This window comes from Drosophila guanche, unplaced genomic scaffold (assembly GCF_900245975.1).
Source record: "Drosophila guanche unplaced genomic scaffold, DGUA_6, whole genome shotgun sequence".
In the NCBI taxonomy this organism is placed as follows: domain Eukaryota; kingdom Metazoa; phylum Arthropoda; class Insecta; order Diptera; family Drosophilidae; genus Drosophila; species Drosophila guanche.
In genome coordinates this window covers 1,164,154-1,452,511 of record NW_022995744.1, presented here as the reverse complement: position 1 = coordinate 1,452,511, position 288,358 = coordinate 1,164,154, and the positions used below count along the sequence as shown (strand labels likewise).

Genomic DNA, 288,358 nt, shown 5'->3' with positions numbered 1-288,358 from the left:
CGAACAAAATTAATGACATGACATGAGAGAGGGTTTAGCCTAAGAGCTCTCCTTTCTCCGGTGTGTGTGCCATTTATCATTTTAATGCCTTTGAGTGATTATGGGGATGCTGCTCGTACCTGCCAATACTCCACTAATATTTTAGCACCAGTCTCAAGCCATGGCCAAGTGTGGGCCATAAATTTGTCAAGAATTATTTATACACGGCCTGAAATGCTCGCATTCCCATGAGCGGAGGTAAAAGCAAATGAATTGCAAATTTAAAGTGCTGACAAAAAACTTCAACTATTCGCATAATAGTGAAATGTGATCTAAGCTGATGGGCGGGTGTAGCTGTATATCGAACTCCGGCTCCGTTGATGCATCTTTTGGCCAGTCTGCCAAAATACTTTGAGCTTATTGAATTACCCGATTTGTGCACCAATTGGCAGTCTCCTGTGATGCCAAAGTAGATTGAGACCAGGAACTGGAAATGCAAATGCAATCGAATAATTTAACTAAGAACTTACCTGATGCCGACTAAAGTTCGTGGAGCAACTTGGACCGTGTCTCCCAAGTCAATCGATAAATGAAATGTAATCCTCATGCAGATAACTCACCGAAGGGGCTGCAGTTGCATTCGTGTTTTGTATACGTTTAATGCAGCCGCCTCGCCCCTCTGCCACCATGGATGCATCCCCAATTGCTGAAAACTTTGCGCCATCCATTCTGTGGAGAAAATATTGCTATACTCCAAAAGTTTTGCTCACATGGAAAATGGGAATGTGAAGACTGTGCCAGTGCCCTGTAAAGGACGATGAAACCCGACCCGATAGCCATACAAATTTAAGAACTGAGAACGCCCAAAAATAACTTTCCCCCACTCCTATACTTCATGTGAAAGCCCACAAAAATACATAAGAAAATGGCAGAGGACAGGGAAATACAAATCGAGTCGAGTAAAAATGTTTAGGTAGCAAATGCGGCACGTGACAACGCAACTGTGAAAGTTTTCTCCCCCCTGATGTCCTCCTCCTGCTCCCTGGCTTCCATCGCATCGCTTATACGACGTGTGGCACATTGGGAACCCCAGCCACTCTCTACTTTCCCTGTCAAGGCCCTTTTCAGCCTTCTCGTGGCTGTTGTCTATTGAGCAATATGTTTTTTTTTATCGCAAATTGGTTGAGTTGCTGGCGGAAAGGAAGGGGGGAGCAGGCAGTCCCACGGCGAAAGTCCCCTTTTTTATGTGCATTTAGTGTGTATTTTAGTTGTGAACTGCGGCTGAGTTCTCTGGCAAAGTAGTCAGGCCTAAAAAGCGTCAAATACCCAACTTGAGGCGATGTCTTTTATTTAGCTCGAGGCCATTGACACGCACGGTGCAAAAAGAATTTTGTCACTTGGGTGGTTGGGGCTGGATGTATTCCTTAAAGAAATCACTTTGGGGGTTGCTTGCACACTTAAAGTAGACTACCACAGAGATGTGTGTACACCTAGGCAGATGCCTGAGACAGTAGTAGTAGGCGATTCGATTTCATATCGAATATTATTACTATTACTATGAAAAAGATAAAGCTATTGAACGATCATGAAAACGATAGCATAAGTGTTAGTAACGAGAGCAATTCAAGAGAGCTTCTTTAGGTCGGCTCATGGCGGTGTATTATTAAAGAGTCGATCATCATTTGTGAGCATAGAGCTCACAGCTCGTTGTGAAATAGAGCTTCAAGATTCGTACAAAGACCGCGATTTCTATATATCAGCAAATGACCGAATATATGCTTATGTACAAATGCAAACATTCATACATACGGGACGATAGAGGAGGGCTGACGAGAGAGCCAGAGATCGATAAAGAAAGCAGAAGAAAGAAAGATCACTGACTGTGATCTAGAGATTTCCATCTAATGTTAAGCTGGAAAATAAAATAATATCTTTAGCATGGAAAAATATTATCTGAGCAAACTTTCATCCATGCTGTTTGAACGCAGTTTCATTTTCCATGCAGAATACAAGTTGGAACCGTTTCCAAGGGTTTCTAGCGTTTTCTTAACTTGTTTTCTAGTAAATCCATAGATATATCGCAATTAGTGGCTTAACTTTTTATCTACAACATCTGTTGATAGGGGGCAACCAAGCCGCTTTCATCAGACTAATTTTGTAATTCGATTTGTAATTTTTGTAATTAGAGGTTTCAATGGAAGGATATTTCCTTTCCTTTATCTACATAGAAAATTCACGAAAATGTCCCTGCATATCGTTAGAATGCTTTCTGCAGCTGACCTCGTTCCCTCTGCCTTTCTTATATTATTTCATTACTTGCAAAAAGCAATTGTGCTCGAGGCATTCGAATCCTTGGCTAAACATTCCTTAACTTCTCATCTAATCTGGCCAGGTTGTGTCACACGCACACTTAGATACGAAGTCACGCAGATACAGAGATGCAGAGATACAGCCTCAATAGCCTCATTTCAAACTGCTATCTCCTGACTGTCCCCACTCTCCGGACCCTTCTGAGAGCCGCTCACGTCGCATGGTCGGAAATCGTTGTGGGGGCGAGATGTCAGTGCTAGTTATGCACTCACAATCACAATCGGAGTCATAGCAGTAGTAGTAGACTCAGTCTTTTTATGTACATATATTTATACTGTACATACACATACACATACATACGTTCATATATATATATATATATATATATATATATATGTACATACGCTCATATATTTTATATGTATAGGGAATTTTTTCCAATTTTGTTGATGGCATTTTAGGTGACGTGAGAGGAGCCTTTCTCTGGTGTATTGTAAGGAGCAGTCATCTCTTTAGCCCTTTTCCATTTTTACAACTTGTGCCCTGGTGTCCTTGCTCTGATAGGCATCAGACATTGGCAGCCAGAGGAGAGGGGTAAATATTGATGGCACATTAAATTGGGCCACCAGAACATGACAGCCTCGGAGTCTATCAATGCAACATGGCAGCCGACACGTTGCCAATGGCTCAATATGGAATGGGCTTTTTATTGTCCTTCAAGGAGCTGAACTGAGCCGAGTCGCGCCGGCGGGTGAAGTGTCAAGTAGTACCAGACCGTATCCCTCTCAAAAATCGTTGGGGAAAACTCAATTTTCTGGCTCATAAATATTTGTTCAAGCTGGAGCTCTGATTCAGTATTTTATTCTTTTCACTACCTCAATCAAAATTTGTTTACAATTTTCTCGTTTTTACTCCTGCCATATCCTGCACCCTATACCGCTGACTCCTTTTTATATGTGGAAATGTTGCTTTTTTTACGTTTGTGTTTATTGATTTATAATGTTTGCAAAATATAAAAATATTATCCGCATAAAAATACGCATACTCGTAGTATGTATTCCACCTTCCCCCAGCGATGTAGGTTATCCCCGGAAGTTTCAATTGAATTCGTTTGATTGATGGGTAGCGCATTAACAAATGCACCCATTTTATTATACCTGGTACTGGAAGAGTAAATAGGGAATATTGTATTTGTGCAAAAAGTGACTGTATGTAATGCACAGAAGGAAACGTTTCCGACCCCATAAAGTATATATATTCTTGACCAGCATCAATAGCCGAGTCGATTGAGCCATGTATGTCTGTCCGTCCGTCTGTCCGTCCGTCTTGTTGAGCGCCTGAATCTCAGAGACTATAAAAGCTAGAGCTACCAAATTTTGCTCTCAGACTTCTGTATGCTTTCACTGTTTCAAGTGTATTTAAAAATGATGACAGATGAAGAAAAAATTTAAAATTTGACAAAACACCGCTAACGTATAGATATATTACTTAGTGCCGGGTTCAAAAGTTGTGACGCGTAAAAAGCGTCTCATACGTCCCTACTCGTTTTTTTTTTTGCATCAATTTGTTTCGTTCTATTTTGTTTATATTGCGACAAGTCAATTTTGTGCAGGGGGAATCCGAATGTTCGAGTACAATTAAATGTACAATAATTTATTTCCACTGATTGATTTATGGTTGATTAATAGGCGAGTGGTAAGCTCTGGCTTACCTTTAATTAATTCAGATAATACATGCTCCAAAATCACCTCAAACTGAAGAGATTTATTTGTGGTATTTTCAATTTCTGATTTGTTTATTTTATGTAAATTGTTTGATTTGTGGTAGATGGTAAGTTTTTATATCATTTTGAGTATTAATTAAAATTTTGTTGATGTAGTTAGCTTCCCATCTCCATTATAATTTAATTTGACATACAACTCGTAATAATCACCAGTTACGTTACGGGTAGGGAGGCAGCTTGTACTCTGGAGTACCCTGTCTACAAATAAAATCGTAAGCCGATTTGTTGCATTCGTTGCTTACAGTTGAAAATTTATCATTGAATTCTTTCTAGCCCTGTCGTCTGGTACTTGTAACTAACCATTTACTCGGAACAAGAAAACGCAAAACTTAGTCCCTGTCTTGTGTTCCCCCCTCTGTCATCAGAGTTTCCACATTCCCTTTTGCCCCATCTTCGACGTGGCCAATTAATGCCCACTTTTGGACAAATTTCCCAGTAGTTTGGCCGCCTTTTCCTTACTCTTTACCAGCCGCCTCTCTTAGTCCACCCCCTACCAACGCTGTGGCAAACAACTAATTTGAGGGTTGTGGGGAAACTGCATTGTTTAGGTTGCATGTGGCTTTGAGGAGAAAGGGGGTTAGGTGTGTGTGCCGCAGTGCAAAGTATTTCCACAACCGGATTTAAAATTCTTTACTTTGTTTTATTTTCGAGTTTTTGCTTTACAGCTCTTCGTTTTGGTTTTGTTTTTGGGCTCTATTTTTTTTTGGCTGGAACTTGGATGCTGGCTGAAAAACTGAAAATCCCCAAACAAGCCAAAATCATTAGCAACAAAATTGCGCCCCCTTTTGCGGCACCTCCCCTGACTCGACCGTGCAGACTTAACATTTTAATTTAATTTGCGCACAACACAAAAAATGGAATACATTTTTTAGCTCTGTCTCTGTTGACATTTGTTTGTTTTTTTTTTTTTGGTGGTCTCCCTAGAGCTTTGTGGGCTGTGGGGCTGGCAGATCTCTTGTTTTGCATTTTCGGTTGGTATCTCTACCAAAACAACGTATGTACATATGTAGGTACATCCATATAAATGTACATATGTATATATATCCTATGTGTCTTTCTGTGCTCCCTTTTGTATACCCTGGAAAAGGGAGTAAGGCTATAATTCAATTTCTATGCAATTTACAATTTGGCACAAGCTCCGCAACACTGACAGACCCTTTCCAGGATCAAATTTGTGGGATCGTCTGAAAACAAAATCTTGTTATCGTTGTGTTTAACAATAATTGTGGAATTTTGCAAACAATCTACATGCCAGGGTATACAAAGTTCCGCATAGTAAACTTACCTTTCTTCTTGTTTTGGGGTTTCTTTGTTGGCTTGCATGTCTCGTCCTGTGGCAAATCCTTTTTCGACTGTTGTCACAATCAGCAACCAAATGGGATAGGAAGAGAAGGTAAAAGAGAAGACATCGCTGAGTAAGAGAGGTTAAAAATGCCACCGTTCTTGTTCGCTTTTAAAGTGCATTTGACAAGCAAATTTATTTAATTTTCTGCTCCAAAACCTACGGCGGGTGGGAGGCCTGTCATCTTCCAACCTACAACCATAATTTCCCTGTTGCGCTTTTAATTACTCAACAAATGCCTAGATACTCATCCACACTCCAATGCCACATAATGCCAAAATCAATAGAATTCTGAAGCGTTTTCTCCATTAAAAGGTAGCATGGAAAATCTGCAACAGCCTCACCATCCCCTCTAAACGTTACACCCTCACACTCTCCTGAAAAATGTATGAATACACATACACCCCCATTTCACGATAATGTTTCGGTATTTTCCTCATATGAAAAAACTTTCCTACCATCGCCACTTTAACTTACCTCAACCTCAACCTCTGCCTCTTCATCTACCTCCAGCTGCTTCCACTTCCTCCATTTTTCCCTGCTCCACTCGGCAAAAGTTAGCAGACGCCAAGGCCAGACTGGGAAACGAACCCAAAAGCGCGTCTCATTTTGCGGGGCAAGCCCAGAAATTTTTGAGCTTGTTATGATTATGCCCTATCCTGGGAACGGGACTCAGGCCAGTCCTGTGGGAATACCCAAAGGCAACCAAACCATTTAAAGGCATCGCACAAGTAGTCAATTTTGTTTTAGCTTTAACTGCTGAAACGTATTTCAAATATATAGATAAGGTTTCATCTATGTACATACAAGTATGAAGCCTCCTCGGGAATTATTAGACTCTAAATTGGGAACAAGGTAAGCCAAGTTGGATAATCAATTAACGGTTTTGAAATCTGACATTAGGTGGTGTGCAGCTAATAATCCAAGAAACATAACTCCTCTCCGAAGAGAGCATTCGCTCGTCTGCTTTGCGGCTGTATCTCCCTGTTTGTGTTTACGCTCTTCATGTGGCTGGCTGCTTCCGTTTAGGTAGGCGCCCAACCCGGGCTTGAAGTGGTAGAGGCCCAGGTCTCTTGCCACATTCCTCGAGTCGCCGTTTGATGTTTGGGGGCACGTGGCGTGTGAGCAGCGCAACCCCTATACAAGGTCCAACCCTTTGCTGGACTCCTACCAAACGTTTCGACCATCAGGTGGCGTTAATTTTGGAGTCAGCACACGTTCTGACCCTCTCCCAAAAGTTGGCTAAATCCGCTTCATTTCTGGGTGTTCTCTTTTTTTTTTGGTTTGACTTAGCAGTTGCCTTTTTATACCCGGTACTCGAAGAGTAAATAGGGTATATTGTATTTGTGCGAATAACGGTTGTATGTAACGCACAGAAGGAAATGTTTCCGACGCCATAAAGTATATATATTCTTGATCAGCATCAATAGCCGAGTCGATAGAGCCATGTCTGTCTGTCCGTCTGTCCGTCCGTCCGTCTTGTTTGTCGGCTAGTTCTCAGAGACTATAAGAGCTAGGGCCACCAAATTTTGGCTCCGGACTGATGTATGCTCACACTGAAACCAGTGTATTTAAAAGATTAGCCCCACCCTTCCGCCTCCGCAAAAGGGTGAAAACCTCCCAAACCTACAGTTTTGAAGATAAAAGAAAACTAACGCCATTCCGTGAGAATATATCAGATATCTATTAGATCGCCAAATTGGGATCCTATTGGATCATTATTATAGCCACAATGAAGAAATTAATTTCCAGTGGCTAAACCCACCCCGTCCTGCAGCTTATATTTGTTTTTTGCACATTCTCTCATTCACACTCTGATTCGCGCGGACACGTCTCTGCCTCTGCCCTGACTCTGCAGTGTGAGGGTCTAGCGGAGGGTGGCGAGCTAAAGGAGCGTGTTGGCGTGAGTAGTGATGTTGTTGCAGATGACAGATGAAGAAAAAATGGAAAATTTGACAAATAACCGCTTAGGTGCAGATGTAGTACTGAGTGCCGGGTATAAGAGTTGTGACGCGTAATAAGCGTCTCATACGTCCCTTCTCGTTCATTTTCTGTTTCTGGTTTTGCTGCTAGTTTGTGTTTTGTTCTGCCATTTTTCCTGGCGATATGTTACCGCCGCCGCCGCCGCCATTTTTAATTTGTTGGAAGTTGTCTGGGTAGCGGGTGGCTGGAGCCGGGTTCTGATAAGCTGTTTCTTTTTTGTCGGGCTTGTAACAGCTGTGGAGTCTGCCCCTTTCTGAGGTGGCAAATGCATCACAGCGGAAAATCTCTGGACCATAAATTAGTTGTGTGGCTAATTCTAAACAGAGGGCCATAAAAAAGAAAGCCGGTCAGATTCTGTTTACGAGGCAAAATAGTTTAATATAATTGAAGGGGCTCCAGCTCGGCCACAGGCCCATCGCAGGCTCGGATTTGGATTTGGATTTGGGTTGACGCTCAGGTTCAGGCTCAGGTTTAGATTTTGTTGTGGGATCAACTTGGGTCAGTTGTGTTAATTGGCTGAGGGACTGCTAATCAAATTTGTTGAGTAGGGTGAGTCTTTAGCTGTCTTAGGAGAGGGTATGCGATTAGGTAATACAGAGAAAGGGGAATGGGACCTATGTATGGCCTATGACCTATGAAATACCCTTCAAACCCTTAAACTATTCCTGGAAAATTTCTCGCAAACTGTTTTCAATTAAAGTCACAACAAGCGGAGCCGCTTTGACTTCAGCTTTAGCTACGACAAAACCCCAAGAACAACCAAAACCCAACGCCAGAACTTTGTAACGCCCAATTAACCAGCATGTCGACAACTCCGCACAACTCCTAGTTCCCAGCTCCGTCCACAGTCCCAACTCCTGCTCCATTTACCACTCCACTCCGTTCTGGCTGTCATAGCCTTCCCCTTCCAGCATCATGCCACACTGTTGGCCAAATACAACCCGTCGACGCTTCCTCTCGTCTTACTGCATGTAAATCAAATGCAGTTCAAAGTTGAAAATAGGCCGAACAACAAGCGAAAAATCTTTGGGGCCCCGCAGGCATAGTTGATCAAATCTTTAGCCATGGATACACTGCCAGTTCCCCTGCAGCCGCAACAGCCACTTCCACGCTCCCCCCACTACAGACAAGCCAGGAAGAGTCGTAAGCCAAATCGCATAAATAACGCCCTAGGTCCTAAGCCAAAGCCTTGTCCCTCGTCCCTTTCCCGACCGTGACCCACTATCCGCTCTCCCTTGGAGCAGCAGAGGAAGAGAGAGGCACGCGTAGGTGGGCACCGCACACACATTTCCGTTACTCTTTATGCCCCTTTCCACGCAACGCCACTCCCACGCCAGGGCACATTTATCACACATACGCAGCGTATGCTGGTTAGCCAGAGGTCCCCCGATCCGTGGAGGGAGGATTGGACCATTGCATTGCCTGCGCCCTGGAGAATTGCAAATTTCCGTAGCCCCAAAAGTGAGTGCCGACCACCGAGCGCAGTCAAGGGGCAGCCTTAACCAAATATAACCGCACGGAACTACAGTATTTCTGACCCTGTACCACAGGGGGGGTGCGGATTCAGCGGTGGGAAATGCAATTAATTATGCGAGTGGCTCTTAAAGTACAGACGGAGCAGGAGTCATAAAGATATGGGAATGAAATGGAAAGAACTTTAGAGATATGAGAAGAGTCCGCTTTTACGAGTAGTTGAGCTAAGAAAATCAAATCTAATTCAGAAAATGTTTAAACATCTTAAATAATGATTGAGATGTCCCGAAATATTCGACGTAATCAAACTGCTCCCACACCAGAAATCGGCTATTAGATTATTATTATCATAATTTTAGCTACCATCTGCTGAATTAAAGTTTCTTTTGTAAACATCTTAAATGGTGGAACTTTATTTCTTACATGGCATTGATGTGCTTACTTTATTATTAAAGCACCCGAGGATGTTACAAATATTTAAAAATCCCATAGCCGCTTTCCCAACACTCCCTCTTCTTTCCCATTCCTTCCGCGGCCCGCAGAAATGCAACGTCATGCAACAGTTCGAGGGGAATGGAACGCGAACGGGGGAGACTTAATGAGATTCCGTTTCGCCCTTTGATTGATTGCACCAAAACGATGCGATGCTGACCAGTTCCAGGTTCAGGTCCATTCCATATCCCACCCATCGCCTCTCCTCTTTGCTCCTCAAACAACACCCACAGCCGCAGGACTTTGGCAATTTTTCAAAAAATTTAATTGAGCTTTTGGCCGTTGGCTCTTTTTGAGTAAATAAATGTTTTATTTATGAGAAATGTCTGGATGGGCCTATAGCCAATAGGTTAATGGATCTGGTTGGGGGCTCTTCTTGGGGTATTTGTAATTGCACAAACGGCAGGAAACCATCTGTAAAAATCTCGAACCCAGCCAAACATTGTAAACTCTTAATCAAGAGATACTCTTGAGATACTACTCTGAGCTCTGGGCTATTTTGCTCAATCCCCAAACACCCAGCCACAACCCACCCTCAGGAAGAGCATTTTCTTCTAATTAGAGGGAAGTAGTGTTCTTGGTTAGTGTCTTTTCGTGAGTATGAGAGGGAAGACCCTGTAAAAAGTTGACATTTTACTTTGGTTTCACTCTGTGTGGGGACCCTGGACGAAAGTTTTGCCAGCCATGTGGCCTTTTTCTGTGTTTAGAGAGGGGTGCGTTGGGGGTTAACTAATGTGACTTGAGACGCTCATCCAGACAGGGTAGCGGGAGCTCATCTGTTAAAGGAGGAGTGTTGTTAGGTCAGACGCAAAGTAAAGTAAATACTTGTATATTTTTCTATGTAAGTAACTGAAAACCCTTTTTATGGCTTAGGGCCAAGTCCCTTTTGCATTAGGCTCCCCACACATGTTGGTCCTTAAGGGGGTTTAGCGCGATGCCTGTTTATTTTTTGGCTTCCGCCTTCAATGCGAGGCACGGGACATGACTGAACTTTTGCGGATTGATTTGTTTATCCCATGTATTTTGTAAGCTACAAATGATTTGGGTTCTCTTTGTTGGAACTTTTTTGAGCGCTAATCAGACTAATTGAAGAGGGAAATCAGAAGGGAAAATCCTTTTTAAGTCTAAGCAAAGAGGGAATTGTAAGACGCTTCGTACTCAGTCCGTATATTGATTTGTACCTTATATTATATATTATATATTATATTAATTTGTATCTTAGTGGTTTTTTCGAATTTTACATTTGACATCTTAAATTTTTTCTATATCTGGCACCTACATCTACATATATAACTTCTTAAGCCAACTTGTGGAATGAGAGAATCTGCAAAAAACAAAACAAGATGCTGGACGGGGTGGGTTGAGCCACTGCAAATTCCTCCATTCTGGCTACAATAATGATACAATCTAATACCAATTTGGTGATCTGATAGATATGGTCATACCCTACGGGTCTGCGTTTTTAGTTTGCTCTTATGTAAAAATATAAAATTAGAATTTGTAAAAATAACCACTAAGGTACAGATGTCCTACTAAGTACCGGGTATAAAAGTCGTCTCACACGTTTGATTACGCTGATTACGTTTAGTTGCATTTCATACATTCACTTTCGTGCAAAAATACAATATAGCCTATTTACTCTCCGAGTACCAGTACCAAGCCATAAATTAACCACTCCAACAAGTAAGAGTCCAACACAACCTCAGAAATCACTTCCATAATGCGTATGCATTTACATACATACATATGTATGTACATACATACATATGTACATATGCATATGCGTATGCATGTTGGAACGTTTTAACAGTTCTCAACTTAATTTAGAGCGTGTTCTGAAAACCCTTCATTAAGTATCATTATATGCACATATTCTTAACAACTTCCTCCAAAGAGGTAGGACGAGTGCGGGCCGGAATTTTCAATTTTACTTTCGTTTATCTTAGGAAGTTCATCTGATTCTTCTCTTCGGCGTTCCGAGTATTTAGTCTCAAAGAAATTCCATTTTAATTACATACAATTACATGTTCCAAAAACAGAAGCGAGAGAAGAGAACAGCAGCAAAAACACTTTCTAACAGGGTAAAGAGGCAGCGAAGTGCTGACGGAGAGAGAGCGAAACGTCAAAGTTCGTTCACTTGTAAACATCCAAACAGAGGGAAAGAAGGTAAGCGTTGAGCGCCGAAGCTTTATATGCCCTCACAACAAATACCGTCTTGAACACACATTTACATACATATGCACATATGTAGTAAGTATTTATAATTATAAACGTGGAAATGGGAATCTCGATGAATGTGCATGATGTGGTTATGGTGACTCGGCTTTCGATTCGGGAAATAACCGTAATACCTAAACTTTGGAAGGGTACAACAAAGCGCAACGGACAATCAACAACAATGAAGCCAAAGCAAAAGGCACAGAGAGAGAGAGAGAGAGAGCAAGACGGTGATTGAGACTGGAAGAGCATTTTTATGCGGCGCAAGTTTTTATTAAGCAAGTCGACGAAGTGTGGTGTGGGGGCTTGAGGGTGATGATGCAAAGGGGGGAATTGAGGGAGCAGCATAAGGTGAAGGAGCATAGAATGAACATTGCCGGCTAAACCGGTAACACTTGTTTATCAGCGGCAGCCAACCCACACGACCGACAAAAAAGAAAGAGAGAGAGAGAGAGAAAAAACCCGTATGTCAGTAGATTGAGCATGAAAATCCATATGTATGTTAAGCAGTGACTGTGTGCGAGGGAGAAACAGCCAGAGGAAGAGGATCGGTCAAAAGGGTTTCTTCATTCGCACTGCAGGTGACAAAGTCAAGAGACAAGAGACACAGAGAGGAGAAAGAGATGGAGATAGAGAGAGGTGGGTAAATAGGGAGGGACTCCTCTAATGTCATCATTATTGTCAATATAACAAGTTTATTGACTGTCATCTCCCCCCAGCCACATGCACTCCTTGGGGTCATTAGAGAAATGCTTGGCATCGGCAAAGTTTGTTCTACCAGCTTCCCCTCCACCACACTCTGCGCGCTGCTAAGCTTAGATTAAACGCAAGTTAATGACTTAATTAAGTGCATGGCAAAAAAACAAACAAATGAGTGCCGAAAGGAGAGAAAGAACAAATACATAGATAGAGACAAATGTTAGATATTGTCGCAGCAAATTGTGGATATTAACGCGTGCAAATATGCTCCGACAGAAGAGCAGTAAATAGTTGGAGAGGGGGACGAAAGCAGGTCTGAGTTGTAACGGTACCAGTGCATGGAGGGAGAGGTCAATAAGAAATGTAACGGCATTGGCGAATAGATAAAGGTTGAATGACATTTCCCTACGAAAACGGAAAACGTACACAAGTACCCTCTAACTCCTGAGATTCTCCAAGAAGGCCAATTATAGCTTAATTTTAATTCAAATTAATTCCTTCAGTCCACGGTTAACCATTTGTTGATATTTCTTTAGTCTAATCAACAGCAAGAGAGAGAAAGATAAAGGGAGAAAGAAAACAAATGGTATAAAATCCGTCTCTCTAGTTTCACTGAGAGAGGTTTTAAATTCAAGGTCGCTGTTAAATTTAATCAATGTTAAATGGCAGCCTTACGGCTGAATAAAAGAGTGTAGGCATATTCAGCACAGCATTTAGCAGAGAGAGAGAGAGAGCTCTGTTGAGAGCAAGCAATGTTGAAAAGAGAGCCGACCGGTTTTGAGATACTCAAAACACTGGCGCAAATATGAGCATTTTGACTCAGAATGCTAAGTGGGGTGGATTTTACGTTGCGCGCCATACCCCATACATTTTACCTTGCTGCTTTATCAGAAACATTGTCCAATTAGACTTTATTTATTCCAAAATCCAATATCAGAACCGTTTGCCTAAAATTGACCGTTTGCCAACAAAATTCCAACTCGACTGCTCGTTAGTTTCTGAATTTCTGGATCTGTTGTTTGTGCATCTGTTGGATCTGTTGTGCATACCCTATTTACATTCATACCTTGCTGGCATAAGTCAGGAATCTTCCCCGCCAAATTGAATTCAGTTGAATTCGAACCTTCAAGTTTTCCGCTTTTCCGCGTTTCCATCCGGAGGCATGTTGTGTTTTTCCGTGGTTTTCCGTGTCCAAGTCGCGCGCGCTTTTTGACGTAAAGTGCTTGAGAAATTCCGGATTCGCGCCGCGACGCGAGGGAATGAATGGAGTGATAAGAGAAACAAATATTGAAATCAAATATTTAGAGCAAGTAAAGAAAGAAGGGAAAATAAATTGAAATTAAGGGAAATATTTGTTGCGCGAAAATGATGGAAGAGTGCTAAGTGTTTATTTCCCAAATAAATATTGCCCCTCCGGTTTATAACGGCGATTGTGTGCGAGTGTCGCGAGTGTCAATATGTGCGAGATCTGAAGATAAGATAAAGGAAGAGTAAAAGAGAAAAGGAATAACGAAGGGAGAAAGAATTAACTCCAGAAAGTAATTGCAACCCCGAAAATCCCAAAATGTGGCCACAGATCCTCCTTTTAGTACTCCCCACACTCATCCAAGGCGTCCAGCGGTACGATCAGACGCCCCTGGACGCCAGTCCCTACTACCGCAGTGGCGGTGGCCTGATGGGGCCTGATCTGAGCGGCACCTCAGCCACCTCCTTGGACGGTTTCCCGCACCACAACCGCTGCGAGGCGATCACCATTTCGATTTGCAAGAATATACCCTACAACATGACCATTATGCCCAATCTGATCGGACACACCAAGCAGGAGGAGGCCGGCCTGGAGGTGCACCAGTTCGCGCCGCTCGTCAAAATCGGCTGCAGCGACGACCTGCAGCTCTTCCTTTGCTCCCTGTACGTGCCCGTCTGCACCATCCTGGAGCGCCCCATCCCGCCCTGCCGCTCCCTGTGCGAGTCCGCGCGCGTCTGCGAGAAGCTGATGAAGACCTACAACTTCAACTGGCCCGAGAACCTCGAGTGTTCCAAGTTCCCCGTCCACGGGGGCGAGGACTTGTGCGTCGCTGAGAACACCACCTCCTCCACCCCGGCGCCCGCCAGGAGCGCCCCCAAGGTGACCACCAGGAAGCACCAGTTGGGAGTCGAGATTCCCCATCGCAATATTGGATTCGTGTGCCCAGTTCAGCTGAAGACGCCGCTGGGCATGGGCTACGAACTAAAAGTTGGTGGAAAGGTGCGTTGTTGAAAGATTAATTCCTACGTACAATTTAATACAAATTAAAGCCCGTGGACATGTTTGGGAGAGTGTGTTTGGGAAATGGGAAAATTATTATCAAGAGGCAATAAATTATGTAGACAAATTATTGCTATTGGTACATTTTAGGTGTGTTTGTTTTAGTTTTTTAGTAAAACATTCGGTGCCCATTTCATTTCTGCCTGTTGCTGCTTTTAAAACTGCTTGACATCATTTTGTAAATTTCCCGACGGGATTCTGAAAAGTTTTTAAATAAGGAAAGAGCTATCGTAGCTCGCCCGCCTTCAGTTTTAAATCTTTTAAAATATGCTGCATAGGAATAGATTCCTCAATAGGAAACATAAAACTAATGAAATCCCCAACTGATGGATAGGCATGGGGATTATTCCTGGAAGTTGATCGGTTACAGATATCACCTCAGCATATGGGTCAAACTTTTTGTTGTTTTATGTCTTCATCTGGGGTCTGGGCCTGAAGCAATTTGCTAGCGCTGCGAATGAGCAGGTAGGAGGAGAGCAGAATGCATATCCTGTTGCGTTGGGCAGTAAACAATTTCCAACCACCACCAGGAAAGCCAGCAGGAGGTCCTGCCAAGACAGAGGCGTATTCAGGGTACAGGGAACAAGAGAGAGAGAAAGAAGAAGGAGTGCGGTATTGAGGAGCCCTCATTCCGATTCCTACCTGCCCGTACCCGTATCGTACATCATCGAAGAGCAGCATTAACCAACGTCAGGTAGATCGCTTTTGTGGCTTCCCTCGAGGAAAGGTAAACCAGTTTTCTCAGTTTTCATCTTTTTCTTGAGCGGAGGAGAGAGGAAAAATAATAATTCTTTAATTTGTAATGCCTGGTTATGTAACCCAAAAAAACAAAAAACAGAGAAAACCCAACGAGATGTGGAGAATATTTCATAACTTGAACTGCTGGGTCAGGCCTGTTGCATTTTCACGTTCTTTAATTAATTTTCCTAACATTTTCAGTTCCTCGTCTTTTGACGACTTTCCACAGTTCATTTTGCCCAGCACCGGCAATTGTCGAGTAGAGTTTTTCAATGTTTTTCTTTCGTATTTTCTCTTCTTTTCCTCGGCTATTATTAGACTCCAGTCCTGCCCGTTTCCCGCTCTTTCTGTTGGCTGGCATGTGTAAAGCGCATTAAATACTTTGAGGCAGGATAATTCACACTTCGCTCCGAGTCTGGTGTCTTCTATCTGTCGGAAACATGTGTATCTCCTAGCTACTTTAGCTATGCGATTCTGTTGCTTGTTTATCCCTCTCAGTCTAGATTGGCTTCGTTTTTCTTTTCTTCTCCTCAGTGTGTGTCATCAGCAACACTCTGCCCCATCTCCTTCTCCTTCTTCTTCTCCACCTCCACCCCAGCCCCCTTTCCATCATCCTAGTCAGCATCTTTGCTTTATTCAGGGACTAAATGCCTTTCGAGAGAGCTGCGTGCGAAATTTAGCAGCTTGTTTTCCTCGCCTAGCTTTCGATTGAATTTGGATTGCCTCCATATCATGATTGTCTGCCGTCTGTGTCTGCTAATGATAATGGCACATCGTGAGAGTAAATTAATGCTTATTGGATAGATAATGATCCATATACATACTTATACGGGGGAGCATTTCCAGATTTGACATTCCTGCTCCCCTGCGACATTTCCATTCAGGTCTACGGCTAAACAATTGGTTCCATTGAGGAGAATGTACGAAGTTCCGAGTGTTTAGTCACTACGCTATCTAAAACAAAAATCTTGTCTAAGAAACCAGCAAATTCACTTTCCCAAATCATTAGCCACACTTCTTTCAGCTTCTGTCAGAACCATCAGATTACGACAGACCCATGCCCGATGACCCCGATTGATGGCTAAAAATGTAGAAAACTGGGCCAGAACCAGAGACAGATACCGCCCTTAACCATGAACCAACCAACCTCAATCAACTCCTACGAAAGACCAACCTCAACGTGATCCGCGGCAGCCAAAAATAAATTAATCAAAGAGCGCGAAAGGACAGCAGCGTAGAGGGTGAAGGGGGGGGGGGGGGGGGCATGGCGCGTGAGGAGGGATTGTGTTCGGCTGTTTGGCAAATCGTAAAACCATTAAAAGCCTCATTTGGGACGCTTTTGACACATTTAGTGGGCGATAGAGTACAGCTGCCCCTTTTAGGGATTATTTCTAGGCCCTCAAATTGATTCATTTTGGGGAAAGAGAAGATCCCAAGCTTTCACTTTTAATTGTGAACCGGTTCTGCAATGATTGCTCCTCACTTCCAAATAGATTTCCCTTGCCCTTACAGCATACAAAGGAATTAGGTTTGTGCCTCTTTAGGCCTTTTCCTATGATTATTTGAGCAAACAACACTGCGAACGAATTCCAACTGATTCTACTCAGTATTTCCCTTCAGGGGCTCCGGCTCTCCCACTCGATATCGGAGGGGTTTGGGTAATTGATTTCCGAAATTACATATTTTGTATACGGCATTTTTGGCTGTTTGTGCAAATTGCCTGCTTAATTTAGTCAAAAAGGTCGATTATGGTGATGCTGATGGGGCAAGGGATTAGACCAAGTTGAATAGAATTAAGTTTTGTAGCCAAAAGCTATTGACTGCTACTGGGATAATTTTAATTATTTAAATGATTACAATGGTGCCAAAAAAAAAGTTTTATTTATACCCGATCTTCGATTATTGCAGGGACCGAAATCAGTAGATTCTATATTTTAAAAATCATACAACAATAATTTTGTTTCAGTTTTTAGCATAATATGATGTGGAGGATGAGAAGTATGACAGGGTATTAAAGCTGTGACGCGTACGAAGCGTCTCAGAAACGTTCTAACTCGTTTTATTATAAAAACCAGTGTTTGCACAGAGGAATCAAAGAGAGACTTTTTGCAGTCATGAAAGATGCTTAACGTATTATTTTACGTGTCTTAAGCACAAACGATACAGCCAAAGATGCATTTATCATTGTCCACGGATTCTTCCCTGAATTAGTGGGAACACAGTCCTCCACATTCACATCATCATCAGCACTCATTCGTAGCAACAATTCACAAGAAAAGCCCAGGGTGTAATCTCTTTGGCTAACTTTATCCAGTCCTGACGGGGAAATGGATCTCATGGAATTTCCTTTAATGTCCTTTAACGAAACTATATTGTTCTCCATGTGCGCATGTATGCTCTCCTCGCATTAAAACTATAATCCACTTTATATTTTACGCTCGAACTGTTCAATTTATAACCAATAAATGTTAAGCCGATGTCGATTATTTATTTATTTTTACACACGGCTCCCATGCTCTCCGCTCCGCCAGAAAGTACGAGAACAGCATCGAAAGCATTTCAACTCAATTAATTTGCTGGAAAGCGAGAGCTGGGAAAAAATCCTACGTACTTCCGGCTACTTAAGCACAGAGGCAAACAAAGACGGTACAGGGCAGGACAGCTGCCCCAAGCGAAAGTCCCCCTAAATCCATAAAAGTGACGAGAGAATGGGAAAGAAATTTTTCCTATACGTCCTGCCCACTATCTTGGTCATGGCTCTGCCTCTGGTTCTAAGCGATAACAGCGCTTTGTCCTACATGGTAGGGAGTGTCCTTCCGGACAACTAACCATGTAGCTGACAAGCGATGGCCATGTTGCGCGGTTAGGGGTGAGAAAAGCAGTTTTAACGGAGAAACGGAAAAATATAGAAGAGCAGGGACATTAAAACATTTCAGGGAGCACCGTAAAGATTATTGTTAAATTATAAAAATTATTGTATAATGTTTCTGTCACACTTGCACTTGTCTATCTGAATGATAATCAGATATTGCAGGTAAAAACTTTTACTTGAAATTATTCTTTACTCCCATGCAATGTGCATTTATGTTGGAGACTCACATTTGTATTTATGCAGAGAAATGTGGTTTGTAAAATATAATTCGCGGTTCCGAACTAGAACAGAAATTGGAATGAAATTGAAACTGGATTTGATATTGGAATTGTTAACAAAATGAAATGCTAATACCTGGGTTTGACTTTTGCCTGACAGTTTGGCCAGATAAATATGCCTAAATATTTAATTACTGGCATCCATTTAATGGCAGTGCCGTGCATTGAAGTGCAGTCGACATGGCAATTTGCACATTTAAAATGTTTGGCTTAATAACTGTGGCTAACCGCACCCCCAAATACAAGTCAAAAAACATTCTGAAAATTCACAATTCGGTTGACACCTTTTATTGTATGCATTTCAGGCTGCGCTTATTGTGCATTTACTAAACAGCAGGTTGCCTGTTGGCTTGGCTGTTGCCTCCCGCCGGGGTGTAAAAACCATTGCAAATGTAACATTTTGGTTTTTTTTGGTTTCGTTTACAACGATATCAAAAGTGTTTAGGCTGATGGAGCTGTACGAAGCGGCTTTGGCGCAGCTTCACTCTGTTTGGTTTGTCAGCAAGAAGTGTGTCAAGCGAATAGAACAAATTCTTGGATTGTTCAGTGGTTATTTTCACCACTTTATTGCTGATATATATACACACATATGTAAGTATGTAAATAAGTATGTATGTATGCACAAAGTAAACTGAAAATTCTTCTTTCATGCTCCTCGAACTGTCCGATTATTTGTCACTCTTCCATCAGTTTCTCTACATTTGATGTTGGATTAGATAACTTTCAATACTCAAGACTCCAAGCAGAAAATCAGACATCTGGGAGGGAACTGACTTCCAAGTTGCGTATCTACATACGTGTAGATTTATATAACTGCTAATCCATGAACAATCACAACGGACCGAAACCTAACCTAATCCATATATTTATCATATAACAATGCAAACTGGGTCGTTTAGCCTGTATATTTTTCACAGTTTTTCTGTTTTTACTTTGTTCAAAACCCCGAGCCGACTCGCTTGTGGCGATTTGTCTATGTTATCCATGTTGCATACGAAACGCCTATGGGATGTTTATTTAAGGAATAAGGAATAATAAGGAATCATTAAAATTATCTAACACCTTTGGAAATTCTTCAAATAAACGTATTACATGTAAAAAAAAACAGTACGAAATATCCTTGGAATATATGCTTGGGGCAATTCGTTGTGTCAGTTCCTTGAGAAAAAATGTTTTGGTGTCCAAATGTTGGTGCACAACCTTTCAAAGAGCTTTCCTGCAGAGTAATTCCAGCTTTTGTTGTGCAAACTGGAGCATAATACTGAAACAAATATACATACATATGTACATGCATATGTACATGTTCCCTTTTAATCAGAAAACTAGAAGCACACTGCACCCATTGGCGAACCACTTGCCGCACCAGGAACGCCCTTCTGTTCTATGCAGATGTTTTTGTTAGGCTCATGCCACAGAATTCTTTCAATGAAGTGGCTTTCATTTGCACCCACGTGCCCCACTTTGCCCTCTACACTTGCCACACAGCCCATGGAATATTTGACACAATTAAAAACAAAAGCAAACCAAACAAATGTCAACCTCAGACAGAGGCAGGATTCTTCTTTGGGTAAAAACCCCAATCTCAGACTGAGGAATGGATCCTTTTTTTCTCTCCTTTGTGCTCGGTTCTCTCTTCAGTTGTTTGCTGTCTGTTTTGCTGTTTTGCATTGTTCTGTGAAGCTCTGCGCCATTCTGCGACGGCAAAAGGCATCTTACAGATACTTGAGATCCACTCGGATACATTATGCAAACCATTCTTTGAGGCTCCTCTCCAATACCCACTACCCACTCCACCCATCCATCCATCCATTCATCCATTCGTATGTTAGACGGAGAGTAAGTCGGTCTGATGAATTTATAATGCACATTGTCTGACGGTGCCCAGACAAAATGGCAAACAAAAGCAATACTCTCCAACTCTATAGCTTCTCCTGGCCCTTTCTGCACTCCAGCCTGGCCAAATAAACAAAATATTTGGGTCTTCAAGATGGTCGACTGACTGACATTCTAAGTGGGTTCGGTTCGGCGGCGGATTATGGAGCAATAAACTACTATATTTTATATGAAAACCGTGCCAGTTGGGTCAGTTAACACCTCGCCGTCGCGGATGGCCAAGGCTTAATTAAATAAGTCTGTCGATGTCCACAGAGTAGAGTTGCGCAGGCGCAAAGTCCACAAATGGAAGGCTGGAAACAAGTTTAACAATTCTTATGGCTCTGCTTGGGGACAAACAGAAAACCAAAAAGGCAAATCATAAATTTTCTGCTCCTCCATCTGCGAGGGGCCAAGTAACTCTGCTTCGGGACAGAGTTCGACATCTCTGTGTGAGTTTAGATCGTGTGAGGAGGTAGAGAAAATTAATGGTTTATGGAGCATCCTATTCGGTTGGCCAGTTGATAATAAGCCAACAGCTGCAGCCACAAATGCTATTAAAAATATGAAAATGAGATTCATTAAGCAGCAGTTGGGATGGTGTCCATGCCATAGAGATAATGTCCTGCCGTAAGCCTTTGAGCCATTGGTGGAACTTAAATGCCGGGAACGGGAAATGCCCAATAAAGCGAAATTGCAATAAAAATTAAGAGAGCTGCCCATGGAGGCAGATATTTGTAGCGAATGCTAATGATTATCTGAATACCTATTGTCGATACTCGTGCAGCCTTAAATGATTTTAAGTTCACATGATGAAACATTTGAGAATATGTGGTTGGCTTAGCAGTACAGTGTAAAATATGAAAAGATCTGTCCTTCCATTCTGGATTGATCTGAGCATCGTAGCATCGGAGAGTTCTGTCCTCTATGCTATCCAATGCAACATTCCAATATGATATTCCGACATAGCCTAATAGAGAAAGTTCTCTGCAGTTAGGCATGCAGGAAGAAGAATCTCATCAAAGCAAAAAATAATTCAATTAACGTCGGCCCCGCACCCACCACAGCCACCGCCTCCAACTCGCATGCACGCCCCAGGCCTCCTGGCACGATGGAAAGGGGAAAGGGGAGAGATGTACGTAAACAGCCATTAGTTGGATATAATTTAGCGCTTTAGTTATGGCCATAATGCAGCTACTTAAACGCAACTCCAAACAGCAGGTAGCGGTGGGAGGGGGAGGAGCATGCGGCAGCGATGCTTTACTCAAAAATGCTGACAGTGGTTATTAATTAAAGTGCAGGCACACACCACCACCAGCAGAACGAGAGAGTGGCGCACTGTGAGTGGTGTTTGGGGGGAGTCAGATGAGCAGAAGACCAGACCCCAAATGGATAACGATCGAAGTCACGATGGGGTAGAGGAAAATAGTTGTATGAAGTCCATAACAAGACGTTTGTAATCATCTTTAATCATAATACAGCAGACAGACGGAGAGACAGAAACATTCAGGCACGCACACAACACGGAGGAGCTACGAGTGCATCTGTAGCAGTGTGTGTGTGCCACTAATGAACCAACTTAAAATTGTCATAACTGTAAATCATCTCAGACTTATGGAACGGAGGATGGAGGGAACGGGCGGACATATGTGGAGCAATCTATCGCATGTGTCCGCAGATGTGGGCAGCGGTAGGAGCAGACCTACACACATAAAGATGTAAGTATGAACAATATGGGAGAATCGTATCGAAACATATGTTTGGGGAATTTTGAATACCCTTTTCGACTTTGGATGCAGATTTACATATCTGTTTCTCTGAAATGGACTTCCCTGAGAGGGAATGCCAAGCAGCAAACGTCTTCCCATGGCTAATACACTCGAAACCAAATAAACTTTCAACTCTGAACAGAAGTAAACCGTTCATAAAGACCCGAAATATTCAAGATAAATCTCTGTGTGAATGGTTGGTAGGGGGGGGGGGGGGGGGGGGTGGGGTACTATGACGATGATGCCGCATGATGATGGCCTGGCAATGGATTGGACTGACAGAAGGCGAGAGATCTGTGGGCAGTTGTGGACCCATGAGCCGTGGGTCAGTCCCCTGTGCGGGGCCTTGACATGGCCAAATGTTCGGATCAATCATGTGACAGCATTTGGCGGCTACAATTTGATTGTCGCGTTAATTAGAATGTAGCAATCCCAATGGGAAATGGGACCATGGATGTTGGACCTTTATCCCGATCGGGTCCTTCTGTCTCTGCTGTGCCGTGACGATTTCTCTGCCAACGATTCCTGACATGATTTGTGATTTTTCTGGATTTATGTGTGCTGCAAAGTCAAATTGCGTTTGGCGGATAATTTCCCACATCTCAGCGAATCCCATTCCACTTTTCTTTTTGACAAGTGGAAATTGTTTTTCCTGTTTTCATGTGTGCTTTGTCAGTGTTGCTATCGAGATTTGCGTGACGCGTCACAAAACTTCGATTGTGCCCCCTAACTGTAGAGCAGGACAGTGCAAGGCAGGGCAGGTCTGTTTTGATTTATTTCGGGAGCCATAAAAACTAGTTCTGTGGATGGAAGCAGGGGGGGAGAGGCTCCGCTGCTCACATTACAGTGAGAAATTTGGTGTAATTTGGCGCATGTGTTTGGCTAAACGCTTCTTATCAGGCAAATTTGATGATTGGATGGCATGGCTGGGAGAGTGACAGCCTGAGCCTGAGTCCGAAGAGAGAGCTTTGCATGTTGATGAATTTTTGACGTGTGCGTCCGACCCCCAAATCGTGACCAAATTGTGTTAAGTTTATGTTGCTTTCGCACAGGACACAAATCTCATTCCGTGTGCATGTTTGGGCATGTTTTCCTTGCCTTTTTGGGCTGAAAACGAAAGCGGATAAAGGGCACAAAGACACGACATACCTACATATGTACGTACAGCTAGATCCAATAACAGAGGGGCTGAATAAGTCAAATGTTTTGTGCCACGGAATATGCAAAAGGTTATTTATAGGCCGAATGAAACTGTCCTCGCTTGATGTGGGTCAAATTAACTGGAACAAGTCCAAGTCAAATGTTTGGCTTAATTTGATAAATATATTTTTGGAAACGTATCCCATGAGCACATGGCAACATACATAGCTCGAAGATGGTAGAAGGCCGATCCTTTTTAATTCTTTGTATACAGATACTATAAGTACTATTATGGATGTGGGAATCAGTGCCACAATGTAACCAGCACTGATACTGGGTCGAGTTCCATTTCATTGGGTCCTTCATGCGACTGAAAACCAATGCAACCGATGGACATGTCGGAAGATGAGAGAGCGAGAGACGGTGGAGCGAAGGGACTCTGCCGGTCCCCCTGACGCGTGTCTCAAAGTAAACTTTAATTTAATTACAATTTCTGCATACACATCGAGAGTAGGAGCCGGGGGATCTGCAACTGCAGATCATCTTCGGCACGCATGTCGGACCAGGCAAACACAATCAAAGCACCTGCACCTCCAGATACCGAAGCAGATGCAGATGCCGATGCCGAATGGGGGCAGAGATTGAGGTTGCTGGTTCGAGACGGTCTTCGAGCCTCCCTGGTGGAAGAATGTGCGATAAAATATAAATAAAACTAGTCCACATTTGGACATGGTCTGTAAGAAGAGAATCTTTAGTTTCTTTTGTCTACACCGTACGTACATATATAAACTTCTGGAACTTTATTTGAGAGACAGAAGTGTCAATATACCCCAGCTGCGAATGCCATACCCTCTAGAAAACCTTCAGTTTTCTAGGACCAAGCTCCTTCTGCAGGTTAACAAACAATGAAGCAGAATCTCGTGTTACTTTGCCCTCGTCCGTTCAGGTGTGTGCTGCAACATTCTGGACATACACACTCTTACATACTGATGTGTACATACATATGTATACATTTTTATGGTCTGCAGGCCCCTCTGTAGAGCTGTTGCCTTGGCTGTTGCGTTGGCCAGCTGTCAATGCATCAAGTGAAAATTGCTGACCATGTCAGGGAGCCGAAATCCCTATATGGCAGGCTGGCATAACGCCTATGGCCATCGAACTATTACCAGAGCATTATTTTAATGCCGAGCCGCCGCACCAAACGGAGCCGTTAATAGCCCCCTACTTTGGGGGCTGGGGTCTGTGCTGTGCCACTTTTTGTTGTCAAAGATTTACAATTAAAGTTGGCGATTAAATAGTTGCGATAGCCTGGCTTTGATTTGCAATATGCGTTGCAGTGATTATGTTATTTATAGAGTGAAAGACCCAGCCTAAGACGCAGTGGCAGACCCCCGGTCGATAGGTATCTAGAGCCTATCGGCCGATCGATCCGATGTCCACATTTATCTGGCCTATAAGTGTAACTCTTAGCCAGCGCTCCGGTGAGTGCTTCGAGTGCGTAATTTATGGCCATTTCTGCCACTATGACTTTATCTTGAAAGGAAATTTGTTCGTTGCAGGGGCCATAGCGGCGATGAAAACGATAAACTCTAAATATTTAATGCGTCTCTCTAGTTTTTACGGTGTTGGCATGACAGAAAGGGGCGAGCGCGGACTGGGCGTTGTCTAAAAATGGCCACCAAATCAATTTGCCATGGCTAATACGGGTTAAATGCCATGATTTTGGCTTTTACAACTTGAACCGTTACTTACTAGCGCATTTATGTGCCGTTATAATGCCAAACCGATACAAAATATGGTCGCTACCCGAATTAAATTGAAGTTAAATTAAATTCAAATGGCCTCCCTAATGGCTCTCAACGATTCGTTATTATGTTTTTCCCGTTTTGTATGTGGCTCTGGCAGTTTTATTGATAATAAAAAATGGTTACTACTCTCATAGAATTAACGGAGAGTATTCAAATCTACATAAAGCTTATAAAATCAAGCATTTTCGACTGATACTTACATATATCGTATTGACAGGATCAAAATGAACCATTCGCTCACTCTGAAAGCGTTTCTTTAGTGAAAAGTACGGAAGTTCGATTCATTTTGTTGTTTGGTTCTTGTAATCTGTATACCCAGAGAAAATAGCTCTGAGCCCCGGAATATTTAGTTACGCTGAGACTTAAATACTTATGCCATTATGTATGCACCTAGAGGGAAAATAGATCACTATTCTATTTAAATTCACTTGATTTCTATTAATCATACATGTATATAAAAATAGAATATTTATTTGAAAAGAAAATTTTTTCCATGCAATTTTTCTCTTGGTGTATGTAATTAATGTATAGTTTATGTTTCTATAAAATAAAGCGAAGAGGGAACGTGTGAGACGATTCTTACGCGTCACAATTTGTACACCCGGTACTCAGTAGTACATTTCAAAGTTCAAAGTTTACACTTTACATTTTTTCTACATATTTCATCTTCATCACTTCTCACATTTTAAATATGTTTCTTGGTTTTGGAGTACACTTTTAATTTGAGTTTGCTCTTCCTATGTGGACCATATGAACATTTTATAGTAAACTGCATTATTTCTGGTCGTCCTTAACCATATTTAGATCAACGCAGAGTCTGGACGATTGTTGGTACAGTTTCATTGGTTACATTTAGAAGGAAACCGTTTGGTGCAACGCGTAGCAACAATTAACCTTTCAGTGCATTAAATTCCTTTTTAAAGCTACACTTTTTCCTCTCCGGTAAAGAGAAGACTTGGCACCAAGATTATGTACACTTAAGCACTCACTTGGGACGACGCTGGTCCACATCCACTCCCCTGTTGGTCACTTCCTCGGGGAAGTGAGGCAGTGGCTGTAAGAGCTCCACCGAAAAACCAACCCCATCATTTATAACTGTCATCAGTTTTTGTGGCCCCAAACACACGGCACAACAAAGTACGGTAACTGGAAGCAGCAACAACTAATGTTTAAGCCATCAGCTGTGGAGTGGTTGAGAGGAGGAGGAGCAAGCGGAGGCCTCTGAGGCAATTGCCACTCCACTGCCACTTGGGCACTTTTGCGTGGTCCGATCCCCTCTGCCCCACTGCCACTGCCTCTGCCATGCTAGACAAACAAATTATGGTTACTGTCAATAGACGTGCATTTTGAAGCCAGACAACGAGAAAACAAGTCAAACAAGAAAAAGACAGGGCTAAGAGATGCACCCACAGTGGCGGCAGTTGGACGTTTGACTGATGCCACAGCATGAGGCGAGTAGAAGTGAGTAGAAAAAGCGAATTTAGCTGCAGATTTTCTTGGCCATTTTCCTCACTTGCTGTAGCTCTCTCCCTCTCTCTTGACAAACTGTGAAAACTGCCGTCGGGCAGTTTGAGCCAAAACCGAAGCCAAAACTAAAGCCAAGAAGGCAACAGGCAACGGGCAACAGCAGCAAACCCCAACCCAGTCTGCCACATGTTGAACGCTCCGCCAATTGCAAATTCTAAGCCAACTCAATAATTGACCCAAAAAACAAACCTTACCATTTTTGGTTTTCAATCTATCTAAACTTTTGTTTTATGTTTCGTTTATTTTCACAGACATTTTGTTGTTGCTCAGTTTCGTGCCCCAGGACTTTTGTGGGAGATATTCAGGCCAGGGCAGGCCAACTAGTTTGCCAGGAATTCAGTTTCCATATCCTGCAGCAGCTTTTGTGCTTTTCTAAATTATTTCTGCACTGCTCTTGTAGTTTTTCTTTTGTTCGGCCAGAAAATATTTTCTGATTGTTTAAGTTTAGTTTAAAAAGCTGTCGAAAGCGAATTTCCATGCCTCTTATGTAGGGGTATTGAGAAAGTTTTGCACAAAATAATGAAAAATCATATGGTGGGCTGTACATTTTGCAGAGAATGGCTGAGAATTTCTTCAGCGGAAAAAAGGGATTATCGATTAAATTAAGAACGATTAAGCACATTACCCGATCTTAAAAATATAAAGAAACTCGAACCCAAAACACCAAGTAATTACTCGACTTAAACTAACTTTCTCTTACCCTGGAAAACATTTGTCTCCCCTTGCCAACGCATTTTCCGCAACTTAAATACACAGTTTCAGTGGCGGCTTTCCTTCAGCCTAACTGCAATTTGCATTTGAAAAATGACCAGAAAATAGAGCCAGAGTTGTGTTAAGTAGAAATCGCAGTCTGCCACTTGAAGCGAATCCCCAAAAATGAAGCGCACCCAAGGCCCAGGCAGCAGGGGCATCCTCTGTGGCACTCCGCTCCGCTCGGCTCGGCTTGGCTCCACTCCGTGGCATAATTAAAAACGTGCTAAGCGTTTTAACGATGCCTGGACACTGTCGGACAACTGCGATGATGATGATGATGATTTCTCTGGCTGCTGCCCTTCTCCGCCTCTTACCGCACATTATTTGCTTTCGCTCGACTCTCGGCACTCGGACCCTTGGCCATTGCCAGCGCCAACGATGATATGCCAGTTTGAAGAGTTTCATACACATGATGAGAGCTGCAGAGCACCAGGCCAGTGGAGAATAGAATAAACTTCAATCTTGGTCTGCCGTTTGCCGTTTGCCGTTGCCGTTCGCCTTTCCCCTCTTTTTTATTGTTGTTTATTTATTTAGCATTCTTCGCTTTTTCCCATTCAATGATTTGAAAACTGAATTTCCAGTCTCAGATTTGTTCCTCCTGCATTTATTTATATTTCTGCTCTCGAGTGCTTATGCCTCCGTTAAGAGGCGAAGGGAGGAAGGCACTAAAGGAATTGGTCTAATGAGATGAGACTCGGACTCGGACTTGGACTTGGGACCTGGACTCGGGAGTGGTCATGGAGCGGCCCCAAGGCGGTAGCTTCCCCCTTGCTGGCTTTTATTTTTTTTAATTACGAAAATTGGATTTTTATGTACCACAGAGGTGGAGCATGGAAGGAGTATGGGGCAGCCAGAGACACTTGACATGCATGGTGGCGATGAGTGGCCCTGGCTCTGGTTGTGATCCAAATGGGAGTGCGAAGATGCATAGATTGGAGGCAACAGTAGCCGGAGACTGGGATGGCGATGGGTCTGGGGCTGGGGCTGGATCTGAATGTTGTCCCCATTCGAGTTTTTATCTCCGCTGTGTGGCTTAATTGAGTTGGTGGTGAGTGGTACAGTCACCGCACACAGCTCACCCCTCTGGGTAATAAAATTAGGTTAAAGCTGTTGTAAATAGGTAAGAAAACGAAAAAGAAGAAAGCAGTTGCCGGAGAACAGACTCTGACTCAAACTCAGGCTCTCTCAGGCTACTCCAATGCCAATCCAACAAGAATGTGTGATACTGGCCGCATGCATGTGCAACACTGCTCCAAATTGCTACGGCACCTGGTTGTCGATTAAGGATTGTGTGGGGTTTAGTGAAAGCCTCAGAAGTCGAGGCCTGCAATTGGAGTACTTCACCGCAATTGCTGTTGGCCAAATGATTGGGAGAGGGTGAGGTTCTGTGGCCAAATGCTAATGAAAGTAATCGGATAGGGGAAGTATAGGATGTCGGTGGGTTCGTAAAACACAACTGCAAAGTCTCTTAAACTGTGTGAATGTGATGGATTTGATCCGGGAATTTCTAAAGATCTTTAAAGAATTTTACTTTTCAAATAATCAGTAAATATCAGAAAAAAGGAAAACAATTAGTTTCTTTAAATAGGGGGACATTTTGACCTGTCTCCATTTAACCCTTATTCCAAGGTCACCCAATCGCGAATCGAATCGAGTCCTTCCTTGTTTGGAAACTCGAAACTTTGCATGCTGGGCTGCTTCCTGCCTGGAAGTGTGAAAGTCTGGAAGGGCCTCACACTTGCCAATTGTTGCACTCTGAGGCACATTGCGCTGACCGTCTCCTCGATAGCTGCACAATTTACGCTACTCTGCCTTGTCTCCTTCTGGATGGGTAAGCGACTTGCCTTTGGTGGCTCGGTAGTTTATTTACCACACATCATACATATCGTGTTTCCCAGCCAGCCAGCTCGCCCTAGACCACAATCTGTGCCATGGTGATACACCCGATCCACAGCGCTGCTGAGGAGTTGTCACAGGGTTCGGGTTCAGCACGCAACTCCCCTCCCCTCCCCCCCTGGCGGGAGCACCTCCCTCTGAAGACGGTTGGATGGATATGGATGCCGCAGATCTATCTTCGTAATGAAACGTGTCAATTTACATGAAAATTATTTTTCCCCTCTCTCTCTCCAGCTCTTTGTTAGGCAAAGTGGCAACGTGTTCTTCAGCAACCCATTAGAGGCTTATTCCTCAGCACTTTCCCTCTTTCGCTTTTTCCCACCTCGGTTCACCACCTCTATCTCCATCTCACTCCTACCTAAAGTGTTTTTTATGACACGCTCAAACTTTTTATGGGTGCCTGCATCCTGCCACTGAGACACACACACACAGAGAAAGAGAGACAGGAAAAGAACGAGAAAGAGAGAGAGAACTCTCCTCTTGTTTATTATTTAAAGCAAATTATCAAAGTGCGTTTGCATATCGTAAAAAAAGGATTTTTTATGTTGTACATCATTAAGCATAATAATCTTGCCACCGATGAAATATCCAAGGTGCAAGATGGGAGCTGGAGGGGAGCCTGAGCCCCAGCAAAGGGAGATTTACTTTTTATGGCTACTAATTTTTAAGCTGATTAAGAGCCATCAAAACGAAATCATGAATTCTCCGTCTTTATTTTATATGTATTTTTTTTGTGCTTGTATTCCTTCCCAAAGGTGCACAGAATATTGATGTGGCCTAGAGCTCTAGAGATGATTGTGCATTGCCTCATAAAATGTTACAGTCTTGAGTGAATCGTCAATTCGATGGCTAGAAGAAAACTCTTAAGAGCTTGAATATATTTAATTTATGATTAATGCCTTAGAATATTCAAAAGCTCCAATAGTAAATTCTTAATTTTATATCTGCGCGTATTAAAACTAATAATCTTTCTTCTTTCTATTCCAGGTACGTTGCGCATTCGGGTCTTCCCAAATTAATTTCATTCTGTTCTAGGATGAGTGTGAGTAACCAAAACCTTTGCTAACCCCCTGCCAGTCCCCAGCCTTGAGCATCAAAACTTTCAAAAACTTTTGCCCGAAGCAATTTGGGTTGAGGCGGTGTGGAGGGTCCGAAAGAGTCAACCATAAATACGCAATCATTTAAAGAGGAGACGGGTGTCGCTCTTTCTGACTTAAACCCCTAATAAACGAGTTTCCCGGACACTTACCTGTGAGTCCTCTTAACTTACTGTCTTTCCGTCTCCATTATCTAGAAGAAACAGTCAGAGTTGCACCCACAAACAATATTATTATTCTTTTTTTTTTGCAACCACCAAAAACCCAAAAATAGTCCAAATTGGCTGGAACTTTGGCGGGCCGGCCTTAAAAGTATGCCAGGGGTTTTGGATCTGCTGGGGATTGTCTTCGCTTCAACAAGTTTCAAACAAACATTTTGCTCATTCTTTGTCGAGACTTTCGTTTCGGTTCGTTTCTGGTTTTGCTCCTACGCATTGTTGCAGGTGCGGCTGAATTCTAGTTTCGAAAAATTTTGCAAAACGGAAAAAATAAGCTTTTGTCCTCTCATTTTTCCTGGATTCTTTTTTCGGGCGATATGGCTTAATTTGCTTTTCATGAAATGGAATATCCAACAAAACAAACAGCCTTCCATTTTTTCCCCTCTCTCCATTTCTCTCTCTGTCCCTCTCTCTGTGCGTTTGTTATGCGAGCCATTGACTTTTATATCCAGATACTGTATGTGGGAGCAGAGCCCGAATCTCATCGACTCTGAAACTGAACTGAAGCGAATTGAAGTTCCACTCTCTCCCTCTCCCTCTCCCTCTCTCTCTTTCTCTCTCTCTCTCCCACTCACTCTCTATCTGTCTTTGTCTGTCTCTCTGTTTTATTTGTCGTCGTAGTTTTGGCTGGCACTGTTCACGCTCAAGTGAAGCGATGTTGTTTTTAGCTATTGCCTATAAATTTTCCTGTGGTCGTCGCTCTACGGGGAATGAATGGGGGATTTCGGCCTGAGTTAGTGTTCGGTTCGTAGGAGGGAGGGGCATGGAGGCTACAACGAACGGGTTCTGGTATATCGGTATTTTTAGTGCCATTTTTGGGGCAACCATCGAGGCAGCCGTTCATCCATTCATCCATTCTTCGCCTCCTTTTTGTAGGTGCGTTCTGGAACGCATTTTTGCATGCCCCACACCTCCCCACACATATCCCCCAAGGATGCCCCCAAGCCTCTGTGTTGACAAATGGCTTAAAGATTTCGGCCTATGTATGCTGAAATGGCCTGAATTTGAGCCAATTTGGAGGTGACTAAGGATAGCGATTAGCAGTGGGAGTCCTCGGCAAAGGAAGTTCCCTATAAGGGGGAATTGAGAGAGAGAGTGAAGACTGACTGATGCCAAAAAGTGCACCCATCAGGACGAGCCGAAATGAGCTTCATTTAATCACAATCAATTCGAATGACAAATTCGAATATTGCACAATTGTATAAAATACTTTTCAGCGCTCGACCACTAAAGCTTTGCCCATGAAACCCTGCCTAAGAGGCTTTCCCAACCCCTTTTCCATTTTCCTCTCGTCTATCGGTACTCTATCTTATTGAAAAGCAAAAACCTTTAAGCCGCGCAGCACACTGATGACTGATAAATGTGGCCTGAAAGCTGCGCTCACAAATAATTCAATGCCAAATGCTGAATCACTTCCCTCCTAGCCCGCAGGGTCCGCGGAGAGGGCTATGTGCAGTCCTGGCCAGTCCTCCACTGATCCCTCGAGCAGAACAGCACAACAGCAGGTTGGGCCTTCATTATCAGATAGTTTGCCATGGGAGCAAAGCATTTTCCAGCAATTGAATATCCAGCCATGCCGGACAAAGCATTTAAATGTCAGTCGGACGTCGGCCGTCGGTCTTCTCTCTTTTTATGCTTTTTTATTTCCATTTCTTCCTGTTTTTTGCTGTTGCTTCTGCTGTTGTTGTTGTTTTTTTGTTGTTGATGTGGAAATTAATGAGACTGACAGGCTTTTGACGCAATTTGATGCCCCGCAGTTTCTGTTTCTGTTCATTTTTTTTATAAATATTGAAATCATTTATCAGCAGCAGCCACAAAAGAAAGACCGACGATGGGCAGTCAGTGCGGTGCGGTGCGGCGTGGGTCACTGAGGAATTCGCGAAATCAATGAGCGATGTTTGTGTGTGTCATGTTTTTTTGTTCTGTGGTTTGAGCTTGATCCCAGTAGAACTCACAAAAGCGAAAACAAAACAGCATCCTCAAAAACATATCTATGTATATAAAAACGTTATTCATTTAAAATGTGAGGCTTTTTCTTATGCAAAAGTTTTTATTCAAAATCGTTGATGATGTGGGTTCCACTGTTTTTTCTGATCTGTTGATCTATTGGTAGATTCTGTAAGGTCCGTTTCACAGAAGCTTTGGGTGTCTGTCTGCATTTTATTTTCGTAGAAACTTTTGAATAAGAGTTGGACAGAAATTGTATCGACAGTGCGCTCTTGTCTAAAAGTTGCAAAATATATACTGGAAAATATTTTATAAAAACAAAAGAAAGGACATGAATGGGCTCCTAATTATAGTCATATGTACATTAATTAGTACCAAAGTCCGTAACTGGTCCTGTTCTGAACCCGCATGGATAATTAGTGTAACCTCACTTGAAATTCGCGTTGGAGAATGCTGTTGTGCTTTTGGACTGCTGGCCTGTCATCATCGTGGGTACACGGCCGAAATAAATACGAAATCATTTGTATACGAGTATTTCCCGGAGCTTCGAAGGCTTGTGTTTGCAATGTTGAAACATTTATCGCTGTCGTGGCCCCACAGAGGGGGACGCGCCAGCGGAGGGCACTGCGGATGCGGACATGGCAAATGGTCTGGCAGGAGATGAGTCCGATGAGCCTGCCGCTGAGCAGCTAAAAACTTGCAGAGGGCCAGCAGTCGGTTTTGTTTAGACTGCAAACTGTGAGATAAATTGTGGTGTATCTGTAACTGAGCATGGCATCTGCAGCAAATGCCAGTCCCGGTCCCGGTCCCAGTACCAGTACCAGTCTCAATCCCAGTCCCAGTCCCAGTCCCAGTCCCAGTCCCAGTCCCAGTCTCTGTCCTAATCCCAGTCTCCCGCTATCCATGGTTGATTACAAAGCGTTGGCCAGTGTACCGAGAAATGGAAATGCAGTCGGTGAATCGCGAACAGTCCTCGACTGCTGCTCCTGCTCCCCATCTAAACGTCATCGTTTAAAGTGTTAAAATAAAAGCAAAAGATTCCCATCCGACTCCGGCACTGGACCCCATGTTCATCTGCGGGGCTTTGTGTGAAAAATTATGGCAGCTGACTGTGAAAAATTGTTGCAAATAGTTTTCAGTGAATGTTTTTATTTCTCCTCCATTTTTGCATTTGTTTTTGTTGCCCACCACACCGTAGATATCCACTCGCTCCTCTCAGAGCTCCACTGGAGTGGAGGCTTTTAGTTAATGCGCACTCGACTTGGCCCAACCAACGTCAAGTGGTTTCGGTTTATCGGCAATGGAATGGGCAGAGAATGAGGATGTAGAGCCATAGCCATAGCCGCTATGGGTAAGGGTACGGGTACGGAAGGGGTTAGGAGGATAGATTATGCAGCAGAAGCACCATCGATGGGATCGATGTCAGTGGCTTTGGATGGTGGAAATGTGGATGATGTGCACAAGTGCTTCACATGTGTTGCCACTGCGTGGCTTTGCCAGCATCAGTTCTGTAGGCATTTCAAGTGTCAGAGGGGTTCGATGTTAGAACGTCAGGGAATACTCGTACTCGTACCATTTTTGCAATTTGTACGTGATATGATAACTGAAACTTATCTATCCTTAAAATGGTGCTCACGAGGGGAGATTGATTGTTTTAACCAATCAGCAATCACAGAACAACACCAAATAAGAGATAAACGTACTGAAATTGAATAAATTTCAAGCGAAATGGCAATCAAAAAGGGCAAGATTCTAGGCTGCCAGATGTCCTCTGATGTGTTGACTAAAAACACTGTATCGATAGTTTGAATGCCAACAAATTGTTTACCATTCAGCACATTCTTCGAGTCTCTCCCTTTTCAAATGAATCAAGGTGAGTGAGGATTTGTCTCCTTCCCCAGAGACATCAATCACGGCCTGGTCTTTCATTGGCGCACATTTCGTTGATGTAATTTGATGCGTTATTATTCAAATAATATATAATTTCCAGCATTATAGCACGCGGCTGACTGCCAAACCTGGCCTGTTGTTCATTTTTCCTTCTGGCTGACTGGCTGCACCCCAGTTCCCTGTCTCTGGTAGCTCGTTCGTGGTTCATGGTCCATGGTACATGGTCCCTGCCACCTGCCATAACTTCTTGTTCTTGTAATTATTATGGTACAGTGTCCAGGAGCGAGGGAAACCGGCTTGGCTGTTGGCTTTTGCGTCAGCTATCTGCTGTACGAACGCCTTCTTCTAACTGTACGCGCAGCCTGGCATCATCCCAGCATCCCAGTATTCCGATCCCGATGCCGATCCCGATCTGTGGCATCCCGAACATCTCCTATGTACGTGTATGTACTCGAAGAGTGTTTCAGGCGCACACTTTTTGCCGTTAGCCGCGTGGTCTTGTGGAGTATGTATGTATCTGTATCTCGAATTTTGCATGCCACAGACGCCATCGCAGTTGGAATCGCCAAAGCAGTCGCCGCCGCCGTCGTCTCCAAATCGTAACAGTAACAGACTTTATGCAAATTGTTGTAATATTTTGTGTTCTGTTCTGTTCTGTTCTGTGGCTTCTTCCTACTCTCCTTCTCTTCTTTCCATGATTTCGTTATTATTGCGTGTAGCTTAACCAGTGGACAGTGGACACGGGCAGACAGTCGCTTCTGATCAGGTGGGGGACGTGGAAATGGCACATCAAATGGACCGTTGCTTGTTACGGTCCGCCTAGGCGACAGACACTCCATGAAACGGAATTACCGTTTTGGTAGTTTGATTCTGACAAAGCTCATTGGGCATTTATTTACCTTTATTATGCGACTTTTGGGTGGGATTAATCTCTCTATGCAGTCATCTTTGAGTGTCGGCTAAGCAGGGAATTTGTCACAGATGGAAATCAATTAGCGGGAAAAGATTTTTGGTTAACGATAACCAAAGACTAGGAAATTAACAACGAACCCCATTCACGTTCCCATTTGACACCTTCTGGAACGACACTTCTGTCCCTTGCTATCGATTCGAGACGGTAGGGGACAGATTGTGAATAGGTGGCACTTCTCTCAATTTTGCATGTCTTTTCTAAGCAGACACAGAAGCTCGCACCGCAGATAAGATGCCGTCGAACATTTTGAATAAATATTCACAAAACTCTCGCATTCTTCTCAATTTCATGGACAAATTGGCTGAGACCCTCTATGGACATAACATAAGTAATGGTCCTCCCATTCAGGCAGACACGCCTACTTTAACACACTTTGCCCCACACTCCCTCCACGGAAATATACTCGTTGGTATATACATTTCAGATCCAGTGAACGGAGAGGAGAGTAGAGGGAGAGAGAGGACCCACCGCAAAATTGTGGCCACGCAAACACGTTCCTCTCTATTAAATTTCATAAATTTATTAAATTATGCCCCACCAAAGCCAGAAAAACGAAGTCAGAAACAAGAGAGAATCTCCAATGAAGTCGCTTATACGTATATAAAATAATACGGAAGAAGACGAAGAGGAGAGGGAGAAGGAGGAGGAGGAGAACAAGTTGAAAAACTGGGACCAAAAAACTCCAACTAGAGGGAAAAAATGCCACCAACTGAGAGACTAGTGCAATTGGGTGCACATACAAAGAGGCAGCGCATCATGGGGCAAAATGTTTATGAGTGGAAAGGGTGGAGAAGGAGAGGCGGTAAATGGTCGACTTCTCCATCTCCCCCAACCGTGCTCATTAGTTGTTGTCATGCAGGAGACACGACAGCCTACTAAAAATTAATATGTCAAATTATGGTGCATTGAGGGGAGCCTTAAAAGAGACTGAAGCGTGTCCAGGCAACATGCAAAGACCTTCCTTCCACTGTACCCGCCCCCAGAACTCATTGCCCGCTAGACAGCAATTAGAAAGAAGCGACTGAAGCTGTTCCTGCCAAAATGTCAAACCGAAAATTTGCTGCGTTTGCTGCTGTCTGCATGTCAATGTCACAAGAGAAAGAGCGTAAGTTATCCAGGTGCAGGTTCGGTTGAAAAGTGGAAATTGGGAAATGGGACGTGCACCTGCCTGTTCCACTTGGCATGTTCTTGTGGCAGCTTTTGAGAATTTTGTTGATACTGTAAAAAAATCCCAAAAGTCAAGTGTAAGGTTCGGGAAATGGAGAAAAATGCAGAGTATTCTTTGTATAACGAGTTTAAAGCATCTTTAGCAACAAGTACCAAGATGTTGTCCAACAAATTATTTAATTTGCACTTGAGCTGATGTCTCCTGATGCCGAATGATGTTGTGACGGGGTATCCTGTTCCTACATACGAGTAGGTTAGCATGTTTAACGTGTCTTTGAGGCCGTCAGTTGGTCAATGAGTGTTAGCGTCACGTTGGCCTCCCACAGCACAGCTCTCCCCAGCGCCCCTTTCTACTCTACTCCACTCGGGAGTACGTGACAAGCATGACCGATAAATATTTGTTATGTATGTGCTGATAATACATACTACAAACCAAAGAATGTGCATATACTTATGTAAGTATATGTAGAGTCTGATATCTTTTTGTATGTATTTATGCGTAAAAGTTTGCCTGTGAGCTTAAGTTGGTTTTAAGTTGCAAGCATTTAGTTGACATTAACTGGGATTTGGCGTACCAAGGGGAAAGAACTTGACTTGGATTGTTTATCGTAGATGATCTATAATATGGGGGAGTTGAATCAATCGTGCATAAAAATGTCAGCATTTTAGACATATCTGTGACGAAATATATAGATACAATTATAATCATATGATAGATAAGGATAATGATATGATCTGAGGCTAGGATTTGTTTAGTCATAACTTGCATTATCATATAAAAGTCTTCTCTTACGTCCTTCCCTTTTTCTTTGATAATATTAAAGGCAATGCATTTGAAAATTTGAATGAAAAATTAGAAAAGGAAGAGGACATACAGGCTAACAACTGGGACAACACATCCCTAATTCATATGCACAACCACAACCCTTTCGATGGCCTCAATTTACAATGACTAATTGCCAAGCTTAAAAAAAAAGGGAAAGGCACAGAGAGGCAACAAGAACCACCTGTGGTCCTTTATAAATACAATATTAATAGGGACGACGGCACCTGGAAAAAATTCCCCCAGCTTAACACCTCGCATGCATAATGGGTTATTGGTCGGTCTTCTGTCTTAACACCGACAGCCCCCAGACCCAGCAATGAGCCGACAACAACTCGCACAGCTTCCGGGCGCGGACCGTGTGCTGTGTCACTTTTTGAGGCTGAATGGAGAACGGAAAACCAAATATAAGAGTAAAAATTTAAAACAGATGCTCATTATAATTATCCATTAAAATTACATGGGTTGTAATCAAGGGGTGGAGACCTGGGATGGGGAGTCAGAGGGCTAAGAAGGATGCGCGGCTGGCTACTCTCCTTTCTGTCCCCCTGTTGGTCTCTCTTTTGTGCCCTCGCTGGAGGCATAATTTGCATGTAGTAAAGTGTAGTACCTTAACAGCATTTTTTGTCTGTTTCTTGTTGCCTCTGAAAGGGTTAAACACACTGCCAGCCCGCAATGGACATGGCCAAGGGGGCGTTAACCGAAAAAGGAAACCGCGCTAAATGTTGTTGGGCCTCGGGTACCCAGACCCACTCCTTCACTGCTCCTCTTTCGCTTGAACCGCGCCCGTCTGCCGTCCACAATCATCCATTCCACTACCCAATACCCAACCAACATATGGATGGGTCGACATTTTATGGCCCCGGGATCAGTTTCAGTTTGGCAGACCGCAAAAAATGGACACAACAAAAGTAAAGGGATATGAGGAGAAGAAATCACCCAATATCGAATCAAAATCTTTAAAACCATTTTTTGTCTGCGTTTGGTTGGCTTTTAATAAAGTGTCGACATGTGTAATTTGCGGGGGGCTTTTGTGTGTACCAGAAAGAGGCTGAAAGAGAGCAATAATATTAATAAATTATGGCCAGGAACTTTGAGCATTGTGTTGCGGTCAGCAAGAAAATGTGTGAAAAGTGCTTTTTGACTCTTTGACTCCTTTCCCTTTATTATTATTATTTTGTGTGTCCATTTGAACTGTTGACCCGATGGGGGACCGGCTAGCCCTTCCTGGTACTCTGTTGCGTCGCTTTCGTCGCATCCTGATTGAATTCAAATTGTTGTTTTTTCTGTGTCTGTCTGACTGTCTGTCTGTCTGGTTTTTGCCTCTTCTGCTTTGTTTGTCTTTTAAGAAGAAGGTACGAAGAGAAATAACAGCAAAGAGAGAGGAGAGAACAGAAACAACAGCAACATCAACAACAGTTTACAGCTTGTCCTTTGGGTCTTTCATTCGGCCTGCTATGCCTGCTCCTTCTTGCTAAAAGCAACCCTCAGGACAATCGAATTCTCTCTCTCTCTCTCTCTCTCTCTCTCTCTCTCTGTCTGTGTGTTGCTGTTCTCTTTTCGGTGCTGTCTGTTTCTCTGTCTATTTTGACTTTAACAACGTCAGCAACACCCCCAAAAATACACACAACATGCTGGAGGGAGTCATCATTAACGCTGTCCGAGGGTTGTCTGAGCAGTCAATAGAGAGACAGGGAGGAATGAGGGGAATGCGGACTGCAACTGAAGGCTAAAATTAAAGTGTGTTCGCATAAGGTTTTTTTCCCTGGGCGGACAGTGGAATAAGCGTAGATGCTGTGTCAGTCCAATGTAGTGATTGGAAACGGGAAGTAAAAGAGGGGGAAGGTTAATTTGAACACTGTCTTTATATAGGAAGCTGGGTTCAGGTCCAGGATCCCATAGGGTTCTTTCCTTAACTCCTTTCTTTACCATTCAAAGTAATCCTTTTTCAATAATCAAATCACTCCACGTTCCTAAAACGAGTTTTCTGTGCATTTTAACAACATTTCATTCCACTGTAGCCTGCAGGATGACTGGCTCTTTCGTTCCTTCTACGTATTGCCTCTTAATAATTTTCAGCATCTTCACCATCATCAACACGCCTCCAACTCAAACAGGGCTAGAGAAGGCCAGCTGGAAGAGTTATCATCTCCTCTGCAACTCTACCCCTATTTCTGTCTTTCCCTTTGGTCTTTCATAACTCGAGCTGGGCATAAAATGTATCAGCAATAAATTAAAAACTCCTTAAATGTTGGCATAACTTCGTTTATTTCTCAACGGTCTCCTCTCCTCTCCCCCATCCCGTATTCTTGTCCTACATAGCACCCCCTCTGATTCTACGGCTCCACCTACCTCTCTTTGGCCCATTGTCATTGTCTGCCATTTTTTTTTGCATTATTTTTGTGGCCTCCAGCCAAAAATGTAAGAGCTGAAAGAATATTTTTTGTATTGTTTTGTTTTTGTAGAATTGCCACTTTATACTAGGCGGGAAAAGTGGATCCAGAGTGTAGAAGTGTGGAGTGTGGAGATATGAGTCTGTTTCGGGACATTTTAGTCGGTTGTCCGGCCTTTGTTGCTGCTCCTGGTCGAATTCTCACGCGGCCGGCATGAAAACTTATGTCGGCGGCCTTTGGGCGCAATTATTTATACATGCCTCATAAAAATCCCAAGACAATGGGACCCCAGACTGTGACTCGAGTCCCAGACCCTAGACCAAACAACTTCTTCTTCTCCGTCTTAGGCCTAACATTGCAGTCTCTGGACTCCTTTTGTTTTCTTCAATGTTGCAACTAGTTGTTGTTGTCGATGGTTGCTCTTGGGGCATTTTCTTTAAGAAGAGGTGAGTGGATGCTATGTGAATGCAATCGTTCCTGATAAATATGTTGATATTACCAAAAGCAGTTTCATTATGTATTGGACGTTGGTGTTAGGAGGGAGAAGCTAGCCAAAGATAGAATGTACTTATAATAGGGTGTCAGTGAAGGACAATTACACAACGAATTGGCTCGCTCGATGCTTGAGAGAAGTACTACATAAGATTATTGATAAGCTTCCCAATTTCAAAACAATTTTAAAGACATTTCCAGTCATTAAAATTAATCAAGTTATAGCTTTTTGGAAAACCTGAAATGTACACATTCGAAACCAGAAAAACCATTCTTCTTATTTTTCTCGACTCTAACACTTACACATAAAATTTGCTGTTCAATGAAATAATAGTGATTATTACGAGCTGATTATGTTGGATTTTAGCTAACATTTCTTGGAACACTTGCCCTCACTTTGCTCTGGTTATCGGAATTCCAGTTATTATAATGTATTTGACATTCCCAGATAAGATTTCGATGACAATTAGATCCTGGGACTGAGATTTTTGGGTCTTTCAGATCATTATCTTGTTCAAAGATCCTTCTTAGAGGTATTTTTCAGCTGGAATATGAATTTAATGTATGAAAAAGTACTCCGGCCCACACAATTTTGTGAAATGTTTTGAAGCTTCAGTCGTGCACCCCTTTACCCGTAGCGTGGCTTTCTGGTATTTTAATAAGTAAAATAATGTTTAATCAGACGTATACGAACTGTCATAGCACCTTCAGAGCGATAAAGAAATGTTTTGAAAACTTTTGATTTTGAGACCATCTTCGAAAATAAGTTTCTCGCATAAAAAATCACTTTTCAGGGTCTTAGTTGAAACGGTTAAATATAATACCAAGAACACAATCAAGATCATTTTCAATTCCATTATACCACCTGACTTTGATTTTTAGTCTTATTCTTATTTTTATACCCGGTACTCGAAGAGTAAATAGAGTATTTTGTGTAATTGTGTATATTGTATTTGTGTAAATAACGGTTGTATGTAAGGCACAGAAGGAAGCGTTTCCGGCCCCATAAAGTATATATATTCTTGATCAGCATCAATAGCCGAGTGGATAGACCCATGTCTGTCTGTCCTTCTGTCCGTCTGTCCGTATTGTTTGTAGGCTAGTTCTCAGAGACTATAAGAGCTATAGCCACCAAATTTTGGTTCCGAACTGCTGTATGCTCACACTGAAACCAGTGTATTTCAAAAAGGGCGAAAACCTCCCAAACCTACTGTTTTGAAGATAAAAGAAAACTAAAAACGCCATTCCGTTGGGAATGACCATTTATATCAGATCACCAAATTGGGATCCGATTGCTCATTATTATAGCCAGAATGAAGAAATTAATTTCCAGTGGCTAAACCCACCCTGTCCCGTATCTTTTGTGGTTCTTTTTACATTATCTCATTCACACTCTGCTTCTACTTCACTCGGCCTCTGCCTCTGCCCTTCCCGTGCCGACGCCTCTGACGACTTTCAACCCACTCCGTCCCGCAGCTTATATATGTTTTTTTTTTTGTGTGCGGGCGCTGCCTCTGCCTCTGCCGCGAGTCTGCAGTATGTGGGTCTAGGGAAGGGCGGCGAGCTAAAGGAGCGTGTTGGTGTGAGTAGTGTTGTTGATGTAGATGACAGATGAAGAAAATATGTAAAATTTGACAAATAAGCACTGAGGTGCAGATGTTGTACTGAGTGCCGGGTATACAAGTTGTGACGCGTAAGAAGCGTCTCACACGTCCCTTCTCGTTCTCCTTCTAATCCGATCAATAATTTCTGCAACGCACTTGAAACAAAAGTACCGCTATGTTCAGAATTTCTTTCATGAAAATATTCACCATATAAATTAAGCTTACTGATGGTGACTTTTTTTAATGGATTTGCTTTGATTAAATATGTTTTTGCACCCAGCACTTCTATTTTATTGAACAGCAGATTTCATGGGTATTCGACTAGAGTCATAAAAAACAAGAAGATGAAACGCAAACGTAACGAAGGGTCTCAAAAATAGTTGTGAAAGTGATGATGAAATTGATGAAAGGCACTACTATTTTATTGAACCTAATTTATGTATGTATGTATGTACACTTTCTCAAACCATACATATTTAGTTTTTAAAGGAACACTTCCACTACTTTAAGACGTTAATATCGTTAAATTCAAAATGCCATTCTGATGACGATTTAATACCCTCCGTTGAGAAGTCCTTAAGGTTACTTAGTTGGATTTACCCAATTGTCTCTTCCGTTCTCTTATTCCCCACTATATCTTTGTCTTGCCCATACCAATCCCTCAAAATGGGTTCGTTAAAATTAAAATTTCCAACGCTGACTTGGCTGTAGGAAGCTTAAGCTTGAAGGATAATTTCAGATAAATGCGGCTACTTCCATGGGCTTCTCCAAGGAGAAACAAAGCTGCGGGCAATTTAGAGGAGTACTCAGCCCCAGCCCCAGCTTCACCCTCTTTCTCTTCGCCAGCTTCATGTTATTGTTGCGGATCTGTTGCTTTATGCGTCTCAAATATGCGTAAATATTGTTCCCCCAGCATTCAGCTGGCTCCGTGTCTTCCGTCCGCCCTTGCTTAACATTACCATTGGCTCCTGCAGTCCCTTTTGCTCTCTCCCTTGGAGGAAAAAACGCAATTTGCGTCGCTAACCTAACGATGATTGCCGAAAACGATGAGTGGATAGACGTTGAGGGGGTGGGGGGGGGGGGGGGAGTATCTGAAATTTTTAATGGGAATTTGAAATAAGGCCCAGTACCCAGGCAGGCCCTAGGACGAGTGCGAATACCAATACGGCAGACTGGGGCAGACAACACTTTTGGTGGAGGTTGCTCTTTGACAGAGAGACTGACGACGGCTTCTGTTGCTCTGTTTCCTCTCAGTATCATCCGGAAGGGCGTCTTGGGCATGGGCAGGGTGAGGACCTGCAGTGTCTGTCAGTCAGAGTTGGAACGTCTAGTTTATATCTAAAAATGGAATAGAAAAAGTACAAAAAGTTCAGATTCAATAACATTCTGCTCGTGTTACTAATTATTATATGTTTATGTCAATTGGATTTGCCTTTGGTCTTAGCATACATAATAGCAGACCTTGCAGGGTATCTCCAGTCTTGATTACTTCTTGATTAGCCTCTCTCTTCCTCTCATCAATTGGGCTCGCTAGCCAGACGCCAGCCTGCCTGTCTGCGTGTGTGTGTGTGCTATCTAAAATTCAAATCTCCTGCGGTTTACAATGCGTCAGAACAGAACGAACTCCACTCTTATCTCGCTGTCTCTCGCTCACTCTCTCTTACTCTGTCTGTCCCGCTCACTTCCACAGAACGTGGCTTGGGGCGGCGTCTGCCGTTTTTGCTGTTGTTCGTCCGTTTGCATTGTTGCCACACTTCGTAATGCAATTTTTTGGGGGTTGATTCTTCTTCAGTTGTTTTGAGTTCAAGGTTGAGTCGGGTCCCCTGTTTCTGGCAAACCTCATTAGCTGCAGTTATTGCGATGAGATTTTAACCGACGGCTTCAATAGTATTCCCTGTTGACGTTCTCTTATGATTTTACCCTGTAGATGGCAAATTTATCTTTTCTAATATTTTTCAAAATCTTTGCCACAATATATCGTTACTTCTGGTACTCGTACTCTGGTACCCGAAGAGTAAATAGGGTATACTTTATTTGTGGGGAGAAGTGGACGTACATATGTATGTAAATGTAAATTTCCGACCCCATAAAGTATATATGTACATATATTCTTGATCAGCATTACTAGCTGAGTCGATAGAGCCATGTTTGTCTGTCCGTCTGTCCGTCTTGTTAGTATAGGATAGTTCTCAGGGACTATAAGAGCTAGAGCTCTTAGCCGAATTTTGCCTCCAGACTGCTGTATGCTCACACTGATGTAAAATTCATTTTAGTTCATTTCAAAAATTAGCCCCGCAAGGTTCTAAAATCTTCCACAACTGATCTTTGATCAGTTTGGATCAATATTACAGCCAGAATGAAGAAATTAACGTGATGTGGCTAAACCCACCCCGTCCCGCAGCTTTTTTTTTTGTTTTTTGTACATTCTCTCACCCACATTCTGCTTCAGGCAGTGTGCGGCTCTAGAGGAGGATATGTAGAAAATATTTCAAATGTAAAATTTGAACAAAAAACCACTAAGGTATACAAGTTGTGACGCGTAAGAAACGTCTTACATGTCCCTTCTCGTTAAACATATACATACATATGTATGTATGTATGTATGTATCTTTACATTTATCCTTAATGTATGCATCCTTTAAGCTGTGTACATATCCTCTGTCCTCATTACATTAGCCCACTCCACAGACCACATTCATATTCGTTTCCCATAAGTCTCCTCCTTTAATCCCCTTTAATTACAACCCACAATCCCATTTTGCCCACATTTAATTAAGCCTTATTAATTAATCGCTGCCAGCAAATGAATTTCCCTTTTTGTAGGCTTCCCTTTGCGCCTATAGCAATTTACTCATTTGTTTCTCCTTTAATTCTCTGCAGGATCTCCACGACTGCGGAGCCCCATGCCACGCCATGTTCTTTCCAGAGCGAGAGCGGACAGTTCTCCGCTACTGGGTGGGATCCTGGGCGGCGGTTTGCGTAGCGAGCTGTCTCTTCACAGTAAGTTTTTCATTCAATTTTATCGTTAAATATTAAATCGTAAAGAATTGCTCGTAAGGCCCTTGGACCATTTCCATTCTCATTTCGCTGCCACCTTTGTTATCCTTCGCTGAGTGCTGCCATATTTTCTTTAAGTAGAGCTCAAAGCAAACATCTTTTCCAAGCGAAACGACTGAATCCTGCTGCTCCTCCAGCAAGTCTATTATAAAGGGGGACGGGGAGGGGACAGCGAGGGTTAGAATGGCAGGACGAGGTCGTTTGGCACTTTGGCAAATCCCACGCTTTGACATATTACCTGTCAGTGCATATTTTTCAATAAACTTGGCAAAACATATGCAGAAGCCACCCCACCCTCGCACATCCCTCTCAGAGCACCCTGCGGCGCTCCTTGTAAAGAGGATGCCACCTTGATGGCGAAGGGGAAGGAGCACAACAGAATGGCGGACGGGGTGGAGCTGTAGCTTGCCTTGGTATCTGAATGTATCCATAGATGGAAAGACAAATACCAGAGAACAAAAGTAAATTTCAAATATTATTAGACTTGCGCTTTGATATTCCGGAATGTCCTCACATGCCTCAATGTGTCTCATTCCTTTGACTCGGAGAAATGAATGAATGCCTCAAGCATGGATGAGCTCTAAACTAATATTGGAAATAGTTTTTGCATTGTAATACTTGGAGTTTCATTCTCTCTGTTGTGTGCCTGAAGAGAGAAGATGAATTCGGAAAGGGAACGGTAGAAAATGATTAAAGCCTTACAGAGGATTAAAAGTGTGAGGAAATTAAAGTATTATTATTTCGCTTTGGATGCAATTTTATTTGAAATAACGAATATAAAGGAATAATTATGGTCAAAGTAAAAAAAATTCTTCGAATATTTCACAACTTCTTCAATGTTCTGGCAACTCAATTCCAGAGGAAACCATTTACCATAAAATATCCATTTATTTCAAACCGCTTAAACAATATTTATGCTACTACCCTTGCGTATCGTTTCGCTTAATCATATCCAATAACGATAAATCAATCAACTTTGTTGTCTAATTATCTCGTCTGGTAGCGCTGGAACTATTCATCATGTGAAAGACCCTGCGAAGGACTCTCTCTTCCTTCCTCCACTCTCGATCCCTCTCTTTCTCTTGTCTGTCACTTAGCTTGAGTATATGGAAATCAATTTGTTAGTCAAGGATTTTCCCATTGCACAAACCATGCCATAATATTTGTTACCTTTTTTTGCTAATATCAATCATGTTGAAAAAAGAGCATATGTTGGACTAAAAAATCAATTTAGCTGGAGCAGGTTCATGACAGTTCCTTTAAATAAGAAGCAACAAAAATGGAACCATAATGCTGACCGAACCTGGTCCAATGCTTGTAATTTCCAAGTAATCATTCGGAAGGACGATGGGATGAGTAGAGGTAGTTATAGGATGGGACAAGGGCCAAAAAAGAACATCTATCAAAGCGGGAAAGGTCCCAGGTCCCAGCTCTCAGCTTCCGGGGACTCTGAGTGACACACACACGTCATAAAGTTGTGCTACATCCATCAAGCCCTGCAGAGTCTAGGGGCGGGCCACCCCGTGGAGGACAGTGTCTCTCACATGTCGACATATTTTTGCATGCTGTCTCTGGTTTTTTCTCGCCCTCTCGCCCCTTTCCGTATGTCCCTTCGTGTCTGCGATACATTTTTGTCATTGCATATAATTTGTCGCCCATTGTCAGCGCCAGTTCCTGCCCACGCCATGCGAGGGCGGGGCATATCAGTGCAATCCAGAAGAAGAACAACAACAACATCCACAACAAATTCTATGCAAATTTCAAAATTGTTTTTCCAAACAGGAGAAAGAACGGGAGAGATGTTTTTCATTTGCCGGCTCATTCTACTTACTTTTTACGATTATGATTATGCTCTCTCCGAGTGTTCATCCCATTTACATTCTCATTCGTCGTATATTTATTTTTCCAGGGTGAACATTTTGCATTTTTCAGCTGGAGCTGAGTTCATGCAAATTTTCTCCATGCTTTCCCATTTCTTTTTCCTTATTCGCTGTTATTTAGTCAACTGCAGCATTTCCACTGATTTGACTATTTTTAGGTTTATTTTTTTTATTGATTTACTCATTGATTCTAATACATAAAAATCATTGCATCTGAAATTATTTCTAGAGTTCTGCATTTTATGAGACTAAATCAAAAACTTAAGGATCATCAAACAATATTTCACTTTTATTTTTATCACAACTGCAAATATTCGATCTCTGGTGTCAGTGCAGAAATAGTTACGTATTCTCTATACCCTAGTAGCAACCCTAAGTTTGTCCCTAAATTCCCTTCATGGAAAACCGCAAATCTTCCGGCCCAGCTCCCATATGCCAAATGCACATGGGAATGGTTTTCATTTTGCTTCTTCCTCCGTTGCCATTATCCAGCTTATAGTTTCCCATGCTTATATTTTTGACGCCCCTGCGAATTGTACTCAATACATCTCAATAAAGTCCCCATGACATGTGGGCTATGTTTGTATGGCTGTTTGTTGATTTTAATAAACTTTCTCTCTCCCTCTCTATATGTGGTATGTGTGTAGATAAAAACTGCAATGCCACAGAAATATGTCAATGAAAATGGCAATAGTAAAATATACATGACAAGAGAGAGCATTAGAAAATTGCAGTTGAAGCTTATGAGGATAAAAAAAATGTATGTACAGTATGTATGTATGTATGTATATATGTATATATTGTATGTACGTGGTTGATGGGTGAAAAAATACAGGAAAAAGTATGCAGATGATTGTTTGACTTTGTACTTGAAATACTTCACATTTATTTAGATTCAGCTGTGACATTTCTGGGAATTTAGTTTTCAATGAATAAAGTGCTCAAATAATTGAATGGAATGAGTAGAGTAAAGAAATTTCTAAAATTGATTCACCTCTCAGTGGAAATTTTGGAAAGCAAATATGCAAAATATGTAGGGGAAAAACTTTTAAAATAAAATAGCAGCAAAATATACACATTTAAATTTAATTTGATTTAATTTAAATTTGTTTGAGCATAGAGTTCCTTGAGACAACTTTAAGCCAACCAGGGAAACAGCTTTCTCCTTCCAGCACCCCAGCATTGTATTTATTCCCCAACCAATTTGCTCTGACAGCTCGAACTTTTGGCCAACTTACAGATACTAACCCGGGGAAAACCTTAGGGCTTTTCATTTTCACTATCAACTACATTTATAAGTAAACAAATTTTATTTCAATTTTCGCGAAACTAAAACTAAACCAAATATTTTTGCACCCGAAACTTCTGTCTCAAGCTGTGAGCTCAGAATGGCTCAAACAGGTAAAAGTGTCAGGAAATTTCTGAAGGGAAAACTTACTGCCATGCGGCGACGGGTGAGGTTACATAGGGTCTAGAAGGGAGTGGGGGAGGGGTGGGAAGGGGAGTGTGTCACATCAACTGTCAACAATCAACACCTTTTTCATTAAACGCGTTAGATGAGATGAGACAATGACTCTGCCTGACTCGCAGAGTGTGCCTCTCTATCTCTCTCTGACTTGACATTTGTTTTGAAATGACAATGTGTGTGTGTTTGGGTGAAGGAAAATGGCTTGATATCTGAAAGCGGGAGAAAACTGGCAGCCTGGTGGGGGGTGGGTGCAGAACAGCAAATAAACATGGAGGATGTTCGTTTGTCATGTCGTTTGTTGCTGACTTGGATAACTTTTCCTTAATTACAAAAACCTGAGCAGGGGAACTAAAATGGAAACCAGAAAACTGCGACTAGTACTGAGAGCGCGCGACACGGGGATCTGAGTGTTCAGTAAGGCGCATATTTGAATAGGTAAACGTGGATGTATCTGTTTGATACCTGGAAAGGTGAGACCAATGAAACTATCCGAGTGCTGCATAGAAGGAATCTTTTGAGATATCTACAGTGCATACGGTGGCTTTAATTATGCTTAATGGTTTACTCTAAATATCACTTATCACTAAATGTAACATCCCAAGGAAATATCTATATCCCCGCTAGAACATAATTAAAATACTCTCTTTTTGTGATGTGACATTTTGTTTGCTTAGATTTTATATATTCCAGATTTGATTGATTTCGTAGTATTCTCTGGAATCCCACAAGCACACATGCGAGTAATGGAGAGCTTCGACCTTAACTCAGATCATTCTCCAATAATAGCAACTTACAGCACAATAGCCCATATATTGGAAAAGCCCTATAAAGTAATAACAGCCTCTACAGACATTAACGCATTTAAAAGCCATTTAGACTCAGCTATAAGCCTGGACATTTCGTTAAAAACAAGAGAGGAGATAGACTATGCTGTGGAGCTTTTTACAAATACAATTCATAATGCGAGCTACAGAAACACGCATCATGCTCTTAATCATCAACAACCAAATCAATTGTACCTTTCAAACGAACTTCGACAAAAAATACAAAATAAAAGGAATCTGCGAAAACGCTGGCAAGAAACTCACTACCCTGCTGACAAAAGATTGTACAACAAGGCTGCATCTGAGCTTAGACACCTGCTGTCGAACTTACGCAATGAATCTCTAGCTGCGTATCTGAGAAACTTAGACCCTAATTCAAGCAACAATGAATACAACCTATGGAGGGCGACTAAATACCTAAAGAAACCAGCTAAAAGAAACATAAATATTCGCAAAAACAACGGAACTTGGTGTAGGTCTAATAATGAACAAGCGGAAGCATTTGCACAACATCTGCACTCTGTGTTTCAGCCAAACGATATAAATAATTATACAACAGAGACTGAAGTAGAAAAATTCCTTGAGTCACCCTGCCAAATGAGCTTGCCTATTAAAAGCATTAAGTATGAAGAAGTTGTGACAGAAATCAAATGCTTGAACAATAAAAAATCACCAGGCCCTGATAAAATAGACGGTATCACCCTAAAAAGTTTACCACCAAAATGCATTCGGTTTTGTCACTCTTATATATAACGCGATTCTCAGACTAGACCACTTTACAAGTCAATGGAAATGTGCAGAGATCGTTATGATCCTAAAGCCATACAAAATAGAAACGGAATTGACATCATACCGTCCCATTAGTCTGTTGACAATTTTCTCGAAAGTGTTTGAAAAAATACTATTGAAGAGATTGTTGCCAATTTTTGACGAACTTTCCATCACCCCTGAGCAATGTCACAGGGTTATTAATGATATAGTTTCGGCATTTGAAAACAAAATATACTGCACTGCTGCATTCCTCGATGTTTAACAAGCGTTCGAGCGAGTCTGGCACAAAGGTTTGTTATACAAGATAAAGAAATGGCTACCTGCTCCGTACTATTTATTAATCAAATAATATCTGGCTAAAAGATGCTTTTACGTGCAGCAAAAAACCGATACTTCATCACTACTTCTCATCAACGCAGGCGTCCCACAAGGAAGGGTATTGGGACCAATTCTCTACACCCCATATACGGCCGACATGCCAGTTACAAACAACTGCACTGTTGCAACATATGCTGATGATACGGCCGTTTTAGCCACAAGCACATCTATAAATGAAGCTTCTGAACTCCTGCAGAGTGAGCTAAGCCTAATTGAAGACTGGTTCCTTCGATGGAAAATTAGAATCAAATCCCTGAAATCCGTCCAAATAACGTTTTCATTAAGAAGTTAAGGTAACTGCCCAAATGTTACACTTAACGGCTCACCAATTCCACAAAGTACCTGTGTGAAGTATCTCGGCTTGCATCTCGACCGCAGATTAACATGGAACAACCACATTAAAGCAAAAAGTCAACAACTTAGACTTAAAAAACTAAAAATGTCCTGGTTGATAAGTCGAATATCAGAAACCACTTTGGAAAACAAAATTCGCCTCTACAAATCCATGCTGAAGCCTGTTTGGACCTACGCTATACAGCTCTGGGGGACTGCTAGCAACTCAAATATTGAAATACTTCAGCGTTACCAATCAAAAACTTTGCGACACATTGTCAATGCTCCGTTTTACGTATCTAATGCAAATAACCACAAAGATCTTAATATTTCAACCATTAAAGAAGAAATAAAGAAAACTAGTAAGAAATACATCGACAGACTCCACAACCATGAAAATAATTTAGCCTTAAGTCTATTAGAGAATAGCTTAACAGTAAGAAGACTGAAAAGATCCCACATTCTCGATCTCCCCGATAGATAAATCCAGCAAACTGAAAAGATGTTATATATAATAGCAGGGCTCATTGGAAAACTGCTATTTCTGTTAATTGAATATTAATTATACAATTTACTTATTGTTTAAACAAACAGATTGTAAAAATAGGGAGAGAAAAAAAATAAATAAAAAATTTATATTAAAACAATTAATAATTATTAAATAGGCAGGTGCTCGTAATTTTTTATCATTGAAATGTATATTCTATAAACGTCAGAGCTGACAGGGACAGCTAACACAGCGAAACCTCAAAAACGTACCACAAATTTATGCCGCAACCTGACTGAAATGCTTATGTTAATAGTTAGTTGTTCTAATAGACGATCCATTCCACCCTCTAGACCGACTGAAAACAGCAAAAACTATCTCATTGCTGTTGTTTCCCAATGCAAATTTATGCAGTTTTTGTTTAAAGAATTTTTTGTTGCCAGTTGAGTTAAATCTAATTTATGCAAAATTCAAAAACTGCCAACCGCTGGCAAAGCTCTCAAAGCTTTTCGGTGGCTTTTAGTTTTCAACACCACTCGAGCAGTCGGCGGGAGAGAGGGAGTGCTGCGGATGGTAATAAGTGGGCGGAAGGTGGGTGTATCTACTTTAGTTTTGGGGCTGACTTTAATGACCCAAGCCAAGGAAATTTATGAGCGCTAAAACTGAAATTCAATTTGTTCTTTTTTTGTTCGCTGTTGACCGTGAAAGCCGCGATGCGAGCTAAATAATTTATACCGAGTTAAAAGAAGCCTAAGCGAAGGCGGTGAATATTTGGTACGTGTATACAAAAGAGTTCAATTTTTGTGTCTGAAATGTTTTTTGAATGACTCCAGCCTGGGGGTCAAAAGAAGATGTTCCTTTGATTTGCCTGGTTTGACTGGTGCCTAAACGGTTAAATAAATTAAAATAAACGCATATGTACCTGCTCGACTTTAGGATTGTTTTTCTGTATTTGCTGAAGGGACGTTTGCAAATGGAAATTTCGTGTAAAAATTCAGATACAATTTGATACAACTATTTAAATGAAACTTGAACGTGTTCGTATATATTTTACCCAAAAACAGCGACCCACTCTTCACTGCATAATTGTAATTACGTCGTCGACGCCGACGGCAAACCCGGAAAAAAAACTAAGAAAATGAGAAGGGACGTGTGAGACGCTTCATACGCGTCACAACTTTTATACCCTGCACTCAGTACTACATCTGCACCTTAGCGGTGTTATGTCAAATTTTACATTTTTTCTTCATCTGTCATCTACATCTACAACACTTCAACACACACCAACACGCTCCTTTAGCTCGCCGCCCTTCGGGGTGGGTTAAAAGTTGTCAGAGGCGTCGGCAGGGGGAGAGCAGAGGCTGGGGCCGAGTGAAGCAGAAGCAGAGTGTGAGGCGTGGCTCATTTTTGAAATACACGGGTTTCAGTGTGAGAACGAGCCGACAAACAATACGGACGGACGGACAGACAGGCATGGCTCTATCGACTCGTCTATTGATCAAGAATATACTTTATGGGGTCGGAAACGCTTCCTTCTGTGCGTTACATACAACCGTTATTTACACAAATACAATATATCCTATTTACTCTTCGAGTACCGGGTATAAAAAATCCCAGCTAACGCTAGTTGACATTTGTCATCGATGATTTCTGGTACTACAGGGTAGGGCTGAGACCTGCTTTAAAGAAATTAAAATAAACGCATACACAGTGGCAAGGGGTTTCCTCGTCGAAGCGATTTTTTCTTGTTACCCTCATTCGCTGCCCCACTTCTTTGCATTTCCATGTCTGATTACGCGCCCACTCAGCCAGGCCAAGGCGGTCTTTTGTCTACGGCAGAGACATGCCCTAGCAATGATTTTGCTGGATCGTTATTTTACTCGAACAAAACTATCCGCTAGAAACTGTCGGGTTTTTTTGGAAAATGGAGCTGGGCATACTCAGTCGCATCGCATATGTGTGCTTGAGTTTGGGTTGTTAGCCTTGTATTAATGTCGCGAGTGTTAATGTTACCACGACTAGACCTTTGAATTATTCATAGATGCAGAAACGCACTTTTCAGGCTGAGACTCTCTATCGCCCTCGCGCTCCCTGTCTCCCACTGAGCCGAAAATGTATTTATTTGGAAATCGTTTTTCTCCTGTGAAATTATGGTAAGCCAGCTTTCAACTAATTTCCACCTACGCATGGTTGTCTCTCCCTTCTCAACCCATTTCAATGCCTTAATTTACATACCTATACACATCTAAGAAAAAAGTGCTGGTATTCGTAAAGGATCGGAAGGGGCTGTCGTCGTTGTCACAGGGTGCCAGTGAGTCACTTCACTTTGTAACTCGTTTTGTCAACAGACAGAGAGAAAAGCTGTGAAATTGAATTGAATTGTTTATATATGCCAAGCTGCAAAACAAGCAACAAAAGTGGAGTTCCTACCCATCGTTTTCCCCATCCACTTCCCCCTCCCTGCCACTTGCTGTCTAGCAATTTGTTGTGCCACGTATGAGAGGCGTGGGGGAATCTGTGGAGGGGTTTCGTAGGTGTGACCAACTACAATTGAAACGAAATAAGCTGAAAATGTTTCGAAAACATTTGGAAGCTCCAGCAGAGGCCCGACACGCCTACAAGCTACGCTTCAGTGGGTGGGCAGGGAAGAGAGACGTCTGTGGGTGAAGTTTCCTCAAGTCGGGAAATAACGTTTGTAGACTTTGTTTGTGCCACACCCACACATGAAATTTGAGAGCAAATTCAAGTTTCACTTGAAGATGAAAATAAAGAAAAGTCTTTCCCGGAAATCATTGGCATTGGATATACAAATGTACATACCAAACAGATCCTGCCAAATGCTATAAAGAAAATTAAATCAGTTATTGTTCCCATCGTCATTGTCTCAGTTAAAGCTAGGACCCCTTCCAGCTAAGGAAATTTTTGGCCATATTCATTAAGGCCAAGCCTGAAGAAGAAGCAAGCAAAAACTTGCGAAAGAAATGAGACCCCTCTCGAGAGTAAATGCCACAACCATCACAATCAGCTAATGTGTAGTGGCTAATGACCAGAAGGCAGGGCTGCAAAGATCCTTAATAGGTCTAAAGAATCCTTCTCTCTCCCCAGAGCCTAATGCGATTTTAAGAGAATCTCAGAGAACCTCGGGTTAATTAAGGCAAACATAATTAAATCTAAATTTGTATTTAATATGCTGCATTCTTTTTATTCTCCCAGGTGCTCACCTTCCTGATCGACTCGTCGCGCTTTCGCTACCCCGAGCGGGCCATCGTCTTCCTTGCCGTCTGCTATCTTGTCGTCGGCTGCGCCTACGTGGCCGGCCTGGGAGCAGGCGACTCCGTGTCGTGCCGCGAGCCATTTCCTCCGCCAGTGAAGCTCGGCCGTCTGCAGATGATGTCCACCATAACACAGGTAAGCGGAGGCAAGACCCATTTGTTATTCCGAGAGAAGAGGGAATCAATTTTGATCATTATTGATGTATTCATAAATGCATATGTACATCCGTTGGAATATTCAGATTTAATCAAATTTCATTGTCAATTCTTGTGAAACCACAAAAGATGGGAATACATCTATAGATGACACCATTATATATTAACAAAATTTATTAGCTATTGAAATAATCCATAAAACTTCAAAGAATGATATGATATCTACATATGTATGCATAACATCTTGAATACTTTGATCAAGATTCAATTGTGTAACATCATGCGCATTGCAATATTCTGACCACCATATGAGCAACATAACTGTATGTTTTGTATGTTTTTTTGCAGGGCCATCGTCAGACAACCGCCTGCACCGTATTATTCATGGCATTGTATTTCTGTTGCATGGCCGCCTTCGCGTGGTGGTCGTGTCTCGCGTTCGCCTGGTTCCTGGCCGCCGGCCTCAAATGGGGCCACGAGGCAATTGAAAATAAATCGCATTTGTTCCATTTGGTTGCCTGGGCGGTGCCCGCACTGCAGACCATCTCCGTCCTGGCCCTGGCTAAAGTTGAAGGTAAGACCATCCACAAAAAAATATTATTATTGATTTACTAACACAGCGACCTTGAACCTGTGGGGCATTCATCCATTATACACATAAATCTCTATCTGTAACACACTCCCAAATAGACCCCCACCATTTCGTCAGTCTGGAGGCAATTTCATCGTGTAAGGCGAAACCGTCATTAGGCATCATTTGTGGCATTAGCTGTCTCTGTATCTCTTTCTCGTGGCCGAAGTTCAGCCACCTCCTAGGACCGGATGAGGGGAAAACTTGAAGAAAACCCTAAAAAATAAGCGATGAAATAGGCCCAACGGTGGGCTCTGTGGGACACTGACGAGACTTAAATGCGAATGTACATTGTACATGACGAAAATTTGTTGAGTTAATTCGGAATTAATTATGTGGGTTAGATCTATTGAAATTTGAATGTTTTTGTTGCATATAGAAAACACAATTGAAAATTCACTAATCTTGAAATTCTCCCAAGGAAATACATGTCCCAAGCGGAGATTTTTAAAATACTGAAAAAGAATACTATTAAAGGACCAGTTGAAATATGTTGACTGCTAGAAACCGTTCCTGTCCCACTGTACGGTACAGAGTGCGTGTGCCGTCCGTTTCATAGTCAATTTTGTGGTTCATTTGAAATTGTGGCCTCAGCATGGGTTGGGTATTTGGTTCTGCCTGGATACTGAGATAATTTCGAGAGGAGCTGGGGCGAGCTGGGTTTACGGCTGCGATTTCTAAACAATTTAATGACCTACGTGGTCGAAAGCAGACACAAAATAAATCTTGTCGGCCACCAAAAATGCCAGGCTAAAATGTTCACGTTAAACTGCCGTAAAAATTTGTGGACTTTTGATGAGTTGGAGCTCAGGTTATTTTCGGGTAGTTCTTGGGTGAAGTCAAAGAACAAGACTAAAACTAATTCGCCTAACGCGGTCTCTCTAATCCTCTCTTCTTGACAACACAAGAATAGAATTCGAGTTTTTCGGCCATTCTTTTGGCTTATTTTACATTTTCTGGCTTAATTAGATTGCGGCTTAATGACTCAATTGTGTTTGGTATTATGGAGCTCTCGAATTTCTGAGCCTAATAGCCATCTCCTTTTAACACACAACATCCACTCCCACGCTCCTCTTTCTCCTCGACTTTCTCTGTCTTTCCCTATTCCCGACAATATCCAATATGCCCAGACGGCAGTAATTAAATACAGCAGCACATGATTATGGCTTGTTAGACAAATCGAATGAAAGTCATAGACTATTTGGTTGTGGGTTGTGGTGCTAAGGGGGGAGGAGTGCACTTGTAGCCAAACATTAGCTAGGCCTCCTTAATGGACAGTTAGGTAATTTCGATTCAGACGGGAGAGACAGGGAACGGAACGAGTAGGAGTTCCAGTGCGAGGTTGGTTTGGTCTTAACACTGGATTATTGCTACATTTGGAGGCCAATCGTGGTGGAAATTATTTGGCTTAGGCAACGCTTTGTGAAATGAGGATTTCGTATGAAAAGTCAATCAATGTGAAGGGGAAATCCCATCAGAGAATTTGATGGATGAAAGTAAGAATTCAACCACGAAATGTCCTCCTATAAATGGATGATGAAAGGAAGGAAGTAGAGGAAAAGTAAAGTTTTAAAGTATTATATGGATACATTTTCCTAAAGAATATTGCCGAATAGTATTCCAATATCACTCGACGAATGTGCATTAAGAAAAACATTGTAATTTATTCTTTCTCTCCCTCTTGGAACCCACAGACCGTACATCTCTCATTTTCCGGTATTTTAAGAAACAATTTCAATATCGGAGTTCCCTTCTCTACACCTACATAATTGTTTTTCGATGAAAAATGTTTCAATAGCTTGACAAATATAATCGAAAATGTTCACTCTAGCAAAAGACAGGCCCAGCCAGAAACCCGCTAATGCATGCAAAATGCCAAGAGCCATAAAAAGCATATTTCCCCCCATCGCATCTTATATAAAAACATTAACATCCGAGAGCCAAAGGCAAACACGATTTATGGTGGGAATCTACCGAAAAAAAGACGACTTAATGCACTTCAAAAGACTAACGGGTGGGTCTGGGGTCTGCCTGGCACTCCTTGTGATGGTTCGCCGAGAAAACGGAAAATGGAGAGGAGAGCCCATTCAGCATCCATTCAGCGACAATTAATGTTAAATTTAAAAATACATTATTTTAATGTGTCGTCGGCGAGAGAGGGAGATGCCAGCAAAGACAGTTGTTACTGCTGTTGGTCGTTGATGATGGAGAAACGGAAAGAGCAGCTACAGTGCTTTAGGTAAACAGAAACATGGCAGAGAGGCAGAACACAGACTGAGGCAGTGGCAGACGCTTCAGGCTCGAAGCTTTTGCCGTCGGCTACGTGCATTGAATTTGTAATTTGCGCACGTTCGTTGCAAACATTGAATAATGCTCACAGATATACCCTTACCTACCTTCCCATCTCTTCCCGGCGCCCGACACTTCTAGAAAAGTGAATAACAGACAGAGAGAGAGGGAGAGAGAAAAAGTACCAAAAGGGAAGCGAAAAATTTGTATTGACTGCGCAGCGCGTTGGCAGCTCATTTGATGGATTTCCCTTTTAAGATAGTATAGACTGGGAAGTGGAAGTGAGCAGCACAGAGAGAGCCAAGGCTTATGAATCACCTGCATGAATGTCCAGCTGAGGACACTTGCTCCCTTCTGACACTTGTTTTGTGTGTGGCATAGAAAGCTAACTAAATTGGCTAACCGTTTCATTCACACACTCGCACATTGTTAATACGTACATACATAGCCATACATATGTATATGTACATACTTGTGTGCACATTTTTGTTACTTGTCTATAATTTATTACCATTTATATTTGACTGCTGCTCAAAAATGATTTAAATTTGTAAAACGAAGAAATATGCAAATTAACGGTGGCAGAAACAGTGGAGGCAAGAAGGCAGAGCAAAAGAAAATTAGCAATTTGTTGCGCTTTAGCAAAATTATATGCCTTGCCAGGCAGTTCAGTCAAAGAGAGAGTTATCTTCTTTACTTGTCAAGTTATTAAAGAGCAACCCGTAGAAGGGAGTGGGAGTGGTGAGGATGTCATGAAATTAACATAATTTATCCAAGGCAGAGAGCAGAGCAAAGCAGAGCTTGACGACAAGACATGGGAGGGAGACAACTTACAGCGAAAGGAAGAGCGATAGCAATTGAGAGCAACGAATCTCATTGAATGGCATAAAAATGCTACCGTATGAATGATTTATAAAATGTAATGCAGGAAGCGGACAGTTGCAGTAGAGTTGCAGTCTGCTGAAGGCTTTTGGTCAGCCAAAAAGGGAAGTCCGCTTCAAATTGTATGCTAGTGCGAGAGTAAATTCAGTTCAAAGATCGCTTCACAAAAGCCTTCGCTTTGCGATGTTCTTGAAACTCGCTTTCTTGCGTTCTCTTCTTCTCTCTCTGTACTTCTCTCTCGCTGTGGCTGCATAATCAAATAATGCGCTTTGCCATTGCTATGGCAAACTTTGGCCAAACATAGCAGCCCCCCACACAGGGCAAAGCGAAACGAAACGAAACGAAATGAAATGAGAGTTAGAATGTTGATGATGAGCCGAAGAAAGAGCAGAGCATGTTCGGGGAATGGCAATCGCATGCGAGTCACATACAGCAGCTGACGATGCGACACTTGGACAGAAGACCGCTCTGCTTGCAAGGAATTCAAAAGCAAGCTCTCGACCACGAAAGAGTCGACAGAATCAACACCCAGCTTTTTAGCATCAATTGCATATAGATCTTATTCCTAACCAATAAGTGACTGTGATTGGAATACTCTATGCTGAAACTAAACAATTTGTGTGTTATAATTGCACACTTTCTTGAAATTGTAGTGCGCCTCAACTACCCTCATTTGATGAAATGTTCAATTCCTTAAAACGAAGACACAATGCAGTTGGACAAGCTATCAGCAGCAGCAACTGCAGCAACAACGACATAGCATCACGAACAATGTGCGTTGAATGGCATGTGGCAAAAGTTATGGAGACTTTGGCGCGTAAAACCGGTAGCTAAAATGGCTGCCAATGACGTTGGAGCAGGGGAGAGGGTTGGGGGAAACAACAGCAAAAAGCGTGAAACGTGTGCGTGAGCAACAGCAGCAACTGATACGCAGTTTGAGATACCGCGATGTTGTTGCTACATGGGGGTACATGAATACAAGTTGCTATTCGCTTGAGGCTGCCTGTTGGTATGACTACTCTGGAATGAGTGAAACTAAAACCAGTGTTGGCGTGAAAAGTGATGTAGATGTAGATGACATATGTAGAAAAAATTTAAAATGTAAAATGTGAATAAAACCACTAAGGTACAGATGTACTTATGAGTACCAGGTATAAAAGTTGTGACTCGTCAGAGGCGTCTCACACGTCCCTTCTCGTTTTCGTATTGTCTTTGGTGAAACTTTGTAGTGTCGAGAGGGGGTCAATGATAAAATATATTTTTCAAGTTGCATTTTTGATTTCATTTTCAACTGGAGAGTATGTACATAGTATGTACATCCTGGAAAACCTCGTCATGTATGCATCTTAATACTAAAATATACGGATTTTCGTGTCCTGTAGGGTATTTTTTCATCGACTATGTGGCCATTCCACGCATCAAGAAAGCCCTTAGCTCTCTTACGAGTGCTCTTGTACGCGTTTTATTTGTAAGGCTTCTGTTTCTGATGTTGTTTTCCTTGCTGATTATTTGTTTGATTTCATTTTAATATTTAGTTTATGTCCCAGCCCTGATCCGCTGTCGAGTCATCTGTGACTGCCGGGGGTTGAGGCACTACGTGCTCCATTTGTCTAATGTTGTTTTTATGAGTTTTTATTCTCCTCGCCACCATAATTTGATTGTCATGACTGATGCTTCTCTTTTATGGATGTTGCTATTGGATAATTATCCTACCTAGTCTTTGCTGGACTTAGCCTATGATAATACATAAATTATCTTCTATTTAGTGTAACTATTGATTACCTGCTGGCTATAGCAGTCGGCCTAAAATGTATGTTCCTACATAAATACACAATTACATCCATATGTGGAACTTGTAACGGCTTGGGATAATTATAACTCCATAAAGCTTGTTTCGGCACTGGTGGTCGCCCGTTCCCACTAATTTGTGGCAATTAAATTCATTAATTAAAATTATTATGATTCGAAACACATTAAAATTAAGCAAAAGATACGCGGCTCCAAGAAAAAAAGCTTTGAGGAACAAATTCTTTTGCGTTCCGCTTCTGACATGCCCAAGGGCAAAAATAAAGAGAACTGTAAAAGAACAAGCAAAAAATTGTAGGGCCAATGACCAGAAGAGGGAACAATGGAATGGAAACTGTTCAAAGTGAGGCGGCTAAGTGTGAAGAGAGCCATGTTAATGATGCGAGATCTGAGCTGTCCGGGTTTCGGAGTCCGCACTAATGATCAGTGTCGTGGCAGAGGTTGAGTGACCATCTGGGAAAGCTTATGCTGGAGAGTGTCCTTGGCAGCACTTATGGGGCCACCATATGCTGGGCAGAATTAAGGCATTCGACATTCTTAAGCCACTGTTTAATGGGGTTCAGTCAAATTACTCGAAAGCCCGAGGATTCAAAGACCTTTCAATGAGCTAGTTAATGTGATATTGCACTTAGCATATAAGATAAATTTTGCATTGCAAGTAATATGCATACTGAATATAGTCCAAGTTACCCAAATTATGATTCCAAAATCATCCCATCGATGGGATGTTAACCAATCTTAACGTAAGGCCCAAAAAAACCCAACTTAGGGAAAAAGGATGCTTAGAATGTCGAAAGAAGTGATTCCCCTCTGGCAAATAGATTCCAGGCCTAAAACCGATGTTTCTCCACGTGTCCCAGCAAACAGGCTGCCACCCCTGGCCTGCATCCTGCTGTTCTGTTTATTTATAATATCCTGCCATCGTTTTTCGGGGCGACAATAAACACGCCCCCACATGAAAATTCGGATCGAAAATTGTCTTTTGCGGCGGCCATAAAACGCAGCCAACACGGCGATGTCATTAAAATCTCTTTTCGACAGAGAATTTCCTCGCTGCCATATCGATGGGATATCCTCGGGTGCCAGAGGCAATTCAAACGCTTCCTGCGGCGCTTGCCAACACCTTTGACCTGTTCACCAGCCACCACCCGAAAGGAAAAGCCTTCCACCTCTCCCCCACCGTCGGCAGACTTGAGAGTCATTTGAAAATGCTTTTCCACGAAATTTCTCCCCCTTGTCTAATTTGATAAGCAAGTGAAAAAAATCCTTTAGCGTGTAAATTGCTTTTGACTCTTATTTTTGGGATCTTCTGCTTATTCTTTAGAAATACATTTTGGGGTGCTCAAGTGCTCAAATCGTTGGCGTAGATTTCCTTCCTCCTGCCACTTTGATTTCACTCGATTTTAATTGTTCCGGGGAAAACTTTTCTTAATTACGTTCGGTCATAATTTTTTCAGGATTTCGTTTTATGTTTTCTATTTTTTTTTTCTTTTGTTTTCGGTTCCTTGTCGAGAGCAGGGAGAACTTTCGCTTAACCCCACTGTGGCTCGCAAAATTTATTGGCACAACTTCAAAAAAGTTTCACACTTTTTTGCGTTTTCGTTTTCGTATTCGTATTCGCTTTTCTTTTGTTTTTTTGCTTTCGTTTCCAGCCAACACCTTTAGCATGTTTTTGGCAGCCTTGGCAGGCAAATAAAAAATGTGCAAAAGTAACCTCTCCATCCTCCGTTGCATGACGTGTTGAATAGTTTGCGGCTTTTTGTTTGTTCATGTGCCAGGTGCAAGGTTCCAGGTAATGGGTTAATTACCTCGCCGCATGGACCACCACGGGTTAATTAAGTGGCATGAAATTTCAGCGAAAATCCAAGCTCAACTAGATTATAAAAACGAGTAAGAAAGTTTGTTAGACGCTTCGTATGTGTCACAACATTTATACTCGGTACTCAGTCACTGTAAATTGTCACTTCAATTCGAAGATTGTTCTACATCTGTCATCTACATCTCTTCTTCCGCCAACACACCCTTTTAAGGAGAGTGTGCGAGCGAGAAACAATGAGCAACAAAAAGCAAGCACAAGCAAAGCTTCTGGACAGGGTGGGACTAGCCACTGAAAATTAATTTTTTCATTCTCGCTATAATAATGATCCAATCTAATCACAATTCGATGATCTCATGATCAGTGGTCATTTCCTACGGAATTGCATCTTTAGTTTTCTTTTGTCTTTAAAATTTTGGATACAGTAGATTTTCTTCCTTTGTGTGGGCGTTTGAAACAAACTTGATTTAGTGTGATATCGTATGAGTCTTTACACAAACTTTGGGGACGTCAAAATAGACGGACAGTTGGACGGACAGACAGACATGGTTTTACTTTATGGGGTCGGAAACGTTTCCTTGTGTGCGTTACATATGTACATCCGTTATTCCCCACAAATACAAAATACCCTATTTACTCTTCGAGTACCAGGTATAACAACATTTTTTGGCGAAATTAACAAATTGAAAATGGGTCAGCCAAGAAAGTGCGAGGTTGGGTGTGGACCGAAAAGGTTAGCCAAAGATTTCCATCAAAAATAATTGTGATTTGGGCTCGGGTTTGTGGATTGCCTTCGGGGTCGAGTAGGGTCTGGTAAGAAAGTAAGAGACTAATAGCTGGATGTGCGATTAATGTGGGTAGGATACTTTGATTTTAGGTTCAAAGTAGGGTCGATTTTGAGGTTTCGCGATAAGTAATAACTATTAAATGCTGGGATTCATTTAGGATCAGCCTATAAAAACGGCTTAAAGGATAATCTTGCATGAAAATATGCCTTTGAAGTAACCATTCAGTCTGTGTGCTTTTGGAAAAGTATGGGAAAATCGTACTTGGATGGTAGCGGTACTGTTCAAAATGAGAGTTAATTATGATTGCAAGAATTCGATTTCAAGAGAGATTCGATAATCTTTGAAGTAAAGATATTAGATTTATTTACTTCACAAGTGTCTCTCTCCCCTACATGTTTTGTTTGACTCGAGGGTGTCTTTCAATCGGTCAAATTATCCGACAAATGGATGTTTCTCCCCCTAACTTCGACAATAACTCAATCAAAGATGCGTGCCCAGAGATGAGTCAAAAGATATTCGAGTGTAATATCATCCCTTAAGAGTCTTGTGGCTCTCCCTGCTAGTCCCCAGAGCCGAATATTTATTTTATAAAGCTTACAAATTCTTTGCAAACATTTTTGGGCAGACCCCAAGAATGCATTAGGTCTGTTCCAATGCTAGGAAGGGAAAGAAAACGGAAGGAAGAGCATAAAACCCAAACACAAAGGAACTAACAAGCAGATCCCTCCTCGTCTGTCCCTCAGAGTGTACGTCTTTGTTCCGACAAACTCTTTTAAGTGATTTCAACCCGGAAATGCCCATAAATCGATTCTGGTGCGGGTGGTTATGTGCATGGTGAGCGTGATGGGAAAGGGGCTCTCTAAGAGTTCCCCTCGTCGGATGCATCAGACGACATCGTGGCTTTATGGGCTAAATGAATGAATTGAAATGGTTGTGTGTGTGTTGTGTGTGTTGTGCGGTTGTATCGACTTGTGGCTCACTTGTCTACACCCTGTACATGGTGATATATTCTACCCGCTACCCCAACCTGTCTCTTGTGTGGGCTGCAATGCAAATAAAAGTTCATCACAAGCTCAGGGCAAGGCGCTTTAAAAAGCTCTGACTGAGGCTTTTGTTATATTCTCTTGTACATACATATGTTTCCGTCCGTCCATGTTTCTCTCTGTCCCACATTGTATTCTGCTTTCTGGGGCTCTTCCTCTTTTATGGTCAATGTCCCCTTTCTCTGCTTAGGATGGCGGGGGTGCTGAGGACTGGGACTTCTTACCGGAAATGCCACATCCGTGTACGAGTCCATAAAGTCAATAAAAGCGAAACAGAGAGTGAGAGAGAGAGAGAGAGAGAGAAAATGGGCGAAAAGCGAAGGAAATTTCAACAGCCAACAGCAAAAAGGGAAATAAATTAACAATAAGCAATGATTTTTCAACTGCTTTTTCATCACATACATGATGTAGGATGGGATGGGATTGGATCTAGGATATCCGGTAGGGAATCTAAAAATAATTTAACGCCAAAAATATCCCTAAGGTCCGTTTCAATTTATGGGAGTTTTATCAGTGGAAACTGTTGATACAGTGAAGCACCGACTTAATTGAATCTGTCACAACTTCCGGGCAATTATCGTAAATTATACACACGCTCCACTTCGGAGGAGGGTTGTGGTAGGATCGGGGGACCGAGAAGAAAAAATATTATTATTATTATTTTTATTACGTGTGTAGGCAAAACAAAAATCAGGAAATTGCAACCCCCGAAAACTGAGAATCCCATACCATCTCGAGATTGGGGTGGGTTATGCATAATGAAATGTCAACAAATTCGGTTGGGATGGAGTGGAGAGAATGATTGGAGTTACTCCAGAATACTCACTCGTATGGCTAGACCATGTCCATGCTCGAGGTTTTGTTTCTGCGGGGGTTGTGCTGCCCCTCAAGTATTTGAAGTTAACTTGCGGAAATTGAAAACTTAATTGGCAGAGCCTTCCTATGTACATATTTTACATATGTATGTATATGTGTATGCATCATGTTGTTAGCAGAGTGAACAACGGGAAAAGAGAGAGAGCTAAATCGAGCATGAAAAATTTGTAATTCCATTTTAATTATACAAGAAATGAATACCGTACTTATCCAAGTCTGCATTGGTGTATTGGCTGTCTTAGGAACTCGGAAATATTTCTCCATTAGTAGAAATCTCTTTACAGCATATGAACGTCCGAAAATGACGAACAAATATTTCTAAAAGGCTCACGAGTTCCATTAATGAAATATTTTAATTTAACATCCATTAAAATGGCTATTACCCACAATCCGTTCACTACCACATTTGGACGGGGGGCCTCCTCCTGGTTGAGTTTACACTTTCCATACAAATTCCACTTTCCACTTTCGGTTGGCCACGTTTAGAGGTGGGACTCCTCTTCGCTTCTGCCTCTAACCCTTTGTCAACATCTCGAGTTTATTTGAGCTTTACGAGAATATGTGCACATGCTGAGTCTGATTTTTGGCCGAGACCAGAAATGCCTCCGAGCAGTGTCCCTGTCCACGTATTTCCTTCACGTTCCTCGTCACATAATAATTTTATATGCTCTTTGGCTGCTGCATTTTTGCATAGTCAGACCCTGAATCCTCGATGGAGATGGTGCGAGCGGTAGAGTTGGAGCTGTATCTGAAGCTGGGAAGGGCACGCAGAGCAGAGTTACGACAAAAGCAGAAAATGCTCAAAAAAATTGAAATTATTATGGTCTGTTGCATTTTTTTATGGTTTCTTTTTATATATATGTACACGTACATACGTACATGCATATGTATGTATGTGTGTACACACTTACTATATACGATTATACGATATATCTTTGTATTTGCTTGTCTGGTTCGCCTCGTCAGTGGAGCTGGAGAAAAATGCACAGAAAATTTGCGATTTACTGAATCTGGTTGGTTGGCTCTGATTTTCTGTGGGCTTGTGTATTTTGCTTTCTTATGAGTCAGACAGTGATATCTTTGAGGGAGAGATACATTTTTTGGCTGCGCGAAATTCCTATAAAAATGAAAATGATGAAGCAACCTCTAAAAAAATGGCGGTGGGTGGTGGGGGGGGGGGGGTGTTGGGGGGGATGTGGGACTACTAAGTGGTAATAAACTGTAAAGATAGTTTTAAGATATTGTGAGGAATATTCTGTGTCTTTTGAACTTTCTTCTCCTCATTCATTGCTTTCCCAAATCACAACTCTCTTTCCGAATTACTCGATTGCGAACTCTACTCCCCCTTGCCTACCCAATTGTGGTTCCCTTCGCCATTCATGAATGTTACACGTTTTACTCTTCACAGCCAATGTTATCAAACTTTTTGCAGAAGTTATTTCAGACGAAAGTACATAGAATCAAATTTATTTATTACCTGCATTCCGACCATTCCACTGCCAATCCTCCTGGTACCCCCGCTGTTCCGCTTTAAATTGATACAGCAGCAAAGTTTTTCTTTTTCTTAGTTTTCTCCCTCTTCATCTGCATTTCTGTTTCTTCTATCTCTGTCCATGTCTCGACAACCCCCAAGAAACACCCCAGACACATTCTAATCGCTTTATAACTTCTAACGCAGTTTATCGGCGCTCCACCGCAGCGCACCACCACACGAGCCCCATCCCCGCTCACCATTAAAAGGGCTTAAAGGCAAAAGTTATTGTCACGCACTAAAGTCGGTTTCACATGAGGGAAGGCTGCCAGAGAGAGAGAGAGAGAGAGAGTGCTACTAAGCGAATTTCAAGCCCATCAAACCAATCTCCATATAGCCGTCCACGCCGTCTCTCTGTTGCTGTTTACCTCTTGGGCTGTGTTTGGAGTCTCTAGTGTGTTCTGGTTTTCGTTTCCTCTTTTTTCTCTGGTTCCCCTTTTTTTGCTCTTTATTAAACATACCTTTGCTGAGAGTGTTACAGAGTTAGCATCGCAGCTTCTATGCCTCAGTTTCAGTATATGTGCATTCTACATTACATTTTTCTACATCACTTTTCACGCCCTTTAAACTTATTCTCCCCCTGAAGACACTCACGAGGCAGAGTGTGCTACCGAGAGAATTAGCAAGCACTGAATTCAGGAGGGGGTGGGAGGTATATTAATAGTCCCATCTGACAATAATTCGGGGACGCATCAGAGTGGTTGGTTTTCGACCATAAATCTTATCTCTTAGAATTACGGGTATAAAAATAAATGATAGAGAAATGTTTTGTGTATTATAAACATCCGTATCTTTGAAATGGAACCATGCAACGTGCCACCAAACCTTTAGTGGCTGAGTATTACTCATGAATTTGAACAATAATAAGACAATCTTTACGATCCAATTGGACTGTTGGAGTGATCGAGTACAGTGAATCCCCAATTGAGTCACCTGCACCACACCCCTCTCGATAAGATACACCAATCGAAAAAATCGTATCTAAACATATGGAACAAAACAAGCGATAACATTATCTGATGTATATAAGAGGGCAATTCGTCAAGTTGAGCGTACAGTTCGCACTCTATAACCACGGAGAGGAGGTCTTAACTAACTCTACAAAAAGGAATTTATCGCCACAACGAAGGAATCTACGCTACCTATAAACAAAATGTCGCCACCACATCACGAGGATCGGGGCTTGTTCGGAATATCCTTAGGCCTGCACCTGGGCGGGCATGGACACCATCATCACCACCACCACGGACCACCGCCGCCACACCACTACGATCATCATCACCACCACCACCACGGACCACCGCCGCCGCCACACTACGATCATCATCACCACCACCACCACCACCACGGACCACCGCCGCCACACCACTTCGATCATCATCACCACGAACACCATGGACACCATGGACACCATGGACATCATGGACACCATGGTCCACCAGCGCATCATCATCACCATCACTGCTAGAAATGTGATAAAAGTGCGGAGCAGTGATCCAGTGCTCGGCCATGGATGAGAACAGGCAACCTAATGCAGTCGTGGACACAGTTTTCTTGTGATGCCTTTTCTATGACAATGACAAGTGATTGCTTATTTATTTTTATACACGAATTTACTTTATTTAAAACCATAAAAAGAAATACAAATACGTTAAAAAATTTAAAACCATAATTCTTAAATATCTTTCATTGTACAAATTATAAAAGAGTACGACAAGTGGATCCTTGGAAATTACTCGCAAAACGCGCAAAAATATTGTATATTCGGCAATTAATAGGGAGCACCGCACTTATCCACCTATAAATTTAATATACATAGGTACATATGTATTAATGTCCCTATCGATTTCTTGTATAAATTGACAAAAATTTCACATTTAGTTCTAATCGATCAAGCTACAAAAATTATCTAATCTTATCACACATTTATTTACACGTCAATAGAGAAAAAGAAATCACCCCAAGCGAATTCTTGGACTTGTCAGAATCTATATTTGGCTGCACCGAAACATTAATAACTATCTAATATATTTTTAATTCTTAATGAATACCATTTTGTGAAACCTGAGAACCCGGAACCAGACCACCCACCCACTTGCCAGACGCCAGCGACGACAAATCAATTTGCTAAGCCTAAAGCCGATAAATACAATTGTATTTAATTTCAACTTTTCGTTCGGGTCAGGCAAATGTTTACCAATTACAAAACTATTTCAAAGTTTTTTTTTCTGTGGTTGTCACAAAACGCTAATTAGACAGCAGCTACCATAAAGAGTGGGCTTCTCCCAATATATGTTTTTCTATACGAGTATGAGAGTGTTGTTTGGGTGTATTTGCCTGTGGGTTATGGCCTGTCATAAAATGCAAAATGCTGCCCATGGCGTGGGTCGAGTGGGTATCGACACCTGGAAAATATTGGTAATTAAAATTGGCCAGTTGTTGGCCCAAAACAGAAAAGCAAAAAAACTGGCTTCCATTTCGGGCTGTCTAATAATGTTGTAAAACATGTTGCCATTAAGTAAAGCGACAGACACCAAAACGCCCCAAAGCCAGGCGGCGGAATGAGACCTGAGACACTCGTAAATTTTAAAAATATGCTGGGCCTAGACTAAGGGATACCATATAACCATACATACATATGTACCATTATAAAGATCAAAGAGTAAAATATTGGGACAGATACAGTCCCAAAGACAGTGAAAAGAAACCAAGAATCCGCGAAACCAATACATATTTTTCCGATCAAAGGGTATTTGTGCATACTTTACTATGGATACTTTGCCGACAAGCCTCGCTAATGGAATTGGTAGTACTGACAGGCACTGGCACTGTCTCTGGCACTCGCACTCTCTTTGAGTCCAGCCCCAAACTGTCAATTAAGTATGAAAATTCATATTGGTCTGCCTATCAAAGATATATTTTGATAGATATTTTTTGACAATTTCATGGGACAGGCCTGTCCCGACAATTGACGGGCATGAGGTCCCATCTACCGAATATAATGGAGTAGATGACAATTAACGTCTCAATTCATAAATGTCGCGGCTGGAAAACCATCTCTCAGAGCAAGTCGGCGGCTTTTAATTAAAAAACTTAAATTATGTTTTCGGCCCGACCTGATCCATGCTCGCAGCCACAAATGGAGCTGCTTGCCGGCCACCAAGTCAAGTTCCACTTGCATCTGAGCTCTTCGTATATCTTAATGGTTATTTGTATTTAATTATATTGCAAGTCAGGCACAACATCATATCGGCCGTAAATAGCGAGGAGAGTTGTGCCGCCAGTTTACCTGAAAAGTTGAAGGAGAAACAAGTCGTAAAGTAAAGTCAAAGTTGCTTTGGCTTTTTTCGTAATTAATATGTTTACTTTATATAGATGGCCCAGTGCTGACTCTCCCAGGGATCTGCTGAGTGATGGCGGGGAAAGGGAAGAGGGGAAAGATGGGTGCACTCCCAATGGGAAGGGTTGAAGACAATGGGGGAAGCGACGCCAAGGTGGCAGAGTATCCTACAGATACAGTCTCTGATTATGCAACAGCATGAAAACGCCAGCAATAAAAGTGAACAATTGTCCAGTCACTGAATAGTCTTGGCAGTCAGCAATAATTTCCACACGAGCTAGTTGTAGCCTTTCTGTAGGAAATCTGTAGTCCATTGTACTTCCGGTATTGTTTAAGTTGTAGAACTTTCGAGTAATTTCAATCTTTTATCAATAAAAACCTTAACAAATTGCATTCACCTAATAAATTTGTATTCTCTTTTCCATCTTTCAGGTATGTAATTTATATCGCGGATCATTAAACCGAGTTATGCGTGGAGTAAGTAGTGAAATGCTCATGTACAGATCAATCAGATTAGATTAGTCGAATGTGTGCTTACTCCTAGGACTAGGACACAGGGCAATCGAATCGGGAGAATAAACCCATTAGCTACGTAATCGTATGTAAGGTGGTCGGGGACCAATCACAGGCCCATTCGCATAACAATCAAAGCCAATTTCTGGAATTCGCTTAGCGTTTGACCGACTCGTATGATTACTTCGAATACTAATATAAACCAATGCAAAATCGAAAATACGATAAGTACTCGAGAACAGAGTGGGGCAATAAAAATTGCACAAAAGTTCTCATTAAATAAACATACCCGAACGAGAGACAAAGGCTAGGACTGGAGCTCAGAGCTCAGAGACCAAGACCATATCAAATACGCATTCCGAAAACTAGCCCCAAACTAAAGCCACGTAATGTCGCTTGTTAGTACTAATGATGGGCCGCCCGGACTCCTTGCCTCCACTCCACTACATTCTGCTCCATCCAAACGCAAAAATAAATTTGTACATCTGCGATAGAAGCCGCGATATGAGAGAGACCCGACCGGGGTCCACTGCCATGACCATGGCCAAGGAAGAAGAAGCGTTGCCTGCTTGTCATAAATTGCCGTGGAGCGCCAACAAGATTTCTTCGACTAGGAGCGCTCGACGCGGAGATAGGGATGGTAGCGTCAGCGTGAGTGGATCAGTGAAGGCAGACGATCAATACGATAGTTAACAAATAAAGATGATAAAACAATAGTTTCCAGCCCAAATGTTTTGTACAAATCCCGATTGATCACCAACCATTTAGAGTCCATGGATATCCATTTTTAATGTGTACCATTAATGGCTCAAGAATACCCCGCCCAGCCCAATCGATTCCATCTCTAGACTTTCTGCAGAGTCCCCCAGTCCAGGCGATCCCAGAACCACGCTCTTGTGGGCCTTGGGTCCCGCAACCGCGTCCAGGCTGTAAAAATGAATAGCCAACATAATAAGCGGCATTTTATGACAAGCGTGCACCTCAACACACGCACAAGCACACAGCACCGCCACGCCCCTCTCTATGAGATGTTCGGCCTCCTCTTGGACTTTCGGGCATCCATTTCCCATAGCATCACAAGGGAGAAGTCATTAGGTGAGGGATCAGTTGGCCACGCTTCATCCTCGCAGTCACTTTGAAAATTACGCAAATTGAAAGTTACATCGTTATGAACCGCGCCAAATGGGGAGAGCTCCGACTCCAGCCTCAGACCCAATCGCACGGACAACCTCCAACTCTGGTCCAACCATGGAGTCTGGGTCTTGGACAAGTTATGAGCTTCATATTGGCGCTACGAGATTTCGCTTTATGATAATTACACGCAGCGTTTCGGATTTGTTTCTGTGTGCGAGAGGAGTGTTTGGGTCTTTGGAAAATTGAAAAACTTTTCCTCCAAGTGTCTGCTCGCGTATGTCTGCTCGTTTGCGTGTGTGTGGGTAATATATTGTCGATTATGCAAGAGAGCTTGTGCAGTTGATCTGCGAAGTTTTTTTATATAAACAAGCTAATGGAAAATACGGCCATTAAATGCTTGAGTGGAGAGAGCCCCTGAAGAGATAACGCTGCAAGGCAAGGAATTTGTTCAGACGGACTTTCAATGGGTGCCCTGCAATAATCGAAACAGGCTCGGAACTCTTAGCCCTCCAATGCCGTAAATGAACAATCGGGAAAAGGCTCATCTTCCTAAATACTCTCTCTACACCGAAAACGGCTTCAGGCTTCGGACTCCATCCCATACCTATATATTCGTACTACCCACTCAGATCGTAGACGGGGTAGTCCAACCATAAAATTTCGATAACTCAACGCTCGAAACGTTGGCGTAACTTTTATGCCCCACTAATAACCAAACAAACCCAAACTGAAATAAAAACGACATAAAGTAGCCGTTTTCAATAGAATCTTAAATCTAGTTTTATAGAGATTTCGGTTTTAATGATTTTTATTTACAATCCCATCCATTGAGAGATAACTTCATTTGGTTATGGTCTAAAGACAAAACGTTGATCATACACAACTCGGCAAATTGATGATGCTAATTAGCTCTGAATGGAAAGAAACACATTGAGGAACACCATCTGGCATCGAAAGCAAATACATTCCATTAATAAATCTTTCAACAAAGACGAAAACGAAGACTACAGACCACAGACCGAAGACGAATAACCAAAAATTACATTTGTCAACGTCTTTCTGCTGCTTTAGCGAACACTTTTGGGTACATAAAAGGCAAATTAGGTTTCCTCCCCTTCTTCCATTTCCATTTCTATTATATATTTTCTTATTTCCCTCGAAATGCATTTTTTTGCATTTCCATTTGCATTTTATTTTATATTTTATGTATTTACATAAATACATAAATTTTTTTACTTTCGGTCTGTGGCCTGCATTTTTATTACTTGTCAAAACACAATAAAATTTATGGCAAGTTGGAAATATTTTTAACGCCAAATGCAGCGCATTGCGAGGGGACCACGAGGGAGGACGAACGAATTCAAAGAAATCTCCACATAAATCATCAAAGTGGAGTCTGGCCAAAGAGACAAAGGAAAATATGCCAAAAAAAAAGAGAGAAGTAGGAAAATACATTAAAACGCAAATGCGGCTGATAAAAGTCGTAAAAAGGAAATTAGCCAATGCACCATGGATAAAACGCCATTAATTCTAAAAATAAAAGAAGAATTCTACAAATTTGCACGAATTCTAAAAAAAACACAATTTACAAGTTTATTTAAAAGATTAAGTATGATTAAAGATACTTTAAAACCTTTAAAATTGTTGATTGAACGATTGATTGGTTACATGGAATTTGATTTGAATCGCTCCAACATGCGATTACATTTCGCTTAGTACTTGTCCACCAATGCAATCAATTTGATAATTTTCCTTGAAATTTTCATAGCTTCGTCTGCAGTTAGGCAGTTTCCGTCAATGCTTTCTACAGTACAACATTTTGTTTCGTCTGCTTCGAAACAAAAGTAATTTTTCACTGAACAAACCCACATTTCGTAATTTAAAGCTTAAAATACACATGCACAAAACATTGGACATTTCAACAAAAACAGATGTAACTAACGAAAAAGACTTATTAACAATTAATCTACATATCCGTGACCTGTAAATTCCATATTTACATTATTATTCAATATTTCGTATCAAGCTAACGTACAACTTGCAAGTTGTTCAATGCTTCATGCACTTTATTGCAATGGGAAGCTCCTCTGAATCAGCACACTTTGAAAATGCGCACAAAAATAAGGGTACTCCGTAGAAATCTTCTAAAACTATTTTTTTATTCTATTCTATTCTTGATATTCAGGAATCAGAAAATTAAAATCGCATTCTAATATTTAACACAAACATTTAACATAAATTATACAATTTTGGGCTTTTACCCATAGTGCAATGGGGGGGAGGTTGCGATGATGATATATAATTAAAAGCATATGGCAAATGCCTGATGATTTTTTTCTACGGTGTCCCCAAATTAAAACGTAAAACAAACAAAAAACATTCTTTCAGTTATTTCTTGCAAATTATTCCGAGACTTTCAAACAAACTGAAGTTTGTTCTCTTGTTAAGAGATTGCATTGCTTTCACTTGTATTCACGCCTTTAAATGAAAGGAAATGGCAAAACCCCTAACAATTATTCAGAAATCCTGGCTAATTTCCCTGGGACATTCGATCCAAATAATGAATGCCTTTTTGTTCTTTTTGTTCGCTGCTGCTCATGTTTTTCACATATTTCTCAAGAGGTTTAAAGACACCTCCACACGGCCGTCTCCCCACGATTTTCTTCCCACTGAGCTCCGCTAATAATGTGAGAAACGAGAAAATGAAAGGCACTTTTGTCTAATGAATTTCCACGTGTCTTTAGCTCTCTCTTTCCCACCTCATTCCTGGCGTCGCCGTTCTGTTTGTGGTACGTGCCTGTGTGAAAAGCGCATTTAAATGCGGTTGAGGCAAATTAGTTAATAAATCACACGTGGAAAATTGATGAGTTGCCATTTTCCTCTTTCAGTTAAGTGCGTGAAAAAGAGGACGAGAGGCTGGGAGGCTGGCAGGCTGAGCTGCTAAGCGGCGGAGCAGTTCATTTGATTGTCTTCCATTTGTTTGGAAAATTACTTCCCTTTTTATGTGTTTGCTGTGAGAGGAAGAGGAAGTCTCAGGGGACTCCTCTTTAATTAAGCGTATTTGCTCAATTGAATATCAAATTTGGTTTATGATTTTCTTCACGAACCGAACAATTGCGGGAAATTATTATGCACTGAGGGGCAGCCAGGAAATCCCTCAAAGCGAACCTTCAAAGTTCACTACCCGAAATCCTACGAACACTCGAATCTTGAAGCCCCTGAAAACGAGACCCAAATGAACCCATTGTGGAAACGGTGTTCCCAATATCTCATTATCATGTTTACCAAATCGGTCCAACATTAAACAAACTACAACAAGACCAACTACAAGCTGGAATACACCAAATACAACTAATGCAACACTTTGCATGTGTAGCCGAAGCTCAACAAACAAACAAAGAATAGAGGAGAAATAACGAATGAGACAGAAACACACGCAGACCCGTTCGGAGATTACCACGAGCAACAGGAACAAGAAAACCAACAAAAAAACCACAAAAAAAGAGTGTAACAGAAGAAAACAAAACAAAACCAAACCAAACAAGTAGAACTTGTCTAGGCCTAAGCACAAAGGCGTAGATTTAAAGGGGTATTCCACTTTCGGGGAGGAGAAATATGGAAAGTATAGTGATCGAAAACATCGCATTGCTTATTATCAACTGAATATTACCCACTTCCAGTAGGAAGAAGATGGAGATTACAGATCGGCGGCTTATGAGATCATATAAATGGCAAGAGACAGCCATCTCTCGTCATCAGAATTAAAACAGGATGCGTGTGAATAATCGGTATTCCTATGAAAATAAAATAATTAAGTTCAGTAGTCATCCATCTCCGCCGGCTCTGCCCGCTTCTTACCTAGGCAACAACAAAAGTTTCCCTTGAGATTTTGTTATCCGTACTCACAAGTAAATATTTATTTAAATGTATATGTATATTTATTTATACATAGAATGCAAGAAAGGCTCTAACTTTGGGCACCACGAGCCAAATGACTTTTTTTTTTTTTTGTCTATATTTGCCCGAATCGGTTTAGCTTGAGAGCTGTTTCATTTGTTCTGTGCTCTTTTCTGGCTGAGCCTCAGCTCCGCTCAGCTCAGTTCGGTCTGGTCTGATGTCTAAAGTCAAGATCACAAACGTGATTTGTTGTTGTGCCGACCTGGGGTTTTTGCTCATTTTGGCAAATGTTGCAAAGACTGCGGAAGATCGTGATCTTTAAACTAAGCAACTTTGTTGTAGTCTTTGTATTGTTTTCTTTTATATAATTTTTTCCACCTATTTTCGGTGCTGTTGCTGACTCGATCAGTCGTCACTTTGTAATGAAGGGGAGGGAGAGATTTCCTTTGACTACAAGTTTTTGGTTTCTTGTGGGGTTTGTTTGGTGTTACCCGATTTATGTTTTTCCATTTATTTTGACAAAGCCTTTGGCTTTGGTTCGTTCGTTTCTAACCGAGAATAAATTGTGTGGGTGTCCCTATGGTTGTCTTTTTCCAGCACTCTCGCAGTCGTTTGTGCGGCGCCGCCCTGCTAAAGATTTTGTGTTTATGCTGCGAGAGGCCAGATAGAGACCCGACCCCCGAGCCGTAGCACACTCTGATTGATGTGGGGCACATTAATCAAGCCATTGAAGCGGCCGTCTGTTTGATGTTGCTGCTTGATCTGATCAAGCGATCTTGTACCACTCATAACGATCTCCTCTCTCCCTCCGCCAACCTGTTTCTATGTCTGTTTGCCTGTCTGCCCCTCGCAATGGACTTTAATCGAAGCGATCAGCAAGCGAAGTGAATTTGGTTTCGTTAACCGATCGTATTCTCTGGGTCTTTGTTATTTGGCCAAGTTAATGGGCAATTTGTTTTCAATTAATTAGCTTGTTGTGTTAACTGCTTACTGATTACACATACATGGCTCTAGGGCTTCCGTTGAACGTCTGTGCATATCTGAGTCTGAATCTGTTCGTTTTCGTTTTCACTTGCACTCTTTGCCTGCTGCTAATCATAAATTATGTTTGAATAAGACGCGAGCGTTGCTGTCCATTAAGAAAGATCAAAGGGAGATCCGAACAGTATGGAGTGACTTATTTTTACGAGGTTATCAAAACGGAATGCCACGAACTTTGGAAACGACTGCAAACTGTACGAAACACAAAGAATTGTTATCACAGAAACGAACGAGCAAAACCTTTCTAACTTAAAAAAATAACAAAAAATCATTCGAAAAGACTCGTAGTTTGCTCTCTCTCTCTCTCTCTCTCTCTCTCTGCGTGTATCTGCCTAAACCCCAGACAAGATGACACAACATCCATCCATCCAACTATTCGCAGTCTCCCCATTACCCACAGACCATGCAAAATACGTTTAATGCCACATTTTCAAATGAGAGCAAAAATATGTTATGTGGCTGTGTCTTTGTCTACGTCTGCGTCTGCGGGGGAACGTTGGATGCCCTTTAAGGAAATGCCGCCACCTCGTTGTCTGATTTCAGTTTTTCTGAGAATTGGCTTGGAGGCAAATGAGGAAATGCTGAACTACAGAGAATTCATCCATAGAACTCAACCATTCGAAATGGAAATGATCGCCGACAGCCCTGGAAGAAGATGAATGGCAGATGGTCGTCTTTGATGGGCCTTTGAAGTTGACGTGTTTTGTGTTCATTAGCTCATTGCCACTAAGTTGTATCGGTTCTGTTTGGGGCATATACACTCACATAGAGCTCCAAGAAATCTTAATTATGTCCATCGCACTGCGACGCAACATCGTTTGAAGTTGCTGACTGATTTAAATTGATGGGGATCTTGTTGTTAGGATAAGAATAATAATGTACTCAGGTACAAGTTAGTGAACGACGACGTATAGAAAGTATGCAAATTGCATTCCACTCGGATTCTCTGCTGTTCCCAATTCATTCACCTACATTTCCCAATCACAACTTAACCTTTTGACCACATTTTGTGCGCTCTTAGGCTGGGCCCACAGATATAATCGTACTTCCATGTCGAAGCCCCAAGCAGTCATCTTAAAAGTGTAGTTCCACCTGGCCCCACCTAGGCCCGCTTCTCCCATAAGTGGGGGAAGGTGGCTAAGTAACTCATACAGTTAACCACTTTAAGGTGTCCGCTTACATGTTATTTTCCATTCTTTCTAGTCTGCATTCTAAGTGCTTGATGTTCCCCGCTCCTGATCTGTGTCTTTCCTCTGTCGATGCCTTTGGGCTGGGAAAGTGCGAAAAGACACACGAAAGGCCTCGTGTCAGAGCAAAATCTCAACGTAAAAGCGAACTTTCTGCACTATAAAAAAGCTCAGCAAAAACAAAACTTTTTTTACATGACATGACACAATTTGCAGGCACTGTCGTCGCTCTCCCAGACACTGCCGCTGTTGCTTGTGTTCTTGGTTAGCCACTTCGACATGTTTGTCTGTGGCTTGGCTGAGGTTCACTTTAGGTGGACCCAGAGCCCTCGCCAAAGTACTGGCTAAACGAAGCAGGAGCTTGTAAGTGTTGATTCATAAGTTTGGGGATGTCTTCTACCAGAAATAAATCTGACCAAGCGTCCATAAAAATTGTAATTCGAATTCGAGTCTGGTTTATCAAGTACTCAAACATGTTGCTGCTGCTGCTCTCGACACTTTTTTTTCCGTTGCTCCTCTCTTTACTCTTTGCTTCTTTCGTGACTCTACTGCATCTTCTCTGCTGCTCCACTCCCTAACGTTTTGACTGCTTCCCCCCTCTCTCCGACACTGCTTTGTTAAATATGTTGCCTCCCATCCGTAGCTCCAACAACATTTACGGGGTTCGCTTTGTTTATCGCGTGTGAACTTTTTTTCGCTTTTAGTGGCCGAAAACTTTTCAGCACACATAAAATTGTTTAAGTTTTCGGCATAAACAAGAGGAGCAATTGCATTCCAAACTGTTGTTTATATTGTGCACACGTGTGTGTGCCATATCTACATAGTACATAGAACAGTCTACATTACTCTCTCGGAGAATTCAGTATCTTGGAAGAGACACAGTGATTTTCGAAATATGTTCGAATTTCGAATTTGTTTGAAATTTTAGGGACACTAAATCATGGCAAAATATATTTTTAGAAATGTTTATTCAATACTTAAATGATGGACAACAAGTACGAAAAAACTGAATACCCATTTAAATGTCGCACTTATGCGACTTTTAATGTAAATGAATTTTAAATTTTGTATTGCAATATTCACTCCTAATATAAGTTTAAACAAAAAGGGCAAACAGAAGAATCAATCCAAACAAATATGCTCTGCTGTACCTTATTCAGAAAATAAGTTCAAGCAACTTTCTGCTGTGCGGTAAATTAATGAATGTTCATTAATAAACTATGCACGAAAATGGAACAATGCTGTGGTGAAAATACGTCGGAAAAGAATGTGCGACACTGGACAGGGGAAGAGCTGAATACATTCGATTGGCTGTTAATTAACATATCGGCAAAGTTCAATTAATTGGCAATCAATCATTTTTAATGAAACAGCAACAACATCGACGACGAGGAGGACGCAACAGTGGTTGGAGAGAGACTTAGACCACGAAGAATCGCGCAACACTATCGGCACGCTGCGATCTCGAACTCGGCGAAAGAGTTGGAAAATGGCAGAACAGCAAACGGACAAAAAGAAAATGGCCAATAGCAAATGGCTAAACGTGCCACAGAGGAAGAGAGCTAAGAGATGCTATGAAGAAATAATGCTGCAATTCTATTGGGGGGGCAGCAGCGAAACGTGCCACACGATTGACAAGCGGTTTGGTCTGGGTCCCGGTACTCTAAGCTCCAGCTTCCCCCCAGCTGGGTCCCTCTACCGCGCTTTGACTGCCCCCGGCAATGTTCAGTGAGTGGCGAGGCAGAGTCGCCTGCAGCTGCATCCAGCTAGACCTGAGCTGTCAGAGAGGCCGAGGCAATGCTGCCAGTCAGCCGGTCATCCGCGCAGGCGGAGGAGTAGCAGCGGGTTGACCAACGAGTTGCGGGTGCCACTGCATTTGGCATTACCCCGTCCACCCAGGGCCAAGATCTAGACAGGGATGCCTCTGGAAACTGCGAGACTTGCAGTAAAATGTGATTGGTGGGGTAGGTCAGCGGTACTTGTGGGAAACTTACAAAGTTTCATATGGGAATCCTTGAAGCTCTAGAAATTGTTAAAATTGAGTAGCAACATTAATTGTAAACACATATTTTTGTATTGAGTGATTAGGAGAAAGATCGAAAAGAAAACAATAAAAATCCGAAAATTCTCAGTCACTGAATAATTTGTTGTTCCCGCAGCCCAATAGCGATAGGCACATTTCAGACCAGAGTGAACACCTAGGTTCAAGTGTAAGTAATTCTGCAACCCTCCCGGTACAAACTATTAAGCTTCTCATTTGGCTGCGGAACCCCGGACACGCGCACTCCTCGAACGAATTTAAAACAAATTTATTTGCGCCTTCAATTTACAAGAGACTTATTCTATGCCACAACAAGAGGACACAGAGAACAGCAACAGGAGCATGAACATCTTCAGAAAACAGAGAAGCTGCGATAGCTAAATAAGTATGTTCCGACCATGCGATACCCACTGATACATTTTCTTTAATGTATACAATAGTTGCAGATAGTGCCAATACATCACCTTGACATGAAGAAATGATGAAATAACTGCAAAGTTTTGTGCAATGATTGAACACTACGCAGTATTTGAAACGGCTTCCTTTTTGGCTGATACATACAGCTACTCAAGTGCAAGCTATTGTTGCACCCATGCTGTTAGTACGGGGTATCACAACTAACGGCGAAGCATAATTAAAATGTTGCAGCAGCAGTAGGCAAATGAGGAAGCTGCCGGAGGAGGATGGATGGATAAATGGCTAAGAAAGATAGGGGGGAGCAGAACATGTTGCAATAGAAGACAGCGTTCAACTTTCTGGACAAGTCGCGCATGCGCTTGACGCAAAATTAATTTTCCACACTTTTTTCACTGTGTCGTCTAACTCTTCCTCCTCCCCTTCGTTAACATGCAGCGAAAATTATGTTAATCAACTTTGCCGAAAGGAGGAAGAGAACTTAAAACTCAACTTCATTTAGTTCAATTTTTTTCCCTCACGAGTTTTTGACGAAATGAAAATCTGTTTCGTGCTACCTCTGCCTTTGTGGCTAGCAACAAAGTTGGATAGCAACAATCTCGCTCGGCTCCAAGCCTCCGTGGCTTCATTGGCTCCATTCCATAGCGCCCTCTGCTGGAAATCAGCCTCAGCTTGTTTAACTTGTTTAACTTTTGCTCTCTCTCTCTCTTAAAATTCGCCATGTGTGAAATGAAATGCACGATTGCAGTAAGTTGGAAGGAGTTGAGTGGAGGGATGACACTTGCACGCAGGTAGTGGCAGGTTGGCAGGGTAGCGACGGGGGGCTTGCAATACAGTTTTGAGGCCGCGCACGCGCTTTCGGCTGAGTGTTCGCCAGCCTGTTCTGTGTGTAATCATGTGCTTGCGTGTGTGTGCGGGTGTGTGGGAAATTTGTTGATTAAACTTTTGCAGGAACTTTTTAATTGCCTCTGCGTAGTCATTGTTGTTGTCGCAGCCGCAACCGCAGTCACCCTCGTCGTCTGAACAGTGCGAGTAATATGCAAAAGAGAATCCGATAAAGAGAGTGGAAGAGGTAAAATTATGGACAGAGGGAGAGGAAAGTTTACTTAGAGGCTTACATGGCTTTTGTTGGGCTTTGATGCACGGATGTTCATCTGTCCTTCTTAAGTGGTTGGGTGTGTATTATGAAACTTTATTTGGGAAACAATTCGTGTTTACCTTCAAGCTGTTTATAAAGAGCATTCAAAGTTCTAACTTAACTCTGACTCACAGCTTAATATGTATGTGAATAAAAAATGAAATAAAACGGGAGAAAAAAATTGTATTCTGAAGGGGAAATCAAATCCAAAATCGAATTATCATATCAAGTCGGCCCCAAGATACTTTTGACCAATTCCTGTCAGCTCTAAGCTGTATTTGAACTTTCAGCCAAGTGCCTCACCAAAGTCAAATAAAGTTTAATATTTAATAATCCGCTCCAGCGCCCAGCACAGTACAAGGACCGGCCCTGCCCAGTCCCCATTCGCCTCCTCTGTGATAGCGTACGAGTTAGTTGTAGCCCCTAGTAATGATCTATGGCGCCTTTAGTCAAGATTTATGCCCTCAACCTCGACGATTGGTATAACATTCAAAGGGAAAAAGCAGCTGAGGAGCAGAGTGCGGAGCAACATCCGAGCAGCCATAAAGCCAAAGAAACAGAAACTTGTATGCAGAAGTCAAGCGCCTCTTTTTTGTAGAACAATAAAAATAAATAAAGGAGCGGAGGGAGAGAGCGGGTACGCTGAGCAGGAGGAGGCATAAAATTGTATAAATTTATGAGCGGACCCAGTTTGGTAGCCCTCTAACTGCCTTCCCATGTTTGTTTCTTGTTTAGGTTTTGGGTTATGGTTGGGCGCGGGTTTCTTTAGAATTTAATTGGACATTATTTCGGATATTCTTATATAGGCAAAATCAAAGCCTGGCCATATATCAAAAAGCGAAACCAACGATACGGTCGGGTGAGAGGTGCTGGCAGAGAGGCGGTGAGACATCCAACGGTAATGGCCGAAAAAGCTTTTCCATTGTCTGGGCAAGTTTTGGCTGCTTCTTCGATAGTTCATCTTTGTGTTATTTATGTTTGCTCAGGATGGTTCCTGCCCACTCCCTGCTCCTGCCAGTCTTCGTAATGTGTGAACGAAAGATTCCATCTTTCTCTGGGAACGCGAACATCTGGGCATGGACATGGGATGGGATGGGATGGGATGGGATAAGACGTCGCGCCTAAGTGCCACCAACTTCCATCTCTGTCTAATCACGTTTCCTTCATTTCGTTTCATTCTGACTGTTCCCCGACATTTCTCCACAATAGACTCCAGCAACTCATTCAAATGTAATAATCGGATAAACTTCCCAGCCTTCTCTGCCATATCTTCATCTGTCCAGTTGGGCCAAAAAGCTGTCGCAGCTAAGGAGCTTTATCTGTCCCCTATTGTGCTCTAAAGGCTCTGATGCAAGTCAGATGCCACGCCCACTCACAGTCGCACAGAGCCCACAAGCCCAGTTTTAAAATCGGCTTAAATTATGATGCTCAAAGCGAAGAAGAATGAGCTCAAATTGTCTTTCCATTATTATTATTAAGATGTTTGCATTAGAGGGGACTAGGGAGGGGCGAGGCTCAAATTTGCCTAAGTCATTGACAAAGTTTTCATGTGGCTGATTTTATTACTCGAGCTGAGAAAAATGATTAAGAAAACAACCGAAAATTGCTTTTTCTATTTGGGTTACGATTTATGAAATTGAAATATAAAAGGTTAACAAATTACAGAATATTGCTGGAAGTGCTCGGACTGAATCGTTTATTTACAGTCCATTTGGGAGCCATTTAATATGACTTCATCCCACTCTCCAACAATTTTATACTATTCAAAGCTTTTGACAAACTACATTCCAAAATATAAATTTGGAATACCAGACATCATAATTGTAAGAGTAATTGGAGTATGTTTATCTGGAACCCTCGACTATAATGACTGGCACTGGATGGGAATTATGCTAGACCCTAATTAATGTTGACATGGGATATATTTTGCCCTCGTCCATTATTATTCTCCGCCTCACCCAGGCTATTCCTAAAAACAAACTGAGCTCTGCTCGCAGATGGAAATATGAAAAAAAACGAGAAGGGACGTGTGATACGCTTTTTACGCGTCACAACTTTTATACCCGGCACTCAGTACTACATCTGCACCTTAGCCGTGTTTCGTCAAATTTTTTCTTCATCTGTCATCTACATCTACAACACTTCTCACACCAACAAAAAAACAAATAAAAGCTGCGGGACGGGGTGGGTTAAAAGTCGGAAGAGGCATTGGCAGGGGGAGGGCAGAGGCAGGGGCCGAGTGAAGCAGAAGCAAGCAGAGTGTGAATGAGAGAATGTGAACAGAACAACAAAAGCTGCGGGACAGGGCGGGTTTAGCCACTGGAAATTAATTTCTTCATTGTGGATATAATAATCATCCACTCGGATCCCAATTTGGTGATCTGATAGATATGGCCATTCCTTACGGAATAGCGTTTTTAGTTTTCTTTTATCTTCAAAACTGTAGATTTGGGAAGTTTTCGCACTTTTGCGGGGGCGAAAGGGGGCGTGGCTCATTTTTGAAATACACTGGCTTCAGTGTGAGCATAAAGCAGTCTGGATGCAAAATCTGGTGGCTCTAGCTCTTATAGTCTCTGAGAACTAGCAGACAAACAAGACGAACAGACGGACAGACGGACGGACGAACAGACAATCGACTCGTTTATTGATGGAGATCAAGAATATATATACTTTATGGGGTCGGAAACGTTTCCTTCTGTGCGTTACATACAACCGTTATTCCCCACAAATACAATATACCCTATTTACTCTTCGAGTACCGGGTATAAAAATGAACAACAAATCTGTTAGATTAGTGCGTTAACATGGGTCATTGGATGGGACGCTTTGGGAACGAGTCTACCCTTGTCTTTATTTGCTGTTTATCAGGGCATTTAATGTAGATATTTAATTTAAAGAATGTGGCAACCTTTAACCCCAAGAACATTGGGGTTTGATTTTGATTTTTCCCGCTATAATTAATTTTTACTGTCAAATTACGGCGACACTCTGACAGGATGACAAGTGAAACTTTATACACATAATTAAATAATTTCCTTCTCATTTTTTTTATTACTTTTTGCGACTTTTCTTGGTGTGGAAATAAAAGTTGAGCATCCGAGTTTGCGAAAAGGATGGGGTCGGGGACGGTACCCCCACCTGCCGAGCAACTTTACTTGCATAATTTACAATTCTTTCTTTTTGGTGCGCTGGTGCTGCTACTGCTCTTTTGCCCTCTAATAAATGAAGATGAATCATGAAATAATAAAAAACGAAAATGCGTAAACTAATTAAAGTGGCCAGAACAGACATCAGCATGCCTGTACACACTTTAGGGCTGGAACTTCATCAAAGAACTTTCACACTTGGGGAATAACCCCAATCTATGAAGGTACTCATAAACTGTTAGAACAATTCTTAAAAATAAGGTTTAACAGGTAAACCCACCCCGCCTATTAACGATATTTCATTGTATGGTTCAATTAAAATATAGGAGGATCGTACCACTCCTTCGAAGTGTGGTATGGTGGAGAGACACGATTGAAAGGGAAAATTTGTTGCGGCAACTCAAGAGAGCATTGTAATCTGTAGAACAAAGGACACATAAATCTCCCCGTCCGAGGAATTCGCCGTATTCTTTTCATTTTGGTCATTTAAATTGGCCCCGACTTGCGGGGAACTTTGGCTTTAACTATGCCGCCTGCTTGTTCCTCCTTGTTGCGCCTTGTTGGCCCACGAAGAGCCAAAGCAAATGCCAGGCAAAAATAAAAGAAGAAAAAAGCGAACTGAAATTCAAGCGAAAAGAGTGAAGAATCCTCGGCGTTTTTGCATACAAACCTCGTGCCTGGTGCTGGGAGGTTGGTTGGGTTGGTGCTGCTGTTCTACGAGCGACTGCTACTTGCAGCTACTGATGTTCCCACTGCTGCTGCTGTTGCACACTCCACTTTGAAAATCGTTAAGCATAAGAAACAATAAAAACAAATACCTATAAACACTTAAAATGGCACAGGTCGAGAGGGGGTTACTCTCGACCTCGCCGGGTGACTACCGAGTACATCAGGCAGTAAATGCCTGCTGCCGAGTCAGGTTAGCCAAGTTTTTCCGAGTTGGCCAACTCTATGGCGTTTTTGGCCAGTTGTAAATGTCAAGCAAATTTGGTTGGCTGCATTTCTCGTTTGTGTTTCTTTCGATTCTGCAGCTCTCCTCTCCACTCCAGCCCATGCCCCTCTGGCCCAACCCTCCAGTGGATTTCGTGTCGGTGCTGTGACCATGGAAATGTCGGTGAGTCTTCGCCATGTCAAAGAATGAGTTATGGGAACATCGAAGTCGAATAGCAACTGAAAGAGGACTGTATACAGTGCATGCTCCAAAATATTGTAAACCCTAGACATCCCTCCCCACAGACACAGACAATTGACTACTTATGAAATTAACCTTCCAACTTTAACCCATTTTCCACCGCCTCTTCTCGTTCCAGGTATGTTAATTCTCCCAATCATCCATCACCGATTGACCCCCCAAGAGACAGACTTTGGCGAATGAAAAGCGTGGAGCGTTGATTAATTGCACAATTCAGGCTAATTTTCCATAATTAGACACGACAAACGCACAGAGGGCACTAAATATTTATGTGAACTCGTAATTAGTGGTTAACTTGCCATTTCATTGGCCACGACCAGCGACGAACATCGATATGCTCTCGAGCCTCTTGGTAGGCACTCACTTGACATCACATCATAGACATCGAACCGCAAATGAAGGCAATTAAGCGCCTGCACTTGAACCCCCGAAACAGAATGGCACTTCAGTCTGGCTAGACTTATGAATTAGTTGAAAATGCAATCTGGACTAGAGTCGGGGTGGGGAGTTGGTTAGCCAAGGGCTGTGGCAGAGGCTCTATAATTACGCCATAAATACGTTTTTCTATGGTTAGCCGCTGGCCCGTCAACTATTACTATATTCATTTAATAGTAGACATTTCAAGTCCTCTCGGGAGAAACCTTTTTTAAATGAAACCGGTTCCACTTAGGCTGGGACTGGGACTGGGACTGGGACTGCCGCCTCAATCTCAGCTCGAGTCTCAATTCCATTTCGAGTCTGGTCGCTGGTTGATGGCATGAGAAGTACGGCGCTAGGAAATGGAAGCCAGGGCAGGATGCCCAACACACGCACCCAACGAAAGGGAGCGCCCAGATCCCCAGAATCCCCTCCCCTGCATCGTATCACTCCCCACTACCCACTTCAGTTGCTATTCTAACACACTCGAGACTGGTTTCTCAAAAAGCCACTCGAGCTGCCCGTCAAGTGGCTCTGTGTGGCTGGGTTTTTGTGGACCGCCTGTCAATAGACATCTTGCCATGACTTTTGTAAAATACTAAAAAAACATTGCATCCACATATGTACATATATGAATGTAGATATGTTGTAGTTGTACACACTCGAAGAAATCATAATTATTGCCAGTCAAGCTTTGAGTGGCCCCAAACAAACGCAAAACGCAGACTGGCTCATAAATTTACATACAAGATAAAAATTTGCCTAAAATATGGCCGCTATTTTTCTCTACGAAAGTTGCATACGGGGTTCTATAACGATCGCTGTCTACCATTAGTAATAAGTATTGGAATGGCTTGGACTTGGACCCACACATAACTTGTGCGATTTCGATCGCTTACCAAATTTCAATGTGCACAATATATATGGGCAGATGTCAGTGAAGTTATTGAATTGGAAATATATTGGAAAGTGGAAATAGAATGGCAAGAAGATATGGAGTAAATTTAATGGAGCCAGATACGAATGCCTTGGAGGTAGAAGTGAAATTTATTTAAGGCACCAAAAGAGGAGTTTCGCAGCAGATTTAGAGGCTATGTTTCATATGGGCAACGATAAGTGGAATATAATGTTTTAAACTGCAATCGAAATTGATTTTTTATTCTCAGCCATGGCCAATTATTCATACAACTTTATCAATGGACCATTAATGGCCCACTCGGAGCTGTCCAATGCAAATAAATCATATTTTTTGCTGCTACGTGGACCTGTGTGAGTTTTGAAAGTGCGTTTCGCATTACCAGAGAAACTGAAATTCAGACTCATGGCGCAATATGTGGCGAGGCAGAGACCAATTAAGCGACTACCCACCTAGCCCCTAGACTGGCTAAGACCCAACCCTACCCAGGCCAGGATCGGAGTACGACTCCAGCTCCGATGGCGACTGCAGCTGTAAATCAACTTTGCAGCTCTGCAGACAGGGGAGACAGGGTGAGACATGCGTGGCAAGAAAGCCAAGTGAATGAAACATACATAAATTAGCATCAATACAGCAGCAGCCGCAGCACACTATCTAAATTCAACCTATGACTGCCATTCGTATTCGATACCCTTCGAGAGGGTAATCCACTATTCACAGAACGAACGATCTTTCATATCAGATATTAAAAATGATCTTCCTGATCTCACATTTTGAGAACTCCAACTCATCCATTGTGCTCTCAAAAGATAAACAATTAAAAGTGTAATCAGGATCAAAGATGCAACGATCGGTCTATGCAGGGTATTCTCAGTTTGGATCGCAGAGTCCGGCCGTTCTTCCTGCCTTTTTGTGCATTTGCCCGGCATAAATCATTTTTAATGTGCCCTTCATTTCTTCTCTATCTTAAGAGTGCATGCTGAACACGTTAGTGCCTGCGTAGGGTCTGGATGGTGCTAGGATTCGGATCAGGTTCACTCAGCAAATTGGAACGGAAAGTCGTCTGTCGGATACATTTTGCCTTGTATGTAGCTGCTGATTTGCAACTTTAGATACGATATTCATTTCTAGGGAAATATTTGTATATGTGACATCGTTTTTCTTTTTGGCAAAGTGTTCTGCCCCACCAATATGTTCTTGGCCATACAACCACACTACAACGACACTTGTAGCCGGGCCGGTGCGTGCACCAGTCTGTGGCAGCGTCTGTCTCTGAGTACCGTTAAGCGCAACGTTTAGATCCAAATGCCGAGATAACAAATTGTTGTACAACGCACTGCAAACTATGTACAGAGTTTCTTTCCTCATTTTCCCCATTTTCTTAGTGTGGTGTGAAATATTGGCAAATTCCAGGCGTCGCTTCCCCTGGCTCCTTGACCCATTTGTCTCTTCTCTCCGTTCTCCATCTGCGGAACATTGTCCAGAATTCGTATCTGCATCTGCATCTGCATCTGCATCTGAATCTGCAGTTGTCTATCAGCTGTCTCTCGCAGTCTCCTCTTTCCGGGTCTAGGGCCTAGCCATATCATTTTTACCCCCCTCCCGCTGCACGATTTGAGTGACATTTTGACGCGGCCATTTCAAGTGCAGTTCGGTGTTGGGTTCCTCTGCAGAGGGAAGTTTCGGAGCTGCCGTTGGGTTTTGCTCTGGCTTTGGCTCTGGCATTGGCTCTGACTTCTGACGTGCCGAGTGATTGGAAGTGGTCCGGTAGCTGTAACCGTTTTACGCTCACTCTGGCCACTCTTTTGGCCTGCCTGCCCGTCAAAGGTATCGCTGACTGCGGCAGTGCCACGCTCATAGCTGAGTAGCAGTAAATTGCAGTGCAGTCACTGAAAGGCCAACGCTGGTCGGATATCATAGCGGTATGTGAGTGAAAATACCTTTCCCGGTCAGCTCTATGAATGTATGTTCCAGTATAAATATATTCTTAGTCTCTCCCATTCCCAAAATCTGCAGATTTTAACCAACGCAATATGAGAAAAACGCAATTTTTTGGCATTAATCCTAAAAATAGAGCTAAAGCTACATATTGACATTTATGTTTGTTAGACTAAAATAATATTGGGAAAAAATGTAGTATTTTGGACCCCTCCCACCTCCCGCCGCCATACGAACTGGATCCCATTTACGTCGTATTTATTATAAAACGAGAAGGGACGTGTGAGACGCTTCTTACGCTTCAAAACTTTTATACCCGGCACTCAGTACTACATCTGCACCTTAGCGGTTTATTGTCAAATTTTAAATATTTTCTTTATCTGTCATCTACATCTACAACACTTCTCACACCAACACGCTCCTATAGGTCGCCCCCCCTTCCTTAGGCTCACACACTGCAGACTCGCGGCAGAGGCAGAGGCAGCGCCCGCACACAAAAAAAAAATACAAAACGAGAAGGGACGTGTGAGACGCTTGTTACGCGTCACAACTCTTATTCCCGGCACTCAGGACTACATCTAGATGTAGAAGACATCGCCAACCACTAGATATCGTTCACATTACATTAGTAAAATGCCTACTAAATAAAATGCATCAAACAAATTGGATCAGTTAATATTTTTCAATTTATGAGATATTTAAAACAGCAATTCAATTGGTGCATTCTTGGACCGATAGGTTTCACAGCAAATTTTTCGAAAGTGGCGCCATCTATGAAAATTTCTTGTACGCAACTTTGATGGTCACTCTTTTTCTAATACAGAGCGTTAAAAACCTGAGTCTTGGTTAAAAGTCGGAAGAGTCATCGCCAGGGGGTGGGCAGAGGCAGGGGCCGAGTGAAGCAGAAGCAGAGTGTGAATGAGAGAATGTAAAAAGAACAACAAAAGCGGGACAGGGAAGCCACTGGAAATTAATTTCTCCATTGTGGCTATAATGATCCAATCGGATCCCAATTTGGTGATCTGATAGATAGATAGATTCCCTACGGAATGGAGTCTTTAGTTTTCTTTTATCTTCAAAATTGTAGGTTTGTGAAGTTATCGCCCTTTTACGGGAACTGAAGGGGGCGTGGCTCATTTACATACAGAAGTCTGGATGCAAAAATTTTGTGGCTCTAGCTTTTATGGTCTCTGAGATCCAGGCGCTCAACAAGACGGACGGACAGACAGACATAGCTCAATCGACTCGGCTATTGATGCTGATCAAGAATATATATACTTTATGGGGTCGGAAACGTTTCCTTCTGGGCGTTACATACAACCGTTATTCGCACAAATACAATACAGTTTTCATCAAAACTTTCTACAGAACAACATTTTATTGCGTCTGCTTCGCGATTGTTCTTGGTCCGGAGTTTGAGCAGTGCTGCATGAGTGAACTCATAAGTATCTGCAAAATGCATCTTCTTTATTTTTACTTTTATTTAAACTTTGAAATCGAGCTACAATTAAAGCTGCAAGTTTCTCAATGTTTCCCGCACTTTTTCACAAACATATCAAAATCAGCCGACTTTGTAAGCGCGCAAAAAACATATGGTACTAGATAAAAATCTTCTTAAACCAGTTTTATTCCATCTTGATATTCATTCAAATATTTTACCCAACAAAAATTACATTAATGCCAAAAATTCGGGCTTTTTACCCATAGTGCAACGGTTAATTGTAGGACAAAGCCATGAAAATATTAATTATATTTTTGATGTTTGTGTTATTATCTGAAATATCCTCTGAAAATGTAAGTTGAAACAACTTTCAATTAATGGACTGAATTCTCACGAGTGTCCCAAAACTGTTCCCCCTGGTCATCAGTGTCTCAGGGTCTCAGGGGCTCAAACCTCTGCCCATTTCTTGCTTGGGGATGACATCAATCCCCACCCCCCCCAACTACCCAACTTGCTGCCGCTTGTGCTGAGAGCTTCCGCAGCGCTCCATTAATTTTGCAGGCACATTAACAGCTTCATTATAGCTTTTGTCAGAATTTACAGAAGAGCAAAGCTCCGAAAAGTTACTCCCCCTATGACTCTCCATATTTTGGTTGCATTCCTTTTTGCCGCGCAACTTGGGGACTGGCCTGAACATCAATCTGGCCAAAACTAATCATTTTTAATAACCAATAATTTATTTTTAATCAAATTTTAATGAAAACTTTGCCCCAACCCCTGCCTCAGCAGCGAAGTGGAAAGCAGGGGGGGCGATCAGGGGGCTAAGGCTATGAGGATGGTGGGCCGGGCATTGTGGACGAAAGATTTTGTAGGCCCTGTCATGCATAAAAATTAGAGTAGACCAGAAGCAGCCGGAGGTGGAGCCTGGGGAGGCTCAGGCGTGGCAGAGATTGAGCAGAAGATTTATTATGACCAAGATTGAGGGAATGGAAGATGGGAGGCAGCGATAGCTTCGAAGGAAGCCTCGTGCAGAATTCAAACAGCCCACCCGACAACGCCATCAAATCGGCATGGAAGGACTCCGACTTGGATGTGGACTTGGACTTGGACTTGGCAACGACATCACCATCGAGTGCAACGCCTCAGTCGCTCGGCCCCTTGCCTTAATTAATTTCCTTTTGCCGCCGTTCGGCTCCCAGTCCAGTTTGTCTGCTTCCCCCAGTTCCCCAGTTCCTCAGTGTCGCATCGCGCTGTACCTGCAAAAGGGTTACACAGCTCATTATTTTTGCCGTCTCTTTGGCGTCCCCATCTCCATCACTATTTCCAGGCCCAGGCCCAGGCCCAGATCCATCGTGGCATTCGCTGCAGATCCATCCTGCTGCTCGGCCAGCGACACTTGCAATTGTATGGGACCAGGGATTGTGCTGAGAGTGGGACTTTGACACCGCCGAGGGCCGTCCGCTGCAGCTGGGATCCAGTATAGAGCTGTATAGAGAGCTGTACTATATAGAGAGCTGTATAGTCCTGTATAGAGCTATGGCAATGGCTGTGTCAGAGTCTTAGCCATGCGATGGCTCAACAATTTGAGTATTTGTACACATAAAAGAAGCCCAAACTTGAAATAAATATTTGTATAGATACGATAGAACGATCGATATTTTAGGGTATCAACACATTCGGCTCCCGGAGCAAGCCGCCCGCAATGCTGCTTATAGAATTGTTCTTTTCAAGCTTACTCGTACTTAAAGCAACCCCTCTTGGCCTTGGCACTCACTTCCTCTCACTGCCACTGCCAAGCCTCTCTATGGCAAGCACTTTTACCCATGTTTGGTCATTCTTTTTGCGCCTCTTCTCGGTGGAGTCGACGCTCGGGATTTGCCATTTAGTTGCTTGTTCAGGCCTTTTTCTCCCGTCGTGGCATCTCAAAAATGTCGCCGGTTAACTTGCTTTCAGTTCACTTTGCCTCGCTTTAACTTTGCTTTGGTTTTGGCTTTGCCTTGGACTTTGATTGTCCTCGGTGCTGAGTGGGAGCCTCGAGCATGGAGCCTGACGGGGCTGGCCACCGTCACTTGCCGCCCACTTGCCACTGACCAAGAGAAGAAACGAAAACGAAGTAGAAGATGAAGATGATGATGACAATTATTGCCACTGCAGAGGCCTCCTTGCGGCCATCGAGTCTTCAGCTATTGTTATCAAGCCGTGTCTGGGATGGGATGGGATGAAATGTCTCTCCATCCTTTAGTCAGAAGTGTCGTCTGGCTGGGGCACTTTTTGTATTCTCAATGGAGCCCGCAGCGGAGTGAGGCAACCGCAGACTAGCAGCCACTTATAACTATTATTTTGAGCAACGTGCAGCGATGAGGCAACAATTATTTTTCCTCTGTTTTTCGCCTCTGACAGTCACAGACCCCCCGCCAGTTCGCGTTCCATTTCATTTGCCACCTCTCTCCCACTCCCAGTCTCTTCCTCCCGCCCTCCCTCTCTCGCTCTCTCTGGACAAACGTGACAAGCAATTGATTAAAAAATTAAAGACTATTCCAGAGGGAGAGGTACGGCTGCTGAGAGGCGGGAAGAAAGCTAAGCAATCAAGTGTTCCATTTCCGTTCCATCAATTCACTGCCGTGGATGCCACCGCCAGGCCACAAAAAGTCCTCGCTCCTCCCGTGTGCTCCTGTGTGTGTGCGGTCAAGATAATAATAATTTGCCAATGAGGCACATGGGAAAAGGCCAAAACATGGTTGGGTTTGGCTCTGCGCTATTGGGTAGGCCATTAGGCCATAGCCGTATAAGATGGGTATCGATGGGCAGGAGTGGAAGCTGGAGGACACATGACAGCTGCTTGAAGATGATAGACAACATTTCAAGTGGACATTGTCGTTGTCGTCTGTAACTAATTTTGTGGAAAGATAAAACAAACAAGCAGCTGCTATTCTCCGTTAATATTTTATGTACTTCGGTCTGCGAAGAGAGAGAGAGAGATTGTTCTGCAGAGGCGGGAAGGCATAGGGAGAGCCATTTCAATGGAAGTCACTAAATTATGAGCAAAGCAGAGCTCATTACAAGAAACTAATGTAAGTGAGTCAGGCATATGCTAAATTGTGGGTAAAAAGAGAGGTAACAACGAGCAGAGGAGCCAACGGAGGGTGAAGCGTCAGCAGAGACAAAGCCAGAGCGAGACCGCAGTCGCAGTCGCCCCTCCAAGTTCCAATGAAACATACAATGAGGCATAACTGGCAAAATGCGAACATGCACAAGGGGGAAGTGGGGGTGGTTAGGCTTGCCAGCACGGTGAAGCAAACAGCCATTATGGATACATGCAGCAACGGCAAACAACTTCGGCAACAACAACGAAACCATCCTGCGACAAGCAACAACGAACCGACGTTGACAACATGGCTCAAATGTCAGGCAATGGTCAACGGCTGTTCACTGAGTTATCCGGCTCTCCCTCCCTCCCTGCATCCACAGCATCTATTGTTGTTGATTGTTTTTTTTTTTCTGTTGTTGTTTGTTTGAGCTGCTGTTGCCATATGTGTCTCCCTCTCTTGGCCAACTCCGAAGGCAATGTTTTGTCAGAGGCTGCCGATTTTACATGTGTGCTCTGTCCGGAGACCAAGACCAAGACAGGGTGCGGGTGCGGTTGCTGGGGCGGGTACGGGTACGGGTACGGGTACGGGTACGGGTACGGGTACGGGTACGGGTACGGGTACGGGTATGGGCACGGGTCTTTCTCCCAGCTTCCGCTTGACAAACGTAACACAACATTTTTCGGTGAATTCGAGTCATTGATGGGGGGCGGCCTCTCAACCAAATATGTACATGCATGCATATATGTCATCTCTGTCTGTGGGTATGTGTGGGTATGTGTGTAGAGACAGGTAAGGGTCATAACTTGTTCCATAGAAGGGCATTAAGACATGGGAACATAACGCCGGAGGAGACAGCAAAGGAGGGAGTCGAAGAAATTTGCATGCACTGCGAATGCAAGGGCAGAGTCTCGACATCAGCTACTGGGAAACCCAAGTGGCATCTGCATTGGACGGTGATGTGCGATGTATAACATTGTGTATAACATCACAACATGGTGAAATATTTCCCAACAGGACAGTGGCTACCGGTCTTGGACTGCTTATGACAGTTGATTTAAAAGTGTTTCCGAAGTACCAGACTATCACTGAAAATTGTATCGAGATTTAAGTATTGTTGTAAGTGGGAAGTGATCGTTTTGGTAAACGATTGTGGAATATAAGTACAAGCTGAAATTCATTACGGCAGCCAACACATGGCCACTTTCGTTCCTCCGCACTGTCGTTTCACCTTCGTCGTGACAGCATTAAGTCCTCATATTTATGTCTTTAAAGCTCGGTTAGCAAGTTGGCTTTATGCCTTGGAATTTTTATGCCTAATGCATGCAGAGGGGCCAGACCTCCACAACGCCGAGTAAGGCCTGTTTATTAGCAATTTTCCACCCACTCTCTTTTTCCTGAGAGCGCCCACACGTGGCTCTGGCTCTTGCACAGCGGTTTGCAATATTTCTTGAGCATTTTCAAGTTATTTTTCTTTCTTTCTTGTTTTGGTTTGTCATAATTTTTGTTTATTTTCCCTGCCACCCGCCGTCTGTTTGCTGAGAAAATAAAGCCAACTGAAGGGCGAAGTGGTGGGAGCTGTGTCTGATACATACATATACATGCATGCATACATACATACATATATATGTAAATACATGTGCTATTTCTTTGGCCTAAGCACAGCTGTTTCTTCTGTCGCTTACGATTTGCTCGTACCATCCTATCCAATCCCGAACAATGGCTGACAATTTCTATTTGCCGAGGGGAAAAGCAAAGTTTTGAAAACTGTTTACTCGGTCAACATTTTAGAGAAATTGTATATTTATCCAGCTTTTTAAGCCATCTCCCCCCGCCGGCATGCTGATTTCCAAGGGGGAAAGTGGAACGCACACAAATTGATTTAACTGTCAAGTGACTTTGAAGTTGAGGGACAGACAGAGTTGACATTTCGATTATTAATCATTTTCCAAAGGAGGAACATACATATGTACATATGTATTGTATGTATGGTGAGAGATGTAGAGAGGGGAGAACAGAGACTTCGACTACTCGTATCTCCTGATGGCCATCGATGCGGGTCTTGGCGGTGGCGGTCTTAGCGATAAATTGCATAATCAGCCCCAGCCCCAGCACCAGGACAACTCTATCTGATCATAATTAAGTACATATCTTCCTCCCTCCATCACAACAAAAATCTTGCCAATTCTATCTGTTTTCGCCCATTTTCCCACTCCCCAAGCCACTTATTAACTTTTAAGCAAATGAGCCAAAAACTTTCGTGTCAAAACTATCGAGAGAATGGGACATAGATAACACCTGTTGGAAATGTTTGTGCATGGGGTTGCTGGCGAGGAAGGGGATCCAATTTACTCTGTAAGTTTTACAGCTTTGAACTTTTGTGGCTGGCAATTGTGTTAAGTGCGCTTTGATGAATTCACTTTTCTACACAAGGGTTAAAGTCACAATTGCGGTGTCAAGAGGTCAAGGAGTAACCCAATCGGGGGATAGATGTATATGTACATTAGCTCATATGTGTATATGTATGTACTTTCTTTCTACTTTCTCTAAGCAAGTTGGTTAGATAATTTCCAATTATATTCCTTGATGTCTATATTTTTGCGCCCATTCATCATTAAATCTGTAAACTTAATATTATTTCAGGTATTCTAATATATTTGCATCGGGATGGGATAACTTAAAGTGCTATTCATGTGCTTCACTCAGTCTCAACATGGCTGTAACAGAATTTCTCTTTTAGCTCTGTGAATTTCTACGAATGGCTAAAATTTCCTCGAACAACTTGCCTTCTTTTATCTCTCTTCTCCTTTACTTTACCATACTTCTGCACCCACCCGCCCTTAGACAGAGCAAAACAGCAAACACTTCAGATGTTAATTACACGTTACAGGAACAACTAACAAAAACGTGAAGGCGAAAAGGAAATCCTCAACAGTTTCAAGCGCAAAGATAGGTGCAGATGGGAAGCTAAAGGACATGGAAGGGGGAAGGATACGGACAGCTCCTCTTAAGCTTAGCTCCTCTTGAACTAATGAACCGACTAGAACCGTCTTCTCACAATTTTCCCCCCGACTTCTTTTGTCCATTTTTGGCAAGTGCCACCCTACACACATAATGAGGAAGAACCCGTCATGTGAAACAGAAACGGAAACCTCCAAAATAGATATCCAAAGGGGAAAGCAGAGGAATACCCTGAAACAACAACAGAATTGGTGGTTAAAACTCTTACTCGGGGGCTCTGTTTATACTAGTTGCGACAAAAGCAGCGTAGTGTATGGTGTGGCAGGGAGGGGCTGATCAGAGGGGATATCTCAATAGGAACTTGGTTTACATGAGAATGGGTGTGTGTATTTGTGTTTCAGTGTCTCGTTAGTTGCACATTTTGCATTTTGCTGCCATTTTTGGCGAGGATTTTGTTGTTGTGCCTTTCTCCATACTGCTATGCCCAGCCACCATCGCAATGCCATTGCCATTGCCATTGCCTTGCCTTTGTCTTGACGGCAGCGCCCTCTGGGCGGTGTAGGAGTCATCAATATTGCTTATTTCCAGTCGCTTTTTATCGTAAGAAGTCTTTTGCTAGTCCCGTGCTGATTCTTATTCTCTTTGAGCGGCCTTCTCTGGACGCAAGTTAACCTCCAAGGTATTTAAATAACGAATCTATGCCGTTCTTGGAGAGTTGGAGAGTGACTTACCTTGCATTTAATGCACCGTTACCCCCAGCTTACGCCGCCTTTACTCTGTTTTCTCTCCATCAATGCTTGTGACTCTTCTTCCGCTGCCCTCTACAGCCGAATGCATTCACGCAAAGGCATGGGATGGGAGAGAGCCTCTCCCTGCCTCACAACACAAATTGCGCTCTGTTGTTGTGGTGGTTTTTTGTGTCGGTCAGACGGTACTTATTTTTCTTCTCTTGAAGGTTCCCTGCCTTTTGCTATTGTTCCTTTTGTGCGTTGATTTATGGGTGCTCTGGCATGTGTGTGCGTGCCTGCGTGTAGCTGTGGCTGTGGGAGTGAGTGTGGAAGTGGGAGCTATGAATTGCAGTTGTCTCTCTTCGCCGTTGCTGTCTCTCCTCTCAGGAGGAGGCATGCCATTGAGTGCACCGCTCCATTCTCCCTAGCCCTCGCCCTCGCCCTTGCCATCTTTCTTGTTGCGCATACAAATTGGTTTTAGTTATTAATGGTGTGTATAATTAAGCGGGGTGCCTTTTGTTGCCAACTTTGTCTGCAGTTTGTTAGAATGTTTCTTAATAATTTGTGGGCGCACAGCTCAAGACAAGGGAAGCGGACGAGGGTGTGGGTAGAACTTGTAAATAGGGAATGAAGCGGCAAGGAAATTTCCAGTATCATTGAAATTGAATGCCTCGGAATGAAAGAGATGAAAGTTTTGTACGTGCACCACAATTCACAAAGAGCAGATTATTTATTCCATGCTGATCTGCGATAGCCAACTTTGACAACAATGTAAGTAAGGGCTCAAGTGAAAAGATACAAAACCAGTAGGGTTTTGTCACTCTCGCTGTATCTAATGATCGATTCAGATCCTTATTCGGTGATCTGATAGATATGGCTGTTCTGTGGGGCGGAAGGGGGCGTGCCTAAATTTTGTAATACACTTGTAATAGTGTAATATCATTTGAGTCTTCACACCAATTTTGGTTACATCTACATATGTATCTAAAGTATAAACTCTATAAATAAATCATTTTCCATCAGCTATTGTTCGCTTCATTTGAGAAATCCTTTAATTTGAGGGACGCGTCGCTTCACTTGGCCGCAAAAGCACTAAGCTTTTCCGCTAACCCTTTCAATTATAAAAGTGCCAAAAAACGGAATGAAAGAACAAGAGAACAGCATTGAAAGGGGGAGAAGAATAGGAGGGGCAAACATTAGGCAGCCCCAAAGCTAGCTTGTTTGTCTATCAATCAGAATTTCGGACTTCTGGCTTAACAAATTTCTTCTTTTGCAATTGAAATCTGAAACCCCTTTTCTGTTTTGGTGTACAAATCAGCGCGATAATATCGTTACAAATTCAGGAACCGCAAACAAATGGAAGAAGCCTTTTTGGGGTGGGCTTGGCAGGAGAAAGGAAGTTTGACTTTTCTTCAATATTTTCTTTCATTTGTTTAAATTCAGTGCTGTTTTTGTGTGTTTCACATCTAATGCCTTCATAAACTTTGATTTCCACCTCTTTATCCTTCTCCCTCTTCGGACACTAAGTGGTAAACAAATGTGGCCCAAGGAACTTTTAATTGAATCTACACCAGACTTTTGCTTCGCTTCTGATAAAATATTAATAAATTTTGTATAGAGGAAAACTTTGAGAGGCCTACAAGAAAGAGAGGGTGGCAGAAAGTGAGAGAGAGAGAAAGACAGACGAAAGTAAACTTGAACTTTTCTAATTTATTTTCCATATGCGTCTCTTGCCAGTGTTAATACATATTACATAATACTTGATATTTTTCTTTGAGCGGCGCTTTTCCCGTACTTCGGGCATTTTCGGGGCCTCTTGTTCTAAGTCCTTGCTTGGCCTGGCCTGGCCTGGTCTGGCCCGTGTCCTGGATGTGGTGGCAAATGTAAGCAAAAGTCTTGGGGGAAAACTCCGGGAAAAGTTTCGCAACACATACTGGTTGGTGAAAGGGGAATGGATGGTTGGTGAGCTGCAGCGGACCCTGCTTACCTAGATGAGTTCCTCGTGGGTCTCGACACCGCTGGTGTTGACTGCTGTGGCTGAAAGAGAGCTCCAAAGAGCTAAGTTGTTGGAGCCCCTTGGGGGAATGTTGTCTTATTTTGTGACTCGGTTTCGTTGCATATTTCTTGGGCCATCTTGAGGTTGCAAGCAATGATAAAGAGATTATTCTTATAAGGTGGATAGGGTACCGAAGGAATGTGAAGATTTTCTACGCAATTATTGCATTGCTTAAGTTCATGTACAATCTTATAATATCATATTATTTTACTCCAAGTCATTGTATAAGGTAACTGATATCCCAGTACCTTGATATATAACAAAGCACATATTCCCCCTATTCTCCACCGAATCAGACTTAGTTTCAAGTGTAAAAACCAAACCATGTAACAATCCTCAACAATCTCCAAGAATTCTACTAAAGTGCATCCCATTTAAAATGTTCAGGACTCTCCACTAAGGAACCTTAACTGTTTCTGGCCGTTTGCATAACCCAGTGGGAAAAGCTCGAGCCCCAAAACAATTTCATTAAATGAAATTTCGCCTAATGAACATTTCTCTGCTGCCTTTTTGCTCTCCCTGATTTTTTATGCGTGGTCGTGTCGCTGGATAATTGAGCTTAAGCTCAGCAGCAGAGAAAGGCAGAAACAGCACGCGACCAGCGGCACGAGTGGGTTAAGGGTTAAGGGTTGCGGGTTAAGGATGTGGAAAAAGGGTTTTATGGGTCATCCGCAGAAACCGCAGGCGAACGTGGGACCAAAAGGAGGAATAAGGAAACGGACTAAAAGATTTATTATGTTCTCTGTCGTGAATGGGAAATGTGAAGCAAACAAATTAAATCGTATCTCCTTTAGAGAGGATTAAATGGATACCTTGAAATTATTCGGGGCAACAATCACAGAATAAAGAAAGCATCTACATTTACCCTGAGAGCACAAGAGGATGATTTATACATGCAAGAAATCTGAAATGTAACTGACAGCAGATAGGAAAGAAATCTCTGGTATAAACGAGGAGGAACATGTGAGACGCAAAGTACGCGTCACAAATCGTATATCCGGTTCTCCGTCAGTATATCTGTACCTCAGTCTGTACAACGCCCTTTAAGCTCGCCATCGTCCCCCAGTGCACACTGCATGAGGCAGAGTGTGCGAGCGAGAAAGAATGGGCCACAAAAAGAAAGAACAACCAAAGCTTCTGGACGGGTTGGGGGTAGCCACTGCAAATTAATTTCTTCATTCTGTCTATAATACTGATACAATCTAATCCCAATTTGGTGATCTGATATATATGGTCATTCCCTACGGAATTTTTAGTTTTCTCTTATCGTTAAAATTGTGGATACAGCAGATTTTTGCCCTTTGTGGGGGCGGAAGGGGCGGGCCCAATTCTTGAAAAACAGTTACATATTTCAGTGTGATATAACAGCAGTCTGGATGCAAAATTCGGTGACTCCAGCTCTTATAGTCTCTGAAAACTAGCCGACAAACACGACTGACAGACGGACGGACGGACAGACGGACAGACAGACAGACAGGCGGACAGAGAGAGAGACATAGACTCGACTATTGATACTAATCAAGAATAAATGTAAATATACTCCTTCTGTCCTTCTGTGCGTTACATAAATCCACTTTCGGGCACAAATACAATATACCCTATTTACTCTTCGAGTACCAGGTACAGATACCCCACGCTTCATGATTTATGTCAATTGTTCTCCTCCCTGGGGAGAGTTTGAATCCATTCGCTTGCTTATGGATCCACACATCTTGAATTAACCTACAAGCACGTTTCACTTCCAATTCCATTTCCTCCTCGCCCAGTACATCAAACCACCCATAACCAAAAAACCAAAAATACCAGAACCCAAAGCAATTTCATAAATTGTAATCCTTTTTTATTGCTCCGGTACAAAAGAGAGGGCGGTGGAAAAGGTGCACGCGGAAAATGGAAAGTGAAATACACAAAACTCATTTCCGTTGCACGTTGCAGAAGAGACATCAGGTGCCGGAGTGGAGAGGGAATGAAAAGCTGTGCCTAACCTCTGAGCAAAAACAAACATAGGAGCCAGAAACAGCGACAGGAACGAACATGAGACTAACAGAAAGACCACGACAACAATTGCACAGGCACAGGCAAAGCAGAAGGTTTTTTGGGGGATGGACAAGCTCAGAGAACTTTCTCTCACTCCCTCCATGAGCTGCTTACTAATTACTTTGCCACCTCTAGCATATTACGAGAACGGGCCTAGAGAGGACGTCACACTTAATATCAAGCATATGCCCCAGGCGGAATTTAACCCCACAGCCCCAAAGCCTGTGGTTATCTACATATATACATATGTACTTATGTATGTCTAAGCTGCCAGCTGCCTGCCCCGTGCCAGCACTCTGTCCGTTTGAATATGTCGAAGAGAGAAAAGAGAGGCGAACAGAAACAAAAACGAAGTGTGATGCATGTGTTCTAGTGTGAAGCATGTAGAAACGTGAAGGAAGTGAGATCTCCTCGTCTCCTGTCTGTCGGCCACAATTTTTGCATGCTATGCTGGCTATGTGGCATTGGGGTTGGTCATTTCGATGAGCCAAATGGGAAAGGTAGCCCCACTGAGCGTGCGTATGAGACAGAGGGAGACCCGCAAAAGAGACCCTCAAATGTGGAATTTTTTCTAATAAGTGCAATTTAATGATTTTGAAATGCAAGGAGCTTCAAACCACATGGGAGGGCACACAAAATTGAATTCGTAAACCGAAACTAAGCCCACTCCGCCGACAACTATAGGGTAGACAGCACTCTCCCTACAACCACCATCATCCCTAATATATCTAGCCAAACATGTTCATTCAACAATCAGCAGCATTCCATATGTATGTAGGTTTCATGCAACACAAAACTAGCACAAAACTAAGCTTCACGCCTCGCACTCGCACACCACTAGGAGTCAAGGGTTCCTAGTGGTGTGCGAGTCCAAACATTCCACACCCCATCCACTGGTGTTTTGGTCTTCCTTCCTACTCCTGGACATGCAAATTGAAATTGTTTGCCCTGTCGGAAAGTGTGTGAACTGTATTGAACCTTGGCCGCGCCGACAGCTGCTGTTGATTCTAACAGTCGTTGCTGTCTCTGTTGCTGTGTCTGTTGCTGCTGTTGTCGACACGTAATATACATAAACTCTCAACAAATTTTGGGCACTGCCTCTGCCCCTCCTCCCGCCATCCACAACTCTCGTGCGCTTTATGTTTGATTTGCAAATATTTGGCTCTTCTATTAACGACTCCTCCCATACCTTGCTTCCAGTACACGCATCACCTCTGTGAACTTTTACTAAATATCCCACAAAATGGCATTTAATTGTAATAAAAAAATGTAGGTACATATGTATGTATATCGTGGTTGTAATTTTGTATATTTTTTTAGGCGTAGCCACAGGAGCGGAAGCTCGACTGTTGGCTCTTGGCTGTAGGATGTGCAGGGGTGTAGGCATGAGGGACGTTTGCTAATGACACTTGTCGCGTGTGCAGCTTTCATGTTGTTTTTGTCACTGCCTTTTCTGTTTTGTGTGTTTCTCTTTCCCTTCTTTTCCCTTAATTTCCATCTCTACTCTACATTGCACATTTCCATATTTAATTGCGCATCTTGATAAGAGTCCTATCCCCGTGTCCACTCTTCCTTCTACAGCACTCTACTGTTGACATTTTCAATGCAAAATTATACGACACGGCAGCTCTGGTTTTTTTTGTTTTTTTTAAATTTTGTTGTTGCTGCCCCTAGACCTGACTCTGTCCCTGTCGCGTTTTGTGCTCTGTTATTCATTAGCCTCTGCCGCTGTTGACCTCAATTTTTATTGCCTGCCACGTTTTAATGTCGCGTGTCGCAGTTTCTTCTTTTTTCCTGCCTCCATTCCCCATTTTGTTGTGCTCCCCTTTGCCATTGCTTGCTGCTGTGCAACAGGTTTTTAAACCTTGGATTTGCCAAAGGTTTTTTTTCCGCCTAACAATTGGCAAATAACTTAATTGAGACATTTAAATGTGCGGAAAGTGTAAAAGAGCAACGAGAACATAATGGAATTTACGTGATAACGGATGCACTAGATGAACTCACAAAAAAAAAACAAACAAAAAATCATTTCTTAAGTTTCCTATTAGATACATTTTAGCCAGTACATTTTCTGCAAATTATCAAATAGTAAAACCTCACAAATTGCATAATAGACATAATCTAACCTCCCTTTGCCGTCTGCTATCAATCCCTTTTCAACTCTGCTCTAACCACCACCAGTCATTACGAATGAAAAGTTTATGACTCTGTTGTCAAAATGTTTATCTAACACTTGAGAAGCGTTGCCCATAAAATGATAGAAAAAGAAACGCATTATGAGCGCCAATAAACTTTTATTGAGATGGAATTCTCGTTACTACTCGTAAAAAGACGGGCCCCGCCGGTAGCCGGTAGGATGGATGGGTCAACGGACACATCGAACAAATAGCAGATGTGCTCCACGATGTGCTCATACCTAGAGGGTAGGAGTAGTAGAAGCAGCACATATGTATACATGTACATACGTACATATGCGTATAGTGTGGTCGACAATTGTTTTATAATTATTTTATCATGACCAAAGGGACGAGCAGCGACTTAGCGAAAATGTGGGATATAAGTAAAGTATCAAAAATACCCTATAAACACGCCTTCGTCTCTTTAGAATCTTGACTGATGATCGTATACTGAAAGCTATGCTGGTTACAAATGTAAATCTTCTGAAGGCAAATATCGCCAGCAAAACAAAGCCAGTCCGTCCGCTGTACCTCAAGTGTTGGATTCTCAGTGAGCAGCCCAGCAGGCCCTGCCAGCGTCCATGGTGTAGTGGGTAGCATAAAAGGAAAATTGCTTAATTTATGTGTCATTTATCTAAATGGAGCAACCGAGCAAGAGCAGGGTAAATGAAAGAAAAATGAAACAGCAACGCAGACGAACCCAATGACTGTCACAGTCTACACATATGTACATGTGTATGTATGTACATATATTCTTTTTATAAAGCTCGCGATAAGCGACTAGCGACTAGCGACTGACAGTGAGTGCAATGCAACGCCGTGGAGAGGAGTGGTGTTGCGGTGGGGAGGAGTCGGAACTTTTGTGCCAGTGTTGTCGTGGTGCCAGAGTAATTAAAAATCTTCAGTCATGTTGTTGTTGCCGGCGACAAATAATCGTCGACAGCAGCTCAGGCGACAGAGAAACACAAAGCGTGAGGGCAAAAGCAAAAAGAAGCGGAGAGAAGGAACATGCGATTAAAATTGTAAATGACAGTTGACAGTTTCATCATCAGCATGTGTGTGTGTGTGTGCAAGAAATTTACATACATACATAGATATGAAACGAGATAACCGCATGTATGTATGTATGCATGTAAGCTGGACACAGAGACATGCTGGGGTAACATGAACAGGAACTCCGGAGCAGGTGAAATGTCATATGAAATTGACTTTACATCAGACTGAAAAGCCGTAGCTGGTGGCATTTGCTGCAACATTGGAGGGTTAATCTGAATCTAGTATGAACTGATCTCGAGGATCATGCATACGGCATAGTGGTATCGACTCCAGCAATTCAAGGGAATGGAATGCGAAAAAGTGTCACCCCGGCCAGCCGCAACAAAGAGATGCCACTCTCCTTCGAGAGTTCATTACCTCACCAAGGTCCGTTTGTGGACCCCCACCCCATGGTTGACTAAGCACAAAGCTCTGGCTTTGTTGTGCCGTAAGCCGTGTCTGAAGCGGATACACATGCACACACACTGTACATTCTCGCAAGTATTTGCCCAGCAGATTAACACCTTGCGGAGTGGACAAAGAGCAGCATCAAGAGCACACCAACCTTATTTCTGCGTTCACTCCGTCGTCTCTCTGCTGTGGATACAGACTCATAATCAAATGCAATGTGGCATTGGCTAAAAATGGAATTTTGCTGTCTGCACTTCATCAGAGGTGCAGGGAAACGGCTGGGGAGACCTAGAAGGTAAAGCAGGACAGACTGTCTGACTGACAGACAGATGAAAAAGTCAGCTCACCCTCTGCCTGCGCCTCTCTGTTGCAGCAGGAACGGAACCCGTTTACCTGCTCAGGGCAACATGCATTCCTCATGCCACACGAAACAATTGACATGCATTGTTGGTGTTTTCTGTTACTGCTCTTCTGCTCAAGATTCTGCTGCTGATGCTCCTCAGGCTCTGCCCCTCCATGGCAGCCACAGAACTGTCACAGCAACCATCTTCCCTCTCTCTTACTCCCTTTTGAGCTCAATTCCATTTTCTAAATGAATTTCAAATAAATGGGCAGAAAACGGAAACTGGTTTTCACTGGCTGCACTAAGGATACGAAAATAACTTGTTCTCTCTGGCCCGCATCTGCGATCTGCTCTGCATTTATCAAGTCCCGATCGGCCGAATCTGTCCCTGGCCCAGGCCGGTTTCCCTGCCTTGTATTTCATTTAATTTCATTTCATTTCAATTGGATTCCCTTTCGTATTCCTATTCTAAAGCTTCGGTATAAGTTTAGATCCTTATCCGAAGGGAAACTTAAAATGTAACTGGGACTTTAGGAAGCCAGCATGAGGCAGGTGGCTTTTCATATCGGATTTCGGAGTCGGATGCAGAATCGGAATCATGTTCGTAGACAGCTGAGCTGTACATTGAGCTATAAAAATTTTATTTATTTTATGTGTAGTAGATCTTCGCTGGAAACATCTTTTACCGGTTCCCCTCCGTCGCCGATGTCAGTTTTGTTGGGTCTTTCAATCGGGCAAGTGGCGGACTGCCCGCTGTTATTTATTGTATGCGTTTATCTGCATTTTCCCGGCTCTCAACTTGCTTAATTCGCAGCGCATCCCAGCCGTCGTCCCCTCTTTCCCTCCTTGCAACCTTCTTCGAACAGTCTCTGTGCATTGTCAGCACGACATGACTTTTATGGTATAAAGTTATAAAGCTTCAGCCTGCTACCAATAGACATACTCATAGATAACTTCAAAGGCATGCGATTTGTAAGGCGCCATCTGGCGTCGGGAATGTGCATTCAATTGCCATAAATGTCAGGCTCGGATGAGATAGCTTATGGTTTACGTAACAAGCGCGTCTATAAAGCCAGGACTATAGTGTTTCTCTAGAGATGCCATCTGTTGAGCCCAATCGGCTGGAAGCTTCTTAAAAATACACGAACTGTTCGTATCATCAGTCAATCAAAAAAAAAATAACACAGCAAATAGTATATGAAGCGCATTAGCTGAAAGTATTTACAACTCAACGAGCCGTCAAAAATATGTGTGTGGCAAGAGCCTGGAAAACGCGACAAGTTTCTCAGGAAAAGTAAAAACCAAAATTAACATGTCAGAAAGAGGCGTTAAGAGAAACCGAGGAGCACCAACGAGGGGCTAATCAATAATTTATTAGCGGAAATATGCCACACCGAACAAATGACGGATTTGGCGGAGCTGAATGTCTGTGGGGGCAGGGCAGGTGTGAGGCAAGGGATATTGTAACATGTTTATAAATAACGCTAATGAGGCTGGGGACTGGCCGGAGACAGAGGGAGAGCGTTGGGGCACACAATGAGCGGTTGCCCCGCTTGTGAATTGTTTAAACAAGCGAAGCGGCGCATTTGCTTTGAACTACGCTCGGTTGGGTGGGGGGTGGGGACATGGTTTGGGGGAGCTGAACACAGCCTTCGCTGGGTAAATATTTACACCGAAAGAGGTACATAAAATGGATATCTACCCCTGCACCTCTGTCGAAACTTTTATTTAACTGTTGACACCAAATATCGGCTGACATCGCGAATGGCCAACTAGGAAGATTAGCTGAAAAGATAATTTGGGATAGGGGATAGCTTTTTGCGAAGATAATTTTAGATTCCATTCTTTGTTGTAATAATGTTTGATTTCGTGTCTTACATGTATTTAATTCATTCTTTCTATCTTCTCTTTTCAGGCGACATTCTCTCGGGCGTTTGCTTTGTCGGACAGCTGGACACCCACTCGCTTGGCGCCTTCCTCATCCTACCCCTGTGCATATACCTTTCGATCGGGGCGCTCTTTCTCTTGGCCGGCTTCATTTCGCTATTCCGCATTCGGACCGTGATGAAGACGGACGGCAAGCGAACGGACAAGCTGGAGCGGCTGATGCTGAGGATAGGCTTCTTTTCGGGGCTCTTCATACTGCCCGCCGTGGGCCTGTTGGGTTGCCTGTTCTACGAGTACTACAACTTTGACGAGTGGATGATACAGTGGCATCGTGACATATGCAAGCCCTTCTCCATACCCTGTCCGTCAGCTAGGGCGCCGGGCACGCCCGAAGCCCGGCCCATTTTCCAGATCTTCATGGTGAAGTATCTGTGCTCGATGCTCGTCGGAGTCACCTCCAGCGTATGGCTGTACTCCAGCAAGACCATGGTAAGCTGGCGCAACTTCGTTGAGCGGCTGCAGGGCAAGGAGCCGCGGACGCGGGCCCAGGCGTATGTCTAGTATGAGACGGGCGCAGCGGGCACCGGAGCTGGACCCAATGGCACGGCTGCGGCGGATCCCGAGGCGGCTAACGAAAGTTACTTAGTGTTTAGCACATAGATCCCCCATCAAGCAGACTCAGACCCAAAATGTAACCACAAATGCAGTCGTAGTTCGTAGTACTCGTAGCTTGTATAAAATTCATCTCCCCCCCTCACACTGATCATGGAAAACAAAAGTTGACCCCAGCGCCTAGGCTATTGTTTGAATTGTCTTAGTTGATACGAAAGCAAGCTTGTTGAACCAAAATTATTCATTAAGTTGAGACTCTAGCTCTAAGTCTAGTTAGGATTTCCTCGCTTTCATTGCCGTATACGAGTTTTGATTCTGATCTTTCATCGTTGGGCGCATTAGGGATTAAGTTCGGTTTTTTATTTGTGAAAGCTTTAAATGTACCCTATCATTAAAGAGCATATGTATATGTATACATGGATATATTTAGGATATAAGCTGTGACGATATTGATATAAATGTTAGAATTTAGAGATAAGAGATGTGAGCAACTCGGAGTAGTCAAAGGACGCTTACTCTCCATAGGGACACAAACCACAGGCCACAAACCACACCCAAAACGACTACTTGATGTCGACTGCTCACATCGCTGGAAATGTTTCTTTTATGTATAAAGGGAAACCATGCGCAGTTTGAATGTATTATGTAGTAGCAATAAATGTCCTCCATGTGCTAAACCTAATGCAAATACGATTATTATAATGATACATTAACTCTCTAACTGGAACGTAACCCTACTGTAACTGTAACTTTAACTGTAGTTGTATATATGTATGTTGAGCTAATTAATTCTAAATGCGTACCAGAATATGTACTTTTAAATTCATTTTTTGAAATGACGTTGTAGTCATAGCACTTAAGTGAACAAACAACGCGGAAACACGCAAAAATGTGTTGCCACTATGGACATTTTTACTCCTCTCCACCAAACCCCACCACAGGACGCACCCTAAACTAAATAAGAATTGACACTGCCATTTAAATATTTTAGACAGAGTGGCAGCCAATGCAGAAGCAACAGCCAGCTCTGGCATCGGCCAGACCGTTGATTCGCATTTTGTTTTAGCGCATTTGTATTGAATGGAATTTGACTGGCTATATTACGAGCATAGGAGTCGAAGGCTTGTGTAGCACCCAAGCTGGCTGATGGAAGCGCATTTTAATTATAGCCATTATCGATAGTCGGTGTAACATAGCAAACGAACAATTATAAGTGTATAAATATAGCATACAGAATCCCTGGAAGCATCATAGAAAACAAACGCCAACAAAAAATGCTAAAATAAAACTTTATTTTATTGTTAAAGACTGAAAAATTAACTGAGTGTTTACAATTCCAATGGGCTCGGCAGAAGACTTCTGTCAACAGAAAGAAGCATAACCGGTAAGAGAAAGATTGTAAACCATTTCAAATCAAAATTTTGATGGTCCTTTATCAATCTTCACTGTGATACTCTGACATTTATCAGTCCGGTCTAATGTGTTAGGTTCTTTAGCAACTCATCAGCTAGAGAGTCCTACCCGAAATAAACCTTCGCTATGTGCGAGTCGAAAAACAGATCTTTAGAAACCTCTACATTTGTATTTATGTATATATATATACAGTTAACAATCTTGTATCTTAATAGATCTTTCGTAAAGGAAGTATATTAAGTGGCGGAAAAAATAATATAAACAGGTGCATTCAAATTTGAATCCAAATATTTCGAATCTGATCAAATTGACTTTAGTTTCATGTGACAACAACACATTTCTTTTGACTGGAAGAAATAAATGCACCGTTGCGACATTGGTACTCAATGGATCTGGATCTCATTATCGTAAGCAGGTACTACTTACGGTACTTCCTACTACTAAAGCTATGTGTAATTTTTAATCGACTTAAAGCAACCTGATTTAACTAACCGGTGCATTGAGATCGTTTTTCATATTTTCCGAAGAGAGAGAGAAAATTGTTTTGATTTTCCTGTTATCCTGTATACTATGGGAGGCAAGTGTGAATTCTAAGACCTCCCGGCGGTTCTTAATGAGAAACGTGGGTTCGTTTCCCCGGTTTAAGATGACCATCGTGGTGGTCAGTAGAATAGGTACTAAATAGGTAGCTGAATAGGTACACTGGCAGTGGTGCGCGTTGACATCGCACCCCATAAGCAGGCCGATGTCACTCATCCCGCAGTCTGCGATAAGGGCACGTAGGGTCGTGTGCGGAGGGGTCTGGTTGGTCATCTGTCTGGACGTTGATATGCAATGATTGCACCATAAAGGGGCCCCGTGCGAAACCTCCTCCCGCCCAACCGACCGAGGGGCACTGCCACCATACGCACAAGAATACGCAAAAATAAAATAAACGAGAAGGGACGTGTGAGACGCTTCTTACGCGTCACAACTCTTATACCCGGCACTCAGTACTATTTCTGTACCTTAGCGGTTATTTGTCAAATTTTACATTTTTTTTTCATGTGTCATTTACACCTACAACACTTCTCACGCCAACACGCTCCTTTAGCTCAACCCCCTTCTCTTGAGCCAAACACTGCAGAGTCATGGCAGAGGCAGAGATGAGGCAGAGGCAGCTGCCGCACACTGCGCAAAGCAGAGTGTGAATGAGAGAATGTACAAAAAAAAAAATATAAGCTTCGGGACGGGGTTGATTAAGCCACTGCAAATTAATTTCTTCATTTTGGCTATAATAATGGTCCAATCGGATCCCAATGTGGTGATCTGATAGATATGGTCATTCCCTTCGGAATTTAGTTTTAGTTTTCTTTTATCTTCAAAATTGTTTTGAAGGTTAGGAGGTTTTCTCCCTTTTGAGGGGGCGGAAGGGGCCGGGCTCATTTTTTAAATACAGAAATTTTGAGAAATTGACACTGATAAAAAATATATATACTTTATGGGGTCGGAAACGTTTCCATCTGTGCGTTACATTCAACCGTTATTCCGCACAAATACAATATACCCTATTTACTCTTCGAGTACCGGGTATAATGATGTGCCCCATATATGACGAGCATATCCTCAGTGAACTCTCCTGTTTCAGCTACGTTTTGCTTATATTCTTGAGTCCTTAGACCGGATACACTATTTCCAAGGATCCAGGGCTTCTGCTGAATGAGGACTATATCAGCTCCACCCTTGGCTGGTTGCACACCTGCAGGATCTTCAGGATCTTCTGCGGTGGCTCGGGCTTTAATGTATTTTTTGTTTGTGTCATTATTTTAATGCGTCTTTAATTTTCTGATTGCTGAATAGCAGGATGGAATAGATATTTTTAAGGTTCTGTTGGAGCGATTAAAATTAAATTACTAACAACCAACCATTGAGTCAATCAAATATATTTTGAAAGTTCAAACACGTTTTAAAAGATTTTTAATCACAATTAAGCATTTAAGTACATTTCATTCTTATTTTAATTTCAAAATAAATACGTCCTGAATGGGATCTAGTTTGTATGGGGGCAAGTGGTCCAAGATACTAAATGTTGTTTTTTTTTTCGAAATTATTCTTTGTTCTAACGAACATTCGTGTAGATTTGAAGAGATACTTTTAGGACTAATGTTAAAATATTCGACTCTTTCAACAAAGTGCAGTGGCAAATTTTGTTAAATTTTGGACGGCGCAACATTAAAGGTCTAGCTTTTCGGTTATACATAAGTATGTTTGTATGTCTGAATGTATTGCGGCTTAAACTATAGCTATCTAGAAATGTAGATTGGAACGTATTATCTCAACTACATTTTGGCCAGAAGAAATGTGCTTAGATTAAATATGTTCTACAACTAAACATTTACAATTACAGCAATTATACTATGTACATATGTATTAAATATGAAATATTTTTCAGCACGAGTTTTAGCTTCCCTCTTCTAAAGATTTCCCATTAGAAGCGACTAACATATGTTCATACGTTCGGACAGACAATCTATGGACACAAAAGCAGCTGGAAATTCAATCATAACTTGCCAACACCCATCCAGCGGCTCCCAGCCGCTCTCCTGCACCACCCACTTGAACACATGGCCGTAAGCCTTGAAATTTACGACTGGAAACGAGAAATCCACGCCCATATAATTTTGATTACACTTGTTTTCTAAATACTCTCCCGGCACTGCTGAGAATGGAAGAACCACAAAAAAGAAACCCCCTGCTAAAAGCAAAACTCGCAAACAAAAACAAAACCATTTGAAGTGCATGTACTGGGCATGTGTGCGGTGAAAAGGCCGAAATAGAATCCGCAGCGAGACTGTACTTATGTGCGGGGGAGTGCTGGGGAAGAGGACTTCAGTCAGTCGCTAAGCTCCTTGGCAACAAATTGCAGTTAAAAACAGGAGGGGGCTAGGGGAAAATCACTCTACCACCTATCCGCCTCCGCTCTGGGCCAGAGCTCACGCAGAGGGACATGTATTAAAGGATATGAAGGATATGGCAATGTTTTACAAAACACGTGTGTGATTTAACAACTACAACAGCCACAGAAAAGTTTTCAGCAACAAAAAACACGGACGGGAGAACTGCACGAAAAATGGAATCCAATGTTCGCTTGGCGGCGGAGGGTTTTGTTGCGTTTTTATGTGACCACCATAAAAAAGTTATTAATGTTTGTATGCGAGTGTGGGTGTAGTGTGCTGGTGCGCAGATTGTATGGTGAAGTGGATAGAGAGCTAGGGAAAGCCAGTTGCACACGGCCGCAAAATGGCGCGGGCGTGTTCAAGCGTTAATGTGGCAAAAAATGTTTCTGAAGCATGAGAGGTTCGCGGGATAACAGACCTCGACTCGTATCATACTCTTAAAGTCTCTCAATACCATTGCGTTGAATAGTGTCACTATTTGGCCCTTCCAGAGCATCCCACATTCGTTATTTTTCTTCAACTCCATCCAATTTTTATTTGCAGTGCAGTTTTGTTGGTGCCGAATGCGGGTGTGAAGATCATAAAGCAAAACATATGAGTAGTTGGGAAGTTACTAAAAATAACTATAAAGAACAGGAGCAAGCCCGGCGCAAATGGGGAAAAACGTATTAACGTCCCCAAAAGGACATCGAGGAATGCCAATATGGGATACATTTGTATGGACGCGGACAGAGATTCAGGAACTCAGTGCATATCAGTGCGGCTGACACTGTTGGAGAACTTCTGTGCTGCTCTGTGGTCGATAATCCCAGTGAGCTATGAGCATAGCAGTTTGATTTCCCCAGTAATTTCCCGACATTTTTTTTAGTTTCACAGGATAATTTCCAAGTTGTTGCTATTGACCGCCGTCATGGTCGTGGCCCTGGCCAATGCATATGTCTATTGGGAGCAGATGGAGCCCGAGATACTTCTTTCCGATCTGCGGGATACAATTCTGGACTTCTTTGGAGGGGTCCTCGAAAATCTGAAGGCGACTCTGGAGTTGGGCAAGAAAATGATGGACCACGCCAGCAAGTTTCTAGACAGAATGGTTGGCCGGATCGGAGGAGTCGGTTGTTGGATGTTTTCCTGGAAAGTGTGCTTAACTTATATTTTTATACCCGGTACTCGAAGAGTAAATAGGGTATATTGTATTTGTGGGGAATAACGGTTGTATGTAACGCACAGAAGGAAACATTTCCGACCCCATAAAGTATATATATTCTTGCTCAGCATCAATAGCCGAGTCGATAGAGCCATGTCCGTCTGTCCGTCATGTTTGTCGGCTAGTTCTCAGAGACTATTAGGGATAAAGCCACCAAATTTTGCATCCAGGTTTCTGTATGCTCACACTGTTACAAGTGTATTTCAAAAATGGGGCCTACCAAATCTACAATTTTGAAGATAAACGAAAACTAAAAACGCCATTCCGTAGGGAATGGCTATAACTATCAGATCACCAAATTGGTGATAACCCACCTAAACCACCTAAAACCCACCCTGTCCAGCAGCTTTGGTTGTTCCTTTCACATTCTCTCATTCACACTCAGCTTCTGCTTCACTCGGCCCCTGCCTATTAAAAATTTGACAAAACACCGCTGAGGTGCAGATGCACTATTGTCCCAATGACCAGTTTTGGTGGCTGTTTACGCTAATTAGCCAAATTATGGCCGGGAGCAATTAGTATTTTGTATAAGTAAAATGAATTTGTAGCATTAAGATATTGAATTGTTGCATTTACGACATAGTGACAGAAGCTTGTTGCTATAGAACATACATGTGATATGTGAATACGATAGAGAAAGAGGAAGAACATGCATTTAATGGGTGAATATCGAAATTGAGAAGAAGAAGAGATTAAATTGATTTGAATTCCGACTCGATCGTACCAGCAGCACTTGGCTTTTTATTTCGAGATTTTGATTCCGAACTGGTTGCGGAAACAGTGGCCAAAAGCTAATTTTTAAAAGTTAAAACCAAGACTCGGCTTTTAACGCTCTGTATTAGAAAAAGAGTGACCATCAAAGTTGCGTACCAGAAAATTGCATAGACGGCGCCACTTTCTAAAAATCTTCTGTGAAACCTAGCGGTCCAAGAATGTACCAATTTTATTGCTGTTTTAAATATGTCATAAATTGGAAAATACGATTAACTGATCCAATTTGTTTGATGCATTTTATTTAGTAGGCTTTTTACTACGTGTTCTGTAATGTGTACGATATCTAGTGGTTGGCGATGTCTTTTACATCTAGATGTAGTCCTGAGTGCCGGGTATAAAAGTTGTGACGCGTAAGAAGCGTCTCACACGTCCCTTCTCGTTACATTCTCTCATTCACACTGCTTCTGCTTCACTCGGCCCCTGCCTCTACCCTCCCCCTGCCGATAACTCTTCCGATTTTTAACCCACCCCTACCCCCAGCTTATATTTGATTTTTTTTTTGCGGTCGCTGACTCTGCCTCTGCCGCGAGTTTGCAGTATGTGGGTCTAGGGAAGGGGGCGAGCTAACGGAGCGTGTTGGTGTCAGAAGTGTTGTAGATGTAGATGACAGATGAAGAAAATATTTAAAATTTGACAAAAAACCGCTAAGGTGCAGATGTAGCCTTGAGTGCCGGGTATAAAAGTTGTGACGCGTAAAAAGCGTCTCACACGTCCCTTCTTGTTTTCTATGTGTTTTCGATGTCCAAAGCCAACAAATACCCCTTGCAAAGAAGCTACTCGTAAAGAGCAGTTTCGTTTAATTAATTGCCGAATTTGTCGCTACAAAAATCAACTGCAAAAAAATCTCTAGATGGTGGAAGCAGCCTTTAATTGCAATTTTCAATTAGGAAACTGCACAAAAGGGGCCAACGAAAAATACTGCAATCCTCTGTGTAGTTTGCTTAATTAATGTTAGCCGTGGAGTGCTTAGGGTGCTGGAACACAAGTGACAATGGAAAGAGTCGAAAACAAGAAGAGACGTGAGAGACGCTTCTAACTTTTATACCCGGTACTCAGTAGTACAACTGTACCTTGGTGATTTTTTTTTTCAAATTTTACATATTACATTTTTTTTACATATGTCATTGACATCTACATCACTTCTCCCCCTCCCCTCGAGCGACACACTGCAAGAAGCAGAGTGTGGAATGAGAATAAAAAAAAGTGCTGGACGGGGTGGGGGTTCTCCATTCTGGCTATAATAATGATCCAATTTGATCCCCCCGATGATCTGATAGATATGGTTCGTCTCTACGGGATTTCGTTTTTAATTTTCTTTTTTCTTACAAATTGTAGCTTTGGGAGATTTTTGTCCTTTGTGGAAATACAGTATACCCTATTAACTGGGTATAAAAAGTACAAAACAGAACTTTGTGGGTTGGAGAATAGGTTCGGTTTAAACTGGTTCCTTGAAATATGTCACGAGTTTTGTAAACAATTTAAAGTCGAACTCTAGATTCTGTTTATGTTTATTTTCTTAGAAATGTCAACAGCTGCGCCAAATTAGCAATGAAATTTCATTGGCATTACGGCGTTAAGGATTTCATTTTCCTCACCCGTCCGCGTACATTACCACCAAAGCCCGTATTCATCTTGCATGAAATCGTACTAAAGGATGCAAGTCCACCGCAAACAAAGGAAAGTTAATTGCCAGGCAAAATATAGAATCAGCATCCCCACATCCTCCTCACACCACCACCCTCTCGCAACAAATACAGAACACGACCAGTTCGATTAAGATGGGGGGAATGCGCGGTAGAGCGTTGGCTCAATATTTGCTTTAGATAAGGCGGGAAAAGCTGGTAATTTTTCGCTGGGAAAAGTCAATTAAATCTTTCAGCCAGAGAGGGTTGCAAAACTTTTCGGCACCGAAATGAATAAATGATGGCGCATGAATGTCAATCAACGTTAAGCGCTGCAAAATGAAGACAAACAATCGAAACGGATCGGTAATTGATGAGAGCGGGAGAGCGGCAGGGCATGCCGAATCAACCCGAAACAAAGATGAGTCATGTCAGAGGAAGTCAACTTTCATTAGCTGGCAGGGGGGAGGCATAACATTTTCATCGCCACGCCCACAAATTGATAAAGTTTTCTTTCGTGTGAGGGGGGGGTGCCGTGCCGGTGCCCCCCAACTAATCCAACAATGCCTAATGACAGTTGCAGAAAAGTTTTACCCGAAAATCGATTTTAATGGCATAGCAAATAATCAAACCGAGTTGTTTATCGGAATGAATAGTTTTTCCCGATGGTAGCAGAAGGAGACTGGGAGTGGGAGTCTGACCCGAAAAGTTGTCCAATTTTATAGTTATCGAGGATGAAAACAAATTTGCAAAAATTTCAAACCATTTTGAGCACTAACTTGTATGTGGCTTATTGATAAAGTTTTCGGCTGTCCTCTCCCCTCCCCACCCCACTTTTGTTCTCGCTTTCGGCCATAAATCAGTTCTGGACTGAGTGGCTGAGTGAGCTTCGGAAAGGTGAAGCTTCAATGAGACATAAACCATACAGCAGGTGGCATCCGCTGTCTTCTACTCCCCTCATCACTCATTGCTGGCTTCTCTGCCTCCCCGCTGCCTTGAGTAATTAAAGCAATTGCCTCAAAAGAGCCACAAAAGCCGAGCACAGCAGGTGGCCCCTGTGGGTGGCTGTGGATGCGGGCTTAATCAGATTTATGCTGCGGGTTTCCCGACATCCGCACGGGCTTTTCTTAATTGACATAATTTCTTTTTAGCCCTCCCAAAAATTTAACAAAATGTGTAAAAATTAGTGGTGCGAAGAGTTCTAAAGCTCCACATCTTGCAGGAGGGCGGACATGGGTATTCCAACTATGCTGATCAAGAATATTTATAATTTATGAGCTGATGACCCTTGGATTCTTGTAAATGTCTTCAAATCAATAAGCTGTTAGGCTCTCTTTACGGAAAGTAATCTTCGAGTGCCTGTGACCAAACGCTGCTATCACTCACCCACACAATTCAAGTCCACTTGGACGTCCAGTCTATAACCTGTCAGCTCCTCAGGCTGCTAGGCCTTTAAGGAATGCTCATGGAGTGGTTGAGTGGTGAATGATGGTTAGGAATGATCTCATGCCGAGCTGTGCGCTGTCAGAGGTACAACAATAGCGACTCATTAATGATCTGGCGAATATTTTCTACATTGCGGACAAGCGCAAAAAAGTAATAGAAGGGGGCTGGGCGGAGGAGAGAGAAGAATCAAAATAATTTTGTTCGGTCCGGGAGAGGGGGCCTGGGTAAAGGTCGTGAGCGTCAATTTCAAAATTGTTTCTTAGCCCCGTTGCAAACGACATTGATGATGTACGTCAAGGGGAAGGGGAAGGGGAAATGGAAGGCGGAGGACTGGCCTCATATGCCACAGGGCAACTTATGGCGCAAACTTTACCAGGAAAGGTGGAGATCGCAGTACCACAGAGGCGTGTAGCGAACAGGGGCTGGAGAGGAAGACCAAGATGAGGACCAGGCCCAACGCCAAGTCTGGGACCCAACGAACCTATTGCACTCCACTCCCCGCAGCTCCCTTGGCCATTCTCGATGGTCGATGCTGTGCGGGTGATAAGTAACATGAATCACGTTTATTTTTGCCCTGGGACTTTAACGATTCAGTACGTCTGGGCACGAGGAGGGTGTGCAGACTGCTTGGTGTGCAGGAGGTGGGACTCGACTCCAGGCCTCAATGGCTGACTGACTCTGACGCCGACTGCGACTTCGTCTTCCACTTCCACATCGACTTGGAGTTGGAGTTGGAGTCGTAGTCGGAGTTGGTGTTGTAGTCTATGGTCGTCTGAAAGGTCAGGGCTTTGGTTGTTTCCTGCCATTTTTATTTGCCTTTTGTGGATGAGAACAGCCTGGCTCTATTCTGCTTATGACTCTTCCTCCGGTGCCTTTGTCTCCGCCTTTGCTTTATTTTGTGTGGCGCAGGCCGGGATTTTCATCGTCGTCGTCTTTGCCGCTTCTTTCCATTCACCTCGGAACGTGAGAATTTAATATTTCTTTTCATTAGCCACGGTCGAGCTTTGGGTAGTCTCGTTCTTCTCTCTTCCACGGAAATAAAGGAGGGGCAGCTCCAAAGGGGAGTGCAGAGAGGGCGGCTCTGGCGACACTTACAAATTTCATGGCTCCATTCTGAGCAGGTCAACAGCAACAGCACATAAAACGGGGCCAAATTCGTTATGAAAAGGCAAGGGAGGGAAAGGGCCCATGGGCAGAGGTGGCGCTCGATGGAAAGGTAAGGGGAGAGCAGAGGTGCTAGGAGTACTCCTGAAAAGTGGGAATTGATCCTCTATGTGGGGATTGGAGAGCAGTTGGAACTTTCCTGCTATGTGCGTTCTTCGCCAACTCTCATGAATAATTGAGCTCCCATTTCCATGGTCCAATCTAAACGTCACCTTCAATATGGCAAGCCTTTGCCTTGCGAAGAAAACACACACAACCCACAGCCAGCCCATTCCGGGCTAAGGCCCTTGCCAAAACTTTCGTCACTGAAAAACATAAGTTAAGCCCAACTATTTGCCAGTCACGTTCGTCTTGATAACTTGTCGCCAGCTGGAAGTCTTTGGAGCGTGCGAGACATTGTCGCCAAATCCGCAGCCAAGTGTTGCAGCCAACAGGCAACATTGTTGCACTCTCGCTCTGAGTCTCAGTGGCAGTGGCAGTGGAAGAGACAGAGGCAGAGGCCGGGGCACTGTGGCTGTGTCGCGCAGACCGCGGGCTTCTGCTGGCATCCTACCGAACCAACCATCAGGCATCAAACGCAGCTTAGGAGCGATGAGCCATGCCGACGGCATCCTTCCATGCCCGCCCTTTGCATGTGTGTATGTGTGTGTGTGTCACCCTGCTCTTGGCCACATTTTGGCCACCGTTTTCGGCGGCTTCGCGACTCTGCCATCACTTGAATAAGGATATCTAATAATATGGAAGGTGTAGAGTTTTTACTGAGTTCCCTTCCCCAATAATTGTACAAGAAAATAATGAAAAATAGAAGAACTCTGCCTTTAATGGGACTTAAGTGTTTCGAAGTACAATTTAATTTAGAATTCATAAAACGGAATGCAAGAAGCAGAAGAAAACCCAAAATAAGTTAAGTAATACTTGAATAAGGATTCACATGTACATATGTGTGGATAACAAAATATCGACTGTCTGTAAGCTATGGCAAAAGCATGAGATTCTTTGTGATGGCTGCTAGTGCAGTAGAAAAACTCATGCCCGGTCGCTCTTCCATCGCCGCTTCTTGCCGTTCTGATATTCGTGCCCCGCCAGCATTTAGCATAGCATCATCGTCATGCCCATGACCATGCCCCTCCTCCGCTGCCATCGCGCGGCAAACTGCTTTTGGCGCAACTAATTTTTCTCCTGTGTTTTCCCGGTCTTGTCCGTTGCTCTTTTCGGTTGCAGCTATTGCATTATGCATCTTATGTATCAGCCAGGGCTGAGTCGAGGAGCGTGTAGCCCATTGTTCCCAGGCGCTGAGCAATGTTAACGCTTGCAACATCTATTTTGCATGGCAAACTCCTCGCCCCCCGCCCCCGCCCGCGAGACTGCTCCGCGCTGTTCCCCTTCCTCAGTGTGTATATGTACGTAATGGCAATTTGGTGCACTCCACTTACTCCTCTCGGATAGCTCGCAGGCGTTGGCTTCTTGGTTTTGGTTTTGCTTTTGCTTTGCAGATGCCTCTTCTGGCTCCGCAACTTTCGACAAGCAGAGTTAACTTCATAGTTTTTGTGCCCCAAAGCAAATTGAGTGATTATCAGTTTGGCTCACCTGGAGGTGGATGCGGGTTGTTCTGCGACCGGGATTTTCAGTTGAAACTGCGTTTAGCCAAAGTCTTCTTGGCCACGCTTTTATAATGAACTAGAATGAACTCTTGCCTGCCTGTGCTTGACTTTGTACAATTTTTGACAAAGCTTTGCATATTAATTCGATTTGTTACAGTCTCGTCAGACAATTGGAAAATGTTGTGCGTCGAGTCTGGGGTCAACAGTCAGTCAACGGTGGCACATCATTATTCAGATCGAACGGATACTCACAGACAAAAGCCAGAAAAGATAAGTAAATTATTCCTCCCGGCTTCCATTTGGAAAGTTATGAAAATATTCTTAGATTCTTAGATTCCAAGTAAGTTGCTCCAAGCAAACTGCAGATCGCTCTTCACTATGGTAAGATATCTTATACCAATTACCCGATTGCACAAACGACAACATTATCAGGAGTGCGTTCCAAATACTACATTTATCCAACTCATAACCACAACACTACTAAAACACACCTCGATGACTGGCTCTGGCTAACCTCAAACTGAAAATACGGAGTCCAGTCCGGGCTTGAATGGCTGCAAAATGCTACATATTTCGAGCACAAATTAAAACCATAAAATATTTGCAATCACAACTGGCCGACGGACGACCAGTCAAAGAGCAAACAGCCAAACGGAAAGCCGAAGAAAAATACTTGTAAATTCCCCAGCGAGAGAAGCGGGCCACCACAAAATCAAGCAAAGTGCATTTTGCATTAAAGAAATTAAAGTCTCTGGGGAGTTTTTGCACTCCATAGTGCAGCTTTTAATATTCTGATGGTCTAGTAATTTACTAGGATTTCAGACCAACTTTGCACAAACCTCTTGAATATCACATGGTGTGGATCCGTATGAACCACAATGTCTAGTGATCTAGTGTTCCACTGAGTTCCGTGAGTAACAAGCCACTCATGACACTATGACATCTATGCATGTTTGTATGTAAACCTAGGGTATTCCTGTCTCCTGCCCTTTGTCGCCCTGGCCATATGGCCAATGCCGAAGCAAGCCACTTAGTAACTGCTGCCCCAAGCTGATGGCTTAAGTATAGAAGGTAACAGGATGGGCAGACCAGGAGCAGAGTGGAGCCATATTTATGTTTTCATGACTCGAGGGCGGATTGCAGCTGAATGAGCCTTTATCTTCAGCCTTTATCTTTGTCCAGAGCATTTTGTCAATTCCACATGCAAGACGTTTTCATTGCCAACTGCAGACTTGAATTACTCCTACGGGGCGAATATCCCGAGCGAGGAACGTGCCCAAGTCCTCGGCCTGGTTATGCAGGGATAGACGGATTCCAAATGCATACGGAATGCTGCAGAGGAGATAAAGGAGAGAAGCGAACACACAACAGAAAAACCAACATTGTGCATTCTGCAGAGATGGGCAATGAAAGGGGGGGATGGTATGGGATGCGAATAGGACGGGGAATGGCAGCGTGACTCACGACGGAGAGTCCTTCCGAATCGGCAATTCACGCTTTCATCTCTCGGTTGCGAGGGTATACTCTCGTTATTATCCGACATGCGCCTCACATGAAAAGTCGAGCAAGTCATCAGAATTCATAGTATGTTCCTTTTTTGTATACCTTCTCTCCCCTGCTCATGCTGTTGCTCTTCCCCTATGCTGGGTGCAATTGCAAGTTGCAGCGTCAAATGCAAAATGTGATTTAATGCCCTTTGGCGTCGCATGCTAATGAGCCCAGAAAAGTTTCTTTCTGCCAGCGTTGCAACTTTTCCTTGGCACGTGCCTGTCCCAAGTCCAAGTCGGCGTCGGAGTCGGAGTCCGAGTGGGTGTCTAAGCCGGAGCTGGAACAGGCTCAGGGACGGGCCACCCTGTTGACTAAAAATTGTGACTATCTGCGTGTGTGACGGGCATACGGGTCCGAATGCACATTCGAAATTACATGCTAAATAGTTTCCCCTGCGAGTTGAGTTATGAACCCACCACCCGTCGTGCTAATTGCGGGGCCAGGACTAGGCCTGCTCACCCGAAGAGTACGACCAGCCCGGCACTGGACGTGACTGGATGTAGATGGGCTCACAACGAACTATGCTGCAGTTCTTGTAAACGTGTCGTGTGTGCTTCTCTGGCATTACTTTTGGGGACTGAAGTTAGGTGCACAATTTATGGCACCCGGGAGAATATCTTTTGAGAATGTGTTGCCGTTTTTAGTAGCTGGAAGTTCTTCTGCGTTGACTCGATTAGCAGAAAGTAACTCCAGGCGTAATCCATGATGAATTCTTCTCAACCCACTGAGATTGCTCCATCCCTGTGCTCTGGCCATCTCTGTCTAAACCATTTAATCCCGCACATTTTACAACTTCCCCAAAAGATCCCTCCCCGCTGGCCAAACTTTTCATTTAATTGCTCTTGCAGACAGGGAATACTGTTGGAAAAACTGCCGCTTATCGTTTGATTTTCATTGCAGTCGCTCGAAACTCGACTGAAAAGTTTAAGTGCAGCAAACAAAAAAACAATGAGCTCCAGTGGGGGGGAGCGGGAAAAAGATGAGCTTGAGATATCTCACTCCCTCTCACTACAGCGGACCACAATTAAGCGCAGGCCAAGTGCAGCTCATTAGATAGAAGAGTTTGAGTGGGTGGAAGAGGAGATGATAAAAGCTCACCACTTGAGGGATTCTTTGAAAGTTTTCCGCGAACACCCAAACCCACACCCACACCCACACCCACACTCGCGTCCACGCCCATTCACTCAGCTTCCGCCTGCCCCCCAGGGGTGTATAGCAGTCTGGGCTTGTCCGTCTGTCTTCATTTGCTGACGCCCTGTCAAAGCTGCCTGTTACGATGACAAACATTGTCAACGCCCCTGGCCAACGTCATCATCAATGTCAGTGGCGAATCCCCTTCACCGTACTCCTACTCCTTTGAGAGGGAACCCCCACCTAGACATCACTCAACTTGTGCTGGAAGTTTTCTTTTCTGGGTTTTGTTTGGTGTGTTGCCCCAACGCGCGTACGGTGAGCTGTCCCATCAATTTCCATAAGTTGTCGTAAAAGCCGAGTGTTACCATATCTCGGGCTATATCTATATTACGTTTGATGGCCATTAGGGCCACCGGGCGACAGTTTTAATGGCGTTTGATTTAAATTTTATACGCGTTTCTCATTAAATATTAAAAGCATTGTTGTTGGTAACCAGCTGGTGGCAAATGCTGGTTGAACGCATCAGTGGCATAACCGGAATTCTCCTACGGATCCTTTTCCCCTCTCTACTCTCATTCTCATTTACAGTTTGATTATGTCAGCTATCTTTCTATGGTTCCAGAAATTATAGTTTGAGCTTCATTTAGATTTTAAAGTTGCCAGATATAAACAGTTTTACTCCATACTCCATACTCATTAGCACATTTCTTCCTTCCACTCCCCCACACGCCATTCCCCTTCATTATATATTGGTCAAATACAGATTTATTTTGCCCCCTTGGAAATCGGAAATAAAGCCAATTTTAATAAGACTGCTCTCCCCTACACTTCCCTTTCTCCCCTTTCTGTCAAAGCACTCTCCCAGGCAGTCCCTCTCAAAAATTATGCATTTATTATGTTCGCACTGCAAATTAAAATATGCAAATTAATGTTGCCTATACTTTGGCTGCTCCGCTCGCTCCCAGACTGTGGCCTGCCGCCACCCACCTCCTCGCGCAGCATTCAAATGAAAGGCACGTAATCGAAATGAGCTCTAACAATTTCAGCCGTTCAATTACGGTAATGGTCGGAGAGGGGGCGGGAGCGGGACCTGGAGCTGGAGAGCTTAAATGCCAATGTTAACTAATTAGTCAATATATGTTCATACATACATAACTGTACGTGCACTTAATTCTATGTGTGTGTGAGTTTGTGGAAACACTAACAGTGCATTTCGCCAAGAGAGCCACAGATCAAGAGAGAGCGATGGTAACCCGAAACTGTCTCTCTCTTTCTCTCTCTCTCTCTCTCTCTCTCTCAATGTTAGCAGATTGGTTTAAAGGGAGAGATGCATGGCCTTGCGCTTTCTTTGGGGTCTGTGTGAATGCCTCTCCTGAATACAGGGCTTAAAAATTAAATATGTCACCAAACGAAGCCGCACCACACCACACCACACCATCGTCCCTCCAGCCATGCCGCTATGTCGATTTTCAAGTGACAATTTCGCACACATACTCGTACCCGTACCAAGAAACCAAAGCTTCTTTACTCACCATTCACTTGCCACCTCTCCCCCCCCCCCCCCCCCCCCCCCCCCCCCAACACACACCCACCCACCACCCTCTTTCTNCTGTGCAATTTGCTCCTTTGATATGCGAGACAGCCATACAAAGAGAGTGTGGCGTGTATTGAACGAAGGGAGATGGGACCAGGAATGACAGCAGTCTCACATATTTTTGTACTTCAATGTGCTCCAAATATCTTTAGAATAGTCTTCACGGCACTCAAATGAATGTCGTCGTAAGTAGTCTCCTGTCACAGGATTCGATGCTAGAGATGGTGATGCCCGAATAACTGATTTGCCGAATGCACTGACACTGACACTGCAGCTGCAGAAATAATTTACTTCCTAAGCAACTTACGGATAATCCTTATATGATTACACTTTCTAAAATTAAGACAAATGCAGGGTAAGCTTGTGGCAATAATTGAATCTGGAAATGTATTTGCCTCGATACGGTAACCAATCAGCAAAATTCAGCTTTCGGCGGAAGGGAGTGTGACCAACTTAATCCATCAGTTAGTCCATCACTTTCCCAGACATTTTGCATCTTTCGAATCGGTATGATGGTGACGATTGTGCGATGGCGATGGCGATGGCGATGATGAATCGTGGGCGTGACATGCGTTGATCGAAAGTTATCCCAACTCTTCCCTTTCACAATGTTCAATTTCGACTGACATATAAATAACTTTCAATTTAAAACGAAATATTCACAGCAGCTGTATAAATCGAATGAGGGGAATGAGCTGAGTGAGCCGAAGAGTACATACATACAAACATACAAGTGTGTGTTGTGTTCTGTGCTTTCTGTACTCGAAAATTCGCTTGCTGTTAGGAGCTTCAATTGGAAGAAGTTCTCTCCATAGATTGGCGTTGGGGGCGTCGGGGCTAGTTGAGTTTATTTTGATTGATTTTTGTTTGCCATTTGGTATGCTGTGGCAATGCTGTGTAAACTTATTTGTTGGCTGCTGGCTTATCACCCATAGATGAGACACAATGGGGTTAACCTAGACGGGGAAATCGTTTTATGAATAAGAGCTCTGTGTATAGAAGTTTGTGAATGCAAATTTTGATAGTATATCTGTTTCAGATTCACTGTGTATCTCTTTGACAGTTACCTGGGCTTTGAATATTTCAAATCTCTTGAACAGTTTTCTCCTCTAAGGTGTAGAATTGTTACAGAATTATAATTGCTGAGCTTTTTCATTTTGATGTACTCTACGTAATCTTCCTTACCCACCTCCATTTCGTTGTTGAATACGTGTTGTGTTTGTTATCGCACACAAGCTAAATCTGTTCATTCGAAGCGTTTATGAAAATGGCAACATGGAAATCTGCGTCATCAGTCCTTTGGACGCCTTTCTCCACGCCGCGCAACGCCCAATCAATCTCTTTCGCTTATCATTAAATTATGCATTTGTGCAATCACTTCCTAAAATATTCAAATAATGGAGGCAGAAGGGGAAACAGGACATTCTGCACGTCCCATGCCGCATTGCAATGTGGCAACCTTACGAAATTTCTACCACTCCTCCCCTTGAACAGAGAAAGTTTTCCTGAGAGAGGAGGCTGCGCTTGATTTGCGCTCACTCCGCGCACTCCCTTGCCACGTGCCCCTCCGGTATCATCGCTGTTAGCGCTCACATGCCGGAAGTTGATAAAGTGCCTGGCAAGGCAGAGGAATTCCGCGGCCTGTCGAGCTTCTCCTGTTCCGTTACGAGCTCTGCTCGCTTCGCCTCGGAGCTATCGTGTCTTCATTAAAATATTACTCACATGCAGCCATAGACGGAAATGCATTAAGGGAGCGCTGCCACCGCTCTCTGCTTTCCGTGCCACAGAATGATTTCGCATCCTATCACTATCATAAGCAAGTACATGCAAATGTATGTACATATATACGGGAATAAATCATCGTTATCTGACAATCTAATTCGAGTTCAGCCAAGCAGAATCCGTCGCTGTTATCAGTTAATTATACCCGGTACTCGAAGAGTAAATAGGATATATTTTATTTGTGGATAAAACGGATAAAGCCATGTCTGTCTAACCGTCCGTCTCTCCGTCCGTGTTGTTGAGCGCCTGGATCTCAGAGACCATAAAATCTAGAGCCACCAAATTTTGCATCCAGACTTCTGTATGCTCACACTGTTACAAGTGTATTCCAAAATTGAGCCACGCCCCCTTCCGCCTCCGCAAAAAGGGCGAAAACCTCCCAAATCTACAATTTTTGAGATAAAAGAAAACTAGAATTTCGTAGGGAATGGCCTTATCTATCAGATCACCAAATTGGGATCCGATTGGATCATTATTATAGCCAGAATGAAGAAATTAATTTTCAGTGGCTAAACCCACCCTGTCCCTCAGCTTTTGCTGTTCTTTTCACATTCTTTCATTCACACTCTGCTTGCTTCTGCTTCACTCGGCCCCTGCCTCTGCCCTCCTCCTGGCGATGACTCTTCCGACTTTTAACCCACCCCGTCCCACAGCTTATTTTTTTTTTTTAGGATTTATGTTACCGCTCTACCCGCGGTATTGCAGGTATAAGAGACAACATGTTATGTAAATGGTAATGTTAATGTTACCATCCATTAAAGTTGTGATTTAAATTGGACAGGATCTCTGAACTTTTGATATTGCATCTGCGATCAATAGTTTTTTAGCGAATTACTGATCCATCGTTTCATATCTATATGTATCTCTTTATGTATTTCCGCTTATCGCCGGCCAGCTCCCCGGTAACTTGGCACTGATAGCTGGCCATAAATCACCCAAAGATGCACTCGCTCTGCAAGCGTTGACAGCTAATTCATTGCTAGTCTCCCGCATTCGATGCGTGCTAAATTATGTGTACGCGCTTTTCATTCGGTTATTGTTATTCGGTTATTATTATTCTAAGTTATTGCAACATGCGGGGACTGAGAGAGATTCGATAACGTTAATTATGCCGCATATATCAGATGAAAAGGCGCAACGGAATAATTGGTTGGGTCATAGATTAATGGAGCAAACAAAGCAATTCTAGTAATAATTTGCGTTCGAAGTGTTTTAAATCGGCTGAGTATTATACACATAAAATATGTGTTATTCAATAAGCTGCCTGTATAAATCGATTGATGAATGTTTCGGGAACATCTGACAATTGAGATTTGACTGGGTGAGATATCAAAAATTCTCGTCTCAATGCATTTTGCTGCTCAGTGTTGCATGTAAATGACGAAAGTGAGAGATTTAAGCATAAAGAAAGTCAGGCCAAGGGAGCAGTCTATAAATTTGATGACACAGCAGACCCCAAACGGAGATACATATGTATGTACATATGTACGTACATAAATGTATATACACTGACACAGACTGCAACTATTGTTTCTGCTACTGCCGATGCAGTGCTGCAGCTGTGACCGATTTTATTGTTGCTTTTGCTGTTTTTTTGTCATTTGTCTGAAGGCGTGTTATTGCGTAAGCGAGCCACTTCTGTTTATTATACATTATTATGTTAGATTATACTACCGGACACGATTTTCCCTCAAGCAACCAAACCAACTTTTTCTGAAAGGTATGGGTCTTAGAAATGGTCTGAATGGTCTGGATGATAACTGTATCTTTTTTTTTTTTAATGTCAGATCTTGTTTTCAAAGATTTAAAAAAAGTGGTGCTTTTTGTAAACTTTTTTTCACATAACTTAACTATCTTACATCTGGTTGTAATGAAATATGTCATTCTAAAAAGCTGATAATTTGACTTTAAAAACTCAGAAACATTGAAAAAAAGTATATCCTGGGTCGTTTACTTCTTTGTTTAAAAGTGCGTTCATTTGTCATCGCTTAAGGTATAGCTCATCAGAATCTACGGAGAGACGGCTGAACTAAAATTGGTCAATCAACCCTATTAAAATGAAAAAAAGAGTACAATTTGGAGTGTTGCGTTCACAACTGGCAGAGTATTTCTGGCTTCAGAACTAGCAAAACATTTTTAAAAAATCTTAATATTGGAGGGTTTGTCAAACAATTTTAGCATTTCAAACTGAATATTTCCCAGACGGTACACCTAAACCACAAAGTGTTTGGGTTAACTTTTAGCTGTACCAATTAGCTTTTCAGAATTTTAATGTTCCATACAGCTCGATCTAAAATACTTAAGTAAGGTAAAAAAGCAAACCGCTACCTCTTAAAAAAGCATAAGCCAAAAAAAAGTTTTAAAAATTCTAAAAGGAATTTCGATTGATTTTAGATGGTTTGGTTCCTTCCGGAAAAAAGTTAAATTTTGTCGAGTTGTGTTGTCCACATGCACAGAATCGTTTAAGCAGACAGTGCGTACCGTTGCTGTAAGCTATTCTACGACACAAAGTTGATCTATTAACATTATCAGCAGTAAATACATATAAATGTACATACGTTCAGTCTCTTATTGAGTCTTATATAGAGTCATAGAATTTCTGGGCACGGCCCTTGAATGCCGCAACATTTTTTGTGTGGGGATAAATGTATTATTTTGAAAGCTCTTGCAAATTGTTAACCAGTGCGTGTGAACGATATTCAATTATTATGACCCCAAAACCCACTCGGCAAAGCGGACAACAGCCATACAATTTCTGTGAATTCTTGTGGCGATAAATGAAGGCAGGCGGATAGAACAGACTTAGAACGCAGATTGAAGGAGGAGGAACGTTGTGAGATGATTCGGGGGCTCATCAGGACGGACAGACGGACGGACGGACAGACCTATATCGGCTATATCGAAGACTTTATATACTTTATAGGGTTACGGAAACGTTTCCTTCCGACCACAAATACAATATACCCTATTTAGTCTTCTAGTACCGGGAATAAAAATGACTATGGAAAAAACTTGGATAAAGATGCTCAGAAATGAATGCTTAGTAAGCTCCATAAAACTAGCTAATTATAAAAAAGGCGCAAGAATGGGAAGAGAAATCAATAAATTCCATTTGTCTGCTCATTTCGAAGTAGCGACTCCTCATCGGCATTTATTGGCATTGGCATTGTTCCCGGCCTTGGCTTCTGTTGATGTTTATTAGAATTGTCCAAAGAGGCATCGCTCCACTAATTGGCCGGCAAAATTGGCCTACATATCCCCGAATGACGCTTTCAGCCCGCCCAGTGTGCTCAACATTTCAGGCTGATTTGCATTTGTGCTCCTTCATTGAGATTTATGAGGAACGGACTGCAACTTGAGGTGGCGGGGTTGGTGGGTATCTGATGTAAGGCACCTTGTTTACACGACTGTGGCACGAGTTTGGTTACGGTGGAGAGCAGAGTTAAGTAGGCTTTGGGGCAACTTAAGAAGCTGCGTTTTGCAGAGCTGTGTTGCTAGGTATATTCGTAGAATGTTTAGCAGTATCTACCACATAACCCCATCAGCCCTTGACGGTGTTTCGCCGTCCCACAATAGTAAACCAGCATTGCCAGCCTTTAAGCAGAGACCTGACCACACCACGCTTCCCCATATCACAGGTGCACAGGAAGCTGTGGGAGCAAGAGTAAGATTATTTCCTGCAGATCAGGAATTTATCAATTTAAACGTTTTCTTTAGCTGCGCTCTGGAAAATCCCCAACCGCATTACAAAGCCATTCAAGAGCTTGGCGAGGCGCTTAATCAACGTGGTCCCGGAAAAAGGACATTCTGGCTGGCTGTCTGTGTGTGCCGCCGGGCTAGATGCAATCCGTAACCCAATCCCAGAGGCGCAGTTTACCGAGCGAGTTTCCGTTTTGAGCGCCGTAATAAATTTCAAGCCCGGGATTTGACTTCAACGGGGTGGATGGCCCATCCAGGGAGACCCATGCTTCAGAAGCGGTGGCTTCTCCTCATCTCTTTCTGCTGCATCTTCTTCTTTTTGGTTGCAGTCGCTTTGTTCCGCTTGATTTACGCTAACAAGACATGAACGAATGGACACAGAGACAGCGCGTGGCTTGTGGAGCGGCGGGGAGACGCTTAGAGAATACACCCGGAGACATTTTAAATGTGGCGCAAAGAGCGATTACAGGTTGCCACCGTCCGATAGATGCACTGAACCCACACAGAGCCGCAGAAACCACAAATGAGGTGGGGCAGGTTCTGTGGCGGTGGCGGTGGGGTCCTGATGGCAGATGGCAGCCACTGCATTGGATGGCGGGACGAAGGGCGAAACGAGGTGTAAGCGTTGCCAATTCGAGAACACAGTTGGCGCACTTTCCCATTTCCGGCCAGAAAATAAGGAGAGAGAGAGCTTCCTCTTGTGCCTCCTCTCGTGCCATCCATTGAGGTAGATATATATGTATACAAAGAAAACGAGAAGGGACGTGTGAGACGCTTCTTACGCGTCACAACTTTTATACCCGGCACTCAGTACTACATCTGCACCTTAGCGGTTATTTGTCAAATTTTACATTTTTTCCTCATCTGTCATCTACATCAACAACACTACTCACACCAACACGCTCCTTTAGCTCGCCGCCCTTCCCTAGACCCACACACTGCAGACTCGCGGCAGAGGCAGAAAGCAGAGGCAGCGCCCTCACACAAAAAAAAAACAAATATAAGCTGCGGGACGGGGTGGGTTAAAAGTCGGAAGAGTCATCGCCAGGGGGAGGGCAGAGGCAGGGGCCGAGTGAAGCAGAAGCAGAGTGTGAATGAAAGAATGTGAAAAGAACAGCAAAAGCTGAGGGACCACTGGAAATTAATTTCTTCATTATGCCTATAATAATAATCCAATCGGATCCCAATTTGGTGATCTGATAGATATGGCTATTCCCTACGGAATGGCGTTTTTATCTTCAAACCTGTAGATTTGGGAGGTTTTCGCCCTTTTGCGGGGGCGAAAGGGGGCGTGGCTAATTTTTCAAATACACTGGTTTCAGTGTGAGCATACAGCAGTCTGGAGCCAAAATTTGGTGGATTTAGCTCTTATAGTCTCTGAGAACTAGCCGACAAACAATACGGACGGACGGACAGACGGACAGACAGACATGGCTCTATCGACTCGTCTAATGATCAAGAATATATATTCTTTATGGGGTCGGAAACGTTTCCTTCTGTGCGTTACATACAACCGTTATTCCCCACAAATACAATATACCCTATTTACTCTTCGAGTACCGGGTATAAAAACTAAATGGGAAATGTGAAGAAAAATAAATATAAAAGTGAGGGGGGGAAAAAGGCAATATCAGTAAAGAAAGAAATTTCAAGAAATTACAGGAAAATGAAATAAATTAAGATGGATGCGCAATTTGAATAGCATTGAATTGGTTCAGTGTGGTTGACAGACAGCCGATGGAACGGCAGAGACATTAAGACAGCCACTGGAAGAGGAAGAATAGATTTAAAAGCGTGAGAGAGGAACTGGAGAGTAGCATACTTGATGAAAGAGACAGGAACTTTTATCAAGTTTTCAACTCTAATTGTGGGGAAATAAAAGCAGCGGAGCAGCAGAGGGCTAATAGAGAGTGACAACGCCACTAGTTGCAATTGCGGTTTGGCCTATGTCAATGTTCTTTCTCTTTAAAAAACATCGTAATGCCATTGGCATTGGTGGGTCGGCATGGTTCTTACCATCTCATTAATGCAACCGGTCCTGTCGTTACTTCCCATAGAAAATCAGCTTGATTAGCCCTCATGCAATCAAATTGATCCTACCGCCAAATTTGTTCCAATTTGTTTTCGGAAATGTTTTTATGCTGCGGAAATTTTCCACTCGACGCGATGCAAATAACATTGCCAAAATAGGAAACTCGTTTAAATTTCATAGAATATTTGTGCAATTTTAATAAACAACTTTAGGACAGCCTTCGCTGTCGGAAACAGTATCAACGTTGGGTATTTCCCAGAGCAGGATGACTAATTGTGTAAACAGAAGTTACCAATATTTTGCAAATAATTAGCAAAAATTTGTGGTCGCCATAGTGGCCATGTGACCAGCAGTTCCAGGCTCACTGTAGTCCCTCGTTGTCCGTATTTTCACCAATGCGAACCGCAATATCCTGGCACCGGCAATAAACTTTACCTCTACTCTCTCTCCATGTATCTCTCTCCCCATGTATCTCTCTCTCTCTCTCTCTCTCTCTCTCTCTGTCAGTAGCTGTCTGTCTCTGTCCGGTGCTCTGACTTATAATTTTAATACATTTTAATTGCACTTATTCCACCAGCAGCAGTTCTATGGCAGGGGCACGGCAGTGCACTATGGTCCCAGTGACCAATTTTGTTGTCCTAATTTATAACTCGCGAACGAAATAAGATATTTTGATTAAGTTTTTTCATATTTGTTAAGAATAGCAAGGGGCATGTTTTTTGAGAAAATGGGAGTGGAAAAGGAGGTGATTTTTTAAGGAAAAATCGGTTTTTATTTTTTTCCTCAAAATGTTAGAAGCAAAATAATTATGGGAATATGTTTAGCAGTGCAAGATTCTATAAAAACAAGTCGTAGCACCAATTAAAACAGCTTAAAAATCCAAGATAATCGAATTTTTTATCCCACAAAGCATTCTCCATAGGAGTTTTCATTATAAGACAATATTACACTGGATATCAAACTTTAGCCCTCCAAAATAGCTAGTGACTCATACTGTGGCTTAAATGCAATGCAAGATGGCACCCTACTTCACAATTTACTTCTTCATTGTGTTCCAAACTGCGAAAAAACATTGAAATTTCTCATTTGAGGTTATGATCTATAAATGCAAATTGTAAGAGTTGTGGTCAAATGTGGCTTTTCTGACTATAGACATTTTAACAATAATTTAATGGTCTACGCCACACAAAAGGTTTCCAGATGGAACTAGGTAGCACGCTATTAAAAAAACTTTTTCAAACATTAGTTTTCACTACGAACTTATACAAATTAAAGGCCTCACCTTGAGATATAATTACAAAGACATCCCCAACTACTAGATACCGATCACATTATAAAACACGTAGTAAAAACTGTACCTGAATAAAATGCATCCAAAAAAATTGGACAAGTTAATCGTAATTTTCAATTTATGAGACATTTAAAACAGCAATAAAATTGGCTTTTTCCCTGCACACGCTGTGCAATAATGACCGCTAGGTTTCACAGTAGATTTTTCAAAGGTGACGCCATCTATGAAAATTTCTGGTACGCGACTTTGATGGTCAATCTTTTTCTAATACAGAGCGCCAAAAACAACGTCTTGGATTTAACTTTCAAAAATTAGCTTTTGGCCAAGAAACGTGGTCATTGGGACCATAGTGCAGTGGGTCCCGATTTTCGGGCATCATATTGCAGAGTTAATCTAATTAAGTCACCCACCCACCACATACCCGCAACACCCAACTCAAAATCAAATTTTTGTTTTGGGGAAACACTGCGATTATATTGTATATATATTTTCTACCTACATACATACATATTTATATACATACATACATATACATATGTGCATATGAGTCTAAACTATTATCCACATAGGCGGCTGCAACTCGGGGATAATGATCCTATGCTCTTCATCGTCTCCCTCCCGTTTTTCACTGAAGTGAATTCTTTCATTGTAATTCAATTAGCTCAATTATTACTTTATTGGGTTCCTAATTAATAAGTTGACCAAAACGTATGCCCACATACATATGTGGATTCATATTTACGTAATGTGCTTCTAGTGAAGAACTGTTTGAATTAGTTGTCATACCAAAAAGGATACCCAAACACACAGTTTATTAATTTAACATTTCATTTTTGGAAAAGCATAGATTACTGGTTGAGGTAGTCGTATTGGCTTCATATCCTTGAACAAAAAAATCTAAGCTCAACCGAAGCCTAAGTTCCATTCCTGAGATATTGATTTGGCTATATTCTCTGTCTTTGAGAATATTTAGTATTTCTGCGGAAGTAGACTAAAGTACCTCTAGGGGCAGAATGTGTATAACAATTTATGTTGGTGGATTTGATCATTTGTATGTCAAATTGTTGTTCGAAACTTTTAACTTTCCTCGGGCAGGAGTTCGTCTGGATCCAGTTTCCTTAGCAACATTCATTAATACATTCTGAGTGAGAGCACTGAGGGGGATCCGTAAATACTTTGAATATTTTATACCCACCTGGTGCCCTTTGCAGAAATGTGTGGCAACTTACGCAAAAAATGTAGACTCTCCAACAATTATTTAACAAAAGTACGAGTAAAGACGAAAAAAAAAAGCAGATGTAGATGGTGCACTATGGGGAAAATTAACACTTTTTCTGGCCAAAACCCATTCTTCAAAATTACCTGAAATAATATATTTTTAACTGCGATGCATACGAAAAACATTGATCTTCAAAGTTATGTAGTCCACAATTAAACGAGCTTACCACTGCAGTGGTCTTGTTAAGTTTACAGCTTTTTTGACGAGCTGTTAGCTGGCGAGATGTGTAGCGTGCAGGTGTGGGATAGATGTATTTTTACCCAAACTAGTACAAAGATATTTCGTGTGCACCTCTAGCTATGCTCTAGCTATGCTCGCCGGATTGTCGGAGGTATTAACCTATTACGGTTATGATAAAGGTTCAAACATACAATTGGTAACTCGTAGGTTACGTTTATGCTCTGTGCATATACTGTTTTAAGATTACAAACTCACAGTTTTCTTTTGGTTTTGGTATTTTAATACCCGTACTCCTTTCGTAATCGTTGAGCTCAAGGATGACGTAGGTGCTGGTTTCTGGGTAAAAATATAATGTTTTAACAATATATGCACACGAGTGTACCTGCAAGTGCGATTTGATAATTTCAGTTAATTATTTCATACCCACTCTTTTCTACAAACACTCATGATTCCCGATGCTTGAATATACACATATATGTAACTGCCAGAGAATTGGCCTTAAAATGGCATATTGAACTTAGTCCCAGAAAATGTGCAAATTAACACAGCATAACTCCGGACGTCTGTCCTGCTGTTGGCGGTGGCTCCTCTGTTGTCAGGTCCGTCAAAATCACTCCCAATGTTCTAGCTCTGGACACTGGGCTAAAATGTGGAACATCCGGCTTGATGTCGATCTGCCGCTTACATAAGCACTAAAGTGCGCGACAAACTGGTGGTCTCAGTGGCGCTGGTGAAAGGTTCCGAGGCGCCGCCTTACGCGCTGAGCTTCCTAAGGGTTGCTACGCCTCACTTAAGTTGACCCAAGTCAGAGGTTTTCGATGCTCGGCGTTTCGGAGCAGAAGAGGGGGGAATCGAATTATACCCCTTGTAGATTGGGGGATGACTTCGGTGATACGCCCCTCGTGGAGCACCCCGTATATGCACTTATACGCACTTAGGCTGTTAAGAAAGATAGGGCTCCTGACCTCTGTCCTTGGTTGATTATTGTTTTCACTCGGCACTAGCACAGATCAACACAGATTCCTTTGAATTTATGGCGAGGGATTATGTAAGTTTTGTGTAGGTTATATCTACATATATGAGACTTGCCGCAATCACGTCTGGTTTTGTCGATCGACTCTTTGCTAATAACTATAGCAAAACTCACCCCAGTGAAGCTAGGCTGTACGGAACATAAAGCTTGAAGATCTGATGTCAAAGAGGATGTCAATTTTCATTGCATGTAAGCGCTAATACCTGTCACAAGTATTGATAAGGAACGAGAAGGGACGTGTGAGACGCTTCTTACGCGTCACAACTTTTATACCCGGCACTCAGTACTACATCTGGACCTTAGCTGTGTTTTCTCAAATTTTAAATTTTTTCCTCAACTGTCATCTACATCTACAACACTTCTCACACCAACACGCTCCTTTAGCTCCCCGCCCTTCCCTAGACTCTCACACTGCAGACTCGCTCAGTGGCAGGGGGAGGGCAGAGGCAGAGGCCGAGTGAATCAGAAGCAGAGCGTGAATGAGAGAATGTAAAAAGAACAACAAAAGCTGCGGGACAGGGTGGGTTTAGCCAATGGAAATTAATTTCTTCATTGTGGCTATAATAATGATCCAATCGGATCCCAAAACACTTTTGTCGGCTAGTTCACAGAGACTATAAGAGTTAGAGCCACCAAATTTTGGCTCCAGACTGCTGTATGCTCACACTGAAACCAGTGTATTTGAAAAATTAGCTCCGGCCCCTTCCGCCCCGCAAAAGGGCGAAAACCTCCCAAACCTACAATTTTGAAGATAAAAGAAAACTAAAAACGCCATTCCGTAGCGAATGACCATATCTATCAGATCATCAAATTATGATTAGATGGGATCATTATTATAGCCAAAATGACGATATTATTATTTTCGTTTTTGCGTGATAAAATAAAAAAAAAATAAAATGCAATTTAAAACTGAAGAAAATGCATTACCACCTTCATTTTTTCAAACTAACTTCCTCTCACTATGACAGACTGATGTCAAAAAACTTAATCCGAAATTTCGTTTTCTAATTTATTTTGCATAATTTAAGTTTTTAATTTATCCCACAAAAAGGGGTCAAATTCCCCATAGTGCAGTGGAAGAGGAATAATAACCGCACACTTGTTTATTTATCATTTAACATAGTCTGACCCTCTGTAAGCCAACCCCACTTTTGGCACGCTCTTTAACTCCGTCCATAGAAAACTTTTGCTTTCCCACTTTACAAAAGTTACACTCTTTCGGCAGTAGTAAAAGTACTGCTAATCGCTTTGCAAGTACAAACAGACAAAAAGCTAACTGCTGCCAAACTCATTTGCATTTATTTGCTGTCCATCTCTGGCTCCTTCCTGCTTGTTCCCGTTGTCCCGCACCTCCTGCACCTAATTGCACCATGCCTGTTCCTAATTGTTTTTGTTTTTAGTTGTGCTATGGAGCTTGGAGCTTAGCAACACTTTATTCCATACTTTTGCAACACTCTTTTTTTTTAAATCATTTCTGGTAAACTTTTGTTGATGAGTGCAGGGGCGGGGTGCGAGGCCTGCAACTAATTTCCGCCTTTTGTCCACTCGTTATTCACACACTCGCCGAGAATGAAAATTGAATAAACAAATGAAATGGCAATAATAAAGAAAAACAGCAACAACCATGACATCAACAGAACAAATTTTGTTTCTGCTTCTGCATGGAACAAAAAACGAAGCAGTGGAGAACAAAGACAAAAGAAATGCGTACAAATTACCCCAATGGACAGAAACAGCGAACACAAAAAAAAACAGGCCAGAGAGACGAGCGAACAAATTCCATGCTTCTGCTGACAGCAACAATATTCACGCCAGCCCGAATCTTCTGATACTCTTCCAGGTCGATGGACAGAGAACAGGGCAGTAATTCTTACAATCTGCGGAGTGGGTCAAAGTTAAGGACCGTGAACGCAAAAGCAATATAAAAAAATGCAGTGCGTAGAAGCAGTGTGTCATCGATCAAACGTGCCAAAAGCTCGTCAGAATCATGGGACCTTATGCTAGGGTACTAGAAAACAGAAACAACAAGTTGGAGAGTTGGGGCAACAGGAACAAGAACGGGAAGACAAAAAATATGGACACTGACACTTTACGAAGATTTATGCGTTTTAGTTGAGTCCAGTGCCAGTTCCACTTTCAGTCCACGTTCCACCTTCCCTGCTCCGAGTTCCGTTTTCCGAGATGCGCATTCTTTTCAGAAGCAAGTGTGAGCAACAATATACATACATCTGCTCTCACCCTTCTTCAATCTCCCTGTCTGTGGAGTGGATTGCTGGGTTAAAGCTCAGAGCATCCAACAAATTGCCATTTAAGTTTGCATTAGTCCGTCCTTCGGCAGATTACACAGTGAGTGCCAGCAGTTTGACAACCGTAAAGAAAGTACAGTCTGCACAAAATTTATATAGATTTAATGTCTGAACCTGTCATGCGGTGACAAGCAGGGAACTCGCATAGTAACTTCTGAAAGTTACGTAGCCAAGTAAAAACAACACTAGGCTAAAATGCCAAAATCAAGAAGCTCTTTAACTAATGTTCTTAATATTACATCTAATAAGTAACTGTCCATAAGGTATAATTAGCAAACATAGGATTTACTTAGTTTCTTTGCATGCTTTTGTGGAATGTAAATCATATTTTTCTGCTTGTCCATCAGAAAAGTATTATAATTAAAAATTGTCGATGATATAAAAACGAGTCACAAAATTTTTGTTTTTCTCTAACACAGTAACCTGCTGCTTACAGTTGGTCAGATCTAGTCGCTCAAATGGACATGATTATGCAAGAACATGAGAATGTACTTGCCATATACGTACATATGCAAATACGTTTATATGGTACACATGTACATATTACATATATTATAAACGATAAGGAAAGTTATGAGACGCTGGAACGCGTCAATACCCGGTCCTCAGTCAGTGTATGTATATATGTACATATATGTTCACGCATATGTACATATGTATGTAACCTTAGTGTAATTTTTTCTAATTTTAAATTGTACGTATCTTCTACATCTGTCATCTACATCATCAATTACATCACTTCTCACGACAACACCCTCTTTTAGCTCGCCACCGTCCCCCTTAGCATAGTACACTTAACGAGGCAGAATGTACGAGCAAAAATTAGCAAAGCTGTTGGAATTCTTCATTCTGGCCATAATAATGATCCGACGTGATCCGTATTTAATAGATTTGGAATTCTCAACGGAAATGCGTTTTTAGTTTTCTCCTATCTTCATTGTGGATGTGGGCATAGCGGGTTTTCGCTGTTTTGTGGTGGCGGAAGGGAAAGTTGCGAAATTTTGAAATGCACTTCTATCAGTAATCACAGGAATCTCGATGCAAAATTTGTTTTCTGTAGCTTTTATAGTCTCTGATATCCAGGCGCTCATTAATACAGACGGACAGACGGACAGGCGGGCAGACAGACTCTGCTATTGAAGCTGATCAAGAATACTTTATAGGGTCGGAAACGTCTCCTTCTATGCGATACGCACATTGCACCGACCAAAAATACAATAAACCCTATTTACTCTTCGAGTTCCGGTAATAATAATATTGGTTTAAATGGGCTACAATTTTAAAATAGAAATTTCTTTCTAAATTAATATTTCAACTACATTTTATTTAGTGCTCCATTTCAATTCTGTATTCTATTTGAATAAAAATATTTATCAACAATTAGCTAAGCAAACAATACACATAAAAGCACCTAAGTTTATTTAATTAGAATATATTTGGACTTACATATGTACATATGTAGTTGGTGTATGCAAACTATTAGCGCACACATTGGGAGGCTTGTCCCTCTCTCAACATGCTAGTTGCCCAAAAAGCAACAATTTCAACAAAAATATTTTTGAAAAGTTGCGGTAGCCACAAAAATTAAATTCAAAATCACATTTTAAAAGAAAGATATTGAAATATTTTGTTATTTTATGCATATATCATCAGCTTTCGGTAAATTAGTTTCATAGGCCAAAACCATATTTTATTCGTTTACAAGGGCAAGCATTCTGCATGCTGCAAAAAATTTAAATGTTTGCCTGGGCCACCCCACACCTTTTAGGCACGTGTCAAAAAGTTTGGGCAGCACAAGCTGGCCAGACCCGACCGTTGATCCTTTAAAAATGAAAAGTATTGGAATGGGGAATATGACGCCAGGCATGAAAATTCCATTTAACAATGGCTGACTTCAAATAAATAAACGTAAAAAGGCTGAAACGAGAGGGAGTAGCAAAAACAAAGCCAAAAAAAAAACACAAACGAACGATAAAGTGTGTTGGAAAACGTTTAAAAAACAATGGAGGAGCACCGTTAAAACAATAAGCGATGGAGAGAAAAAAGCAAAGAGCAAAAAAAGGAAACCAAAAAACAATAAAAATAACAATAAAAATGTCAAAAAAGCAACGAAGCTTAAATCAAATTAATGCGAGCGACCCAATAGGCCCGTTCTGAAGGTGTTCTTTTTCCCCGCTTGAATCATGTTCCAGCATTAATGTTCCCTAAATCGAATTCCTGTGTATTATTTCAAAGTGGCTCCCTGCAATCAGCGACAGGTATGTACTCATACGTCAATGTAAATATTACAGTTTTATTTATCAATTGTTTCCAATTTAGATTGCTTACGATTGTTTGTATCATTCTTCTAAAAGTTTGATCTCCTCCGTTCGATGTGGAAATCTGAATGACAAAGCTCGCCGGGAACGTCCTTAGCGCGTAATCTCTTGGAATCTTTCCCTTTGCCCTTAATTTTTTATGCATTCTGCACTCATAAATTACAATTAAACATGATTTTAAAATGCACTGACTACGTATGTACATATACTGTGAGAATATAAATCGTTTATAGAACGATATTTCTCCTTGTGGGGAAATGATGGGCTGACACTTCAGGATTCGGGAAATGGAACATTTTAAATTGGAAATCGTTTGTTAATCACAATTGAAATTATTGGAAAGAATGGGAATATACGAGTATTTTCCATATGATAAATTGTTTCGCTCTATAAGCTTAATGAGTTTCGAGCATTTGGTTCATTGATTCCCCTCTGTCCTTTTCGCATGAAATGTATTGGTTTTACACACACACATATCGGGCGAAACAAATGGCTTTAATTACGCTCAGCCATTTGTTGCACGACAGACCGAATCTCGCTGCTCCCCTCCGGTTGCCAGTTGCATTGACCAAGCGACACTGATAATAAATTCCATCAGCCTCTGGCAACACCCTCCCTTGAGGTCTTCGAGGTGCGTTCCCAGCCTTAATAAAATGCAAGTGCAAAAATATTTTCAACCAGGCGGGACAACAATTCCTTCACTACACCACCACCCAGTCCGCTGGTCTCCTGTTTACAGCAGAGGAATTTTCATTTTGCCAAAAGGAATTTGCAAAAACAAAGGGAAGTGTCTGAGGGTCAGAGATGGGTTGGTCTCAAGAGAGACTGCTCGTGTGGGGGAGTGTGAGAGCTTGACAAAGTGTGACCAAGTGTCATAAATAACTTGGTTAAACAGCTGCAGCTACAGTCTTTGGGAAGGCATGTGTCATTAAGTGAAAAAAAGTACCAGTTGCAAACATGCAACTGGAATACAGGAAAGAAAGTCTTCGAAAGAATCAACTGTGACTTAGGGGGGTAGCAATTCAAGAAAGAAAACATACATACAAACATATCTTCTTAAATACTGCATACATAGCATGTCTGGACGTTGATACGCAATGACTGCACCATCAAGTGGCCCATGCGACAACAGGCCGAAGCCTGTTACGCGCGGAACCCGGCAGAACGCAGCTCTCCTCCCGACTAACCGACAAAGGAGCACATCCACATTCGCGTTTAAGCGAACCTGTCGCGAACATGCAGAAAATATAGATGTTAGGCTAATATCTGAGGAAAATTAGAGCTAAACACATCTAAAGGAGCTAAACAAGCTAAATTACAATAATAAACGAGAAGGAACGTGTGAGACGCTGCTTACGCGTTACAACTTTTATACCCGGAACTCAGTAGGACATTTTTACCTTAGTGATTTTTTTCAAACTTTACATTTTATATCATCTACATCTGAATCACCTCTCACACCAACACGCTCTGTTAGCTCGCCCAGCTCCCCTAGAGACACACACTGCCCGAAGGGAAGTGTGTAATGAGAAGATGTGCACGGTGTGGGAGTAGCCACTGCAAATTAATTTCTTCATTTTGGCTGATATTTATTATTATCTGATATGGTCATTCCCTACGGAATGGCGTTTTTAGATTTGTCTTATATTCATATACTTCTTGTATACTGTATGGTTAGTGTCCTGACGCTGGCTTAAATTTTGCACACCTTTCACGCCACGTCTAATAAAATGTGTATTAACGTCAGGAGAAACTCCCGCAACCAAAAGACTGCCCCCGAAAACTCCAGCAGAAAATATGAAACAACGAGAAGGGACGTGTGATACGCTTCTTACGCGTCAAAACTTTTATACCCGGCACTCAGTACTACTCCTGCACCTTAGCGGTGTTTTGTCAAATTTAAAATTTTTTTTTGATCTGTCATTTACATCTACAACACTTCTCACACCAACACGCTCCTTTAGCTCGCTCCCCTTCCCTAGACCCACACACTGCAGACTCGCGACAGACTCAGCACTATGGTACCAATGACCACTTTTCTTGGCCAAAACATAATTTTTAAAAGTTAAAACCAAGACGTGGTTTTTGGCGCTCTGTATTAGAAAAAGAGTGACCATCACAGTTGCGTACCAGAAATTGTAATAGATGGCGCCGTTTTATAATGTGATCGGTATCTAGTAGTTGGGGATGTCTTCGTAATTATATGTCAAAGTGAGTCCTTCAATTTGTATAAGTTTGTAGTGAAAACTAATTTTTTAACAATTTTTTTAATAGAGTGCTACCTAGTCCCACCTTGAAACCTATTGTGTGTAGTAGAACAATAAATGATTGTTAAAATGTATATAGTCAGAAAAGCCACATTTGACCACAACTCTTACAATTTGCATTTATAGATCATAACCTCAAATGAGAAATTTCAATGTTTTTTCGCAGTTTGGAACACAATGAAGAAGAAAATTGTGAAGTAGGGTGCAATCTTGCATTGCATTTAAGCCACAGTATTAGTCACTAGCTATTTTGGAGGGCTAGAGTTTGATATCTAGTGTAATATTGTTTTATAATGAAAACTCCTATGGAGAATGCTTTGTGGGACAAAGCCTTCCATTATCTTGGATTTTTAAGCTGTTTCAATTGGTGCTGACTTTTTTTATAGAATCTTGCACTGCTAAACATATTCCCATCCTTATTTTGCTTTTTCTGATCAAAAATATATATACTGTATGGGGTCTTTAAACGCTTCCAATGCGGCGAAATGTCAAAAATTTTAATTTTTATTCCGGAAAAGATAATAAAGCAAAATAGAGTTTTATACTCTGCAGGTCACGAGCTTTATTACCTTTACTACTAAATGGCGCGAGTTACATCTTTTTTTTTTTGCTAATGGCGACTTCAACATTTTCGTTGAGATGTCAATCGAAAAACGATCAAAAACAATTTTTCACAGTCAACATCAGCGTAAATTAACGCGTACGTTCGCGGCAGAAATCATAATTTTATTGTAATTGATTTGCAGTAAATGTAAGCAGGTGACTGAGACCACTAGCCAAATAGTATACTATACTATTTGGTTAGTGCCTGGAGCCAACATTGGGCCGGAATGGTATATTTTATGAAGTATCCAAACATGTTATTGCTGAAAAAAAATTGGATAGATCTTAGGAAGGCATACTTACTGTTGTGACGCCCAGCGTCGCAGCGCAAAGCTCAGGCTCCACAAGTCATATATAAATACTCACATATAATTAAAAACTAATTCGAATTTAAAGAAAAGAGGCGCGCACGACAAAACACCCATTGGAAAAACGGCCACACTCACAGCTGGGCGCAGAACGCGTTAGGGTAAACCCCAAAAATCCCGAACGCCAACAGCTGATTACCGGCAATAAAAGATGGCTCGCCGGATCGAATCGGGACCATGAAGCAACTATAAAGGAGGGCCCGTCGGATTTTTAGAGGGAAACGTAACAATGCTGTCAATAAGTGCGAGTGAAAGGGCGTGCAGAGAGAGAGAGAGAGAAACTTTACAATAATAAGAGTACAAGCTGCTCAAACTTACGTCCCACCACTGTCGGGAGGAAATGACCCTAGGAGCGCTGCCGACGACGGGCCCTCCTTTATAGTTGCTTCATTATCGGGGCCATGAAGCGATTATATATACACATATGTATATATATAGTCCATTTGGACAGTTTGGGAATATTATCCCAAGTTTTATAAGCGGTACCGGCTCGGCAAGCAAGCCGCGGCCGAAGCGACGTCACACTGTTTTATTCATAGTTAATTTATTACAGTTTCAGATTATTTATTTACTTTAAGGCTTAAACTGCATTTTCTAAATTCTAACATTCTTAGCAGCTTTAACATGCAATTTTGTATACTTTTAATGAAGCTTGGGAACGGTACGACACAAAGCTATGTTTTCGGGATTTAAGAAGGGTATACGTCACACTTTCCTTTTGAGCCCCATTGAATACAATATACTGTCTCTCCATATCTAATGTCTTTAGACCAGGGCTCGGCATGGCCCTACCTATTGTGCATAGGACAATGCTCTGCCGCTCAGGTACACGTGTATTACAGTGATTCTTTGCACGAATGCCAATGTATTTCAGGGGTTGCGTGCTGTCTTCGCACACAAACGCAAAACCGAAGCGCGAGTATGGGCGCCGAGACGGTGCTTAGACGGTTCCTGAACATATACTATTAAACATTCTTTTAAAATTTATTTTATTTTTTTTTGAGGTTTTAAGTTACCGCTCTACCCTTAGGTAGAGGGGAATTATTTGGCCACCCGCCTTTCAAGGGGGAAATCGCCACGTCGTAATATGTAACTTGTTACAGGTTTGCTCCAATACTTACCTGGCGTAGAGGTTATGTTACGCGTGGTTTTCCAGCGCGTGTTTATAAATTTACAACGCACGTGTCTATTAGTTTATTAATTTTAAAATTTAAATGTAGGAGTTGATGAGTCGGGCATATGTAGCTGGCGATAATAGAGCTGATGATGTTGGAGCTGGAGATGCTGATATTGACGATCTTGGTGACGAATCATACGAGTTGAAATTAAACATATGTATGTAAATTGTGCTGGAGAAGTTTATTTGCAATATGGATCTAATCTAAAGTTTATTAGAGTCCTGTGTGTGCTATTGGTGAAAGCCTAGTCTCGTCGGTGTAGTACCCAAACATTGACCACTGCCATATTTTTACACCAAAAGACGATGAGCATATATGTACCACTTATTGGAACGATGACTGATTTTATAAAGCTTCAATATTATATCCTACAGATCACGTCGCCCATGTGCTTAGTGGGGTTGTAAGAGAAATCGATGGCGCCATCGATTGTTTCGGTTCACCATCGATAGTATCGACTTCAGGACTGTTCATTCCATGATGCATGAAGGAATTATATATAGTTAAAAAAAAACAAAATTATATATAATTACATGTATAGTTGCATCATGGTTTATTAGAGTAACAATTTATGACATTTTTGTAAATTACTAGATTTTGGCGTTGGCACAAATTATGTTTTTAATGGAGTGATTTTGTATACTCGCTTGAATGGGCATTCAATATGTTGGCTATTTGATTGAAATGACTGCCAGGAGCATTATTGCTATTCTATTTTTAATTTAATTCTGGAAGTTAAATCGAATAAAGTTTTAATTATTAAACAAAAATATAAATTTTAAGACAATTGCAAAACTGTACTGATTACTAAACTACTAAACAAAATCAAACGTATACCCGGTACTTGAAGAGTTAAATAATAATAGTAAATTATAGTAAATATTGTACAGGAGACGTTTCCGACTTTATAAAGTCTATATATTCTTGAACATCATGATGAATAGCCGAGTCTATGTCCCTCTGTCTGTGTCCTTTTGTCTATGTTCCTCTGTCTGTCCTTCTGTCAGTCTTCTTTGACCCTTTTCCTCAGAAACCATAAAAGCTAGAAACACCAAAGTTTGTGCGAAGGCTCAAACAAGTCTGACAGACAGACGGACGGACAGACAGGACTATGTAAATCGACTCGGCTTTTGATGCTGATCAAGAATATGTATAGTTTGTGGTGTCGGAAACGTGTTCTTCTGTCTGTTACATTTTTTTTACCACAAATACAATATACCCTATTCACTCTTCGAGTACCGGATATGAATATAGAATAGTCCGTTCCAATTAATCGAGTTGTTCCATTTTGCTAGGTTACAAAGACGACTTCCATTTCGCGTGTGTGTCGCGTTGGCGACCACATGTTTTTCTACATTTTTATGAAAACAAAAACTCGGTTAACCCAAAATTTGCATTAAGCATAGACCTAACAGATTGCCACCGAATGGCAAAAAATTCAAACAGCTTTTGTTTTCCATATTTGAAGTTTATTGAACGCTTGCGACCCGCTGAAATGCATATCCATATATGTACATATGTAGATACATATGTATGTAAATATATATGTATGTACTGGCTGTCATTCAAAAAGAGTGAAAGCAAAATGAAGATGATTTTTGCGCCAGTTGTTTAAATTAATTGGCGGTCTGCGAAGAGTTTTGGACTTCCTAGGTACCACAGGTAGAAAGGCTTTTGATGTTTCACATTTGATCAGGAACATTGCATGCACTTTACTCACTTGGACATGCTTGGAGCTGAACAACTTGGAGACTGTGAGAAATTCAAAACAAGTGAAAGGGTGCGACTTCCATTTGGGGTCACAGAAAATGAAGAAATAATTGTAAACGTCGCTAATCAAATTCCCAGCTTTTAGTGGGAGGTTATTTATTACCTCTGGAGTACTTTAGTCTGTTTTTCCACATTTGTTTACACCTCCAACCCAAAGAACTGTCAAACATCTTTACCCCTCTCTATAGAAGCTGCCAACTTTATATTGTTCTACTAATACCCCTCCGCACGATTCTGGCTTAACCTGTTTTGCTTACATCAGAAGTCATTTGTGGCGCCAGCTGTGGGTTAGCAACTGAAACAAGCCTTCTAGTGGCTCTGACGAGTTTGTAGACGTCTCGCCCGCTCAAAAAGTTTTCTGATACTATGTATGTCCATACATATGTGTGTATTTACCTCTTCTTCAGGATTGTCTTCTGCGGGTGGTGGAGAGGTGGGTTGGAGCTGTCATCGCGTATTTGGTGAACATTATTGAAAGGTTTGCTGTTGTTACTTGCTGCTGATAGGTCAAAACGACAAGGAAGTCATTAGCCATAGGAAAGCCAAAGAACTGACCATTTTGTTGACCCTTTTGTATGTGGCTCTAAGAAGCTTGTTGAAAAGGATCGCCTACATGCATATGTAGGTATATACATACATACAAACGTAAATATATGTACATTTATGTGTGTATGAACATACATACAAATGCAAATATATGTAGTGGGTGCTTTGTACAAACATACATATGTACATATGTATTCATGTACTACAAGCCTAAATGTACACATTTCTGCAGTTGAGCTAAAAAACTGTTCGTAAGGTTTATTAAATAAACTTTATTTTAACAAACTGCTTTCTAGATCCTCTGTGGCCTGACCTGCGAGTAAAGGTTCTCAATATTTAGCAAAGAAACCTGAAATGCAGTGTTAAAGAACTATTTACATATGTATATGCAGTACATATGTATATATTTTAGACTTATATACATATTTATTTACAGACATATGCAATATGTACATATATACATATGTATGTACATACATATGTACTTGCAGATATGCAGAAACATTTTAATAGGGGAAATATTTATAAGTACTAATACTCGTTGTCAAGCGTCGGTCCGGCTGAAAGTAATAGTCTTTGCGAATAGAAAAGAGTAAAGTTCAAAGGCGAAGTTTTTTTAGTCGATTGAGTCGGGGGGAGAGAAGTTCAACGAATATATGGGAACTGTATTGGAGAGAACGCAGCAGAGCGGAGCGGAAGGAAGCAAACTGAAATTTCATCAGCGCACTCACTCCTCCGCTCTGCGAAGACCGAAGTGATATGCTAAAGCAGCAACCATTCGCTGCGGGTGAAAGAGACACAGACACAGCGACACAGCGTCGCTGTCGGCGCTGGCATTGGCGGCGGCAACGACGAAAGGCAGCATCGAAACAAATGAAAATGCAAAAGTGGGAAAAGTTAAAAGTTTTGTAATATGTAAGTGCAGCTGAAGTTAGTGTCTCGGAGTGTGAAGGGGGCGGCAGCACGCCTGTGACATCTGGCCGCATGAAATAAACTTTGCCACAAAGCAAATAATAAGAAGGGAGTGAGCATGTTGATCCAAGAACGGAGAAAACTCCGAACCCACCAGCAAACCAATATGAAAGTGCGAACATGATCTGCTTAAAGCAGGAGTGTTCGCTCCACAGATCCATCAAGCGAATAATCTCAAAATAATTTTAAGAATTATACGGAAAGTAATGATAGTGGACCCCATGAGTACACACTTTTGTAGAACTACCCCGGGTCGAGCGTCATTTTCGGCCACAAGGCAAACGGAGAACTTGGTGCGCATTGATGAATTTCCACCATTCTGGGAGGATCATCAAAATCTCTTTTGTCGGTTGAAATTTGTTAAGGTTATATTCCAACACTAGCACATAAGAACATCTCACTTTAATCAAGCGCCAATTGTTAAAGCGACATCGTTATCCCAGCTACGTGGACCCTCCTGCAATCACCACCCACTTCCCTGTCCCCATCTGTGCAATTCAATCCGCCGACCTGCCCACATTTGCTAACAGCATTGTTACACTTTTAAACGGTATTTTTATACCCGGTACTCGAAGAGGAATAGGGTATATTGTATTTGTCTGTAACGCGCAGAAGGCAACGTTTCCGACCCCATCTATGTATGTATGTAAATATTGTATATACTTACATACATACATATGTAAGTTTATTCTTGATCAGCACCAATAGCCGTGTCTGTATCTGTCTGTCTGTCCGTATTGTTAGACGCCTCGTTCTCCAAAATTGCGTAAGGACTGATCATATATAAAATCATCGAACTAGGATTAGACTGGGTCATTATTATAGCCAGAATGAATAAATTTATTTACATTGGCCACCCCACCCCGTCTAGCAACTTTGCTTATGCTTGTTTTTTTGTTGCTCATCCTTTCTCGCTCGCACCCTCTACCTCATGCAGTGTGCGTCAGTGGGGGAGGCGGGCTTAAAGGAGTGTTGGCGGGAGAAGTGATGTAGATGTAGATTACAGATGTAGAAAAATGTAAAATGCAAAATTCGAAAAAAACCACTAAGGTAAAAAATATACTGACTGCTCGAGTACCGGGTATAAAAGCTGTGACGCGTACGAAGCGTTTAACAAACGTTCGTACTCGTTACGTTTGAATATGCGGCAAAGGTAAAAGCAAAATGGCAAAACCAAAAACCGAAACTAGAACCCAGACGATGTCGCGACTCTTTTTGACTGTGGAACTCCTCTCTCTCTCTCTTTTCATGGACGGTCCGGGACCAATGCGGTTCATTAGCGACTCCAAATGCTCTCTAAATTTGCTTTCTTCTCTCCGATGCGGCCTATCCACAGGGGCTTGTAGTAGTCTGGCCTGGACCTGGACCTGAAACTAGAACACATGAGCACGTAATTTAGTAGCCGCTTTGGCGCTTTTGTGTGAAAATCCCATCGACAACAGCAACAACTGCTGCCACTTCGCCAATACACAATTCCCGTCCAATCCTAGGTTCCGTCCCTTTCCCCGGCCCCTTCGCTGTTTATGACCATTTGCCGCATTGGGATCACATTCGGGCCACTTTGTGTGGGTCCGGTTTGTGCCGTTAATTCCTTTTTATAAATATCACACGACACAATACAACAATGCCCCTCCACTGTTTCCAGAAAGGCAGAAAAAAATAACTTTATTTGTTACTAGCTGAGGTTAGTCCAGGGCCAAAACTAATCAGTTTTTTCGTGGCCAACATGCAAAGCCTCAACCTGGACTCGACGCCGCCTGGAGGCCCATGGAAGTCCATGAGGCCCAAGTTAGGCCAGCTAAAAATTGAGTTAATAAAACTGAACAAAGAAAACGGGTCTTCCTCATATTTGAAACATAAGAATAGCCATGTTGCCTATCCAATAGAAAATTCCTTTTAAATCAAACTCATCAAGCTATCAGCCCACTCAAAGCATCGAGTATCTCTGATAGAGAATAAAAACAAATTGCGTTCTGTGCTGCTCGAATTGATTAATGGCAATCATAAAACTTATGAACACAAATACACACAACCAGAGAGATATCTATCGATTTTTTAAAGTTTAACCAGAATCTGATGTCATTTAGTGGAGTTTCTTCTGGAGAAGCTTGGCCATTTGTTCGGAAATTGAGGCCTTGGGATTAAAGTCGGCATCGCTGGCCAGGGACATGGCGGGGACCTGGTCCACATCTGCTGTGGCAGCTATGTATATAAAGAGGTTAATTTCTTACAAAAATAAACTACGGAAATAAACTATGATCAAAGAAACTTACCACTATGGGCAACAACCAAATCAGGAACCTGGGGTGGAGTCTTCAAGGCAGCAGCCATAGCCGACTTGGGGGTGTCATCGGCATCGGAGGCCACGGAGATGTCTGGGATCAAATCAGCATCGGTCTGGGGCTCCACAGGCTCGGCTCCGGAAACCTTGGCGAGCTTAGGAAGAGTCTTCAGTCCAGCGATGGCCTTCTTGGGGGTGTCATCGGCATCGGAGGCCACGGAGATGTCTGGGATCAAATCAGCATCGGTCTGGGGCTCCACAGGCTCGGCTCCGGAAACCTTGGCGAGCTTAGGAAGAGTCTTCAGTCCAGCGATGGCCTTCTTGGGGGTGTCATCGGCATCGGAGGCCACGGAAATGTCTGGGATCAAATCGGCATCGGCCTGGGGCTCCACAGGCTCGGCTCCGGAAACCTTGGCGAGCTTAGGAAGAGTCTTCAGTCCAGCGATGGCCTTCTTGGGGGTGTCATCGGCATCGGAGACAACGGAAAGGTCGGGAATCATATCACCATCGGCACTGCCAGCTGCTCCAACAAACTTGGCAATGGGGGCCCTCTTTAGACCAAAATAAGTCCGCTTGGTTGTTTCGTCAGCATCGGTGATCATGGAAATATCGGGCAGAAAACCGGCATCAGCCTGAACGGACATATCCGGAATCTGATCAGCATTATCCCGGACCAAGTTCTGCACTAAGGTCTGAACCTGCTCGACAATTGCTTCAAGAAATTCAAAGTTGAGAACCTGGGAAAAATTCTTTCAGACCTTGTCCCCCTTACCACTCAGATCAGATGGGGAAGGCAGATGGTGGATCTCATATACGAAGTTCCTGGGCTGGGGCACGACGCCTCCGCTGACTAGCGGGAGTATTAGTAGAGCGCAGATAGCAAAGTACTTCATGATGTGTGTTTTGGGAGGTACTAAGCCACGCAGCCACTTGAGGCGAGCCTTTATAGCAACCTTATCGAGGTTCGATTCATCTAATTTACGACGACTGGACGCAGAACTCTGCAGATTAGATTCAACTCTGCTGCCAGCGGAAAGCGCACAGCCCACAGGCGAGCGACTAGATTGCTCCACGCCCTATAAATCTTTCCCGGTGGTTCACCTGAGTCGAGTAGAGTCAATCGAATCTAACGTGGTGGCGGCACGCAAATTGATTTTCTCCAACCCTTTTTCTATTTGTTTATATTCCTCTCGTTGCTTGACTTATCAGTGTTTTGAGTCAAAACTTTTGTCCGTCGTATTTAATCGGATTTAATGATGAAAACGATGACGTGTTGCCCAACCAGAAGCACACGTACATAATATGCATGTGTCACCAATAGTAACTTATCAAAACTGTTACTACAGCTGATCATTGCCGCGCTGATTCAACAGAGATTCAATGTGGCTACGTACAGTATGGCGAGTAAAACAAAGCATTTCCTAGCACTTCCTACGAGTGAATGTGACGAGTTTTATGAACTCCTTAACATTTTTTCTTTTGTACAAAGGTTGCACAGTATTAATCCTCGGCTTATGGTTTTTTCTACCTGCAACAGCTGTTGCCCCTTACCTGTAGGACTCCATAGCTTGTACACGTGCAAATCCACCCTAAATGCTAAATTTCTGCACACACCGGGAAACGCTTCGGTTTGGTTTAGTATATTTATCAGTTTACAACTCTTATTTCAATGTAATGTAATAGAATATAGACAACAATATAGACTACAAGATAGATTCGATTTTATTGACGGTATTGTAAGTGTAACATAGTGTACAGAATATTCAGTTAGAGCTTATATAGATATAATCAAAATGAATCGTGTCATTTACTTACCTGTATAAACGAATGTCAAGATTTTGAAAATACGATTAGATTACATTTATGCAAGTTCTCGAAACTATTTAACGAGTAGAAAATTAACAGTTTGGCTATCCGATATTTTATCTTATATATCAATGAAAAAACAAAAAGTCGGACATTTGCAATGGTTTAGTGGTGTTCTTACTATCTAAACAATTTGGGATTATATGTGTACTAATCTGCTTTATCTCATAGATACGTCAATGTTTTTTCGAGTTCTGACTCGCCTACATGCCCAGGATGTCGTCGGCATCTTCCTCCATTGAGTCCTGAGGCTCGCGCTTGAGTCCCATGCCGCCGTCCAGAACCGAGAAGTCATCGGCTGCGATAGTGGCAGCGGTCTCCGTACACTCCTTTGCTTGCTGAGCTCTAATCTCCTCCTTATCCTGCGGATCGGCCAGCACATCGACCATGGCAGTCCTCTTACCAGGGACGGTTTTCTTGGCGTTGGCAACCACCAGGCTCCGCTTTAGGGGAGAGCTAGACCCTCCCGACAACGAAGGTTTGGGCTGCACGAAGTCGTTGAAGGCGTTTCCTTGGACGCTGGCGATCTGCGGGGTACGCTGCGGTGCCGAAGCTCCAGCTATCGGCGAAGGCTGCTTCTGGCTAACGGGCACGCTGCCTGCCGACCTCCTCAGCAGTACACTGTTAGCGTGTTGGGCAGCGACAGCTCCAGCTTGGCCAGTCCCTGAACCGGGGCCAGCTGTCCCGGAGTAGCGGTACCGCTGATTGAGCGGTGTCATCCCCGCGAGGGGGGCCCCCATCAGGCGACGCTTGAGCATGTTTGCTTCCATGGGACTGAGATTCTGCTGGGGATTGTGCGGAATCACATTCATGTTGCTGGGTGGCGGACCCAAGGTCATCATAGGTCCACCGCTGCCACAGACGGAGAACCTGCGCTGCATTTCGCGCACCTTGATGAGGGGTCCGCTTTTAGTGGTCACGACCTGTGGCTGGGTCGGCCCGAAGAGGGTGTTCATCGAGGAGGCGCCCTGTGGGCGAATGGCTACGGCTGTGGCTCTCCTGGGACTGACCGGAGGAGCCGGAGCGGCACGAGGGACACTGGTTCCGGAGCAGTTGCTATCGACGCTGTTCTTGCGCAGCTCCTCCGTTGGGACACTCACTCCCACTCCAACGCCGGCGATCGCCGCCTTGCCGTTCGTCTGCACGATACGGAAAATCTTCTTCTCTTCCGGAGACGCTACCAGGCTCATCCCGTTGCTATGCTTGTAGACGCGCTGAATGAGGTGGCGCGGTTGCCCCACTGCGCCAGAAGATGGGGCTGCGGCAGAAGGTGGGGCTGCGGCTCGAACTACCGTGCGTAAAGTGTCTGTGACGATGGGCAGAGGGGGCGGCTTATTGATAGCGCCCGAGTGTTTGGCGGCACTAACCAGACTCACTAGCTCCCGCACCAAACGCATCTCGCGATCCGAGACGTGCTCAAAGCCTGACGGAGTGTTGATGTTGAAGTGCTGCTGCTCCCCAGCGGCTGGGAAATCAGTCGCGTCGTCAAAAGTCTCCATTAAGGATTGGAACACCTTCTTCTTAAAGTGTAACTTCTGGCGGGGATTCATTTCCGCCATCTGCGGGCGCACTATCTCTAAGAAGTGTTCGTCAGAGAAAATGTCCAAGCTCTCTGTCTGCATTCCTCGCTCGGTTCTTGACCTGAGTGTCATGAAAGATGGAACCGGAACCGCAGTGGTTACGACCCCGACCCCGACTCCAGCTCCGGCCATACTCAACAAGGGGCTGGCAGTCACCGGATCGGTGATTGACACTACGCTCGTCGAGGGCGCAGCCAGGGTGGTCACCGTTACTGAGCTTGGCAGGGAGCTGGTAAGGAGTAAGGCATTGTTGCTGATGACGCTGCTCGATGTGGATGTAGAGACAGGTGTGGCCTTGGGGGCGACTTGGAATGGGAGTGAGACTGAACCTGGGATTGATTTTGGGGGTGGAGCTATGACTGCGACTAAGCTTTGGCTGATTGGCGTAGGACTTGAGACTGGCGTATTCATATTGGCGGGCCTATTCACTGGCCGCTTCGTCAGTTTCGAAGCGGCGTGGACGATGGTGCTGGTGCAACTGCTGCTGCGACGTGATGTTATCTTGCCTGGGTGGGATTGGGACTGTGACGTGGCCGGAGCTGGAGCTTTTGGACGTGGAAAGATGTCGTCCCGTGTGAGGGAAAAAGCTTTTTCAAATCCTTTATTCACTGCTTCCGCATTCTGCGCCCGTGCTTGATTTTTGTTCGACATATACTTGGGAACTGGGGCCAACTTCACTGGGGACCCGGAATTACGAGCGGCAGCCAGTCCCATGGACCTATGCCGCTGCTGTCTGGTCAGACGCTGTTCGGTGGCTGCTTTTTGCACTGGGAGCTGTTTGATTCCGCCGACTCCTGTGGCGCGGACAGCGCGACGTGGACGACGGCTGCTGATGCTTTCGCTGCCAGTTCCTCCCGACTCGTCGGCGCTGTCGTCCATTTCTTCCTCAAGAGGATCTCTGGAGCCAGAGGCGGCGTACAAGTTCTTCTTACGAATGATTAACCGATTCTCCTCGCCGGTCTGCTTGATGAAGAACGTCGACTTTCTGGTGTCGCCAATAGTGGAGATCGGGCTTGTGGGTGGAGCTTCCTCGTCCTCCGAATTGAGCTCGTCCTCCTCCTCGTCCCAGTTTAAGTCGGTTGGCTTCTTCTTCTTCTTCTTGCCTTTCTCCTTCTCCACGGGTTTATCCTCTTTTATGTGGCTGAAGTCCGACGACTTGCTATTAGTTTCCTCCGGTGCCGAGTCTTGCTTCTTTTCCGGCTTCTTCTCGTCAACTGCCATTGGCTGCGGCTTGGCGTCCCCTTTTAAGGACTGCATCGACTTACGGTCCATGCTCTCGTTACTGACTTCGCGCTCACTCTCGTTATCTTCATCTTCGTCAACGATATCCTCGCTGATATTCAGGTGTTGCCTGAGGAAACTCAGATCCTTCGCGTATTGGAAGGGTAGGCGATTAGATCCTGCGCGACGTCGCGCGGCATCGACATTCATCCAGCGAGCGTAATCGTTGCGCAAAACACGCCACCTCCGCTTACACTTCTCCACTGGAACATGTTACAGAGAGAGACAGAGATAGAAATAAATATATGTTTTGAATGTTTTATTGTATCTCATGTTTGTATCAAAAACGAGATGGAGGCCATAAAGATGGTGACGAGGCAGGTAAGTACCCTGAAGCAGATGGCTAATCAGGGCCTCAGCATTCCCTGATTGGGGTGGTAATGGTTGGCAATCCCGACCCCAGTGCACAGTCTTTTCCTAACACTTTCCTAAAAACCGCAATCCGCGATCTTCAACATAACCATACATAAACCCTTATCCGTGTTTAAGTCCCTGACCTCCTAAAAACCAAATAAAGTTGGCGCATAGCAACCGCTGATAGTCTTCAAAAAGGTGGCCTGACCTCAGCACTATTTCAGTGAGTCGAACGCTATAGTCACGTTGAAGATACTTTCAAGGCTAATAAACCCTTAAAGCGACTTTGTGCATCTGTAGAATGTTACAGGAAAATGTACAAAAAATATTCCCTACTTAACCGCGTTTTTTATTTTCTCTTATCTTTTAAATTGTGGATTTGAGAGACTTTCGACGTCTTTTTTGGTGAAAGGGGGCTGAACGAAATTTTGAAATACATTTGTGTTAGGTCCAGCAGCCTGGATGCAAGTGTTGGTGGCTCTAGGTCTTATAGTCTCTGCATACTAGCCGACAAACAAGTCGGACAGATGGATGGACAGACAAACATGGCTATATCGACTCGGCTATTGATGCTGATTCATAATATGTACATATATACTTTGTGGGGACCGAAACGTTTCCGTAGGTACTCTTCGAGTACCTGGTATAAAGAAAAAGCCCACGCACACGCCACGTATTAAAAGAAGAGCTCGCGAAAAGCGGTTCCCTTTTACATGTAGTCACACAAAAATTGGGTACCTGCGAACATTTTTTTTAATGGTCTGAAAATGACGCATCTTCTGTGGATTTTCACAGTGCGCTCGTCGCTCAACCAACCAGAGAATTCTGCCGCTTGCTTCATGCGTTCTCTCACTTGAGACACTTCGCTGAGACGAAAGTGTCATTTGAAAATGTATGTGTGTCTGTATGTATGTGTCTACCTATTTGGCCCTACTATGGGGCATTTGACCACTTTTTGTGGCAAAAATGAATAACTTCCAAACAAAACAATATTTTTTTATTTGATATTAGTTCATATTAGTGAGAGGAAGGTATGCTAACAAAATGAGCTTGACAATGCCTTTCTTCAGTGTTAACTGTGCCGAGACGCTTCTTACGAGTCACAACTTTTATACCCGGTACTCAGTCAGTGTACCTTTTTTCGAATTTTACATTTGACACTTTAAATTTTTTCTACATCAGTCATATACATCTAAGTATACACAGCTTCTCACGCCAGCACGCCCTTTTAGCTCGCCCCCCTCCCATAGAACCGCACACAGCAGAGGCAGAGCACTACGGTCCCAATGACCACTTTTCTTGTCCTTAATAACTCGCGAACGAATCAAGATTTTTTAATTTAGTCTTTTGATAGTAGTTAAGAATAGCAAGAGGAAGGTTTTTAAAAAAAAATAAAATTACATTTCATAATATTTTTCTCAAAATTTTAAATGCAAAAAAAGGATGGGAATATGTTTAGCAGATCAAGATTCTATACAAAAAAATCGTATCACGAATTAAAAAACTTACAAATCTAAGATAATCGAATTTGTTCTTCCACAAAGCATGCTCTTCCATTATAGAACAATATTACTCTGGCTACACTCTAGCCCTCCAAAATAGCTAGTGACTAATACTGTGGCTTAAATGCAATGGTACCCTACTTCACAATTGTCTTCTTTATTGTGTTCCAAACGGCAAAAAAAAACATTGAAATTTCTCATTTGAGGTTATGATCTATAAATCACACAAAAGGTTTCTTGGTGGGACTAGGTGGCGGATCTGTTAAAAAACCTTTTTCAAAAATTAGTTTTCACTACGAACTGATACAAATTTAAGGCCTCACTTTGACATACAATTACGAAGACATCAAATGCATCAACAAAATTGGATCAGTTAATCGTATTTTTCAATTCATGAGATATATAAAACAGCAATAAAATTGGTAGTTTTCCCTGCACACGCTGTGCAATAATGACCGCTAGGTTTCACAGCAGATTTTTCGAAGGTGGCTCCATCTATGAAAATTTCTGGTACGCGGTTTTGATGTTTAATCTTTTTTTTTCAGCACAGAGCGCCAAAAACCGCGTCTTGGTTTAAACATTTAAAAACGAGAAGGGACGTGTGAGACGCTTCTTAAGCGTCACAACTTTTATACCCGGCACTCAGGACTACACCTAGATGTAGAAGACATCGCCAACCACTAGATATCGTTCACATTACAGAACACGTAGTAAAAAGCCTAATAAAATAAAATGCATCAAAAATATTGGATCAGTTAAAATCGTATTTTCCAATTTATGAGATTTTTAAAACAGCAATAAAATTGGTACATTCTTGGACCGATTGGACCGGTTTCACAGCAAATTTTTCGAAAGTGGCGCCATATATGAAAATTTCTTGTACGCAACTTTGATGGTCCAATGGTCTGCACATTCTGTGCAATAATGACCGATAGGTTTCACAGCAAATTATTCGAAATTGGCGCCATCTAGCGTTAAAACCCGAGTCTTGGTTAAAAGTCAGAAGAGTCTTCGCCAGGGGGAGGGCAGAGGCAGGGGCCGAGTGAAGCAGAAGCAGAGTGTGAATGAGAGAATGTAAAAAGAACAACAAAAGCTGCGGGACAGGATGGGTTTAGCCACTGCAAATTAATTTCTCCATTGTGGCTATAATAATGATCCGATCGGATCCCAACACTTTTGTCGGCTAGTTCTCAGAGACTATAAGAGTTAGAGCCACCAAATTTTGGCTCCAGACTGCTGTATGCTCACACTGAAACCAGTGTATTTGAAAAATTAGCCCCGGCCCCTTCCGGTTTTACCCTTTTGCCGGGGCGGGGCTAATTTTTTAAATACACTGGTTTCAGTGTGAGCATACAGCAGTCTGGAACCAAAATTGAGTGGCTCTAGCTCTTATAGTCTCTGAGAACTAGCCGACAAACAAGACGGACGGACGGACAGACAGGGCTCTATCGACTCGGCTATTGATGCTGATCAAGAATATATATACTTTATGGGGTCGGAAACGTTTCCTTCTGTGCGTTACATACAACCGTTATTCGCACAAATACAATATACCCTATTTACTCTTTGAGTACCGGGTATAATTAACTTTTGGCCACCAAAAGTGGTCATTGGGACCGTAGTGCAGAGGCCGCACACTGCAGAAGCAGAGTGTGAATGAGAGAATGTGAAAAAAAAAAACAGATATATGCTGCGGGACGGGGTGGGTTAAGCCAGTGCAAATTAATTTATTCATTCTGGCTATAATAATGGTCCAATCGTCATTCCCTACGAAATTGCGTTTTAGATTTCTTTAATCGTTAAAACTGTGGATACCGCAGATTCGCGATTTGCGGGGGCAGAAGGGGGCGGGGCGAAATTGTGAAATGCACTGGTTTCACTGTGAGCATACATCAGTCTGGAGGCATACTTTGGTGGCTCTAGCTCTTCTGAGAACTAGCCGACAAACAAGACGGACAGACAGACTCGGCTATCGACTCGGCTATTAATGCTGATCAAGAATATATATGCTTTATGGGGTCGGAAACTTTTACTTTTGTAAGGAGGTGCTGTCGGGTCGGCGTTCGGGATTGCTCGGCCTATAATTGTTTAGTGCGTGCTCGCTAGTTGATGCAAAAGGTTTTGTGCGGACGAATTTTTTCGATTATTTTTTAACCCTATTAACCGCCTATATTAAGCATATTAGTATTAGCTTATTAAAAAATTAAATTTAGACTAAAGAACTTAAACTAATTTTCTCGTAATGGGCAACTTTAACCTCCATGCCATCATAGGGTCATAGGATCATGACACTTACAGCGCAGAGCCCTTTCACACGCACTTGCAAACCGCATAGATACTAGAGCCATTTGGCCGACTGCACCTCCTTATTAATGTCTTCATGGATATGGTCATTCCCTACGGAATGGCGTTTTTAGATTTCTTTTATCTTCAAAACTGTGGATACTGCAGATTTTCGCGATATGCGGGGGCGGAAGGGGTCGGGGTGAAATTATGAAATACACTTGTAGCAGTGAGAGCATACAGCAATCTGGATGCAACATTTGGTGGCTCTAGCGTTTATAGTCTCTGAGAACCAGGCGCTCATCAAGACGGACGTACAGACGGACGGACAGACAGACATGGCAAAATCGACTCGGCTATTGATGCAGATCAAGAATATATATACTTCGTGGGGTCGGAAACGCATTGCAGAGTCACGGCAGAGGCAGAGGACGCAGACGGCAGAAGCAGAGTGTGAATGAGATAATGTGAAAAAAGCAACAAAAGCTGCTGGACAGGGTGGGGTTTAGCCACTGAAAATTAATTTCTTCATTGTGGCTATAATAATTATTATATCGGATCCCAATTTGGTGATCTCATATATATGGTCATTCATATAAAAGATGTAGAAAAAATGTAAAATTAAACATGTAAAAAAAAGCGTTAAGGTGCAGATGTAGCACTGAGTACCGGGTATAAAAGTTGTGACACGTAAGAAACATCTCACATTTCCCTTCTCGTTCAATTTCCAAATGCGGGATACATTTTAAAATAGCGGCTAGCGGGATTTAAAACTGCTACCCGTAATTTTAACTTTTTTAAAACATCTGCCGATTTCTAGTATTTTTATGCTTTACGATGCTACTTAAGTACTTTTAGTATTTTTTCCATTTGAATGGAAACAAAATATCGATAAGTTAAAAGTTCAATTTAATCGAGTTGTATTCTATCACTGAAGCAATATTTTACAATTAATGTTCAAATTAATTTCAAATGATGACTGAAGGTCTAATTACTACTGGTAAAATGTAAGTTAAAGAAGTTAAGAATATTTAGAATGTTTTTCTATGAATTAGGCGAAATTATTTAAATAGGTTAGTTAAATTAATGAAGTATTTATACTTCACTTATACTTATAAGTATTTATAAAATGGCTGTCTAAACTGTTGTTATTGGTTTACTAACATTTCCCGTGCAAACAAAATTCCAGAAATTTGATCGTTTCAGAAATTAGAATTACCCTAGGAAGAAAGTGATTCTAATTTACGAGATTCTGCTGTATTTTAAATCTAGCATAAATGCAAAACATTTCGATTTGCAAGCATATGCCAAGACAGCCAAACATACATAAGTCTTTGTCGTCTGCTTTTGCAAAAACGAACAAAATACCGGTTAGTGGCATCGGTGGCATATTTATAGATACGCACCATGCCGGAAAGAGAAATGCTGTCATAATTATGAAATGGCAGCAGAATGCTGCAGCTGACATGTTTGACAAACTTTATAGGCTCTCAAAATACTTGATTAATCCATGAAAATAATGTTTCAATACTCTAGCGTTCTTTTTGGCTGCCATAAAAATTGTCTGACTGTGATTAGTTTTTTTCAAAGGCTAGTTTACATACAATACAGAGTAGAAAGAAAAAAATATAATATGCATTTTCATAGTTAAAGTTTATTTGATTGTAAAGGCTACTTGGAAAGCATGTGTCAGCCGGTGTTTGTTTTCGAGTTAATTAATCAACTAAAAAAAAACTTTGGTAACATGCAAATGCTGGGACTGCGATTAATCGATGGCGGCCACAAGTGTTTACCATCACCAGAAATTCAAACAAACAGCGAGCGAGCTGCCAACTCGTTGCCCGACCCCGTTTCGCAGCACTGACGCCCGATATCCGATTAACGATAGGCGTGCGCATGGGAGGGTAAATTGGTTAGCGCTATGCAACACTCACCCGACTCTCCTGTCTCCAAGGCCACCATGTCCCAACAATTCTCACTGGCCAGCCTCTTCCTGTAGTTTTCGTTGTTCCGATCATATAGAGCCGTCTGCTTCACCACCGCCCGCAATAGCTTCACGTTTAATTCGATATTTGACATAGCACTCATAGGCAAACAAGACACTTTTCTAGCCTTATTTAATGCAAAAAACGAACGAAAAATACTGAGCCAAACGCAACTCACGCGCAGCAGCTATTTGTAAAACGGAGACTGAAAACAAGAGCGAGCGCACTCACACACACGCACAAGCTGGCGTCGTTGCAAGAGAGAGAGAGAGAGCAGAGAAAGACGACGAGGGCTTAACACTCGCTAGGCCAGGGCTACCGGTGAACGTGAGTGGGTAAATGATAATTCATTTATTTAGTACGCCTTAGAGGCTTCGCTGTTGGCTGTTTTAATTGGATGGCTAAGACTTAATGATTTTATATACTTGACCCTATCCATTCATTGTAATTGCTCACAGTTCATTACAATGTTGGTTTGAACAGTGATCAAACTACTTATTGCCAGCCTAAAAATGTTCACATACATTTTGTGCCTGGCAGTGCTGTGTGACTCGTCTCTCTTGCGGCGCAGCTGTTCTCGACACTGTGTGTGTGTGAGTTTCAGTGGTGGCGTCGTGCTAGTGCTCTCAAAGAGGGTAACATTACTTGGAATAATCTGGACCCCGTTGCCAACCGGTAAGAGCGAACGCCGTCCCTGTTTTTGTTCGGTTTGTTTTGTCATTTTCTGCGTTTTTAGTTGCCGGCCCATTGTTGCATCTGAGAATTTGTGAAAATCTAACGGACCTTACCATAAGTCTTGCATTGTTAGATTGTAATTCAACATTGGGCATTACGTTGCAGGAGAAGGAAATAAGTTGTAAGTTGTCTAGCGGCAATAGCAATACCAACTAAAGGTTTTGCTGTCCTCCCGCAGAGGTAGCGCGACAACCAGCTGGTGTGCGCAGGGGACAAAAGTGTCGCAAACAATATCGTCTCTTAACGTACTAAAATGAACACACGGGCTAGCTGCCGGACCCCGACTCCAAGTGGTAAGTGAGGATTACTCATGATTTTTATACGAAATTTAATTATTTTCCTTAACCAGATGTAGTGGGACTCGAAATCGGTAAGAGCAGCCTAAGCAAAACTCCAACTCCTGAAATAAAGGAAAAAAATATTAAAATATGCCGCCTGGTTGCCAAACAACCTTGCCTTTTTGATCGTTCTAATGAGGGGTACAATAGAAAGTCGTTCATAAAGAGAGTCTGGAGGGATATATCTCATAAGATGCATGATTCTAGTAAGTTTTCATCTACCCGATTTGTTCCATTTAAATTATTCTGACTCTGAATAGTCAATAGCTGCAAGGAGCGTTGGCGTAATATTCGTACAAGCTACGCCCGATCCATAAAAGATGGATATAATCAAACGCGTACGTACTATTTAAGCGCTGAGCTTGCGTTCCTCCGGCCCCACATCACACCAGGAGTTCCCAGACGTCCGCAGGGCCGACGCTCACGCGCTAATATTACTGGCCGTAACGTCGACACCAACGAGCAAATATTTGGCATGGAGCATGCGCAAGAGAAGTTGGAGCCCGACCACGAGCCCAACGACGAGACACGCGACGAGGATACGGAAAATTATGGAAGCAATGCCAAGGAGTATAAATACGAGAACGGAGCGGTAGCCGTGCCATGGCCATCCATCAATTCCGACGATGCCTTCCTGCACGGTATCCGTCCCGAGATGGAACAGATGAACTTTCGTCAGAAGCTTTGCTTCAAGCGCCGCGTGTACGCCTTGCTCGGAGAAATATTTGATAGTACAGAAGCCGCACAAATCTCCGACCACCAGATGGCTGCCCGTTCCAATGACAACGAAGCCATATCGACTTCATCAGCATCACTCGTGCAGGCTTCTCGTTCGACAAAGAAATCAAAGCCTAAAAAAGGATAATATTAGCAAAAGCTATAATTTACTACAAATAACACTGAAAAAGTTCAAATAAATACATTTGTATTTAGATGGGGCTATTGCATGGTGGAGTGGTAGGGGAGTAGATTGGAATCTGAATCGAAGATGAATTTTGATTTAAGTAGGATAGATAGGATTTTAAGTAGGATGTACCTGTTTATTTTTAGCAAATACTTTTTTACTTTTTTGTTTTCTGTTTCTTTAAATACATAAAATAATAATTATTAAAAATAGTATACATATGTATATATATAACGTTCCCGTATAATTTATGGCATAAAATATAATTGATTTATTTTTTTTGGGTTTTGTTATTTGTTTTGTTGCTTGTGGATTGGATTAGTGTAATACATGTATATTGTGTATAAGGAAATAGCGCTGCTAAAAAGTTTGCTTCTTAGTACCTCGTGTCTCGATTTTAACGTTTAAAAACCTAAATTAGTTTCGATTAGTTAAATATGTATATGTACAATCATCGACATTATCAGCGTGGTTATTGCAGCCGCATTGAAATTGAAAGAAATTAAACAAGTTAAATTTAAATTAATAATAAATGTGTATGAATATTTATATATATTTACGCATACAGTTTAAAGTTCTTTTAAATGCAAAAAAAATCGGTCGACGGTGCACTACATCGATTGGCAAGACCTGGATGGTTAGACCATCCTTCAGGATTAGGGTATGGTATCGGGTCCAACTACCATCAACTTAGAACTAACATAAATTGTGGCGCATTCTTTCCCATCTCCTTCTCTATCTTCACCGTCTCATGCAAAGCTGATCTTGACCGGTCCCAGCGGCAGCTGCTTCATATAGTTCCAGGCATCGACGCGCGTCATTCGCGCCGTTGAGGCACCATGAATGCTCAGGATCTCGTCGCCGTTGCGCACCTGGTTGGTCTTCTGGGCAGCACCACCTGTACAAGAAGAAAGCGAGTGGAAAGTGTTGGTGGTATTGTTCCATAGGATAAAACAGATATCCAGATATCCTACCCATGAACACCTTCTTGACAATGAGCGGACGATTTCCCAGCGGCGAGTCGAAGCCTCCTTCAATAGAAAAGCCCAGTCCACAGCTATCCTTGACAATCTCCACGCATCGAGTTCCTGCTCCAATAGCCGCCACATCATCTGCTAAAGTGAGAAGCAAGCTTCGATTAGAATCCACCTCCACGACTGTGTGACCAGTATCTGTTTCTCCTCACCCTGAGCCCGTATCTCTGCAGCGATGGCATTCCGTGCCTCGGCCGCCCGTTCCAGCAGCTCGCTGGTGCTCAGCTTGGCGGCATCTCCACGTGAGAGCTGACGTCGTGCACGAATGCCAGCAATGGTGGCCTCGGAATCATCGTCATGCAGACTGGCCGGGTGCTGGGGACTGCTGGACCCAGTGCTGGGGCTGGGCGTTGTAGTCACTGGCGATTCGTCACCTCCTGACTCTGCCTCATTCGACACGATGTCTAGATCCAGGTCCAGAGATCGGGACGCCTTGTGGTAGTTTCGCTTTCGCTCGTACTCCAGATCCGTCGGCTTCTCGTTGAGGGAGCTAAGTGAGCCCAGCGAGGAGCGTTTCTTGTTCAGAGCCTTCACAATCAGCGACTCGGAGCGGGTGACGACCAGCACCACCTCCGGACGGGGTGTCTAAGACGAAAACTTTTGGTAAGATTCTGAATTATCTGAACTCCGGCCACGGACTCACCTTGAGTACGCTGATGGATTCCCGATGCGTCAGGCCCCGCATGCTCATCCCATTTACGGCCAGGATGCGGTCCCCTTTCTTCAGGCGTCCATCCTTGGCCGCTGGCGTGTTGCTCAAGATCTTGTGTATCTGTAAAAGAGGGAGAGATAAAACGCCATTACGACTGGCTAATCCTGATCCCTTGCAAAAGACGCCACTACTCACCGTTATCTCCTTGGCCTCGTAGTCGGAGCCCCCGGCCAGGGTGATTCCAATGCTGCTCTCCGGGTTATCCCTTTGCAGGACAATGATGAAGGCCTCTGGGCTCTTCAGCGGCGGATCGGCCTCCTCCACAATCTGCTGCACGTCCTGGGCCGTGATCAGGCTCTGGTTGCTGCCCAGTGAGGAGAAGCTGCCGAACTCTGTCGCCGTCTCCAGGGTGGTGCTTACGTTCTGGGTGGTGGAGCTCACACCAGAGGAGCTTGAGGCTAGCGAGTCGAGCGAAGAAAAGCGCTCGTGGTGGGGCTTCGCGGTGGCCACAACTGGGTGCAATGGAGTGTGCAACTTTTGGAGTACCGGGGTCTGGATACCGGCTGCCGCTGCTGCTGCTGCCGCACTCCTCTCGAACTTCTCACGCAGTTCGGCTGTGCTTTGGGACTTGGGCGCCTCCCGCATTGGCTCATAGGCCCGGAGCAGGGCCGGCCTCTCCAGAACCTGCATCTGGAGCGACTTTGGCTTGGCCTGCTGGCTGGAATCGGCTTTAAAGCTGGCTTTGCGCTCCTCGTCGATGAACATGGCACTGATCTTCGCCGGCGTGTCTGAACGCCGGCTGCTGTCGTCCGTGTCCGAGGTCAGTTCAACGTAGGCGGCCACGTTGATCAGCTTGTCTACCACCAGCTGCTTGACATGCTGAGGTTGGTGCGTCTGGTGCATCTGCTGCTTGTAGCTGGGGCCGGGCTTCATGCGGCGCCCGGCTAGGGTGCAGACCTCGCCATCGGTGCTGTCGTTGTCCTCCTCCTGGCCGCGGTTCTTCGCGTTCCGGCACTTGGCCGAGGCCAGGATGCTCTTTCTGTTTGAGAGGGCCACTGGTTCGCCGCTGCCGCTACCGTTCACCTGGTTCTTGAGCACCCGCCGGGTCAGATCCAGAGCCAGAGTGCTTCCCAGGGAGCTGCAGCTGGCCTGGGAGCCCGCCGAGGAGCCCGACGTCAGAGTGGAGGTGTTGGAGCTGGCTATCGAGGTGTTCGTCTCCGAGCTGAGGGTTCGTGTGAGGGCAAACTTCTCGGGGTGCGTCGCCACCCGGGCCGTGCTGGAGAAAACCGAGTCTGTGTCGCTTTCCTGGTCGGGTGGGGGAAGCGCCGGCGGCGGTGCTATCAACCTGCAGATGGGATGAACGGGGGCCGTGATGCTGGTGGGGGTGGTGGTCAGAGGGGCGCACAAGGAGGTGCGTGGCGGCTTGGCCGGAGGCTGGGACAGCTGCTGCTCCAACGGACGCCGCTGGCCAGAGGAGAAGATGCTGCGGTATGTGCTGCTGCCTATGCAGTTTACGGCGAGGCCTCCATTGCTACGGCAGCGGGTTTCGCCCAGGCCGCTGTCGGTGCTGTCCTCCCCGCTGGCCGCCTTCACCTGGCTCTTGATCTCTGGGAGGTCGAGGATGGGCTCCAGCAGCTGCGGCCTCTCCGGGATGACTAGGCCCCTTAACTTGGACAAGCTGCGGCGGCGCTGCTCCAGGATGTTGGTGATGGCCGCCTTCCGGTTGGCCGCCTCTCCCTCGCCTGAGAAGCTTATCCTTCGCTCCACCGAGGAGGCGGATGCCGAATAGGAGCCGCAGTGCGTCCTGCGTGGCAGAGAGGCGTAGTTGGAGGCGTAACTGTAGCTGGGATTGGTATTGGGACTGGAATTGGCCGTGTGCAGAGAGTACATGGAGTCGGCCACGTGCAGCTGGGGCAGCTGCTTGGCCAGCTGGTATTGGCGCTGCACGTCGTTCAGGTTCTCTACGCTCATGGCGCGCGTCTTCAGGGAGGGCGCTGGAGTAGACGAGCGGGTGTCCAGCAGGTTCTCGCTGCTCCTGTTCAGCGGCTTCCGCGCGAATGTGGAGACAGCAGTTGGCATGGTCATTGTCATGGTCGGGGTGGCCGGCGGAATCGCGTCCAGCTCGTTGTTGGATGAGAACATGGCGATTTTGTCGCGCACGGACTTTTCCGATTTCTCGTCCTTGCGCCAGTCGCTGGGCTTCCGCGGGGCGCTCGCACTCAGAGAACGCTGGTAGTCTCTTGCCAGGCCGGTCGGCGTTTTCGTCTCTGTGGCGTTTTTGGAGCGGGCATCCTCCACGTTTATTACTAGATCCTGGCGGTATACTTTCCTGGGCACTGTCGGCGGAGGCCCAGTTTTGGGAAGTGGCGGTGCTCCAGTCGCCTCCTCTTGGGTGCTGTTGTTGTTGTTGTGCTCGAAGGAGTGCTCGCCCTTGCCTTTCAGCAGCACAATTTGTGGGTTTTGGTGCATGTGTGAGGGATGCATGATCAGAGGCTCGCTAAAGTTCGGTGGAAACTCATGGCCGTCGGGCGGCAGGCGTGAATAGGTGGGCGGTGAGGCGTAGCTTAGGTACTCCTGTCCCACCAGATGCTTTGTGGTCGCCTGCAGTTGGTGTGTGGCTGTCGTTGTGGTTGTGCTATGTTTGGCTGAGGCTGTGGCTGTGGCTGAGGCTGAGGCGCTGCTCAGCAGCTCCATTTTGTTTACGGCCTTCGTTTTAGTTCCTGTTCCTGTTCCGGTTCCTATTGAGCCTGCGCCAGCTACTGCTCCTGTTCCAACTGGCGACTTTTTCTTCTGATTGATGATCGTTGCGGTTTGGATGTGGCTGCTGCTGATGTTGTTGTTGTTGTGGCTGTTAAGGGCACCAAGATCTGCAAAGGGATTGGTAGAGCGGGAAAAAGGTTTTGGTTAGCAACACAAAAACAGACACAAGGATCAAGATATGAAGGATAGATAAGATTAGACGTTAGCGGCTTCTGGGGCTGGATTGGTAAATATATTCAATTAAGGTGACAAGATAGAGCTAAAGAATTACTTTGATAGGAATGACACCTAAGGAAGTGATTGAGGAAAGGCATTAATGTTAGATTGCTGGGGGGTTGATTATATTCGTTTCATTTTAGAGATAATATGAGTTGGAGTAGAACGCTGTTGGATGATTTAAGACAAAAGAGAAGAAACGACGAAAGAGTCAGTACATTATATAATTATTTCCAAAACGCCATTTCCATTGGCCAAAAATATCATTTAAGTAATGCGTAAATTAGTTTTAGGGGAGAGAGAGAGATCTCTTACAAAACACGAATAACTATCCATCCCAGCGCGCCGGGGGAAACTTTCGCTTCACCAAGCCTCCCAAATAGTTGTCATTATGCGCTAACACCGGAACAAAAGCGAATCTCGTGGATACTCGTGTTTGTTTCTTATCTCTCTGCCACGCAGGGCAATTAAAAACCACAGCAGCAGCAACAATAGCCACGAGGAAGAGGAAAAATTTGGTACATTTTGTGGTTGACAGAAGTGTTTCGTTTCGATTCATTTCGAAAAAGAGAAGGTCCGCAGATTAAGCAAAAACATAAAACAAATTACATTATTAACAAAACAAAGGTTTCTTTCCCAAAAATCGAGTGTAGAGAAGGAACCGGCAAGACGCCCTCAAGCGGAGAGTTGACAAAAACCTCTGACCAATGCATATTTCATTAGCATTAGCAATAATTTCCCTTTCTTCTTTTTATTTTAGTTCTTTCTTGATCTCTTTTAATCTTTTTTGGGGAGTCTTGTTTCCCAATTTCTATATTAATTACACTACCCGACACGAGTTTTCCTCAAGGAACCAAACCCACTTTTTATGAAAGATATGGAGCTTAGAAATGGTCTAATGTTATTTTTATACCCGGTACTCGAAGAGTAAATAGGGTATATTGTACTTGTGCACAAAGAAACGTTTCCGACCCCGGATCGGGGACTGATCAGCATCAATAGCCGAGTCGAAAGAGCCATGTCTATCTGTCCGAGAGTCAGAGACTATAAAAGATAGAGCCACCAAATTTTTCTCCAGACTGCTGTATGCTGAAACACTGAAACCAGTGTAACAGAAGTATGGATGCAAAGCTTGGTTGCCCCGACTCTTATGGTCTCTGAGTGCCAGGCGTTCATAAGAACGGACAGATGGACGGACAGACAGACAGACAGATATGGACTCGGCTATTGATCCTGATGAAGAACATACATATGTATGTTTATACTTTATGGGATCGGAAACGTTTCCATGTGTGAGTTACGCACATTGCTCCAACGACAAATACAATATACCCTATTTACTCTTCGAGTACCGGGTATAAAAGCAAGACTAAATTTCATTAAACCCAAAATCCGCTGCTTGGATTTTTTCCCTCTCGTTCACCAAAAACACACACAATGTTAATGAACTTTTGCAAATGTAAACGTAGCAAAAAAGTGGCGAAGGGGAGAAACAGAGAAGCTCCAGCACAAAGTAAAGAAGAATTGTTTCATAAAATGAAAGGCTGCAAAAAAAGCATGTTTGCATGTGCCGAAAGGTAGCAAAGCAAAAAGAAAAGTATATACATTCATATGTATATACATATATAAGTGTTGTGATGGCCGAAAGCACTTCGAAGAAGTGCGTGAAAAATTGCGAAATGTATAGTCAAGGGTCGAAGAAAAAACTTTGACCTTAGTGAAGAGTGGAAGAGGCGGAATTCCAGAAGGTTATAGAATTCGTCCAAAAGTTTCCTATGCTTATAAATATGTAAATATGTACATATGTACACAAGTAACCGACCAATCCTTGAAAGTATGTGCAACAATGGGTGGGTATCCACAATTTCTTCATATCTCCATGTCACCCAGACCGCACTATTGCAGCATATACCGAAAATATCCATTAAATAAGCGAAATATTTGCTCAAAAGGCCGCCTATCAGTGGACACGTACTCGATTACGACAACACCCGCCCTTACGTCGACTGAGTCAGCTTTCGACCACTTGACTACTTCCCCGTCACTCGATCGACGACGACCACTGATTAATCATAGTTCTCACAGAAAAATATTGGGTCGAGCTTAAAAGAAACTTCATGATAATTGTAACTATTTTTCGGACAAATCTTTCAGTTCCCCAGAGTCAAATCAAATTAAGCAAGAAAATTCAGTGTTTCGCCAATTTGTGTCAGAGTGTTTGGAGTTTGGAGTTTGGAGATCAATCTTCGAGGCGGAAGTGTAACATGAGGGGGATGATCCGGGGCATTTATGAATATTTAATTTTGAATTATCCGAAACTAGTTGGTTATCGAGTACTCCTTCCAGAGGAGGTTAAAGGTTGGCATATTCTCGTAATTTAATGCTTAATTTGTTAATTCATTTTTCAATTCTTCAGATCTTTCACAATAGCAACCTGCTGGGCGATGATCTCTCCCCTAATCGGGAGAGAATCTTAGAGAGATTTGATTTAATATAAATTTTCAGGGGATCTCCGGCTTGGCAGGGGCAACGTGCTGTGGGAATGGTTGTTGATAACGTGTTTATATAATGAGTGTTGCCAATTTTTGATTGGACTCAACGCAAAAGACTTCAACAGATTTCGTTATGATACCAATCATAGATGAAAAAAAAAAATATATAAATATAAACCCTCGATATGAAAGACCATCTTTCACAATAGCAACCTGCTGGGCGAAAATCTTAGAGAGATTCGAATTAATATACATTTTCAGGGGATCTCCGGCTTCTTATTAGATATCTATTAGAACATCCGCCTCTTATTAGATCAACCTATGATTTTCCGATTCAAAATCAATCGAATTCCTTAGCTTATCGAGGAGTGACGTCTGATCTAAAAGTCTACATCTCAATCCCTTCTTACGCCGAAACGCTATTTCAGCTTGCAACCCCTCCCCCAGAACCACGAAGACGAGTGTAGAATGAGAGAATGCGCAAAAAATAAAAAAAATCTGCTGCACAGGGTGGGGGTAGCCACTGCAAATAAATTGCATCATTCTGGCTATAATGAAACACCTCTAATCCCAATTCAGTAATCTCATAGATTGCTCATTCCTTACGGAATCTTATTAGCTCTTAAAGCTGATTTTTTCTCTTTGTAAGGGAGAAAGGGGAGAGGCTCATTTTTTAAATACACTTGTAACAGTGTGAGCATACAGAAATCTGGATGCCAAATTTGGTGGCTCTAGCTCTTATAGTCTCTGAGAACTAGCCGACAGACAAGACGGACAGACGAACAGAAATACTAAAGACATACTAAAAACCGTATTTACTCTTCGAGTACCGGGTATAAAAACGTTTAATTCTTTTTAGTTAATTAATAATTTAATTTCGATTCAACTTCAGCATAACATAATATAACAAAGTGTCGCCTTGAATTGGAAGTGAAACCGAAGGCAGGCAATGAATCAGAAGACGCCTTCAAAACTCATAAAAAAAAATAGCCCTTCAATGTCAAGTTCTTTGAAAAAATAAAGAGACCGTGTCCGAGTCTCAGCGCATAACAGCAATTTCTCTTGACTAATAACTTCCGCTGAAAGCTGCTCCTCCCGGAGCGCCACCTACTGCTCTGTGGATAATTATAAATGGGGCTCTTTTCCTGTTGCATCGAAAGGCTCCCACAGCCACAGGCCACAGCCTCAGCAGAAGGCCACAGGCCCCTCAGACCCGATGAAAATCCTGTTACAAATAGCACCCATTTAGAGAACAAATTGCTGAATTCTCTCTTCTCTCTTTTGTGGGAAGAATCTGTGAAAACGATACGGCGCGCTCCCTCCCTCTCTGCAGCTACTACAGAAAAGAAGCTAAGGCTCTGCGTGCCTAAATAATTGAAATTAATATATTCTGTTGAATTTGTGTGCTATATGCTGTGTGATTTTGTCGGTGTTCTCTTCGACATTGGAAAGGGAAGGAAGAGGCACGCCGGAGACTAAAACTGGAAGAGGAGTGAATTATTCGTAGATTGGTCGGTATACCCGGTACTCTAAGAGTAAAATAGGGTATTTTGTATTTGTGGTCGAAAAATGTAACAGACAAAGGGAAAAGATGAGGTAATGAAGTTGTGAAGCGTACGAAGCGTCTCACGTTTGTACTCGTTTCATCTTGGGCAGCCAGTAGCACCTGGCTTTGTGGTTAGTTTCTGTTAGTTTCCAATCCACAACAATTGCCCAAGTGCACGGGGGAGAGTTGCGGCCAGTTTGAAGGAAAGATCAGAGAGACCTTCAATTCCCTCAAATGTATTTATAATTAGTTTATTGGTATGTATGTAAATGCTTCCTGTCAAATTTTATTTAAATCCATTTAATGATGATATTTATTATTAGTCCCACCACAGTCTGGTACAGAGAGACAGAGAGAGCGTTAAGAAAGTGTGAACACGATAAACAAAGTTTAAGTTTGCTTTGAGTGCTTTATTCCTTTCCCATATCTCCCTCTCTCAGTCTGTCATCCACCTTCTTGTCACAGCTGGCTCGCAAATTGCTTTGTCATGAGAAAAGGAAGAATGCAGCTAGAGTGGTAAAAGTAAACTAGATGTGCAAGTAGGATGGAAGCAAAGCTGAGCGCAGAGACAACAGATGCTCGCTCAGGTTGTTGGGTACATCGGGACCTTAACAACTAAGTACAGAGTACAAAACGCGGTTGGTTCTGCGTAAAATAAATAACAACAAGCAGCACCATGGAGCAGTCGACTAGTCAGTAACCCTGCACTTCCAATCGTACGTACAAGCTTACATACATACAAATGCCCTAGCAATTTCTTGGGTGGGACGTGTGAGACGCTTCGTATGCGTCACAACATTTACACCCGGTACTTACCCAGTATACATGCATTTCTGTACTTTAGTGATTTTTTAAGTGTTTTACATTTTATATTTGTTCTACATATGCCATCTACATCACGCCCTTTTAGCTTGCCGCCGTCCCCCAGTGCCGCACACTGCGTGAGGCAGAGTGTGCTAGCGAGAAAGAATGAACAACAAAAAACACGCACAAGCAAATCTGCTGGACGGGGTCGGGGTAGCCACTGCAAATTCATTTCTTTATTTTGCCTATCCCAGTTCAGTGATCTGATAGATATATGTACATATGTAGTCATTCGATACGGAATTTTTAGGTTTTTCTTATCTTCAAAAATTATGGATACACCATATTATCAGTGCGATATCACAGCATTCTAGAGGAAAAATTCGGTGGATCAAGCTCTACTAGTCTCTGAGACGGATAGACGACAGACAGACAGACAGACAGACAGACAGACAGACAGACAGACACGGCTATTGATGGGGACGGAAACGTTCCTTCTGTGCATTACATACATATGTACATACGTTTGAACAAATACAATATACCCTATCTACTCTCCAAGTAACGGATAAAATAAAGAGCAGCAACAAATTATCGGTAGGGATGGGGGCAGTTTCATGCTATAACCCACACTATGCTATTGCTACTGCTGCCTTTTCCTTTTCCTTCTCCTTTATATTCTCTTCTCTTCTTTTCAATTAATTTCTCTCCCTTTTTGCACCTTGCAGCCGTTTTGCATTTAATGTGTCATGCTACGTTGCATCGCCTCCCCTCCCCCTTCTATGTCTTCATCTGCTCTGCCATATGTTGCAGTTGTATATTCTGTTGCTGTTGTCGTTATGTGGCAAGCGCCAAGTGTTGCCAGCAATAAGCAGCAGTGGAGGGAGAAGAGCTGGAAAAGCTGCTGTTATGCATATGGCGAGAGCTGGAAAATGTGCTGCCAAGAAAAATGTTGCCTTAAATTGTACCTGAGAGTGAGAAAGAGAGGCTCATCGTGACACAGCGTGAGAGAGATGCCGTGTGTGCCGCTGCATAAATATCGAGCTAAAGTGCCACAGAGCCAGGCCTCCAGAAAATATGGGGTGGGTAGCAATCACTGTCTGAGATCTGATCGCAGCTGCCACACACGTTGCACACACACGCATACACAGCATGGCTTTCGAAGAGCTTACGGCAAACTTGACTTGACGCATTTTTTGTTGTTCTTTCATTACGCGAAAAAATGCGTGAGAGGTGGTGGGGCTGAGGGGAGGGAGTGGATGTGTACAGTTTATTCGATCCTCTGGAATAATTTTGCATTTTGATCTATAAACGAACGGGAAGGTACAATTATATTTTTATTAATGTGATGGAAAACGAGTCAGTCAGCTTACAGTAGTTACTTTTTATCAACTTTTTAACTAATCACGAATTCTATGCTGTGATGTCTAAGAATCTATTCTAACCCTAGCAAAGCCTATACACATATGTATGTATGTATGTACATATGATAGGTTATTAGAGTAGACATTTTAACATAGTAACGTTTTGCTATGGTATACGTCTAGTATCTGGTATCTTTCCATGGAATCGAAATCACAAATATTATGTAACAGTTCTAAATACATCCGGAACTGATTCCAGGAAACACACTAAACTTTTTTCCAAAGCTTGCCCGACGAAAAACTTCACACGGCCATTTCTTTTTAAACATATTATATGTAATCATAAAACAAGTACGAACGTTTATGAGACAATTCGCACGCGTCACAACTTTTATACTCGGTACTGTCAGAATATATTTATGTACATACATATATACCCATGTACATATATTTAATATGTACATACAAATGTAGGTAAAGTACAATACATGCATAAGTACTATATATTTAACCAAATTTTTTCGAATTTTACATTTTTGTCTACATCTTTCATCTACATTTACATCACTTCTCCCGGCAACATGTACTTTAAGCTCACAACCCTCCCCCAGAGACGCACACTGCATGAGGCAGAGTGTGCCAGCGAGAAAGAATGAGCAACAGAAAACAAGCATAAGAAAAGCTTCTGGACGGGTTGGGGGTTTGCCACTGCAAATTAATTTATTAATTTTGGCCATAATAATGATCCAATCTAATCCCAATTCGGTGATCTGATAGATATGGCCACAAATACAATATAAATAGGGTATATTTACTCTTCGTGTACGCGGTATAAAAACGCATTCAAACAAGACCAAAAAATTACGGAAGCAACAAATTGGCGTCAAGAAAGATTTTTGTCTCTGTTTTCTGGGCTTTAATTTTTTATGGGTGACATTTGGTGAGCGCTGAAATGTTCTTTGCTGCTGGTTGTTACCTAACATAGGATGGGACTAAAGTTTCAGTTGGTTTTGCTTTTTATTGTGGAGATGATGAGTTGGTACTTCTAAAAACCCCCTACTGGCATGGCATACACTAAAACAGAGCAGAGCAGAGCTAAGGAGAGTTTATACATACATACATGCGGAACCGACGCTTCGCGTCTCGTCGGCAGGGAGATCTTTGATCTTTACGTTCCGAGCCTCACTGGTAATTTGTGTGTTTTGGCATTTCAGATATGCTGCAAATGCAATCGGAACAATTAAATGTTTTGCAAAGCAATGGAATGGCCAACATGGGTTAATTACTTATGCCTCAGTGACTCGAAGTCGGGACAGTGCTATGAGGAGGGAGGGTCTGCTAAGAGAAAGGCACGCTCCGGAGCACATTTTAAGTGGCCGCAGAAGAAGTAGAAGATGAAAAGGTTCAAAGCTATTAAAAGTGTTTCTGTTTCTGGTTCTGTTTTCTCCCCCAAAGTGCACTCGATTGTGGGTTGAACTGCCACCTGTCGGAGGTCTGGGCTCTCTGTGGTGTGATCTTTATCGAGAAGCAGGGCCACCTGAAGCTCGTTTGCTAGTTCTGAGGATTTCCATTCGAGTGAGTTTTGGATATGTATACGATGGATACGAACATTTTCCAAAAGCAAACCCAAAGGTGAGACTCATCCATTGTGATGCGAGTGCGATTGTTTTCTTATCAATTAAAGCGTGACCTTTGTTGTGGTTTTATCTGTATCGGTTTTATCGCCAGGGAATTAGTTCGGCCAGACTTTGAAGACTAAAACCATCTTCCAAAACTATTTTTATACTCTGTGTGGATGTGCGACTGGGTTGTCTAAAACCAGTATAATTAGTTTGAGAAATCTTCAGTTGAACTCAACCTCAGCCAGTGTAGGTTAATTTTTAGGCCGAACAATTAATGAAAATGAACGCTGCTAGCGAATAAATTGAGCTCTATCTCTATGGGCAAAAATTAGTTATGACTCTATAACAATATCAATTAGGTAACCGGCGCAGAATTATCTGTGAGCCTCTTTTTCTGATTTTGGGCGCGAAGAAGCAAGCAAGCAAACCTTAAACTGAGTCAGAAATTGCTTTTAGCTTCTCTAAAAATATATATTTTCAAGTACAGTACAATCTTTTATTGGCTGCCAGTGCCATTCCTCGCGCGCAGCTGTCTACAGGTGTCCGAAATATTTATGAACATAGTATGTACATACATATATGTATATGTCTACTTGTATGTACCGGTCGATTTATTCAACTGTCTACAGGTGTCCGAAATATTTATGAACATAGTATGTACATACATATATGTATATGTCTACTTGTATGTACCGGTCGATTTATTCAAGTGTCAGCTTCTGACACGCTGATGGCTTTGAATTCGTATATTTTATTGTATTTTTAAAAGAGGAAAAGTGTTTATTATTAAGAGCGGGAAGTAAGCTCAGCCAGTGCTGTTAAATGTATCTGATGGATACAGAGCGTGTCACACGGGGGGTAAACAGCTATGTAGCAAGAGCAAGATACACATGAAAACTCAATACTGAAAAAAATAAAAAAACTAAATTTTTTTGAATAAAGAAAGTCAAGACAGAAATCGCCTGACCCCTTTTGCTCAATATATCTGAACATCAGGAACATATGCGAGCTTAAGTAGTGTTTAAATACACACATTTGCATGTATTAATGTAAGTAATTACATGTGTACATATGTGCAATACGATTTTATATGTATGTATGTCATGCCAGACCTTTGAAGTGATACAGATTTCGTTACGGTTAGCGCTTTAACAGTGCCAAACACAAAATGGCCCAGAAAAATAAGTTCAAAAATTGTACATGAAAAAGACAAAGAAGAAAACCTTATTTGATTTTGTATTTGGGATTGGTATTTCCTTTCCTCTCTATCCCTTGCTTCCACATTCTCTTTTTCCCTTTTGTGGTCGAAATTCTCTTTAATACGAGCTATGAATTTTTCGTTGACATTTGCAAATTCTTGTCACAAAATGTAAAAAAATCGAAAGCCGTTGTTTCAGGCGAATTTAAACTATTTGTTGCGCCCTATTTTTTTGGTTTGCATCAATTTTGATTTTATTGCCGTACTGCTGGGCTTGCATTTAAAGAAGCGTCAAGTTCCGTGCCTGTTCCTCTCCCTGCCTCTATCCACCACGGTTTGGGCCAAAAACTGAATGAAAGCCGGCAGCTGACAGGCAGTCAAGTGGGTAAGCGAGTCATGTGTACATACATATGTACATATGTATGTATATCCTGCATTTTACGAGTAAATTCGCGCATATTTAACATAGAAAATCGTATCAAATATTTATGATAGTTCCCCCGACCACCATTCCATTCCATGCAACACTCGAGTAATCGAAATCCGTTTAAAATCGAGTTCAAATGAAAGTTGTTCAATTTGGTGTAAAAATTTTGTTTTTTTCCAAAATTATCCATAGAAAGAACATTTACTCGGTACCGATGAACATTTTTCACAAATGAGGGAAGAAAGAAAGGTGCAAAGTGTGGGTGGGAGAGGGATGGTAAAGGGAAAGGGAAGAGAGGCAAAATGATCACCATGTAAAAAAGTCGAGGTTAATTTTGTCATAATCACAGAGAAAAATATGGAAATTTTTGACAAAGAAATCAAAAATATGAAAACGAAGGGGTAATTTCAGCTGGAGAATCTGTACAGAAGTTATATAGAAGTCGTATACAGTTATAACTTCTTATGGACGAGTTATATTAGTTACGAAATCAGCATATGAACAATAGAAAGAATAATCGTTTAAAGGATTTTCGGGTTTCTTGAGTCTTAAATATTGTCTTTTACTTCCAGAGTCTCTCTTTTCTGCACAGCTATTCTATAACTTCACTTGCCTTTCTCTTTAGATTTTTATCTGCACTTTCGTTTTTGAATCAACCCCACAGACTCATGCTACGCGTGTGTATAAGAATTTTTGTGAAAATATTTAAACAGTTTGCTCTCTGTTTGCCATCCCAGGGAGTACGAGTATTATTTTATTTTATCTTCATTTATGGGCCATGTTAAAATGTGTCTGCCACGCTTTTTGGATTGTCATTTAAAGGCGATCAATTTCGCAACTGTCGGCGGAACTTTTTTATGCTAATTTGTTGTATTATGAGTGTGTTTAAAATAAATTTCACTTTTGCTAAACCAGCAGTCATAAACGGCAGCAATTTGCATTGGAACAACAAAAATACGATGAGAAATGCCTGCAGATAATCGTTACGTTCGATTGCTCGCTCAAAAGTGTAACGGAAATGCCCGAATATTAAAACCAGAAATACAAAATACACAACAATTAATTGTTAACAGCTTGCAAATTGCAATTAATTCAACGTTCGGTTTCGATTTGAGCGTAACTTTGCATTAATTATGACGAAACGTGAATGAACTTGCTGCGACCACAGCAACAGTTATAATTTCACACACACATCACACATGCTCGCGCACAGAACGAAACTCACGATCACACACTCAGCGTCGGCAGATGCAGCTCTCTGTGCAGCGTGGGAGAGGAAGAGCAACACAAAGTCAAGTTTACAATGAGCGCCACAATGCGCTCTGCTTTGCTCCCGAAAAACTGTTGTGAGCGCGACGAGCATTGAAATGGAATTGAATGAGAGGGCTAACTTGAGACGTCTGCGCAGCGCAGCTCAGAGCCGAGGCGGCCCGATCGCTCGGCCTCCAACTCGTAGGTTACCTGACGAGCAGCTGATCAACCGGCCGATACGGCGACTGCGACGCAGACATGGACTTTAACCGTAGCAGCGCTGCGTGCAATTCTCTTGCTGCTCATCTTCTTATTGTAGCTGTGGGGCTTTTTAATGGTCTGGGCGTCGGGCGATGATTATCAGTAGGTTAACTTCATTATGAGCAGCATGTGGTGACCAGCATCCCCCACCTCCCCCACCGCTACACATTGTGATTGCATTTACAAGCTTTACAAAATTTCGATTAGAATTTTTTTGGGAATTAATCTCGTTTAATTAAGTCCATTCAACTTGAAACGGGCTACTAAGAGCGAGAGGCCGATATTTAAGAGTGGGAGTGGGAGAGAGCCGGAGAGCTATAGAAGGAGAGTACTTTGTTAAAATGGATGAGTCGGTGTTTCAAAGAGTTATCTATGGGACGAAAAAATGTCGAAACAGTCGGAAAAATATTTGCATGTGTGCCCCTTTGGCGTTTTTAAATGAATTTACGACATAAACATAAACATTCATACATATTAAGAATTTATTTTTCTTCCCTTTAATTATGTAACAATTCAGTCAATTGTTTTGTTTTTTTCTGAAAATGTGGTGGCTAGAAAGTTGGGGGAATGCCCATGCACAGAATAAGATGGCTTTCTAGATTCTGTGCCAAGTGCCCATAAATCAGTGCGGAATTGAATGGGAGTGGAGCATGCCCTTAAGAAGGCCTTAGTCTCACGGATAGCCTCACGTAACTTTAGGGAAAAGAAATCAAATTATATAATCAACTGATAATTTTCAGTGGAAAGCTATCCACGATCCTTTCCATCATATTCCTTCTCGTTCAATTGACTAATCCAAGATATTCGGGAAGTTATCAGCACCATTACAATTTCCATGTCCATTGCGGATATACAAAATATTTCCTCTCCCTTCGTAGTCTCTCCGCATTTTTTTCGCCAAATCAACCCGGAAAATTGCCAGCCGAATGTGATTTTAATGCAAGCTCGTGTGGTTTTTATTTGTGTTGTCTCCCTGTCCCTCACTCTGTCTATGAAATTCTAGATATTGTTCAAAGTGGCCAACAGACCCAACAGACTTTAAGTGCCAATAAAAAAACAACAAAATGGAAATAAAAAGTTCTCCAATTGCTTTTGCCTTTGGAGGTGTTTAACGTTGTTTTGGACACGCTCCACGGTCTCTTTTTCGTTGTGGCAATTTTTTAAATACGATGATTAATCGATAACCGTCGCGTCAGCCCATTGTACAGCCCAAATGCCGACCGCCCGACAGACCAACTGAAAAACAACACTCAAATCGATCCACAAAAACCTTAAGCTCGTGATTGCATGTGATTAGAATTTTTAATAAGCCATCTCCCAAGTCTCCAACTTCGAGAGAGACTGGTCTGCCCATACGAAATTCTTGGATAAAGATCTCTTACTTGGTGGCGATGATGATGATGATGATGCTGATGCCTGGTGGGGGCCGAATTTTCACTCGCTATAGTAACCAGAAAAAAAACCGAAAGTGTAGGAAACTTTCACTCTGGTTTTGGATTCCTAGAGAATATTGCATAACAGCGACAAAACCTTTGACTCATTCACGACCTTTGGGGAATCGGAATCTTCAAGAAGACGAAAAACTTTCTTTATTTTCTGTCCATGACAGAAACTCTTCCCCAGAGAATATTTCCATTCCAATTGTAATTTATCATTAGGAATGTAGGAACTGTATTTTAATACCCCCCGGTACTCGAAGAGTAAATAGGGTATATGGTATTTGTGCTCGAAAGTGGGTGCTAGTAACGCACAGAAGAAAACGTTTCCGACCACATAAGGTATTTATATTCTTGATCAGCATCAATAGCCAAGTCGATAGAGCCATGTCTGTCCGTCCGTCTGTCCGTATGTCCGTCTGTCCGTCTTGTTAGCCGGCTAGTTCTTAGAGACTATAATTGCTGGAGCCACTAAATTGCAACCAGGCGGCTGGGATATACCACTATTACAAGTGTATTTCAAAATTTCCCCCCACTCATTTCTGCCTCCACAAAGGGCGAAAATCAGCTGTATCCACAATTTTAAAGATAAGAGAAAATTAAAAATGCAACTCCGTAGTAAATGACCTTATCTATCAGATCACCAAATTGGGAAATTAATTTCCAGTGGCTACCCCGTCCAGCAGCTTTGCTTAGGCTTGCCTGTTGTTGTCATACGTTCTCGCTCGCACACTCTGCCTCATGCAGTGTGCGTCACGAGTGTGGCGAGTTTGGCTAGCTAAAAGGGCGTTTTGGTCTGAGAAGTGATGTAGATGTAGATGACAGATGTAGAAAAAATGTAAAATTCGGATGTAAAATTAGGTTAAATACGTATTTATTTACATATGTATGTATCACATTATGGCTATGCAATGTTATTCTTAGGTGACGCGTACGAAGCGCCTCACAAACGTCTCTACTCGTTTTTGCTTTTTTTCATTTTAAAATGACATTGTGATTGACGCTCTGTTCCCCTAAGCCACACCCAACCTCAGTTTCTCAGGTCTCGGTTTCCCATTTATTTCTCTGTTTGGGAGCCACTTTGGCTAATGAAACAAATGTGTGTACTGCGAAGCATTTTGTTCGTAAACATCTTATCCAATCCTCCCAATAAAGAGGCGGAAGACACTCGTACATTACAATCAACTAAAAATCTGGCGCCAGAGCATCGCCTGGCAAAACAAATCAATCAAGTATCGGAAAATGGTGGACATTGTAAGATGTGTCACATGCCCATACCCTGTCCCTGTTTCGATTTTCTCCGCTCTCTTAGATTCCCTGCAAATCGCAGATCATATGGAAATGTGTGCATCGAAGCTTTTGTCACCCTCGTAGCCAGTGAGCATATGCTTACACCTGTCCAACTATCTTCTGGTAAGTATATTAGCAAAGTTTACTACAAACGGTAGCCCATCTGAGTTGAGGCGATAATGAGGGTATCATTGCCAAATTTACCGGACAAGTTCGCTGCATGGGATTCTCCAAGAAAAACTATAAATTAATTATCCTATTTATCTGCATCGCATATGATTTTATTTGTACTATGATTTCTCAGGCAGGGATTGATGTTACCAGAGCAAAGTGGGATAGGAGAGTGGATCTTATCCGATTTGATCGAACCACATGAACCAGCCAAAAGCCTCGCACTAACAATGCTGCACTTGACAGTTGCTGGCAAATTTATTGTTGTGATGTGTCAATAAAACAGACCCAAATAAGGAATCAAGTGCCCAACGTGGACAATCACGTGCACGACAATAAATATAAATATATTTACCCATTAAGAGCGGAGACTGTTTGCGGGTAGGAGCAGTACGATGTGGGAGCTCTTTAAGCCTATATTCGAAACATTAGATTTCCATTTCCACATCTACCAATAAACATAAACAATCGATTCGATGGGTCTATAAAAATCAATTGAAAAGTACTAAAACTTTAATTCCATTTACGAGTATTCTCAGAACCGAAAGAGAGACGTTAAACCCATAAAAATATTAATACATTTTCCACAAAATTGATACATAAATTTAAAAAAGTTGGATCACCTTAAAAATAGTTTATTATTAGATAAAGAATAAATAACACTACTCGACATGATTTTGCCGCTTCGATCCAGACCAACGTTTTATAAAAGATATGGGGCTTAGAAGTGGTTTGATAATAATTATTTTTTATGACAAAACTTTAAAGCATTTTTTTTAAGAATTTTTAAAACCGTTTTTTTTTGTAACGATTTTAAATAGAAGTAGAAAAGTTATATATTGTGTTCTCTATTTTTATGCATTACAGGTGCATTAATTGGGCGTCGTTTAAGAGACGAATGAGCTAAAATTGTTTAACCAATGACTTTTTATCGCTCCATCCCCTTCCTGGCTCCTTACACCCTCTGCGGTAGTTCTCTTTACAGAATTACATTGGTTGATGATCTAGGTGTTAAACTAGACCCCAAGTTAAAGTTTTCTAAACACATTTCTACCATGGTAAATAAAGCCATGGGTGTGCTTGGGTTTATAAAGAGGTGGTCAAAGGAATTTGATGACCCCTATATAACGAAGACGCTCTGTATCTCGCTTCTTCGTCCGATTTTAGAATAAGGCTCATGTGTATGATGCCCTTAGTATAACATACATCAGGACCGTATTGAATCAGTGCAGAAAAACTTTTTGCCCTGCGTGGCCTTAACTGGGATGCAACTGTGAGACTACCATCCTACCGTAGTAGACATCTTTTAATAAATCTTCCATCCTTAGTTAGTCGTAGAAAAATGCTTGGTGTAATTTTTATGCACAACGTGATCAAGGGGGATGTAGACAGCCCTGACTTTTTGAGCCGCGTAAACTTTACGATTCCCATTAGACCCTCTAGAAACTATATTCCTTTGTTCCTTACACTGTGCAGATCGAATTATGCCTTGCACGAACCCTTTAGGGTTTAATGCTCGGATTATAATTCCGTCTATCACATTATATCCTCGACTAACTCCCTTCCTCTTCATAAATCTCTTAAACTAGCCTACCTCTCCCGTAGCTTGTTTCATTTTGGGTATTGATGTTCGCGACTGGGTTGGTTCAATAGGTTGGTTCACTCCTGGACCTGATGAATTAGCTAAGCTTTGTACTGTACACTTTCGTCAGATATTTGTTATAATTCTGGCACAATTTTCGAATTATTTTAAGCGTATAAGTAGCTTCGGTTGCTTGTCTAGTTTCCTACTTGATTTGACCTTTACAGTGAAGCTTGCCAGCAGCAATTGACCAAGTTCACATAGCTGCCATTTTGGCTTGGAGATCTTGTATTAGAAAGTAAACAAAACTGGATTTGGGCTATGGACGAGGGCGTAGCCGTGGCTAGGACACACCTAAAAGACAACAGACTTGTCAGATGGTTAGGAGGAGGTGGAATGCTATGGCTGGGCCCTCAGTCTTGGGCTGGGTTTCGTTAGGACCTTTTGGCAATTATTTTTGGCCAACTAGCGACATTTGTTGTTGCCGTTTGCCGTTTTGATTTTGTTTTTGTTCTCTCGTTTTATTTTTTAATTAATATGACTTGTCTTTTTTAGGATTTTATTGGCTGATGCAGTGTATCTTTAAAGCTATTTCCTTTAATTAACCGGAACATGTTTCTTTCGACTCGGTTTTGATGCATTTGACATTTTGGTGGTGCAGAGATTGGATTCGATTTCATTTCGATTGGAATTGACGCACTGGAATTGGGTTCGGCTGAGACTGAATATCAGTAAAAAATTAGGTGTGGGAGTACTCGTTTTTTTTCTACCTTCTAAATTTTTACCTATTCTCGATACGTATTTGTAAGTACATATGTATATGCATACGATGCCTCTCTCTGATTAAAAAATTGGGGGGAAAGAGAAATATTTAATTTAACTTCTGAGTTTGAATGAGTGATTGTTTGGGTTTGGACTATCAATAAATACGATTTAACGAGAATTTCATTCTAGTTGTTGACTTTCAATTATCTAAATTAAAAAATTCCTTTGCCATGTTACCCGCACTCCATATAATTTATATTATTTTGCACTTTTTGCTGTTCGTCGCAGTTTGCCCATTTTTTACACTCCAAACACACATTTCACGGCAGTTGATTGGTTTTGCTAGCAAGTTTGCAGACGATCCAGAGCACGTACTCACATGCCGAGATACAGAAACTTGTACTCTGAAAACTCTGTTGCCAAATTGGCTTGTAAGTCGCTGGTGGAACATGTTCCGATACTTCTCTGGAATTTTATCAATGAGACGTTATCGCTATTTTTATCGCTCAAGAGTTTAGTTCACTTTTGGGCGGCCTTGAGCGGAATTGGATTTGTCATCAATATCATGTCTTTTTCATGCAATGTGATTGACATTCAATCAGGGTTGATGCCAAACTCCCAGCTAAATAAGATTTGGATAAAGTTATTAAAGTGAATGCTGTTAAGTGGAACTTCAAAAAGCTTCCTGCGATCAAAGGAACGACTGGCCTATTGCTGGAGTTCCACCAAGGCAAAGGTTTCATCATCATCTGATGACCTACCCATTACCTCACCCAAGTGGCATCGGCATTAAAGGTGAGAAAGGTGACGTTTTTCTGAATGATACGAGTACTAGAGAAAAAAAAATCGAGTGAATTGACATATAAATAAAACCAAACCGCAGCGGGGCCTCACACAGCGCCTGGGCAGGGATCCCATGGTCTCAGCCTTAGGCCATCAACAATTTGGAGGCTCATAAATTATATTTTTGACTAATTTCTTAGCGCCAACAGTCGGGGATAGTGGGTATACAAAATTTAGCATAAAAACTGCATAATTTACCGGTGTCAGCTTTGAGTGCTGTATGGATCCTGTTAGGGTAATAAAAACCATGCCATTCAAGTGGATGAGTGCGACTTGGAAGTGCGGTGTGCGGAGTTGTGGATGCTAATGCAGAAACATTTTCACCGAAGCTCTGGTGTTGGGTCACGATTTATAATCATTTGACAAAAAGGGAACAACAAGAGGCAGAGCGACATCAAAGCAGAAGAAGGAGCCAATGGGAGAGTGATATAGAGAGATTGCAGAGAGGGCATACAGGTCGGCCCCCACTCTAGCTGTAAACGGTATTTTTGGCTTTTCGCTTTCCTCTTTTTTTCGGTGAGCTACTCTCGGGGCGGTCTTTCAAAGGGAACTGCAGAAAGAGCTGGTGGGACACCCCTCCCCTCGTGTAACCACCGACACTTGACGTGTTATTGAAACATTTTATTAGACTTGACAATGAACTTTTGAGCCTCACCGGCCTGGGGTGGGTAGGGGTAGCGGTTGGGGTAAAGTCCAAGCAAAAACATTTACATGGCGTGTTCCTCAAGCAATACTAGCAATACTAGAGGTGACAGGAAAAGAAAAACTCCGCAACAAAGTGAAGACCTAACTTTCACATTGGAAAAACACGAATATTTATGTGAATTTTCCATTCAGTCAACGAAAATAGTTCTTACAGTTTAAGGTTAAAAATAGTTATCAATAGTTTTGATAACCATTGTGAACGTATAAATATATAAATGCATATGTACATACATATGTATGTATGCATGTCTAAACATGTACATACATAGGTAGGTATGTATAAATTCACAATGGTTATCATTGTTGCAGGTTGCGACCTTTCATGTGTCCACACAGAAACAACGGGTCGAGTTCTCAATAGGCTGTTTTGATTCAGAAGCCTACCAATCAGGTAGCGATACTGACACCCACTAACCAGTAAAAACAAAAACAGACAAAACTGCCGATCACCCATGGCACGGTGTACACTGTGCAGTGAGAACCCCAAAACCGTTTTGGACCATTTAGCAGACGGTTACGGTTCCCGTTACATTTATATTTCAACTGTTTTTTATATGCCCGGTACTCGAATAAATGGGTATATTGTATTTGTGGGGAGAAAAGGAACAACCCCACAAAGTATATATGTATATTCTTGATCAGTATCAATAGCCGAGTCTATATCTGTCCGTCTGCCCGTCCGTCCGTCTGTCCGTATGTCCGTCTTGTTTGACGGCTAGTTCTCAGAATCTATAAGAGCTAGAGCCACCAAATTTTTGCGCGAGCTAAAAGAGCGGGTTGAGAAAATGTAGATGTAGATGACAAACGTAGAAACAATTTAAAATTTATAACTCGTAAAAATAAAAAAAAAAACAACAAGGTAGAGATATTCTAACTGAGTACCGGGTATAAAAGTTGTGACGCTTGTGAAGCGTCTCACGTGTTCCTACTTGTTTTTTTAATGTTAGTCTGGATTCTGACTTGCTACGATTCCTCCTACAATTTATTGAGGGCAAAAAACATTTCTCAATGTTCGATGTTCGCTGTTCGTTTTACGTCGTTGGAATGGGGTTTTGGCCTTTTCTTTGACTTGAAATCGAAATAAATCTTATCAAATTAAGTCGCGACAACAACAATAACAACAAACGTCGAGAAATCGTAGGCGTGAGCTAGTCGCACCAAATCGAACAGAGATAGATAGATGGATACGAGTAGATAAACACAGAGACAGAAAGAGACAGGAGAGGTGAAGAGTGGGCGTCCATCCGAGGGCATGTCGAGGTTTGTCTGGGGTTTTTTTCCTTGGCTTGAGTCCCATTTTGTGATTGGGCAATCGACTTAACCAACTTAAATGTGTGTTGCCCAGAAACGGAAAAAATTGAGCAAATTAATTAAGCCATTTCAACAATTTTGCTTTGCACCCAAATTGCTGGCACATTAAATTGTTTAAATTTAATTTTCGTCTTTTCGGTGTCGGAACCGAAACAGTTCGCAGTTCACAGGAAGAAGGTCTCCAAATACTTTTCATGTGCCTGTGCCTGTGGCTTATCTAACATTTTGATTCACGTTTTGTTATTATGGAAAATAAATAAATATTCGATCAGGAAGAGAAAAAAGGGACAATAAATCCAGCAGATGGGTCGCCACGTCTCATCACCAATTACAGTGGTCCACATACATCCATACATATGTATGTACACATACCATTGACTGGTAGTGCAAAAACAAAAATTTTGCAAAAATGACAAGAGGAGTGGCAAGAGGCAAAGGCAGAAAAGAAAAAGTTTTGCCTCGAGGCTGGCAAAATATTTAACGCTCGAAGAAGAGTGAACAGCAAGAAAAGCAGCGACAGCTGATCGATCAAATTTCGTCTGCGAGGCAATCAATAATATATATGTAAATATATGTATATAGTATATGTATGTATGTGTACATGTATTTACCGTATCCCAAAAAAGCCACAGTTAATGGGTTAAGAGTTATTTTGGACAAATTTGTAACACACTTAGTTGACACAAATATTTGGCCCACTGTCTGCGATGGGAAAGGGGAGGTAAACCCTCTGCCTCTGTGGAGGATTTTCGCTAGGAGGAGTCGCCGTTACCAAATATTTCGTCCTGCAGTAAATTGTTCTATTCTATTCTATTCAAGTTAGTTACACTATTCTGAAATTTCCCAGGGATAGTGTAACTAACTTGAATGCCATGGCATATAATTTTCAAGACAAGCTTTAATAAAAAAACCTGATGGGGTAATGCAAAGATACATATACATATGTACATACTTATCTTGCTAAAATGGTCTGCAATAAAGCCATCGATAACTTTCTCAAAAAACCGAAAAAAAACAATTCAACATCAAATTAATTTGTCATAAGCCGAAAGCGGTCAAAGTCGTTTTTTTCTTCACAATTATGTTGTTAAGGCAAGACTCAGATATTAACAAAGTGATAACTATTCAAGCCAGCAATCCCATTGCGCCCCTCTCGATCATGCACCCAGAGTGATTAGATTGCAGACAAACCAATGTTCAACAATTATAAATAACAACAGAAATTATAATGCAAAGCCTTCAAATCGAATCGAAAAGAAAACGAAACGAAGCGAAGCGAAAGAAATGCAACGATTGCAGGGGCCTTCCTTCCCGAATCACAGGCCAGCTATGAATACGACTCAGACTCAAAGCCGGACTCGAAGAGCAAATTGCATAATTATTGCTACAAATGAAGCTGAGAAAGTGGTACCGCTTGAATCGTGATAAAGCGATAATTTCCCTCCCCCCCAAAAAGTGAACAAAAATGCATTTCACTTTTCTCCAGGTTAGCAAACAAAACAAAACCAAAGCTGGCAGCACACTGTATTATTATGAAATCCCCAACAACCCAACAAACAACAACAATTCACCCACGCCAAAACGAGCGATAAATTCAAAGAGCACAAAAAACAGAGCGAGGCTGCATTTGCAAAAAGATCCGTTAGGCTCTTTGTTTTTCGTCTTGTCTTTGCTGCGGACTGCATTGATTTGTCCAGGGTTTCAAGTCCGAGTTCAAAGTTTACGCTTTGAAGAGCTCCACTCAGCATCCGAGTCCCGCGAATGGAGGATGTCTCCCGAATGCCATTCACTTTAAATCATTTTGTTTTACACATCGTGAAGTCCTCTTCTCTGTGGGATTCAGTCCTGACGGAAGCTTGTTTGCACTTTTGACAAGCATTGGGGCAGTGCATATCCACAGTAACACGTAAAGCACCGCGCGAATAGGTAAAACAATAAGTATATGGAACGCCGCCTTTCAGACTACCAGCTGGAAAGTAAGTTCGTAAAGCAGAGAGCACAATCGACAAAGAATTCAGAGCATTGGAGTCCATTACTACACTCTAACATATTACAGTTCTGGCTGTTAATCAATCCCAATTCATATATTTATTTTTTTTTGTATTTTGGAGGAGTTTTTCAGTTTGTATATATGATATTATATTCACCCAGGCAATGAGCAAGAATCAACCAATTTAATCGGAGTAGCTCTCTTTGGCTGCCTTCGACAGGGATTAACTTTTATTGTTTTCAGCTTAATTATTTTACAAGAAAAAAATGAAGAGCGGAAAAAACTGTATACACTTTTTGTTTTTGCTTTCCCAACTGTTGCGACTTTTATCTGGAAAATTGGGCTGACACATCAAAGATGAAAAGATCGGAGACGACGGATGAATAGATAATATTTAGCTTGGAGCCAAGGGCCGAACGATGGCACTGAGCTATGTTAGGTGAAGGTGAGCAAGGGGTGGTGAAATGGGTGGTCGAGAGGGGTGGAGAGGATCGCAGAAAGCTATAAATAGACTCAGGCTAAGTCGACTGATGGGCCTGCGAGTGTGTCTGTGCCAAGGTTCCTTGGAAAAATGCTGTCTAGGACAAGTTGCGAGAAATCCCTGCGCAATGTGGTAGGCGGCGGGGGACAGAGGCGGAATGGGAGCTAGAGCAGGGCTGGGCCGTAGCATTTTAGCCCATGCCTCATAGACAGATGATGTTCACTTAATAACGTGATCGCTGCTGTTGTTCTTGCGAAATGTATTTGTTTTGTACTTTCGCCTCTCGTTTTTTGGGTCCCGTCTTTGAGAAGTAAAAAACACCACCAAAATAAAGCCAAGGTGCGTCACTCGTTCTCATTATGCAGAGGACACTGAAGGGACGCTATAAGTTAACGAGTAAAAAAAAAACCAAAAACTTACCCCTATAAAAGTTCATTCTAAGCATTTTGATAAGAAATTCTTATTTACCTGAAAATAAAAAAATAAAAGATTGTGGGTAAGGTATAAAGATGTTAAAAAAATTGCATATAAATGGCTTTTTAATATTATAATTAAATGTCAGAAGCATGCACACATATGTATGTGTGTATGTAAATAAGCACATACATATTTACATGTTCATGCAAATTTCAGTTTTGGTCAGTCTTTGTTTGGATTAGTATCCGTCATTTTGTCTACTCCACAATATCGAAGTTCGTTGCCGTCAAAACTATCGGAATGTTAACCACTCATACTCGTAGACACAATATAAAAATAAGAGAACTACACTTGGCATCTTGGATCACGTTGGGCTGGCTGGCAATGGTTGCCCCTTGATGAGGTCTAGGTCGAAGAGTCTGCGGGCGCCCACTTCGATGCAGAAACGAAGGAGAGCAGAGGCTGCTCAGCCACAAAAAGTGCACCTGAGATCAGGGACTGGGCTGCCAGAGCGATAAGAGGAAATTCCATTTATTGGGATCCGATCCCTTTTTTCCAACTCATCGTTTCTGCTCTTGGTCTTTGTGCGAGTATTTGCTGATTAGCCAGCAGATTGGGTTGGCTGAGTACTTTTTTGGGTGCGGCTGTAAGTAGGATTGTTGTTGCTGGAAATTCCATTTCCATTAAAAAAGGCGTTTTTCAATTCATTAATTTTATAAATATGTACATACAACCATACTTATGTATGTACATACATATGTACATATGTATGTATCTACATATCTCCAACTAGACTTGACCAGACTCAACGCATGCCACAATACACCACACGTTGCATAAGTCTCAACGCCTCAAGCCAAATCAAAATCAATCAAAATGAAGAGGTCCAGGTCAAACTCATCCTCAGTCCCCAGCTCATCATTTGATAGCCACAGCTTTAATTATTGACAATTTATCAATCTAACGGCAAAATGTTATACAATTGAAGGCCCTTCAGTAACTTTCTCTCCGTCTCTGTATTTGTGCACATATATTTATGTTGCTTTGTTTGCAAATTGTCCACAATTTATTTTAATATCTTTTAAATAAATAATGCGGGACGCTGCCAAAAACCGCCAGCCATCGAATTAAAATGGCAGCTCACATTTGCTCATAATTAATTACTTAACATTAGCAACGTCGCCGGCCGAGATTCGGGGCACTTTCGGATTGTTTCTTTTGCTGCGGATACTGCAGTGGCGTTTCTTTATGGAGTTTCTTTGCATGTGGAAATTTCATAAACAAATTAATAACAAATACCACCAATTCAAGCTCTTGTTCATCTTCTCGTGGTGTGGAAATTCCACAGAAATAATCTGAAGTTGAATTCAATTCAACTTAATCGAAATATATCATGCATGGCCACTGAAGAGTATTTCCACAAAGTAAAACTTTGAACTCCCACAATATATATTTATGAATACATATTTTGTATATTTGTATGTATGTACATTGTACGTATGTAAATGTATTTATGTATGTATGTATGTAGTAGGTGGAGCACCATATTCATGGCTATTTCCATTTCACTATATATATATTGATATATATATATATATATATATGTACATTTGTATGAGCTATGATGAATCTAGGAATAAGTTCCTGTTGTCCATCCAAGTTGCTTTTTCCAGTCCAATCCCACAGTGCCTCTGACTATCCATTCAGTAATGAATGTTGTACTACATAAGTCCCAATCGTTTACTTCTTCAATTGCATCTTTGTTATCCAGATATGGAGAGAGACAATTAAGCGACAATTTGTCTATGGCACTCGTATATGAAATTAACATTTGTACGGCCTGGACTTCTCCCAGATCGATGAATCGATTAAGATTAGGGTGGATGCTAATTCAGTTCAAAATACAGCTATGCAATATTTGATCGTAATATTTTATTGTATTGATACCCTACCGCTTTACCACCGCGTTCAAGGTAATTTCCCTCTCCAAGTCCCCTTCTTCTGCATGTTCCTCTCTTAGACCTTCTCTTAGGCCTTCTCAGACTCCTCTTCATCGTCCTTCTTCTGTTTCCTGATTTGCTCTGCATGTGAAAATTATATGCATTATTAGACATTATTTCAGACGATCGAGAAATGCTGGACCAACAAAAAAAAGTTTCCACATGGAACAAGATTTCTACTGCTTCCACCTCTGCCTCTTTATTAAATGAAGGGGAGTAGGAGGTACAGGGGACGCAGAATAACGGTATGTTGCAACAAAAGACAGAAGAAGAGAAAACAAACATGTGTAAGCCCCTGTTAAGCAGCCTGGCGATCTGTTTGCCTCTTGATTCCGTACACATGCACCCCAGCACAGTCCACCTTTGGAAGGGGTCCGCATCCACTTCCACGTCCCTGCAGTGAGTCGCCCTCCGCCATCCAATCTCCTTTAAAGTTGTTTAGCCAGATTTTTAACCTGTCGTCGTGACTTGGCCAAAGTCAAGTTAGAAGAGCCCCCAAGACCAACAGAAATAGCAACAGCATCAGCCAGAAACACGTGATTTAGTTCCTGTCGCTGCTGCGGCAAACTCGTTGTCCCCACGACACTTACACGCCAACACACACAGACTCAGGCACACCAGAAGACCGATCTCCCCCTTAGATGCGCCCCTTTTTGATCCAACCATGCTCCACTGGATTGTCTAAGAGTGATTACATATGTACATCCATATGTATATATCCTCTCGGTTATCAAAGCTGTACTGAGAGAAATTGTACCTACCCACTGTTTTAAGTTCGAACTCTCTTGGCGCAGTATACATATTTAGGGGAGTATTAAAAGAAAAGAAAATACTTAAAATATACAAATGTGGTGGTGTAGTGGACCCTCCTCTCCTTGTGCCCATGGAATACTGTGCTTTATCTTTGGCTTAAATAAATATAACGCTCCTGCATTTTTCAACGCTTCTCCCAGCCGAATACCCCATCTTCGTGGTCCTCCCTGTCCCTCTCCGAACTCCACATCCATTGGCAGTGCACTTGGCGACGACACACTGCCCAAATGTCTTCAGTTGCCACACATATTGTAACTTGTTTCTGTTCTGCTTTTTCTGAATTTATTGCCGCATGTACAGCTAATAAAATATGCATTGAAGTCCGCTCACCCACAACTCAACTACCATCCCGCCGCAACGCTCCGGCCTCCACCTACCATGAACCTCTCCCCCATATGTATGTACATATGTAAGTATGCATGTGTATGAATGCAATTGTATGGACAAGGTCATTCACTTAATCCAAACATTAATGTATATATTTATATGTATGTACATACATCCATGAGTACATTAGCAAACGGAAAACCAACTCCGACAACAATCTGTTCACTGTTGAATGATCCCCACCCCCTTAAGCGTTTTTAATCATTTGGATACTTTCTATAAATTGTTGTGCGTTGCCTTTGCCGCTCATCATCACTCATCTCTTCGCCGCTGATTCGTCTTTCGTCTCTTCTACTACTTCTGATTGAATACAAATTGCGCAATATTAGTTAAGAGTAGCAGCAACATTGCAATTCATTTTCTCTTTAAAATGAGAAGCGCGAACGAACCAAAAATTACAACGGTACTTGACGAATCCGATGCCATGCAATGGGAAGTGGTGACGGTATAGAGAGATGCAATGAAATGCTTAACAAAGGTCACAACATTGAACATGTGATGATGGCTGGAGGAGAGGATAAAAATTAAGAGGAACGTAAAGTAAAGAGAACCTTAAATAATATGTACATATGTATTACAATAACGTTATATACATATACATACATATACAGGCTGAGTACCGGGTATAAGAGTTGTGACGCTTACGAAGCGTCTCAGAAACGTCCCAACTCATTCCAGTTAACGTTACGTTAAATGCTGTTTAATATGCAATTACGAGGGCAAAGATCTTTTCATATTTGACAAACGTTTTCTGATTTGCTCCTCCATCTCAATATTTCTCCTAAGCGCACACACATTCTGACATATGTACATACATAGACACTCGTTGACTAGTTCTACGTTCCGTTGTACCGTTGGCCAGTCAATCAAAAGGTGAAAGAGAGGAGACAGACAGAGCATCAGAAGAGGGTGTGTGGAGACGTTAAATTATATGATGACAAACGAAAAGAATTTTCCTCGATGTGTCAAAAGTTCACAAGAACTGAAGGAGAAGAAGAGAATATCGCAAGAGAAAATGAAGAAGAAGAAGAAGGAAGCTTTTCTTTGCTTTCTTCCAATAAGAGGGCTTCTTCCCTCTTTCTCTCTCCCTGTCTCTCCACAAATCAATCATTCGCTGTCAGAGCTCGTCTTTGGGTCACACATAATTATTTTGTAATTGATATTTTTCTTTGGTGAACCCAACTACCGAGCAAGTTCCTCCCTCACCCGTGAATTCTCAAATTTGGTTTTTGGATGGCGTTGCTAGTTTTCAAAAGAAATCAAAATTTGTAACGCCTTTGACGGCGCGTTTTCGGGTTTGCCGCCTTTTGTAAGTTTCATGAGGGGATGGAGTGTTGTGGATAAGGGGTGTGGGGTATACGGTATGCACTTAGTTTGCATAGAGAACTCATTTCTTGGTATTCTTCTGACCAAATACCGTTAAGTGATTGTCAGAGGAGCGCGGTGACTGTTGAGGTTAAATGAGGTTCGCTTCAATTCTTGTCCAGTCTGGGCTTGAAAATTCGATTCCGATGGAAAATAACAATAAACGCTACACACAAGTGCATACATATGTACATGGAAAGTATACGTACATACACATATATATATATATATATATATATATATATATATATGTACATATGTACATGGAACAAAAAAATGCAAATAAAGAGGGTTCATGTGAATTTGGCTTAATGGAATACTATTTTTGGTTTTTTTTTTTTTAGCGCTGTCTGAAAAGTTGACAGCCGAACTGCGTACCTTTTAAACGAGGGGATGGGTTTAGCACATCTACTATTTAACTATAATAGTCTAGTTTTTACAACAAATGTAATATGTAATATATTACGTTATTACATTATTAATATAATTATTGTTATTTGTATATACATATATAAAATAATAATGATCCCATTTGAACATAATCTGGTACCCTGATATGTTTACATATATAAATATGTATGTATATATGTACATACATATGCACTTGGTCATTCTCTATGGAACTGCGTCTTTGATTTTATTGTATTTTTAAAATTGCGGAAGGCACAGATTTTCGTCCTTTGTGTAGTAGGAACGGGGAGTTGCGAAATTTCGATATTCACTTGTAGCGGAGTGTCCGAAGAGGGTGTGTGGAGACGTTGAATTATGTGATGACAAACAAAAGTACACCGTGTACAGATGTACATATGTTTGTATATTACAGGAGTCGGGTGCAAATTTACTTGCTTTAGCTCTTATGGTCTTTGCGTACTTTGCGCTCATCAGGACGAACAGAAGAACAGAGAAAGCTATTGATGATGATCAAGAATGCATACATATCATAACAGGGTCATTACGCACAATGATTCGACCCTTAACTCTTCCAGTACCGGGTATTAAAAAAAGGCTTACAGCTAAAGTTGAATACATTTAGAACAGGCCGAAATGTTTAAGTCAGGTATAGATTTACCCGTTTCTCTATGGCTTTCCAAATCTTGTCCCCGCAATCATTTAAATTTGCCTCATCACTTCCATCCGGCTTGGTTGACTAGAAAACAATCTAAGTAAAGTTTTTATTCCCAAACCAGAACCAAAAAATATTCCACCAGTTTGTCACATCACAAAAGAGGGAGAGAAAAATACAAAAACATTCATGACCATTTCTGAAATCTCAACCAAAATGTAAGGGGAGTTTTGAAGCGAGGCTCGAATCAAACTGGCTTTAGTTTTCCCTTTTTCGTTTTTGGAAAACACTTTTTCCGTCATTCACACGACCTTTCAACTTATGACTTTCCCAGTTGACCACAGCGGCGATCATTCCGGGCAGAGAAGGTCGTGACTGACTCCCACAAAAATAAAATGAACAAAACTCAATTTTAATGATCTATCATTTCCAAATGATGTCCATTCCGAGGTGTAAAAGATGCTCCAAAGAGCTGTCCGATTCTTTGGGGAAACTTTCACTATCGGAAATTATATTCACGAAGGGAGGAGACTACCAACGTTAAATTTTCCATGAATAACCCTTTTAGCTGGACTTTACTTTTGATAAGGCTGTACGAAATAGAAAAATGTTGCCGCAGTCCATCCCAATATCTGTTTGTATCCCTCAAAAGCCATTCCACAGCTATTTTAATATAGTTTTCACATTTTGAAGTTACAAATGGCAAAAGTAACATTCAACTTCAAGGCTAGTCAATTGACTTGCCCCAACATATGTACATATTTACATACATCGAAAATAACTCAAAAATAATCTATAATAAAAACGAGAAGGGACGTGTGAGACGCTTCTTACGCGTCACAACTTTTATACCCGGCACTCAGTACTATATCTGCACCTAAGCGGTGTTTTGTCAAGTTTTAAATTTTTTCTTCATCTACGACACACACACTTCTCACGCCAACACGCTCCGTTAGCTCGCCCTCTTTCCCTAGACCCACATGATTGCCGTTGCCGTTGCCTTTGCAGTTGCTGTTGGCAGATAGCTATCTGCCACTGCCAGTTGCAAATTGTCAGCTGATGGCTTCCAGAGTATGTACATATGTACATACATATATCAAAGCTAATCACAGCTAACATTTTGAAATTTTGGTTTCGCATGGGCTAAAACTAGCTCTTCCAATATGAACTGGAAAGGATTGGAATGGGTAACCAGGACTGGTTACCACTGGTTACCGGAGACCATGGACACTAGGTATGGATTGGGACCCTTTCATAGGTTGATGAAACTGACTTGTGTATATCGATTGTTCTCGCTGCTTGTTTGTTTTCCCAGCTACTGCTTTCACCTCCTCCCCGCTGAGTGTTGACAGTTTTTCTTGTTTTTTTAATTCTCCATAATGAATGCATTATGCATTTTTCTTCGTTCCTTTTATCCACTTTTGTTTGTCATGCTGTTATAACAGAATCGAGCTCGGTTCGACCTGTTGCATTATGTGCTCGGTCATGTTTGGGGTGTAGTCTGGACGACAAATTGAGTCTAATGATGGATAACATCGACCGCTGACCACTGAGACTACATCCATACGAAAATAAAGAATATTTTTTGGTGCACTTCAACAATTGGAAACAATTTTAAAGATATTCTCTTCCTGTTCTTGTGGTCATTGCTTTGACAAGGGCATCAAGCAAAAATGTCAAAACTCAGAGGGGAAATTGGTTAATTTTTAGGGAATGACCATATCTATCAGATCACCGAATTGGGATTCGATTGGATCATTATTATAGCCAGAATGAAGAAATTAATTTGCAGTGGCTAAACCCACCCCGTCCAGCAGCTTTTGATGTTTTTTTTCACATTCTCTCATTCACACTCTGCTTCTGCCGTGTGCGACCTCTGCCTCTGCCGTGACTCTGCAGTGTGTGGCTCTAGGGAGCTCTCTAGCTAAAGGAGCGAGTTGGCGTGAGTAGTGTTGTAGATGTAGATGACAGATGAAGAAAAAATGTAAAATTTGACCAAACACCGCTAAGGTACCGATGTAGTTTTGAGTACCGGGTATAAAAGTTGTGACGCGTAAAGAGCGTTTCACATGTCCCTTCTCGTTTTCAACTGGATGCTATCTATTATTTTGACATTATCATAAATTATTACCAAATACTTTTCATTTCGATTAACATCGATTATTTCAGTACTCCCCTCTATTCGACCATTGGCTTCGTCAATTATCTCCATTGGCCAATCGTTTAGGTTACGCCTTGTGCTTTCCCGATTTTGCTTATACATACTATGTCTTTCTAAGATATTTAATTCCCTCTTTACTCATTCGAGTGTTCTTCTAAACATTATTCTTTTTCCACAATCACTTCCAGTCTGTTCATGCAACTTCCTATGCCATTTCCTCTTATTTACACGTAAAATCTATTTCCAGAATAAATCGCAGACTCTGATTCCCGACTTGTTATGTCGACTCCGAATGCGACTCTAATCAAAAACAATTAAAAACAATTAAAACGAATGCAAACAAGAATACAAACAGAATGACTGTACTGTCTGTCGCTTTCCAGACTGATTCTCTTCCTATTCCTATTCCACCGTAGCTGTCAAATCCGTGCCGCACTCCGTTTGACATTTCAATTACGTCAGTCAGTTAGTAAATTGTGCAAAGTGCAAGTGACCGATGGTTAGGCGTTTTTGCAACTACAAATTGCAAAGCTCTACTGGAAGCTCATCTTTACCCCAGCCATAGAATATGAACGACGAGGTACTTTGCGAGTCGACTTCAAAAGCGACTTTACGTTTATACCCGGTACTCAGTCAGTATATACATATGTATATATGTATGCATTTTCCGAACTTTACATTTTTAATTGTTCCTACATCTGTCATCCGCATCTACATCTCTTCTTACACCAACACGCCCTCCGGCTCACCACCCACCGAAAGAATTTGTGAGCGAGAGAGAATAAGCAAGCATAAGGCATTAGCCACCGCAAATCGAATAATTCAGTCTGGCTATTATAATGATCTAATCAAATTCGGGAATCGAGAGAGACGTTCGGGAATTCGGGAGATTTGGAAATACCCTCAATGTTGTTGCTGTTGCTCTCTAAGTAAGACGGGCGAACCGACGGACCGACAGGCATAACTGCACGTTTCCTTCAATGCATTGAGCACATTTCTTCCACCACAAATCTAATATGGAAGTTATAGAAGCGACAGACCAAAAAGTGCATATTTTTCATAAATATTTCGTCTGTAATGTTCAGTAATTATGAAAAGTAAACACATATGTAGGCAAAAGAGCACAACTATCTCTATGGCATTAAAAATTCTTTTCGGGTGGAAGCTTGACTGAAGGTAGTGGAGCTTCGAGCAAAATCTAAGAAGGATAATGTGGACTAACGTTTCCGACCCCTTAAAGTATTTATATTCTTGATCAGCATCAATAGCCGAGTCGATTGAGCCATGTCTCTCTGTCCGTCCGTCCGTCCGTCATGTTGAGCGCCTGGCTCTCAGATATCATAAAAGCTAGAGCCACAAAATTTTGCATCCAGACTTCTGTATGCTCACACTGTTACAAGTGTATTTCATAAATAAGCCCCGCCCCCGCAAAAGGGCGAAAACCTCCCAAATCTACAATTTTGAAGATAAAAGAATACTAAAAACGCTATATCTATCAGATCACCAAATTGGGATCATTATTATAGCCACAATGAAGAAATTAATTTGCAGTGGCTAATCCCACCCCGTCCGTTTTTTTCACATTCTCTCATTCACACTCTGCTTCTGCTGTGTTCGGCCACTGCGTCTTCAGCGAGTCTGCAGTGTGTGGGTCCATGAAGTTTCTTCATGGTGTGGGTCTAGTGCATGAAGAAACTATATATAGTTCCTTTATGGTCTAGGGAAGCGGAGCGAGATAAAGGAGCGTGTTGGTGTGAGAAGTGTTGTAGATGTAGATGACAGATGAAGAAAAAATGTTAAAATTGACAAAACACCGCTAAGGTGCAGATGTAGTACTGAGTGACGGGTATAAAAGTAGTGACGCGTAAGAATCGTCTCACACGTCCCTTCTCGTTTTATATCCTTTTCAATATGTTTCGATTGTGGAGCTTACACACATAAAGAATCACTCCTTTGACAGGAACACGTCGTGAGTGGCAAAGGGAGCGGATACAGAGATAGAGAAAGAATTCTGGCGTGAATTATATGACAGCTGCCCACAAGACGAAGAAGGAGGAGGGTGTTTTGGGGTACAGTTTGGCTTTTTGCATAAATGCATAAAAATTGTTTGGCATTGTTTGCCAAGCCAGTTGCCTCCCTTAGTTCTTTTTGCGATCGGATTCCGCTGGAGATGTCAAAATATTGAGCTGTCTGTTTTTTGGGGCGGCCCTCTATAGAACGGGTTGGCCAATATTTACTCTTTGGTTGGGCACATAATTTAAAGGGCAGACAGGCTATTTTTTTTGCGATTGAAAAATGTGGACAGGCGTGACATGTGTGAGACATGTCATGTGGGAACTATTTTTAACGGGAAACTAGAAAACTTGACTTATTCATTTAAGTCACTATTTGAAATACAACAAAGGATCTCTCTAGAAAAAGAATATGAGCTACATATACTGAAAACTTAGGCATAATAGCTAAACGGAACTTGAAACTGGAAATCTATAAATTGAAATATATATTCGCAATCAGTCATACATACATTTGTACATATATACATACATACTTATGTATGTACATACTTATGGACCACTTCGAAAGCATCACTTAATCAAACCAAATGTATTTCTCTTATTCTATGGCAATCAACGAGTATTCCCAAGCAAAGCACCCCTTTAAACCCCATATTAAGCAGCATTCAATCATCCTTAAGACAATCATCATGCACAATCTCTGGAGTAAATCTCGCTCTGAACATGTGCCTGATCGTGTGTTCCGTGTTCCGTATCCAATTGTGTGCACTGTAAACATTCCATCAATCGGTATTTGTACTTCTCACAACATTTCTCGAGTCCCAGCGAGTACAACAAAGGAGGAGAATAATGAGTGTGTGGTGTGCTTAGGTGTGGGGTGTGTAGGGAGGTAGAGAGAGTGCATCTGAATCAGCAAGCTGTAATGCAATCTCGGTCGCGTTTACCTGCTCCTCTATTTATCTCCCTCTCTCTCTCTCTCTCTCTCTAACTCACCAGTTGACTGACTTTGAGTGTGAGACCGAAAAATAGGATGGGAAGTGCAAGTGAAAGAAAAACTCTAACGACTGGACTCTGGACTAGAACTGGAAACGAACCCGAGAAAGGGACATCTCCACAATTGGAGAGTCAACAGACTCTCAGCTCTCAACTAAATGCAAATATTTACAGACTTCGACAATTCCAAAGTCAAACCAAAATTTGATCAACCTCTGTTGCCTTTGAGTCTCATTCCCTCCGCCCTGTGTGTCTAAATGTTCTGCTATCTTTCTCTCTGAGTTTGTTTGACCGAGGGACAACAACTACGGAGTAAAAGGCGCCAACACCGACACCGATCCCGTCTCACCTTTTCCTTGTCCCTTTCTTTCATGAGCTCTAATTTTTAGGCAATTGCTGGGTCGGTCAGGCCCCTCTCCCATCCGCTTCCCACAAATCTTTCGAAATCGGTCACATCTACATATGTATTTATGAGTGTGTATGTGCTTTCATATCCGTTTTTATAACCCATTTCCCCTTTGCACTTGTGTCGGTCGGCTCGTACCACTTCAATGACATTTTAATTGCTTTATTGCTGTGTTTTTGTTACTGTCTTTCTGAGTGCCTGGGCCCCGCTCTTCACCCATTCCAGCCCTTGTCGTGTGCCATGGCCTAACGGTTACATTACATCACTGGCATAATTTTGAGTCTTTCTTCTGCTTCCTCTGCTCTCACCTAACCCAAACCCTAACTCAAAGTGGTTGTGGGGACACTGTGAGATGGGCCCTTTCCCGTTCCCGTTCCAGTTATTGTTAGTTTCAAATTATTGGACAACTTTTGTCACGCGGCTGTATAAATCAGATATTTTTTTGTCTATTAACTAAAATCAACTCACGCCAAAATATGAGTGCGTGTTTTTCTCATACAACTTCCATTTCATCTAAGGAATTTAGAGCACTTGTGTGCAGAGTGGAGTTCAGGAATTCGGCTTCTAGTATGAGTTCTTATTGTTCACGAGCGCGTTTCATAAATATTTCGCACGTAAAAGAGATTCTCACAGAAACACACGCGAAAGCAGAGCAGGAGGGAAACGTGAAATGGAAGACGGAAAATAACAGCACCACTAACGTCCGATCACGCGGGAGTGCCACATCGGAATGAGATGGTAGCTTAGCAGCCACAAAGATCGCAGCGACGCAAAGTGTAGGCAGCAGCCAGGTAAGTCAGTGCAGAGAGAAGGTCCGCCAGAGAGTGTCGAATCCGGTTAACCAGCTTGAGAGAGAGAGAGAGAGAGACAAAGCACGAGCCATGGTTCGATGAACATGTTGAGAACTTTGCTTTCAGAGCCTTACTCCAAGAAATCACGAATACAATGTGGCATGGTAATTATAACTTCTACCAGGGAACAGAATGTCATCCTTTTCGAAGTTTCATAATTTTCACAAGAAAAGAGAACTTATTGAAATATATGACAACTTTTATTATTGTACTTTCTCAGGTTCTCTATATCGTAGCTAGATCTGGTGTTGCATCCTGAAAGAATGCACTCGAAAAAAGGAAGGCCAGTTGCTCAAAGAGAGAAAGGTGAGAGAGGTGCCCGTACAGAACTGATTGCTAATCAGAAATGATGGAGTCATAATTTTGTAATGTTTAAAACCCTGGAGTTTTTCCAAGTTCCGGGTGAGAAGTACATAAATCAAAAACTGCAACACACATTCCAAAGTATTTTTTCCACACTTCACTTTATATTTCTTCTGATTTTGTTTTTGTTTTTTTGCATTTCCCACAGTCCTAGCCGGGCTAATAATCACAAAAATATGAACTATCCTAAAAATACCTTGTGTCTGTCTCTGCTAATGAGAGCACTTCTCCCCTAATGGCCACAGAACCCCCAGATCACCCGCTGGCTCTCTCAGCGGAAGCCTGAGAAAATTTTGAATTGTTTCATAAAATGCAGAAAAGCGACTCTAATTGTGTCAGACAGAAAAGGGGAGGGGACGGTGGAGAAGACCGACCTCCAGATGAAGACATTTCGTAGAGGAACTGGAAGATGGAGTTCGAATCTGAGCTGCAGTTGGAGCTGGAATCAAAGTTAGAGTCGCAGTCAGGTTATATGCAAATGTCTGGCAGAAAGGATCTCAGTAATGTAATTTATGCTTGGCTTATTGGCAGCTCCGTCTCGGTCTCCGTCTGTCTTCAGCTTCTTCATCTCTGATTTGCATACATTTCATATGCAACATGTGGCCGAGAGTGGGCGAAGTCGAAGCTACTCTCTAAAAGGAAATACTCAAAAATAGACATCACCAACAGAAAGATTCAGAGGGATACGAGTTGAAGGAGGAAATAAACTAATGGCAGAGAAATTGTGACCCAGTTCAAGGAGTATACATCTATACTCGTACATTGTACATATATACATATATTTTTTTGGCAACATCGATTATGATCAAGAAGTAGGCATCGATCGATCGCTGGATCGAAGCAGGTCACAATTGAAAGTAAAAAGCAACAGGATGAAAGAGATGCTGGCCAAGAGACGAATGGAGCAGAGCAGACCAGACCAGACAACATTCTGACCCAATTTCGCTTTTTTAACGGGGTGCCAAAGGCCCCTACCTCTGCCTCCCCCTTCGGAGCGGGACGCTTACCCACTGCTAAACTTCCACTCGCTCTCTTCCATTTCATGCAAGCGATCGCATTGCGTTTGAAGGCGATCCATCTTTATTATGATTACTTTCTGGCGATTTTCACGCTCAATTAATGTTTATGACAAGTGATTGTGTCGCGGCGATAACTCACTGGAAAAAGGCAGAGATGAAGCCAGAAGAGCCAGATACATACATATATATATATATATATACAGATGCTCGTATGGCGAGAGAGAGAGAGAGACACCTTCGAACTCTTGTTGGGTACAGAATAAGATTTCCAACGATATATATACAACGATCGTTTGATCATTTGGGGATCGCTTAAATCACGTTCGAGTTCATTTGAATGGCAATCTTGTTGCCTTGCTAGAAAGTTGATCATCTTCGAGTAGATTTTTTTTTATTTGAATTTATGTTTAGCAATATTTGACATGAGAAAATCAAAGCTTGATTGATGCCCACAGCCGAGTGTGGGACGACTCAAGGCGGAAATCGGCTTAACGCGTGCGCAAAAATAATCTATATTCCACAACGATGCATTTGCATAGACTAAAGAGGGAGCTCGTGGATAAGCAACCGTTAGTTGTTAAATGAGTAAACTGATCGAAGTGGATGGTGGAATGAGCATAGAAGAGAAAGGAAGGAAAGTGAGGAGAACCCAGTCATCCGAGTGAGTCCAAACTTTCAACGTCTTGAAGGCTATGTTAGAATTTTGCACAAAAACATCCGTAAGCTCCAACATCCGCAGCCAGGAAACGATCCATACCTCGGCCTTAAAAATTCCCCTTATCCCTTGTGTATATGTGTTTTCTTACCATAACTCATTTAGCATCATTTTGGCATAATTATTGTTATCAAGCGTAATCAAATCAAAGAGCCGGTAATACACAACATAACGAGACGAAAAAAAAAAGAAACAATAGTCTGGAACTTTGTTGTGTAAAGCAATTTGAAGCAAGCTCCGAATTGGATCTCCTTGCCCCCCTCCTGGGCATACAATTTGTTTGCATTTAACCTGCTTTCACTTGGCAGGCCAGGCGGTGTCATGACCACAACTGTTGGCAACTGTTGCTCACAGGGGACACCCGGAACAAGCCGAAACACTTCCACTTTGGCTCTGGCTTTAGATCCAACGCTCCCCGTGTGGGTGGGTGGTGTGTCATGCGGAAAACAACGAAAAATATCGCATATTCAAAATGTATGAATGTATGTTTCCCCCAAATTCTACCTGGCCTCTGCCTCTTGGGCCCCCCACAGAGCATTCCACACCAACAGGATGGTAAAAACACTTTAAGTGCGGCGCGTCGAGCTAATGAGTTTGTCGTAGGAAAAGGACAGGGAGTGCGTGCCTCTGCGAGCGCACAAGGATGGATTGATGGGACAGTACGGGATGAGAGAAAAGAATGAGAGAGTATGAGAAAATGAGGCACTGAATGAATGTGAAAGTGTTTGAAGATTTATGATATGAGCCAACACCCCTGCAGCAGGCACAATTAGCGCACGGGTAAAAGGTAAAAAGTTCTCAACGAAGTGCGGACAAGTAGGTAGGGCACAACAGCAACAACGAAACTGCAACAAGCCTCATGATAAATGGCCAACCAAAAAGGAAAAGAGAGAATACTGCATAAAAATAAAGTATGGACCGAAGTATGGAGGCGTCAGATACCCTTTCCGCTAAGATACGATTATTTATTCATATGAAAATTAAGCAGAGTTCGCAGAATTAGTATATACATACATATACATAGCATACAGACATAGTAAAGCCAACGCCTAAATGGAGCATCAAGAATTTATGAAATCTATGAAAGGTATTGTTGAACTAATTGTTCAATGTACAGGACTTAAAACCTCTTTAGTTTAGGGCTATAAAACTGTTTGGAAAGGGTACAAACTTTACAAACTTTTACATGAGGAAAATACAACACTTTAAAGGTTTGGCTTCATAAATCACGTAAGGAGAAGGCAGGCAACATCAACCAGCGACAGTGGAACATGATGTACACTTAAGTGGAGACGACGCTTGAGCTAAAGAGAGAGCGAAAGAGAAGAGAGCCAAGCCGGAGACACTTGACTGTCACAACAGCAGCGGCCAAAATATGAGTAAAGACTAAATAATAATGTTTGCCGAAAAAATAAGCTCCTTCTGCTCTCTTTTTGTCATAAGCGAAATGAGAGTAGACTGAAAAGGGGAGGAAGTGATGAAGAGACGAGCGGAGCTCTCCTCTCTGGTTGGTTCTCTGCAGGTGCAGGAAACGGGCTCAGGAAGTCCGTCAAGTGTTCCGAGAGGTTTGTTTGTACTTGCTCCGCAAATGGCCCAATCAACCGTAATTTGAGGCGACCTGCGTCCCTGTCGCCCTCTCCCTCGCCCAGGCCTCACCCTGTTCGCAATAGCAGGCGCAGCAGCACTTTTAGTTCATTGAGCAAGGAGGAGGATCCTCCCAGGCGGAGCAGATGCGTCAAATGCGTCAAGCACAGATGAAGATCTGTTAGTGCTTGTGTAAAATATGTAGGCTTTTCTCGCTTGCGTGTGCATAGGAGAAGGTGTAAGTGTGTGCACTTTAAGTTAACATAGGGTGACGCATTGGCGAAGAGTCCGCCAAGAACAGTTTTCTAGTTCCTTTTCGTTCAATGCCTCACCGTACTCTTTTGGTGTCTGCTCCGAGTCGTGTTATATCTTGGACAAAATCGTCCAGAAGCTGTCAAGTAGCGGGTAGGATTGCCCTTTATCCAGATGGGGTCTCTTTTCATCGAAAATGTACTGCTGGGATCTCACCTCACCACATAAGGGAAGAGAAATTGGTTCTTAAAAAGGGTCAAGAATTGCAAGGTTCTATTTTGTATCAAGGATTTGTCAAAGAGAATGGGTGCGGTTGATACACGCATGTAAAGTTATTTACAATGCGTAGAAGTGGAAAACACATCACAATTTTCCACCCGTAAAAGATTTTTGTGTGTGGGAAAACCATTGGGTAAACTGCGACGACTCTTCGTGCCTTAGTGCTGTGGAAATAGAAAACACAATTAGATGTCCTAATAAATATGCACACGTGATGAGAAACCCGGACAGATGGACAGAGAGAAAAACACACTTTGTTGGTAGTGCAAAAATGTAACTGGAAATTACCTTGACTCTGTGTCTGTGGAAGTCGTGACTGTAACTCTGGGATGAAATGGAATAGGGATTTGCAAAGAGCTCCGACTCTCTCGGTGAGGTTCCTCCGCGTTTGTTAGAGCAGTCTGCTTATTTTTTGGTTGCCTCTTATTGGTTCAGAGCGTGACTGCGATTTAGGAGGCCATCAAATGGTTTTGGTCATGGGAAAGTGTCACCGAGGAATATGGAAATACGGACGAGGTTCTCTCCAAATGGCTGTACATTATACATATATAAAAAATAAAAATAAAAGTTGAGGAATGGATTTTGGGACGAGTCCATCTGCCTTCAAAGATGAAATAATCGACGCGTCAAAAACCGAGTAGAGAGCATATAGAGACCACATAAGCGATCTCGCGCAATTATCACTCTCTCTAATTGGCCCACTTATGGAAACAGCGACGGAAAGAGAATCATTTTTGCTGTCAAAAGTCAGCGGGATATATCTTTCGCTTACGAGTGTGGGGGTGGGTATGTACGTATGTATGTATGTAAAGTAAAAGTTCAATTTCGTTTCAATAATTCTGCTTGTAGAATAATTACCCCGGACAGCCAACAGAGCAACAACAAGACACCCACATGACCGCAATTTAATTAGAAAAAAACAACGATTAATGGGCAACAAATGCACTTTTCGAAAGGAAGAGTGCAGCAGCCAGCACTCCCTCTTCGAAAGAGTGTTACCAAGAGAGAGGGGCAGATCGAGAGTGAGAGAGAGAGAGAGGCCAATGAGCAAAGAGAAATGCCAAAACCACATGCGGTTCGGCAATAACTGTAAAAAAGTGTAACATATATTTATCAACGGAAAAGCGACAGACAGCAACACAGAAAGCTCACAAGGAAGTCCAAATCGAAGAGTAAGGAGCGGGTTTGTCGAGCGGGGTTCCGGGGGGAATGTGGGTCACAGCCATAGTCTGGCCTCTGTCCAAACAAAAAGCAGACCCGAAACGAAACGAAACCAAACTCTCAACACGCTTCACATTTTCGATGATGATAAATGAGGCAGATGAACGCCAACGATAAAAGAGGCACCGCGCTTTAACAGAAAGCGTAGTAGGGAAAGGAGAGGAGAGGATCGGATCGGACCAGGCCAAGGAGAGAACAGCAAAAAGAGCAGCATCGTGACAAGGAGCCTAAATCTCTTTCTCAGGACTGCTTGGAGATTGTACAATGGGCCTAAATGCGAGTTTAAATGGAAGCTGATAAGCACTGCAGTCAGCAGCTTCAACTTTCAATTGCCGCAGTGAGATTGACAAGTAATGAGATGAGGGGAGATATGGTTAAATATATGTATGTACATACATACATAAGTAAATACATATTTTTGCACTTTCAAGGTGTATTTTCTTTTCTCACTCGATGCCGTGAGGGCCCTCATCTTGCAATTGCTTGCAAGTATTTAAACGATAGGTGTCGAATTCAGAGACTATAGATATGCGGAGACACCCTATCTAAAGCATTCTTTAGATTCTAAGTTTAGAATATGAAAACTCTCGCAAGTTATATTATTGATGCAGTTAGTAACTTCTCAAGCCAAGACGAAACTTCTCTGGCCACCCTCGCAGCAAGACACATTATATCATGAACTTATAAAAAATCCGTAGCTATAAATTACCCAAGCGCAAAGCATCAACGAAGGAAGCGCTAGAAAAAAACAAGAACAACAGAATGTCGGGGCAAAAAGAATTTAGAGCAGATTGCTTATCAAAACAATCGAAAAAGAGCGTAAAAACGTCGAAAAAAAGACGAACAATTGCGAACAATTTAGATATATATGGCTGTTGCGGGAGCTACGTTCTCCCCGACATAATCAGAATGCCCCAGTCTGCTAGGGCACAAGCCACCGAATAAGCCTAGTTTGAGAAGCTCTGGGCTCCAGTTGCCCCGCCGATTGTCAGAGCGATAACGAGCGGAACTCACGCCGCTGCTGCAGCCCGCTGTTACCATCTCATCCTTTTGGCGTGAGAGAGCGAAAATTATGAACACAAAGAGTGTGGGAGAGAGTGAGAAGGAGAGGAAGAGAATTAACTAGCAACTGTAATTTATAGACTAACCCAGGCACCCTGTTCCCCCTCCCCAGAGCACTTTTCGATTTCACTTCTCAACCTTTTTTTGTGTGTGTGTTGCGCTTACTGTCTGTTTCTCTCGTGATAAATTTGCGTTGTTTATCCTGCAGCTAACGGACAATTATAGTTCTTTAATTCAGTGGGCCAAATATTTGTGCCCCTTCGAGTATACTCGAAGAGTAAGTAGGGTATATTGGTTCTGTGGTCGGAGCAATGTGCGTAACGCACAGAAGAAACCGTTTCCGAATCCATAAAGTATGTATTATTCTTGATCAGCATCAATAGACGAGTCTATGTCTGTCTGTCCGTCTGTCCGTCCGTCTTGATTCGCGCCTGAATATCAGAGACTATAAGAGCTAGAGTTACCAAATTTTGTGTGAAGACTCATTTGATATCAAACTGTTAAAAGTGTATTTACAAATTTCGCCCCGCTATTCTATTCACATGTAGAGCGAATGGATTGCCCTTTACCAAAAAGTCCTCTCTCGTCATTGTTTCCATTTTGATGTGCCTATGGTAAATCCCACCAGTAAAACTGCAAATCCGAGTCTCACTGCAACAACGGCAGCCACACCCACAAAGCGTGGCCACCCGCCCACTTGACACAGCTCAATTTGGAATGGACCATTAAGAAAGATCCAGCATCAACAATAGTTGCGCCCACCAGAGATACAGTTAGAGAGAGGGAGAGGAAGAAGGAAAGAGCAGAGCAGAGAGAATACTAAACATGGTCTAATATTTATTTATCACAGTTTGTGGCTGGCTTTTCCAAGAAACTGCAAAAAAGGCAACAGCCGCAAAGTCCTTGTTGGAAACCTTTCACTTGGCTTCTCCACTTCCCCACAAAACACACTCGAACACAATTTATGTGCATGTGCACTTGTATTTGTATTAAAAGCAACGTGTTTATAACTTAATAATGGCTCAATAAAATACTAAAACCGAAGACCAAAGACAGCTAGCAAAAAAGCTTTCCTTTCCTGCCTGCAGCAGGCCGAAGCCGCTCTCCTCTTCCGCCAGCACAGTAGTCAGCGTGTGTCTCTTACCCGTCAACCCCGTGCCGCTACCATCTGATATACTATTGCTCCGATATTCGCAGAGGGCAGAGAGGGTATTATGATGCTCCGCAAATGTTTGCAACGCTAAGAAATACTTACTCACTCTCAGATCAAAATTATATGTTTATAATACACGCGGGAGATAGATTTACATCTCCCAGCATTTCGGAACATTTTTGAGATACAAATACATATGTATGTAACTATAACGAAGTACACATTACATATTTTTATTTTACTTACATAAAAAAAACAAAAAGTACAGTTGAAGTGTCGCCAAATTAAAGTGGAACATCAAATCAATAAAGGTTCATTATAAATAAACCTGCAGTTTCGAAACTATAAATAAACACACAGTGTCGAAAGCGCCGACTACCAAGTCCAGCCAATTCGTTTTTGTTTTGTTTTTGTTTTCGGGCTTAAACGGGTGCAAGCGAGAGGAGTATGTAGGCTGGCCACGGTTTAGAAAGGCTAATGGGGCGTTTAGCCTCCTGTGTTTCTTGTCCCTGTCTTTCGGCTGAAAGTTAATCAAATGAATTATTAGTGTAATAAATAAGCATACTATCGCAAGAGGGGCAAAGATGCTGCTTTAAATTGAAGTGTTGCTCAAAATAACATCGAAATCCCGCTGCGAATCAGCTTTAGGTATAAGACTTTGAAGGGGTCATCCATATGGTGGGAATTGTATTGTTGATTAACAAGAAAACATATGTAGGAATATATTAATTTTATCTGTGCATTTTTATTTCACTGAAAAGGAAGCTCGAATCTGGGTTTTATACCTTCTCTCCCGTTTATCTTAGTGTTTCCTCAAGACTCATGTGATATCACACTGTTACAAGTTTATTTCAAAATTTGGACCCCTTCTGCCCGCACAAAGAGCGAATATCTCTCACAGAAACAGCTGTAAAGATAAGAAAAAAGTAAAAGCGCAACTCCGTAGAGATCTATTCATATCTATCAGATTACTGAATAAGGATATAATTGGATCATTATTATAGCCAGAATGACGACATTAATTTGCAGTGGCTAGCCCTCCCCTTCAGCAGCTTTTTTATTATTCGCACATTCTCTCATTCCACATTCTGCTTCGTGCAGTGTGTTGCCCTAGGGGAGGAGGGCGAGCTAAAAGAGCGCTTAGGTACAGATGTACTACTGCGTACTGGGTATAAAAGTTGTGACGTCCTCGATAATATCCTAGTTATTGTTAAAATTAAAATTTTTCATTTTTCCGCCACATAGTTAATCTGTTTTGTATATACTGTACTGGACGTAATCATTGACTTTCTAATGCAGTGTGTCTTGCACATCGTTATGTACATATGTATGAATGTATGTATGCTGAGAGTGGGAGTGGAGAGAGGGAGTGGTAGTAGCCAGAGTGGAGGTGGGTGTGGGTGGAAAGAGGCTTCCTGCTTCCCACAGTTGGATTTATTGATATTTGCCTTCGGCAATCGACTACTGTCCATAATTTTTCAACAAATCGCGGCTCGGCTGTCACACTAATCTTTTCTCTCTGAAAGAGAATTAGCATATGGACCAAAAAGGGGATGCTTGGGGTTGGGTTTTCGGGCTTAGGTTTTGCTTCGGGCTTGGGTTGTGGTCTCTTGGTGGTCACTGAAGCGCAGCTGAAAATCCATTAAAAAAATGTAAATGGAAGAGAAAACAAAACACGCCTAAGCCAACAAATGTGGGAAATTGTGGCTTCAAGAGGGGAAATCCCAAACAGTCGATATACTCGTAAGTAAGTACATTGCAGACATAAATACACAAATATATGAAACAGTAAGTTTCATAATTATAAAGCAATTGGTGCAAAATCCATCACAGAAAACTTATTGGCAATGTCAATGCCGTCTTGACACATTATTTGGGTGCTTGTGTGAGTGCAACTGCTTATTAACAAGTTTCTAAAATTGTCTTAACCACATTTGGCTAATGCAATTTATTGGCTTAAGACCAGGTCTTTTAATTTGTTCAGGCGTCTGTGTGGGCCCTCACGCCCACCAATCTCAAACATCCACTGAAATTTGACAGCAGCCAACTTGCAGCAGTGGGAAAGCGGAACTGCCACTGTTCGAGCGGCTGAAGCTGCTGAGACTGCACCAAAAACGGAGACTACTCCACCGTGGGGATCTCCTCCACATGTGATTCAAATGTCAGTTTTTATGTCGATTCAAATTGTTTTACGGAGGTTACTAGGTGAAGTCCAGGCCGAACATGAAAGAACTTAATTTCGATAATTATATCGAAGCCCACAGCAACCATATGCACTCGTATGTACAGACGTACATATGTATGTAAATAAATACATACATACATATGTATCTATGTATGTAGATATGTATGTATGTATGTATATACGTGGATATTCCTACATACAATGGTAGAGACACCTCGGGCTCCAAGTCCAAGTCCACCCTCATGGAGGAGGTACGACAGTAAACCTTTTCTGCGCAGAAAGGTTAATGGTTGATCATAAAGAAAAAATATCGCAGGCGCCATCTACGGGTGAGAATTGGCACTATCGGAAAAATACGATTTGAGTGGAAATGGCAAAAGAAACTTCTGATTGATTGTCAGTTATTAACGATCTTGGGCCTGGGCTTAGACTGATGCTGGATTTTATGATTATTTTGTAAGTTGAGCTGTGATGGTTCCTTATTAGAATGGCTTTTTGGACATTTGTTTGTGAGCTTCTGGCGCCAGAGGCACCCAGCTTTATGAATCTTTAAAAAAATATTCCTTTGCTGTGCTCCAGAGTTGTCTAAGGTTCAAATAGGGAAAACAATACCCAACCGAAACTCCTAACACCAGCTCCAAAAATATTTGTTAAGTGAAATATGGAATACAACTTCAATCGCCGGTACGTACCTGAAAATAAAGAAAAACGAGAGGGGACTTTTGTGAGACGCTTCGTACGCGTCACAACGTTTATACCCGGTACTCAGTCATATTTATTTATTTTTATTTATATATTTATATATATTATCCTTGGTGTCATACATATATGTACATAGTATATACATACATATGTATGTTACCGTGTAATTTACGTCTATTTCTACACACCCTTTCAGCTCTGAACCCTCCCCCAGAGAAACACACTGCATCAGGCAGAGGGAATGAGCAAAAAAAACAAGCACTAGCAATGCTTGTGGAAGAAGTAGCCACTGCAAATGAATTTCTTCATTCTGGCTATAATAGTGATCCATTCTGATCCCTATCAGTTGATCTGATAGATATGGTCATTCCCTACGGAATGGCGTTTGTAGTTTTTTTGTATCTTCAAAAGTGTAGGTTTTCGACCTTTTGCGGTGTCGGATTTAATTTTTGAAATGCATTGGTTTCAGTGTGAGCGTCCATCAGACTGGATGCATAATTTGGTGGCTCTAGCTCCTATAGGGTCTGCTCCCACCACAATTACAGTACATATTGTTCGAGTACGAATGCAAAGAAAGAATAAAGAGAGGCCATGTTTAGATGCCGATGCTCTTTATACACATATGTACATATGTAAGTACATACATATAAATACATATACCCAATGCAATGCGGTGCAACCAGATGGTCCCGCTCTTCTGAAAGGGTATGGAAATAGCTAGCCCGCACTCAGGCCGGCAAATGGAATTTGTGAGAGGAAGTTGAGTTATAGGATCGGGAGCTATGGGCAGACCCTGGAGATGTCAATAGGAGTAGGAGAGTGGAGGGAGGAGTAGAGTTGAGGCTGCGCCTCAGGGTTAGCCGAATTGCGCATGGCTAAGAGCCGAAATATGCGGGTCAATAAAAGAGCAAGCAACAGCAGAAAAAAAGAAGCAAACATTATGCAACCGTTTCCTCGGCTTTTTCTCTTTGTTGGCCTCCAATCTAGAGTTTAGCGTGGAATGAAGCCGGATTCGCAGTGGGAAGAGGGGAGGGAGGCTGGGCTGGCCAAAGCTGCTCATTAATTTCATAAACGCAAAAAAAGAAATGCAACAATGAAACCGAAACATATACTTACAAATAGTTTCCTTCCCCTTGCTTCTCTTTCTACATATCCATCTTCCACTCTACATCACCCTCACCCATCATCTCTCGCCACCATCCATAGACAAAAGGCATTTGGCACTCCTCTGCCAGAAAGTGGGTTGCCGCAGGGGGCAGAAGCAGGCAGGCAGCCTGGGCAGCGTGTGTGATGATGATTATGGCCTAATGGTGGATGGATAGCCTGGTGGCATGCCAGGCAAGAGCAACACCAACACCAACAGCAGCAGCAGCAGCAGCTACCTAAGAAAAGGCTCCAGTCGTTTGGGCTGGCTGCGGTTTTGCCGCGTTTGAAGCAGCGCGTGATGGCAAATAATTTTTGCTCTCTGGCTGATTAGAGGGGAATGTCTAGGCAGCAGATGGATAGGATGTTATGGGATGGGATGATAATAGCCAAGAGAGGACAGAGTGAGAGAGAGTCACATCAAGTGAGCGAGGGAGCTCGAACGAAACCTGATTTATCCTCATCTTCGTTTTATTGTTCATTTCTTGATATCGGGTAATCGATTATGATAATAATAAATTAAATTTGAAATCATCAAAAACAGGACTGCCTTTGTCAATTAAGATCGTGACTGTCAGTTCTATTTAATATTAGAAAGTTCGGACACTTATCGATAGGATTACTGCACACATATGTACATCGATCAACGACATCAATAGCCTTCATTAAAATCTGAAAATTCTTTAGCAATTACCATTCTGATTCAAATTAAACTTAGTCCTTATCTATGTACATACATACATACATACATACTATGAGTCAGGAATCTGAGGAATCTGACACGTCTGCTAGTTGAGCTACCGCAGCAGGTTCAAAGGTTTTCTGATGCGATATGCCATTACCGCCACTGCTTCAAATTCTGAATCCCCATTTAATCGTACAACTTTAATGAATAATAAAAGTCATTATCCACAAAGCCATACTTCAAACCATTACAATTTCTGAACGACTTATGTATGTACATAAGTATTTATGTACATACATATGCACATACATGTTCCGCAGCCCAATATAAAACGAGAAGGGACGTGTGAGACGCTTCTTACGCGTCGCAACTTTTATACCCGGCACTCAGGACTACACCTAGATGTAGAAGACATCGCCAACCACTAGATACCGTTCACATTACAGAACACAAAGTAAAAAGCCTACTAAATAAAATGCATCAAAAATATTGGATCAGTTAATCGTATTTTCCAATTTATGAGATATTTAAAACAGCAATAAAATTGGTACTTTTTCCATGCACATTCTGTGAAATAATGACCGCTAGTGGCGCCATCTATGAAAATTTCTTATACGTATCTTTGATGGTGAATGATGAATAAAAATCTCGAAATAAAAAGCCAAGTGCTGCTGTTCGGCCGAGTCGGAATCAATTTAATCTCTTCAACTTTTCAATTTCGATATTCACCTATTAAATGCATTTTTTTTTCCTCTTTCTCTATCGTATTCACATATCACATGTATGTACCATAGCAACAAGCTTCTGTCCGTAGCTTAATGCTACAAAGTCATCTACATCTACAACACTTCTCACACCAACACGCTCGCCGCCCTTCCCTAGACCCACATACTGCTGACTTGCGGTAGAGGCAGAGGCAGCGCCCTCAAACAAAAAAAAAAGCGTATATAAGCTGCGGGACAGGGTGGTTTAAAAGTAGGAAGAGTCATCGCCAGAAGGGCAGAGGCAGGGGCCGAGTGAAGCAGAAGCAGAGTGTGAATGAGAGAATGTAAAAAGAGCAACAAAAGCTGCGGGACAGGGTGGGTATAGCCACTGGAAATTAATTTCTCCATTGTGGCTATAATAATGATCCGATCGGATCCCAATTTGGTGATCTGATAGATATGGCCATTTCCTACGGAATGGCGTTTTTAGTTTTCTTTTATCTTTAAAACTGTAGATTTGGGGGGTTTTCGCCCTTTTGCGGGGGCGGAATGGGGCGTGGCGTTAATTTTTGAAATACACTGGTTTCAGTGTGAGCATACAGCAGTCCGGAGCCAAATTTGCTAGCTCTTATAGTCTCTGAGAACGAGCCGACAAACAAGACGGACAGACGGACAGACAGACATGGCTCTATCGACTCGGCTATTGATGCTGAACAAGAATATATATACTTTATGGGGTCGGAAACGCTTCCTTCTGTGCGTTACATACAACCGTTATTCGCACAAATACAATATACTCTATTTACTCTTTGAGTACCGGGTATAAATATATCACATATCCAACATAGGATCCTTCCTCGAGATTCGGCCCCTGAAGGTAGTTAGTCTCTATTCTTGTTTTGGCAGTGGGCGTTAGTTTCGTTCAGTCGAGATCTGCTCTTGGACTTTTGTGATGCTGAAAAATTGTCGGGCAAACCCAGCTTTAATGTCTGTTCTATTCTTTTGTCCATGTGTAACAAATGGGTTGCAGTGGACTCTTAGTCTTAGTCTCACTAAGACCAAAGAGAATATCGGGGAAAAAATCACGCCCAATCATTCACATCCACATACTCGGGTAGTCCCCTTTTCGCAGTGTGTGTAGCTGCACTCAAGGTCGTTTCCATACTCAGCGGCGTCCTTGGATAATTACACACACGCCAAGATACAGACCCCAAGACAGAGAGCCGTCGCTGTCCAGGCCTCCGACCAAAGCGCAACAAGCAATAATAAGAGAGATCGGTCTCGGTCACTATCTCTGTCTCACTCTAGAAAGAGCGAGGGCGTGACTGTGGTCAAGGGGGGCTTAAGCTCTACCGCGGAGCTTCGTTTTTCAATTTTATAATCATAAAAAATAGCCAAACCTAGCCAACAAAGCAGACAGACAGAGACGCGGTTCAGTCGCCATCACCGTCGTTGCTATCGTTTGTCGACGTCGCCGTCTCCGCTTGCAGTCCGGTACCCTCAACTCGTACTCCCTCCTATTTCATTCTCTTCTGTTTGCTCTGGCTATGGCGTTCACTCTCTCGCTGTCTCTCTCTTTCTCTCTTTTGCATTTTCTGCAACATTACTTCCTTTTATGCTTATAATCGATTGCTGACTCAACCCAATGCTTGCCTGCCGAAGCGTATTTAAGCAAGGTGAGGCATTCCCGCTGATAACACATGATGCAGCCGCTGTGAAAGAGCTCTCTAAAAATGACTCCTCACCTTGAGTTGGCAGACTTTGGCTTGCGCGATGATCGTGCGAAAGTCGATCTCTCCCCCCTCCGAGCCAGTCAGCACACCACTCAGGCAACCGGCTTCAGCCAAGTTTAGAACAGAATACGCTACACGTTCGCTTCGTTCCGACAGAGGAAAGAGCTTTTCCAGTTTGGAATCGCAATGTGGACGCGTGTTGGGGCGGCGGTTCAATGCACTGACTGCTTTTTCACTCTGTTTCCTGGCAAGGGGAGCAGGCAGCATCGCAGTGCGGGCATGAAGCAGCAGCGTCGTCGTCCATCCATGCATTCTTCTAGCCTCTGGCATTTGGTAGAGTTTTTTCTGCTGCTGTTGCTGGTGCTGCTGTACTTCTTCAACTCTCGTTCTTATTCGTTTGAAGTTGTATTTGCTTTTTTCTTAATGCCCTATCATAGGCAAGGTTCGGGCATTTGGACTGCGATGTTCAGTAGGTGTGACAAGAGCGAGGATATGAAAGATATGCTGAGAGAAGCGCAATGGGGGAAATATGGATGCTAGAATAATAATAAATATAATATGGACTCGCAACAGTCTACATAGTTCTGGACACATTATCACTTACAGGTATCAACACTGATCGATCCGAAATCCGTCGTGTCCGTTCCCCAACGATCTTCCATTTCCAGCAATTCCGAAATTTGAAATTTATATTAGCAATGCGGTAGAGCATTTCAAAAGAATACGGCAGCTGTGGCCAGCTCCCTGGCCACTGCCTCTTTCTATGTACATACGTCCGCCTCCGCCTGGCCCATTGTTAGCGATAACAATAAAATGTGGGTGGGTTGAACTTGGACCTCTCTCGTCGTCCCATCTCTCTCCCGCACACTCATCGGTCGTGTGCCTCACAATTATGGGCACATGGCCATCCTGTAGACGAACTTCTTTAAGAACAAAACTTGAAATCTTACAGAGGAACTGGCTGGCCGAGTCAGTATGGTGGATGCAATCAAGGAAGGGGGCAAGAGGCAGAGAGCCGAATGCTGCAACAACTGCACAAGAGTATGAAGCAGAAGAAGGCGTAGAAGAGGAAGAGGCAAATAAAGAAGCAGCAGAAGTTCAAGTTGCAGCTGAACGCTTGCTGGAGGAGCATTTTCCAAGCAGAGTAAACGCCAATGGGCAGCTGCTTTGAGTAGTTCTCTCCATTTTACTCCCCTATGGGAGAATGGGAGTATGGGAAGAAGGAGCCGAAGGTGTGTTGGGGGAGGATGGGTGGAAGCGGGAGCTCACGGGAGCAGGAGAAGTAAAAAAAAAAATGCAGTTTTATGTCGCCGGAAGCAAATCTAAAAGAAACGAGTAGGACCGTGTGAGACGCTTCTTAAGCGTCACAACTTTTATACCCGGTACTCAGTCAGATATCTCTACCTTATTGGTTTTTTTTTCTTCGAATTTGACATTTTACATTTTAAATTTGTTCTACATCTGATTGAGCAAGGATATGCAGTGTTTCTGGATGGGGTAGGGAAAGCCACTGTAAAGGAATTTCTTCGTTCTGCTTATAATAATGATCTGAGCCGATCTTGATTCGGGGATCTGATAGACTCGGCTCTTGATGCTGATAAAGAATAAATGTATGCATGTATATTAACTTTAAAGCGTTTCTTTTACCACAAAAACAATAAACCCTATTTACTCTTCGAGTACCGGGTATAAAAACAACAATCGTTAGAGGTAAGAAAAAACCATCAGGGAAAAAGAAACGTCAGAAAGAAAGAATTTAAGAGAGGTCGATACTGGGAGAGAAGGAGTTATAGGGTGATGGTGCTGTGCAGGGATAACCTCAAGAAAAATTCATATATTTATAGCACATTCGACCACTCTGATGACTTATTTTTGTTCTGTGTGTAAACAAAGAAATCATATCTGTATTTATCTGTATCCCGAAAGTCGGAGAAAGAAAAAATAAAAAGAAAAGGAACACACACTTGGAAATGGAATGTTGGACAGGTGTATGCCATGGAGTTAGAGAGTGCCGCCGTAGATGGGGCAAAGGATCTGTGAATGGTGGAAGATTATGAAAGTCTGAGGTTAGGTAAGCTTTCAAACGAAATTCGACGATTTTTAAACTCAATTCGATATGTACATATGTACATACCTGCAATTTTACGAATAAAGATACGTAGTTAGATAGGAATGTACATTTGTATGTACAAACATATATTGATTTATAAACATCTTTAATCTCCATCCAGTCCTTGTTTTCAGGCACTTAGTTGTTCCTTTCAAGCTGTACTTTTTGTTTGCCATTATTATGCCCATTTAATTATACCTGTTTGACAGAACAACTATTTCAAATAAATCACTCAATCAAAATATAATAACGAATTCCAGGCGCAACACATAGGGGAGACAGTTTCCGACAAATCGCTCAGAGCGAGTGCAGAGCAGCAGAAATAAAAGCGGGGAGAAGACCAGACCAGACCACATAAATATGTACATCAAATGTCAAAAAAGTGAGCTTGGCCCCGCAGCATAGGGCAAAAGACTACGACGACAACGACGATTCCCAGGAAAGTCTTGGAGACTGGCAACATTAAATAACAAATAATAAATGAAAATGCCTTAAGTTAATAATTACAAGTGGGGAGGCGCTCGCCGAGATTCTCCTTGGCTACCGAGCCTCATCTTCAGCTTCTCCCACAGCGTTTATCTGCAGCATCTGCTTTCCCATCTCTGGTCTGGTCCAGTCTGGAGCCCCCAAGAAATCTCATTAAATGAGACTCGGGCATGTTGTGAAAATGTTTGGGCGATTTGTTTCAAAAAACTTGCGAGCAGTTTCACTGGGGGAAGCTCAGCTTGGTGGGGGGTTTGTTAAGGTCATTTGGATGGTATGATCTAGAGTTGGTTTGAAATAACCAACACTTCGAATGTTCAAGCTTAAGTAACCAACTGATAAGAAGTAAAATTGATTGAGATGTCAGAATCCATTCTATACTTAATACTTACCAACTCGAAACTATAGCAATAATAGTTCTTTGTGATTAAGACGTTATGGTGACCTAAAAATTATAGTGGCAGTCGTGCGTTTTTTTTAAGAATTTATTGAGAAGCAAATGGGGTAGCTGCTTTTTTCTCGTTCGCTTCTTTGTATCATCTTAATTGCATTGTGATTTGTTATCATACGAAGTGCCACCTTTGTGATCATATATTAAAGATATGTAATCTCATCCATGAATTTTAATGTGCATTATCCTAAACGACGCCGCATTAGTGCACCTATTCACAAAAAAACGAGGAAGAACGTTATGAGACGCTATTATACCCAGTACTCAGTCAGTGAATTCATATGTAATGGTACCTCCCTGCAGTACTAGAAAACAGCGAGGACAAATGGCAACTAGAGTAAATTAGGATTTTTATACGCGGTACTCGAAGAGTAAATAGGGTATATTGTATTTGTGGGGAATAACGGATGTTTGTGACGCACAGAAGAAAAACGTTTTCGACCCGATAAAGTATATATATTCTTGATCAGCATCAATAGCCGAGTCGATAGGGCCATGTCTGTCTGTCAGTCCGTCTGTCCGTCTTGTTTGTCGGCTAGTTCTCAGAGAATTTAAGAGCTAGAGCCACCAAATTTTGGCTCCAGACTGATGTATACTCCTCACACTGAAACCAGTGTATTTAAAAAATGATCCCTGCCCCCTTCCGCCCCTACAAATGCGAAAACCTGCTGTATCCACAACTATGAAGGTACATCCAATCTTCCCTAGGAAATGACTATTTCTATCACAGAATTTGAATAAGATTAGATTATTACTATAACCATAATGAAGAAATAAAATTGCAGTGGCTAAACCCACCCCGTCCGTGTGCTACAAGGTATCAAAATCGGCAATACAAATCTTTATCTAGACTAGAAAGAAAATCAAGAGTCGTTATATTTGATTAGCTGCAACAGAAGGAGAAGTAGTTAAAAAAGAGGAGACGAGAGAGAAGCAAAGACCAGCCCAACCATGAAATGCAGATGAGGAAGACTTTTTAGACAAGAAGCAGAGGCGAGACATTGGGCAGTCACGCATGCGTCCATTGAAAGCTCACCTCTGTCTCTTTTTGTACTCTTTCATACATGTATTTTAAGTTCTCTTTAAGTTGGCCCGGAATTTCCGGGACGCACACAGCATTGCATTGCATTGCCAGAAAGGGAAAACAACTGCTGGGAGGTAGGTGGTGTCGAGTAAAGTTCAGAAGCATCGTTAGAGTACTACGGTAAAAGCTTTCCTTCTTTGTTCTTTTCCCGCTCTGGCGTTGCTGATTAGACTGGTATTGCCAGATACTTAGCTAGTTGGTCTGCAGATGTCATAAAAATACAGGAAGCTGCAGCGGGAGAGCCTAGACTGACTGATGCGTGCATGTTGGCTATAAAAGAGCACCCAACAAGCAAGATAAGAGAAGACGCAAAAGCAGAAGAAGAATCGAATCCAGCCGTGGAAATAATTTAGCTGACACAACGTCCAGTCAAGTGTCCGACTCGACTAGTTGTCGTCTTAAGAAAATGCATTAAATGGGACGACCAGACTCTGGCTCCATGACAGACACGCAGAAGGTCCCGGAGCTGGAGTTAAAGTTGAAGTGGAGTGGGATAGGAAGATAGCGGGATAGAAGGAGGCTTGGGAGGCTAGGGTACAAGTTTGTAGTTTTACGGTTAGAATTGTCGGTAGCCAATGTGAAGAAATAATACAGTTGGTCAGTCAGTGAGACAGACAGGCAGACCTGGCGAGCCGACTCCTGCACAAAGCAAGCAAAGAGTAAGAAAGAAGTTTTAAATACCCTGACGATATCGATTACGCCACCGGACACAATTTTTCCGCTTCGAACCAAACCAACTTTTTACACCCGGTACTCGAAGAGTAAATAGGGTATATTGTATTTGTGCGAATAGCGGTTGTATGTAACGCACAGAAGGAAGCGTTTCCGACCCCATAATGTATATATATTCTTGATCAGCATCAATAGCCGAATCGATTGAACCATGTCTGTCTGTCCGTCGGTCCGTCTTGTTTGTCGGCTAGTTCTCAGAGACTATAAGCCACAAGACTCCGGACTGCTGTAGGCTCACACTGAAACCAGTGTATTTCAAAAATTAGCCCCGCCCCCTTCGGTTCCCGCAAAAGGGCGATAGCTTCACAAACCTACAATTTTGAAGATAATATAAATCTAAAAGCGCCATTCTGTAGGGAATGACCATATCTATCAGATCACCAAATTTGAATCCGATTGGATCATTATTATAGCCACAATGAAGAAATTAATTTGCAGCGGCTAAACCCACCCCGTCCCGCAGCTTATATTTGTTTTTTTGCACATTCCCTCATTCACACTCAGCTTCGCGCAGTGTGCGGCCTCTGCCCTTGCCGTTCCTCTGCCTCTGCCGGGACTCTGCAGTGTTTGGCTCTAGGAAAGGGGGCGAGCTAAAGGAGCGTGTTGGCGTGTGAAGTGTTGTAGATGTAGATGCCAGATGAAGAAAAAATGTAAAATTTCACAAAAAACCGCTAAGGTACAGATGTGGTACTGTTAACCGGGTATAAAAGTTGTAAAACGTCTCTTCTCGTTTTTGATTGATTTGAGGTTTTTTTCTGACAAATAACTTTTTATAGCCGGTAATCGAAGAGTAAATAGGGTATATTGTATTTGTGCACAAATGTTGATGTATGCAACGCAGATAAGCAAACGTTTCCGACCCCATATAGTTGATCTTGATTCTTGACCAGCATCAATAGCCGAGTCTATATCTGTCTGTCTGTATGTCCGTCTTTATCGTCGGATAGTTCTCAGAGACTTTACGAGCTAGAGCCACCGAATTTTGCCTAAACACAGCTGTGATATCACATTGAAACAAGTGTATTTCAAAAATATGCCCCGCCTTCTTCCGCCCACACAAAGGTCGAAAATCTGAAGATAAGAGAAATCTAAAAGCTCAATTGAGTAGGGAATGACCATATCTGTCAGATTATTATTATACTCCACCCAATAGCTTTGCTTATTTTATGCACATTCTCTCACTCCACATTACGATTCGTGCAGTGTCTGGCTCTTGGGGAGTGGGCTAGCTAAAAGAGCGTGTTGGCCTGAGAAGAGATGTAGATATATATGACACATGTAGAACAAATTTAAAATGTAATATTTGAAAAAAACCACTAAGCTACAGATGTACTACTGAGTACCGGGTATAAAAGCTGTGACGCGTAAGAAGCGTCTCAAACGTCCCTCCTCGTTTTATTTTGTTATAGATTTCCATAATAAATCTGTTCAGTCATTGGGCAAAACCCATCTGGACCCCAGATGGTGGGAAAGAGGGAGGCAGAAGGAACCTTAAAATTTGTCCATGACCTTCTTTGGAGAAAGATGTAGAGCGGGAAGTTCTGCCAATAAGAGAAGAGATGGATAGAAAGAATGAGAAAGAGAGGGAAGCTCTGCGCACGACTTTGAACTTGGATTGAATTTTGTTTTGGTTTTGTTTGGTTTTTGCCTTTCCTTTGGACGAGGACAAATTGTGCCCAGTATTTGGCATGCAAAACGCGATCTTGACTGACTGACTCAAGTCGACTCGACTCTCTAAATCTTCAAATTATGTGCTGGTCGAATCGTGCATCGCCCTCCTCTCACAAAGGAAAACCTCAAAGATTTTCTTTCACTTTGGCGGAGGTATGGATCCCTCCACTGCTGTCCCTTTTTATGGCTGTCCAACCAAACGAAATAGAAAGAAGATGATCTCATCCAGCTGGATGGAAAGGCCTTTCTAGGTCGAAGTATGCAGCGATTAGTGGCTAGAAATAATCTCCTCCTTCTCTCTCTCTCTCTCTCTCTCTCTCTCTTCTGTTTATAATCAAAAGTAAAATGATTGCCATTCCGTGTTTTGGGTTTCGTTTTATTTATTTATTTTTGTTTCTTATGTAGGTATTATGTTTTTTTCTAGGAAGATGACCCAGTTGCAAGAGCTTTCATTTCACAATGGTCGGGTCCTGCATAAGGCAGAAGGGCTTCAGTTTCTGTTAACTGATTGCATTATATGTTTTTTCGTTATAATTTTTTCAACTCGATTTGGGATAAACATATCACATCTCATACAAGTATTTCATACCTTCATTCCTTCGTCCCTTAATACCACACAGTCTATAATGTAAATTAAATTATTAAATAATTTAAATAAATAATAAAAGATGTAAAAGAAGGGATGGGTCACCCAACGAAGCGAAGGAGTATTGTCAACACAAAATAAGAAGCAAAAATTGTAAGACACTAATAGAAAACAAATCGATTTAATTTTGATTGTGACGTTCAGTCCTTAGCGAAACCAAAGGTATTAAGATTACCCAAGTTTTCCGTGGTCAATACGTGCATATCCTGCATATATGTATGTACATATGTATGTAAGTATATTATTTGTATATGTACCTTGCTTGGCTATCAAAGCAGCGCGTCTTTGCAACCGATACATGCTGGATCTGATTTGTATAAACTATTTGGAAAACTCCACTAAGTTGAAAGAGAAACTTCACTAATCTAAACAGTTCATTGTTTAAGATTGCTCAATTGCTTGTATTGCTTGATTTGCTTGAATATATTTTAGCCACTATAGCACTCGCGAAAGAAAAAAAATGTTCCCAGAATTCAGAAAAATGTTGCTGTTGTGTTCTGCGGTTAGTTAGATCCGCTTGAACCGCTTAAACCGCTGGAGATGACGTGCAAAATTGAACTGAGCTGAAAAATGAACTTCCTGCTGGTTGCAAAAAATGGAAAAAAGAGCAGGGGAAGAGCAGAATGGCTAAAAATTTTATATGCGAGATCGAAGAGGCGAGCCTCGTGTAGGAGTCTGCTCCAAGCTCCAAGATCGGAACGGAGCAACTGCAACTTCTTTGGTCTCTTGTTCCCTCTCTCTCTCTCTCTCTCTCCATGCCTCTCCATTTTTTGTTTTCCTCTCTAATCAAGAGCTAAATAATCAAGTAGAGAGAACAGAACGTCTTGTAGAAAACTAAACAGAAATGTTACAAACATCGAGGTCAGAGTCTTTTCGTACCCTGGGGATCTCAATACATCAATCCATCATATGGTGGTTATCTTTTTATCATATTTCAGCTATGGTTTTATAACTACAAGTCGTAGTAGTAGTAGTAGAAAATAAATATCTTAAAATTTTTACATCGCACATAACTTAATATAGACTTCCAAAACTAGAAAGCACACGGTACATGGTGTTTTAAAACAGCCAGCATCTTAGCCAGCTAGTCTTAAGGTAAACAACTTGTAAAAAGAAGGTACAAAGCATGGGCAGGTCGGGGAACGAGGGATGCAAAAAGTCGATGGAAAAGATGGAAAGAAGAGACACTGCAGCAGGAGGGATGTTAGGGGACAAAGAAGAACTCGTTTCCATTGTCCGTAGTTGGAGTCACAACACTACAATTTGAATGGGCTTAAGAGTACGCAAAGAGAGAGAGAAGAGAGCCGAACGCAATGTTGTCTGCGGCTCGAGCTGAGAGCGAACATGTTGGAAGACAACCGGTTGATATGCAACTGGTTCGACTGATGCCGTTTGACACTGAACTTGATGTTGGCGCTCTCTTTAAAACTGAGTTGCGGATTGCATGATCGTTGCTAAGGGGAAGCTTATATCCTACATCCAAGGAAATATTCATTTAAGTATACTATGGCCACCAATCATTTTTATTACTGATTACTGAGTCCTGCACATTGTCAACAATTATTAAGTTTAACTATTATGAACAATGATGCATATTCTTACATTTTCATTAGTTTCCAATAAGACACCCTGCGACCACTAACTTCTTAAGCCCTGACTAATAACGATCCATAAAGCGCTCCATAAACAAAATGCTCAGAGATCTCCCCACCCCACCCCAAGAGCAAACAACTACTACTGTTTGAGTACCATGCGATGGGTGATCGTCTACATACATATTAACGAACTTCTCTCCGAACGTTAACATAACCATTTCATTCAATTATAGGGAGGGGAGGAAGCCATGGAAAGAAGACTGTAAAAGTTGACACATAAAACGATAAAAGAGGCGATTTTGGATTGCATCGAAATCAATAATCAGATCGTTGTCGTTGCGCGTAAACGTGCCATAAAAAGCCATCAAAACTAGCCCACGGCCCAGCCATTCCCTCACCTCAAGGGTCTACAAGGGTCGTAAAATAGACCTAACCGATCCGATACGATCCTCGAGGCAAATGTGCCATAAGCAATAAACAGAGATTTGATGGTTACATTAACCAATAAAAATTGATAGAGAACATTTCTCCTGTTTTAATGCCCTCGGAATGAGGCAACAAAGTTGGGGCCGCGACAGAGCTTTTTCTTTAAGCTTTACCTAAAGGTACGAGACGCGAAGTAAACCTGACTTGACAACTCAACCAAATCAACAAACATCCCAGAGAGAGTGCCAAAAAACATGAGAGTAAAGATATGCTGAAAATACTGTAAAGCGTGAGAACTTATTTATAGGTAAATTGAGATCTTTATCAGGCGGAGCGGGTTGTAAATCTTTTTAGCCCAAACGCGCGGATGCCAAAACACACAGGTTTGGCATGTAAATTTGTACACTCGGTATACCCGGTACTCGAAGACTAAATAGGGTATATTGTATTTGTGGTCGGATCAATGTGCGTAACGCACAGAAGGAAACATTTCCGACCCTATAAAGTACAAATGTACATATGTATGTACATATACTTCATTTGATCCGCATCAATATCCGATTCTATGTCTGTCTGTCCGTCTTGTTTAAAGATTGTTTCGCAGAGACTATAAGAGCTAGAGTCACCAAATTTAGGGTGATATTCATGTAATATCACACTGAATTAAGTTTGTTGCAAAATTTAGCCCCGTGAAAATCTCCTAAATCCACAATTTTAAAGGTACGAGAAAATTAACGCAGTTTCGTAGAGAGTGGCCATGTCTATCAGATCCCTAAATTAAGATTATATTGGATCAGCCAGAACAACGAAATTCATTATTGGTTACTGTGACTGAATACCGGGTATAACAGTAGTGACGCGTACGAAGCGTCTCACGTTTCTACTCGTTTCTTATCTGTTCTGATGATTTCAGTTCTTCTCCTTCTTTTGTCTACCAAAATATTTTGTCAGTAAGCATAAATAATTGGCTTCAACTGCAACCTTTGACCTAATTTGGTCTTTGACAGTGGATACATATTTACATAAGTATGTATGTAAACATGTACATATGTATGTATGTATATTCGTACACAGATCTGAAGAGTCAGTGTCAGTCAGCAACGAGTTGGTAGTGTGTTCTTTTTGGAACTTGTTGAAGTTTGTTGAACTTGATTAGGTCTTATTTCATGGAAGTTGTATTGTCTTGTCTTTTAAATTTATTGGGACAGGAGAAGTATTGGAGAATTGCTTTGTTTTGGATATGGATTTGTGACGTAACTGTAACTGCTGTGAGATATGAACTATTTTCTTGAATGTAATACTCAATTGATACTCGACAATTGAAACTATTATTAATCGAATTTTTTCATAATTGTATCTCCAAACGATTCCTCATTACCAAACACTCCACACTCAGGTTTTAAAAATATTGCTGCCCCATGCCATTCGACGTCAAGAGAAGCGACAGAGACAACAACAATATATGTATGTATATATCTTTCTCAGGTACCCCCCCTTATATATCAAGACCTCCTCGACTTTACCGCCTCCTCCACTTAATGGTCATAGAAAAACATTCACGAATTCTTTGAGGTAAAAATAAATGAACAAAACACAAAACCTAACAAAAGAAAGCTCGCACGGGCCGCAGACAAAACTTTTGTGTGTGCGATCCCCATCTACAGAGTACAAACTACAGCAGAGTTAAGTACAAAATCTACTTATTTTCGCATACAAAAATCATTAAATGCGATCATTGAACTGCGATTTCGGCTAAGAAATAGACCCCCAAAAAAGCATGGAGAGCTCAAGAGTCACGCAAACATTAGATAACATCATCGCTTAAAAATACAAATTCTGCTAAGAGACTGAACAGATTAGCCACCAAATCAATAAAGGGAAGAGGAAAAACGTTGCTTAAATTTGTCACACAATTTAAATAAATGATTTAGAATCCATTCCCTCCCCACCCACCAACCATTAATATCAATTTAAACAACAACAAAAATGAAGTACAGAATTGAGGGGCTAAGAGGAATTTCAATTCGCATTTAATTGCGCTGAAAGGTTGAAGAGAGAATTCATTGGCGACAGCCGCCATCCAATTGATACAGTTTCGAGTAAACTCCCCTGTCACTCCGCGCCCTATTTCGATATCGTTTTGGTATGTCCAACGCATTCTGACCTTCAGCACTCATTGAGATTTCGTTCACTTTACTTTATTCACTTATTTGTTTCGATATTTATTATGATTATTATTGAATTTCCAGTTGGTCTGATATTTTTTTCGGTTGGGTTGATGGGACTGGAAATAGTTGAATTGGTGTTTATATATTGTTGAAAGACTAGATTGCTGGAGCTAATGGAGGGACTGTTAGTTCTGACATATTAAAAGTTTCATTTGATTTCAGGATTAATTATCCCTAGCAAATACATACACTTCTTTTTTCACTCTAGTCCACTATACAAGAGTACATGGACATATGTATGTATGTCTGACTCTGTTACCTTGCTGCTCTTCAGCTGTCAATTCTACTGGCTTCCTGACTCTTATCAGCTTATATTTTGTACTCTCGTCAACTTATTGTTCAGTCATTAGTTCCAATCGATCGTTCTTATCGTCTGCTTCGTCTTCCCTGTTTTTTGTGTTTTTTTTATATTATTATGGGCAATGATCGTGTCTGAATAACATTTTTTTACGTAGTCGTAGTCGTAGTTTTTCTTTGACTCATTCACGGCTAATTTGGTCTTGGCCAGAAGAAGTGGAGGCAATAAAGCAGCATTAATGCGATTACATTACAGGTCTCTTACCCAGCCTCTTCCCAGAAAGCGAACTCATACAAAGAGAAGCTTAATGCCATGCCCAACTAATAATAAAAGTGAAAAAAATTCATATGCTGCCGAGACAATTCGCTAACCACAAATAAATAATAATAATACCCAGAATCGGCCAGGTTGCCTTTAAGAAATTTGTAAAGTCAATGAACGTTGCGTAATTTCAATTAGGGGCTTTGTGGGGAATGGGCGAAGGCGAAGCTTCTCTTTCGGAAATGACGAGAATGAAATTGCATTTAATATTTGAGTTGAATGTGATTAGGGCTGTGTGTAGTGGAAATAGTAGTGAGTGGAAATACAACTAAAATAACTAATGAAAATGGAGGTCATTAGACTTACACAAAATGAGACATATCTATGTATGTATGTACATATGCACAATCGTATCAGACCTTATACAATACAACCATATATATGTACATATGTACACAAATTTGTACTCTGAGCTGGCTATGTATGTACATAAAAGCAATGTTAAAAGGAAATAATTTTCCATAAAAGTTTAGAGCAATAACATTCTTAATACGCATACGCGCATACATATTTTGGTTTTATTGATACTGATCGAGAGGCCCTAGTTTCATTTATAACTTATCCGCCATTTGATCCTCCCATTATGTATCGTATCCTTGTAAATCGAATGCCTCTCAACAGCCAAATTCTTTTAATTCTCACTCATTCACTTTCGGTTTTCAGTAAGTTTTGCCACTCATTTTCTGGTCATTTTTTTTGCTTGGCGTTTCCTTTGTCTGCCATGCGTCAGAAGTCACTATCGATTAGGTCAGAGCACGAAACGCACGTCCATACCCGCAAGACTGATTTTCAGCCTCGAATTATATGGGCAAACATTTTTGAATATTTGCCGTTGCCATTACTTGAGCCATCATAATTCGCCGTGACAGCAATGGGCATACATATTTTTCTGGTTCTTTTTTGGTTGGATCTCGCTTTGAAAAACGTAGGAAATTACCAAAACGAACAGAAAAATATACAAAAATAATTTATAGTTGAAGATGTAGTTGTCGGCTTAAGTAAATGTGAAATTAATTGCTTAATTAAGTGGAATGGATTGCGAGAGTTCACACAAAAGCGGATTCAAAATCTTCAGCGCAGTTGATTGTCTGACAGTTTTATCACATTATTAATTAGAAATAGAGCTGGAACTGGAACTGGAGCTGGGACTGGGACTGGGATGGTGCTGGATCCCAGGCTGCAGCTCATGGCCAGAATGGCCATACCAGGAATATTTCTCAATAATTATTTGCAAAATTTCTGTTGTGGCTTCTTGTGTCTCTGTCTGTAATTCCTTTGAGATGTGTGTGCGCATCTGTCAGGTTTTCCACGCCCTCGTCTGGTTCTAAACTGTCAACGTGGCCATAATTCATAATAAAGCGGCAACGGCGCCGTCGATTCTTTTTGCTGTTCTTGTTTCTGGGGTTGCCTACGGTTACCTTTGGCTTTGCCTACACAGAGCACAACTGGGCAGCAGACACGGAGAAGGAGCGAGGAACGGGGAGCGGAACTCCACTCAGTCAAGTCAACAAAAGGCATTTTGCAAACCGATTGCAAAAATGGAAAGGAGACTTTCGGTCTAGGGCTAAACCGAATACTGAATGCCCTGAAAAAGGGCACACTTTGAAAAACTCTTCAACTCATGTTGAATTTTGGAACAGTTGATTCACTTACATAAGTTAAAGCTACGTGATTTCCATGTGTATTCATTAGTAGAGCAGCAAAAGTGTTACAAGTTTCGCGCATACTCGTAAAAATGAGAGCATGCTCGTACCCACTGCAAGCTGAGAGCAGTTACCACAACATTGGTGGAGTTGGCTGATATTGTTGTCATGGCCATATATAGCTGTTTATATCCACAGGTATAGCTGTACCGTGTACAGAGTTCCTATTTGCTGCCTTTTGTTATCGCCCAACATGCGCGGAGAAGCTGCAACAAATTGTGGAATCGTTGACTCAGCCTTGTGTGCCTTGTGCAAATGTCGATGCTGTTTTTTTCAAAAGAATAAAATGATATTTCCCTGAATGAGTAACAGATTTGTGGTGCACAGCCAATATTTAGTTTCCATAAGCAAAAATAGTTTTTAAATGGCGAAAAAATATAAAAAACACATCGACGAGGAGGCAATTGAGAACAAAATATCTATAAAATAAATGGTTCGCATCGAATCAAACATTTACAATCGAAAATTATTGGTGTGAGCTTAGGGGAGAGGGATGGTCAAATGGAAGTTAAAAGCGGAAGTTAGCGGTTATTTGTCATATTGTCTACAACACTTCTCACGAGACTCCCCATCCCTAGAGCCAAACACTGCAGAGTCTTGGAAGAGGCAGAGGCAGAGCCAGAGGTCGCCCACTGCACGAGGCAGAGTGTGAATGAGCTAATGTGCAAAAAACATATATAAGCTGCGGGACGGTGTGGGTATAATAATGATCGAATCGGATCCAAATTTGGTGCTCTGATAGATATGGTCATTCCCCACGGAATGGCGTTTTTAGTTTTCGTGTATCTTCAAAATTGTAGGTTTGGGAGGCGCTCGTTTTTGAAATACACTTGTAACAGTGTAAGCAGTCTGGATGCAAAATTTGGTGGCTCTAGCTTTTATGGTCTCTGAGATCCAGGCGCTCAATAAGACGGACGGACAGACAGACGTGGCTCAATCGACTCGGCTATTGATGATAATCAAGAATATATATTCTTTATGGGGTCGGACACTTCCTTCTGTGTGTTACATACAACCGTTATTCCCCACAAATACAATATACCCTATTTACTCTTCGAGTACCGGGTATAATGAGCTTTATTGGATAAGAAGAAACTATAGCAGGTAGAACTTTCAGCCTCAATCTCCACAGAAATGCCAATGTTGGAAACTTTCCATCTTCCCTTTCAGCATCTCAGCAGAGCTCCCTGTTCCCCATTAGAGATTCGCTCTGGCCAATAATAAATTCAGAATGCTGCAAACACAACTGTCCTACCGGAGATCCAGCTATGGCCGTGGCAGCGAGAGAAGAAATGCAATTACAAATAATATGCAACTTGGTCGTTTATCTTTATCTTATTTATGAAAACGACAACAAACCGACAAATGCAATTTATGTGTTTGTTGCTGGTAAATGCAAAAGGGCAATGCCAGCGGGGCATGGTGGGGATCCAGTGGAAACGAGAATCATTTGCAGGCAGCTGCCGCACGATGGGAGGAGAGTCAGGAAGCTCCAGCGTGAAATAATGCTGCATAATGAACAATAAAGAGGAGAGGGGCAGAGGGAGACGAGGCCCAAATGCTGATAGAAGGGAAGGAAGCTCTAAGGCAGATGACTCTCCCCGAAAATGGGAAAAAAGAAATGAAAAGCGCTGCCCAACGAGAAAGGAGAAGAAGTGGCAACAATTGTCGGGGCATTAGAGAGCGATAGAAGGCGAAACGAAAAACAAAATAAAAATAAAAGAGAATGCCGGCGATTTGTTGAAAGTGTGGAAATGCCTGCACAGTGAAATAAAGTTAGTACATGCAACAATGGAAAGCTAAGTCTAAGATCCATCAATTAATAAGGGAAAACTTCGACGATCAAACCTATTTAATCATAGCACGTATGTATGTTCATACATATGTATTTATGTACATATTTTGTATGTTTGCCAAGCCCTGCTAACGTGAACCACTGTGGCTCCCCAAAGACAGCGGCAGGGCCAGCCCAGGCACAGAGCCTGGGCCCACAGTCCGCAGTCCTTGGTGCATCATAGAGTGGCATTGAGATTGGGGAATTGGGGATTGTGTTCAGTAACAGAGTGAAAAATTGTGACTATACTGCGCTCTTCTGCTGAGGCTTGGGCGCCGAAATACACCTGGAAGTAGGAAGTACCTTGCAGCACACAGAAATCTTAACAACAAAAATGGGGAAAAAAATCCGATTGGTTAGGATGGGAGCTGACTTTAACTTCTCCTGGCCGAAACGAAAACGGCGTACAGCACGCAAAAACTCAACAGAAAAAGTCGCGCTTTATGGTCGGGTGGAGTGGAGCATCAGCCGAGAGGAGCTTCAGCTGAAGCTGCAGCAAATGGCTGCAACTTGCAACAAATATTGCGTTTAATAAGCGCAGAAACAAAGGGCCATGCCATGACTGGGCCCCCAACCTGTTGCCAATTGCAAGGAGGTATCGGGCATGTCTCAGGCTTTTGGTCCGGGTCTGGGCAGGGACTGGGACTGGGACTGGGACTTTGACTGGGCCTGTGCCTGGGCCACAGTCGCTTCTTCTATTGATAGTCAATGACAATTGGTGTTTGGCTTGTGGCAGCAGCAACCGGAGCTGCCACAGTTGCGCTGCAGCTGAGAGACGTGGCCATAAAAAAGAGCCCAAGCTTCTTTGTTGCTGCTTCTGCATAGGCTGCTGCCGTGACTGCCATTGAAATCCTATAAAAATGTTATCTTAATGGTTTTTATGTTAGCGAAAGCCATTAAAACAACAAAAGCCCCAGTCCCCAATCTCATTCCCAGTCCCAGGGAAGGAGCTCTGTACCGCCACTCCGCTCAGCCACATGCAACAGGCTGCTGCTACTGCAACATGCCGCCACTTCTCCCGCTTCTTCCTGCAAATAAAGTAGGATTTTTCTCAATTGTACGATTGATCAGCAGGCAAGAAAAAAGGGAAAATAGATGAAAGAGCAAAGGAAGCTAAGTTTAAGTGAGGGCTTAGAGAGAGGTGTAGCCATGTGTCTAGTTACGGGCAGAGGTACAGAGCAAGGGCTTGATGTAGATTACGAGCTGGCAAAGGTATGCCTGTACATATGTACAATGTATATGTATATGGAAGTAGAGAAGTAAATTATAAAACGATAATAAATTACATTCACTTCGTATTTACCAGTGATAAGATATTGGTTACTGATAAAACTAATGTTACCAGCAAATATAAAATAGCTGCATTCATTTAATTTTCTCTCTTTTATCTTCAGTCACAGCTGATTTCAGCAGCGACATTGAAAATGTCAAATTTGTATGGTTCTGGAGCTATCAAATATGTACATTTAAGAGTATGTATGTTTGTACAACAATTAAATGCTTCCTGCTTAAAATGATTCTGGTCTAAACACTAATCAGCCACACCACATGAATTCATTCACACGATGTTTCGCCCTCTCATCCCATATTCCACTTGAGCACGACAGATGGCCGAAAGTGAAAAAAACCCCAACAATCTACTGCATTGCCGGGCAAAGCTAAACAGCCCACAAGCGAACATTTTGAGAGCCGTTGTCAGCTCGATGCTGCGCAGCTTTCTTTCCCTTCTGACAGCTTTCAGCTTACGTTTTTATCAGACGTTTTCTTTCGTTGTTCTTTTGATTATTTAAATAAAAACAAACATAAATATTTGCTAAAAGGCTATACAAATGCTTTGTGTTAACCCGTTTAATATGCAGCGGGTTGGGTTAAAGGTATTCATAAATATTCTAAAAGAATAAAGGTAGGAGGGTGTTGAGGTGTTGAAGGAGAGGAGCGTATTTACGAGTACGAGTTCACTTCACTGCCAAGTGAAGTGAAGTGCGACAGCTGCCGGTTTCAAGTCGGCTCAGAACAGCATCAGAAACGAGCAGAAAATCTATTGAAATACTTGGCCGATTCCTTAAATACCCTCTAACAACGATAGCATTTGTATGTAAATTATGTTACCAAATGCATATGTACATATGTACATACAAGTGTACATAGATGTACATATACGTATCCCAAAATAACTACGTGTACTAACTGCATGTACATACAAGTACATACCTAATGGCAACATCGACATAAATGTTTATTATTGGCAGAGCGATATTTATAATCTTCTGAAATCTCTTACTTCTTTGGCTTATTGCAAACTTCGACGAACAAATGGATTACCCTCAAAAAGGGTATAAGATGCTCCTTCGTCTTATTTATGTACATACATATATATGTACATACACATGCAGATGTCTCAGTAATTTGGAAGCCATTCGTCCCACTGAAGCCCACTTTGAGCAACCTGCCAAGGAAGCCTTCTTCGAAATGAACTTTGTCAAATGTTTGACAAATAAGATTTAACAACAAGATCAGCAGCACACAGGAAATATCAAATTATGCCATGATTTATGGATATGTTTTCAAGGTGAGGAAGCGATCCATTATTTCTTGAAAAGCCTAAAGCCGTATTTAGCCCAAACCTTAAGCCCACAATCCTTTCCATTGTTAGGCATACAGATGCCAAATTCTAAGAAGCCTCCCCCATACTCATAGAGCTGCATCTAATTGCATTTCCTACTAAATGCCTAACCCTACATATTATGAGAAGAGAGAGCGACAGCAAGCGAAAGGGAAAGAGTGGAGAGTTTAAAAAAACAGCTTCGTTCAGAAGCTATTCAAACTCTTTGACACTTCACTTAGAGTGAAAATTAGAAGCCGTCGTCTCACTCGAACTCCCACACACAATCACACGCACACAATGCAGTTCGTGCTAAGCTCCCTAAAAGGCAAACACACAAGCAATAAGAATCGAAAAATAAAACCAAAACTGTAAAAAAAGTATTTGCAGCTATACTAAAAACCTGAAACTGAAACTCGAGTTCTGTTCCCGTAAGCTGTTCGAACCAAAAAAAAAATAAATCGAAAACAATGTACCTTAGTGGTTTTTTTTTCAACAAGACGAAAAGACAGACTGACGGACAGACAGACATGGCTACATCGACTCGGCTATTGATGCTGATCAAGAATATATATGTATACTGCATGGGGTCGGAAACGTTTCCTTCTCTGCGTTCCCCACAAATACAATATACCCAATTTACCCTAGCATAGAGCTATCCAAAGTGTTGATGAGGGAGCAGAAGACCGAACAACGTCGCGGGTGTCAGGGTCTGGGCAATGGCGTCCAAGTTTCGCCCGACCTGTCTGCAAGCTTTCTTTGTGGGTCCCTCTAAATTCCTGGAACTGCATTCAAACTAGCAGAACGAAGTTTTGTTCACTGATTTGCAAAACTAAGAAATATATGTACACACATATGTATGGTCCATACATAAATAAAGCTTCAAGAGGAAACAATACAAGAAGTTATAACTTTCTTTCGGATGTGGATAATATTGAAAATATAAGTATACATATATGGAATTGAGTATCCAAGAATTGAAGTTGTCTCTATGAATGCAGGGCATACAAATTTTATGGGAAAGTAAAACACACATATGTATGTACATACATATGTACATACACTCATGGAGGACATTATTTATCCTGTTGACATCTGCGTACGAACAGTACGATCTCCGTTTGTAAAATCGGAAGCCAGTGTGTGACCTTGCAGAGTCAACAGGGGCTACTAATCTATAAACTAATGTTGACCCTGTAAGTATACACTTTAAAGCAATCAGCTGTCTATCGTATCGAATGATACTTCTACTAGAACCCATTGTACCCCACAGATACAGCCAAGATTCGCCTTTGCAGGATCCATTTTCACATTCGTGACTCATTCAGAAAAAAATACTTACTCTAAAAAAGAATCAAGACCATCTGAGGTCGTCTCACTCAGGCAGCCACACAAGCTACTCAAGCAGCGAAGCCAACACTTCTTTTAGCTTTTGCCCTCGAGGGGCAGTGGGGCCAGAAGTAGGACTCAGCCTGGACCACCCAAGGAATTTTTGAGCCATTTTTGCTGAATGAAAATTGAATTCGAAGCACATAAATTATGGGTTGAAGTGAGGAACAGAGGATATGGAAAGAGCCCCATTATGTCCAAGGACTGGGTATCAGCATTAGACGATGGAATCGGGGAACAAAAGTAGATGACGCCGATAAAGCAAGGGCTTCCCAAGAATGACCTCGGACAACTACACTTGGAACGTAGCAGTGCAGAAGGGGAACCGGGCACATGGAGTCTCAGAAATGGCGGCAGCAGCTCATCAGGCATTCGTAGCTCGTGTGATCCATCATCGCTAGACCAGACCATAAATATTAATAAAGTCTGTAGGAGATAGACAGACATAGACATAGAACAAGCGCCAACTTCCTTTGAAACGGAATTTAGAATTCTAATTAAAGCAAAAGCAACTTTATATCTGTACCAGATGAGAATGCGAAAGAGGGGTATGAATGTATTCGTATTTTTTATTTGTCTAGTGCCCAGCACGTGGCCTTGGGGAAAGGGTGAATCCTCATTGACAAACAATGATCTCTGGATTTGTAAATTAAGTCACAATTAAATTCATTTAAGCGCAATCCCTGGTTACAAATAGTGTAATCATACTCATTTCTTAACCAATAAGCTTTTAATCAGTTAATTTTACAAGTGAAATACATTTAAATTATGTGAGATGAAGTTTATTATCCCTCTAACTTCTTTGTTTTGGACGGCAACATTTCTCTTATTGCTGCCCACACGCTGTTAACATAACAGCAGGTGCAACAACAGAAAAACCCCAATAAGGAGACTGCTTCTTCTTTCTATTTGATTGACGCAAACATAGAAACGAGAACAACAACAGAGTCAAATAGTAGCAAGGAGCCATCATTGGAAGCAAAAAGATATGAGGCAGGAAGAGAGGGGGAGGAACGGCAGCATAGGCAGAAGGAGCAGTAGCAACCAGAGCACAGTAGCCAAAGAGAGCTGTTGCTGTTCTTGTTCTTGTTCTTGTTGTTCTTGGCCGTTGTTGCATTTGTATTTTATTTAAACAATTTACAAGAAAGCAACATTCCAGCTGCCTTAAAATGGACAAAAGTTGGCACAAGAGCCAAGACCAGCCAGGAGTCAAACCAAGACGTAGACTTAAACGCAGACGCAGACGCAGACGCGAACGTGGACGAAGCGAAGCGAATACGTAGATGCAGGCAGAGTGAGACGACGGCAATGGCAAATGTTGGCGCGACAGCAACATTTTTCTTGGCACCAACACAGACAATGTACACAATGGAGTAGGAGATGGAGATGGAGCTGGAGCTGGTGGTGGCGGAGGGCAATGGGGAGGGAGGGTCTTGACTAAGACAATAAGCGCGTTTATTGACTCTTGGGGGACAGCAACAAGCACTGCGGCCTCAACATTCGAACAGCATTTAACAGTAAAACAGAGTTTAGCAGCAGCGGAAAATGTTAATTGGGTGTAATGTTAATTGCATTCCGGAGTGTACAGCGACCGGGTGCTAAAAAATGACAAGCAGACAAAGCGATCATCGCAGCGCAGTGTGAACAAAACTGTAAGTGGAAGAGTCAAACTTATATTTAAACTGCTTGCTGAGTCGGTCGCAGTCTCAATAAATTTCGCTGAGATATTCTTTGCTTTATTCCAGCTGCAATATTTATCCGATCGGATTTATAGCTGCTGTTAATACAAGTGTATCCCACTTCCTGCGCTGATTTTCTATTTCTGAATGAATTCCCTCACTTATTGGTTCGAAAAATGATAATAAATTATCATGCAAAGCCTAGAGCCCCTCAGCAAACTACAGAAAATAAATATTTTTATCGCGATATTTTTGTTTTTGCTTCCTTATTCTTTCAAGTCAGAAGACACGCAATGAAGACAACATCTTGAAAAGGGTCAAACAATTCAAAAAGTTCATGATGAAGAATGGGAGGAAGAGCAGGAATAAGGTATCGACTTAACTTAAGGGATTCCGACTGTAAAAGGTTGCCTGCCCTCATCTTTCATCTGTTGATAGCCAGACAACACAAAGAGATGAATGAAAGAGACGGATTAACGGGAAAGGGGTTATTTGGGCCCTTTCAGCTTCATACGAAGCGAAATAAAATGAAATGAGAGATTTGCAGCACGCGAGATCTATGAGCTGAGACTTTGAGATGCACGTTCAAAGAAAAGAGCAAGGCAAAAAATAATCCACTTGCGAATTGGTGAAAATGATATGCGGGATCTGGTATGAACGGAGCAAGGAAATATTAATCTTGCGTGGATTTACTATGGATTTGAGTAATATGGGTATTTTTCAAAGTGAATAGCGTATTTTTTCTCTGACACCATACATAATAAGATGACTTGAATACTGGACTGTACAAAAATCAGAATCCCAAAGCCCAGCGGTTTGATGACGTCACCTTCCACAGGAAACACAGTCTTGGCTCAAGCAGTTCCTCTCATGCCACAGCTCCCTCAGTTTGACATACCCATCAGGCATTTCTGTCAGCACCGCAGAAGAATAACTATTTAATGTCACTTTGGCACTTCCTTAAACGCTGAAAGATCCTCCTCCCTCTGCATCCTTGGCCTTTGTCTGAGCGTCGTCCAGCGCGCTTGCCAGCGGCTAGTTCGTTTGCAGCTTTTCTTGTGAGCTAAGAATTTATAATTATTGGCGCCAAATTGCTGTACTAGGCAATTCTTTGGAACACCTAACTCTCTCTCTCTCTCTCTCTCTCTTCTAACTCTTGGTGGTTGGTCTTCCAGTGCTGTTTGCAAAGGGTTGCATTGGGGAAGTCTTTTTTGTTGCCTTAATTATTCTCCTTTTTCTACTGCTTGCTAATTACGTTAGCCATTCGTCGTTACACTCTTGCTGCTTGGCTGTGCTGCTTTGCTGAATACACTTCTTGAAAAATCAAACTTTTTGTTCCTCTTCGAACCAAACCGACTTTTTCTGATAGACTGAGGGCTTTATATTTTTTAAATAATTATGGTTATTTTTTCAATGGCAGAATTTTGTTTAAAGAATTTAATTTTTGAAGTATTATACGTAAGTTATGTGAAAAAAGAAGCGATTCCTTTAAAACAAACGTTACAAAAAAATACCAGACTTTAATAATTCTTTAAGCCCAGTACTCAGATGCGCAAAATTTTCTTACGACAGAATCAGGGATGATTTTCCCACACAAACGATAAGAAACCAACCCAGTTTTTTCTTCGACAGAATATTTTGTCGCAAGAATTTTGCAGTTGAGTACTCAGATCAGCAGATCAGCAATACTTTCATCTCGATGCGAAAGATAGATTTGTTTTATCTTTTGTCGACAGAATCAAGACACGAGGAAGGAAAAGAGGGCTAGAAAAGAGCATTAAATGAGACGTTAAATGAACTTATTTCATTTTGTAAACAAACACAAAACAGTGTACCCAGAGAGAATGCACTTTGAGCACTTTGATCATGCAGGGCACAGAGCGAAATATATTGAACTTTAGCAAGAACATTTGTTGACTCTGAGTACTGGTCTTAAAAAAAGCTCTGTCATAGAAATACAAAAAAATTACATCAAACCCCTTCTAAGCCCCGTATCTTTCAGAGTGCACAAGTTTGGATCAAAGCGCAAAAATCGTGCCAAATACTGATATAAGTTATTTCGATGTCAATACATGGAATTGTTTGTTGTTAGAGTATGCTCATAATATATAAAATAAGAGAAGGGTGGAAAAAGTTCGAAGGATCCTCACAGGGCTCACATTTGAGAAGGGTCTCCAATTCTCAAATATCGAAAACGTAATGTTGTTTTTTTGTAAATAGGTGTACCTATGATATCCCATTATATACCGGCGACTGCATTCAGCAAGAAAAACAATGGCCAATATGCATCTGCTCCTCCCGATTTCCCTCAAGTGATCCCACGGAGACAATGGCCTTTTTTTGTCTGCCATGAAGAAAGTTTCCTTCTGTGTTCTGGTCACATGCTTATGATCGTTTCATTAAATGCAAGAACAAGATAGAGAGAGAGGAGGGGAGAAAATCCACTGAAAAAGCCCAAAAACCGCATACTTTAAGCATAGAAGAAGAACTAGTAGCAGCAGAAGAACATAAGCCAAAGGCATCTGCTAGCATCGCATCGGGAGCCTGCCCCTGAGACGAGAGCGAGTCCCAAAAGTTGCTAATTAAAAAGGCAAACAGCAAGCGGTAAGCGGCAGCAGTGGCAGAAGCAGTAGCAACAAATGCAACAGGAAGCATCATCAAGATGCGGCACGAACGAAAATGTTGTTAACCCTAACCAGGCAGTGGCATCAGCAACAGCAAAAGCAACAAAGAAGAGCTCCCTAGTCGATATCGCGACCATGGATTACCCATTAATTAGAGTTATTCGGTACTCTCGGCCACTCAAAAACCTCACAAAACAGAATAAGAGCTGATAACAGAATTGTAACCAGTTCCAACTTCATTGGAATTTAACAAGATCGTAATCCGATTGCACTTATTATGGTTTCGGAAAGATCGGTGTCTAAGTAGACAACGGGACCGGAAAAACAGCAATCTGCTAAAATAAACATGTTTATACACAGTTTATAGAAGCTTCTTCACCAAAATAATATGCTCTCGAGCTCAATGAGTACAGAGTTTCTGGCTGCCTTTGACAAGCCAAGGAGCAAAATTCTATCACCAGGGACCTAAAAAAGCAACAAAAAGCTGCAGGCGAAGCAGATGCAACCGCCTAACGATCAATAGAACAAAAAACAGAAGCGAAGCAGTTGCAGTTGCAACATTTTCGTGCAGTTGACATTCGTGCCAAGGTGGGCAACAGCAACAGCAACAACAACAACAACAGCAACAGGGGCCAAGCTCCTTAAAGCAGTCGGCAAACTGTTGCAAGTTCTTCGAACGCACCACATGCTGCGCGACACGTCCGTTCCGTCGTCGTCGTGGTCGCCGTCATCACGTCCGTCCCTTCAGTGTTTATTGAACTTGAATTTTAAGTGCCTCCGCTTTTTACTCGCCATTCGGTGAGGCTACTGGAATGGATGAGCGATTCTTGAGCGTATGGATGGGTATACTCTGTTGAGAGCGAATGAATATCGCTGAATTATTAAATAAGTAAGACATTATTTGTTGAAAAATTAATCAACAATGTTGATTGATTCTTTCTTAATTTATTTCTGATTCTTCTATCGCTGAAAATAAGTTTTCACAGCTTACAAATTTGTATTATACGCCAACAAACGTCTCAAATAAAAACGAGGAGGGACGTGTGAGTCGCTTCTTAAGCGTCACAACTTTTAGACCCGGTTCTACATTTACATCACTTCTAGAGCCAGTACGAACTTTTATCTCGCCACCCTCCACCAGTGACGCATACTGCATGAGGTAGAGTGCACGAGCGATAGAGAACCATCAACAAAAAAACTATCCAAACTAGACGGACAGACGACAGACAGACATGGCTATATTGACTCGGCTATTGATGCTGATCAAGAATACATTTTTAGTATTTAAATTTGAAATTAGTGTGAAAACAAACGAGAAGGGACGTGTGAGACGCTTCTTACGCGTCACAACTTTTATACCCGGCACTCAGGACTACATCTAGATGTAGAAGACATCGCCAACCACTAGATATCGTTCACATTACAGAACACGTAGTAAAAGCCTACTAAATAAAATGCATCAAACAAATTGGATCAGTTGATATTTTCCAATTTATGAGATATTGAAAACAGCAATAAAATTGGTACATTCTTGGACCGATAGGTTTCACAGCAAATTTTTCGAAAGTGGCGCCATCTATGAAAATTTCTTGTACGCAACTTTGATGGTCCAATGGTCTCCACATTCTGTGCAATAATGACCGGTAGGTTTCACAGCAAGTTTTACGAAAGTGGCGCCATCTATGAAAATTTCTTATACGCAACTTTGATGGTCACTCTTTTTCTAATACAGAGCGTTAAAAACCGAGTCTTGGTTAAAAGTCGGAAGAGTCATCGCCAGGGGGAGGGCAGAGGCAGGGGCCGAGTGAAGCAGAAGCAGAGTGTGAATGAGAGAATGTAAAAAGAGCAACAAAAGCTGCGGGACAGGGTGGGTTTAGCCACTGGAAATTAATTTCTCCATTATGGCTATAATAATGATCTGATCGGATCCCAATTTCCTACGGAATGGCGTTTTTAGTTTTCTTTTATCTTCAAAACTGTAGATTTGGGAGGTTTTCGCCCTTTTGGGGGGGCGGAAGGGGGCGTGGCTCATTTTTGAAATACACTGGTTTCAGTGTGAGCATATAGCAGTCTGGATGCAAAATTTGGTGGCTCTAGCTCTTATAGTCTCTGAGAACTAGCCGACAATCAAGACGGACAGACGAACAGACAGACATGGCTCTATCGACTCGGCTGATCAAGAATATATATACTATATGGGATCGGAAACGCTTCCTTCTGTGAGTTACATACAACCGTTATTCGCACAAATACAATATACCCTATTTACTCTTTGAGTACCGGATATAACAAAAATTGTCTATTATGTTGTACGAAAATTGGATTTGTACGCGTACAACCTTCCAATAGGCAATACTAAAAAAAAATAATATAAAACAGAGAGCTATTACGATGGAAAAAAGTAAGTACGAAATAAAAGAAAAGAAAAGACTCGGGCAGGAATCAAATGAGAGCCAGACAATTGCATCAGAAAATTGCATATGCTGATGCGGATAACCTGTGACAGAACGACCTGGGGACGTAGGACCAATTTGAATGCTAAACGCACAGCAATAGGGCCAAAGGCTCTAAGCCCTTTGGGGGAAACGTAACGGAAAATGGCCAGCAAAGAGCATGAAATTCAGCTGTAGTAAAGGAGCTAAGAAGGAAAATGGAAAACATTGACTCCGAAATGAGAAAATTTCCCTACCTCAAATGATTCAAAGGAGAATCATTTGAGAAGCTACCGGAATAGCAGGAGGTATAAAATGGTTAGAACACAGCAAACGGAAATTCGTCACCAAAAGGATATGCATTTTGTATCAGCTTGGACATATGTATGTATGGTTCATGCATACATATACATATATACATATACATAAACATATATATATGTTAATGGAGAAGGAAGGTACATGAAAAGTAAACGGTACGTCAGTTAATAACCCTTAAAATTTTCGATGGAGATATGGGAGATAAGTTAAGAAATAAATGGGAATATCGCATTAAACCAAAATTTTGAATTTGAAAAGAGAAAAGGAATTAGCAAGAGGGATCCCTCAGAAAGTAGTTCAGCACGAAGTAAGAACAGTTTCTCTTCCTTGCCTGCCTCTACCTCTTCCTTTTGACATATTTTTCCGCCCACCCATGTAGTTCCAGACAATTTTCTTTTTTTTTCAGTCTTCTTCAGCTACTTGTACTACTTTTTCCCATTCTTTCTTTTTTCTGTAGCTAAAGCAAATTAAACAAAATTGTGAGCAATAAAACTTAATGGCTAATTAAATGGGATGGGCTGGACTGGGCTGGGCTGGTTGAGCTCGAGTCGGGACCGGAGCATATCCCCGTGGAGGAAGGGTCACGAGGCTCTCTCCTGTCTCTTCAAAAAGAAGAGGTTGATGTGCATCCGTGGGAGCAGCAGCTGCTTGCAACCGTTTTAGTGAAGACCTTTTTGCATAATTTACAAGTAAGGAAAGTTGAGGTGGAAACCTGCTCGTATTCCGCTTTTTTTTAAACTTTTTTTTTGCTGTATGCGTTTTATAATATTGGCCATTTGCTCTAATGAAACTATCCCGTAATGGGTTTATACATGTGTGAAGATAAAATAAGATCGAAACAGAGAGGAGCCACTATTCAACCGCTAGAGCTCGACCCAACGAAATACTTAAGTGTGAAGGGAGTTAAATGTTAATTAAATGAATAAAGACAGAATAGAATAAAGACAATATAATTGGACTCGACTGTAACTACTTTCATGCCCGCGACAGTTATAATTGGATAGTTTCAAGCACAAATCCTCGCCGTCGCAGTATAAACTCCCAAATAGAAAACAAATTTAAAAATATTGTTTACAGCGCAACCGGGTCTGTGTCTTGGCAACATGAAGCTACTGGCGTTCGAAGTTGTTAAACAAATTAAAAATGCAAATAAATTCAATATCTTCTCAGTCATCTATGGTGATTTTATCCTTTGAATATCCGAATTTCTTTTGCCGAATTATCACCAGAACAAAGAACACGATGGATGCAATCCATCACCGATAGCTGATCAAGCAGTCCTGGGAAAGTCACCAGAAAAACTATACTTTAATTGTAAGGATACCTTTGATTTTCCAGTGATGTGTTGCTTATTTGATAAGGACTATGAACATTCGTAAATATGTGCTTTTTTTACCTGAAAGAAAGAACAAAAATATTTAGTATTAAAAATATTAGTTTCATAAAATAATTAACTTAAAGTTATTTTATGTATTTAATTTAATTATTATACCTGGTACTCGAAGACTAAATAGGGTATATTGTATTTGTGCACAAAGTGAATGTATGTAACACACAGAATGAAACGTTTTTGACCCCATAAAGTATATATATTCTTGATCAGCATCAATAGCCGAGTCGATTGAGAAATGTCTATCTGTCCGTCCGTCTGTCCGTCCGTCTTGTTGAGCGCCTGAATGTTGCCTTGTATGCTCACACTGTTGCAAGTGTATTTTAAAAATGACCCACGCCCCTTTCCGCCCCCGCAAAAGGGCGAAAACCTCCCAAACCTACAATTTTGAAAATAAAAGAAAACTAAGAAAATCATTCCGTAGGGAATGGCCATATCTATCAGATCACCAAATTGAGATCCGATTGGATCATTATTATAGCCAGAATGAAGAAATTAATTTGCAGTGGCTAAACCCACCCTGTCCCGCAGATTTTGTTGTTCTTTTACATTCTCTCATTCACACTCTGCTTCTGCTTCACTTGGCCCCTGCCTCTGCCGACTTTTAACCCACCCCGTCTGGCAAATGTATAATATCTGTAAAATCTGTAAAATATGACAAATAACCGATGAGGTGCAGATGTAGTACTGAGTGGCGGGTATAAAAGTTGTGACTCGTAAGAAGCGTCTTACACGTCCCTTCTCGTTTTAATTTTAATTAGCCTGATGTTCGGACCAACGGTTATCTCTTGCGCTGCCTGCCTTACGCCCAATTTCTGGGATGTTGTCCCTTTCCCAGTCCCAGTCCAGGTCCTGCTATGTTCATATGCTCTGTCTGTTTCTGTTTTGGCCCCGTCGGCTCCCTTTTCGTATCTCTGGAAGTCTTCTTGGCAGCCAGCTCAGATAAGCGCGTTAAATTTCTAAATGGACAGCCAAGTGTCGGGCCCCGAGAGCAGCTCTGCAATCTGCATAAAGAGGGTGAGGGCGGGGGAAAATAAGAAAAACCGAAGAAACCTCATGGGTAATTAGTGCATTTTAAGCGTCTTTCGGTATTAGCTCTCAGCCGCAAGCCGACAGAATTGTGGTGCAAATTTTCCAGGCTATTTTAAGAGTTATGGGCATAGATAAATGGATTAGTTGGGGCCCCATCTTTGGTCAGCAACAACAAACTTGCAAAAGGGAGAGAAATATGGCCTCTGAAGAAACAAAGCAATATCTGAGCCCGGTGCCCGTTGTCCGGTGCAAGGTGGCCATTTCGCTCTGTTGCTTTGTAAAGCGCAAAACGTAGTTCAAGTCACAGATCTGACTGGTAAACGCAGTCAAACGTGCGATAAATTCAAAGACCAAAGACCCAAGACCAAGACCCAAAGAAATGAAAATAAAAGGAACAAATGTTAATTGGTTTGTGTCAATCTTCGGCTCGCTCCAACCCTTCTTCCCCAGGCAGCCACTTTCCGCCCTGCCTCTTGAGAAATTCATTTTAATGTTTGCGTCTCGACAGATGAAGTTGTTCAGATGCTAGCTGAAGACTGGCGGTTTTCCCTCCTCCACCTCCTCCTCCTGCTCCTCCTCCTCCTCACCACACTAGATTTTTGCAATTTCCATTTCAATTTCTTTGGGGTGGAGCCGCTGAAAGCGAAATGATGTTCGGCCCATGGTCTGTTACAGAACTCCAACTGAGCCACGTCCTACCTGCTCTCCGATTCTCCAGGTTATTCTCCTAGACTGCAGTTTTGTGGTTCTGATGAGTTTGTTCTTCTGCAGATATTCTGACGGAAGTGCGACTGGCAAGACCATTTTGAGTGGCAATTTCCGCAGAGATGGCAAAATGTCCGGCTTGGGTTACATAAAGCGCTTCTCTTACTGGCCTTGACATTTGCCTAGGACTGTCTTATGAGTGCCTCCAAGCGTAAAAGTGCGAGGAAAAAGAGTTCGATTAAATTGGGGATTGGGCCAGGAAATGAGCTTGGCATTGGGAAAAGGATGGTCGTCGGGTGAAGCGTGTTAAAACGTGAGGAGTTCCCCAGTTTGTTCCCCATGTACAGAAGGGGCTCAGGGCTTGTTGTTACTCAGTTGTTTTTAAGGATCTTTTGGTCAAAAGAATTTTTGTTGTACCTAAAACAATCCAATAATGTCCAATTACTGACCCATGTACATCACCTTTTCAACCAAGTATCTAAAGACAGCTCATTAACGAACTCGGAACATGCTTCGTCTTACATCATAATGTATCCAAGAGAAGAATCTTACAAATACTCTCAATTTGTCATGCAAGCAGAAACACTTCCCGTTCCCCTTCCATTCATCATATTCACTCTACACGAACTGTCTCCATGTTCTACCTGGATTTGAAAAATGATCAAAAAGCGAAAATACCGAAATCCTCACAACCCAACCCGGTAGGGACTCAGGCTCCCATCTCGGCGCCAGTCAAATAGGAAATGGAGAAGCCAACAGAACAGAAAAGAACAGAGCTTGGGCTTGGGCTTGGGCTCTCTGGACGGGCACATTCGCATTGCCATTTTCGGGTCGCAAATCCCTTCAACTTTTGTTTGATGTCCCTTAACAGTGCCCCCATCCCTACACATCCCAACCCATCCCATCCCATCCCATCCCATTCGGTTCCTTCCATCAGCGTCAAGGGATGCGGACCTGCCCAGTAATGGCAACTGGCAAACGGCGGTCTCCTTTAACCGCTTGACTCTACTCGCTTCAACTTGTTCGAAATGTCCGAAAATGTCTGTTCAAAGTGTCTGTTCAAATGACCAGGGCGCAACTTTTATGGCCAGGCGGCAAAAGTTGATTGCCCTCTTTGCAAAAAGGAACCAAAACCGAAATCCGAGTTGATTTGAGTTGCACTCTGTGACAGAAACTTGCGCTGATGCTGATGGTGATGATGGCAATGGTGGTGGTGCTGGTTTTGAGCATGGGACATGAGTAATTAACACCCACGTGAGGGTAAATAGTGGATAGTCAGCAGCAGCAGCTGCAGCCACTACCACTTGACACTAAGCCCTCCAGAAGCGCACAAGTGGGTGTAGGAGGTGTTAAAAGGCCTCACAGTCAAGTCCATGGCTCAAGCTACAAAGTTGCCTGATGCCTGAAGGGATTTTGTTTTATTAAGCCTAGAGATGGGAGAATCATTAGCCATATAATCTCCTTCATTGCATCATGAAAGTTGTCATGAAACGTTATAATATTCTATTTCTGGTGTTCGTTCGGCAAACAACTCTTTTTATTTATTTATATTTATTTATTTACTCTTCGAGAACCAGGTATAAAAAAATGAAACGTTGTAAGTCGATCTTTTATTCGAATGCCATCGATACATTTTTGTTTAAAATTTTTCTGAGATGGATATTAGCTCTAAGCCAATATCAAGATTTCGATACTTCCTTCATATTTTGCTCACGATCTTCCATCTCGAATTCAAGCGTCAAGTGCGTCGAAAACTGAAAGGAGCTCCCTGTATCCCTCTGCCTGCCTTCTGCTTGGGTCTGCTCAACACATTCCCCATCAAGTGTGTGGTCTCTGGGATGCACTGCAGTGCGACAGTCGGCGATACGCACACTTCACATTGAATTTCCATTTGTTGTTGCGCAGCTCTCAGTCTACAGTCCTCAGTCCAAGCTACTTGCAGCTGGAACTGAAGCTATGGTCAGTGTCCGTTCTCGAAGCTGCCTTGCTCCGTGATTTTCATCGATTTTCTAGACACTTTGATTGTTTTATTGTTGCATTAAGTGCTCGGTGGTATGGATCAAGGCAGGCCGAGAAGGCACAGCCGCAGTCCCTGCCTTCTGGCCATTGGCGACCAACCACAAAAATGCAATTGACACTTTGGTGTGAAGTGCTTAGCTTAGCCTTAGCTCGTTGCGTTCCTTATGGCTGCGGGCTGCGGGCTGCCTTCCTTCTGCTTCTGTGTCTGCTTCAACTTCTGCCCTTGCTTCTTCGTCTGATTTCTGTTTAATAGATACATTTGCATCTGGAAGATGCGTCTTGGTTTAAGTCATGGCTTGCTACGCGATTTGCTTTGTAGGCTTCATATTTCGTATTTTTCCAGCTGGTTGACGCTGCCGCTGCCGCTGCCGTTGCCGTTGCCTGCCTCTGCTTGAGTGGAAAATTGTTTTCGGTTTGGTTAATTCCCGGTTAGTCAGTAAATGTCTGGCATGTCTGCGGTTGCTTCCTCTGGTATTCTGTGGGTAGTGGTCAGTGGATTGATAGTTTCTACTGCTGCTCAATCGTTTAGCGGGGTTTGGGTTGGGCTTTGTTATTAACCAGAGCAGAGAGTCTTATTGAAAGGCTTTCAGAGATTTTTAAATCGAATAGATGGGAATTCAGTAAAGATTCTGTGATATTTTTAAAGGGGGGCGGGGTTCCATCAGAAAGTTAAAATCGGTAATCCCATTTCCTCTTTATTCACTTTGTTTAAGCTTCATTTTCCGAGCAGATTTAGTTCCTTTGAAGCTTGCTCCAATGCCGCGTATTTCAACTTAACCCTCTGAAGGACCTCAGCTCAACACAATATAGAGCCACTCATGCAAAATTCTGTCCATGACAACAGCAGCGATGACAATGCCTAGAGGCGGAGGATGCAGTGAGAGTTGGGCCGACGGGAACCACTTTCAAACCCCCATCCATCCACATCCATTTTCGCTGCAACCCATGCAGCGACTTTTGCTCCGAATCGAATCGGTGCTGTTGGATAAACACACTCCCGGCTATAACTGTCACTATCAATAGATTGGGTTCTCGCTCCTCGCTCACCCCTCTCTCTCTCTCTCTCTCTCTCTCTCTCTCTCTATCTCTCACTCCATGTGTACTCTCCTCCTGATGATTGCCAACGCAGGATGTGACTGGAACAACATTCAACAGCGACTGGGGGGATGGAGCGAGCACGAGTATATCGTTTGCAATCGAAACCCCGATGCCAAAAGCCTCTCGGCACTCCTATCTAGGTCCAGGGCCCAGTGTCCAGCGTTGCATGCTTCGCCGTCCTTTTCAAAGCTACGGCTTAACCCGATTTTCTATTTGCATAAAGACACGTGGAGGCCCTGGCGCAAAGGCTGAAACGCTCGTGTGGTTCTGGGACAGATGAGCTGGATAATTGCAGCAAGGTTTTCTTTGGCGAGGTATGAATAGTTTCGCGCCCAAATTATTTTCAATATTAACACCCAGGACCCAGGATACCGAAAGATTCGGCAGACCACAGAACCGTCTTTCAGCTTTCCTTGTGGTGGCTTGAATGCGAAATGCAGACTCGCGGGTAATTGAGAGAAGAGAGTCTGTGCCAATGATTTTTGATTGTTTTGCGGTCGTAGATGCCCATGGCTGCGGTCTGTGCAGGTGACGAAGGTCAATGTAAGCAACAGCCACATGAATCGCACTAAAAGTCAAAATGTAGTTTTATCTAACAATATTTATAGGAGGATTAGTAAGGCAGCCAAAGGCTCCTTTTCGGACCACAAAGCCATATTAACTTAATTAAATTACAGTGTCAAAGCAATATTAAGTAGGGTTTAAAGATGATTAAGACACTGATTCCCTTTTCCCATGAAAGGAAGCTAAGCAACCAAGAAAGCAAACAAGCGGTAAGCATTTGAGCACTAAGTCCAAAGACTTTCAAGGAAACACGTCGGATGGAATAGACAATGATAAAATCGGACGAGGGGCTCAAACATTTTCAATTAATTAACGAACGCGGGAGTCTCCGAAGTGTTGATTCACACACCCACAAAAACTGCAGCCCACACCTGAATTCCCATTTCGTGTGAAGCCCTTGCCACATGTTGCAGCATTTCTCGGCACATTAACACCTTCCACCTTTCCACCGCCAAGAGATATTTCCCCCTTCCCATCTGACTCTCTTTCCGCTCCTCTTTGGCTGTAAGTATTCGTTCTTCTCTAGTTCTCTGTCTGGCAATCTTCTCACAACTGAAATTAACAAAATTTTACGCATCGCAAATTTTTAGCGCTTCTTTTTTTTGTCAACGTGGGTATATGGTGGGGAGAGATGGGAGCGTGGGGAATGGGAGTAGGGGGTCGTCGATGTGTGGTGGTGGGGACGTGGTCTGGCGGAGTAGAGAAAGTATCGTCTCCGTAGACGAGGCGCGGACAGGGCAGGTGGCCAAAAGCGAAAAAACGCAAACCAAGCTGAAAATTGCTTAATCCTGCTGACAAGACAGACTAGGGAGAAACGAAAGGGTGGGATGATGTGCGACCCGGAAAGCGAGGGGAGCATTCGGGCAGGCCACGTCCAGACGATGCGCCGCCGCGGCCAGAGATATGTTTGAGCAGAGCCGCCTGCATCCTGATAGAGGAAGAGGGCCCGAAAGAAGGACCCAGAGGGAGACATGACAGCTGCGCGGGCACAGGGTAGAATTGCTGACAGAGGGCGTTGCAGCGCATAATTATGCATACAACACGAGCAGAATAGCAGGAGCAGGAGGATGGCGGATGGCTGATGGAATATGGAGGATGGAGGATGAAGACAAGAAAGAAGGCGGCCTCGCCTCACTTTTGGGGTAATAAAGCAATGCATCACTCGAATGCAGTCGACGGTCCAGAGGGTACTCTCCTACTGGTACCCCATACCAATCCTGGGGTCCAGCGCAATCCAGTCTGTAGAAAATGTTGACGCATCGTTATTTTAGTTATTTGTGGCCTTGAGCATCAAACGCTGTAATTGAGTTTCGTGTTTTATGATTATGGTTTGCTAGCTTTATTAGCCAGGATCCCCAGCTGAAGCTCTCCACCTCGGCTAGAATCTACATTTTCTTCGCCTTGGTACTAGGCTCAAAAGTTCGGACTGATCGTATAATTAGAATGATGAGGCAATGGCTCTGAAAAGCCTTTAACACTCCACTGTGTAATTGAATAGTTTATGAGCCTGAAAGGAACATCTTAGTGCAGGCTGTAAATCACTCGGGTGGCTGTGATGGGGCCAACCTCAAGGCTTTATTATTGCTTTTGCATTTATGGCTGCGTTATAAGTCCGGCCCAGGGGGACATCGTATGGATATGGTGTCCTAAGGGCAGGTCTATTGATTATTTATATATATTTTTTAACTAGATTTGGAAAAGACTCGATAAGTATTCAAAATCCTAAGCTTAGTTACAGAGAGAAAATGTTGATTTTTGTGGTTTTAAAATCGGTATTAAAAACTCGGGAGAAGTTGAACAAAAATTATATATTGTGTCCTCTATTTGTATATGTATAGGTCCATGGAGAGACGCCATAAAAATCCACAAAGTGTTTTGATTGACTGTTTCTGATTTTGGTAATTTCTGCTTGTTTAGCTATAGCTTAGCTTAGTCTAGTTATGATTAGCTCTAATTTTCCTCGAATATTAGCCTAACATCTATCTTTCCTGCATGCTCGCGACCGGTTCGGTTAATCGCGCCGCGCGTCATGCGGCAGCGCCCCTCGGTCGGTTGGGCGGGAGGAGGGCTGCGTTCTGCTAGGTTCCGCGCGTAACAGGCTTTCGCTTGGTGTCGCATGGGCCACTTGATGGTGCAGTCATTGCATATCAACGTCCAGAAGAAAAGTGTTAAACTAGTGCCCAAGTTTAAGTTTTCTGAACACATTTCTACCATGGTAAATAAAGCCATGGGTGTGCTTGGGTTTATAAAGAGGTGAAGAGACTCTCTATATCTGCCTTGTTCGTCCGATTTTAAAATAAGGCCCATGTGTATGGTGCCCTCAGTACAACATACATCAGGACCGTATTGAATCAGTGCAAAAAAACGTTTTGCCCTGCGTCGCCTTAACTGGGATGCAACTGTGAGACTGCCATCCTACCGTAGTAGACTTATTTTAATAAATCTTCCATCCTTAGTTAGTCGTAGAAAAATGCCTGGTATAATTTTTATGCACAACGTGATCAAGGGGGATGTAGACAGCCCTGACTTGTTGAGCCGCGTAAACTTTACGATTCCCATTAGACCCTCTAGAAACTATATTCCTTTATTCCTTGCACTGTGCAGATCGAATTATGCCTTGCACGAACCCTTTAGGGTTTTATCACATTATATCCTCGACTAACTCCCTTTCTCTTCTTAAATCTCTTAAACTAGCCTACCTCTCCCGTAGTTAGTTTCATTTTAGTTTTGTCTTGTTTCTGATTTTGGTAATTTTTGCTTGCTTAGCTGTAGTTGCTCTAGTTTAGTTGTGTTTAGTTATAATTTTCCTCGAATATTAGCCTAACATCGATATTTCCTGCATGCTCGCGAACGGTTCGGTTAATCGCGCAGCGCTGCTGGGTTTAGCGCCTAACAGGCTTTGGCTTGGTGTCGCATGGGCCTCTTGATGTTGCAGTCATTGCATATCAACGCCCAGACAATTAAATACATTTTACCCTATTAACCGCATGTCTTTAATCATAAGTGGGTTTCGTTCCTTGAGGAAAAATCGTGTCGGGTAGTGTTATCCAATTGTTATCCGCAACTTCATTACTTCTCGGAAGAAAGTCAAGCCCAAGACTTTGACCCACAGTACAGGTAATTATAACATTTTCGTTCCATGACCAATTCACGCAAACTAAGCAAGGCGACATCATGACTTCATTGCCATTGTTTTTATCAGTTCGCGAAATCGGTGGGCTCCGTGGAAAATCTCATGAACGGGCACACATCATAAATGTCTGGCTGGGGAGAATTATGAAACACACATACAGAAGTCAAAAGGAGCAGTCGAGGGTGAGCGGGAGATCAGGGGAGGTGGGTTTCTGTTTGCCTTATGAAGTCGTACAAGCTATAAGTAGAGGGTCGCCTCATATCTGAACTCAAGATTTCGTGGTCCGTGACCATTTGGAAATGTGATAATTGCAGGCAGCCAGTCTGTATAACAAGCTGGCAGCCGGGGAGCTGGGCAGCCTGGCAGGCGAGCGAACAGGCAGTCAGGAGCTGTGGGGAGGAATAGCCCGGAGGTTGGCTGGGGTTCGCTGGGTTTTCTGACACAAAAGTGCAGCTGGGCTTGGCTCCTGTGAGTTCTATTTCTGCCTCGACTCCAGCGAAAATTTCAGCGCCAACTCGAACTTCACCTCCAACGACTTCTTCCTCTTCTTTATCTCCTCCACTGTCTCGGCTACTGTTGCACATTTCGCATTTAATGTGACAACGTCTATTTGTTTGTGCCTCTTTGCTATCCGACTGTTCATTTCCAAGTCTCAGTCTGAGCCAGGGCAAGTTCACACTCCTAATTGGATTTGAAAGTGCAGGAGGAGACATCAGTAGGAGCGGAGAAGACGAGTTGACACCTTCTCTGGGGGCTACACACTTATTTTTCTCTAGCTCTCCACATGGAAACTGATTAGATTTGGTTCCTGTGAATGGGGCTATCCCAGAAACCCCATGTTGGGCCTTTCAGAAAAGGTTTCCCCCACTTGTCCGCAAGTTAATAACTTTAGCTGTGATAAATGATAATGGTTTCGGATGGAGTTGAGAGAGAGAGAGAGAGAGAGAGACAAACTTTAATACAGCTCTTCTGACTAAGAAATATTGGGCAGCCTATATTTTCGTTTTACGAATCTGTTATTTGTATTCTAATAACCTCTGACAGATATAAACAACAAAACGGGAAAGATGAAACCACAAAACTTCGCTAAATAATATATTGATTGTATGTGATTGCTTTTGAATGGTGCCTAATGTGACAGTTGATTGGAAGCCAAAGGGCTTGAAAGGTGTTGCGAGATGCCTCACCATCTTCCTCTATAAATATGCAAGCAATAACAAAGTCTCAAAAGTCCAAGAAGATGAGGACTGTATGAATGATTGTACGAGTGGATTGATTGATGCCAGATTTGTACATAAGTCTGGAGTGGCTCTGGACCACTATGGATATATTTCTTAATGCCACTTACCTTATTTCTTATTTTATTTCTGCCAGCCTGCAGAGTAAGTGTGTGGGGGAGAGAGAGATAAGTGTTAAAAACGCACCGAGTATTAGGTCAACATTGAGTTGCAGTTTTAAAAAATAGTAAGGCAAAGAGAAAAAACGAAATTATAGGGACAAAGGGATATCAATCGCTTTCAGGGGCGAAAACAAATAGATTGAGTGAACAGCTACTGAGAACAGAAGTTTACATTTGATTCGATTCCAATTAAAGATTTTCCAACTGGCAGCGACACTCTACTCTTTCCATTGTTCAAGCGCCAACAAAACAGTTTCAAAAGCCGCAAAACCGCACAACAACAAAATTAGTTACAAAATCTAATCAAAAGACCCACTGGCGCCAGTGGAAAAGGCAACATCAACAACCAGAACAGCATGTAATAACATGCGGAAAACTACGAAACAGAAACAACAAATCGAACAAAACAAACAGCTCCGAAAATCGAAATTGAAAATTAATTTCAAACTAATTTCAAATTCACAAAAGCGATAAATTTTGCGCAACACTCGTGACACACTCAGGCATACAAGAAATAGGTAGGTTGGGGTTTGCTTTCCTGGGTGTTCGGCCTGTAACTGTCGAAAAAGCTTATAATCAAATAAACAGACAAGGCTGTCGATTGAAAATTGCGCTACTCAGAGCCAGTCGGAGCAGAAAAACAGCGCCAGAATGAGAAATACACCCTTAGATATTGCTGAAAGGATTAAGACATATTTTTTAAAAGAGGTCCCAAATCAAAACCAATAATAGTGCTAAAACCGTATCAACATATACATTGTATATAGAATGATTTTTCGAGTTTACTTTCAATAGTCATTTGAGAGCAAAGAACACATCAAGTGTATAATGCTTATAATTTCAATACAAGTAATTAATATCATATAATATTAATGTATTAATGTGGTAATGTAATAAATACATATGCATGTATGTACAATTTTAATTTCAAAACTAATAGTTCCCTTTAAACAATCAAACAAGACAGTCAGAGACAGTGAGTGTCACCACTACCGCTTGCTATTTCTATGAATTTTCATTAGCCGAAAACAGTTGAGAGACCCACTGAGCCCAAGTTGGGACCGGGACCGGGACCGGGAGCGGGACCCCCCAAAGCAATTATGCCACAGAGTGCGAGCAGGAACAGCAGCAGAGAGTTGGAGCTGAGATGCATGTCAGTCAGTCGAGACCAGACAAAAAGCCAATCCAATTCCAAAGAGTAGAGTGCAGTCCAATGAAAACTATGTGGGAGATTGGTCTAACTCCAGTGCAATGGATAGCTCAGTTGTATATTGGTGAGCTCTCAGAATTAGCTGTATGTTTCGTGGCAAGTCAATTATTTACTTTTTGTGATAAGCTTATGGCCTCGGTCTTAACATTCCAATCGCCATATGTTCATCATAAACGTACAAAAACTTCTGACATATATCAAATAACGAACGTTCCAACCCGACCTTATCAATGCAGTTGTATGAGTGTTATCTATGGAAAACCACCTCTGAAACACAAGGCCTGGATCATAAGGCCCACATCACTTCTCACGCCAACACGCTCTGTTAGCTCGCCCCCCTCCCCTAGAGCAGCGCACTGCACGAAGAAGAGTGTGGAATGAGAGAATGTGCAAAAAATAAAAAAAGCTGATGGACGGGGTGGGGGTATGTGAAAATTAATTTATTCATCCTGGCCATAATAATGATCCAATCTTATCTCAATGATTCTCGGTGATCTGATAGATATGGCCCTTCCCTACGGAATGGCGTTTTAAGTTTTTTATACCCGGTAGTCGAAGAGTAAATAGGGTATATTGTATTTGTGTGGAATAACGGTTGTATGCGTCTCACACGTCTCTTCTCGCGGCTCCAGCTTTTATAGTCTCTGAGATCCAATAGATCAACACGACGGACGGACGGACGGCCAGACGGACAGACAGACATGGCTATATCGACTCGGCTATTGCTTCTGATCAAGAATATATGTATACACTTTGTGGGGGTGGAAACACAAATACATTATACCTTATTTACTCTTCGAGTACCGGGTATAAAAAACGTTGCATATTTGTGTGCTGCTTTAATTGCAAATTTTGCGCGGCCACATACTCATAAAATATTGACAGAGCCAAGTGGACTAGCGGCAGAACAAAACATACACATTGTACATACATATGTGCATATATGTTAATATGTACGTAGATGTGTTAAATGCGTGCAATCCGAATATTCCCGAAATGAAAAATTGATTATTTGTTAAGTTTTATCAGGCGGCATGTGAAATCAACACTATGGAATGGTCTTTGAAAAACAGAAATCCAAACTGGGATACATTGGGATGGGTCAATTGGTGGATATTTTTCATTGTGTTTAAGATATAGGAGCTCAAATGAAGTAGTTTATGAATATATTGATACGATGTCTCCTCAATAGCGCTTAACAATAAAAAAGATATCCGTATTACAACAATGTGTATATATTGTATATATATTTATAAAGAAATCGGTTTTTGTAGAACTCCATTGCCACTGTTCCCCGCCCCATATGCAAATGTGATGTGGATTGTCCCGCAAAATTGTATTATTATTTCACACCGGTAAGAGAGGATCCGAACCGACAGAACACAGAATCGAATCCTGTTGCCGCCCAGCAAACGCATTTTGGTATGTAAATATTTTGACGCGTGGCCGGACCATGGATAGGGTTTTGGGTCACCATGGTTTTGGGGAAATTGGGATTGGTGCCAATACTTGGCCAGTTTTTTTGTTTAATTTAAAAATTGTCTCCAATATTTTATATGCGCTGTGCTCAACCCATGGACATGGGAAACGAAATGCAAATTGTTGTTTCACAGGGAGCACACAAATCCAAAACAAATTAAATACTTAAGCCCAATGAGAAGGGGCGTGGGAGACGTTTCTTTAGCGTCACAACTTTTATACCCGGTACTCAGTCAGTTTACTTAATTCTCACTCACGAGCCTCACACTGCATGAAGCAATGGAGAGAATGTGCAAAAAATATAAAACAAATTCTGGAAAGGCTAACTGTGGCTACCTCAAAAATAATTTCGTCATTCATCTTCAAAATTGTGGATACAGCATATTTTCGCCCTTTGGGGCTGGGAAAATGTGTTAATACACTTGTATCACTGTGAAATCACAGCTGTCTGGGGCAAAATTCGGTGATTCTAGCTCATATAGTCTCTGAAAGCTAGCTGACAAAGAAGGCGGACGGACGGACAGTCGGACGGACAGACAGACATGGCTCGCTTATTGATGCTGATCAAGAATACTTTGTGGGGTGGAAACGTTTCCTTCTCTGTGTTTCCCAATTTTTCCCCACAAATACAATATACTCTAATTACTCTAATGCATTTTATTGTTTCTGCTACATATTTAGGGTTGAATTTGAGATGACATAAGGATAGACTACCTGGGCATCGCTTCTGGCAAATTTGCTTTCACTGCACGCCAAGATTCCACAATCGATCATATAACTGATGTTGGCTCTGCTTGTCTTCATTAACATTGTTCACTTAATCCTATCTTGTAAAACAAACCCATTGTGAAACAAATTGAAAGTTAAACTTAATTTACGTAGCATAATCCCGGCCATAAAAACAATACCACTCCACGCCACAAACTCTAGACTATTCCCACACACATTGTAGGGTCGGTGTCGGTCCCATTAAAACCCTAAGCAAAATAAAAAAGCCAAACAAAACTCTGCCATAAAGTCCATTAGTGGCCGTTTTGCATACGCAATGGCCGACAGAGAGGACCAGAGTCTAGAGGAAGCTGAAATTGCTGTCAATTTGATAACTGGGCAGGGTCCAGCGCTGCCAGAATTGAGAGGGAAAATTAGATGGTGAGGCTGTAGACCTCATTTGGGAGCTGGTAATTGCGTGCAGCGTCGGTTTACAAAGGGGGAAAGGCTGTCAAAAAATCAACTAAGTAAGGGGGGAGGAGAGAGAGAGAGATGCAACTTAGCGTTTGGGCAAGTACAATGCATATTGTGTGGCATAAAGTGTTGGAAAAAAAACTTGCATAGAAAAAGATGCAAGCCGGCAAAGCTAAAATTATATTAAATTATTATTGGCTTAGCAGAAAATGTAATTGCCAAGACTTGTGAATAAAAAATTGTTCTACTCTGAAATTAATTCTTCCATTAGATAAAGTATCTATTATTCTTAGAGCTTAACCAATTTCAACTCAACCAAATGAAACCAAAAAGTCAAACCAAGTCATCACTCACCTGATTCGTGTTCACTATTGAGCGACAACGTTGACACATCCTCAGTGGATCCGGTTATGTCCGCTAATCCAGGCACAGGTTTGTCATTGTCATCCTCATGCTCATCCTCATCCTCGTCGGTAAGATGGTTGTTGTCAATGAGACTGCTAGTGGCAGCGCTGAGATTGCCATTGATGACCTCGATGACACTCTGGACCGAATCCATCGATGATGTGGCAGATACCAAAAATGGTGCTGTTATCGGGGTGGCCGTGGACACCGACGAGGCTGATGAGGATGTCGACGAGGACCCGCTGAGAAGGCCATTTGAGTCCCTTGGCTGTTCTCCTTCTCCCTGCTGCAGTCGCCCTTCGTCGGGCAGTTGATGGCTCTCAAAATGCAGGTCATCCAGCAGCAGCTCGGGACTTTGGTCAATAGTAGAGATCTGGGTTTGAACAGCGGGTGGCACATTCGGTAAATCGACGCTCGCCAGGGTGATAATTGGTTGACTCTCCACCTGTTTCTGCTGTTTTTGCTGCTGCTGTGGATGTGGCTGCTGCTGATGCTCCACACCCAAAATGATGCGCTCTAATGGCTTTGGGGGCGTGGTATCCTGACTGCTGCGTCGCTGGCTGGGCGTGGGCTTTGGCTTGAGCCCAGATCCACTCCCATTGGCATCTGCCGTTCCTGTTCCTGTTCCTGGCAACTCACTGCGCTTGCTGGGAACTGGTGGAGGCGATGTCTTGGGCTTAATCAGAGTTGACGAAAGTTTCGGCTTGTTTGTGGGCACAGGAGGCTTCGGCTTAGACTTGGAAAGGATAGTGGGAACTTCCTGATTTTTAGGTGGTTCGATAATGTGTTTGTGTAGGAGATAGCCTAGGTCATCTTCAAGGGCAGGTGAGATGACTTGGTTAGAGTCCATCTGGATTAGTTGGATTTCTTCATCCATGGTCTGGATTTCTTCCTCTATGCCTTTCACTTTTGACTCTTCTTTGCTGAAGGACTGCTTCCTGATGTTGACTTCTTCTTTCACTGGATTTTCTTGATCTTTCTTCACATTAACTTCATCTTCCATGGCTTGTTCAACTTCCTTAGCTGGCATCTCTTCCGAAATGTTCACACCTACATCATCCTGATTCTCGACATGCTCGAAGGCACTCAGGTCGAAGCCGTCCTCGTCATCAACCTTCTCCAGATTGTACAGTTTTTCCGCCTCCTTCTTGACCTTCTGATAGCTCTCGATTAGCTTCTGGGCCTCCTCTTCGAGACGTCGCTCCTCCTCCGTCTTCTTGAGCAGCTTGGCCCCTTTCTTGACTGCTGCTTCCTTGGTCAGTTCCAACTTCTTGGTCACCTGCTTCTCACCATCCTTGGACACCGTCAGGGTCTCACTGAGCTCCCTCTCCAAAGTGGCCTTCTCCGACGCGTGGCTGCCGGCGACAGCTGCCCCGTTGAGAGTCTGCTGGCCCTCCAGGTAGGACTCCTGTTCGGTCTGCTCGCATTCGGTGTAGGTGGACATGCCTCCATTCTCGGACAGCTGTAGCTGCTTGCCACATTCGGATAAGGTCAGAGTACCCCTCTCGATACTCTGTTTATCCTGTGGATTTTCCAGGCGCTCCCTTAGACGTGTCTCCGCCAAAACGGTGGCAGTCAACGGCTGCAGCAGCTCGTCTCCGTCTCCAAGCTCGAGCAGGTTGTCGTTGCTGCTAATCTTCTTGAAGCGGGCACTGCTCGTCTTGGATCCGGCGCAGGTCACCAACTGCTCCTCCCCGGTCAAGGCATCCTTTGCTCGCAGTTCGCTGAGGGTTTGCTCCTCGCTTAGGAATCTCCGTTCCTCGTGTATGGTTGTGGTCGATGTCACCAGGGGTGGGTCTGTGCCTTCCTCTCTCTCCTCATAGGACTGCAGCTTGAATGCAATGTCTGGACTAAGGTTGGAGATGCTGGAGGAGCTACTGCTGATTTTCTTGGTGGTAGTCACCCGGGTCGTTGTGGTCCTTTGGTTTTTCACGATGCTGCTCTCCTGAGTGGAACTACTTTCCTGGATGGAGCTGCTATCCTCCTGGCAGGACTTTCGGGACGTGTGCTTGTGATTCGTTTTGGTTTCAGTGGACGTACTAAGACCCTCCTCGACAGGGGTCTCTGTCGGGGCACTCTTATCGTGTGCGTCATGGTCAGTAATCTTATCGACACTTAGATTCAGCTGGGTCAGTCCATCGTCGTTAGCCTCCATATTGGACGTCGGCGCTTGCAATTTGTTCAACTCCTCCGGCTTGATAATGGTTCTGTGGGGCAGCAGAGAAAGAAAATAACTTCAATCAGTCAACAAAATGAGTAATCATAATTATGGGTTCTGCGTATCGGGGTCCCGATATGCTAATTGACTCTGTTTCTGTTTCTAGCCCCCTTTCGCACCTGTCTGGGCAACAGCGAACGGAAATTGAATGCCAGTTGAGAGAGAGGTTCTTTTGTCGATTGAACCTTTGCCTAACGTTTCCAAAATAACACTGGCATTTCTCTATACCTTTTTGCCATTCCGAAGCACCTTATCGGGCGGCTGGAGCTGCAGCTGGAGCTGGTGCCTGGGCCGGTGCCGGGGCCTTTATCAGTGTGTTAGTAAACACACCGGCATTTTGTCTTATCAGCTGTTGCTTTTTGTTTCGTTTTATTTTCGTGGGTGTTACCCCTTTACCCTTTCCACCCTGTGATTGTGTTATACACAATCGCATTCTGCCAATAAATGCATCGTTTTCTGGTGATGCCTGTACTCCCCTTTGGTACTGCGGATACATACCCTCCTCAGCGGGGACCGGGAGATTGACTAATGGTAGATACTTACTATTCAGAATCAAGAATACTTAATTCTCTTCACTGATAGCTACTGTGCAAATTCACCCTAGTTCCCCCATTGTAGTCAGTGAATCAATAATCTAGTTTGTTAAAAGTCTTACCCATTTGTCAGCGACTGCGGTTCCAGAGATGAGAACTCCTCCTCGACCTCACCAATGGTGGGCAGCATATTCGAGTGCCAGAACATATTGAAATAGGCCTCCGAAGGTCCCGGACCGTTGATAAGTTCGGGAGGACCTAGCTTCTCGCCGTCCTCACAGATGTACTCTCTCTCAGCTGCATCGACATCGTCGTCATCTTCGTCCTCGTCTTCGCCGCTGGAGCTGGAGTAGCAAGTGGTGGTCTGATGGTCGTCGACGATCTTTGTGCATCTACCAACGACCAGGGGCGGGGGAGATTCTCTGAAGAGATCAGTTGCCTCGGCTGCCACGGCGGCCAGGAGGGCCGTAATATCACGTTGGGGCTCGGAGGTGCTATCTGTTATCTCCTGTTTGTGCACCAGATCAAAGAGACTTGGGAGCTTATCCTCATCTTGAGACTTGCTCTCGTAGGTCTGAATCTTAAAGCGTATTTCGCTGATGCTGGTGGGGGAAGGTGTGCCCACTGGTGTTGTCCTGGGAGTAGCTGGCGGTGTGCCTGTGCCGCCTTGTTTAAAGGTCTGCATGCTCAGCGTTGGCTGCTGCTGTGGTGGCGTAGTAGGCAGCATCTGAAGCTTTGGTATCTGTGTCTTCTGCAGAGACTGAACCCGCTCTGGGGGCTTGGGTTTGGGTCCCTTGGGCGAGCGTCCGTTGCTGCCGCTGCTGCAATTTGAGCTTATGCTCTCCAAGGAGTTCATGTTAAAGTTGTAGCTGTGGTTGGAGTTGGTGCTGCCACTTAGCAGTACGGGAATGAAGGTCCGTTCGGGAGTCCTGGTGGGAGCCTCTGCGGAGTAGGCTCTCTGGAGAGGCGGCCGCCCTGCAGTCATAACGGGGCTGGACTCCTTTGACTTGCTGCGGTACAGGTTCAGCTTGAGATCTGTCTCGGACTTCTGCTTCTGTAGCAGACGAGGGATGCTGGAGCTCGTGGTTGACGGGACAGAGGATGAGGCGTGCTTTGACACGCTAAGGGGGGACCTTTGCGACGGCGGTGTGACTACGGGAATGCGAGACTTGAGCTGTGGCGACTGTTGTTTGATAGGTGACATCTGCAGCTTGATCTCCCCTTCGGTTTTAGCTCGCGAAAACTTCGCCTTCGGAATTTTTGTTGAGCTCGGATGCATCTCCTTAACCTCATTTCTGGGTGTCTTAGGAGAGTTTAGCTGGGGAGGAACTATCTTCTCATTTGTCGGAGTCATAGGTGAGTCTGTGGCGGGCACCCGAGGGATATCCACTTCAATGGGCAGCTTAGTTATTTTCTCATTTGTCGGTGTCGTAGGTGAGTCTGTGGCGGGCACCCGAGGGGGAGCCACTTCGATGGGTAGTTTAGTTAGCGATGGCATCTTGCGAGGCATGGGTATGATGGATCTCTTCTTTGGCTCTACTGTGGCCAATTGGACCCTTGGCTTGGGAGTGGGCGTTCCCTCCGGACTCTTGAGTACAACGTTCTCGTACACGTTCACCTTCTCTGTCTTGAACTCGACATTTTCATAGTTGTTGCCGGGTATGAGTAGCTTCGGGTGACCTAGAGATTGCTCCAGGTGGAATTCCTCCTCTAGGAGGGTGAACGGCTTCAAAACCTTGGCCAGGTCATGGCCATTGAGACTGCTGGCAACATCCGTGTCCGAGGAGTAGTTGGAACCCATTGAGAACTTGTCAATCACTGTGGATATGGTGCTGGCCGTATCGTCCGACTCGGAGCCCGCCTTCATGGACTCTGCGAAGAGGTTTATGTAGTAATCGGCATCTGGCGGTGGAGTCAGGGGCTTCTCGAACATCAACTGAACCTGATTGGGTTGGGCGGGCGGCTCTCGGGAGTTCTGGCGTCTCACCAGCTTCCTTGGAGGCACAGGCGGCGGTGGCGGGGGCTGGGCATTTAGTGTTATGGAGAGCTGTTCCAGCTGCTGTTGTTCTTCCTCGCTGGGCGGCTTCTGGCCAAGGCCGTTCCTCACGATCATCTTGATGGCCACACTGTCCTTGAGGCAGCGCACACAATCGATGCGCGTCATTTGGCAGACCTCACGTCCATCAATGCTGATGATCTCGTCGCCCTCGCGCAGGTGACCCCAACTAGTGGCCACCTTGGAGGCGGGACTCTCAGCAGCGCAGGATTGTATGTAGAGCTTCTGGACTAGTTCGGTGTTCCGTGTGCCCCCCTGGAACTTCAGGCCGAATCCCAAGCGCTCCCCCGGCAGACGGTAGACAGTGACGTCTTCCCCCTCTCTGCTAATCTGCTGGGAGGGGCTCTGCTCCTGCTCCTGCTCCTCCTCCTCCTGCTTTCGCTGCTGGAGCAGCTCCATCTCGTTGATGGTCAGCACTGTTATGAATGAGGAGGCGAAATTGGGCTCCAAGGAGCTTTGCCGCTTGACTAGCGTCTTCAAGTGGCTCGAGTCTTTGGTGGACGATGTTGGATCGTCGACTTCCACAACCGTCACGTAGTCATCATCGCTGGTTGCTGTCTTGGCGCGTGTGCTTTCTGCTGCTGCTGTTGGTGTTGCTGTTTTTGTTGTTGAGGCCATGTTGAGTGTTGTTGTCGAAAAGCTCGCTCGGCATGTGTATGCCAGATCGTATGCGCACTGGCTTAGGTTTATGTCTCCAGTAAAGCTTTGATGGCGCTGTCAATAAAGAAAAGATGAAAATTTCGCTTAGTCAAGTTATGAACCAGAACCATTCATACTTATGTAGAGAATGCGAATGGTACAAACTTTTGATATTTTCAAAAATTTTACCATTTATTATTTTAGACATATAATTAATAATCAATACCTACAATAATTTCCGTAAGTTAATTAAATTATTTCCTTGGCCATGTCAAGTAGAAATTATGTACATAAAACTGTTTCTTCTATTAGTATACCCGGTACTCGAAGAGTAAATAGGGTATATTGTATTTGTGTGAATAACGGTTGTATGTAACGCACAGAAGGAAGCGTTTCCGACCCCATAAAGTATATATATTCTTGATCAGCATCAATAGACGATTCGATAGAGCCATGTCTGTCAGTCCATCCGTCCGTCTTGTTTGTCGGCTAGTTCTCAGGTACTATAAGAGCTGGAGCCACCAAATTTTGGCTCCAGACTGCTGTATGCACACACTGAAACCAGTGTATTTCAAAAATTAGACCCGCCCCCTTCCGCCTGTGCAGAAGGGCGAAAACCTCCAAAACCTACAGTTTTGAAGACAAAAGAAAACTAAAAACGCCATTCCGTAGGGAATGACCAAATATATCAGATCACCAAATTGGGATCCGATTGGATCATTATTATTGCCACAATGGAGAAATTAATTAATTAATTTCCAGTGGCTAAACCCACCCTGTCCCGCAGCTTTTGTTGTTCTTTTTACATTCTCTCATTCACACTCTGCTTCTGCTTCACTCGGCCCCTGCCTCTGCCCTCCCCCTGTCGATGCCTCTACCGACTTTTAACCCACCCCGTCCCGCAGCTTTTATTTGTTTTGTTTTTTGTGTGCGGACGGTGCCTCTGCCACGAGTCTGCAGTGTGTGGGTCTAGGGAAGGGCGCCGAGCTAACGGAGCGTGTTGGTGTGAGAAGTGTTATAGATGTAGATGACAGATAAAGAAAAAATTTAAAATTTGACAAAACACCGCTAAGGTGCAGATGTAGTACTGAGTGCCGGGTATAAAAGTTGTGACTCGTAAAAAGCGTCTCACACGTCCCTTCTCGTTTTTCATAAAAAACAAATTAGTTAAAACTGTTTAACAATTCTAAAACTGTTTCTAATATTTTTCTTTGAACTGTCCGGATATGTACATATTAACTTTAGTAGCAGGTATTTTGGAAAACTCTTGAAAAGGCCAAGACTAAAATTCATAAGAAAGTTAAAGACACACTTTTCAACTGGTCTTCTCTCATTTATTTAGTGGGCTTTTCTTTTCTTTTCTTTTCACTGTCCAGACTTGTAACTTTCTGTTTTTTCTCTATCTGCCATGTTCCACTGTCAGCAGAGCTTGAAAATTTTGTATTTATGCACTTTGGAGCGCCAAAAATTCTCGGGCGGCACCTGTCAGTCATCACTCTGAGCAACGCAAAAACAGTTCGAGAGGAGCCCCAGTCAGTGGCAAGGCAAATGTCTGGGGATAGGCATGGAATGGAGGAGGAGCTGGAGCAGAGAATTCTGGATGGACAGTGGCGACTGACTGGCAGCCTTTGTCGTTGCGCATAGAAGGAAAACAAAATTTAGAAATATAAGGGGAATGGGAATGGTTGAATGGGAATGAATGCCAGGAAAAATGCCATGCCTCTTGTGAAGCCCTCTCTTGAATGGGGCTGACACACTTCGAGCTTTCGAGGAGGATGCTGAAGAGAGAAAACGGAAAGAGTAAGTAGTAAGTACTCGATGTATACTAATATATTGTGCTCCCTGTAATATAAAGTCAAGCGCGATACTGTGAGAAAACTTGATTCGATTCCATTAAATTTCCATTTACTCGGTACTCGAAGAGTGTATAGTTTTTGTATACACATATATCTGTATGTATATGTCAGTATTTTGTATTTGTGGGGAAAAAAATATTGAAGTACACTTGTGTGCGCATACAGTCATCTGGATGTCTCTGAGTCTCTGAGATACAGGCGCTCAACAAGACGATCGGATGGACGGACAGACAGACATGGCTAAATCAACTCGGTTATTGATGCTGATCAAGAATATATGTGGGGTCGGAAACGATTCCTTCTGTGTGTTACATTTTTCCCCACAAGTTCAATATACCCTATTTACTCTTCCAGTACCGGGTATAATAACTAAAATGACATTCAATATGTTAAATAGTTAAATTGCAACAAATTTAAAAATTAGTATCGGCACATTTTGGGAAAAACCGATTCCTATTTCATACCGCTACCCAAATTGTGGGATATGTATAAGAACATAAATGTACGGCAGAAAAAAAGTAGCTCTCCTTTAATCGGTCTTTGGGGCCCAAACCAAACTGTCTGCCACATCGTCTAAAGGTAACCATTTATATAATGAACTGATTTCAAATTTGTAATGTGCCAGCGCCCGCGAGGCGAATGCTGAGACTGGGGACGTCTCAAATGGACCTGCCTTTAGTCGACTTGTTGGCCTGTTCTCGTTCTGGCTCCCTTCATTGGTAATTACCAGGCACCGGTAAAACAACAGTTATGTGAGTTAAAAATAAAAATATGGAGTATCGAAGAGTCCGATAGAATAAAAGCGACAGAAAAGGAAAGAATGGGAAATGGTGTATCAAATAGAAAATGCTCTATAGTTTTAAGATTGATTTCGGGAATATAAATTCAAGGTCATATGTATGTAGTTGTATTTAATTCAAATAACAATCATAAAAATAACCCAGTAAACGCCTCTATCACACCAAGATGTGAACCTCATTTAGATAGATACATACATATGTATGGACATACATACATATATGTATTTATGTTCAACGAACGCTGAAGATTGCGTAGTTATCTCTTCTAAACTCTTCAAAAATATCATACACATTTCTTGTGAGGGTATACAAATAATACTTCAGTAGCGAAAAAAACAGTAAATTGAAACAAGTTTAAGAACTGAACCGACCAGTGCTGGTGCTGTGGTTATTGGTCACCTGTCCTCTGGTATCCACCCAAACATTCACAGGGGGAACCGAGGAAGGGACGCAATATGATTTGGCAACTTTTTTCCAGGCCTGCAACTCGTAAAAAGAAAAAAACTTCGCTAAACCATCTGCTCAGAGGCACCAGCAACAGCACCTCCAACCCAATCCATTCCACAAGTAAAACCCACCTGACTGGATGACTTTTTGTGGGTGTCTTTGGTGCGAGATTTTTTGCGGTGGCTTTGAAAATTGTTTTGATTTTTTTCTTCGTTTTGCAGCATGTTGATTCCTTCTTTTTGCTTGATAAAAAAGAAAGTTTACAAATTTTTAAGTCGTTTCATATTTTTAAATTTTTAACTCGTACATTACAAATTTGAGGAAGCAAGAAAAAGAGCTTGTGGTTACCGCGTTTTCGTTGGTCGTACTCACAGAGAAAATAACTCAACTGTGTTTGATAGAGTTTTGCTTTGTACTCTTTTGTCATTTGCTTATTTATTGCGCTGCTCATTGCGACTATATGGAAAAAGTTAATCCGACTATTTTCCTCAAAATTGGTTATTTGAATTTGTCAAGAAACAATTGGGTGTGCGGAAAATGAGGAAAGATTTGTGTAAATTTGCTATGGTATGGACATTCAATTAGTTAATTTAGCAACTCATACTTTAACGTTTTCTTTCCAATTCACTTCCCTTCCCTTGCCATACCTTTAAGTTAAGTGCTTGCTTCCTGTTTATTTTCCTTATTAACTTATTCAAAATTGCAGTTAGCTTATATAACATTCATATGTACTCAAACAAGTATGCATATACATACATATGTACATACGTATGTAACTCATCCAAATGTATCTAAAATTAGCTCACACGGGAGTAATAAATGAGAAAACGCTTCTGAAGCTAAGAGCCAAGAGGCCAGAATTCTTTTCGTGATTTCTACCCCTTTCTTGCTCATTATCTGTACTTACGCAAATTACACTACTCGACACGATTTTTGACTTTTTAACTTTTTATGAAAGATCTGGGACTTAAAATGATTTGATAATACTTTTTTTTCTATGCCAAAACTTGTTTTTAAAAAATTTGTAATATCTGGTAATTTTTTAACGCTTTCTTGAAAGGAAGTGCTTCTTTTTCACACAGCTCAAGTATATTTAATCTGGGTGTAATAAACTTAGTCATTATTTAAAGCTAATGAATGCATCTATACACACTTTGTGGTTTCAGCTTACCGTTTGGGAAACATTAAGCTTTGAAATGAAAAAAATATTCATTTTTGTGAGGGATTTTTTACGAAATATTGGATTAAAAAAAGTCTACTCTATTATTTTGTTATGAATAGGTGAATTAATATGGCGTCGTTTAAGGGTTTGCTCGTCAAAATCTATGGAGAGACGGCTGAGCTAAAATTCAAGCAACCATAATAAAAACCATAGTTCTTTGACAATTTTTAGAGCCCTCAGTCTATCAGAAAAAGTCGGTTTGGTTTGAAGCGGAAAAAAAAAAATTAGATTTTGTCGAGTAGTGTTATGGGAAACGAGTACAGCAGTTTTTGCCCTCGCTTGGAAAAAGTCAATGCTTATGCTAATTTCTTTCTGCCGCGAGCTTCCTTCTCTCCCCTCTTTGCAGCCCCACCCATTCGAATGCATTTTAATTGCACTTTTTCCTGCTTTTCCAGCAACTAATAACTGGCAATTTATTAAAATGTTTTGCGGTTTCTTCAGCGAAGTGCTTCGATAGCGGGGGAAACGGGAGCTAACTCAACGCTTAGTACACTTTTGGACATAAGCTTTTTGTTGTAATTTAATTTCATAAAAAAGAAGTAGACAGAGGAAGAGGAAAACACTAAAGAACTGGATGTTTTTTTCCCCATCAGAGCCAAATGCGTTCAGCGAGTCGTGAAAATTTCTCTACAGAGTCGTTCGCGATTTATGTGAGAACTATGTTAAATTAGCCAGCGAAGCGTAAGGCTCCTCTCTTCTCACACCATTATACTAGGGCTAACAAATCTGATAAATTTATCAAAGACCGGCAAAAACAATTTTGAGAAATTTTAAGGTGAGCAACATTGCATTATATCGAGGGTATGTGAACTAGATCTTTTTGGGTGAAACAAAGTTGAAAGGAGAATTGTACGTTTTGGTTGTCTTATTTGCATCTCCAATAATTTGACCTCAATCTTCATTTAAGAGAAAGCGTTCATGTTACCACAGTTTTTCAAGAATTTCGAAGATGAGGTCGCCTAACTTTGTGTGACATGGTATTCATTGTAATTAGGGATGCGTTTTAGATATTCGCTCCAATATTGTCTTTATCAACGTATGCAACGTGTTCGCTTCGAAATGAAAGTCAAAATATCTTTTCAAATTCAAGTCTTAAATCAAGGCAAAAAATTAACTTAATTTTCAATTCCTGTGAAAATCCGCCCAGTGCCAAGCGATGAGCGAGCCCAAGGGACCAATTCAATCAATTAGATCGAGTGAGCCAGAAACAATATCAAGTACGGAGGAAGCCGGTAGTCTACTCGATAGCCTACACCTACACATCTTCCATCTGCTGGAGGACCAGGCGGTCCAGCATCATCAGCTCAGTAGGGAAACATCGGAGGCACGCATGATCTTGGCCAGAGTTCGTCTGCAGGAGGGCAACCAACGAACGGCAGTTGAGGCCCAGCTGCCCCGATGCCGTCCCTACAAGGCACTTTGTCGGTTGGTCGAGGAAGCTCGTGCCTGGGGTACCATCGTCAATCTGAATCGATTGGCAGTCGAGCCCTGTCGGGGATATCTCCAACCGGTGACGAACATTTTCGGCGCCCTGGTTCCGATGAGCCTGCGAGTGGCGAGTCGAAAATGGGAACGCTGTGTGGATCAAATTGTGGACTGTGCCAACACCCAAAGAGAACTGCAGGCGTCTATATCCTCCATTAGGCAGCTTAGAAGGTCTCTCTATCCGAGCTATCCTCATAAATGAGCCGCCATGGAAGGCTAGGCGCTTAATTTCTAAGTAAAAAGTTCTGCACTTCTTTGAATGGAATCTAGAAAGAATTTGTAATAAATAGATGATTTTTTCCACATTCTTAAAGGTAATGGAAATACATAAATATGTACCAACTTATGTCGGTAAAATGTTCTTCACCACCAGTATATAACTGGTTAAATCATCCGCGTGTTTTGTTAAATTTCTATAATTGGATTTTGAAATAATTTATAATTGTCCCTTCAATAGGGATTTGGATTGGTGAGTGACTGGAGTTGGAAAGGAGTCATTATGAATAATTAGTAAACATAAATACATTCATATTATAAAGGAGTTCAATTACACTCTGCATCGAAGAAATTTTGAATTATGTGAATATGGCTAGATTTGCGATTAAAAATTACCGTTTTGCCCCACAGTTTCTCTCCCTCTTTAATTTGTTCGATAACCATCGCAATGCCGGACATCAATTATAGTCTAGTTAAAAATAAAATCAAATGCCAGAGCAGCCAGCATTGACGACATTGTCGACTTAGTGGCTAGTCCGTCCCCGACTGCCACTTCGCTCCCATCAGCTCCACTGCCGCCGCCCCTTTTCCCAATTATGCGGCATTTTCTTTGGCCCCTAGCCACAAACGAGTTTCTTTCCGCCGAGATATCTTTGTTTTGCTGTATTTCTGCGACATGCATCGGCAACTACAACAAAATACCAGAAATAACTTTAAAATCCATTAAACAACTGTAGGGGATGACGGCACTGTCGCCTGCCGCCCAAAGAGATAAAGATAAAAGTTTTGTCAACTTTGGCTCTCGGAAGGCAGAAGAAGGAGGTTGTCAAGTGATAACAATGTGTCAGTCGATAACAAGAGACAACGTCCTTGGCTTCAATTTTCGCTGTCTGCCACAGCATCAGCTTCAACTTAAACTCCGACGCTACTTAGCTCGAACTCCTAGTCCGACTTCGCTTATATTGATTTTTGCAAAACATTTGTGGATGAAAAAAGTGAAAGGCTACTCTGAAGGGTATCCATAACCTGTTTCCACAAACATTTATGCAGTTTTTTTTGTATTTCTTTGGCATTAAGAAAGCCAGCTTGAAGTTGATAGAGTTGTGTGGGTCCCAAAATACCTCCAGAAATGTCTGTCCGTCTGTCCGTCTCGTTTGTCGGCTATTTCTCAAACACTATAATAGCTAGAGCCACCAAATTTTGGCTCCAGACTGCTGTATGCTCACACTGAAACCAGTGTTCCGTAGGGAATGACCATATCTATTAGATCACCAAATTGGGATCCGATTGGATCATTATTATAGCCACAATGAATAAATTAATTTGCAGTGGCTAAACCCACCCTGACCCGCAGAGTATTTTTTTTTTGCACATGCTCTCATTCACACTCTGCTTCTGCCTTTTCCGTCCCTCTGCCTCTGCCGATTTTTAACCCACCCCGTTCCGCAGCTTATATTTGTTTTTATACGCGGTACTCGAAGAGTAAATAGGGTATATTGTATTTGTGGGAAATAACGGTTGTATGTAACGCACAGAAGGAAACGTTTCCGACCCCATAAAGTATATATATTCTTGATCAGCATCAATAGACGAGTCGATAGAGCCATGTCTGTCAGTCCATCCGTCCGTCTTGTTTGTCGGCTAGTTCTCAGATACTATAAGAGCTAGAGCCACCAAATTTTGGCTCCAGACTGCTGTATGCACACACTGAAACCAGTGTATTTAAAACCTATAGTTTTGAAGATAAAAGAAAACTTAAAACGCCATTCCGGAGGGAATGACCATATCTATCAGATCACCAAATTGGGATCCGATTGGATCATTATTATGGCCACAATGAAGAAATTATTTCCAGTGGCTAAACCCACCCTCTCCCGCAGCTTTTGTTGTTTTTTCACATTCTCTCATTCACACTCTGCTTCGCACAGACACGTCTCTGCCTCTGCCGCGTATCTGCCCTGAATCTGCAGTTTGTGGCTCTAGAAGAGGATGGTTGTTGATGTAGATGTCAGATGAAGAACAAATGTAAATCATGACAAATAACCGCTAAGGTGCAGATGTAGTACTGAGTGCCGGGTATAAAAGTTGTGACGCGTAAGAAGCGTCTCACACGTCCCTTCTCGATTTTTTTGTGTGCGGGCGCTGCCTCTGCCTCTGCCGTGAGTTTTAAGTGTGTGGGTCTAGGGAAGGGGGCGAGCTAACGGAGCGTGGCAAATAACCGCTAAAGTACAGATGTAGAACTGAGTGCCGGGTATAAAAGTTGTGACGCGTAAGAAGCGTCTCACAAGTCCCTTCTCGTTCTAACAAGAATGTGATTTATTTGTTGCCTTATTAATAAATACAATAACATGAGTCTCTAGTATTGACTGCTATCCAATCCAAATAACGAGAGACGCGAGTGTAGACTCCGGGAGCATCGGGCTTGGCACAGCCATAGCCGAAGGACACCACTCCAGCCAGACGGAAGATGCGATCCCTGACGATCAGTGGACCACCGCTGTCACCCTGCAAATAGGAAATTGAATCATGGTAGGAGTCATCAATACGGATGATTATGGTGAGAGCCGAGAGCATAAGCCTGAGAACCAACCTGACAAGCATCGCGACCTCCAGTGCGCACATAGCCAGCACAGAGCATGGTGTCCACAATCATGGACCTGTAGGAAGTGGCCCGGCACTGAGCATTGGTGATGATAGGGACGACCACCTCCTGCAGTACACTCGATGTGGCGCCACCCTCTTCACTCAGACCCCATCCCGCCACTATGGCCTTCTGGAACTCAAAGTTCTGCAGCCAATGGGTGGGAAGGCAGACCGGCCGTATTGTATCAACCAGCGGAATGGGCTGATCCAGTCGCAGCAGAGCAATGTCATGCACAAGGCTGACAGGATCGTATCCAGAATGGGCATGTGCAAAGGCCACCGAGCGCGTCACACCTAAATGGTTCGAGCTTCTGTCCAACTGAAGGAGACGCACGGACACGCCCCGCATCTCCATGCCATGGACACAGTGAGCAGCGGTCAGGACATAGCGATCATTGATCAATGTTCCGCCACAGAAGAGAAGAGTTCCGCGTATAATTTGGGCAATCCATGGGTACTTGTTGGTCCGCACCTGGGTGCCGCCCACAATTCGATTGACGTTGGGCACGCCGCAGGCTAGAAGAGGATTTGGTCTGGTCTAGAGAAAAGAAAAAGGGTCTGTGATAGGAGCCGGCTGTACCAGGGAATGAAGTTGGACATTTCTGATGAAGGATGCATATACTAAAATCGGAACACTCCCGTGTCAGCATTAATCAATAAGGAAAAGCTGTGCATCAAAGCGTATCCAATAAGCCAATTAACCGATTCAAACTCGAAATTACAATGCTTATCCAACCGCTGGAATCGATTCATTCCCCGGCGCATTTCGCCGATTCAGTCTCTGGCTCTACTCACTGCAGCTGGCACATCGATTGACGCGGAACGCCTTTGCACCGCCGCCCTCCAAGGACGAGAAGGAGCCTGAGGTGGTGGAAAACGATGAGGAGGCTGAATCCAACGGAGTCTCACTGGCCCCGCCCAAGACACTAGATAAGATTTGCTGCTTTTGGCCCTCAATCAGATCATCAATGAAATCCGATTGCACTCCAGGCGGTAGGCCGGAATCCGGAGTCGTAGTCGAACTGCCATTGACTGGCAGAGCTTGCAGTCTTTCTGGTTTGGTATAGAAATAACCGCGAGGAGGTGCTTTATAATTATAGACAGCAGAGCTCCAGTTTAAGCCAATACCCAGACACAAAGCGAACAGAAAGGTTTGCGGATTGAATTTCATATTTTCGTCTTGCCGGATTAGAATCGAATTGAACCGAACCGAACGAAACGCGCAACAGAGCCGGACTGATGAGAAGAGTTCCCTTTTAAACTGCTCTTATAGTCCACTCGATCGATCTTCGAGCATTTATATATATGTACCCATTAAAAACTTAATGAAGAACTAAAACTGTCCATCAAAATATTTTATCAGACAAGCTCCTTTGCATATTCATTAAACTCACTTCAACCGATCATGTCTTCGCCGACAAGCCCTTTATCATTACGTGACCTAGTTCAAGATTTATAAGAGGAACCCCAGAGCTCATTTGTCAATATATCAAGAAAATACTCGATTCATTTCAGCATTCTACCATCTTTTCTTGTTTTGCGAACAAATAGAAAACAAGCGAGCTTTGAAGAGTACAATCTTTTGTGTCCGCCAGCATTTTATGTTTCTTGTATTTGCATTTTGCTTGCGCGGCTTTCTTTTTCTAGCGAAAGAGCCTGGTGCTATTACAGCACTACCTTTTTCGAAGCGAAAATTTCAAAAACGATTTAAAGTTTTGTTCTTGCTTATGACCCATAATGGAGTTTATTGGCAAAACACATTGGCAATTATTTAGTACTACAGCAAAACAATTAACGATAGCAAACATAATAAATGCTGATGTCTGTCTGATAAGCTCACAATTCAGGCAACGTTATCATCGAATTTTTAGCTAGGGGTTACAAAAACCGAGAAGGGACGTGTCAGACGCTCCTTACGCGTCACAACTTTTATACCCGGTACGCAGTAGGACATCTGTACCTTAGTGGTTTTTATACCCGGTACTCAAAGAGTAAATAGGGTATATTGTATTTGTACGAATAACGGTTGTATGTAACGCACAGAAGGAAGCGTTTCCGACCCATAAAGTATATATATTCTAGATCAGCATCAATAGCCGAGTCGATAGAGCCATGTCCGTCTGTCCGTCTTATTTGTCGGCTCGTTCTCAGAGACTATAAGAGCTAGAGCCACCAAATTTTGCATCCAGACTGCTATATGCTCACACTGAAACCAGTGTATTTCAAAAATATGCCACGCCCCCTTCCGCCCCCGCAAAAGGGCGAAAACCTCCAAAACCTACAGTTTTGAAGACAAAAGAAAACTAAAAACGCCATTCCGTAGGGAATGACCAAATATATCAGATCACCAAATTGGGATCCGATTGGATCATTATTATTGCCACAATGGAGAAATTAATTAATTAATTTCCAGTGGCTAAACCCACCCTGTCCCGCAGCTTTTGTTGTTCTTTTTACATTCTCTCATTCACACTCTGCTTCTGCTTCACTCGGCCCCTGCCTCTGCCCTCCACCTGGCGATGACTCTTCCGACTTTTAACCAAGACTCGGTTTTTAACGCTCTGTATTAGAAAAAGAGTGACCATCAAAGTTGCGTATAAAAAATTTTCATAGATGGCGCCACTTTCGTAAAACTTGCTGTGAAACCTATCGGTCATTATTGCACAGAATGTGGAGACCATTGGACCATCTAAGTTGCGTACAAGAAATTTTCATAGATGGCGCCACTTTCGAAAAATTTGCTGTGAAACCTATCGGTCCAAGAATGTACCAATTTTATTGCTGTTTTAAATATCTCATAAATTGGAAAATATCAACTGATCCAATTTGTTTGATGCATTTTATTTAGTAGGCTTTTACTACGTGTTCTGTAATGTGAACGATATCTAGTGGTTGGCGATGTCTTCTACATCTAGATGTAGTCCTGAGTGCCGGGTATAAAAGTTATGACGCGTAAGAAGCGTCTCACATGTCCCTTCTCGTTGTTTTTTTTCAAATTTTAAATTTTTTCTGCAATTTTTTCCACATCACATCTCATGCCAACATGATCTTTTAGCTCTCCGCCCTCCCATAGAGCCACACACTACACAAAGCAAAATGTTCAAAAAACAAAAAAAGCTGCCGAAAGCGGTGAGGGCTAGCCACTGCAAATTAATTTCTTCATTCTGGCTATAATAATGAGCCAATCTGATCCCAATTCGGTGATCGGATGGACACGGTTCTTCCCTATGGAATAGCGTTTTTAGTTTTTTCGTATCTTCTAAATTGTGAATACCACAGATTTTTGGCGATATGCGGGGGCGGAAGGGAGCGATGCGTAATTTTGAAATACACTTGTAACAGTGTGAGCATACAGCCATCTTGATGCGAAATTGGGTGACTCTAGCTTTTATAGTCTTTGAGATTCAGGCGCTCAACCAGACGGACGGACGGACAGACGGACAGACGGACAGACAGGCATGGCTATATCGACTCGGCTTTTGATGCTGATCAAGAATATATATACTTTGTAGGGTCGGAAACTTTTCCTTTTCTGTGTTACATACATCCACTTTGTGCACAAATACACAAATACTCTTCGAGTACCGAGTACAAAAATCGGACCAAAAATTTAATATTAAATGAATTGATTTAGAATTACAGTTTTTGTCTCCAATATATAAAATACATCATACATTCCTTTCATGCCAATGTTTTCTAAAATTCTCAATTATTTTCGCTTCCTTCTCAATATCTACCACATTGGATGCTATCAATTAAAACGAAAAGCTCAAAACAAATCTTTCCAAATGAAAGTAAATTCCCTCGAATCAACAGGGTCAACAAGATAAACCATTAACCCATTCCATATCACAAAAAAAAAAATTCTGGAGATGGTCGAGAAAAAAAAGAAAGTAAAAAGAACTCCCAATGCATCAAAATAATAAATTGGGTCAAACTAATGAAGATAGCGATAACGACGCGCATAATCAAGGGAGAAGACTGGAAATACTTGTAAACGGGATGATGTTTATAATCGTTGCTTGTTGGACCAACAGCCTCCAAATACTTCGAAAATTATACAAGGTGCACGAAAAACCAATCCCAGCCCTAACCCCAGCTCCAGCCCCAGACTCCAAGCCCAAGCCCGACTCTGGCAACGACTCTTACCATGACCCGAGTGAAAGACCGACGAAGTATTTGGGTCACCTCAGTGAGGCGTCAGCTTAGAAGGCCATGAGGAACATCACAACAAAATTGAATAGATGATGACTCCCGAAGCCAGTCTCACACAGAGACACTGACGCTCACATTGGCAGAAAGAAAGTCTCTTTAATTTATTTACTTATATGCAAGCCACAAGAATCAATGAGAAGAAAGTTCTTCCAAACAGCATCCGAAACGGGTTTTCTCTCGGTCTGACTCTCAGCTTGGGCTCTGGCAGGTCTCTCTTCTACTCAGAGCAAAACATGAAAGAAGTTGAGATGGGTTTTATGGTGAGTCGGGTGCCTCTTCAGCAACATCTTCATTGAGAATGGCTCCAAGAGTCTCATTTACTCAGTGAGTGAAGTGTGGAGTATCTTTGGGTAGTGTTTGGCTGGCTATTTATGGCCAATAGATCTTGTTCTTGCTGTTGAAGTTGTTGGTCAATGCGTTCCACTTGTATTAAACTGGGTCAGCGCAGAACCCGAGAAGATGCAACAAAGGTGCAGCAATACAGACCACACCGAAATGCAATGCAATTTAGTTATTTTTCAGTGCACATATGCTTTAGATGTTGCACGTTTGGCATTCGGTTGTCTTGCAAATTTGTGGTCAATTATCGCGTTTGTATTATTAACCTGGAGTTGTAACTGCAGTTAGTCAGTTACCTTAGCTAATTGTTGTCTTATTTTAATGATTGTCACTTTTGAAAACTTTCTCAATCTTTATTAAGTTTCACCGGCTCAGAGGCACCATTTTGCTTATGACTTTTGTGGAATTGGTTTTCCTTCTTCGGATTTTGTACGCATAGTGAATTGAATTTAATGTAATTGTAAGCAACGATTGGCGAATGGGAAATATGTTAATCTGTTTTTATACCCGGTGCTCAAAGAGTAAAGTTTATTCGTGGGGAATAACGTATGCATATAACGAACAGACAGGAAAAGTTTCCGAACCCATAAAGTACATAAATTCTTGATCAGCATTAACAGCCGAGTCGACAGAGCCATGTCTGTCTGTCCGTTAGTCCGGATGTCCGTCTGTAGAGTATGTACATGTGTACATACATACATATGTATGTATGTTCTCGTTTTTTAAAACAAGTTCGCTGCTGTAGTCTTTTGTTTCATCTCTTGGTTACTCAAGGCCCCTGTTTCATTTTCTACCGTGACTCAATATATATCATATAGTTGGGAAAAAAAACTCAAATATCATTGTGGACCACCTTCAACTTCGCTTGACATTTGAAAGTATCCAGGCAACAGCAATAAATATGCAAAATGAACGAAAACAAGTTTGCCAAATTCACACAAGTTGAAAAAATAATTCCAATTTTCTTGTTATTGAAATAATCGGTAACTATAAATAATGGAAACTAAAGGAAAATAAAAGACAGACGATACAAGAAATCATACTCAAACCTGAAAACTGGTTGGAGCTGTTGACATCGTTGGGAGGCTCCATTTACGGGCTACAAAAAGTCGTTACTCGTATTTCTCGCCGTCCAACGCCTTCTGTGGATTCTACGAGGCAGGCGACCCCTCCCTTTCTCCTTCCCTCCTGCTGGTGGGTGGTTTTTGTGTGGCACGCAATTGTGCGGTGAGGTAATTAATAAGCCTGCAACAACAACATTAAGAAAGCCCCCGCTGAAACTGAACGTTGCGCTCTGAGCGAGTGTCGAGTGGCTCGGGCATACTAAGCAGCCACCAATATACAATACTCGTAATTGTCGGTCGGCCCGGCATGTCCAGCCCGGATTGGTTACTGACCATACCCAAGATAAGTTTCTGTTAACTGTTATAGGGTTTCAGTGTTTTTGGGTCTTTGCGCAAGTGCAGTAGCTCCGAAACCAGCCAAAGCAAAAGTCAATGCAAACAACCTGACGCAGAGCCGCAAGTGATGGGGTTAAAATGTTCTCAAAAGATATGTATTTGTTTTCAGTTTTTGAGACGGATTTTTTGAGAATCTTTTAGTTTTGACATAATTTTGTTTTTATATTTTGTATCTCACTAAAAGTGAGAATCGTGAGACACAACTCTTATTACCGGGACTCAGTTTTTTTTCGAGTTTTACACTTGACATGTTTTATTTTCTCTGCAAATGTCAGCTACATCTACATCTACATCACTTCTCACTTAAATTTTCAAATTTTTTTCTGTCGTTAATTTTGCCTTAAAGTCAACAAAATAACAATTCAAAAATGCCAACAAAAGTTTTTTATACTCTTGGAAGGTTTTTTGAGAATTAAATAAATATTTTCCAGAGCGAAATAAGTGAACTTATAATTTCAAAGAAATTGTAGTTTCTTAAATTAACTCTAACTTAAAACTCGTAAATTGTATTTAATTGCTTAAATATGACCTCCTTTGCTATTTAAAAGTTGGTATGCGTCCTGGCATTCAATATATCATTCGTAGAAGTAAGCATGTATCCAAATTCGCCCATTCCTTGACAATATCCTTTTTTAAATCTTTTAATGTGGTAGAGTGTCTTCCGTGCCTGTGCACTTTGATGGAAAGTATGCACCAAAGGTATTCAATTGGTTTTAAATCTGGAACAACGACTGGCCACTTCAAAATCTGAATTTTTTGCTCTTCAAAAAATTGGTCTTGTGTACATAAACACATTAATTGCGGCATTATTCTGTTGAAATGTCCAAAAATCTCCATAAAGCGTTCCCCGAAAATTTAAAAGATCTCAGTCTAATGGATGAACATATGTTTCCGAGCTTATTTTGTGAGTTACAAAACATAATACTCACTTTCCAGCAATCCCAAAACAGGCCACACTATAACGGACCCTCCTTGTAAATTTCGAGACATTTTCAAATATTTTGGGGCCTGTATATCCCTATAGTAATACTGATGGCCATCTGAACCATTTAAATTCTCTAAATTGTTCTCATCACTGAAGATGATATTTGGCCACTCCAAGTGACTAAATTTATGATTTTTGAAAATTCAATATGGGCAACTTTATGTCGTGAAAGTAACTGACTTTTGACCAAACTTATTTCTTACGAAATGTTCTGATTTGCCCCCACTTGACACTTTGATACGGAGAGAGCCAGTTCGTGACAAATTTGGCTTGCGCTAAGGTTTTATTTAATTACTAGACTTTTTATACGGCGCTCTTGCAGTAATGGTGGGCGGCCCGAGTAACGTTTTTGTCTGTGATTTTCCGAAACTTTTACGAATTTTTGGATCGTAAAATAGCTTTTGTTAACTTTTCTAGCAAATTGCAGTAGTGGAATCCCCTTTTCGCGATAAGTTGAAACTTTTTCACGCTCTTCATTAGAAGTATAGCGGTTTTCAGACACTCTATCCAAAATAAACTAATTTTAAATATAAAACAGCAGATAGAACTATAAACTCAGTTAAAATGTTGATTTAAGCTACAATGAAAAAATGTTCAATCAATTTGGAGCTCTGATGCACTTTTAATATGCCATCGACTTCTAATATAAGGTCAATTATTTCGGTCTGCGCGAGCACGAGCTTTTTAAAAATTATAACGGAACCTAATTGGATTTTCTTCTGAATTTTGTTGTTGACATTTCGTTGAATATATTGCACGAGTCTCAGCACAAAAAACAATAGACCAAACCCAACGAAGAAGATTTGACAGCAGTTCATACGCATTGTACGGTGACTTATTGCGAGCACCTTACCCCTCCCCTAGAGCCGCACACTACACGAAGCAGAGTGTGGAATGAAAGAATAGGTAACAAATTATAAAAGCTGCTGGAAGGGGTGGGAATAGCCATTGCAAATTAATTTCTTCATTCTGGCTATAATAATGATCCAATCTAATCGCACTTCGGTGATCTGATAGATATAGTTTTCTCTTATCTGAGGCTCTGAGATCCAGGCGGTCAACAAGCGGACGGACGGACTAACTGACACACAGATCTGGCTATATCGACTCGGCTATTGATGCTGATCAAGAATATATACACTTTATGGGGTCGGAAACGTTTCCTTCTCTGTACATCCACTTTTCCCCACAAATACAATATTCCCTATTTATAATATATAAATATATATTATACAAATTTATTCTGTACATACATATGTACATGCATATGTGAATTGTACGTTTATGTTTATGTTTGGCGAGGACAGAGCGTAGACATGTATAGAGAAGACCAGAGACTCAATACCAGACCCCATGCAACCCCCTATGCAATATTTCTGAAACGGCAACAGCAACTTCAGGTTGTCTAACAATTTTAACCCAGTTTTGTGTACTTCTTTTTACGTTTTCCGATTTTTTTTCTTTCCACATTCTTGTAGGAGCTGCAACACCAAAAACAAGATTCTTGGCTTGCGCCAAGAAAAGCCAAAGCGAACTGGAAAAAACGACCGAACGAAAAAATAAAACAGACTGTGGTGCGCAAATTGAAATAGAAGCTAATGAAAAGGCCAACTTGCCAAGTGTAGGAGAAGAGGAAACCAGAGAAAATACGAGAAACAGTCGAGCAAGTAGCAATATTCAAAAGAAGAGCGGGGAAACAATTGTAACATTTATCAAGTTACCAATCAGCCCTGTGCAATGGGTGAGATTGAGAGTGGAGGATATGTGCGGTCATGCATTACAGTTGAGCAATACGGGTCAATAGAGTTTACGGTTAGACATGCGCCTCGCTAAGTAGGTGCGGAAATAACCAGAGCCAACGTAATGAGAACGGTGGACGATTAACCATCGCATCGCCCGACAGCATGGTATGTCATGGTATAGTATGATTTGGTACGGTAAAAGTAATCGTATGTGTGCCATCGCATCGTCTGATGTGGTGGATGATATGCTCCATCAATAGCGGCGAGTGGGTCAGCAGGCAGCGAGTGGCCGCTTGCAGTCAGCCAGCCAGCGACAAATGGGAACAGAACAATAATGTTTGAGATTTGTCACGTTGTTTACAGTTATTGGAAGCGGTTTAGTTGCCGGATCTTCTCGGGCCACGGACAGATCGAGAGTGCTCATTTAAAGAGTGTTATGAGCTATAACTCATTTTGCGCAGAATTTTCAAGAAAGCTTCCAAGCATTCAAATTAAACAAGTGATACCTTTTTAGAAAGCCTGAAATGTACACATTAGAAACCAGCAGTAATCCTGGAACATTTTCATTCCGTCTTCTTGTTTTACATTACTTTGCAAAAATATCCATGAAAAGTGCTGTTCAATGAAATAGTAGTTTTTATCAATTTTTACTTCCTTGCTCCCGCCTGGAATAAATCAATAAGGTCTTGCCCAAGTTTTAATAGGACTAATTTTTAAACATTGGCTCTCACTTTGCTCTGAATGCAATTTCATTTATTATAATGCTTTTGGCATTCCCCCATAAGATTTTGATGACATTCAGATCCAGGGACAGGAAAAACGCAGATCTTTTCAGGTGAAACCCAATTTCTGGCGAGCTTTCTTGAGTATTTCGGATCATTATCTTGTTGATAGATCCTTTTTAAAGGTGTTTTTCAACTGGAATATGAATGTATGTATGAAAAAGTAAGCTGTCAGACACAATTTTGTGAAATGCTCCAACTAGGAGGCTAGGAATACAACTTAATTTGGACTCAACCCAACATTCCCAATACTGTTTTTTTCAAGAATTTGGAAACTAATCTGAGGTCTGTGACCGCCAAGCCTATTTTTAATTTATATTAATTATTAAATTAAATATTATATAATCAATTAAATAATGTGAATTAAGTCGAACTGTCGTAACACTTACAAAGCTTTCATAACTTTTGAGGATATTGAAGACCTTGACCTTTCCTTCGACCAACCTCTAAAAGATACGTTTTTCGCATAAAAGGTAAATTTTTAGGGTTTTCTGCTAGTTAAAATACTTATTACAATTGTAAGAGCACATTCAACTTAGTTTTCAATTCCATTATACCTCCTGACTTCAGTTTTTAATCAAAATCTTAGGTTTCCTCTACTGGGCCGAGAAATGATTTCTTCTGCGCTCCAAAAACAAAATTACCGCCGTGTCCAAAAATATCTTTCATCAAATTATTGACTATATTAATGTTACTATGTTACTGATGGTGTCCTTTTTAAAATGATTTGTTTTTTATTTTTTTTAAATACTTGCACCCAGCACTACTACTTCATTGAACAGCAGATTTCGTGGGTACTCGACTAAAATCATGAAAAACAAGAAGATGGAATGCAAATGTAATAAGATTTCATCGGTTTTATAATGCTTGCTTTCCAATCTATTCAAAATGGTATCAATTGATTAATTGGAACGACTGGAAGGGTCTCAAAAATAGTTGTGAAAGTGATGGGGGTGCGGGCACCACTATTTCATTGAACACAACTGTATGTATGTAACCTTAGTGTGATAAATACATATTTATATAACATGTACAAACTTAAGCTCATGAATTTAACATTTTAAATTGTTTCTACATAAACAAGTAATTAAGCTCGCCCCTTCTGCCAGAGTAGCACACTATATTAGGCAGACTGTGCGAGCGTGATAGCATGAGCAACAAAAATAAGTAAATCTGCTTAATGGGGTGGAGGACAGCCACTGGACATGCATTTCGTCATTCTGGCTATAATAACGATAAAATCGGAAAGGTTCACTTATCTTAAAAATTGTGGATGTACATTGCTGATTTTCGCCTTTTGTGAGTGCGGAATTAGACGGGGTGAAATTTTGAAATACAAAATGCAAAATTTGGTTGCTGTAGTGGACAAAGTCTCAGGTACTGACGCTGATCAAGAATATATGTACAAATGTATGTACATACATACATATAAATACATATACTTTACAGAGCCGGAAACGTTTCCTTCTGTGCGCAACGCACTTTATTTACCTTAGTTACATACTTCGATCACCAGGCATAAAAAAATGAGCACAGATGTCAAATTTATGTTTTTAAATGTATAGTATAGAATAAATACTGATTCATCAAATGTCTATGTAAACATTTATATAAATATATATATTATATATATTATATATATATATATATTCTTATAAGTATCAAATATAAATGTGACATAACACAAACAAAAAATTATAAGCACAGTACATTCACATAACCAAACAACAACAAAATACGAAAATTATTACGAATTATTAGCAAGTTTTATGATCTTCAAGCCAATTGGAATTTTGTGTGTTTAGCCAATTTCGGGACAAAATAGATGAAACCCATTCACAAAACTGGTCAACTAAATATCGCTCCTTCTTGCTTTTGGGTGCTTTTGTTAGTTTCTTAGTGTAAAGTATATTTGCAGAGTCTGAGGGTTCAGCGACCTCCGACGTTCCAGCTGCTTGGGCAGTTTTCCTCTGTCTTCCGTCTAGTGTGTCTTATTGTTCTACGCTTGTCTTCCAGTACCTTTGCTACATTTTCTCTGCCTACTGCTCTGGCTAAATACCCCGTTGGGAACTCACCCAGTGTCATCTCACACCAAAGTAACACATTTACCTGAAATGTCATGATCCGAAGGTACTGGAAGGCGCCCAACAGAGAAGAATGGTAAGTTGCTGTTGGTATTGTGTGTGCTCACGTTCATTCGGGGAAGGTCTCGTAATTACTCATTATAATAACTTGATGGCTATACACATAGTGTAGTTGCCACTTGGCATCTGGCTAACCAAAGCCAGAGCTCGTGATCTCGCTTATTTGTATGCCTTTCTGCATCATTTTCACACATAAAATACGCATGAAAATACGGTAATATCATTAAAAAGCCAAATTTATGATAGTTATTCCTTCTCCACTCCACAGTGACTGTAGTTCCAGGTGAAATGCTTAACGGTTTTGGTTGCTTTGGGGCAAATTCTTAGAAAAAGAAACCAAACGGTATTGATAAATATTCTTTGCTTTGCTTAGCTTTTTGCTTTGAACTGTATTGTAGGTCTGCCCTAATGGTTTATTAATTAATAAAAAATTGTATACCACTCTACAGTGATGATAGTACCTTAAAAGATGGCGGTACGATCGGATGTTATTGGTTTTTCTTAATCGCCGATGACATATGTAATTATGAATTACATCCTTGAAAAAGATAATATTTGTTTTTATTTAATATTTTGTTGCTGGTAACGAAGACTTGAAGAACACGGAGTCAAAGTGATCGTGTTATTTGGGCATTTAGTCATTGGCCGAGCAAGCAACTTTAATTTCTACGGGCAGGCACCTTTTCACTTGGCTATAATTTTGAAGAATAATCGCAACAAAAAGTTACTGATAAAAAAACGATTATAAAGGAAATCGACTAATTTCCAACTATCATCCGATTTCTTCGAAACATTTGCTGGCATATTTTTACTACCTAGTACTCTAAATAATATCGGTATCGTTTTTTCAGCTTAAGCCTTAGCTAATTGCTCGCAACAATGATTAAATTATGCTTTGCTTGGTCCGAAAAAAAGCAATTACAAATTACACAAAAGAGATGCGACGGGGCGTCCGTTCCACTTGAGAAGTGTTTAATTTCAATTGGAAGCTTCCAGACAGCTGCTTACTCGGGCATTTTATATTTATTTTAAAACAAATATCAGAAATGTTTAACAAAACGGCAACCTAAACAACAACCTTGACATTGACAGACTGATAAGTTGCGTCAAAGATGTGCAACGACTCGGAAAGACACCCAGAGAGAGCGGCAGCGAAATGTTGAGCAATCACAAATTAAATACGAATATTTTAGCATGTCTTTGGATCGGAACCAAAACTCCAAAACTGCACGCTAAAATATGCAAAAAAATCTGTTAGAATTCAAATAAAACAAAACGAAACCAATAGCTTTAATAATGAATCACTAAACAAGTTTTTGCTCGAATATCTTGGCATGAGCTCAGAGCCTGATGTGCTGTTTGAACGCCGTTGATAGACATTCAAAACAAGTTAATAAATGGAACTAAAAACGAGGAGAGACGTGTGAGACGCTTCTTACGCGACACAACTTTTATACCAGAAACTCAATGGCACATTGTACATTAACTGTTTTTTTTAAATTTTAAATTTTACATTTTTCTACATCTTTCATCTACATCTACGTCACTTCTCACGTCAACACGCTCCTTTATTGCCCCCCCCCCCCCCCCCCCCCCCCCCCCCCCCCACTCCACTAGAGCAGAAGCAGAGGCAGCGGCCGCACACTGCGCGAAGCAAAGTGTGTTGGGGAGAAAATGTGCACAAAACAAAAAAACTGCGGGACGGGGTGGGTTTAGTCACTGGAAATTAATTTCTTTATTCTGGCTAGTAATGATCCAATCTGATACCAATTCGGTGATCTGATAGATTCTCTACGGAACTACGTTTTTAGATTTATCTTATCTTCAAAATTGTGGAAACAGCTGATTTTCGACCTTTCTGTGGGCGGAAGGGACGGGGCAAATTTTTTAAATACACTGCTTTCAGTGTGAGCAGTCTGGAGGCACAGTTTGGTGGCTCTAGCTTTTACAGTCTCTGAGAACTAGCCGACAAACAAGATGGACGGACGGACAGACAGACATGACTATATCGACTCGGCTATTGATATTGATCAAGAATATACATACATGTAATGTATGGGGTCAGAAACAAATACAATACAGCCTAATTACTCTTCGTTTATCGGGTATACAAATTTGCGAGAAAGTATTGCGACTATGGGATACCCGCGATTCATAGTATGTCAGTTTTAGTTGCTGAGGAAAGCAGATCGTCCAGACTTCTACAGATTGGAATTCAAAGCTTAAAAGCTATCTAATATTATTATATTATATAAAAAATTTAGGGTATTATTCAGCGAAGATTTTATTCATCGAGTGACCTTACCTTATTTTGTTGCTTAAAGAAAATTGTTTGATTTCTGTTGATTTTCACCACTTTCACGTTCACTGACAAGCTCAGATATTTTGACTTAAATCATTTCTAAGCTCTTTTATTGGACTTTATATGTATTTCAGCGAATTAGTATATTTCATTAAATTGACGTTTGAAAGCTTAAAATGCGACACAGATGTATTGGATGAGTTTAATTCTCACTTAGCCATTATTATTCATTATTATATTTTTCATAAATTTCACTTAACAATTTTAGCTACACCAAAAGCATTTTCCATTTTTAACTCTGTTAATGGCTTTTTCGTTGACCAAGTCATAAGTCAAGTCAAGACTTTCAATTAAGCGGCTTAAAGACAACAACAATGTCTGTACGTGGGCAATAGAGAAAATATGCTTATGATGCCCGTATGTAAAAAGTATCTACAAGTACTTGTAATGTACATATGCATGTACATATGTACATATGTATGTGTCTACGTCTTTCGCTCCTTGGTAAAAGTGTAAAAACTACGAAGCACAGAGCCAAACGACTTGCGCTTTCACAAAACTAACAAAAAACGAAGAAGATGATGGTATTTTCTTGCCTTCTCCTATTTCTTTCTATCAGTGATTTATGCACTGCGAAAGAGCAGATGGAAAGATACATTTTTGGGAAAATATCCACACGCTGCACCTTTATCATCAGGGCGACGGACGACTGACTGATTGAGTGCACTATTAAGTTCCGGGATTTTTTGTTGATGAAATTTAAATAGGGATTCGATTTAAAAGGAATTAAACACACGCAAATCTTCGCAAATACAATGACATTTTGATTTCGTGTGTGTTTGTGTTTTGAAAGTGCAAAAAGCAGCTAAGCTATATGTAGATACTATATTAAGATAGAAACAGAAACAGGCAAAGCGAATGACGTCGCCCATTTGGAAATGGAAAATTGTCAACGCACATTGAACTTGACAAACAAAAGAAAGAGCCGAAGAGAGCACCTCGGAAAGGAGGATGGCTGGAGGAGGGGCATGGTATGGGCACAGGCGCAGGGGCATAGCGGCACATGCCTCAATTTACAGTTAAGCACCGCAGACAGACGCAAGATGCAAAACTCCAAAGATACTTTCGGCCAGCGGAATGCGAATCGCGAATGGCGAGCGGCACTTGCTACGGCAACTTTTTCATCCGATCGAGAAAAAAAGCACCAAAAAGTGAAGGGGCCACAAAGCAAACGTCGCGAAGTCCCAGGCCCCAGCTCCCAAGTCCCTTTCCCCCGATCCTCATGTGAGCATCTGTGTGTGGCTTGTGCATGCGGCGGCTAATGGTTGCATACATACAAAATATATGAACAACGCAAGGCAAGGCCCGTCTAGTCATAGCGGTACTCCGAGTGGGCCTCCACCTCAAAGAGGCTGGCTAATGACTTGGCGCCCAACTGAAGGAAGTTGCCAATTTTTGTTGTTGGTTAACCAGTTGGCGACTGGCGCTGATTGGTTTTTTAGCTGATTTTCCTATTCTTGTGGGTTGAGCGTTGTGAACGTGAACTGACGGAGGAATTTTTGGAATCCAATGATGCCTATATGCGTTCACCAATGGCAGTTTCCATATAAGATATCGGTATTATTATTAACTCTCCTTTCCATGTACAACTTTCGGACTAAATCGTGCCCTTAATTTAAGGAGATCCAGAACATAATACATATATGTATGTTTATTCATATGTGTATTTAATTATTATTATATTTTGTATTTTCAAGGGGAAAAATAAGATAATCTTATAAGGTTACTTGTATACAATCACTGTAGTTGATCACAAACGTTCTTGTTAGTTATTCAACAAACAATTTTTTATTCAATTCTGCGCTGACAGTGTTTTTACTGTAGGATTCAATGATGCATTAATCATACATACTTATGTATGTATATATATTTGATACGCTTTTCTTGTCCATTAATATTTTTCAATCGCTTTTAACGTTTTGATAATGGAGGGTTATAGGAATGTTCCAAATATTATTTCAATCGACATTGAATATACGCCTTTTTTCGGAACAGTCAAAACTTTCTTTTAAGATTCCAAAAATATATTTACAATGCATACATATGCATCCACATACATATGTATGTATGCATATTACAAGAAAATCATATTTTGTTGGCTGGGTTTTTCAC

At 42.2% G+C, this 288,358-nt stretch overlaps 8 protein-coding genes and 1 long non-coding RNA gene across 19 annotated transcripts; 4 read left to right on the top strand and 5 right to left on the bottom strand.

Moving 5' to 3' along the window:
- Positions 1 to 13,319: 13,319 nt before the first annotated feature.
- LOC117579449 (frizzled) lies at positions 13,320 to 108,532 on the top strand. The gene is made up of 5 exons (XM_034265338.1): positions 13,320 to 14,523; positions 44,721 to 44,840; positions 54,252 to 54,446; positions 54,815 to 55,040; positions 106,633 to 108,532. The coding sequence occupies exons 1-5, from the start codon at positions 13,843 to 13,845 to the stop codon at positions 107,163 to 107,165; spliced, it is 1,755 nt and encodes a 584-aa protein (XP_034121229.1). The 5' UTR covers positions 13,320 to 13,842; the 3' UTR covers positions 107,166 to 108,532.
- On the top strand, positions 67,177 to 67,797 carry LOC117579451 (histidine-rich glycoprotein). 2 transcript variants are annotated; one of them, XM_034265340.1, is made up of 2 exons: positions 67,177 to 67,407; positions 67,465 to 67,797. In XM_034265340.1, the coding sequence occupies exons 1-2, from the start codon at positions 67,282 to 67,284 to the stop codon at positions 67,594 to 67,596; spliced, it is 258 nt and encodes an 85-aa protein (XP_034121231.1). In that variant the 5' UTR covers positions 67,177 to 67,281; the 3' UTR covers positions 67,597 to 67,797. The 2 variants fall into 2 exon arrangements, with proteins under 2 accessions (XP_034121231.1, XP_034121230.1); XM_034265339.1 differs by having other exon boundaries at positions 67,177 to 67,797.
- Positions 108,533 to 149,247: 40,715 nt separating the features above from the next.
- On the bottom strand, positions 149,248 to 150,482 carry LOC117579844. 2 transcript variants are annotated; one of them, XM_034265941.1, is made up of 3 exons: positions 150,330 to 150,482; positions 149,550 to 150,269; positions 149,248 to 149,478 (listed from the first exon to the last, which is right to left on the bottom strand). In XM_034265941.1, the coding sequence occupies exons 1-3, from the start codon at positions 150,448 to 150,450 to the stop codon at positions 149,360 to 149,362; spliced, it is 960 nt and encodes a 319-aa protein (XP_034121832.1). In that variant the 5' UTR covers positions 150,451 to 150,482; the 3' UTR covers positions 149,248 to 149,359. The 2 variants fall into 2 exon arrangements, with proteins under 2 accessions (XP_034121832.1, XP_034121833.1); XM_034265942.1 differs by having other exon boundaries at positions 149,248 to 149,439; positions 149,643 to 150,272; positions 150,333 to 150,481.
- Positions 150,483 to 151,261: 779 nt separating this feature from the next.
- LOC117580346 lies at positions 151,262 to 160,640 on the bottom strand. Its single transcript, XM_034266857.1, has 2 exons — positions 160,358 to 160,640; positions 151,262 to 154,487 (listed from the first exon to the last, which is right to left on the bottom strand). Exons 1-2 carry the CDS (start codon positions 160,509 to 160,511, stop codon positions 151,627 to 151,629), a joined length of 3,015 nt encoding a protein of 1,004 aa, XP_034122748.1. The 5' UTR covers positions 160,512 to 160,640; the 3' UTR covers positions 151,262 to 151,626.
- LOC117580347 lies at positions 160,526 to 162,531 on the top strand. 4 transcript variants are annotated; one of them, XM_034266861.1, is made up of 5 exons: positions 160,526 to 160,743; positions 160,867 to 161,083; positions 161,145 to 161,436; positions 161,493 to 161,687; positions 161,742 to 162,531. In XM_034266861.1, exons 3-5 carry the CDS (start codon positions 161,397 to 161,399, stop codon positions 162,344 to 162,346), a joined length of 840 nt encoding a protein of 279 aa, XP_034122752.1. In that variant the 5' UTR covers positions 160,526 to 160,743; positions 160,867 to 161,083; positions 161,145 to 161,396; the 3' UTR covers positions 162,347 to 162,531. The 4 variants fall into 4 exon arrangements, with proteins under 4 accessions (XP_034122752.1, XP_034122753.1, XP_034122751.1 ...); XM_034266862.1 differs by having other exon boundaries at positions 160,867 to 161,264; positions 161,322 to 161,436; XM_034266860.1 differs by having other exon boundaries at positions 160,526 to 160,735; positions 160,867 to 161,436.
- Positions 162,532 to 162,659: 128 nt separating this feature from the next.
- Positions 162,660 to 263,619, bottom strand: LOC117580345. Of its 6 annotated transcripts, none has more exons than XM_034266851.1 (7): positions 260,976 to 263,613; positions 258,052 to 260,309; positions 164,267 to 166,938; positions 164,063 to 164,191; positions 163,572 to 164,004; positions 163,360 to 163,500; positions 162,660 to 163,283 (listed from the first exon to the last, which is right to left on the bottom strand). In XM_034266851.1, the coding sequence occupies exons 1-7, from the start codon at positions 263,525 to 263,527 to the stop codon at positions 163,135 to 163,137; spliced, it is 8,334 nt and encodes a 2,777-aa protein (XP_034122742.1). In that variant the 5' UTR covers positions 263,528 to 263,613; the 3' UTR covers positions 162,660 to 163,134. The 6 variants fall into 6 exon arrangements, with proteins under 6 accessions (XP_034122742.1, XP_034122743.1, XP_034122744.1 ...); XM_034266852.1 differs by having other exon boundaries at positions 163,360 to 163,497; XM_034266853.1 differs by lacking the exon at positions 260,976 to 263,613 and adding an exon at positions 260,440 to 260,519.
- LOC117580348 lies at positions 204,314 to 223,637 on the bottom strand. The gene is made up of 3 exons (XR_004573561.1): positions 223,292 to 223,637; positions 216,510 to 216,512; positions 204,314 to 204,324 (listed from the first exon to the last, which is right to left on the bottom strand). It is a non-coding gene; the product is annotated as an uncharacterized LOC117580348 (long non-coding RNA).
- Positions 263,620 to 268,954: 5,335 nt separating the features above from the next.
- On the top strand, positions 268,955 to 269,698 carry LOC117579439. Its single transcript, XM_034265325.1, has 2 exons — positions 268,955 to 269,600; positions 269,673 to 269,698. The coding sequence occupies exon 1, from the start codon at positions 269,030 to 269,032 to the stop codon at positions 269,558 to 269,560; it is 531 nt and encodes a 176-aa protein (XP_034121216.1). The 5' UTR covers positions 268,955 to 269,029; the 3' UTR covers positions 269,561 to 269,600; positions 269,673 to 269,698.
- Positions 269,699 to 271,879: 2,181 nt separating this feature from the next.
- LOC117579210 (trypsin-1) lies at positions 271,880 to 273,442 on the bottom strand. Its single transcript, XM_034264979.1, has 3 exons — positions 273,013 to 273,442; positions 272,165 to 272,733; positions 271,880 to 272,079 (listed from the first exon to the last, which is right to left on the bottom strand). Exons 1-3 carry the CDS (start codon positions 273,386 to 273,388, stop codon positions 271,906 to 271,908), a joined length of 1,119 nt encoding a protein of 372 aa, XP_034120870.1. The 5' UTR covers positions 273,389 to 273,442; the 3' UTR covers positions 271,880 to 271,905.
- Between the last annotated feature and the right edge of the window lie 14,916 nt (positions 273,443 to 288,358).

What these genes read in the sequence shown, in the direction of transcription:
- LOC117579449 (XM_034265338.1), top strand. Translation starts at nt 13,843, where the DNA reads ATGTGGCCACAGATCCTCCTTTTAGTACTCCCCACACTCATCCAAGGC. An exon ending in TAGCGAGCTGTCTCTTCACA is followed by an intron (nt 44,841 to 54,251) that starts GTAAGTTTTTCA and finishes TTATTCTCCCAG; the next exon opens with GTGCTCACCTTCCTGATCGA. An exon ending in TGATGTCCACCATAACACAG is followed by an intron (nt 54,447 to 54,814) that starts GTAAGCGGAGGC and finishes GTTTTTTTGCAG; the next exon opens with GGCCATCGTCAGACAACCGC.
- LOC117579451 (XM_034265339.1), top strand. Translation starts at nt 67,282, where the DNA reads ATGTCGCCACCACATCACGAGGATCGGGGCTTGTTCGGAATATCCTTA.
- LOC117579844 (XM_034265941.1), bottom strand. Translation starts at nt 150,450, where the DNA reads ATGAAGTACTTTGCTATCTGCGCTCTACTAATACTCCCGCTAGTCAGC. An exon ending in TTCCCCATCTGATCTGAGTG is followed by an intron (nt 150,270 to 150,329) that starts GTAAGGGGGACA and finishes AATTTCTTGAAG; the next exon opens with CAATTGTCGAGCAGGTTCAG. An exon ending in TTTGGTTGTTGCCCATAGTG is followed by an intron (nt 149,479 to 149,549) that starts GTAAGTTTCTTT and finishes TTATATACATAG; the next exon opens with CTGCCACAGCAGATGTGGAC.
- LOC117580346 (XM_034266857.1), bottom strand. Translation starts at nt 160,511, where the DNA reads ATGAGTGCTATGTCAAATATCGAATTAAACGTGAAGCTATTGCGGGCG. An exon ending in CTTGGAGACAGGAGAGTCGG is followed by an intron (nt 154,488 to 160,357) that starts GTGAGTGTTGCA and finishes AACATGTTCCAG; the next exon opens with TGGAGAAGTGTAAGCGGAGG.
- LOC117580347 (XM_034266860.1), top strand. Translation starts at nt 161,397, where the DNA reads ATGAACACACGGGCTAGCTGCCGGACCCCGACTCCAAGTG. An exon ending in CCGGACCCCGACTCCAAGTG is followed by an intron (nt 161,437 to 161,492) that starts GTAAGTGAGGAT and finishes TTCCTTAACCAG; the next exon opens with ATGTAGTGGGACTCGAAATC. An exon ending in TCATAAGATGCATGATTCTA is followed by an intron (nt 161,688 to 161,741) that starts GTAAGTTTTCAT and finishes GACTCTGAATAG; the next exon opens with TCAATAGCTGCAAGGAGCGT.
- LOC117580345 (XM_034266851.1), bottom strand. Translation starts at nt 263,527, where the DNA reads ATGGCCTCAACAACAAAAACAGCAACACCAACAGCAGCAGCAGAAAGC. An exon ending in CCGCAGTCGCTGACAAATGG is followed by an intron (nt 260,310 to 260,975) that starts GTAAGACTTTTA and finishes GCTGCCCCACAG; the next exon opens with AACCATTATCAAGCCGGAGG. An exon ending in TGCAGAGATACGGGCTCAGG is followed by an intron (nt 163,501 to 163,571) that starts GTGAGGAGAAAC and finishes TTCTCACTTTAG; the next exon opens with CAGATGATGTGGCGGCTATT.
- LOC117579439 (XM_034265325.1), top strand. Translation starts at nt 269,030, where the DNA reads ATGAGCGAGCCCAAGGGACCAATTCAATCAATTAGATCGAGTGAGCCA.
- LOC117579210 (XM_034264979.1), bottom strand. Translation starts at nt 273,388, where the DNA reads ATGAAATTCAATCCGCAAACCTTTCTGTTCGCTTTGTGTCTGGGTATT. An exon ending in CAATCGATGTGCCAGCTGCA is followed by an intron (nt 272,734 to 273,012) that starts GTGAGTAGAGCC and finishes ATCCTCTTCTAG; the next exon opens with CCTGCGGCGTGCCCAACGTC. An exon ending in GAGGTCGCGATGCTTGTCAG is followed by an intron (nt 272,080 to 272,164) that starts GTTGGTTCTCAG and finishes TCCTATTTGCAG; the next exon opens with GGTGACAGCGGTGGTCCACT.